Below are 254956 nucleotides of genomic sequence, written 5' to 3'. Positions count from 1 at the left end.
CGTCCTTTTAGCCAGGATTCTTGATGTCTCCCTCCTCAGCCGAACCGGTGCAACAAGGCCTCTTGTCACAAGTCACATCCAATATGTACAGGGGGTGGAAAAGTGAAAGAGTCAGTGAGATTTAGGTTTCTGTCACTTAGAGAAGCATAAAAACTTAAAGCCGTAGCCGTGACTTTAAGTGAATATAGCGGAAAAAGGGATTCCAGGTTTAAAAGCAGTGCCGGGAGCAGCTGCGACACTGTAACTGACATTGCCGCCTCAAATTTTAGTGCCAGACAAATTTAGCGCGGGCCTCAGTTCATAGCGTGGACTCAATATAGCTTCAGGTTAAGTGCTGACTCAGAAATACCATCTCGTCTTGACACTGAAGTGACACAGACACTTAAAGAGACACTTGTCCTCTCGCCAGAACTCACCTCTCTGTTATTCCGTGGAACTGGAGAACTTGTAGTGGAGTTCTGCGTCCTGACAGCGCTGCTCAGACAGGAATCAGCTTATGAGAGCACATACACATGGAGAGTTGGAGGATTCGTATTTTAATTTTTCAGCCAACTGTTTCATTTTTACCATCTGTATATGTTTTAATTTTCCAACATACAGGTCTAAATGCTGTCAGGAATTAAATTGCGGTGTGGAGCTGAGTGCTTGTAGGTCAGGACATTGACCCTGAGCACAACCAATATGTCTGTGGCACAGATGGAGGACTGGAATCTGTCAGTGAAAGTTGGTGTTTGAGTGTTTGGTTCTATTTTGGTCCAGAGTTTTTTGCTCAGATATGATTTTCTTGCGATTTTTTCAAAGTCCTTTATTAAGACTGATGCATCGATAACGTTTCAGTATTTTGTTTTCAAAAAAGGTTGGAAATGCAAAAATATGTTTTTATTTCCCAAAGGAAGGTCGTGTATCTGCACACATACTGATACCCAGCTCGAGTCTGCATTTGATATTTTCCTATAAGTCGTCATGTTCACGCATATATTGAGTCTATACATATGCAAATCTGCCTATAAATTACAAAAAAAGATTGACTTTCGGAAACTGCCCCCAAGTTCACACAGAAAACCTGAGGACATGACCTCGGGACATGGGACATGACCTGAATGGGGTTACAGATATTTGAGCTTGTGAGGGATGTGCTTCAAGGTGTGTGTTCTAAATAACTTCAAGTGTGTGCACCTTTTTCATTACTGAAGAATTAAATGTGTATTCCCATCCTAAATTACAAATCTAACGGGAGAAGGTAAAGGAAACTGACATTCTGAATCCAGACAGACCATTTGTCATTTTTGTCTTCTGGATACTGATTTCTATACGTGAACTACAGAGGACCGATCCAACACCAGTCCATTAAAAATATGTTATTATATTTTTACTATACTACTTACCAGGTATTGATGTTATGTTGCTGTTTATAGAAACAAGTGAAACAGATTGTGTTTACCTTTAAGGTCAGTTTGTTTATTCAGTTAATTTAACCTTTTATTTACTTGGTTTAATTATAAAAATTCTGTCAATGAAAATCTCTTTACTGATCTGATTAAAATTTCCTCCCCAAATCAACATAATGCACCTTTAATAGCCCATAAAATGATAACAAACTGGCATCAATCTCACCCACCTACCTTGGACTAGTGGACCCAAAGACTAAAGGCCATGAACTGTATAGTAAACAACTTGGATATTGTAACTAAGTTTTATAAACACGATCCTCTGATATATTGTACTTAGCGAAGTTAACATACTGCAAACATTTAATGTGATTATTTGAGTTTTTTGTCTTAGCATTGACAATACTGTGAAGGAACTTGGGTTAATAGAGAAAAAGAGGCGTATTCAACTAAGGACTCTACACTTTTTATCCGCAAAAAAGAAACATGGCACACACTGTTACATTGAAATGCTTTTATTTTCAGTGAATACAAAAAATAGTTTTATTGAGGCCGGATAAATATCTTTTTATATCGTATGTTATCACTTATCTTTATTGTCGTAACTTCATAATTTTAATTCTGTTAATTCTGGGAGGGAGGGGGAGAAAAAAAACAAACATACCCAACACTTCAATTCACTCCACGTCATTGAAATGCTTCACGACATCTTAATGGTGACAGATATATCGAAATGTTCTTATCACATTTATCTTTCGTAGAGGCTTAAAAGCACAAGAAAAAAAAGGAAAAGAAAAGAAGAGTCCATCCATAAAATATCAGTGGCTTCATAACATACAATAAAGTAGATGACAGACCCAAACCTCCGGTCTGTCGTAGTTTAGAAGCACTGTGGCACATGCCCATGGAATGCGGTACAAAAAATGTGTTCATATATATAATATACATACTTATATATATTTATATACTGATGGTACATTTTAAACAGCAACACATTTTTTCTGAGTGGCAGACAGGTTCCTCTGTCATCCCCAGAAGGCTTTCCATGTGGCAGAGAGAGTTAAAGAGAAAAAGAGGGGGATGCAGTTGGTTCAGCACTTAAGAGGAACATTTAACAAGTGGGACAACAAATGTTAGAAAAAAAAAAAACAAACAAACAAACAAAAAACCCCCACTGACGTGAACCTACATTCCCGAAACATTTTGTCTTGTCCATTACCTTCCATCGACCGATGAGGTGAAGCTGTCACTCAAGCAGACCAGACACTGTATGGGCTACGGACTAAGGCACTAATAATAACACTACAGACTTGACTGATGAGCAGCGGACCATCCCACATGCCCTCCCCACGCTCACACACAAAACACAATGCCAGAAAATCACCTCTGAATTCACACCCCAACCTGCTGAAAAAAACTAAAAAGTGATGGTCTGTCTTCAGCTGTTTGCTCTACTGTCCATGCGTGGAGGTCAGAATCACTCAGTGCATCCTTAAAAAGTATCGCTCTGTCGCTGTATAAACAAGGAGATGCATCTGAAGCACAAAGACATGCATTTTTTTTTCACAGCAGGACCTAATCTTACATTATACTGTAGTTTTAATATCGAAACACAGCCCTGTATAGTAAGACAAGGGAACCAAACACACTACAATCAAACTCGGTAAACAAAAGGTTCCCTCTGTTGCAGCGAGTAGTCAGTAAAGTCGCACAGAGCACCTTTAAATTGATAGACGGATGAGCCCAAAAAAAAAAAAAAAAGAAATGGACATTAGTGTTGCATTCGCTTCACTTTAAATGCACTTATCTAAAAACATCCATCCTTGTATCGGTTAGAATTAGCTTATTGCTAAGTTGTTTTCAGATTTTGCAGTTTTCCTGGATTTACAGAATTGGAGGTGAAACCGAATCCCTGGCAGTGACCGAGTATTTCTGGGAAGAAAAACAACAACTGTAGTCACGCTAAGAGCGGAAAGACCAAAGCAAATCAGCAGGGAGTCGTAAAAAATGTGAGGTATTTACAGGTAGTCTTAATTTGCATGATATTTGCGGCCAATCAAATTGCCTGATTCCCACAAAAACTACAAAACCTAACACAGTCTCCTCTTATTACTTGTTTGCATGGCGGGGAAGGGAAACCAATGCTGCCCCCTTAAGCACCATCCAGGTTATTGCATCATGATCAAATTGTGTTCATACTGTAGGTAAGGGTCCTAATACCTGAAATGAGAATGAATAAAAGAAGATGTGTGATTGGAAGCCGGCACTGGCTCGACTAGTGGTGGTAAAAACTACCTCTGGGCCCTCTCTGCTAAAAATACTCGCGTGCAATAAATATTCCTTCTACGGTAATTTGTCGGCGTGTGTAGAAAAGCATTCACGGGCGACATAAAGCAAAACATTCTAGTTAAGTCTTAGCGATGACACCTATATCAGGGGCCTCGACAAACATGGAGAGCCCAGAAACATCAGCATTTTTTTTTTTAAATGACGAGACACTTGCATTAGGCGTTTGCTTTACAGGAACATTCCTCCAAAATCAACTGTCCTTTACTGAGATGTACATCGTGGTCCAAGAAACACCTATCCTCCTTCATATAAGGGTTAATGACCACTGACACGCCACGTGATTTAAAACAGATATTAAGGTGCCAGATTGGAGCTGACATTTGTATAAATATCAAGAGTACCAAGCTGAAATCTTTTTGTGTATCACATGAACGGCAATACAATCAATTCTTCATCTTTAAAAGTGTGTGAATTAGAGCTGCAATTTGTGAAACAAACAAACAACAACAAAAAAGAGAAACTGTAGCTTATGGGCAAACATGAGAGCATACGAGCTGTGCGGTTTGTCCCGAGCACGTCACATTCTGGTTCAGATTACATCGGTCAGAGTAGTTTTGCTATACACGAGGACAAAAAAAGCAGTTCTTCATCGGAATCACCACAATCTTTATGTTGTTTTCAGAAAGTAGTCAGTTCCACACAGTAGTATTTATAACTTGCGAGTGGTCGAGTCGTTGATCGTTCCATGTGGACTCAGTCATTGTGCTCACTGCAGACTCGGCATTACTGGTTTTGTTAAATCAGTCGCAACGTATCTTAAGTTCGCCATAGGCTGCCCACCTGTTCAAGTGTGCCGTTACAAAAAAGAAAACAAATTCTCACACACACAAACAGATGTGCTCTTCACATTGCTTCAAAGCGTGCTTGCAGCAGCAGCGGCGGTGGCGGCCTGTTTGAACGATTAGTTGCTGTCCTCTCGTAGCTCGCTGGGCAGGAACTTGTACTGCTGCTGTCTGATCTGAGCCAGTTTCTTCCTGGCTTCTTCCAGCTCCCTCTCCTTTCTCAGCATCTCCTCCTGGGCTGCAATGATCTAGCAAGACAAAAATATAAACATTTTAATTCAAAACACCTATTATCTTTATTTCTGTTTTCTGGCTTGAAATGTATTTTGAAAGGTAAAAGATGAGGTAAGGTGGTAGGTAAACTGATTAAATGTAATATGAATAGATGTCTCTTATCTTTTGTCTTGGGTGTGTGTGAATGTAGAAATGTTTGCATAGTACAAAATTTGTTACACATAATGATATTATATATGTGTGTTGGTTAGAGGTTGTAAGCAAAACCCTATGGTAGAAAGCATGAATCTAAATAAAGATAATTCAAAAATGGCAAATTATGAATATTAACAAATGAACAATGTGATTGCGGTCTGTTAATGCTCCCTTTATGGTTGATGTGCACATTTACCAGCCTGAGTGTGTTTGTGCATCAGCATTTAATACCATTTTCGCCATCATCATAACAAAAATATATGTATGTCTGCTTCAGTGGGCCATTACAATAGGAGTAGGCATATTAATATGGTAATTCTATTACTAGAGAGACTGGATGTTCTCGGCAATTAGGTGGAAAAAATATGTGCATATACCGTTGTCAGCATTTCAAATTGGCCTAAATGAGTTTGAAAGGCCAAATGAGTTTAGGCAATAGGCTGAACAGGTTTAGTACATCATCACATTAGATGCTGCTCGACGTTCTTACCTGTGCTATACCACCCACAAACTTCGTCTTGACCACCACGTTGTGGTCATCTGCTTTGTCAAATGCTGCCTTTTGAGCTGCCCGCACCAAGTTGTCTGAGGCCTTCTTTACTGCATTCCCAGCAATCTGTTAGAGGAAGAGATCAGTTGAGAGCAGCTCATAAAAAGCATAAACAAGAAAAAGTACATTATTATCATTATATCAAATCTAAAACCCTTTAAACACTGTTGTGAAGAAGAACCCTACCCAGCTTCATGTTATGCAGTATTTTGGGTGGGGAGGGTGTGTGTTCTGGACTGTACCTGTAGTCTCCTCATAGCCTCAGAGTCCTGGTCAGCCTTCACCTTGCAGGCCACCAGCAGCTGGGCGGTGGATGCAGCCACCTGTTTGGCTGAAGAGATGAGCTTCTCCTCACTTGCATGTCCTTGCACTGAGGCGTTAGCGGCTTCACACAAGTTGCTGGTCGCCGCTGCCACCATACGCGCCTGGAAGAGAAAAGCAAAGAAAATTTAAGTCATTTTTTTTTGTTGTTGTTGCGTCAGGCTGTTAATCAGCATAAACATGGCTTTTCATTCCAAACTTACAGCAGAGATGAGCCCCTGGGACCACTGTCCATCATCCACAGCATTGGCAGGGATGAGGCCCACTTTGCCCTGAGCCACCAGCTCTCTCTGGGCGGCAGAGGCGGATTTGACCAAAGCGCTGGTGGCCGCAGCGATGGACTTGGCTGCTTCCAGGATCTGCTCCTCGAAGTTCAGCGTCTCGTCTGCTTGCTGAGGGGGAAGGAGACCAATCAGTCAGACAGGATGACGTCCTATGCAAAGGCTTAACTTTGTTACCTTCAGTGGCACAAATGTTTAAAGTTTGGGATGGAAAAAATTACATCTGAGTCATCATTTTCCCATTTATATTGACACACTTCGTGACTACGAGAGACAAAAGCTGACTTCCAAATGCTTCACACAGCCAGATTTAAGCCGTGCTTTAGCTGGAGCACATATCCAATCATACTCAAGTCTGCCTGTTGGAAAAAAAAAAAAAGAAGAAAAAAAAAACACTCTCATACACATACTTTCAGCCACAAACACATTCACACCACAAGTCTGAAGACAGAGCGGGACACTGTAGGAATATGTTTGATATATAGTTGGGACTGAATAACAACCTAATATATCAAACATATCAGACAGAGCCCTGCAGAGAAGGCCTCCGGTGGTGGGGGCAGGCAGGGAGGGAGGGAGGGGAGGTTAACTGGGAGAAAGAGGACATATACTGGGACAGGCTTTAGCTACAGCTACCCACAGATGGATGAATGATGAGTGGAGGGGGGACACATGGCAAATGTGTTATATGTAAGAAGGCTAAAGAGAATATAAGATGAGGAGGGGTGGAGGTTTCAGTGAGTTTTCAACTTAACAATGAGGAAAGTATCATCGTCAGAGAAAAAACTCAAAAACTAAAACTTTTATGGGCAAGAAATTGGGAAAAACATGAGTGTGGTTGTTATGGGAAGTTCAAGTTAAGAGACGGGTCAGTCAGGTGATCTTAAATCAAGGTAAAGAAAATGCTATGGGAGTGTGTTAACGGGGGAGACGGCACGAGACACAGAGCACATTTTTTTTTCTGTGAATGTCAGAAAACAAAACGTGTCTTTGTGTTACTGCAAAATAACACCCGACATTAAAATTGAACTTTACATATAAATCACACAAAACAACATAAAGGTGTTTACAGAAAGGCACAGAAAATTGAGAAAGATAAAAGTGATCTCACTTCAGGCACTGCTACAAAAGAAAGTGTCTAATATAAAGTGCTGCATATACTGTATAGTCTCCATGGTAAAGGGATACGACATGCAAAATTACTACTTTTATTGGAGGATCTGAGTTACATCTTACCATCTATAGATACACATAAACCACTGTAATGAAAACTTTTTATGAGTCATAACTTTCTGTGAAATAATGCTGCTCATTTAGGAACATCGCTGTAGTGAATTCACTGTCATGCAGTCACCCACCTTGGGCTTGGCTCTGGGTTTGAGCTGTTCTAGCTTCTTAGCTGCTGCTTCGATGGACGCTGCTGCTCCGAGTAGCTCCGTTTCTGCGATCACGGTCGGATCCTCGGGGTCTACCCACTCTGAACCTGAGGCACACGCAGGCGCACACACACAAACACACATATACATTATTTAAATCAAAAATTAAAACAGACAGAATTTCATCAAATAATCCCAAGCAGTGTTTCAAAAGATCATGCCCCACAAAAATCAACAACACTGTGATCATACAGAAAATGAAAAAAGAAAAACACTGCATCCCATGCATAGCTGATGGAGGCCACAAAGTGCATTCGCTGCAATGGAGATGGAGTGATTTATTCAGAATGAGATGGCACATGAAATGAAGCACGATGGATGGAGCCGACTCTGCGCAAAGAAGTCTGCGAGCAGCTGGACTTTGAATGAGATTAAATGAATCAATGTTAGCGCTGAGGAGAGAACGTGTTGAACAGCTCAAAACTGGTGACATAAATCACGGTACAGAAAACAGTGCTAACTTACCTCCATCTGTAGCAAGAGAAGGAGGACAGGAATATTACCACAAATCTGTTTAGAGGACTCTTTCTGTTGTTATTTTGAAAATTAAATATGTCATCTGTTATAAATGTAGTAGCCTCCGACTGCGGATACAGTGACAGATCTTTGCTGGAAGCTTCATTAGTGGATAAATAAAAGTTATCACTTCCTGGTGTAGATTTGAGTTCATCACATATAACTGTGTAAAGTGTGGGTTGTGAGTCATTACCTTTCATGGCCTCGGCAGTCTGGATGAGCTCTGTGACGGCCCCTGCCACTCGTTTGGAGCAAGCTGCCAGCTGCTGCTTCTGCTCTCCGCTGGGCCTCTGCAGCACCTACACATACACACAAGTACGTGCATACACACATTAAACAAACACTGCTAAGCTTAAAGCGACGCAGCATTCCTCTGTTTCTGAGCTGTGCCAAAAATGGAGGTATGGAGCCACCTGAACTCGATATTTTCAGTAACCCTCTAAAACTGATCTGATAAACCCACAGCTGACTCCTGGCAACATTTGCTTAGGTTTATCTTGACATTCAAAATGTTCACCAGTTTAATATAATGCATATTAAATTAATTCTAAACCAAATCTAGAATGATTTCAATTCATATAAGTGTGGGCATCAGACTGTTGGAACAGCCAGATACAAACTAACTATCTGAAAACCTTCATACATAGCAGCATATGAGAGCACAGTTTACACATCAGACATTCTTGACATTTACATTTACTGACATGATGTTGAACCTACAAATAATACTTGTTCCAGCAGGTCGATGTATCCAGTCGTACACTCTGATCCAAACATCAGCGCTCTGTTCTTCACTTCCTCGCTGACCTCTGGATGGTAGGCTGCTTGCTGAAAGACAGAAACAACAATGTTAAACTGTTGCATGTATGTATATTTACAAAAAAAAAATGCATTCAGTATGTAAAGGTCAAAAAACAACCTTGCAGGTGCTGAGCATGTCTGAAATAGCCTTGCGGCTGAGGTTGGCTGTGTGGATGATGTCTTCCTGCCGCGCAGAGTTGCCGGCAGCCACTGCCTTAGCAGTTGCCATGGTGATGCCCTTAGTCATGCGGATGAACTCCTCAGGTGTTGTCGTCTTGTTGGGAGCGTCCCTGGATTGAAACACCTGGGGGGGGGGGGACAGGGAGGGTTGGTGTCATTTGGTGTGACCGGGAGACTGATAAAAAAAAAAAAATAGATCCCCTATCCAAGAAATCTAATCAGTGTTTGCTGCGGCTGTGTTCACAATCAGCCAAAGTATTATTCTTGAATCATCCAAGACGTCATTCAGTGTCATCAGATGATTTAACCCTCTGTCCAAAATCCATCCATCCTCACCGCTAGTTCTTGTTTGATGCACTCGATTGTGGCCTCCAGTGCCCTGGTGCCCCGAGTGGCCTCGTCCTCCACAGCCTTGACCGTCTTCAGCAGCGATGTCACGTTGGTCACCATGACCTGAGAGAGAAACAAGACAAAATCAGACAAATCAAATGAAGATACAGCAACGAAGGACGTTGCCTGTGGACCAATGCAACCAGATGATGAGCCCTTTCTGTTTTCTTCAGTGGTTTGAACATTGCACAGGACTTTGAGGGTGTACTGCAACAAACCACAGACAGGGGGTGCACAGCACCCATGCAGCAAAGCCCACAGCCCTGAACACTTGAGGCTGAAATCTTACAGATGGTTTGCAAGATTTCTTTTCACCCTCAGTACTAAAACTACATGTGAGGCATGCTGTTATCCTCGGAAAGACTCCATGACACACCGAGCTGCCGGAGACTGTGAAAAAGAATTCACAGCTCGAGGTGATAATGAACAGTCAGCAGTGAAGCGTAAGTGTGGAATATTCAGCTGATTTATCTTGGATAAGAATATATCCCAGTTTCCTGTTATCCAGAGCATCCACTTCCTCGCTATTTACATTACTGAGACAGAGTGTTCGGTTTTACTCATGTGCGCAGGTTTCATGATGACAGGAGGGCGCTGCAGCTGATTAATGGCCCTGCCTGGAGGAGGATGTCTGCGATGTGTACATAGTATATGTGGAATAGTCCAACAATTTTCCACGTAGCGTTAAGGTGTTACAACGGAGCCTTTTCTCATCAATTGAAAGGAAAAATAGGGGGTATTTTTATCATCGGAAAAAAGGAAACACATCAGAACAACTGATTTGATTAATACAATAGAATACAAGTACACATCTTTTTCGTGACTTTTAAGATTTGCACAACACCATGTTTAACCATATTCAAGCCGATTCGAGACTTTTAATGATGAGATGGTTTGCAGGACATGCAGAGCCCCTGATCCCCTCACCTTGGCAGCGCTCTTCAGCTGGTACATAGATGGATCATCTGCTGCCTTGCCAGCGGCGCACTTGGTGGCACTAATGAGCTCAGCCAGCGCCTTGGCCACATCTTTGACAGCATTTATCAGAACCACCTAGAGAAAAGGACAGAGAGAGAGACACCAATTTATCACAGCTCGGCCTGGGAAAGCTCAATCTTCAATGCCTCAGATATCAGGTGCAGTGTGTTAATAACAGAACTATAAAAGGACAAAAAAAAAACAAGAGTGGCTGACCTGTGTCTCGGGGTCATCAGAGCCGATGCTGGCAGCCCCCAGTTTGACCACATCTGTGAGCTGGGTAATGGTTTTGGCAGAAGACTGGGCTGCTTGAGACAACTTGTCCTGACCAGAGGCTGCTCCAGACACCAGCATCTTTGTGTCCTCGACCAGAGCTTTGGCTGTCTTCAATATGTTTTCCCTGAGAAAGAAGATGAGAAGACGTAAAAGAAGGAAGAGACGAAGGCAGAGGTGTTGGACTTAACCCAACAGAAACAATATGTAAATGTGTGAATTAAATCATCATTCAATGCACACCACATATCTCTTTTCATATCAAATGCATTTGTACATCAAAGCGGGTTCAAATACAAGGAGGATGGGTAAGGTCATGATACTAGTCAGTCATTTTTGGAAAATTGACAAGAGAAAGGCTTCTGCAAAGTCTCTTCTTGACTTTAAAGGAAGCTGTTTGACATAATCTGACCTAAAATGTTGCTCTATTCCCTTTCATCCTGCCTTCATTGGGCACAGCCTCTTTTCATTGTATTTTCTTTCACGATTCTTCGGTGATGTACAATTTCACTCACAATTATCTGTAAGGATCTAGGTTAATCATTTATGGTCACAGCAGCATGTAATATGCCAAGTCTCGTCTTGAATTATTAGATATTCATCTCTTTGAACTTCCAATCGTTCAAAAATAATTAGACCAGCCGAGTCAAACGCTCGACTAGATCATGAATACTTTTACTAGACATTTGCACAACAATGAGGGATTTCAAAGAACACAACCAGAATCATTTCTCACTTCTAAATCTTTCGCTGGTTTTTCCTTTTGTGTTAAGCACCATGGGACCCCTGCCTCTGAGTGGATTCTTTACTCTAAGAGCAAGATCAGGAAGAGATGTGACACTTCCTCATTCTTTCAAACCCTGAGGGTAATTTGTAGTTTATAACTTAAGATGTGTCCTGCCCCCTGTTCACCAGCTAATATGTCATTCTGTCAGTCTCAGATGAAAGATAACCGGAGGGCAGATTTCAGACTCCAGTCACGTCTCATACTTGTAGACTTAGCGATGTCTCACACACTAAGTATATGTACACAGACCCAATCTGGCCCGTTTCCAGCTCTAACCTGTGGTCGGCAAACGACTCGTCATTCTCTGCGTTGAGCGTGCCGGCGGAGGCGAACATGATGGTGGTGTCCAGATCGGCGATGATGCCTGACACTGCGCTGGCTGCTGTGATGCAGGCCTGAGTGCCTTTGTTTCCTGCCTGGAGGGCCGAAAGGACCAAGGACACCTGAGGACACACACACAAACATCACAACCTATAATCACACAGGTGAGGATGTGCCGGTGTCTTGACTTTAGGCAGGAGGAACATTTATCACATTTTAACTGTCAGATAGGCAGCTGGATTCATGCATTGCATTTGTTTCAGCCATTAGTTTCTTGCTGTAAAATACTGTCACCGTGTTTTGGTCATTTGGAGAGGAATTAAATACACATTTACTCGTTAATTAAGAGCAGCAAAGAGCAATACATTGCTGTAAACTCTCATTGTTTGCGATATGAGCTTCCTTAGTGTATTATAAATTATGCATTCAACTGAGAGGACCAAACACCATTTGCAGGAGGATTTAAAATTATGCTGTGATGGCAAAAATACAACGTTGGCGCAGGGCAACACACAACATCACTCACTCATCCAAATGAGTTCATGTCAAACTGGTTTCGACTCCATTTGTTTTCCTCACAGATGCCGGACTGGCAGTAGAAGCTGATAAACTGATGTTTCAAGACTCCTGACACTTGAATTCTTATATTAAATGAATAATTGGTGTGGAAAGTTAAAGGGCAACTCCATCAATTCTATAACAAGTGTTTTTACAGGTCTCATGGAGTAATACTGCTTAAGTGAAAAATGCAGTTAAAGCCTTTCGTGCTTCCAGAGGAAGCTGCATGTAATCTGATAAACTGCCTCAAATAATGACACTCAGTGGCTAAGTTGCATTGTGGGTAAAGCAGGTGCCAGGTTTTGAAAAGAATGAATAATGCGTAGAATTGAAAAGCGACATCTCCGATCCAGCTTTGTCAGTTTTGATCATTTGTTTTTAAACTGTCCACAATGAGCCAAAAAGTGGCCCGTGTTTCAAAACCTGGCACCTATATTATCCATAAATCCAATTTAACAACAGAGTTACAACAATGAAGGTAACTTATCAGATTACATGCAGCTTCCTCTGGAGCAATAGTACTCCCCAAGACCCATAACATAATATTAATGTATTAAAGTGGTGGAATCACCCTTTAAGGGTGTGGCAATCAAAGCAGAACAAACAGGACATGTTGCACAGGCAGAACACACAGAGTTCGAAATTCTGAGGCTGTTCTGTAAAAAGATTTTGATTAAATAACAAATATAGCGACTTCCGATCAAGCCATATCAATTCCAGGCCCAAATTAACAACCGTCTGTTATGCTGCAATCCACTGCACTCAGAATCCAAGTCGGTAACTTCACAGACATAAACACAGACGACATGACATCAGTATGGATCGGATCAGCTACACTTTTTATCTATCCATCACTTGCAGTAAATACAACTTGTAGTGACCATTTTCATTTCACTCACTGATTAATGCTTGATAGAAGCCACCCCTAATCTGTTAAATCAGCACTGTAGGTGCTTGTTAAGTTCACAGACATAGACTCATCCATTTGCTGGTGGTGTCCATGTTTACCCAAGCAAACACTGAAATATCGACTTCCGACTCGCAATCAAAAGCGGCATTAGTCTGGCCCACTTTTGGTTTAAGCCTCACCCATTTGAAGTACGGATACAGATCATTTAAGTGGTTGGACAGATGCTGACACTATTAACAGTGTACGGGCAAATCCCAAGTAAAGATATTAATGTCGCAAATTGCTGTAGATTTCCCTAATGAAACCACAACTAATACCTCCAGAGAAATCTGTTTGTATTAACAGGCAACCATCTGCACGATGTTGCTGGACTGCTAGGTTATGACCTGTCCAATACTTAACCATGAATTATTGAAAGTGTCTGCAGAGTAATGTATTTTTCCAAGGACTATGAATTAAACAGTCGGCCTTTGAAGCACAAGCACGCCTTGAGCGAACAGTTTCATCCAAGAAGCTTTAATTCAGGAGGCATATGATGAAATGAATTGAGGCACTAACCCTCTTATGTTGTTGATACCATGGCAACAGGATCACTTGGTGTAAACCATACAGCTAGAAAATAAAGCTCTACTATTTCAGTATAGTACGACACAGTACGGAGCTAATTTGTTGTGGATAATACCGGGCACAGCAGGAAAACCTTTGAGCGATCTGCTATGAAATGTATCAGCACTGGCACTGATATGCAGATGATGGACAGCAGAAAAAGGACAATGTGTCTAACAAATCAGATAAGACATTAGCACATTTTGTTATGTCTTTGGTTTATACCTTCTCTGTCACGGCCCGGGCACATTCGATCAGCTCTCGTTTGGTGAAGCCGTCGGAGGGTGTGACCTGCAGCGCTCCAGCCTTCTGGACGAGGAAGATGCAGCCGTGTCCGAGCTCCTGCACTCGAGACTTGATCTGGAAACCGATCTGGATAACAGAGCACAACACAAATGTACTTTTACTTAGATGCAAATGAAATCATGTACTGTAAATGTTTTACAGAAATGTATTCCCTGGGTGGTATTTGTTTACATGCATACTGCCTAAAAACATAAATGTGCTACAGAGTTGTATGATGGGTAAGATAGTCTCAGCTTTGGTCATCCTCACCTCTTCTGGCTCAGCTGTGTGTGCAGCCAATCGTCCCTGAACGGCCAGCTGGCTGTAGTCCACCGTCACCTGAGAGGCCAGACCTCCCAGCTCGTCCGGACATGTCACTGACTTGGTCATCTTATGGGTTAAAACACACACACACACATACACACCGTCAGTGCAAACGGACCTATTTTATCACACACAGGCTGGTTTTAGTTTGATTTATGTGACACTTTTGAAAAACATTTCATATCAAAAAGTTGCTCATAAGTCATGGTAACGTTTTCAAAATAGTCTGACAATGTTAACTATTATTTTGATGGCTTACCATTTCCTGAGCAGTGACAGCAATGGCCTTAGAGTATTTCACCATGCTCGTCTGGTAATCCACAAATGAGCCGTCAGGTTCAGGCGGCGTACCTTCATCCAGCTGAAAAACGACACACACACACACACGCACGCACAGAGTTAAAACGGCACTTTCATCTAAGGCGCGATTTGTTTGTCCTTCACTTACAAAAGGTACAAACACGAAGACAATCAATCACTTGTCTCTTTAGTTGCGGCGACATATTAAATCTAATCTACCCTTCAATTATAATTATTCTGCCAGGTGCACAGGCAGCAGTTCATCTGCAAAATAACGTTAATGCAATTTTATATTCAAACAAACAAACACTCAGAATGACTGATAAACACTCATTATAAATTATCCACCGAATCCACTCTGTAATTAAAGCTTCGAAATAGCAAACACTACAAAAACACTCCATCACCAGCTCGCAGCGCTTATACTCTGTTTCTAGCATTTCTTGTAAATTACACAACACGTCTGAGAGTCGTCGTAACGCTGCAGAGACGACAGCGATGTGGGAAAAGCGTGCTGGTGCTGGAATATATCTACAAAAATCACCAGTATTTTTTTTTTCGCTGAGTGTTGCAACGCCTTAGAAGCTGTGGTGTAGACTAAGTAACTAAAAGTTTGTCAGAAAAGCCTTTAAATCACCTCTGTTGAGAGCACGGCAGAGAGTGACCATTACGTCGATGGATTATCTGAGAGGATTATCTCCTTTTAATCAACTACCGGCACGCACACACTCGGGACAAAACACACACACGCTAGCTCATCATGTGGCCCCGAATTGAACCACTTTCACTAATTATTCATGATGTTCCACAGAAAGTTGATGCAGGGATGTTGTTCTCCCGGTGACCCACAAATGAGGCACTTTCCCCCCTCTGCGATAAATTCTGACTCAGGAAGGTGAGGAGGGATGTGATTAGTTGATGCTGCTCTGTCTGTACTTGAGATAAAAGCCTTCTTCTTGCACCTTACATGTTTGCCAATAGTCTGACTGTTAATTGGAAAGACTGAGGTCTGAAGGCCCACCCCTGTCTGAGAGAGGCTGTCTTGACAGTACATTTTTTCTGTTGCTTCAGCGGCTTGTGATTTCTGTTCATATGCTAATCAGAGGCTTTTTGTGGTGCTTTGGAGTGGTTGTAATCAAGATGTTTTCACAAGGGAACAGGAAATTAGAGGTAAAAACAAAGAAAATGATGGTTGATTGTTCAAATCCTGGAACAACCTGGGAAATGTATATTAAGAACATTTGCTGTCCTGCTGGTTCCCCTGCACTCTTTATCAACTTCTAACCAATTTATTCCACTTGTTTTCCTAACAGTATTTTGGCTCTTTTCAGGGAGGCCCTCGCCAAAAAATTAACTATTCTGCTATATAATTTTGCCAACTTATTAAGATTACACTGAAATGGGAAGTTGGAGTGTAGTCTCTTGCCCTCACTTAATTTTAGCAATCGGTGCTGCAAAAAGTGGAAACCCGATGCCTTTTTCTTCGAGGCAAGCATCTCTGTGGGGGCACACTGGGTGGACATTGTCTCAGGTGACTAGATTTTCATAGAAGAAACAAGGAAGCAAAGAAAGTCACATTTTTAGGGGAGAGGCATCTAGAGCTTGACATATAGAAGGGTTGTCAATGGTGAGAGATACTGCCAGAGGGCAGGTACAATTATGATGACCAAAGACCAAGCAAAGACGAGCCAAAGCTGTCAATCGATGGTAGGTTGACGTACAGAACAGATGCTGCAGAAAACATTTGATTTGGATTTGGCATCCAATAGAGATGTCTCCTTGACGTTTCTCCTTCTGGAAATCTTTCAGCAGCGTCCTGAGGCATTCTCAGAATATCCTGAAAGAGAACCTCTTCTGGTCTGGGAACTACTCGGGATCCCGAGAGGCACCTCGAGACACGGCTAAGCAAAAAAGATGTCTGGGCTTTTCAGCTCAGTGTATTACCCCTGGACGACTTGTTGGAGAAAGATAATGGAGGAGATGAAGCCTCTAGAGTGTGAGTTGATTTGACCAATCACAATCTTAGAACCAAAAAGCCCCGTTCTTGTGTTTTTTAAACACCAGTGTTTTGCTTGGCAGCACTCACCTTCGCCATGGCGTCCGCAATGGACTCCACCATCCCTCCAACCATTCCCACTTCACTTGCAGCCTCATTCAGCGTCACCATGATGTCATCAACCGCCTCCTTCATGAGCTGGGCTGCCTCTGCTATGGCATCGTGTGTATGGGACGCCTGGGTGACAGACGCACAACTAAACAAGACTGTCCAGATATTCTTAAGATGGCTGGCGAAGCAACATACGAGAAGATTGTTGTACCTTTGGGTTTCCTCCACCCTCCTTGGCAGCATACAGCATCTGCAGCGCGGACTCAGCCATGGTTTTTGTTTGGTCCAGGAAAGTCATCTGCTGCTGGTGGTCCTTCAGCTTGGACGCCACGCCAACAGAAGCCACGATCAGCGGCTCAAAGTAGCCAGCCAGCTGGGTCACCTGAGAGAAACAGAGGAGGGTTTAAATGAGATCTGCACGAAGTCCTCAATCCATCAATCATTATCAATCATTACATTTTCACACAGAGACCAACAGTGAAAGAACCCTTCTAACAAGTGGATACCTGTCACGCTGCTGCCCGTTTAAAAAGTATTACGTTTTTGCTCCACAGTTGCAGTATTTAAGAAAAGTAATTAACTCCCCGCCCTATATACCTTGTGTCCTAGTTGGGAAGCTTCGCCTCTTGCAGCAGTGGAAACAGGGTCAATTAAGTGGCCAATTTCCTGCACGGTGGACGTCAGCTGCTCTTGTAGCGCCTAAAGAGGGGAAGAAGAAATTAAGTTTTTGTCTTGTCTTTTTTATGAGAGACAGAGGTGCATTCAAAAAGCACCAGGCTCAGAACTCTTTGCCCCAAGATATTCCAGGCCTCTACTGTAACTTGTGATCTTAAACACTTCATAATTCAACAGAAGTGGTGCGAGCGCCAAAAACTGCTCCGTGAAACTGCAGGGTTGCTGCGAGGATCAGCAAAACACTGTTTCTTATTGCAGAAAGTTCTTTTTACTTTAGAGTTCTCATTTAGAAATCCATCATTCATTTAGAATGATCCATAGTCAAGACAGCAACAAAGAAACTGACTTTATACACATCCAGAAGAGGTAAAGGAGAAAAATGACAACATTTTTAATAAAAATGTTTGCTTTGTTCATGCATAACTTCTACACTGAGATATTTGGAAACAAAAATATCACATTAAGGAGGAAATAAATCCCGTCAATGAATTATCTTGACAAAATCAGGTCTCAAAGGTTTGTCAAAATGTCCCTTTTGAAATTAAGAGAAAGAAAAAATCTTTTCAATCATGTGAAAAGGTTATTTTAAAGCTTTAAATCACATTAAATCTCAGTCTGATAAGCTGTTTGTGCCCTAGAATGGACAGAAACCTAATTAAAATGTCCAATAATAGATTCACATTTCATCAGAGACACACACAAAGTAACACAAGGACAGCAAAAAGAAAACAACAAACTGACCGAAGAACTCACAGAGGAAAAGAACGAATACAAGTCAGTGAACAAACAAAGGACAAACAAGCGCAGGCAGAGACAGGTACAGGTGGCTGTCTGTGCAAAACGTCGAGTCATTTTCTGACGGCTTCTTACCTCCAGCGAGATGTCGTCCCTGCTGGCTAGGTTCTGGCTGACTGCTGCCAGAGAGGCCTGCTCAATATCCCGGATACATTTGTTGATGTTATCAATTGACGAGTCGCACTCCCGCTGGCCTGGGGCTTTGTCCCTGAGAATGAAATGGGAACAGGAAAAGAGGAGACAGAGAGCAATAAAAAACGGTTGGAAATAAGAGCAAAGTGGAAGGATGACGTATAGGCGAGAACAAGGACAGAGGAGGTCATTAAGACAGGATAAAATGAGACATATTTCAAGACAAGGAAGAACAAAAAAGAAGCGCAGATGTTAACATAAGGAACACTTAATAAAACACAAGACAGATTCCAGGATGTCTCTTTCATGTAGTTTTCTACTAGCTCTCTCATCTCATTGCCGCTCAGGTCACATCTGCTGAAATGGAGCCTGTAGGGTCTCGTCAGTGCACGGGGAGATCAAGCTGGGCAGCTAAATGAGCTCTGAAGCCTCTGAGTGGTCGGGGGCACTGGCCACATGAGCAGAATTAGTTTAGTTAAGCATCCATTTCCATGCACGGAGGCACATCGAAAATGAAACTGAAGTTAAACCTCATCTCTGCGTTTAATGAGACTAACAAAGTAATTAGCTTGTGCAGGATGGACTTCATTTTATTTTTGTGTTCTTTGGCATCACAGTGTGTCACTGGCTGCCAAACTCCCACCACTCAATCTGCAAAAGGAAGACGGTGATAAGGGCATCAGAACTGAACGAGATGCTAAGATGGCTGCGAGCAAATGCCAACACGCAGGTGTTCTGAGCCGAGCAGGAACATTAAAATTCAGTGCAGTTGACACGGGGAATTAGTTCCTCATGGGCATCAGTTTTGTTCTGATCAAGGTCGGGTCCAAAAGGAGTGAAAGAAGAGATTAAAACTTTAAGCTGTGGAGGAATAAGAACAAGCATTTGTCACGCCGTAGTGCAGCGTTTGACATCCCTTCTCAAGGACGCTGCAACTTTCTCACAGGCATTTTATAGAGCGATGTATTCAGATAAATGTAAAGGTAAGAAAATCCCCACAAATGGCTAAACTATACCTTTCAAGTTTGACCTTCAGATATACTGCATTTTGCCACTTTCTTGAGTGTGCAACAGATTTTGGAGCACTAACCGGATGGCTGTGATGAGGCTCTTGATGGAGTCGGATACGGTGCGGGAGTGACCAGCCAGGACAGACCAGGTGGGCGGGTCTTTGGGGTTAATGACCAATGAGCGTGCAGTCTTGAGCAGGTGGGTGGAGCTGTCGAGCATGGAGCGCGCTGAGTGCAGGATGGGCTCCTGTGCCGCAGAGCCCTACAGTAAAACAAACTGAATTTGAGCGAGAATGTAGAAATGCATATCTTACAATATCCTGATTTATTTCAAGTATATTTGCTTTTAAACTACTGATATAATATAAACATGATTGCTGGGTATGAATACTACTATAAACACTGATATTCACATGCATACCTCGTGGCTGATTTGAGCAGGGACACTGGCAAACTCTGGGTTTGAAGCAAATGTTGTCAGGTTTTCCACAGCCTCGATCAGCGGAGCTGTGGCGACTCGACACCTGTTCCTGTTCTCCTCAGAGAAATCTCCATCTAATGCCTTCAAAGGGAGAGAGAGACAGAACATGAATATGAAATCTAATTAAACTAGAGGCGCTATTTAGGTACCTAACAAAAGAATCCAAAACTAAACAAATCAGAGACAGATGTGACAATATGAGCAGATCTGAATGACAAATGTTTCAGAATGCACATCAATACTGTGGGTTTTCCAGTCGCGGGGGAGAGAGGCATCCTTTTCACAATGATGACAAAGAAATCCTACCTTGATGGTTTTGACCAAGTTGGCGGTGCTGTTGGCCACCTCCTTGGCAGACTGGACAAAGTGCCTCTTGGCGACTGGGTTGGTTGTCTTGGAAGAAGCCAGACGGCAGGCATTGCAGAGGGCCGAGGTGTGCTTAGCAACAATGGTGGCTGCAGAGAGCACCTGCCACATTATAAACAGAGAGCTAAATTAGGAACTGAGATATGAGTTCATCAGTAGAGGACATCAACTTCGGGGTTAATGCCTTATTGCGAAATCAGCTTTTGTACATTTCAGAGTGATATTCCTACTATATTTTCATGCAGCCAACAATCAGCTGGAAACTGACTCACATAGGAGAGCTGTGGGGGACATACTCTAATGAGGCTGTCTGTCTTGAAGAAAGACTGGTGTTTGAGACAATAAAGGCGATAATGAGGTAAATATTGGACTTTCAGACCCACAGTGAAGGCGTCTGGCCCCACAGTTGGACACTTTTGCATTGTGGGATTGTGGGAGCTATAAAAAGACGGCTTTGTTTGAACATCTAAACACATTTTTATTATGGCTTTTTACTAACAAAAGATGGATTTTTTTTTTTTTAAATGAAAGGGTTTTCCTCATTAAAAGAAGTCTATAATGTCAACATGAGGACAGCATTCAGGGATATTTTTTATTACAGACCAGCAAGATCCAGAAAATATCAAACAACTTATAATCGCTGCCTTAAACTTTACAATTCTTGTGGTTTACCGTTCATGTATGCAATACTCTGGCTCACAACTTCTTGCCTAATTGCCATGCAGAGCACATTATAAGCACATGTACCTGAGACGGACTGCTGTCTGGGTCTACAAGATTCTGACACGCCATCTGAATGGCCTGGTTGGCTTTGGCAAACTGGATGGGATCCACCAACCCCTGGTGGCCTGCTTGACTGTTGGGATCAGACACTCCCACCAGGTAGGAGGCCTGTGGAGAAAAAACACCTCCCGTCACCAGCAACATAAAGACAATATGATCCACTTGTTAGCTCCTTTGCTGTGAGACATCCTGTACCTGTCCTGCAGCTTCAGTGAGGCCACACAGAGCTTTTGAGGCCGATCCTACGCACTCTCCAAAAGCAGGCACATCTCCGGTCTTGCAGTTCTGAGAAATACCTGCCATGGACTCTCCCAGGACCTGGACACGACAAAGGAGCAGTCGCACAGAACAAAGAGAGAAGAAGAAAAGGAGGGATGCTTAGGATGTAAAGCTCTGTGAGTGTGAAGAGTACTTGGGCTGTTTGATATGAAGGCCTACCTTTGAGTTCTCCATTACGCTCTCGATGCAGTCGAAGTAGGAGAGGTCACTGACCGGCTCGTTGGGATTATCCAGCATTCCTCTGACGGCCTGAAAAGATAAGTGGGCGGCTTGAATCTTAGATAGTATTTCCCTGGTTATTCATTTTCACAAAATTCTCCCTGGTTAATGCCAGATGAGAGTAAAAAAAACAAAAACAAGAAAGCAATTACAAATTATTGTTCTTTCTTTGGGGACAACACATACTGTGGTAAAAAAGGCTCCCATCAAGCCTTTTGTTAATATGATGGCTGATTTGTTGTTTGAGAAGCATGTTGTCAAGTTGTGTTTACCTCCAGCTCTCTCAGGGCGTTGTCACACTCCTTCTGGCCAGGAGCCTGCTGTGTGCACAGCGTGATCAGCTGGTTAATGCTGTCAGTCACTGCTCTGAAAGTAGAAAACAAATGGTGGAGAAAAAAAAATCACATCCTACTCCTCAGTGGTTCATGGTTATAACAAGTGTTAAAGTGTTTGTGAGCATGCTTTTGTGCTTCTGGTAATAAAGTCTGAGCGTGCATCCTTTCATACATGTGAAGTTCTGTGTTTGTGCGTGCAATCTTATTGATTTAGTCAGAAATCCTTTGAAATTGTGAAGATTTCCTCAATGTCTTTTTGAAAATGTCGGGGGAGTTTTTTGCTCTTATTTTGTCAAATTGCATGTGAGATTTGGCAGCTGCAAGCTTAACAGCTTTAATGACTAAGATGGCAGATGACTGGATGCATTTTGCTGATAACTCGCGTTGATGGAAAATATCACCATGGTTTAATATGTTGAATAAGTTATTTGCTGCTAACAGTTTTCAACTCTAGTCAATGTGCTTTTCATTCAAAATAAAATATTAGATACATAATATCTACACAGTATGGCTAAAAGCATTAAAAACAAAATGTTTAGCTGCGTTTGTGGCTTGTTGTGGTACCTCGCAGCAGCAGCGAGCAGGTTCTTGGCGTTTGCAGCTGCAGGATCTACAGACAGACTCTTAGCTGCCAGCAGCAGCTTGCTAGAAGCCATGGAGATGTTCTTCAGGTTCCCGATCACCTGCACCTGGTCGTCCTTTTTCTTAAAATGACACATCATGACATTAAACACACAATGACATGACTTTGACGTTCTTGTAAAACTGCTACAACATGACTAACCTGAGTGTGGCCGGCCATCTCTATACCAGCATCCAGGAACTCATCAAAGTCTTGGCTGAACTTTCCTGAGGCCACTGCCAGCTGGCTGCTGGAGCCTCTGGAGGCATGGACCACCTCGCCAGCTGACTGGTTCAGGTCTGCCGCTGTTTGGTTCAGCTCGCTCTGCGCCTCCTGGAAGGACTTGGAGGCTGGTGGGATCTAAGCGGAGGACAAAGTGAAAGAGGATAAGAACTCAGGGGTTTGAGATTAAAATGAAAAAGAAAAAAAAGAAAATCAACTTGCTGTCCTTGCTGTGATGTCACAAGCTATAAAAAAAGGGTAATGATCAAGCAATCAATTTAAACTTTTATACATAGTCTTATTACATTCCTCGAGGATCTCTCCACAGCGTGGTATTTAAAGAAAAGCACATGACAGTAATTTTGGTGGCAGAGATCTGGTGACTCACAGCCCAAACTCACAGTTTCAATTAGTAGCTTCTTGCTGGCCTCGCCAATGCTCTTGAGAGCCATGTCCACATCCTTCTGGCCAGGCAGACAGTTGACGCAGTTGTTGAGGGAATGAGACACAGCCTTGGCCACCTGGAACACACAGCAGGTTCACAGCAGACTGAGCGTTGGAAGAGCAAACAGGCTGAGCTAGAAATCTAAATTTAACACGTGCAAGAGGTTTTACAGAATAAATTCACAATTTTCTTCTTTTATAAATGTCAGCTAATACGTTAGAGTCCTCTTTGATCACAAACTGGGTTGTCAAATCACAGAAGCACATGACAACATGAAAGGGATCAGAGTGATGCAGTTCAGTGGGATGCAAACAAGAGCCGGGAAGTACAGAGCTCTTAACTTCATTTTATAATCCATAACAAATGAAAATGATGAAGCAGTGTCGCGTTTTTAAAGATAAAATAAACCTGCCTCAATGCAATTCTCGCTTTATTATTGAGAAACAAAAGATTTTTTTGGGAGGGAAGATAAAAGGAGGACACAACATAAAAAATTGAGACACTTCGCCTGTAAAATATGCCACCAGGTTTATCACAGGAGTCCCTTGCTACATTTGACAGGTGTTCACTTTCATGTGTTACCAAGCAGATGTAGACATTCAGCTGGCTGGGACTCTGCAAATTAGAAATTATTTTCAAAAAATATATTGAGCATAGAAAGAAGCGCTGTTGGACAAATGGAACTGAATTTTCCTTCAAGTTCATGGTTTGTTTGTTTTAATTAAATGTTGCATTAAAACACAGGTGACTCGATGAGTCGTATGACATGTTCAGTATCATCAAACATTGTGTTTTTGTCCAAATTCAGACTAATCCAAAAGTTCCAAGTTAAAATCCTGTGTTTCGAATTTAATGTATTAAAAATGTAAATACAGCAATTAAAAACATCCTGAAGAAAAATATAATGCAAAATGAGCTGATGGAGGCTCCAGAGGATGAGACTTGAGTAACTTAACAGTCCAATAAAATGGATTCACAATTTGTGAGTGTATCTTTAACATTTTTGAAAACTTGAAGATTTGTCTTTGCAGTGACATTTGATGATGTCATCTTTAGGGCACTGATGCTGCAGTCTGACAGAGAGATGAACTGCAGCCCCAACCCTCACTCGTAGTCTTTAAAGAGAACAGACATGCAGAACAGACTCCATAATCCCCCCGAGCAATCCTGAATGTCTCACCTGCGCCAGCCTCTGCTGACTCTCAGTGTCTCCAGGGGAGATCAGTGCTTGCTTGGCCTCATGAATGAGGAGCGCTGAGCCCTCCATGACGTCACGAGCTGAGTCCAGCATGGCAGCGGCAGCTTTGGGGTCCGTGGTGGAGGCAGCGACGCCGCGAGCCGCCTGAGCCAGTGTTTTCAGGGCCTGAGCCGTCTCCCTGGCTGCTATTCCTACACACACAATCAGAGATACAATAAAGATCTGACAGACGGTCGGCTACAGTTACAGAATGTATCTTAGACATCATACTTCCATTTATGACACTTTATCATGTAAAATTTCTCAAGCATAGAAAAGTGTTTTCTATGTCTTGATGATGTGTTTTAACATCCAACAAAGATAAAAAATTATTTGATTTCAAGAATATTCCCTCAGTTCTGAGGAGCAAGGACACTATGAATGTATTGAAAAGTCTTTGGAAAATATGTTTTAATCTGAGGAGATCAGAAAATAGGCAAGGTTAGAAATCTATTTAGTATCTTTATTCGCCTGCTGCGTCACACAAAGGAGCCCATTCAGAGGACTATGTCAGATCAGGGCAAACCATTAACTGACTTTTGATGCTGTATATTGTGTAACTTGGTTATTCAATCAAATCTTGAGTAGTTCAAATACTTTAAAGTCATGTGGGAAAGAGAAAGAAGACTTGACTTTTGTGCAGTGTGTCCTGCGAAGAAATAGAAGCCTGTAACTGCAAGATGTGCTCACAGTCAAAAGAAGATTTCTGACGACACATTTTGCCTGTAAATGCATAAATTCAAAGCTCGATGCTGGCTGCTGGAATAATTATGTTAACAGCAAAAGGTTTTAGATTTTTGGATTCAGAGTCAAGAGATATGCTTGTTTGAAAACTAAAAAGCATGAGAGCAAATGTGTAGCTTCAAAAAATTCAACAGAAGAGGTGTGTCAGCACTGCCAACCTGTGTAGTGTTCATTTCCTTGTGCAGCACATGTTAGCAGCTGAGCCATCGAGGATCCCACTGACTTAGAGGTGCTGCCCAGATCCTGCGCGCACTTCTCCAACTAAAGCAGAGAGAATGTCGGAAGAAAACAGCAGCTTCATATGCAGGTAACAAACCCAACAGACCCCAGCTTCAGGCGTGAGAAGCTTGTCGTCGATATTGTTTGCATAGCTTGAGTGAATTGAATGAAACTGCCATTTTTCCAAGTTGGGTTTTGAAAGAATGAATCCTGAGTCAGTCAGTCATAGATCGAAAGCGCCTCTTACTGATTCTCCCGGTAGGGGCTTCAGTTGGGTGTTAACGGCAGCCAGCTTGGCATCTTGCAGCTCACTTCTCAGAGTCTGGATGGCAGTGAGAGCCGAGTCGATCTCCATGGGGCCGCAGGCTTCATGTGCCTAGAAAATAGAGAATGTCTGCTGTCTTTCACAGTTCACAGGGGTAACTGTTTATGTTTTGCACTTGTAAGAAGACAGAACTATTTTTATTGACAGTTCCTGCTGATATAAACTCAATACCTGTAATCAATGCCTAAAACACAGTGACTTCTGCACACACTGCCACATACATGGCCACCTGTCTTGTGTCTGTGTTTTACCTTCTGCGCAGATGTCCTCAGCTCAGCCAGGCAGGTAGCCAGGTTCTTGGCACACTGACCCAGTTGCATAGCTGCAGCCTGATCCGTCACCGTGGGAACAGATGACTTGGCCGAGGTCACCATCTTACTACCAGGCTGCAGAGTGGGAAAAGAAAAGGGGCGAATAAAAAAGTCTAAATGTGTGCTCTTAAAGTGCCACTGAGGCATTAAACACATAATCCCACCACAACACTGCTTCTTTAACTGCCTGCTTACACCAGAAAGAGGTTACAGACCTACTTTTAAGGGATCCCCACATGGCAAAGAGACTATTTATACTTTGCTCAGCCTTGTTCCCAATGTAGGATGAAGTAACTCAATTTCAGTATAAGGCCATAAAGTTTTAACAATCCAGCAAAGGTGGGAAACGGCAAGGTGTGTCTGTGTGATTGTTACATCGGCTTCCTTTGGATAAAAATTTCAGGCCAGTTAATTGCGGACGGCTTGTCCCCCAACTGGGACAAAGTTGATTTGTGGGTCAGCAGTTAAAGTTAGGGTTTAGGTTAGGTTAAGCCTCCAGAAAATGTACGCAAGCCCACGTTATGTTGTATGTGTGTGTGTGTGTGTGTGTGTGTTCTCCACCTGTAGGAAGTTCTGGCTGGCGATAATGAGTGCCAGTTGTGCACTGAGGTCCTCTGGTTTGGCCTGACTGCCACGCACACCCTGCACAAGTTGTGGGATGTGGTCTGCCACTGCCTATACACACACACAAAACACGTGCGCACACACATATAAACGCAGGTTTAACAGGTTTAAATACAGCCTCAGTGTAAAATCCCTCTATTATGCTATTCAATAAATCTTCAAACAAGCAATTTGGAAGCTCACAATATAATAACATTAAACAGCTGATAAAATAAATCCACAATAAGTTTATGTGAGAAAAAGGGGAAGTAAACCGTTTATGAATTTATCAAAATAATGAAAAACTGGAATTAAAAAAGTAAATGAACTGACAGCAGCTCACCTTACAGCTCTGCACCAGCTGCTGGTGAGCAGCCGTGTTCTTGTTGGAGGCGGCAGCATTTTGAGCAGCAGCGATGGTCTGCGTGGCTGCAGCCGCGGCCTGCTTGGCAGCATTCTGAAGAATATGAACATATTAATGGTAAAATATGTAAATATTGTAAAATATGGTAACTGCAGCCCACATATTTTAAACCATCTCTCTAAATGTAGGCGGCATTAAAGAATTATTAAACAATAGTGTATTTAATGTATTTGATTATAAATACAGCCTAGGCGAATGATCAGTCACCTTGTTTTTGTTGTAGACAATGAAAATCCTAATAATAAAAAAGCAAATTATGCACACAGCTGTCTATCATAACTATAAAAGCAAAAGGGAATACCTATATCGACATGTGTGTAACACATTCATAAATTAGAGCGTTCATGAGTTGAATATTTTAGCTTTAAGGAGCAATTTGATGTGAGAGAGATAACCCTGAGGCAAATGAGCCCCTTTCAATCCATTCCGAAGATAGATAACTACTTTTTCAATTTCAAGAAAATTAAAAAGAGTAATAACATTCTGAATATATTTAAAGAGAAAGATGCTACTAAAAATGAACATCTAATACTCAGATCATTGATGCCTCAACTCGTGCTAAATAATATCCTTATATTTGGTACTTATGAGATGCTAACATTTAGATTTGTATTGGTATTTATGTTAAGTATTATTGTTAATATTTTCAGATGCAGGAAGAAATAACCTCGTCACTGACCTCCAGCCTGTTAATCAGTTTCTTCTTGATGGCGTTCTGGGCGGCGGCGTTGGTGGCCACGCGCAGCCCCTCCGCAGCCTCCCTCAGCCTTTGCTGCTGGTCTTCATTCTCTGGGTACGCTGCTGCACCCTGCGAACACAAACACACACACACATAGATCAGCAAATACAGCACAGAGCAGGTGAGCAAACAGCTGGTATGAGTGTACAGACTGAGAGGTCTGTACAGTTTTAAAAGGACGATTTTTTGCCATTATTTTGTTTCCTGCTTGACATGTAGGCACTCATAACCACATACCTACTGAGGCGAGCTGCAGACACGCTCAACAACTGCCGTCAGAGCATATAAATAATAATAATAATTAAAAAAAAATAATAAAAAACACCAAATCAGAGCACACAAGCCTTTGGAAATGACGCAGACTTAATCAGTGCTCTCACACTCAGCTGCAGCCCCGCTTCACTCCAATAATCAGTTGTTTTGTTGTTGGCTAAAAGTCGATTGGAGATGTCGTTTGTTTACATTATCATGCCGCTCTTTTTTATCCTCCCTGTTTATGAACTCATCCCTTTGAGTAAACTGTGGAGACCAATATCACTTAACACCTCTGTGTCTCCTGCTGTTGGAGCGAAAGCTAAGCTGCCATTAGATTAATTAACTGGGAACTCGGTAGCATCACCTGCAGCAGCACAAATATCGAGGTGTGGGTGCTGCTGAAGACCTGTGTCATTACAGTCACCTCACACATGCTGCTGACAGAAGTCACCACATACACACATGTGACTGTAAACAAGACAAACAAAACAAGATATTTGTTTATTTAGATTATTTTCCTAATTTGTGAATTTTGGTTTATTCTAGATTTTGCTGCTTCATTTTTTCTTTACTTTTGGGCATAGAGTCATTTGGTTATTCTTTCATTTAGACAGTAATTCACCTGATATATTCCTTTGATTTATTTTGGTAACGCAGAACTTATTTACTTTGATTGAAATGATTAAGCAACACTTTTTCACATTTTGTTTATGTTATGTACAATTTGTCCTTCCTGCACTCGCTTTAGTATTTATATTCAAATAGTGTGAATAATAACAGCAACAGGAAGACATAGTCACTTAATTGTCACCGTGTGGAACAGTGATGCTACAGAGCTAGACCCACTACATCATTTTGATAATAAAAAGATAAGAAAACCGTTTTTTATTTTGCCTTCAAGAAATTTCACAAGTTGAAATTGCTCACTTCCTTTTGACACTGTGTTAGACATCTGACTTCCCATTAATCACAGGAAAGTCATTTTTAGTGACCAGCTTTGAATAAGTGGAATTTGCAGCCAGCTGGCAACTGCTGACACCGTTTAGATCTAACAGCCAATCTGCATAATTATCAAAAAGTGTTGAGCGTTCAATACAATACACGTGTAATGAGGGTTCTGCAAAAGCAAATCGTTTCTTGACACGCGCAGAAACACAGTCAGCTGTAGAACACACAGTCCAAAAACTAAACTGCACTCTCAAATCAATCAGTTACCAAGGCAACTGAGGTCTAAGCTTCCATTGATGCAGATAAATATACAGCTGCGATCGCAGCGATAGGTCTGGCGTCAAACCCGACCATCACACCAGCTGGGGGGCATCATTTAATCCTCATGGTGGAAGTGGAGGGTTATTAATATCAGTGTGTGATTCTGTGGACAGATAATGAGACTGATGCAGAGAGATCAACTGTTTGGATGGAGGAAAACGGGATGAGTGGCGAAGCTAAGCCCGCCCGTCAGCAGTCTGATGTCCTCTTTATCACTTCGAGCTGGAAACTTGAGGTTTAATAAGAACTGGATGGTGAATTTAAAGACACTCTGGATTATAATATGTCAACTTTCAACCCCGATAATTTTGTATTTTGAGCGCATTTATTCCACGCTCGTATGGCTTCATCTAATTCCTGGCCGTGGCTGCTCACAAGGGGAAACACACTACTATTAAAACAAAGGATTAGATCCCGCTGTGTATGGATAAATACACTAAACAGCGCTGTTGTGTTCCAATTAATTAAAACTGTCCCCTACCATGTTTACACAGGATATTCAACATGGTGCAGCATTTCTTTTAATTATTCATCTTATAAAAAATGCAGCACAACAACTTCGAAATTACATCTAAGTGCATATATATTTGAGATTAAAGAGAGAAGAAAGTGTCCTTTGGTATCTAGTAAAGGATTCTGTGTGACAGTAGTTCTATGACAACCAAAGCGAATGTGTCAGAGCTACATTTAAGCTACAGTGGGAGCAGGGTTGCAGTCCCATGTATGTGTTGACCCATTTACGACAGCAAGCGCAGTTTTCACGAAAGTGGTATCAGAGACACGTCCTGCATCTGCTACAATGAGAGCAAATATCTGAATAATTCCCAATACGCAATTAAAGAACACAAGTTGTTCAAAAATCCAGTTAAAGGGAATAATTCAGACAAAAAAAATTCTGGGCAGACTCCAGCAATTATTCAGTGATTCAAGTGTTTCAAAGCTTAGTGAGAAATCTGACCACGTTTTCAGATGCTGGAAATGAAACCCAGAATAACCACTTTCAGAAAACACACCTTGGGAATTGAGTGTTTCCAAATTAAATATCCGTCCATGCCCCGAATGTTTATTGAATAAAGTTTTAAAGGCCATGTTTTATGAATAAAATAACAGTTTACAAACAAGACTGAGCAGAATCACTTCACAACCTGTCATCCTTGGTCTTCTTTTTGTGCACACACACCACCTCTGGGGTGTCTGGCTCAGCTACTTTCGGCTCTGCTGTCATTCAAATGGTCACTCAGGGCATAAGAGAATAAAGATGAATAAATATTGCTTCATGGCTCACCTTTGCTGCCTCCACCATCCTAGCGGTGGCATCAGCCAGTAATTTAGCGGCCGCCAGCAACTTCTTCGAATTGTCCACGTCCACCTCGGCCTCTGCGTCCGACCTCATGGCATTCACCAGGTCTGAGGTGGCCTGAGCCAACACCCGAGCCTGACGGACCATCTCTCCTGAAAGGACACACAGTTGATTAGAGCGCGATTAGAGAGGACACAGGTGGCGTAGAGGTGAGGGGGGAAGAAGAGAGAGATTAGAAAAATTGAAGTGAGAAGTGGATTAACGGATGAGTCGAGTAGTTAATTCAACTGCATAACTCAGTCTTTGTGTTGAGGGTTCGTAGTCACAAACAATCCATCCTCATTGTTTCAAGCTATTCTCGATGTCTGCGTTCTTCTGTAAAAGTTGGAAATAATGAGGCAAGTCTGGCAAAGCTGAGTTGAGCAGATACACATTGCAACAAATTGCGTTGATGTTTAAACTGATACCATTTAATTTCAAAGTTTAGTTGTTAAAATGACTGATAGTGAGTTGACTCATGATGTTACTGTTTGATGTTCAGCGTCATTATCCTGGACAAAAAAGCACCTCAGTGTTGTTGTATTCATCACCCTGATCAGATGTGCATAATGTTATAACACCTGTAGGTGACTTGAAATGGAACAACTGGATTCGACCATTCCACCAGCTCTGTTGTTTTTAAATATTCCCTGTTTATGAGCGCTAATTAGGTAAGACAAAAGGGATTTTTGTCTGTCAAAGCAGACCTGGCACGACACAAAAGCTATTTGGCTGTAAGCCCTCATAATTCATCTGAATGCATCAACTGATGTGCCAACACAGCACCACGCAAGGATTCACTGTTTTTTCCCTCTTCACATTTTATATTTGTAGCTGAATGCCGGGTTTGGCAGAACCTGACACATTTGACACCAGCTCAAAAGCAGAACTCTCCCACCTAGCTTCATGTATTCAGGCCCTCTGCGGAGGAAACTGTAGCTCTACATGTCTATCAAGCCAATCAACCCGCAAAGCTGACCGCTGGGCCGCGACATCCTTCGTGCTTCTCTTTCTTATCTGTCTGTCTTCCTCTGCTGTCAGGCCTGTTAACATCACTGTCAGCCTTTTCTCTGCAGCTTCACCAGAGCTGACAGCGGTCCATTCAAACCCGCCATCATGACCGTCTCTCTGAGGGGAGCCCGGGAAAAAGCACAGCACATAGTAAGAGAAGAGCTGCGCGAAGCAAGTTTTGAATAGCAGATATGGTTCATGTGCTTTTTCATCACTTTTTGTAAAAGAAGATATTTGGCCGATCAAGAGACGTTTATAAATGTGCGGTATTCCTTTTTCAGGTTTGATTTTAATCAAATCTAATCTAATTCAGAATAGGACAGCTTGTGTAATATTAAACCCCACAAAGATCAATTACTGACTTACAATCAGCTACCTTGCATTTATGTTCTCACTTGACTGGCTTTCAAATTATAAATAATTTTCATTCTTCATCTGGAATTATATTGTCAAGAAGACTCAGGGAGTAAAGTCATGCTAGTGGTTCTCAGTGAAGGATGTGCTAAAGCAAAGTGGTGCTTTGAGCTAGAAGCTAATATCTGTATGCCAGCATAATGAAAAAAACAACACCAGTAAAATGCAGATTTTTAGCATTCTGGCACTTGCTAATTAGCACTAAATATTGAGCTGAAGTTGATGGAATGAGGTTAAAGAAATTGGCAATAAACCAAATTCCTGGAAAAGCTGCTGCTATCTCACTCAGGTGATTAATCATAGGCAGACATGAATGGCTGCACCAAATTCCACAGCAATCCTCCCAAGAACTGTCCATCCAATAAATGTTGAGATATTTTAGTATCAAAGTGAACGAAGATGGATATATCCTTCCTGAGAGCCGTGCAGCTAGCATGGCGATTAAAAACTTAAACCTCGCTGAAAGTGGCTGCTGGCTGCACTCTCCTGCTAATGGCTGCCAAAACCATGACTTTTTTTCAAATTAAAAATACATTTTCACCTAAAAGGGCAATTAATTAACCTATTCCTCCACCTTAATCACAAACAGAAGCGCATTAATTTCAACTTTCTTCTTATTTCAGGTCTTCAGTTTCTTCAGTATTTCACAACTCAAATTCTCCACTGTGACTGAATTTTGATGCATAAATTAATTTTCTCAGCTGATCATCATTTTTTTTTCCTCACCTGCGTCTCCCATTGAGCTGAAGATGCTCTCAGTGACCGTCATGATGGTGTCTGTGGCCTGGTCATAGCGCCCGATAGGCTCTCCTCTTGAGGTGTACTGACGGACATGCTGCAGGAGATCTCCCAGTGCCTGACCCACCACGCTGGCGGCTGCACTCACCTTCAAATACAAGAGATGTGCATCATCAGTTTTAGTGCCTTGTCACTTAAGCTGCGTTAATTCCCGCTTCTTATTCCATCAGGCACACTGGACTCATTACCCTCATTGCTTCTCAAGCCGTGTGTGAACTGAACATATAAAAAAGTTGTTTCCTTCTAATTAATGTTTTCTGGGTCAGACGTGTGATAGAACGTCTTATCTTCTGAAACACAACAACAAATGATAGGCGGAACAATCGCGTTGCATCTGTCAATTAATCAAGCTGACCTGTTTTAGGAGCTCGCCATCTTCCGTGGCTGAAAGGCAGGCCTGGACGCAGCTTTCCACCGAGCGATCCACCAGCTTTCCAGCTTCTATTAACTGCTCCTGGCAAACTGGTGAACTGATGGTGGGGCTCACAACCTAAAGAAAAAAAAAATGGTGAAAGAGGCAAAGTCAAAAATCAATTCCTTCTTCAATGTGAAGAAGAGACATGCTATCCTATGGTGCAAAAGTTATCAATATGTACGAGGTAAAACATTTTTCACCAGTTTTTAAATCTTAATGGTTCAAAAAAAGTAATATGAAAAGATTTGGGATGGGTGCTGTATCACAAAACACCAGGCAAAGTTGAAAAAGAGGAAGATCTTCAACGCCAAAAAGCTCCCGTCTGAAGGACAATGCAGCAAATTACTGTCCTGTGAGTTGCAATTTTGTGGTGAGTGATTTCACTTTTTAGAAAATACAAGACACGTACCATGTTCCCTCTAAAGTGTAAATTGGAGGTACTCAATAATGTCCGAAATAATCTCCATCCAATTCCACTCGAACATAAACGGTAAACACTGTTTAAATTGGAACAAACACACTTGTAAACACTCTTTTCATTATTAAATCCTGAACAGCACAACACAGCTAGAACCAGGGAAGGGAAGATGAGATTTAAAAGGGATTCGGCAGATGGTTCTCATCACGCTGCCACGCAGAGAGGTGAGGATTTGTTTAGTAAATGCAACTATTCAGATTGGGAGCCAGGAGGGCATTTAAACTAATTAGAGGCATGTGGGTTGTACAATTAAAGATGCACAAATATGATGAGGGCACAGGGTATTTAACACTGCCCTGGTGCATCATGTTGTATTCACCCAGAAATACGGATGTTTTGAGCTTCAGATAAACTGGAGGTGATCCAAATATTTGAAAAACCAAAAAACGCATGAACCATTCTACTTAAGAGGAAGCAAAAGGGGAATTATTGTCAAGCACTCCACCAAACAGCTTCAACAACAGCTTCCCAAGTGATATCATTACACCGCTGCAAGTGTAATATACATATTTGAGACAGATGTGACTTAATAAATGGAAAACATTACACCGCCAGTTTATCATTTCCAAGCATTAACATAATATCCACTGATTTTTTTCTTTTCCAGGGGGGTTGAAATGAGGGCATATTACACAAACACTGACATGAAGCGAGTCATTTAGTACAGCAAGTCTATTATTTCACGCTTGGTAGAGGTCGTGATTGTTTTTTGAACGTCCTACAAACATGTTCTTGTACCTTGGCACACGCCACCAGCTGGGAGGTGGACAGGGCGCACTGGGTGGCGGCAGCGATGACCCGGTTCTGTAGCACGGTGTCCTCTGCGACCTGGGCCACGTTCTTGGCCTTCAGCACCAACATGGCCGCGGCGTTGGCCACCGCCTTGGCCAGGTTCATCAGGATGTCCTACAAAAACAGCAATCAGGTGGCACAGGTGACTCACACAAACTATCTCATCAGCAACAACATACAGCTGCACAGTCTGTCCTGTAACAATCTTATCTCTATCACACCAATGGATGAAAAGTATTGTGGTGTTGACATTTACACAGCGCAGATAAAGGTTATGTCTGTATTATCATATCTGTAGTTGTGTGTTATTGCGCTAAAAGGGATGAGATACAGATTCTACAGAAATTATAGGCCATCAAACTGCCATATTATGTGCTTTATAACAGGAAAAGCAACAGCGTTCATGTATTTGTACATTACAAACGTACAATTAGCCACAGAAATCTCAGCAAAGGGGCAGCATCAACAATCTAATCTGAGAGAAACAAAACCCGCTGCACATTAGTTAGGCTCATCATTAGCCAATAACCGTGTGATCTCGACAAACACTATCAAAATAACAGCCATGATTCAGCCGAGAAAGGAAAACACGAGCTAACCAGCTAGAAAAGCACTCAAATTAAACAAAAACATCCAGCTGAAATACGACAATATTCCCCTGGTCATGGTCACAGTGTGTTTTTGATTAACTGAGTGGCAGTTCCTCAGGAATAGGGTTTTATGTGTGTGTGTGTGTGTTGTTTTTTCAAACAGCACACAGAGCGCTGTGCTGATGATAAATGGACGCCGTGCAGCGTTTACCTGGAACCTTTCGTCGGTCTCGCTCTCTCCAATCTGGCGCAGGAGGTCTCCGCTGGCTTGGCCGATGCTGCCTGCTGCCGTCAATACGGTCTGTCTGGGCTGCAGACACACACACACACACAGAGAGAAAATCATCAGGATGTGAAAGTGCATTCGGACAAAACTACATCATCTTGTATCTTGATGTAGATGTGGTTTCATCTGTTATCTGTACAGTGTTTTACTGCGAACAACATCAGTGCTACTTGAGTGAGTTATTTAAAAACACACAAAAAAATGATAGAATCTTGCTGCACAAATACCCCAAATCTCTTTGTCTAACGCGCCTGTGGGCTTCAAGTGATCTTACACGAGTATATAAGGCTCGGGGGTTGTCCAAAGGCGAGACAGCTCACTGCATTATGCAGATTAGCAGCCAGCAACTGTACAGAACATTAACTTCTGAGCGATACTTCCACAACAGCAGATTCCTAATAGAGCTCAGCAAGACATCACAGTCCTGCAACACAAGCAGATGCATTAGAGCGGAGCGTCACTTGCAGTATCTTCTTAAGGAAGTTCTGTTTACATAAGGTCCCTCCCCCCCACCCCAGATGTTTGACATTCAGCCTGAGATCTTTATTCAGACCATCCGAGACAATTCAGTTAGCCGAAGCCGGACAGCAGCACATGATGCTGATCTAATTAGGTGCAGTTTAAAGCACCGGGAGAGACGCTGCATTATTGAGCGATGATAGACTCAGAGTACAGCAGCTCCACGGCAAATTTAATTAACTTTTTAGGTTGTCAATTTGGATTTAAAACAAAAAAAACAACCTGTGGAGACAGAATCTGGCATTTCAAGTAACACAATTGGTGGAAAGTTTGCTCTCTGCATGGGCTCAGCTCCAGACTCAGACTTCACTTTCACACATTATTCTCCATTTTCTGTCTCTTTCAACAATCATCCTTTCTGTCCTCGAGCCCTCCTCCACCATCTCCATTTGGTTTGGGCTCAATTTAGTTTGCAGTCTTTTCACATTTCAGTCCAAACACCAATACCTCCGCATTATGTCCTTCTGGCTTTACTTGCCAGTATTTCGACTTCAACATGAAGAGACGGGAGTGTATCTGCTTCCTTCAACATGTCAGATATTCAGTAGATAAACAGCGGGAGGGGAGGGGAGGGTGGTTTCACAAGCAACAGCAGGGAAAACTGCTGATCCAACACTAAAATGTACAGTAAAAAAAAAAAAAAAAAGAAGGATGACAGTGTTTTGACAAGGCCTGGTGTTTTTATCTCAGGGTTCCTCCACTCACCTCTCCAGAAGCCGGCTCCACAGCCTTCAGCAGGTCAGACACGGCTCCTGCTAGCGTCCTGGCAGCCCTCATCAGATCGTTGCCGCCGCCAACATCGTCCTCCATCAGCGCCGCCAACAGCTTCACACCCTTTGACATTTCCGTCAGGTTGGAGGAGATGGTGGTGATGGCACAGCCCACTGCGGTGTAGTCTGTGTCGGTCGGATCACCTGAGTATGAGGGGGGGAAAGGACAGAATTGGTACGGGCCATCAGATGTACAGAATCCTACAGAAGTGAATAGTAATCTACTGCTAATCTAAACCCAAACAGATAATATTTGATTTGAACGGCCTCCAGTGAGTCTTCCGAAGATTCACTGACTCACTGAGATAGTTTAACTTGAGACTGCTTAAAAACACATCCATGGTCCATTTTAGCACAGGAAAATGAGAGAAAGTTCTGAAAATTCATCAATCATAAGCCGGTTTTCAAAAAACCAAGGCAGAAAATGAGGAAACTATTCAACTTTTGTCAGGATCGACAATGACTTTAATGAACACCAGACTGATGGAAAGGCTCCGCTTTAAAGTCAACTAATTGGCCGGATAATTTTAACTCTGCAGAAAATAGGACCACTAAAATGTACTTGTAAAACTGTGGGCACATGTCCTCTCACTCTCACTGAGTTTCATTAAAGGCTTATGACAAATCCTGCAAAGGCTACGCAGCAAAACATAATGTAGTCTTTCTCTGAAATTAATGATTTTGCTGCCAGCGAGCTGCAGTAAATCCGAAGGCTTTATCCAAAGACAAACGGAGCAAAATTCTGCTGAGTCACGCCGGTGCCACTTGCCAGCTGTGAGGTTGACAACGGAGGCTGTTCCTGCAGTAATGGCGTCCACCTGGGAGTGGATCTCGTGCTTTGACTCGTCCATCTTGTTCTGGATCCACACTTTGGATGCCTGTGTACAGAGAGGTAGACCACACCAAACAACATCACTGAGGATGCAGAGTATGAAACAGACAATGCCATTATTCAACACGATGTACAGAGAAAGTTTAGATCTTAATTTTGTTTTATGGCTGTTTTCTGAAAGCACACATTGAAATGTTACCATATTATGTATATAAACTATGTGCATGTTAGTGCTGTATATCAACTGTAGACACATGTATGTGCACTGTGCAGTACCATGTCCTGTCCCAGTGGTGGCAGGTTGTCGACCTCCCCGAGGTCAATCTGGGCCTTCTGCACAGCTTGCATACTGGTGTTGATGGTTCCCATCAGAGCCTGCTGTGCTGAACTCTGCACAAACAGGAAGATAAACAAGTTCATTTCTCACAGGATGCAGCCTGGAGTGATCCCAAAAGAAACCTACTGAGGGAAGATGACTGTGAAGCAAACTGTTAGCATGTGTAGCGGTGAAAAAAAATAGGTGATTGAGAGGAGAATTAGTATACATCTGCCTACCTACCTACAGTGATTCGCACTCTTGTTTAATAAGAATATATATCTATCTATCAGGCACAAAAATCCTGAGAGCTGATCTCACCAGTGGTGGCATGTGTCCACGGTGCATTTGACCCATTGTGATCTGCTGCTGAGCAGATGGCATGGTGCCCATGCTGAGCGACTCGGTGCCAATGGAGCCCGAGCGGATCACCCCTGGCAGCGCCACCGAGCCGTGCTCCACCCGGCCCACACGATTAAACTGCTGCTGGAGGATGGTCGACCTGCAGGCACACAAACAGGCAGTTAATACAGCGTCTCTGAATGTTAAAACAACATGTTTTTCAAATCATCTCCTACAGTTTTAAGTTTTCTTTTGCAGAGTAAATCTGTCAAGCTACATTTATTCACAATGCTTAAGATTCCAGTCACACCATCACCAAGGTTTGAAACTCAAGCAGTTAAAATCTCATCTTTGTTATGTATTGTTGATTTAGCCTGAGCGTCTTCATTTAAGTGATGAAACTGCAGTGATGAGAGCAGAGAATGAGGGTTTTCTACTGCTACTTTTGTTCACGTACGCTACCTGGCCTTTATCTCCAAACCCATAATTATCCTCTCAGCCACTCAAATGACCTGTCTCACTCAGTTTAAAATGCAGAGAAGTAGAGAAATGTAGAGACGAGACCAGAACAAGTTCTCCAAAAAAGGCTGTCCAGATGCAGAGTGGTTAAATGTAGAAATAAATATGCTGCAAATCGGCTGCAAGAGACAGGGAGTGAAGATTTTATGAAGAAATTTACATCTGTCAGGACAGTGACACGTCATATTCTCAGTCCGTACAGTTCCCTTGTTTAATTTCGTGCAAAAATAATATTTTACATTAAACCTAAAGATGGAGAGAGCTGGCGGGAATGAGAACAAGTTGAACATTCATCATATTTCTCTAAAAGTCACATATATTCCAGGTTCTAAGCTATAAACCTACAATGCAATAACTACACATTTTAGTTAAATTTCAGTTGAGAGCTAAATGTGCCTCAGACAGTTGTTTTACATTGAAATTGATCATTTCAAAGTCAGGTTTACGAAACTAAAACAGAGCTAAAAACCACAGCTAGCTAACAAGTTAGCTAGTGACATGGCTACAGCTACATTTACCTTCTCTCTCTGACCTGTTTCCTGAAGCTAAATGAAAAAAAAAGTGTGATGAAAGAATATTTTATCAATTCAGTTGTGTTATACCATATAAATAAAAACAGCTAAATCAAACCATGACATTAATAACAACCAAACTAAAAATTATTAGCCTAGCTTAGCTTTTTTAATTTCACCAAAAGGCAGAAGGTTGAATTATTCTGCTTGACAGGACATAATCATATTTTGCCAACAACTGATCAGTTTTGGTTCAGCTAACCTGCCTTCAGCTACGACTCTTTGTCTTTATAGGGCAGCACCGACAGAATCATTTAATTTTTAGCTGAGTGATGCTGCACTAAAAACAGAGGTGGTCCCTTTTTTAATGTCTCGTCTCAGCTTAACATCATATTTCCATCAAAATATATCAACAACTCTCTTTGTGCTGCCTTTTTTAAATGGCCCTCCCACCTGTTGCTGTGCTCTGTCATGTAAATAGAGCCCATACTGTACTTTTTTTTTTTAAAGACTTTGTTAGTTGTCGAACGTAAAGTACGAATACGAAGCGCAGAGGCATCCACAAATACCCCATCAGACTAACACAGGGGCCGAATGAACAGGACAAAATGGAGACGAGCCAAAGCAAAAAGAAAAAAAAAAACCCATGAAGATAAGAGCACAAAGAGGAAGAAGGAGGACAAAAAGAGAGCATGTTTCTGTTTCTCCACCGTGTCTATGGGAGAGATTTAACACAAGGCAGAGTGGTTGTGATCACTTGCAACAATTGGCCACTAACACAAAGACGACTGACACCACAGAGTCTGTGAACTTCTGGAATACAAAACTTTGCTTTGTTTCTCCCTCAGATAAAGCCCCTCCAGAGTTTGGCTTGCTTGCGCACTCGCAGAATTAAAAGACTTTTTGCCCTTAGCCGTGCGTACAAGCACCCAGATAAAACAAAAAGGGGACACAAAGTAAATTAACAACGCAGCAGAGACTTCTCCCCCCCAAGTTGAAAGCAAGGGAAGTAACATCAATTGAGAGTCGACAGGAAAAAGGGGCTTCAGTTAGACAAGATGAGGTAATGCGCATCTAATCAGGAAATGTTCGGATGGAGCCTTCGCTTGCTCCAGTGCAGCAAGATTTCCCCACATAATGTTTATCTCTGGAGATAACGTCTAGCCAAGGAGGTGTTCATGAAATGAGGTCCTGGAAAATGGATGTGTGAGCTGTGGACGAGGGCGGCGGTAAGAAGGAAATTGAAAAAAGTACCCAGGGCTGATATTGTGTTTCGCTGGAATATTATGCAATAACTTCAAGCTATCGCCGCGCCACACAGTTTATACTGAGCTGTAACACAATAAAGCAGCACAGGGATCAAATGGGAACAAAAGTTCAAAGGCTTCATTTGTGCAAGTTGGTGAAACTTTATTTCTTGTTTTCACTGCTTGTGTGTAGTTTTCTCTTTGTGAGAACACAGTTTCCTACAGCACCTTTTCACTGGCTAATTGAATGATTGAAAGCGACAAAAAGATCAAGATTTGACAAAAGTGTACAGCCCGGCTAGCTAGCAGCTCTGTGAGGTTGAGTGCTAACGTTAGCATACTAACACTTAAAATAACACAGCTCAAATGCTTTAGCTTTTTTAGCTTTAGGTACAATGTTTTCCATCCTCGTTAAGTGTATTAGCCTGCTAACATGAATGTTTAGGATTTTAGTTTAGCATCTAAGCATACTAATGCATTTGCTAATTTTTGTTTAGTGTCAATAAGAATGTGCTGAATTTTCCTTTACTCATCATCTGACCAAACATGTTATATTGTATTATTGTGTTAGCATGATAACATGACTGTTTAAGTATTTAGTGTAGTGTGTTAGCATGCTTGCTAATCAGCGCTAAAGAAAGTTAAGGGTTGGTAGAAGGATGATGAGGACAAATGTTTGGATAGCTATGTCAGTGAATTCTACAGCCCTTGTGTGGATTGCCATGACATTTTGTACACTGTGCTGTGCTGCTTGTATGGATGACGCCACAAGCTACTGATTTACATACTTTTTCGGGGATACGGATTCCTCAAGCATGGTCGACTCCTCATCGCCTTCTAATCCAAAGCGGTCCTTGCTTTGCTTCTGCAGCAGAAAGAAAAAAAAACAAAAAAAACACCAAATATTATTTTGAGAAGGAGCCACCAGGGATTTAAGAGAAGCTGCCCTGAGGGGTGCTTTGGGTAAACATCAGATTTAGAGCCACATAAAGAAAAAAAAATATATATATATATATATGACGTTACTGATTCTTACAGTGTGCAACATGAGCCCAGCCATCCTGTACTTATATTTTATTCAACTGCAGATGTAGGACACGCAGCCAGATCACATCAAGCATCAACAGATCTGCGGCTTTATCTGCCAAAAGCGGGTATCGATCCGTTTATGAGTCATCTGCGTCTCAAGAGATAAATGTCTCACCTTTTTGAGGATGATGTCGATGTAACCAGCAATGAGCTGAGAGATCTGTTCCCCTTCAGTGGTCTGCACCGAGTAGTAGCTCTCCTGGTACTCCCCGAAGTCCTACAGACACAGAGAGAGAGAGAAAGAGTCCAATTTTATACATGGATTTTATACTGGCTGTAAAGTAACCACTGCGGTGCTCGTACTGAACGCAGGGCGGAGGATTTAGTGAGAGGATTAATGTGAATCCACAGAAACTGAGCTAGTTTCATATGAATTTAAGACATTTATGTTGGGCGACATCAAACCGCTGCAACATACAGACACTCAGATTAACCCAAGAAGCATCTTGGAGCAGCGTTTAGGAGAAAATAAATAATCTGGCACCTATTTTCCAGCGTGGGGACATACAACTGATGAAAACATGTGACTTCTTCTACCCTGTGAACCACAAATCAAACCGCGAGTGTCACAAAAGCGACACATCCTAAACCACAGAGCACTCTACTGAATTAACAAGAAAGAGAGAGTGTGTTAATTTAATAGAGACAGCGCCTCGACCAGATCGGCAAGATTAAATCCATGTTGCCCATTGACTCCGGGTGCTGACACAAAGCAGGGATATCGACAGGGAAGACAAAAGAGTCTGTTCAATAACTGAAGTGCACGAGGGGAGTGAAAGGACGGGCAGGCCGAGCACTACGCCGACTGTTTTATGGCCACTGCAGGAGAGGAGTCGGGTTTACTGCGAGCCCGTTACAGCCTGCACTATTATCTACAACATTATCTACACAGACTGAGTGAAAGGACGAAGCCAGCGACGTTAAAAAAACACGGGAATTCTTGCTGGTGCTTCTGTGATGAATCCTAGTCTTATTGTTGTGATGCTTTCCCGTACGTGTGTCTTACCAGGGTGAAGCTCTTGGGCGACGCCGCCCACCTCTTCACCGTGGTGAGCGGCCACTCCTGAACCACGTCTTTGGTCCTCTCGTCCACTCTCATCACGGACTCTTTGGTGATGCCCAGGAGCCGCGGCACCAGCTTGTTCTTACTCTTCATCTTTTCCTGCAAAAAAAAAAAAAAGAAAAAAAGAAGAAGAACTTTAAAAATCAGACAAGCACAAAAACATTACTCCGAAAACAAAAATACAGAATCAAACTGGACGTTTACCAAACTTTCGCAGTAACTAGCTAATACGATCGACTGTTTTGAATTAGTTTTGTACTTTGAAGGTTTTTATCTACACTTCGCAGTCCCTGAAGTTTAACATCACAGCAGTCTCAGATATGTAACGGTTGACTTTGAAAGTTTGAAAACAAAGTACACTACTACGCCTTTTTCTGCCCGTTAGAAGAGATCTCCACCCTTTAATCTGTGTTTATGAAGGCCTTTTTAAAAGTTTTATCGCTCTTCATTTCCAAACTTTTAATTAAACTGCTTCACACAACTAAATACAGGATTTTCTGAATGAAGCTGGCACTACACAACTTTTTTTTTTTTTTTTTTTGCTCTAACTGAAGTAAATGCATAATAGCTGTAGAAAAATGACACCATCCACGTATAGATCGGCTCTCTATCCCCAGGTAAATAACTGGATCAACTGTGGAAACTCTTCACCATAAAAGAAATAGAATCCGCTAATGGAGGAGGGCAAAGAGGATGCAGACGATGGCGACCGAGACCGAGGTTAAACGAGAGTGAACAGACAAGCGTTCACTCGCTGGAGAGCTCCGGTGTTGTGTCAAAGTCTGTTCCCTTGTTAAAGTGCGTTCTCAAAACCAGCCTTCTTTCTACTAGACCAGAAAGTAACAAAACCTGCCACTCATCAATACAGCCAAGTGTTTTCCTCTGTGCTTTCACAGTACATGAGATCGGGGGGGGGGTGTTTGGTCAAATTGGGATTCTTAAGCTTGTTTTTTTGTTGTTGCTTTGGACAGCAGCCAAGCTGCCAGCGACAGTAATGCCACAGGGAAACGGTGGAAGTTTTGAACAGTTGTCCATTTCCACTTTAACTTGTCAAGAAAAACACTGACGACTCCAAATAGATGAGGTTATACCTTAAACTGACATGGTTGCATTTGCAGACATCTGTTGTCACCACACGCTCAAAGCATGAGCGACACCTCTGACAGTAATATGGGTTTCTACGAGTCCTGCTGCTGATGGCTCAGGGGTAGAGCCAGCATCTTGTTATTGGAAGGTTGCTGGTTCAGTTCCCCAGGTCTGCATGACGAAATGTCCTTGGGCAAGATACTGAACCCCAAACTGCTCTGGATGTGCTGGTCGGCTTTCCTTTGTTTTATGTACTGCATAGAGGAAACTTTATTCTAATTGGACTACATTGTATAAAAAGGTAAAAATAATACTCAAAACAAGTGATAAACCAAGAAGACACCACCTTAAATGATGCAAACAAACAGCTTTAAATGTCAGTTTTTGTTCCGCTGAGCAAACAATTCTGCCCACATTCTTCATGTTCTTTCATTTCCGCATTTCCCCGCTGCCTGCTGAGGGTATCACTCGAATTAAAAAGGCATTTTAGAAGAAAGGAACAGATTATCAGTTTCAAGCAAACAGAATTTAAGTTCAGAGGCACGGCTGCTTGGAACTCTTAATTTTGCTGTCACGACGACTTGCCAAGATTGGTATTCATCTGTCTAACCAGTGAGAGGGGAAAAAAAAAAAAAAACAAACTCTTCTCAGCTTAGTAATTAAAGCGTTATGTCTTAATCATGTCTTTATCTGCCTGTCAAAAACTCTCAACCTCCTCTTGTATTCATTAAGCCTCGAATGTCATACTTTGAGTCAAACTCATTTTGCGTCTCCCGGCGTGGAATCAGAAAGCGTTACTTTTCTCCAGGAGCTGCAGACGGACGCATCGCAATGGGCTGTGACGTGAGGGCAGAGGGGTGAGTCCTGCGGGGCCTGAAAACCTCTCTGGGGTCCTCCGGGTGGGTGATGGGTTAGGCTCTATAGGCTGCGTTTTTTTTTTTTTTTTTTCCAGGGGTTATTTTTTATGATGTTTCTGCTCTACTGGATTAAACTCGAGGGGTGACAGAAACGACCAAGGTGAGCAGATAAGATGTCAAACTGATCAAGGGGAACACAGATCTAAGGCCGGGAGGTGGGATATAGTTTAGGATTTGTGTGTTTTACCTTGAAAAAGGGGAAGTCAAAGGAGTAAAAAAAGAAGGTACAGTGTGGATGTGCAGGGCTGTGGAATGTATGAGCTGCTGCTAAATGAAGTTTTAATGGGCTGAGCTCTGATCTAATAAGAGTTTTTTTTTCAGTTTCTTTGTTGTACCTCATCTCTGTTCTTATCCTCTGGTGCTGAGAGCTACTGATGAAAAGCCAAGAACTGTCTGGCAGAGTCAGTAAAGAGCAGCGCTAGTGAGGTTTTTTTTTTTTTTTTTCTCTTTTTCCCGGGCAATTACCAGAAATGATCTCATTTTCTACGAGAGCTCAGCAATGAAGTCAGAAAAGGTGACAACTGAGAAAGCAATTTACTGATACGGACGGGGAGCCCCCCCCCCCCATGACTTTATGCGGGTTGTCCTTTTGGCGACAAATGAGAAGGGGAGATAAGAAAAAAAGGAGTAACTTGTCACTCTTGTCATAGCACTTACACTGGGAATCACTAAATTGCTCCCTCCAGCAGACATCTGCTGGCAGTTGGACTTATTTGGGAGAGTTAAGTGTCCCGGGTTTGCCTCCTAGTCGCCCTCATTCACTCCACTCCCCACCACCACCACCACCACCGGCTCCAAAATAATCTTTAGTCCCACACTCGGCTGCACAGACACATTTGTTTTCCTTCCAGCAACAAGCTGAACTCCATGCAGAAGAGGTGCTGCAGATGTGTGCTTGCGTGTTAGTGAAAAGAAAAAAAAATGGACACAAAAAAATGAACGAGGGAAAATATCTTTGTTATGAGTCTTTTGACCCAGTTAATGCAAAAATGCAGCTGTTTTTCATTTGCCAGGAATAAAAATACTTTTAATCAATTCACACATCATCTCAACGGGGATCGTAAAGGCACAGTGTATGTAACAAAAGAAACAACTGAATACTGGCAATGAATACTAAACATGGAGTTGCTAAAAGTTTGAGCACCAGAGCATCATTTTTGCAACAAGGACTTACTACAGTATTAATGAGCCTTTCAGAGCATACCTTGGTTTTTCTCAAGTTTTCAGACATTTCTTTAGAGATCTTGTTTCAAACTTTTAAACTGAATCCGAAATCACATCAGAAAAGGATTGTTTTTTTTTTTAAATTGCTCCAATCGCGTGTTCGAGGAGCCATTTTCCTCTCTTTGGTTCGGCCGACATTAGAAGCTTTGAAGGTTTCGAGTGGACACAGACAATTTCGCCACCTCCTCGGTTCTGCCTGCAACTTCTTTATCCAGTTAACACCGGGCCCAGAGAGCAGATTTCACAGTCCGGAGATAAAAGGCTTCAACTGAGTTTCAGCCAATTCCAAAATCTTCCCCCCCTTATTTAAATAATTTCATTCAAAAAGAACTTCTGGCTAAATGTTTCACTTTTTTTCATGGTATGAGAACTTTTCACTGAATAACAGGTGCAGTGTTAGTGTGTGAGTGTGTGTTACCACGAACCTTGACCAGGAAGAAGGAGACGCCGTATGTCCGCAGAGAACGAGCCAGCTTGACGTATTTCACTTTAGCTTCGATCTCAGTCATTTCCCCACAGTTCTTGTGCTCCTGCGGGTCGAGTTAAATGTGTATTGAGCATCGGAACAGTTGGTGCACAATTGTCAAATGAGCAGAGTGTGAAGCATTTCTTTAAAAACAGTGACCACACCTGGAATACTTTCTTCTCAGCTCCTCTTTGTTTTATGTATTCTTTGGGTAGAAACTCCTTCAGGCTGGGAAAGAAATGAAACAAACACAAGAAGCTGAAAGTCATGCAGAAAATATGACCTCATCGTTCCTGCAACAGCCTGCAAAACAAATCAATCGTACTCACTCCCGATGCTGCATTTATGATACGAAAACAATTGTTTCTATCACTGCTTTCATGACAGGTTGAATTCTTTAACGTGCAGCCAAACTTCTTCAAGTTAAACAAGTTAGACATCTGATATTTGGCAGACAATCTAGTAATTAATTCAATATGAAACAATGCTGGAAATCTGTGAGGGACCCTTACTCTAAGAATCCAGGTTTGTGTTTGTGCTCTACGTGAGGTCCGAACTGGATCTGGGCCTGGATGCCTCCGAACTCACCGGCCTTGTCAAAAGACACGGGATGAGAACCGTTTAGGATGTCGTCTCGAGCCTGAAAGACAAAGAGAAAACCTTTCATTCATTTTGAAGCGCTGTCGAGTGCAGACAATGTATCCAGTACACATCTGACGGACAGACTTCAGGGGAAGACGGGTCGGACCTGCACGTAAAGCAGATTGAGCTGGACCGGGTCTCGGGAGTCCACGTTCTGATCCGAGTAGAAGAACTTGCGTCTGAGCAGGAGGGTCTCGTTCTCGTCCACGCCCTGCTCTCTGAACGTTCTGCTGTGGTCCAGCCAGTTCACTGACAACACAGGAGTACAGCCACAGGAGTCAGATTATACACAAGAGCCAAATCTAGATGTGTGCACCAGTTTATCGTCATTTCTTTAATGAACCCAATCTGTGTCGCACAGAGAAAGTCAGAGATTTAAAAGAGATAAAAATAAATCCTCTGGTTTGAGTGTCTTAAAGAACTACCTAAGCAAGATTACATGACTATCGTCTCCAAGCTTTTTATACCAGCTCTTCATTCATTATCTCTCTAATAAGGGATGGTTTCCCTCTCACCAGCCTCACATGAATTCAAGATCACAAGATCAAAAGTGAATCTTGCCAGTGGAGTAAATGGAAGCTGTGCCCAGGTATGGGAGAGGGAAAACAAACAGAGATTTTATAATGAATTTAATTGTTATAGAGCTGTTTTCATAATATCTGGAGGCTTGTACTGAATTTTTTTCAGGGTAAGAACTAATGTGTGCAACTTGCTGCATATATTCTATTTATTCTTTAACATGTGTCAACCGAGTCGCCTGGTTAAAAAGATTAACCGTACTGGCATTTCAACAAGATATGACTTGACTTTCACATCGGGAGGTGGGGGCGGGATGATGGCGGAGTTGGAAGTGGGCAGGCTGCAAAACCTCTGACGCATTTCGAGACTGTGTTCCAACCTTTGTGAAGTGTGAAGCCACCAGAAAGTGTTTAACGAGGGGCCACAACAATTCAATGTTTGTCAGTCCCTAAAGGAGCTTTTGTGCCTGAACCTCACAAAAGCATAAGAACAGCGTTGTCTCAAAATAAAACATTTAAAACTGAACCTAAAGAATCTCAAAGCTGTAACATGAAGAAATGTAAAGCTTCAAGATATCCAAAGTTTGCAGAGACATTGCCAACATTTATTCGAGCAACTCAGCTTTGTAGTTTTTACAGAAAAACTACATTGCATTTATTTTTATAATGACTGCGGTATTTGTTATTTGTATTAACAGCATCAGGGCAGACCACCATCAGATCAAATCCAACTTACAGTCGTCGTCTGTGTGCAATTTGGCTTTCAGCTTCTCCATTTTCCTCTCGTCTCGCAGCAGCGTCCTGTCTTTTTTCAGCGTACCCATCCCGTCCTCCTTCTTCTCCTCCACTGTGTCCTGGATTAGAGAGTATTCCTCGTAGTTTGTGATGCCTGGAATTCACACGAGACCGAAAAAAGAAAGATTTCAAGTATCCCCACCAGAGTCAAGTTGGACACAATTTAGGACAAATGAGTTTTAATGGGATTTTCTTCTTAATGCTTTGCGAGTCTGTGTTCACAAAAGCTGTTAAAAGTGTTGATTTAGTGTAATAACATTTTGTTTCTATTTCCTACTAATAGAGAAAGTTGTTGGAACAATGATGCTTTAACAGTTTGTGACACTGAATTTGCATATATTTTATAAATACCTGATAAAGGACAAGGGGCAGTTAAAAAGATGTTAAAACTGGACAGAAAACTCCATGAAACTACTTGAGCATGAATAAAAAGGGCTGGTAAACAGAGCTATGTACCTATTCTACTGCATATAGTCACAAGCAGCTCTCCCACTGTTTTGGAGTCGTCCACCATGATGGTCTTAACGGCCCCGTCCAGCATTTTGATTTTCTGGGGCCTCTGCTTCTTCTTGTATTCAAGGATATCCTGCACAGAGACAAAAGATGGAGACTGAACGACAAAGAAACAAAAGAGGAGAGAGGAATTCAGGAATTAAAAGGTAAGAGAGAGAGAGGCTGAGGGAAAGAGAGAGAGAGGGAGAGGCTGAATGTACCCGCTGGGAAAATGATCAAATGCATCCAGGTTGCGTGAAGAAGAAAGAGAAAGAGAAAGAGAAAGAGAGAGAGAGAGAGAGAGAGAGAGAGAGAGAGAGAGAGAAAGAGAGAGAGAGGGGAGAATATGGGCCAGAAAACCTTATTTAACGGCTGCCTATCACAGCCTGCTGCTCCCTTCCAATCACAACAATGAGAAGAGATTTGGTTCAGAATAATTGGTCACAGTCATGCCTTCTACCTGGGTTGCCTTTAGTGGATTTGAAGAGGACAAACCATTCAGAGCTGCGAAACCAAACCCACAGATGTACTGAGCTGGAGCGCTACACGACAAACCAGAGTCGGGCCTGAGCCTTTGGCAGGGCGGATCAGAGCTGGGCTGAGGATCTGCAGCTGGCGTCTTTAAATTCACTTTTAAAAAAAAAAAAAAAAAAACAAGCTTCCTTTGATGTTCCTTGATATCCAATTTTATCCCGCGCTTTCTCTCATTCTCTGCTTCACCGCTTTTGTTCCCCTGTGTGGGATTTAACCGTAAATTCTATCGTACACGTCTTTATTCTCAGTCGGTTATAAAAACTGCTCGCCTTTCATTTTCTTTACACAAACCTCTCGACGGATCAAACTGTTTAGATTTTCTCCATCATAAAGCACTCTGTCAGCCAGCTATTTAGATAAAGACCATTATATTGCAAATCTAAAGCCATTTCTTTAATTGACAGTCAGCTGTTGTCACAAAAGATTATCAGTTAGTCCTTCATAATATATTCTATGAAATAATTCAGAGTAAATACCAAGTTACTCGATCGATAAAGTAAATAACACAAAATAATGTCTTAATATTTATTGCAGAACGAAATCCAACCATACTGTGACTAAAACGTATAATATCAGTTTGTATAGAACGTCTTTTTATATATTTCTTTAATTACAAATACATTTTATGTTACTTAAATACCTTTTGTTCTCATCGTAGTATTTTATTTTGATAGGTTTGATGGTTCATTTGTTCAGCTGTAACAAAACACTTGATTGTCAGTTAATACATCGTAATCTGCTAAATTTGGCGATAAATTGACTCATTATTCATCATTAACCTCTCCACATCTCAATCAGTAGTTGGCCATTAGAACAGCTTAGCAGCATTGAGAGCAATGAATCTGCAGGTTACTGAAACAACACTGGGTATATATCGGGGGTTGAACTGGGTGTAATCGTTTACCCCATTGCGGAGCATGTAGTAGTCCAACGTCCTTCCTGACTCCAGCCAGATGCCTTTCCGGGGGTCTTCATCAGACAGGAACAGACCGTAATCTGAAGCTGGAGCAGTGAGGAGAAACATCAGCACATTAGAAACTGACCTGATGGATGTACAAGTACAATTCCAACTTCCAGCTAGTGACTCCATACAGCACAGCTAATGAACTTCTGTACACATAGGAATAGGAAAAGATGATGTTGATGATGATGACGACAGGTGGAAACAGTAAAGTCGGACCCTGCCACCTCCCTTTGATCACCTGTATTAGTAATGCAAGTCATGAAAAAAAGGCTCTAAGGTCGTCTACAGGCAGATGGAAACAACATCAGTAGTCTGATCACAGCATTGGTTGATAAAACAATTTCGTAAAACACAAGACAGAAAATGAAATAAGGGAATCTAAGGGTCATGATAGGCCTGAGAAAGATGCTTTTCTGAATCGTAAATATTCTAATGTTTTTGTTGTTTGTGCTTATTGAATGATGATGTTAAGAATATCAATACACGGAAAGCACATCCAACCTACAACCTGACCGGTCTCTGGCTGTCATTCTGCACGCTGTGCTGATTTGCATCCCTGTGTCTGTCACACTTTACTCCCCATCCAGAGTTCTTCCTGCAAAATGTCCTTTAAATCGTTCTCACCCTGTCCGGTCTGAGCCTCGGGCACCCTCTCTCTGATTATCCTGCAGGCGTCGTAGATAGCTGTGGAGGGCTCGAACTGCATCGTCTTCACGACGTTGCACTGGCGGACGCAGATCTTCAGCGACAACACCACCATCTTGGCAGGCAGTGTGGGCGGGGGGGCCGCAGCTACACCTGGCACAAAAACAAGGACAAGAGCGGGAAAGGGTGAGTTTATTGCACGGCATGAGTCCAGAAGGTCCAGAAAAAACGAAAATTGTTGACTGTGATGAACGAGAAGGAAGGCTTTGTTATTCTTATAAGAGAAGGAGCGCACACTTTACACACAGGCTGACTCACATTTTCTCTTGCCAGTGGGATAATTGCGATTTTTTACAAATTTGAATATACCGTTATATTAATCCTCTGTGGCATCACTGCTCTGGTTGATAAAACAGGTAACATCTTTTTTTCATTTTTCCTGTCTAGAGCCATTTATCACTTCATGCTACTGTGCTTTCTTGTAGTTAGGCATGCTGTTATGACACACACACACACACACACACGAGAGAAAAAGTATTTCCCTCACACTGTCACAAACAATGAAATCGTATGAATGTGAAGAAAGTGCTAATTTGTGCACAGCAAAGCCATTGTTATGCTTCATAAAACAAAAGAGCCGACAACAAATGTATCACTCTTTGAAAACGGCCCATCTGGTCCCTGCGAGGGACGAAGACGAGACTGAACTAATCTGGTGAAAGAGACTACAAAGGTAAAAAATACAGCACCCAGTGTTATCCACGACAGCTGGAACTGGAGAGACAACCCGTACGCGAATTGCTTTCCATATTGCATGTGCAAAATAAACCGCTTCTCAGACGTTGCAATTCTGAAAAAACAGTGACACATCAAGAGCAGCCTGAACACACATCGTCATCATCGCACATACAGTCGCACAAGAGCAATTTCCAGCCTGTTATCCTCTCAAGAAATAGTCTACAAACAGCACGCTTCCATTTCTTACCACTTATAAAGTTAACTGCAAAAAACATCCTGAACGACACACTGTGGGTAAACAACACATAATATTGAGCTGTAAAACCTGCTGCCTCATCTGCTGGTGGTTACCTAATGTCTGTGTCTCACTGCTTAATATCTAAAATTCCATTCATTGTGTATTATTCATCAGAAAAATACAATTAAGAAAAGTTCAGTTTAGTTCAGTTATTTGTCATTCAACTTGTTAAAAACATGAAGAGACATTAAGTAGTTGGATGCAGTTAGCGACGACAACGATGTCCTGCACTCCCAGCTCACAGCCAGTGAGCCTGCTCTCCAGCGGCGAGCTAACACATTAGCACAAAGCACACAGCCCAGTGACAAGCTGTCGATCAGCCGCAAACCAAGGAGCACAAAGCAAACAGCCCGTGAGTAGAAGAACGGAGCCGCTGTGGCAGCAACAGACTGATCCAGTGTGGCTAACGTTAGCACAAAACACACAGTCCCTGAGCCAAAGAACAGAGGCACGGTGGCATGGACAGACAGTAGCCTTTTATGATGACAGGTGAAACATCTCAACGAAACTCAAACAAGTCCATTTGCCTACAATATAGCACTTATCATTACTATGACCTGGATGACTGGTCACCGTCATCAACACATGCCATTGTCGTGTTAATAAATAATGTACTGCTGTTGATGAATATATGCATAAATCAACACTGCTGTGGTTCACACAGATTTACTGCAGGATGAAGAAGAAGGAGGAGGAGGAAGTGGTGGAGGAGGAGGAGAGGTACTGTGACCTCCCATACAGAGCTCCTCCTGTCTGGGACCAATGGAAACACAGGGCTCCTCTGTGCCTGGGAGGTCAAAGGTGAGAAGTCAGTCTGGGCCGCGGCTGGAGTGCGCGGGTGGGCCCTCCTCTGCTCAGCCGGCCTCTGACCCTGACTCAGACGCTCAGAATCTGGGTCCTATGTGAGATGTGTTCACATGTAAGAGTGAAGGTGTTTGTCTGGACCTCCATGTCAGTCTGGTCCGCAGCAGCCTGAACGTAGCTGCGGCGCAACATTAACACGTTACCAAGGCACCAAAAAAAAAAGTTTAGCATTGATCCCTATTTTTAAACATGATCACAGCATTTAGACATAATATCAGAGACGGCCTTTTTAGGCAGAGTTTCAAAGAAGCCTCTGAAGCACATCATTAAAAAAAAAAGTCTCAGAATAATAATATCCTTTTTTATATTTTTATAAAATAGTTATAGTTTTATTTAGTTATAGTTAGTTTTATTAACTGCATTCATTGATGCATGACTTTTTTATACGGCCTGTAAATTTGTCTCGGTTATTGCTTTGGGCTCCGTCTTAATCAGTCGAGCACTTCCACAAACCTCCTGTTGATAGCGGTTGGACCAAAGCCAGACATTTTCTTACACTTCAGACTCTGACTAAGCTTGAAGGTCAAATGCCATCCTGAAATGGATATCAAACACGAGTCTAGCGATCCCACTTCGGTCAACCTAACCTGACACTGGGATTGAAAAGGCCTCTCGGGGTTGGGAAGGAAGCTCCCGGAGATTCCCCTAAAAGAGTTAATTTGCTAAATGAGAGCAACAAAAGTGACGTTTGTGGAAGCACAGACAGAACTGAGTGTTGTGTTATAAAGTATATGAAAGCATTTTCAAAATAGTTCAAATCCTGTATTGTACATTTGAATCAAACAAAGAACCTCCATCTGTTTCAGAGTCAGTCAAAAAATGTTCCCTCTCTTTTTCCTGTTCTGATCAAATCACACACTGGAGCCTCGGTGGTCTGTTTCTTTTTTATCTTTTCTTTTCTTTTTTTTTTTACCTTTTGGTGCCATTTGTTTGCCTCAACAAGCAAACCACAGAAATAATGTGATGTTCCTCTTTTAGACTGCAATCTCTGCCGCATCAGCCTCTTACAGGCCTTGAAGAATGGTTGGACAAACAGCAGGAAGAAGTAAAGAGATAAGAAGGAAGCGATGAGGAAGGAGCACGATAAACTAATAATACGATGAAATGTTATCAGTGGAAGCACCGGCGAGGCTCAGCGGGACCACTGAACGGGACTAGAAGAAGCTATTCATGGCTGTGTTAACTACACACACAGAAAATCACTTTGGGATTGGAACATAATGCTGCATCATGGTTCAACATCTTTAACGTGACCAACTCTTCCTGCAATCAGACGCACCCCCCGAGGCGTCTTTTCATTTTGCTCTAATTGTATTTGTAATGTGAAACCAGCAGGTCCTCAGCGCTCGAGTTTAATGAAAATCTGACTTGTTGCTTTCTTTTTTTTTCCTCCTTCAATTATATCAATTACTAACATCAAGAGATTTGTATAATGCTAAAAGTACAATCATCAGGTGGAAACAGCTGCAATCCAGCTCTAATGTCTGCGTGGATACAAGCGTGCACAGGACAAATACGCACAAAGTGCTCTGTCATTATTTCTTTGAATCACATCTTTGTTACCAGGTCAGATTATAAACTATAAAACGCAGAAGAAGGAAAAGAAACTCACAAATGTTCTGCATCTGTATTGAAATGTAACCAGATAACTATTTCACCACGAGCCCCACCTAAAGGTCCTACAGGCTGTTCTGCTCCTTTTAACCAACTGAACCAAATTATTTTCAACCGTGCAGGATAATAAAGATTCCACCTGTGGCGCTGTAACCAGTCCACAGACTCTCTGCAGTCGGGCTACAAGCTGCCGCTGCCTTGACCAGCTAACAAAAAAAATCAATTTCAGTCCAAGCAGTAGTAGGAAAAAAAAAAAAAAAAAGATTATGTCACACAGCATGTTTTCTGTTATCCCTCCTGGAACCATGTTGAGCCCTGATGTGAATCATCTGCGATTTATAAAATGTATTTTGCTGCACACAAACACGTTACAGATAAGAAATGATTTGTTTCATAAACAATCTTGTATCTTCAGCTTGTTTAACATCAAACCTTTCATCAAGTTCAATACAAATAATGTGAAACATAACAAATTATGAGCTTGATTGTGAACACGGAGCTCCAATGAGGAGCCATGTTGAAAAAAAAAAAAAAATCAAGGTAAATCTTTTGTTCAGCCTGAATCAAGACATGGCAGAGCCTCCATCAAAGATGGATTACCGCCAAAGCATCCTATTATACATTTTCCCTTTCCCGCGATGAGAAAGGATTTGCTGAGATCAAATGTGATTGTAAAACCTCTACAACACTTGAGTTCAACCAATTCACTGGGCTGCTAACAAATCCAGGGTGGGAATAAGGCTCCAGTGTGCATACAGCAGTAACAAAACCCACTTCAGTTGTCATGTATGGACCGAAAACAATTCAAGCGGCTGCTCTCACCATTTAGAGAAAAAAAAATATGGATATGACCTATTTTTGAAGAGTATGACAAGCTTCAAAGGCAACTGTATCAGTATCAGTAAGGATAAGGATAATAAGTTAACACATCAATACCATCTCTACCCTCAGAATCAGCACAAAAAACACAATGAATAAATACATGCATGCAGAATTCATCATAATCATTGAAGAATATAATGGAGAATGCAATAAGAAATGTCTCGAGGCATGACATTTATGTGCAATGTGGTTTCTAAGTAATGCTAACAGGTCTGCAAGGCTGTACATAAACACAATGTTGCTTCAGACTAAATGCCAACATGGTCACAATGAAAATTTTGGCATTAGCATGTATGTCATGTACTCCATCTAATCCTGTCAACATGCCAACATTTGCTAATTAACACTAACATTTATGTCGGTTGGTTTTTGTATGTGTTTAAATCATAAACCAAAGCCAATGCCACAAGAAGAAAAGTTAAGGTTAATGACCAAAGTTAGTCATTAAAAATCACCCAGGAGGGGGAACATGACTGTCTGTACAAAATTTTAAATTGCAATCCATTAAATAATTGTTGAAAAACTCCCACAGAGAGGCCGTTTTGAACCGTGCCACTAGCAATTACTGTGATGGGCTTTATTGTCGGTCTGGTCCAACTCAAACTTTAATCATGGAGAACTGTTGAACGGGGGTGGAAAAAAATGATGATTTAATATAAAAATGGTTTGGATTATCCACTCCCTGACTTGGCATTCAAGAAGGACTGAAGAGCCTGTTCAGGTCATGTATGACTAATGAGTTGATAGAATTACTGCTAAAAACTTCCTGTTGCTTCTGTAAAAGACATGACCAAATTGGAAAAAAAAGGAGCAGAGCTGCTACACGCGAGGCCGATGACACGCCGCTTGCAAAATTGAGAGGAAAAACTGCAGTGTCATCTTTAGCAGCCCTCCACACCGCTCCTATCTTCATCACCATGCTGGTAAATCCGCCTGGATGGAGGCCAATCTGCCCGCCTGCTCGCTTTATTTACCCGCCTGCCTGCTGCATCTGACTGTTCGACTCGTCTGCCCGCTGCACCGGGCTGCTGGCGCTCTGTATCTGTCTCCTTCCCTTCCAGCTTTGCTCCTCACTATCAATGCCGACTCCTGCCGTACAAGAGAGCAGCAGCGATACCTTTTCACAGCGTCACGAACCCTTTTTGCAGTCATGAGAAATGAATGTGAGTTTTACGTCCAAAAGTAAGAGCCCCCGCTCTTTTTTGAGCAGAGATAACGGTGGCGTGCTGGCCTCACGCACTCAACCGCCGATTGCAAAAAAAAAAAAAGTAACAAACAACACACAAACAGAGAGCATTCAAATCCATAATCATTAATACGCTGTACCCTCCCACACTGTAATACATAAGCACAAAGCATCCCTCCTCCTCCTCCTGACTTTAAACCCAACTGCACCGGTTACACCTACGCCTCCTTTGATCTACTGCTGGCTCACATAACAAAGAATATTCAACAGTAACAGTAGCACTCTGCTGTGAGCAACATTTTTCATGTGGTTTACACTGACGACAGCAGAAGCTCACTCAATTAAATCAGAGCTGGTCTCCTGCTAAATAATTAAAAGGAGAATGCTGGGAATACGGTGTCTGCCCCTCATACAACGAGTGCGCTGTATATATTCATTTGTGTTTCATACTGAGGTTACATTATGACAGGCAGATGACATGCAGCTGAAAAATGTCAGCAGTAGTTGAAGGGTCAAAGGTCAAGACTGAAGTGACTGAGATTTCCATTAAAGCTCCTGTTTGTACGAAAGTTGATTTTTTTTTTTTTTTTAAAGTATTTTTTTTGGCCTTTTCTGGCTTTATTTGATAGAACAGCTTGAAGAGTTGGACAGGAAACAGGGAAAGAGACGGGGAGTGACACGCAGCAAAGGGACCCGGGCCGGGAGTCGAACCCGGGTCCGCTGCAGAGCCTCGGCACATGGGTCGCGCGCTACCGACTGAGCTATGCGGCGCCCCACGAAAGTTGATTTTTGAGTGTCATTGCCAACTTGTAAGTCACTGCAGCTTCGGGTTGGTGCATTTCAAGCAAAAGACACTATTCAATGGTCACCGGGAGCTATTGGATGATTATTCAATGATCTGCTGTTCGTATACACTGCAGCATATAGCAACACGGGCTTGTACTGACCGTGTGGAAAACACCTGGTGGTAACGCATCACTTCCTCGATGAGTTAACTGAAGAGTGGCTGAGACAGAGACATCATTCACCCTATTACCACAAAATGATTCTGAAGCTGGTATCATAAGGTAAAAAAGTTAAATAATGTTGCTTTAAAATTTGGTACAGGTAATTCAGGCGCCTTCAGTTTATGACCAAATACCTTAAAAAAAAAACAAAAAAAAAACAATGTGCTTCTGAATTTTGCATGTGGTGTTGATTATTGAAAGCTTAGCATGCTAACACGCTAAACCAAGATGGTGGGCATGATTGACATCATACCCGCTAAGCATGAACATGCTAACACCGTCACTGTGACAGCGTTTAGTTAAAAGTACGGTACAGCCTCACAGAGACACTACCAACTACTTTTATGTCAAGATTTACTTTAATGTGCTTCTGGAGATAAAAGAAAACACGCCGTCTCTCTTTGGGTCTGCACATGTAAAGCCGTTCCACTTCAGTAAAGAGAAAGCATCGCTAGCCATCGTGGAAAGAATCTACTGCTTTTATGCAGCTGAGCCCTGGAGGTGCTTTTTAGCCGTGTATCATATTAACCCCGCACAAAAGGCACACACTGAAGATGTACATCTCCCTGCTGCTCAAGACATTGTGGCGGTGGGGCCACTCGGAAAGTTGATACTGCAACTCCTACTACTCCTCTGTGGCCCGGAGTCGAAGCAGAGGCGCCCTGGATGTGTCATTTTTTTTGAGGAGGTCAGACAAAAAGAAGACAAATCCATCGCAGATACATTTTTTCCGTTTCTAAAATAATAGCTTGATCGAGTGCCCGGGCTTTAACCGAGCAGGTTATCTGGACTCTCTGTAAGCACAGTGTGTCAAGAGTCTGATGACCTGCCAACACTGTTCCCTCGTCTCAGGATGAGGCTGATGCGGAGCTGGTAAAAAAAAAAACAAACAAAAAAAACGTACATCCAGGAGAACAAATATAAACACACGTCAGACAATTCAAGCTGCAGCGGTTTAGTTTGCGCCGAGCATCGCAATGTTGAAGTCGGTAGCTCAGAGACATCGGCTCTGACGCTGATACAGTGAATACAGACATCCTGTCAGAGCAGGGTTCGAGCAGCGCACACAGAACTGAGCAGAGGAGGAAAGCAGGTTACACTTTACACTGTTTTCGATTTCATTTGGAGAAAAACGGCCGGCCGACCAGTCAGACAAAGGCTCGACAGATAAAAGGAAAATGAGACAGAGCACTAGGACATGTAGCTATTGTTCAATAGATCAATGAGGCAGCGCAGTGCCTGCTGGGAATGCTCAGGCCCTATTACAGTAACATGGCCTCTAATCCAATAATAGCGCAGCCCACAAGTGAAACAGGCCAACCCGAGAGGAGTCCTGGACTGGGGAACGTATTAAATATTTGGCCAGAGCATGTCAGCAGCCTAGTTTCAACACCGGGGCCAAACTGGGTTAACACAGGCGCAGTGATTAGTCCATCTGTTGTCTTTGGTTAACCCCAGAGTGGCATTTCTGTGCTCAAAGTCCAACTGAAATCAAAATGCATTCTCCTTTGAGAAATGAATCAGAGACCAAAAAGGAGACATTTATATTTTAGGCTTTTTTTTTTTTGAATGATGATGCTTCCAAGTTTTGTGATAATTCTCAGACTACCATTAATTCTCCTTCGTAGATGGTGACCTTAATTCAAAGAAGCCAGTCAAATCTTGTGCTAAGCAGCTGTCACACAGACAGACGCCAGCCTGCCCTTTCTAGGCAGGTGAGAAGAAAACGAGAATTTCCAGCCTCCGGAGTATGTCTTGCAGTTGAGAGGTGTACCGTTTCCTGACCTAAAGCAACGCCACTTGGCCCCGCAACGGAAAACAGCACCAATCGAACCTCATCTTACCACAGTGGCTCTCACTCTCGACACCGTGCATGGCCTCAGGAGATGCAGCGAAGGTTGAGGGCTGCGGGAAACGCAATCACGTCGTTTTTTTTCTTTTTATTTCATAAATGAATCTGACAGCTGAGGAGCCACATTTTCAAGTGCCGCAACGCGTGTTCACACGTGGTGAATGAAAGAAAATAAGTGAAAGGATTCAATCAGACGTGTCGGCTCTCCAAAGAATGAGGGGAAAATGAATGCGAAAAACAAGATCTTTCGCGCCGGAGCCCGCCGTGGCACAAGCTTTATTGCGTCTAACTAACAAGTACATGGCTGGGGACTAATCTGCTCTGGAGCATGTTGCATATTATGATCCATCTATTTTGTATGCGCTGCTGCTGAATAATAATTAGGCCGTGTAATGCACCACTTTGTCAGGCTTCATTGTTAGCCTCTCAAGGGGGTCTGCTCGAGTTATTATGTGGGGAAATCTGCGTGGTAGGACCGGGCTGCACCGAATTCTATTCATTTACACAGAATCATCACAGTCGGCGGATTTTCTCGTGTGAGCTGAAACCTGATCATTTTGAGACTTAAATCTACACTTTCCATTCTGACCAGTTTCTGTACAAACCAGTGTAGATTAACTTTAGTGTACATCTGTTTTTTTTTATACTTTTGTCTGTGCTGCTGTGGCTTTCTGAATTTCCTCAGGTGGGAGTTCCAGCTTGTTTTTCAGATGAGAACCATGTGAGATGGTCACGAGTATGATATATATCTGCATTCATGACATGGTGGTACAAGACTGAGGTTAGAGCTGCAGATCCTGAGCAAAGATCACACCGCCTGCCAAGATCGGATCCATGTCGACAAACATGGACATAAAGAATCAACATTGCATCGCAGGGCAGAGATCGTAAGAGGTAAAGCACTGAAAATATTCTAAAACAGAGCCAACACCGAAATTGTATTACATTTTCTTTAAGTTGGCCTTTGTTTGAGCTGGTTAAACTAAGTTTTGCTGTGGACCTCGTCTATAGCAGTGCTCTGCTTAACTTCCTATACCGGCACTCCTGCTGCTTCTCCAAACTGAGGGCATGTCAACTGTCATGTACAGTGAGTCATGTACTGACTATGGATAACTACTGAACCTCCTACAACTCCGCTTCATAAAACCTGAACCATCCCTTTAAATTTAACTCCTGGATAGAGTTACCTGAACACAAACCAAACAAAGAGCAGGATGGAGCCACCATCATTAATCTACAGTACAGTACGTCTGTCTTTAAAGGGTAACTCCACCACACTGAAGCGTGCTCACAGGCTTTCGGGGGAGTACTGCTGCACATGTGGAAAAAAAGTAGTAAAGAGCAGTGTTGAGTCTTTTGTGGCTCCAAAAGGAAGCTGCGTGTAATCTGATAAATTGCAGTGGCTTAGTTGCATTGTGGGCACCTGGCTTTGAAAAGCAGTCCCCCGGTCTAGCATGGCGCACATAACACTGCTGGAGTCACTGTGGAGAATTTAAAAGCAAATGATCAAAACTGATTGTGGACGGAGGTATCTGCTTTTTTCATTCTGCACATTCTTCCTCTTTTAAACCTGCCACCCACATTACCCACAATGCAGAGAGCCATCACTGGAGGCAATTTGTCACATTGCACAGGCGTTGTACAACTTTCTTCTCATGAGCAGTAGTACTCCAAGTGCTGTTGACACACTTTAATGTGAAAAGTGATTCGAGTTACTCGTTATCAGGGCTTTTTTCACCTTGTAAATACAGTTGTTTGCTTACAACTGGCTCCACGGCTTCAGGAGCAAAGGTAGTTTTACTGTAGGTACGGTAGGAAACTGAGCATGCAACTCAGCTAACATTAGAATAGAGAAGCACCTCTTGTTCTTGTGCTGATGTTTTTGTCAAAGCTTTTTTTTTTTAAAAAAAAAAAGACACCACCCTCCAAACTGTTCATGTGCGGATGTTTATTATAACGGTCCCGTACACAGCCGACAGCTTGCTGACCACATTTATTGCTACTCATCTCTGTTGGCCTTTTAAGTGTTTCAGTATATTAATGAGTTTTCTCAGCTGCACATACATGCTCCCGTATATACAGAGTTATTCAAAGATGAGTCAGTTTCGAGCAAAGCCGACCTTTACTCTGAATAAACTCAGCTGCAAACACTTTTTGGGTTTTTTTTTTTTTTTTTTTTTGTTATCACCGCTGTCGTCATCATTTCCATGATAACGCAGCGTGAACACGACACGGGAGACGCTCTCTCTGCCTACTCATCGGGCAGAAATGGAAATGATCTAAAGCACACAGTCTTAGTCACACACGATCGAGCGAGCCGACTCGGTTCACAGTGAGGTCACCCGTCATGCAGCAGGTTGAGCGGAGCCGCGGTGGCCCGGGAGGTTAAAAGAGTCCACATGTGACTCTGGAGCTGCTGGGAAATGAAGGGTGAGGAACTGAGGGGACGTCGCTCGGCCTTTTTTTTTTTTTTTTTCCCCTGAGTGCTTCAGTGACGACCTGCTCCCTCTCAGCACTCGCAGTTCACACGGGCAGCAGAAGAGTTCAATTTGTCTTTTTAAAAAGGAAAAGTTCACCTAAGAATAAAATTTCAGGCATTATCTGCTCACCGCCATGCAGATGAACTGAAGTAGCCGGGGACTTAAAAAAAACAACCCCAGGATTAAATGGCTCCATACAGCTCACCAAGTGTCTCCGGAAGCCCCTGAGATGTCAAATTTGTTTGAAACAACATTATTTAAACCATCTTTTAAGCTGGAATCTTAACAAGCTCTCAAGCTTAAAAGTGTTAGCGGGCACCCAGTCCGACGTGGGAGCACAAGCTTGGCCCCACGATGAGGCTGTAAATTACATCTTATGAATTCATTCTGTGATCTTGGGGATTCCAGAGATTTGGGTTACACCGGATGAGCTGTGTGGAGCCATTTTATATAACTCTTCAATTGTTTAATTTTTTTTATTTTTTTTTCAACATTAATGAAGCCAGGCTGACTGAATGATGCAAGTCTTTTTGAGAAAACATCTTGATCATTGAAGAGTCACTTCTTCAGCCGGCGAGAAGATGTTGATGAATAGATGTTGGTTGCAGGTGTAACTGAGGCCTGGCCCGGGAGGCAGAGACGTCTCCACCAATCACATCTCTTATCATTTTTGCTTTTACTCCTATTCCTGCTGACATGCTGAGAACAACATAATTAATAGGTTTCAGCGACGTGTCCGAAAGAATAAAAATATTTACGCCTCAGAATAAAACAAATGTTCTTTAATTGGCTTTCACTGTCACACGAGTCAAGTGTGACACACGTGTGCAGGACAATGGGAAGGTACACACACCGTCGTGCTGCGACTTGAAAAGGAAAGCTACATGTGAGAAATAAAGCCTGTTAGCATAATTATCCACCTGGTTGGTGGCGGGGTCAGGTGACAGACTGCATACCTCCTGAGTGACGGTAACAACGCGGCTGTTGTCTGCCTGTGCACGTTCGTGTGCATGTGTATGAGTTGAAGGGGGGGTGAAGAGAAAGAGGGAGCGAGCTTGGCAAATGGTCCAGGCAGGCAGGTGATGCATCTCTGTCGGCAGCAGCGCCAACGCAGGTGTCGAGTTTCACGCAAAGAGAAAGAGAGAGAGAGAGGTAAACAGCCGACCAGCACTCCCACAAATCCAACGCGAAGCTCGCCGCTGATGCCTCGTTCCGTGTCAGGTCACAGGAATGGTTGCTGTTTTTTATTTTTTATCTTGGCCTTAAAATAGGGGAGCAAATGTTGTCTGCTTTTAGCCGATTGTATCGTCCCCTCCTGCCCCCGAAGAGATTTTTCCTCCGAGTTGAAAGTATGAGGTCGGTTCAGATCAGTAAGTGGGAACAGTTCAGCCTCTCAGCCCAAGAAGTGAATCAAATTTGACATCTGAAACCAAACCACAATCACTCCCGTCCATCCTTTGGCACAAGCCGAATATCAGCTGTGATGGGTGCCTGAAAACGATTCAGCCTTTAACGTTACTCAGACTGCCGTATCGCCAATCGCGGATGTGTTCGAAATGCGAATACAAGTTGCCATGGAGACGGAGGTTGGTTGAGGCCTGACTAATATCTGATCTGTTTTCCAAGGCGAGGAAATGAGAAAACACCACAGTTCAACTGATATTTGTTGTCTCGATACGAGTGTGGATTGAAGCTACTGCTGGTCGGTGTGTTGTGTTTAGATGCGTTTGTCCTTTTAAGAACCCAAAAAGGAGTTACAGCTATACTCAGACTATAACGGGACTCTTAGACATTAAATTATAGACTGAAAAAATACTTCGTTTGTATTTGAAAGCAGAGAGAAGCAGCTTCGATGGCCTGCGGAGCACAAGCAAGTTAGGAAGAAAACGGAAACCCTTGAGGGTGGTAACACTTCTGCTAATTTTCATACAGGGATTTTCCCTAATAACTGTTATTAACAACATCGCCTAAATCCATTTTCCTTCGTGCAAACTGGCTGCCACCATGACAAAGGAACAAAACATCCCCCCCGCTATGCAAATACACCGCAAACGCATCACAATACGAGGAGCTCTGTTAGCTGAACTAAAAATACACACAGGTCTCACCGTCTACTTATTGACACATACTTTCCAAGCACAAACCTGCAATCAGCACCACGAGGTTAATCATCCACACACAATCCTTTCCTGTCCCAACAGCACGCCTACATCAAAAGACACACAAGCTGCGAGGAAACAGACCGCCGTCACAAAATGACAGTCAAAACAGCCGAGTTGTGTCAACCTGCGCAAGGGATTCGAAGCAAACCGCCTTCGCTTTCCACCCGAGGCCAATGTGACTCTCACTGCGTTCAAACCTTCGGCTCTCTGACCTTTCCTTTTGCTTTCTCCCAAACACAAGGATCTTACAGAGCCTGCATCACGCGAGAGAACCGCACCACGCCGCGGTGTCACATGTGCTACGAGAGTGTTGATCGTGCCGAACCATGAAACCAAAAGCTTCCCATGTCGAGTCAGTTTCACTTCAGAGCTTCAGGAACTGCAAGATGCTGACAGGCAGTGTTTCTGAAAAAACATCTAAAAGTCGCATTTGAGTAAGAGATGAAACAGTGCTTATGATAATACTTATGATAAATAACAAGTATACATATTTTCAAGTAGCAGAAAATGTTACCGTGTCAGTTTGTCACGCAGAAATCTAGTTCATCATGACACATTTGTGAGTTGTAGCAGTCGTGGCCACAGTTTAGCCAGAGCCGCATAATCTCACGATTGATGTACAATCTGCTCCTACGACATCTGCGCCACTGTTTAAGTAAAATGTGAATGCAGGACTTTGTTTCTGTTTGTCTACACCGTGGCTCTGGCACTTTAACTCAAGATACTTCCTCCAACACTGCTTCGGTTTATGCGCCTATCAAAGAGCCGACAGTCCTCAGACATGACAGGCAGATTTTTTCCAGTTTTCTTGGATCTTTTGTGACGGATCAAAAATGGCCAAATGCAATGTATGTAAGGTCGTCTCTTGTCATCTGTACCCATGTCACGTAGACACACCTAAGCCCAGAGGTCGCCTAATAAAGAGTTGGGGAATCAAAAAACACTGAACTGTACTGAACATCCACATAATCTCTGTGCTTTGGTGTGTTTTTAGCAGTTATTGAGGAGGTTGTGTTTCTTATGGGTCTTTGTCTGACAGCCAGAATTATCCCTGGCCTTTAACTATGGCACAAAGACTTAGTCTGATCCGTTTCCTCAACAATAACTCCACTGCCTTCTGTGGGATGAAGAGATTGAAGTCATTTGCATACTGTATGATTCATATTTGCTATAAAATCTATTTTAGCTGAGTATCAGATGGGGGGGATCATTTTAGTGCAATTTTAGTCATGAGACAAATGCCACTTGTGAGTCAGTGCTGCTATATTTAAGTTTTCACATTGCTGCAGTTGTGATGACAGTGAAATATGACAATGGGACTTAAAGGAAAACACTGTGGTTTGACCGATATCATGACAATGTTGGTTTATCACTAAGACATACAGGATGGCCCGAATCTGATCTGACCTTTTATTTCACCTGCTTAACTGAAAAGAAGAAAAAAGGGAATCTGGGCCAGAATTCACCGTCTTTCAATCAAACTGAAAACGATTTCCATCTGGCGGACTCCATGATGGCCGCCTGGATCTGCATGACCATGAGGCCAGTAGGGTTCTGGATGCCGTGGCCAGTCGCAGTCGTCTGGCACCACCCTCCGAATGGGCGCGACCACTGCCTGGAAAAACAGGTCACTCACTGCGACCCGTGCCAGCCAGCTGCCATGGCAATGTGCTCGGCAGGCACGATCCCTGATTACCAGTAAAATGTGTGTCAGTGGGAGGAATGCAATGATACCATGGAGGAGTTGCTGTAAGATGTGGTCGGGAGCCAGGCATGAGCACAGAAACGGACAGCAAGTCGACAAATGAATGATTTGTCACATTGTAGCTCTGAGGCTCATTTCTCCTGGCAGATCCAGCAGGACTGAGAAATCATTGGTTTGCCAGGTGAAATTCACCTCATTATCAAATAAGTTTGTTTGTTTATTTAAACTGATACCTGACCCAAATAGTGCAATCGGAATAAAAATGCCTCATGTCACAGCTCCTAACTGGAAGAGACTGATGCGATCCAGTTGAGTCTTAACTAATTTTCAAACAGAACAAGATGCATGGTATGTTAATCTATTCAATAGGAAGATATTGGCACTGAATAACCATGTGAATGTGTCATTTGATTGTTTGGGTTTTTGTTTTTTTTATCTAAATAAAAAAAACTTGAATGATTTCAAGACTGCTGAACTAGATGATCAAAACGTCAGAATCCACCAAACAAGAAACACAAATAATGTTCCCACAACACTTTGTGGGTCCTTCTTGAATATTGTTAAAAACATAAAATAATTCGATTTTCTCAAAAAAGTTAGAGAAAAAAAGTTCAAACTTCTACTTCTGTCACATTTCCAGCAGTTAAGACACTTGACAGCAATCAGAAAGACATATCTCCAAAAAAAAAAAAAAAAACAACATATGTTCTGATTAAATGCTTTGGAGACCATAAACATACACTCATTTTAGTATCCATGTAACATTTGGAGTGTCTAATCAGAGTTATTTCAATTGGATTCAAGAAATAATGTTCATATGACTGCAGCTACTGACTTCCTGTAAGCTTGAAAGGCTACAATTAATAAAACACGGGTGCTCCACTATCATTCCACCACTGAAACAGCTGTTTAACACCATCATGTGCACACAACAGTGCCAATTAGCACCATCAAACCCAGGAATCATGAGTTGACCCCTCAAGCTCTTCAGGGATTTCCATCGAAAATATGTTCATAAGGAAATATAAAAAAAAGTGTCCAGCACAGGTCCATCTGCTCCTCTGAGTGTGACATCACCTCCTTGTTTACCAAATAGAGCAAAGCTGCAACACTTGACGACCAAACCACATCCTCTAAAGTCCATAAACAGTCAGAGGGGACAGCTGAGTAACAGACCCAGCCGTCACCAGTTCTGATAAATGGACCTTGCTCTGACTGCAGGTGACGGCGCTGCTAAATGATGCCGCTGCGTTGACTCAACAGTTCCGCAACATCTGGACACGATCAGCTGTGACCGCTGCCTTTACAGTCACCGCAGTGAATCAGGTCTGTGTCAGCCATGACTGTAGGATACATGATACATGTTGGGATGTTCGGCACTTGGAAAATCTACATATCTGGGATTAGAGGGTTCAGGCCACAGCTGAACACACCACAGACATGGATATCTACAGCCTGGATTGTGTGCAGGCTAGACATTTTAGTTTACATAACAAAAAAATATTCATAAATGTGCAATGATGTGTCACGATGATCGTTATCATCTTACGGCCCTCTGACGGCTGAGAATTACTGCAGTCGATCCCAAGTGGAGCTCGCTGGCCGAGGACCAGGAGGATACACACCGTGTTAGAAAACGTCTGCACGTTTAACCATCTTCAGCACAGACATTTATCTTTTTGGAGCAAACACAGCCAAGCTGTTCAGCTGCACTTAAAAAAAAAAAGGTCTATACAATAATTGATTGAATAAGTTGGCAAGAAAGTGCCTGACGGTACACAACCGCCCAGAGCAGAACATCTAATCAGAGCATCCACTCATGGCCATGTGGAAAAAAGCTGGGAAGTTTTAAATGCAGTAAAACCTACATATATAGTAATTAAGCTTGGTAATTAAAATTAATTGGGGAAACAAAAACGCGCCAGTTCCAATTAAATGTTTTACTCCTCTAGGCTGAGGGGAATTAATCGAAACTTGTGCGTGCAACAGTACGAAAAAGAAGAACTATGACTGTTGATAAATGACTAAATGAGGTTTGCTGCTGCCCGATTAACAGCACAGCTCTCAGCCATTTATAAATATCAGACAACACAAAATGAGGTGCGACAGCATGTGTGACTGTGATTAAATTCTGCTCGGTCAGACAGCTTTCTTTTCCATCTACTGACACTGAAATCTAAAATAAAGCTGAGAGTTAAATAATGAGCCCTGATAGCAGGCTATGGATCATCCATTGATGACGGTATCAAATATGGAAAAAGCGCCAAGAATGCTTTTAAAGCGAAGAATGACGGTCATGTAGCAGATGTGGACACCAGAAACTGTCCTGTGATGTAAATATTGTATCCAACCTTCGTTCCAGTGTTTAGTTCCACAACGGTTTGATTAGCTCAGTCATGATGGATCACAGAGTGAGCAGGCAGATTATGTTGGCCGAGGCTGGGAGGACAATCATAAAAGTCACGACAGACACAGGAGGCAGAGCCACGTATGTACAAGAATGGCGTCCTTTTTAAAACGTGCTGAAAAAAAGTCTACATTTCACCGGTATGGTTGGGAAAGGTTTCATGCAAGTGCTGCCAGAATTACACGCTCTTCCTTACTTCCTTGAAAGTTCAGTGAAACCACAGTTCGTTTGGTTACCAACACTCTGCAGGACGCCGATTTGTTTTCTGCCCTGCGCCTCTCGGACCACCTGCAGTGGCGCTTGAGGCTGTCGAAGTCAAAGGGAGACGGAGCCCATCAGGGGCCAGAAACACGATTAAACCTGTGGTTCTTACCGTGATGTAGCTCCGAACTCGCTCGCACATGCGATTAAAGTCGAGATCTGGCTGCTTACTGGAGCATGGCAGGAGACAAATCAACATTAGGAGCTCATTAATCTTTGGAAAACTCAAATGCACAGCAACCGTAACCTCATTTGCGGAGTGCAGCCTGGTTACAGCGAGAGGCTGGGCACCAGATGCTGTCAGTTACTGTAATTGCCCTCCGAAAGCCGCTCATGGAGTCAGCTCGAAGATGTGCATTATTGTATGCTGTCATGGAGAGCTGCAGATGTACCAGCACACACACACGTTTAGTATATTAAAAATTCTGTTGACTTTCATTAATTATATAGGAGCAATCAGTAGCTTCAGTCGATGCAGAGCACCTGGCGGGCGGCCTGAAAGCAGGTATGTGTGTCTTACGCACACACTCGACCTCGCTGGGTAAATACAAACCGAGAGGAAACGGACGATTTAGTTTCAACAGCCTCCAGAACCGATAGGATGTGTTATTGTTCGAAATTAATTATACAGGGGAAGTGCGCATGAGGTAGGTCCAACACCTTGCTGTCAGTGTTTTGTGTGATTGTGTAAGTGAGGAGAGTGAATCATAGAGATAAAAAATAAATAAATAAATAAATAAAAAGGAAACAGGCAGAATCGTCAAGCTTCAAGTGCGAGAAAAATACAGAGAAACTGCGGCGGCTGCTGCAATTAAGGACGGCAGAGGAAAAAAGTAAAGACCCCATAGGATAAAAACTATTATAAAAAGAAAGCTTCTAGGCTTTAGCTCTCACACAGTCTGCTTCCATATGGTGACCTGGAAGCTGGAAACTGCTCCTTATCCTGACACGTCGTAGCAAAACAAACATTTAGTGCGCCACGGAGCGGTCGCATGTAATTGTACACCATCGCTGACATTGATTCAAGGTAGCACGCCTCCAGAACACTATCACAGTTTGTTACCAGCCATGCTGAAAGCTACCATCACGTCTTTCAGGATTATAAAGCAGATCTAGATGCTAAATAAATACTGTGACAGTATCAAACCCACCAGACTGAAGTATACACAGACCGGATTCAAAAACGTCAGGACACGCCAGGACACGCCAGGACACGCCAGGACACACCAGGACTTCTGTAAGGTTGTGATGTCACAACTATACAGCCACGCCCCCAGAACGCTCATGGTTTCAGTGACACTGGCACACCTGCTGCTGAAACATGGTAGATGTTGCCTGCTCAGTCCTGTGAGAGCTGACCAATCAGAGCAGACTGGACTTTTTGTGAGGCCTTAAAGAGACAGGAGCCTAAAACTGAGCGTTCAGACAGAGGGCGAATTGAGGCGCCGCAGTACGAGAAAAATAATGTGATTTCTTGAAGATCATAGCATGAAATCATCTTCTACTAGACACGTAAAATAAAAACATGAACCTGATAATGAGTGTAACACAGGAGCCTTAATGCAATCCAGTGTAGTTGACGCAACGTCACCAGGAGAACAGTAATTGGCAAATGAGACAATTTAATTGGTTCCAAGTCTGCATCAACACAACACTTTTACTTCTAGATCATAACATTCAAAGTGCAACATCTCTGTAATCATTCAATGTGATTTCACATTTCTAATCCAATTTAATGAAAAGCCAGATCACACATTTACAGTTGCTTCTCTCTCACGTACAGTACATGTGGCAGCAGCCAAACTGCCTGACGTTGTTGTCAAGTCTAACTACAGTCCAGACTGATTATTAAACAACCCTTCTCTCACTATGCCTCCATTATTAGTTTCTTACCTTATTGCTGAGGGGGAACGCAGCCTTGAACTTCCGCTGATCTTCACAGCTGAAAAGACAAATTTTGAACACGTATGAGACAAACGAACTCATTATAAGCAGGATTGAACATAAAGACAACCACAGTCTCGCCTCGAATTTCAAAACGGATCCCACAGAGGAGCGATCCAGAGACAGCTGCAGCCACAAAAACACTCAGCAATACATCCTCAGATATTTTCTAATTGGCTAACGCCATATGAGGCAGCCCGTGAGGACGAGATACAATCAAAGCAACACTAAAATGAAATATGCTTAATAAAAAAAAAAGATAATAAGCCTGCCGTCAACAATAAGGAGACAATTACCGCTGGTTAAATGGATGAATGCACCGACGCAAACAGGGTTATAAATATCATAAAATGAATATTTATATATTTCATAAGATGAATAATTCAGCAAATAAAATGTGCGTGTACACTAAAAATGGAGCTCGTTAAAGGTGGTTGAACTCAGCTCAGGTGACCTGCTCAGTGGTGGCCATCACAAATTAGTAGTAATCACTACTGCTCAGGGCAGTTTTTTGTTGTTTTTTTTGTGTGCCGGCTACATTTAGCTCGATCAATCTCTCATCCTTTTGCTCATTGTGACCCATCGCACTCCAGGTATGTTAGGCTTAAAAAGAAAAGAAAAAAAACACCCTGCTGTGCTTCAATACACCGACACCTGCCCTCAAGCACACACAGTGTTGTATCAGCCACAGAACAAACAAACTGCCGTCTGCACTTTTGTTAAACAACGTCTAACTGACAGTGTTAATCGGGGAGCGGTAAGAGGAAGACGGGTCATTTCATGTCAATCCTGGATAGTTTGCGTCACACCTTGAAAAGTGCTGCTACTGCTGCTTGACCTGAGAGCATGACAAATAGAAAACAACTTATTGTTCTTCAGGTTCCTCTGTAACACCAGCCCTCATTGGCCATGACATTGGGGACAAAATGCTTGCAAACCCTGAGCAAACTCTTCCAGATACGCCGGGTGCGTGACAGCAGCTGCAGCAGGACCGCCGCTCTGCCTTTAGACGTCCCCTGTTTGGACCTTACAGCTGAAACAGTTCAGCGTTATGGGTCCCAAAAACGTAAATATCTCCTGGAAGTCCTGGAAACTGTCAAGCGAAAAATACATCACAGCAACAGTGACAGGTTGAAATCTTGTAATCATCACCCTCAGCATGTTATTGTTACGGAGAATAGTTTAAACCGGCTTTCTGCTGGATTCCGACTGCTGCCCCGTCTCCGTCAGCTGTGGCTCGTTTTTTAACGAGCAGTTAGCGAGCTGTCATGGTGTCAGCTACATGTTTATGTAGAGGGGCACCCACCACTCTGTTGGCCCTTTTTTAAGAGCACCAAGACACTTTTTACTTTTTCTGAACACCAAAACAGTGGAGCGGTGTCCCTTTCTTGATAAAACCCTCTTTTGCCAATTGTGAAGAGAACATGGGTCACATTCCCATGGCGGTCATTTTATTCTGTAGTCATGCTCAAGGTTGGAAGCTCTTATTGGCGTTTTCCAGGCTGAACGTCAAATCAACGTAGAGAATCTGACCATCATATCATTTAACTGCTTAGCTCCTGTTAAACGGCTAAGGTTCGCATCTTACGACTCTGAGAAGCCCCATTAATTAACTTCGGCTGGCTGGATGTGCAGGCGACGGGGTAGTCATTACAGCTAACAATCCGTTGGTCACCACGTCATCTTTTCACCTCTTCCAGCTTGTTAAGATATTGTCAATGTGTGGTAAGGCTTTTTTTATTATCATATATTGGTGGCTCTTGCTCTCTTTTCAAATAATGATTTTAATCGCCTAGCCGGTAGCAGGATCATAAAAGTCTGTCTTCTAAATCTCATTCTTGCGCGCCATCTTCTGCAGAACGTCTGCTCCCGTCTCGTATGTGGTTAAAAATGGCAGATATAACACAATGGTGACAACTTGCTCGGCACATGTGGTGTTTTGGTGCAGTTTCCAAAGTTTCCAAATGTTCCGGACTGGCAGCACAACCAGAATGTGTCACAATAGGCAGTGCAGGTTACTGCACCTGTCCAGGCTGCACAGTAGAATGCCCACAGCTAGAGTTAATGACACGGGCTGCAGCCGCTCCACTGACAGGCTGGAGACTGATGGGGGACAAGTGAGACACTCAAGGTGGATCACTGGAGGGAGAAGCGACACACTGCAGGATCTCACCGTCGTGCAGGCCCTCTCTCCCCTCGGGATGTTATAGCGCACACACACACACACACACTGCAGTCACACCAGCTCTAACATAAACACACTCAACAGGACAGTGCCGGAGGCAAGAATGCATCAGCCATGCATACCTACACACAGGTGAAGTGATTTGTTTTCCCCCCACACAGCACAGGTGTTATAGTATTACGTTTTGTTTTTTGTTTTTTTTTCTTCAGAGGAAAACAGGACTGCGGCATCTTAATCCATTAATTAATCCATCCAAGGGTAAAGAATTCCAAACAATGTAATGCTAGACGGTCAAATCCAAACAGCTGCATTCTGACGAGAGCAAACACTGGCTGGAGCCGCTAACCGTCTGTCCGGCTTCTGATTACCTGCTTACTCATCAGACCAACACCCCCCCTCCTCGTCCTCCTCCTCCTCGTCCTCCTCCTCCTCCTCGGAGCTCGGGCAGCTAGCAGTAACAACCTGTCCCTCGAGCGTCATTGACCTGCTGACATTGGCAGGGAGCAGGACAGGGGTTTTGGGTTTCTCACCGGGAGGTAACTGATTCACACAGTGACTCGCTTTACAGATTCACAGTAATGGGTTCCATTAGCGTGTGTGTGTATACAGTGAAGATCAACAAGAGGCAGTAAAAGGGTTGAGTAGAGGGACACTCATCGCAGTCATGCAGGATTTCGGACACGGGTCAGAAAAAAACATAACCTGCTTGGAGGCAAAACAGATATTGTCTTTTTGATTCCGTGCTTTCTTCTTCCTTGTTAAAACCAGGCGCCTACATTACCCACAGTGCAACTCTGTTTGTTATGCTAGTAGTGGCTCATGTAACCCCAAACTGCTAGCCTGACATGTGTGCCGTTTTTCCATTACATCTTCCGGTCTGGTTCTACCCAGTTTGACTTGGCACGGCTGTGATTTTGCATTTCGACCACAACCCGGCTACCTGCTACAGTACCATCAAAGAATCACTGCTATCAAAGTGGCTCCACTAATCATTTTAGCAATATTCAGGCATCATTACAAGAAACGTGCTTTCACCAGCATCCACCAAGCAGGACTCCTGACCCGGCTGAAAGTCAACGCGATGAAACGGTAAAACACAGCAGATGTTTTGAAAGTACAAAAACAGGACGAGATAAACTACAGCGATCCAGTTAGAAGCAACAGAAGTACTGAGAGCAGAACACATAGACTTTTAAAAAACGTCTTTCTCTCAGGTTTACTGCACAGACATGAGTTCAGTATTGGTTTGGGGGGGCGGGGGACTGGTGCTTGTCAGGGGTCGGCTGAAGTCCCGAGATGCCACCACTTGGAGGCGGGGCGGCTGGACTCGGTCAAAAGTGTGCTTTTCCATCATTAGTTATACTGCACCAAGTGCGGCCAAAAGTGCAAGTGGAACCCCGTCACAGATTTTTTTTTCTTCCTCCATTTTCAGACTTGTAGTTACTCGAGAAACTTATCAACTCCCTGTCAACAGACTTTGATGTGTAAAATCATTGCGGTTCCCCTTTAAACTCAAGGGAAACAGGAGATGACGTTTCATGGAATCAGTTTGCTCAAACTGGCGCGGTAGCAAAATGCATGACCCAGCGTCACATTGAAATTTTAATGATACTTTTACGCATCAACCTTTACTTAAACTCTGCTCTGCAGTGTTCACGCTCTTCGGTAATAAGTGGTTTAAGGTGCCAAGCAGCAGGGCCTCGCCATATTGAGGCCGCATCAAAACATCAGAGGGAAAACTTTCTCGCGGATCAAACGGCGACGACTGCAGAGAGGAATCCGTGGAAAGAGGAGCCGAGAATTATGTGACAATGGAGATATGCAAAGCCCTCTGCCTCCAGGAAAAATAAAAACGTAAGCACCAGAATTAAACAAAAACATGCTTGAGGAGAGAGAAACCTTATCTCACACAACATTAGAGGCATTTGCATTCCTCGTATTCTCTTCGCCGAGCCCTGGGGGGGAGGAGGGTGGGGGGAGGATCGCTCGGAGCAAAAACTCAACATGCTGAGTTTTTTTAGGAAACACCACCGAGGGGGGTTTCACATCTTACACATCAGTTTTTACTTTGCGCTTAGACATCCAAGTGAGCTCTGAGTGTTATTTTGTTAGATTAACTCCCGTCAGCTTTCATGACAAGGCTAAACAAAAAAAAAAAAAATGACAGGAAATAGGGCTCGGTGTAAAATTGAATGAGTGGAGGAAAACTTCTCCGGTCCCCTGGGGGGGTGGAGGGGGGGTTCCAGAGGTGGAGCGTGGGGGGCAATCTTAGAAAGCACAATGTGCCGCTGGAGACTTCATTGTTCCGTCTGTCCTGCGGTTTCATTAATCACGCGCTGCAGAGGAGGACCACAGCAGGGACAGGTCAGACAATACGGTGCCTGGGAAACACCTTGCTCCAGCCCCAAAAATGCTTTAATAAAGCCGCCCAATACGACTTCTCAACATCTCGCACCATCCACACGGCTGGAGGACGCGCAGGTCAAGGTGGCAACTGGTATTATTTACCAAAGGGGTGTGTGTGTGTGTGTGTGTGTGTGTGTGTGTGTGTGTATTTGTGCGTACAGGATTAATATAAAGCATCTTGGTACATCAAATAGCCACCAATCTAAAACAAATTTGACTTGACTCTGAAAAGCTCTTTATCACCTTAACCTGCCTTATACTGAAAGAAAAAAAAAGGCCATCTATTCCTTTAACTGATTCCCTATCTTTCTATGACTTGCAACCTGGAAGATGGCAGTACAACATCGAGCTTCCCGCCCTGAATCTGGTCTGTTGCAACAGTTAGAACATTTCAAAACTGAAGGAGGAGGAAATCCCGTATCTTATAAACCTTCCACCAAGACCTTAAAATACATTCCCTTCTCAAGTGCACTGAAGCTTATTATACATGTAGTCGAACATTCCTTCATTGAGAACACATTAGTCAGACATCCTTGCTGGGAGATAACTGCGCCTGTAGCTACATCCTTGCAGCATTAAACTTTAGCATCATGGACAGTCTGTGAAAACCGAAGCCCTAAAAAAGTGGACCTTTCTGCTCCGTGGACATCTCCTCTAAAAGATCAGAGAAACAGGGTGATATTTGAGGACTAAAAAGAGAAAATCTGGCATGATTATGATGATGATGCTCTCTGTAGCAAAGGGATTAAAAGTCTTGAATCACTGCAAACATCACAGACTGACTGCAGCCCACTTGCTAATTGTCTGGGGGTCTTCCGCCGGTCTCATGGATAAGTAGCAGAACCCGCCATGCAATTAGCTAAATGGGTCCACGGGATCTGAGCTTAATAAATGCAGGTGGGGAGGGTGGGGGAGTAATGAGTCCCCCATCACTCTCCCATCCTCTCATTGGGAGCCACCTGTCCAGAACTGCATTCATCATATAGAAGCTTATTAGCCTGTAGAAAAATTTGAATTACAGAAAAGTAGAGACCGAAATAGGCAGAACAATACTAATTAATGTGCATAATACCTGGTAATAAATCAAAATATACAAAGTTCTTTTATCAGCAAGCAAACACACGGACCTGAAGCAGCTAATGTAACATCTAAGTGCAAATATCAGCTAGAACTTCGCAGGAAATAAAGAGATTAAATGTTCTGGATGTTCATGACATTCGTTTTCAGCAGAACCCAGCAGCGCGCCGCTCCTAATAACAATAATGTTTCCATCTTTATAAACTCAAACCATCTGCTCTCGCTGTGTCTGTGTGTGTATGAGTTAGCAACATATTCTCAGCAGCAATACTGACGGTGGGGAACTGAGTTCTGCAGCGGTGAGCTCACCCCGAACGCAGAACCAAGAGGTTCTACCCAAAAAGCCTTTAACATGCCGGTCATGCGCTGACCTGGAAGCAGGATATCGATGACGTTTTTCTGTTATGAGCGTAGATCAATACCTAATGGCTGCCATGGAAAATGTAAAAATAAATAAATAAATAAATGGGAAAATGTTTTTTTCATCTACTTGTGCAGATATTTTTTAGACTTTTTTTTTAATCTATTTTGTTTTGAGCTCAAACTGTCGGATCTCTGCTACTCACACACATGCAACAGGGAACAATTAAATTAAGTTTGAGCTGCTCAAAATACTGAAGATCGACATTTGCGATGCTCAATAGAGTGCTCCGGGGAGGACATATCTTTGTAGGCCAACGCAGAGGTTGGCATCGCCCTGGTTCCCCACCCCCCAACTAAAGGTTATTGGATTTTTCCCAATTGGATGTCAGAAAATAAGCTCTGCGGCGAACACAAGTTTATGACCCCTAACACATTTGTCAGTGAGGTTTCTGTGTCTCCTCTGTAGTCTCAAGAAGCCACACAACATTTTTAGGACACACAAAAGGCCTGAAAGTCAGAGTTTGGTACTGTACTGTTGGGTTCCTGACAAGTTACATGTTGTAGGAGAAAACATGAAATTCTCCTAAACAAACCTCACATCAGGCATCTGACAAAAAAAGCCATTGACTTCGAGATGAACGTGAAAATGCAACTGGATTCTTTACAAATTACTCACCGTATACATTTTTATTTTGGAACCATTTTCTACAAGTGAAATAGTTCCACTGAAAACTGTCTGAGGATTTTAAATAGCTATCTGGCTACCCTTCAAGTCCCCAGTAGACTATCTCAAATTCATTTTCCATCTAACCCAGAACGAAACAGTATCACACAGAGAATGTTAATTTGAAGGGGAGCAGGAGCCGCTGTGCAAAGTGATTAAAAAAAAAAAAACTGTTCATTCTAGACACGGCGTAATTGAAAAATGAAATAATGTGTGGAGCAGGAAACTTTAAAAAAAAAAAAAAAAAAAAGAGGGGCTGGTGGCTCAGCTGGCAGAGGGCTGTGGTCTCACCACACAGGCCCAGGGTTCAAGTCCGACCTGTGGCCCCACATTCATGTTCCGGTCCTTTTTCTAAGCTGTCCTGTGCAATAAAACCATAAAAAGGGCCCAAATAAGGAGAAAAAACATCATAAATAAATAAATCTAAATACAACTGAGGGACGTGTGAAAAATCCCATCTAAAACAAACAACTGCATTAGGGCTGCAACTGAAACAAAACTTTACTTTTGGTAATTTTTTTTCAATCAACTTATCATTTGATTATTAACATAATAAATAACTTCCCAAAGTCAAGCTGATGTCATCAAGCAGCTCGTTTTGTCCGACCAACAGTCCAAAGCAAATAATTAATGAAGTTATTTAGACATAAAACAAAGGAAAATCCTCATTTCTGAGAAGCTGGAAATGGGGTTGTTCGGCATTTCTGCCTGAAAAAAAAACAATAAAAGAATCATAAAGCTTTGTAGTGCTCATTATTTTTCTGTTGAATAAATAATAAATTAACGCCAATCACTAAATTTCCCCTTTATGCCTGCAGAAGCTTAACACATCAGTTAAAACTCACACAGAGCAACAGCAGTACGACCGACTAACTACAGTAAATATTCCCTGAGCCTCATGTATACTTCTTCTGAGTCAGGATTCTCTTTCATTAGTCCTTTTTCCCCTATTTGGGGGGTAGCTGAGGACATCTGGAGAACAGCTGTTGCTTTGCATCACATGTGAGCGCACACACTGACACACACACTGACACACACACTGACACACACACTGACACACACACACACACACAGTCGTTACATAGCCTCCCCATCAGAGGTTAAGGGGTCAGGAGACCCACCATTTAATCTGGTAGGGGAACAGACAATCTCTGGAAATCAAACACCACACAGCCACATTTACACACAAAAATAGGCAAGGATGCACACACACACACACACACACTCAGAGAGACAGACATACACAGTCAGACACACATACGGCAGACAGAGCTCCTCTCGTCTCTCTTCTATACAAGGCAACTATTCCACCCTCTCATGGGAGGGAACAGACTCTCAATGATTAGTCCTGCCCTACCAGAGAAGAAGTTGGGGGGGTGAAGCTCCTAATTCAATTACACAGACCCTTGTCCCTTCTCAGGCCGACTCCCAGTTCCATGAATGGAATTAGACCCCTCCAGCCAAGTTGGAGGTGGGAGTGGAGAGGCAACAATGTGTTTACATTTGTGGTTTACACTTGGTCTTGTTTTTTGAGCCTGTGAGAGCGGGCCCCTGTGTGTGTGTGTGTGTGTGTGTGTGTGTGTGTGTGTGTGTGTGTGTGTGTGTGTGTGTGTGTGTGTGTGTGTGTGTGTGTGTGTGTGTGTGTGTGTGTGTGTGTGCGTGTGCGTGTGCATGTGTGTGCGCTCCTTGGCTGAACACTGTAAACTAATGTGAGACAAGATGAAGTGAGAGTTTCGCAGGCTCTCCGACAGGCACATAAAAGGTGAAAGCCGCCATTTTTCAAGGTTTGCTGGAAGAGCTTGCAGTGAAGTGAACATCAGTGCTGGGTTTAAGTGTGAAAGATGTTTTTCAGGGCGACCGCTTTTTCATACCAAGAACGGGCACAGGCATAAACCTTGAGCTCCAAAATGCAGAGGTGAGGAAACAGAGGCTGGGGCTGCAGGATTCAGTGCAAAAAAGGCAACACAAAACTGGAAATAAAGAGGATTATCTGAGCTGTTCCCTTTAGCCTTAAAACAAATTCCCATACCCTTTTACTATTTTAAGGGATTGCTTTATGAAGTCTACATTCTGAACTAATAGGCCAAAGAAATTTGCATTCACAACGTCGCTCTTCTCTGTAGCAGTAAATAAAATGACGGCAAAATATCACCCGAGAACAGCAAAAAGCACATCTAAGACCCTACAAGAAGTGTCACAGTCATGGAAGATGAGATCTGCTCATCATAAAACAATCCATTAAGAGTCGATGGAGTTTATAATGTTCGCGCACGCCTTTTTTTCATGAAGCATTAGCGAGATTTTGAGGCGGCCGACTATTTTAGTCGTCATTATGGCCGGCATTACCCCGAACCAGATGATTTCCTTGTTCTGCATTATCACCCATTTCCATCTCGTTACTCATTCACCAGCACTCATCCTTGAGAGGAAACACTTCCCTGGAGAATTCCCCTTAAAATGTTCGAGCCTGAAAGGCAGGTCACGTCAGGAGCATCCTTTGTCTTCCAGCGTCGCAAGAGCCGAACGAGGCGGACTTCACAGGAGAGCTGTCGAGGTAAAAGAGACTAATCTGTAACTGTCAGAGACGTTTTCAAATTGCAGAAAAGCCACCACTATGAGGCCCCGAGCGGAAAAGAAAATACACCGGTTGTCTCATGAAAGAATCAAATAACAGGTTGAGCCTGATCGAGGTTTCCTGGGAAGCCTATGCAGGGATCCTGCACCTCTTCTGTGGTCAAATTCACACACAAAGTGCAGTTTTTAAGCTTTTCCAGACAGAGTTTGCCATAAATCTCAAGCAGTTTCAAGCACTTTATCCAAAATCCAAGCACTTTTCAAAAAAAAAAAACTTGAAGGCAACACTTTAAATTCCAAATGCGCTTCCAAGAATCTCCAGCACCCTTTGCGAACGAATGCTGAAATTTGGGACCCCGTCCAACAAGGGGCTTGTGCCGATCGGGGAGATACCGACGGGCGCGGCGAGAGCAGCTTGACCCAGATCTTGCTCCATGGTATGCATGTATGACAGACACACTGCTCCAGTTACACCGCCTGGTCACTTTTGGATGAACCCCAGCACCACCTGGAGCTGAGACCATAACAAGGATATGTAAATCAAACCACATTGTAACTAGGAGCTGGCCTCAACTGATCCAGTCAAGACCGTATTAATGTGCACAGCTGAAAGAGTACAATGGAGCAAACTACTGTTGGCTACGTTTAAAGCCACTGTATACTGTGGTCCATATGTGGTAATAATGTTCACAGTGGAGCACAACAGACACACTAATCTCTGGATATAATAGCTGATGAAACGGCATCCCAGCGAATGAGAATGCTGCAGGAGTCACTTCAGAGGAAGACGATCAGCAACCGACTCAAATAACACGCAACTACTCTGTTTCATGATGTGCTGCCTCTCGTGCTGGCCGCTCCACATATGGGCCCACTGATGTCCTCCCTTTTAAAACTCATCCTCACAAAAATGATGCACAGGCAACCACAGAAGTGGGTACATCATTTACAAGTTAACCATAAATCATCAAAGGCCGGTTTAAAAAGGCAGCGTCTCACTCTGGCAGCCCCGCAGATTAGGACGGGCCGGCCCCTCTTCATGAGCTGCCGGCCCTAATCTTCTTCTGCATCTCAGCCGTAAAGATACGGGAGCCCTCTAATCCGCTCATTGGCTGGACAGCTGCCTGCAGACGTTTTGACGGTCTGCTACTCTGGCTTCGGCCGCTTTTGGCCTCCTCCAAAAAAAACAAAAAGCAAATTCAAGTCAATAGCTATATGGATTGACATGCATTTTAATTAGGATAAGCACCTCTCTACTGCTCCTTATCGTTTCCATTAGCAGCTTCCGCAGTTAAGGTTTTTTTTTTTTTCCTAAACGGACGAGTGGTGTTGGAGGTGCGACACTTCCACAACTCGCCTTCTGGAAAGTCTACCATAACTGCGGGGCATGTTGACGAGATAACAATTCCAGACAGGTGAGCCGATCCGGGAAAGGCAAGGAGAGCCAATTAAAAAAAAAAAGCAGGCTGGTGGCTGGGGCAGAGGCTCAGGGACACTAAAGAAGAAGAAACGCATGACACGGGGAGGTAAACAGGAGCTGCGGCTGCCTATCGAGGGCGAACAATCCAGCTAGCCCAAGACTGTTTTTTTTTCACCACTGTCTGCAAAGTGAAAGCCTGCCCCCCCTCCCCAACCCTTGCTTGTCAGTTCTATTGTTAGCTGCAGGCAGGAGCCGCTCCCAATTCACCTCATAGGCATTAAATACTCTGCATTGTTTGGGGAGTCAGATGGTGATGGCAGACACACATGCCTGAGAATGTACACACACACACACACACACACACACACACGTTGCTTTTAAAAAGATCCCAGCCTGAGGAGTGGCTGGAGATAAGTTGAAATGTGCCACGGTTGCAGCTAATTTAAATGGTAAATGACTCGACTTTGCATCTAAAGAAACAATGTGAGGGGAGCTGCGGGAGCACACTGTGGAGGCAGTGTCTGTTCAAGACATCCTGCATATCAAAATGTGAAGCAGCAACACATTTTAACATTAATCCTCGGCAGGTTCCTCAATATTTATCCGTCAAACTATTATTTTCCTGCAGAGGAATATATACTGTATATTCCCCACCGTGCTCCTGCCTGAACCCTGCTTCTCAGCTTATAGCCTCGAACATGGATGCAATCATTCTGGTTTCAAAGTCTCAAATAAATAAATGTTGTTTTCGTACCGTGCATCCAAACGCGCTTTCTATTTGTGGAAAATCCCTCCTGAAACCAGGTCTTGGTCGGACAGTTTAATCGCTCATAGGCTGAACTCTGTGTCAGAACTACTTTATCTGATTAGTCTAATAATCTAATGCACCTACATGCAAGTGAGATAAACAGATGGCATAAAATGTAGGTTACAGTACTCACAGAATTTACAGTGTGACTATAAGTAGTAAATGTATTAAAAAGCTTGATTGTCATCTTATTGCAGGCAACGCAGCGCATGAAACCATCTCAGGGCCAATTATTTCTCGCGTTTCCATGCAGGCGAGTGAGAGTGAGGCTAAACGCCAGCTAAACGAAGGTCAGGAGAGCCGTTTCCAGTCGTCACAAATCATGCCTGAGGATTTTTTAGATACCCAGACAAACGCATTGAAAAAATGTCAAAATGTCACACCGCCAGCGTGAATACTCTGTCCATCAATACACCGCCCCGCATCCATTCACCAGATGTGCGCGGCTGCTGATTTACAGCCCGTGTCATTTCATCCCCGCGACTGGGTTGCAGCCGAGGTGTTGACATGCTCACTACCCGCGGGGGCCCGGAGGGGGAAACCGGCAGGGTGGTGAAACAGAGATAGGGGGTGAGAGAAACTAAGAGAGGGATAGATTTGTGTGGCAGAAGGAAGGGAAGAAAAAAAAAAGTGAGTGAGATGAAGAGGGAGAGCGCGATGATGGACTGAGCTGAGGTTTGGTGGTGGTGGTGGCTGCTACCGTTTCCTGCTTGGTCAGCAGACTGTGGCTGATTCCAGGATGGCTTATCTTTCAGCAGGAATACCACGACCACACCAAAGGCAGGGACAGGAGGGAAGGAGGAGGCCAGCACTGTGGATTCAGTGAGTGCTGCAGAATGCTGGGATTGCTACAGCGAAGACGACAGCCCATTTACTTTACTTGCACAGGGGGACTTTAATGCTGAGATGCAGCCTGAAAGATGACATTGGACAGTATTCTCAGAGCTATGTAAAACTTTCCCACCATGATACTTGTAAAAAGGAGTACCCGATTATATGATTTCTTTTTGAGACCTCGATTAGACTGGGCAACATACACGTCTGCTCGCTAAATATAACGATAAAGCAGGCAACAAACAAGCTTAATTTACACTGCACCCAGCTGTGTTCAGTATATAATTCCCTTGCCATCACTGTGTTTGTGGATTCAAAAAAACCAGACAATTTAACTCTCTTTATTTTTGTTTGATCCCCACAGTCTCCTCTGGGAAATACCTAGCTAGTTAGCTGCTAAATGCTCCACCGCGTTGCTAACTGTCGGCCGTTCAGTGCTGAGCAGGTGGTGTACAGCAGGCCGAATACAACGCTGCGCTACATGCTGAGAGTGATCCAAAACATAGGCCCGCAAGTTGCAGGCCTGAAAACCAAAACAATGAGCTGAAAGACCCTATAAAGAGCCGTAGAGATGTGGGGAACTTCAACTGATGTTCCATTTTCACATTCAAGCAGTGAAGTGATTCGTCACGGATACAGAAATATTGATAATAGTCGCTTTAACGGACAGAGCGTACCAATATTCTCATCTAAGCAAGACAGCAAGTGTTTTCAAAATATTGTCCGTTTCCTTTAAAATCGCCATGCACAGCTCTTTATTAACACCTTCCAATAAAGACAGCATGCCAAGTGCCACCTCAGCATTCACTCCCATAAAAAACAGAAAAAAATGAGTTTGTGTCTGCTTCTGGAAAGCAAAGCCCGCTGTGAAACGGCCCCGCAGGGTCCAAGAAAAGTTGTGGAATGTGTGGCCGCCCAGAGCACCCGGGGATGCCAGGCTGCTCAGGAGCGTTCACCTGCTCCCACAGCGGCAGAAAGTAACAGTCTTGGCAGCACCGTTAGCAAAACTCCAGTCAGGGAACAAGCTGCACTTGACATCAGGGAAAAAACAGATCAAAAACAAAAAAAAATCTCATTTCCCATCTGCCACTTGTAACTGGCATTCGAATCCACCATCCTAGCAACGCGTGTTGCCAATTCAAAATCAGCACCGAGTCTCTGCGTGAACATTCCCTTAAGAGCAGCCAGCAATAAATTTCCCACCTGGTGTTTGCCAACCAGCCTTACAAACACTGATAATCTTGTAGCTCATTGAGAGGATGCTTGACTTCAGCAGTGTAAGTAACAAACGGGGTACTCACTCCTCAAAGGGAGAGACATCATTCAATCATGTTGTTGAAGGGGGTAAACTGGTGGGTGGGGATGCCCCCCCGAAGTAATTTCCCCCGAGGGTGTGCTCTGCACCCGGGAGATAAGTAACCCGACTGAGGACAAGGCTGGCATTCTACCCCGAGTCCAAAAGACAAAACGCCCGAGTCCATTTAAAGAGAGGAATCTGACAATGCAGCATTTGTCTCGTTGCCAGCTGGAGAACAAGCTCCCCATAGACGAGCTGACATGAAACACTGCGCACCAACTTTAAGCCGGGAAGATTACTACAAACAATCTTATTTTAAATTGACAAAGCAGAAAATGGTGATATTGGATTATCTCAATTAAATTCAAACTGGGAACAGAAGTGATTGCGCAACCGTCTCCAGACTGTGGCCTCTGAAAAGAGAAGCATATAGTACTCATGAGGCAGCAAATCCCATGCTTTTCATTAATCCCGCACAAAGAAAAAAAACACACCAACAAGTTGAAAGTGCGGCCTCGTTCAACAGCACGCGGTTCGTGTAGAGTGCATTTTAATGAACAGCCTGATTCAGTAGCAAACTGTGCAGCCGTGCTGATTATACAAAGCTGACAACCGAGTCGGAGCCGCGCAGCTGATGATTTCGCGCTGCCTCCACACCGCTGGCTTTCCACACCCTAAACAACAACCGGGCACCCTATAAACTTAAGCCTTTTTAATGAGTTAATACAGTAATCATAATGTGTTTTCCCACAGACAGCTGGTCTCACTTCAGCTTTAAAAAAAATAAATAAATAAAAAAGTGGACACCTCAGACACATTTAGCCCCGGAGCAGAAGAAGCCATTTGAATTCTAAAAATGGTCTCCTCACCAGTCGCCGCCGGACGTGTTTCAGCAAACTGTCCCCGCAGACGGCACTTCACATTTAATAAGGGTTTGCAAATGCAGGCTGTAAAAATCCAACACGCGCAGGTAGCCCCCCTCGAACAACTTAACAGCCATTTGACAGATGGCACTCGACAGTACACTCAAGCGACCATCTTAACTGAGCGGAGTGGCTGTATTATCCCTTCAGCCCACTTTCTTAAAAAAGGAGCAACATGAAAGAATTCAAGCTGAAAACATTCAAAAATGAATTGAACAATCAACAGAATGTGAATAAATATGACTTTTGACATGCACGCTGCATATTTCTGGAACTGGGAGCAGCTGTAACACATGCAATTTCCCCTCAGGGATCAATAAAGTGTTTCTGATTCTTACTCTGATGTCTACATATTATGTTGCAGAGATATCTAACAGAGTTATGATGCTAACCAGCTAGCCCGGGGCCCATCCTGATCCGAAGCTCACCTGATCCAAGAGCTTTCTTGCACCTTTAAAATCTAATTCACAAAGTGTCTTTTTTCCTTGTTTCTTTTATTAGTTAAATGCTCTTCGGCTACAACCGAGACACACCTTCTACTACACTGCTGTCATGCTAGCGGAGGACCTGCAGCCTGCAGCAGGTGGGCGGCCTCTCTCCAATAACCTCCACCGCTCATAACTCAGATGAAGTCACTGGGAGGCAGCTAATGTAACCACTGTATTCCTGGCCGCAATATCGCACACTGCCCCCATAGCATGGCGCACAAATAAAAGTCTATTTTCAGCCACTTGATTACCGCCGAGCTTTCCACATGTAACATAAGCCAGCTGCCGCCCTCATAACGCCGCCTTCGAAAGAAAGAAAAAAAAACAAAAAAAAAACAAAAGGAGCAATGTTTACAGCTCCGCATAGCAAGAGTACACTCTGTTTGAGTGGTGTTTCGTCTTCTTCTCGCTGTCCCCGTTTTTCTACTCGGAGAGAGGCCTGGCAGCGCTCCCATGCACTCTCCCTTAACTAATAAACAAAGAATGGTTTCCCTTATATAGCTCTATTCAAACACCACGAACCTCCACGAGCAGCATCGGAGGCTCACAGGGGAGGTGGGAAGAGCGCAAGCGAGTCTGCTCCAGACGGAAAGGTTTTTTCGGCCAAGGGCGAGGAGCACTGACAGTGAAATTATGTAATGGTCATACATTAACAGGCACTTAAAGGGGCTATTTCTGGTGCGGTCCGTCGGTAGAATTTTGCAATGTCATGTTGGATGTGTTATGGAAGGATCTGCAGACACATCCAGCACAAAATGCATCGAGGAAAGGAACTAAAACCATTAGTTCATGGATGATCATTTTCAAACAACATCACAGGAGGGGTGAGAGAAGAGGCCCATCCTGCCGCTTTAAACATTTTTACGTGCTCGTGGTCGAACATCACTATGACGGATCATGTCAACATGCACTTTGCACCCTGATTCACTGTATGCCGGCAGAGAAGACTGAGTGTTAATCATGGGGGGGGGAATAAAACTAGAAAAACATGCAGCAAGAAAAATTCAAAATAAATAAATGATAAGAAACAAGCTGGCATTTGTCACATCCATCACTTCAGATGTGTAAAGCAAACACAGACACCCAGCTGAATCGTTTTATCAGAGAATAATAAACTATATACACTTGAATTTTTTTTCAAGGCTAATCATTTCCAAATATCTGGAAAAATAACGACCTGTCAAAAAGATGTTGTTTTCTGCAACTAAAATCTGTTGACGAGTGGGAGACGGTTGACCGGCAGTGCTTAGAATCTCAACTGGATTAACCTGTGTGCGTGCATCTGAAGCTGTGGCATAACAATTTATATAGTTCTGCATATGAAAATCAGTTGGGAAAGCAGTAAGCATAGTAATATCTCTTACTAACTAGCAAACTAACAGGCCTGGCTAGCGCTGGGCAGCCATAATCGCTCTCGGAGCTTCTCTCCATTTTCTCTACAGTCCTGTTTAGTTCCCCCTTAAAATTTTGTTTAACTGTGCACCATTTTTACGAAATTAAAAGTTGCTGAAGAGACAAAACAAAGCTCATGGGACGTCAAGTTAAGCTCAAACAGGTAATTATGTAACTCCTGTCAGATACCTGTCCGAAAGCCATTGTGAGGCTATGGGGCCGTTTTCAAGCCAACACAGGAAGCTGAATTAAAACGAACGGTGCAATACAGATAATAGGCAACGACAACTTCCTCCATCGTTTCATGCCGTAGATGCCCGGCCAGAAAACACACACAAACTGGTTGGTGATTGACTGAAGGCTGAACTCATTCAGGATACATTGTGCCAAATGCCGAGCCTGCAGAAACAATGGGAGCCGCAGCCAAATCTGACTGCAAATGACATAAGTGCTCCCCTGGATTTCAACAATCTATTCATCGCACTCGCATATCCACAACATTTTCAGTCTATTCAGCAACACTGGGATCATTTCAGCCCTTCTGCCAGCATGGTGGCCCTTACACAGAGAGGGCGACTCCCTGCCCAACATTTGTAGCAAAGAATTTATCCCCATGTGAAAAACCAAGAATAGATGCCCCGGGCTGCAGGAGGGCCGTGGAGGAGCAGAGGGGTGGGGATACATTTCCAGCGCTCCCAGAATGTTTGCTCGTCCCGCCGCTCGATAAAAGCATCGCTCCGAGCCGCTTCCCTCTCACTTCCCGGGGAATTCCAACACGAGTGTAGTTTTCTACCAACCACGACATCACAGGGACCAAAATAATTTGATGAGTGATACAAATGCCGCAATTTGTCAACAAAAAAAGCAAACAGGTTGAGTAATGTAGGCGCCATTTGGTCATGACTTTGGGAATAGATACAGTTGCGGTCAACTGCTAAGGGATCACTGAGGCAACAGAGGAAACGTAGATGCGGTCATGCTTGATTTAACCTTTAAAAAACACGAGGAGCTAATGTTTTCATCGGCAGAACCATCAAAGCTGTATACGCTCAACCCCCTCTATGGTACAGATTCAACTGGTATCCTGTCTTGTTCAAATGCCAAGCCTGAGCTCTATTCTATCACCGTTGTGATCAATTTCTCCAGCAGAGATTAAAAAAAAAAAGTCACCTTGAAGCTGCCTCTACTGCTCATTCACCATTCATGTGCAAAAGTCGGAGTGACGCATGTAAACAGACTTTTGATTATCAACCCAAAATAACCACAGCGAGTGGCACTGGCATCGAGTGGTCCGCTGAGAGCATCCAAAATAAAACACTTTGCTCAGGAGCACTTGTTGTGCTGGAAGAGGGTGTTACATGGTTCACTTCCCAGCAAGCAAACTGGTAATCTCTACGCAATGTGCGTGCTTCTGTAACCTTTAAGCAACTACTGCATTTCCATGTCACTTTGGCAGGATCGAACAGCCCCCCTGACCAGATGGACGAAGCAGGGAGATGGAAAGAAGAAGTTAACCACACAAAGCAACACAAGCATTAATATGGAATCCAAGTGAAATGGGAAAATTACAGGGTCGCGCAGAGTGACATAGTTCACAACGGTGTTTGGCAACACGTGGTCACTTTACAACACAGCCAGTCTACACTCTGTTCGCGGTGTGGCGTAGTTGTGTGCTGGGAGCAGCAGACACCTGATTAGGTTACATTTCTGCCCTGGTGACTAAGAGGCATGAGCCTCAAGGTGGCAACCATGGCAGCAGGGATTTCTGCCAGAGACGCACTCCAGTAATAGCTGAGGAGCTCATCTGCAACCTGAAACCCATTTCGGGGCAGATCCGCTTTCAGCCGTGGGGGTCGAGACGACTGCTCGCCTCGGCCAAAGCGCCTGAAATTACAAGTCGGGGTTTCGAAGTCAGCCTGGATTCGGCCCGACGAGGAGAGGTCCGTCTTACTGACGTTAGTGCAACTGGAAAGAGAGTTCAAGATGATTTGTCTATTCAATCATGTCACGTTATTTCATCATCAACAAATCTAGCATTATCAATAAAAAAAGAGCATTTCAGTGAAAAAGGAAAAATAAAAGGTGACCAATTTGTTGCTATCTGCATGTGTTGATCACTTTTTATTGACCATATGTGAGCGGACTGTAACGTTATGTGACATGTGAGACCGTTGCTCTCTCTCTCAGTTGTTTGTACAAGCCTGTGGATGATTTGTTAAAGTCATTTAATGGTGCTGCTAACAGAGAGCAACAGTAGCCAACGCCGGTTTAGAAATGGAGTCCTGCTGACATAAAACTCAAGAGACTCCACAGAGCCCCTGTAAGTTTGGCGGCGACTGCAGACAATTAGACAATTTTTATCTCGTATTTACATATTTAGTATTAACAGATCCCTTGACAAGCAGTTCTGGGAAGCGAGTGAAGAAGACACTCAAATTCAGAAATAGCTGGTATTCATTTCAAAAGGTCTAAACTTAAACAGGGGGACTTCACCTCATTTCACCGCAGGGATCGTTCATGTTTCATGTCATATTTAACCTGGTGTCATATTCGGGAGTTTTTTTACCTCTCTTACATGCATGTGTATATGTTGACCATTTGTGTTGAGTCCTGGAGTTGATGTTGCACAGGGGCATTTCAACACAAACAGATCATCGCTGCATTGAGAATGGAAACTTTCGCTCTTGGAGCAGTGTAGAGCAGTCCATAAGTCAGTGCGACCACGTGGTGAATTCCCAGCTCATAGGTCAGATCACACCAGAAGACAGATGACTTTAATGTCATCGGCCATACAGGCTATGTAATACTGTGAAACTCGACCCATTTTGGCATAAACATCTGTGAACGCTGTCGTCAGCGTGCTCCTCTACCGTTCAAATGATCAACTCCGTTCAAAATGCCTACAAGGTAGTAGGCAGCATGAGTTCTCTTCCCCCGTCACTATGACAACCATTCTGGCGATTGCTGCTCCAGACTGCTCAGTATGACCAAATTTTGGTATTTTTAAACCAGACTAGGGGTCCACAGACTTACATCACAGCACACACATGACCACATACAGTACGCAGACTGCCACAGGGCACTCCGATAGACTGCTCATCCCGGAACATACTCCACGTTTAATTATCGACTGAAACAAACACTGAAAACATTTCCTGTCCTTGAGTCATACGGAGTATTTAAAACCAATCAATTAGCAAAGGCCACTCGTGCAGAAATAGTTCTTTGTGTTACTGGCAGGCAAACACTGTACTGGCTTGTGTTTGTAATGCAATGCACATTGGATTTTGGACTGAGTGGGAAGCGGGCAAACCAGAACTCAGTGGGAGGTGGGAAAAAACAGAAAGTAGATGGGATGTGCCAAGAAGGCAGCCTCTGCTGCGTCCATCCAATAATGACCAACATTTCCACTTCAGAAAACTTTGGATGAACACTTCACCGCTGACGGACAGAGACTCATCATCAATGGCTACAGTCTGTTCAGAAATGTGCACCCTCTCTTTAAGTTGGTCATTTTATTTTGGTAAACTGACTCGCATTTCTATGGCACACACATTCATACACTGATGACAGAGGCTGCCATGCAAGGTGGCAACCTGTTCATCAGGGACAATTCAGGGTTTGGGGTATCTTGCTCAAGGATGCTTCAGCGTGCAGCCATGGGATTTGAACCAGCAACCTTCTGATTGCAGGACAAAAATGCTCTACCTGAGCTACATCCACCCTTGTTTATTCATATTCAATCTGCTCTCTAAATAAGATTTGGGTAAAGGTTGTCACTTCAGTTTTTATCAACCTGGCCTGTTGCGAACTATAACCCTTTCTGGGTGACTTGGACAAAGGAGCATGGAAAGTGTTTCAGTAAGTTTTCTGTCTAATTCTGTTCAAAACTCAGTCATGTTACATTTGGAAGGGCAACGCTCGGGGCCCCTCTTTCTCACAGGAATCCCAGCTTGGAATCTTGTGATTTGACTCTTATGTTTAAGGTTACACATGCCTTTGCTTGGTCTCAACGAAGTGTGAAATTCTGTGATAGTTAACTTGAACTAGGCCAGACATTCCTCCTCCTCCTCCATTCAGACCTTTTTCCACCCCTCACAGTGAGCACGTCACGACGACACAGCGTTCTCACAGTGAGTCTTGCCTGCATGTGTCCATATGGGAGCTGCAGTTAGTCAAAAAAGCTGCCGCTTGTGTCATATGAAAGTTTATCATCGATTTGACAACCACTGTGGTTACAGTGAAACAGCAAATGCACATGTTGAGCAGCTGCTTTGTCAGAAATTTGATAGAAGAGCAACCGTTAATGTTTAAAGCACAACCAAACTAACTCATTGTTGGTGTGCATACTGTAGTTAGGCAATTTGGATCCAGGCTGGTAATGACAGACTCAGTAAATGCATTGACTCTCTATAGCAGAGGAATGCCAACACAGATACAAAAATTTGGTTTGATTTCATTAAATAGTATAACAAAGTGCATGTGTGCATCCAGGGACTCAGCAACAGTTGCCTAAGTCAAAAATGAAAGTAGTCCTTGTTCATTTCACTTCATCTCTTAGGGTGAGGAAAGTGTGAGGCAAAAAGCAAATGATATCCAAGTCCGACAAAACAGGGAGAAATTCCACCGTTTGGGTTGAGCATTTTATCAAATGTATGCAAAATGATACCATCATTCCTGCGTGGTTTACAGAATCTATATCATCGAGAAGGCACGTTTTGCTCATTCACGTCCTAGGTACACAAGGTCTGCAGTCAAAAAAGCCAGTCAGAGAGCCAGGGATAATAGCCACCATGCTTCTAAATATGAACGTTGGGCCAAGTCTGTCCAATCTTTTCTTACAATACAAAACCCCAAAGCGCCCAGATAAGCAGGAGCTCCAATCCTACATCATTATGGTTGTGATCAAGCTTGCGCAAGGTCATCAAATAGCGTGCAATGCCTTGCAGACATGCAGACTAATGCATTCCTGCGCCATTCTAATGATGTTCTTTAATTACTTAATTACATATAACCATCATCAGTCAAACAGACAACACAACGGCAACTGAATTTGCTAATCAATACAAAATAAGGAATGAGTTCCAGGTGACTGACTAGGAACAGCGCTGGAACCATTGATTCTTCGCTCTGGTTATTGTTGCACTAGCAGCAGAGGCAGGTGAGTTGTGAATAACTGTGGAACAAGTGTCAAGGGATGCTGCTAGCAACACTCCTTCAAAATACTTCGCAAATGGAATTCAAGCAGGCTCTCTCTGTTCAGCTGAAATTCTTACACTTGCATGATAAAGTCCTCTTGTCATCACAGCAGCTTTTTACACAAAAAAGGAAACCCGTACAACTCTTGCAGGAAGTCCATCAATCAGTCACAGCAAGCACTAAAAGGTGAAGTGAAAAACATCTATCCTTGCAATGCAACGTTCTGTTGGAAACCCCGGGTCTGTTTTGCAGACCAAGCACAAGGCAGAGCCCTCCCAGCAGGACAACACACCTGGCCACACCACAAAAACTGCTCAGGAATGTGTGAGGAACATGACGAAGACCTCAAGGCATTGAACTGGCCCCCTGAATTCCCCAGATCCCAATTTGATGGAGCATGTGTGCAGCAACGAGTTCGACTGATGGAGGCCCCCACCTCACAGCCCGCAGGACCCCGAGGATCCACCAGTCGATGTCCTGGTGCCAAACGCCGAAGAACATCCCAAGAGGTCCTGTGTCTGTGCTTCGACAGGTTGGAGCTAGTTTGATCACACAACACGAGCCCCCATGTAGTTTTACCATCCTGTACTGCTGTAATAGATTTTACTAAACCCGACAACTCTGAGTGCCACAACGTTCCCGACACTTCCTGTCAGCTCAGCAGAGCTACCTGGCTGAGCACAAGCAACAAACTGTTGGCTCGCCTCCCAAGGTCCACTGCATTACCATGCTGCCTCTTGTGATTAAAGTGTCATTATGGTGTGCTTATTACTTCCCCTCTGTGGCGGCTGGTGACAGCAAAGGCCTGCTTCCATGCACAACAAAAGGCAGGGATCAATAAATTAGCCATGTGCTGCTGATGAGTAAACCCCTTCACTTCCGGACGAAGTTGCCCTTGAAGGTCTTTATAAGCCAGAAGCACATATCCATTGAGTGTTAGTCGCCCAAGGCTGCAGCCCAGGCTGAATGACTATGGAAATTACATAGCAAGCGCTTTGCTTTAGTATCTTTGTGTAAGATATTTCAAAAGAAACAGGGCAATGGATGACAGGTTATTCTCAAACAGCCATTTAAAGATTGATTTTAAGACCTCCGATTAAGGCAAAGCATAATTAATATGCTTGCAGCTCTCATCGTGTGCACCTAAGACATCATTTCCTGAAGATTCACACCGCTTCTCCTTCCCTGCCACCGGCTTCAGCACTAAATAACTGAACAGCTACACAGTAAAGAGGGTATTTGTTGGTCACTCGAGCTCTGCTCGGAGCCGATTGGTTTCAAACTACTAATAGCATAATGGATGCATAAACACATCCTCCAAAAAGGTCAGCGCAGCCGCTAATATAATGAAAAAGCTTTTGATTGCTGCTTTTATGTGAGGGAAGCCAGATAGAGTTTGGTCAGTTTAATAAATGATCGGTGCCACGGCTGGTGGCACAGCTGCATACTAAGCAGCAGCAGCAGCAGCAGCTGATAGTAACAGTGAACAGTGAGGCTTGAGAAATGACATTTTCACAGAGATGAAACAGAAGCACAACTGATCAGCGCCGAAGAAACGGGCAGCCTGGCTCATTATGGGCGAGCTGCCATTTTGAAAGGACACGTTTTAACGCGGGGCAACTCGGGCAGACAGGATGACATTCTCGGAGGCCGCCGCCGCAAAAAAGTCTTCACACCTTTATTAAGTATGGATTTTTTGGGGTGGGAGAGAAAATTGTATTTAATAAGCGCCAGCCGTTCCTGCAAGAAACGCTTGTCCTGAATGCCAAAATGGATCTGGATGCACAGACCGGTGTCAGACATACCTCGAGGATGTGTAACAAACCAGTCAGAGGGAGAGCATTCGTTCCTGAAGGATTACGCACAAACACACCGCAGCCTGTAAGGTCATGTGTCTTTTCCTGACAAGCCAGGGTCTAGGCAGCCAGGAGGGGAGTGGGGAGAAGTGTGAGAGAGAGAGAGAGAGAGAGAGAGAGAGAGAGAGAGAGAGAGAGAGAGAGAGAGAGAGAGAGAGAGAGAGAGAGAGAGAGAGAGAGAGAGAGAGAGAGATTGATTCAGGGGGACAATTTACTTTTGCCTATTAAACTCCCTAGACAACCCCCACCCACCCTCCCATCCCCTCTCATCTCATATGACCCCCTGTCACGTCTGCCCCCTAACCAGGCTCACCAGCCACACGGTCGCCAACGCACACACACTGCCTCATTGACATGCATTGATCCACTCTCGCATTAGGAAGTGCATTGCAATCCTCCGGTCACCAAACTTGGCGCACAAAAACCAAGGCATCATTCAGCCTCATCGTACCTCGCTGCCAAACAGGAGAGGCACATCCTTGAGATCTCCCTGGCGGTAACAAATGCTAGATATAGCATGTGATTGGTATTACTGGCAGTGCCTTGCCTTTCTAAGAAGGGGTGTGGCGGCAGAGAGCGGATCCAGGCAGCCATCCTCCACTATATATATATATATATATATATATATATATATATATATATATATATATATATATATATATATATATATATATATATATATATATATATATATATATATATATATATATATATATATATATATATATATATAAAGAAAAAAACCTGGGAGGATGGCTGCTGCAGAGGAGCCATGCATTATTCTATATGTCACTTCTTTTTTTCTCTCCACATGGCTGCTCTCTTGATCACCTTGCTCCTGACTGCACATGCACCAAACAGGCTGGATGAAGCTGGAAATACTCCCCCTACCTACCTACCTACCCACCCACACACCCACCCACCCACGCCCCTGCAAGCTATATGATGAAGCTGGATTTTCCCTACACGACCAGGTGCTTGTAAACGCAGCAGCATGCACAGGTGGCCGCCCTTTAATATGTGTTTTTTTTCCTTCTTCCCCACATGCATTATTAAAAAAGGGAAAAGTTGGAAACAATTGCTTGAAGGCGTTTTGCGGGCACTGGCGATGACTTGAGGTGGTTTGACTGAACATGGCGGAGACCCCCGCTGGTCCCGGCGCAGCGTAATCTCCGTGAACTCTTGCATGCCTCTTTTGACTCTGCGCACCTAAAACCCCTCCGTTTTTTGTCTGCACGCTGAGTCCTCCTTACACACAGCCGAGAAAATAAATAAAGCTCACCTCTCCTGCAGCAGCAGGTTCAGCCTCAGCAGCCCTGTTGGTCTGTAAAGTCGCCCAGAAACCGAGCCGATGCCGGCGGAGGAGCGGATCATTAAATGCTCCACAAGTTTCGCGGATTCAAACGAGCGTCGCGGCCGCAGACACGCAACTCGCACAAGCAGCGATCCATTCAAACAGGCAACGCAAGGCAAGATCCCCATCCACACACACTCACAGAGGGAGAGAGGGAGAGAGGCGGCGTGCGGTTTCTTTGGTCGGGAGAAGGTCAGACGGATCGCTGCGTGTGCTGCGGGGGGGAGATGGGCAGCGGAATAAAGCCGATCACGGGCTCGCAGACGTACCTTCGGGTCCTCTACTGGGGCATTTCAAGCGAGTCAGCCCCCGAGAAGATGCACGTTAGCCGACCAGTCCCGCTCCTCAGCTGTACAAATATCCTCCGCGTAGAGGGGAAATTTCCAAGTGGCCGGACAGTGTGCGAGCAGCGGCTCGGCGTGTGTGTGTGTGCGCGTAAATGGGGAGGGGGGGAGATAATCCCACGGTGGGGCAGAGCGGAAATGCGTCATTATTGATGGACCGGGCGCTTTGTAGTCCGTCCACGTACCTCTGTAGTCCACAGGGAATACACAGTAAAAGTTATGTTTACAAACATATCCAGCATGATGTGGGATTATCGTAGAAGGAACAGCCTCTGTTGGTCGTGTTTTTTTCTTCCCACCTGTAGCCTAATGAGGCTTTTAAAGGTACAATATGCAACTTTTCTACACCTATAAGCAAACAAACAAACAAAATAACAATAACAATGTATTGAATAGTGTTTTTTTTTTCAAGCCCTGACATGAGCTTGCTCCAAGCATGTCAGGTGTTTAACATTAGAGCAAAGAGCTTGTAATTTGGATCTTGTGCCAGGGTGAGAATAAAAACTGCACTACCCATCTAGACGTCCCACAGCATGAGAATGTAGAACTACATAGCAATGTTGTAGTTAAAAAAAAAGGTTCAACACACGCAAGAAAACATCGATATGCGTCACGAATGAGATGCAACCTCTCTGCTCGTTTTTTTTTTTTCTTTTTCTGACGAAGACGGGTTGAAAAAGTTGCACAGTGCCCCTTTAAGTCTGCTTCGTAAGGCCCTCTAAAGGATGAGTTTGACCAGAAGCGATAATTCAGCCTTTATCTACTCACGCCTCACGCTGACTGAAAGTCAGGTGATGTTTCGTAGGACGCAAAACATTTCTGGAGCCTCACGGCGCCTCCTAAATAACTGAAGTAGATGGGGACACAGAAAAACACACAGAAAATGGCTCCGCACAGCTCTGCCAGAGTAATTCAAGTCTCTGGAAGCCCTGAGATTCCACGTGGACTAGAAAAATCTATAGTTACTCTGCGTTTACAGTGAAGTTTTCAGTTAAAAAGAGGGTCTAAATGACGTCTTTTCCAAACCAGAGAACCAGACAAGCTGTTTCGGGTATTTTAATACTTTTAATACATTGTGTCTGAATTGTGTTATTGAAATAAATTCGCCTGCATTACCTTGCCTTTAAGTATTGGGTTCAAGCTGAAAAAAACGGAGGAAAAGATTGAAATAAATAAAGGACAGCCCCCTTTAGAAAGCCATCCAAACATCACCACCTGCTCAAATATTTGAGAGGAAGTTCAGAGATGCTCAGTGTTTGTTTTACTGTAGGAGGAGCCAGAGAACCTCAAACCAACCATCTCTGTCGCTCTGTCCCACAAAACAAGAGCCCAAGGACTTATAATGCTGAACTTCAATAACAGTGGGGGACTTTAAAGACCCCATCCTGACTAATTTAAGGAATTACAGAAATACTCTGCTTTACAGAAAAGGTCCAAACTCAGACTTGGAAACACCTTTTGTTTCCCCCAAAAAACTTGTATGTATGTAAATTCTATAATATCCAAGGTACACATTTCTAGTAATGGTACAGTTAATTCTAATATTTTATTTTCAGAAAGTTTTGGACTTATTTTCCTTTCCCGATCTGTGTGACTATGATAACAAAATAATATAAAATCAATCAAAAAATGTCAGAAAATTTGTTGCTCATATGAGCAGAGCTGGACACAGACAAACTTTTTTCTATTTCGGTGGTTGAATGTGGACATGGCTTCCTCGTGTCGACCGTCACTCTTCACAGCAAAGCGCAACACATCCAAAATGTACTTATAAAACAAAATCAAAGCAGCCGAGGCCAGATATCATGATTTTTAGTCCCTAGTATAGGGCCGAGTTCCAAAAACCCTGGATCCTACAGTGCAGTTATCCGACATCTTGGCTCTGTGCCTGTAAAATACCCACATCTTTCAAACTCCACACCACCACCCCCGTTTTGCTTGTGTACATCTGTAGCTTTTAAGCCCGGGCTCTCTGTTGAGGCACTGTTTGTAATGATTCAACGGACTGTCATGTGTGAAACAGGTGGAGTGGCCCTTTAAAGGCTGAGCTATGTGTTCTAAAATTGTTTGAGCGGTAAAACACTTAATGCTACCTGGAAGCGGGACACTCGATAGAGTTTATTATTACCATATTTTTCGCAGGGGTCAGGTGAGGTGAGGCGAGGCGGGACAGAAATATAAAGTGAGGAATTGGAGGCATTTGCTCCACATGCTATAAGTGGACACTGGCTTCTTGTTGTCAGGGTACAGTTGGGTGAAATGTCAGCCCGCGGGGGGGCCAAAGCTTCAAGATGTTGACCCCGAGGCGCAGCAGGACAATTGCAGCTAGATTCCAGACATTCTCACGGGAGTCCCTTGTTACCGTCAGAGCCGTTAACACGTCTGCCTCTATAATCTCTATACTTCCACAAACACTGCAGCATAAATCACCAGGTGTGTGCCATGACCAAGCAGCCTCTTCAAAATAAGAGCACATACAATCTCCAGGCAGAAATCGTCTGCCTGGGAAATGTGTCATAATCTGTCCAGATTTCATTTGAAAAGTAGTTTAAAACACTCTCTTAAGCAGCTCCCACAACATCAGGGTCACCAGAAAAGTTATTACCTTTGAAATAAGATCCCAAATATTTCTCTTCACTCTGGCAGATTTTCATGTTGATACTTTTGCGGTTTCCTTTCAACAAGCGCCCGCAGGCATGGGAGAGGGGAAGAAAAATCCTTTTAAGTACAGCAGACCCACCACATCAACAGTGGAGATGTCGGCTCTTGGCGTGTGTTCAGCTTACTGTACTTTGATGAGGAGTTTCTGCACTGCAGACGTAAGAGGATACTGGAAACCGCAAAAAAACCAAACATTTGAGGAAGTGGCAGGTGGGCTGGTTACTGTTTCACCAATATGTTTGTGTGCATTTGTCAAGTTTATTGTCCTGTGTAAGCACAAAAATCTGTGTACATGTTTTGACCAGCCAACTGTGCAGGTGATGCCGACAAGCTAAAAGAAAAAGAAAAAGAAAAAAAGAAATCAGATAAATGCCACCACCGTGTGGCCAAACACGTTAAGTGCATGTTGCAGAGTAAAGCTGAGGAATTGAGGATTTGGCTGCATGACAAATTCCATCAATGCAATGTACACTCTTCAAAAGGTTTAACATGTTCAAGAGACAGATCATTCAAAGATATTAGGAGTGTTTTGTAGTCTATAGATACAGAAGTTGGATATAGTGGAGAAAATGACTGCTGCTTTTTTTTTATAACCATATCCAGGAGGGTGGATAGTTGTGGTCAAAAAGCCATCGATTTTCTATTTTTCTATGGTTTCTATGTTGTTTTATTCTTCCAATATCTCTTTATCATTGTCACTATTTTTGAGACTTATTCTTGTGCTGCTACTTGTTTCGCTCTGTGCTGCTGTGGTACCTGCAAGTTTCTCGCAAGGGGAACAATAAAAGGAACATCTTATCTCATCTGATGTGTTCTTTAGGCTGTCATTTTTAGTACGCAGGAAAAAGATATTCAAAATCTTTCACCATGAAGGCAATCATGCAGTCACTAAAAAAAAAAAAAAAATGGCTGTTACATAGTTCAAATTGCTCAATTAAAATCAGATAAATTAAACGAGACAAGAATATGCAATTAGATTTTACTTAAAAAACTTAAATACTGCATCAAGTCATTGCTAAGCAGACTCACATGTAAAAACATTTTTACATGAGGAAATACAGGATACAACAACATTTCAGGAGACCAGCTACGTTTTATCAAAGTACACACCTTTCCATATTTTTATAAACGGACAAGGCACAGTCTTGTGTGAATAAAAGATGAATCCTGTGGATGTTTGAATGACTGTAGGGTCAAAGGGTTTGTATCTTTAGCTAGAATTTCCATCCCTAGTAAAATGAACAACAAGTAGGTCATAGTAGACACAAAAAACAGCCTACTGTAATTATTTTAAACCAATCTTTCTGCTTTTGTTGACATTTTTCCAGATTTAGAGCTTGTCATCCAAAAAAGCTACTTCTACTCCTCTGCCCCTGCTACTTTGGGTTTTGGCTCATGTATTTCAGATTCCATCCCCGGCAGACTAGCTCTCCTGCGTGCAGCAATTTCTATCTTCTGCACCAGCTCCACGTCCCACAGATGTGTGACAAAGCTGAGCACCTCCCCATCCTCCATCCCTCCCACCCTGCCCACTCTCCCGGCTCTGTGGATGTAGTCCGTGTGGGATTCTGGGCAGTCGTAGTTGACAACCAGGCGCACCCGGGATGTGTCGAGGCCACGTGAGGCGATGTCAGTGCACAGCAGCACGTCTACCATCCCCTTCTGGAAAGAGCGAAAGATTCCCACACGCACGGCAGCGGGCATCTCCCCTTGCAGACGTACGTGCTGCACCCCCATCTCCTCCAGCGAGTACCCCAGCCAGTTGACGGTGGCAGACTTGTTGCAGAACACCACAGCAGCCCCTCCTCCTTTCTCCTGTTGGAGCAGCTTCAGGGCTTGGTGGAGCTCAAGGATTTTGTCAGTGCCCTTCACCTTCAGGAACGTCTGCTTGACATGGGGCATGAGGAAGTGCAGCATCTTGCTCTTGATCACCACCATGCTGGCGAGGTCGGTGACCTGGCTGAGCACTTCCCCGACACCACCAGGGAAGGTGGCCCCCACCACCAGCAGCTGGGCTTTGTGCCCCAGGCATTGCGTTTCCTTGGGATTTCTGGCTATGTTTGTGTGGAGAAGGATTTCCCCCAGCATGTCAGAAAAGCTGGGGTCGAACATGGTGTCGGCCTCGTCTACCACGAAGAATTTCAGCTCACTCAAGTCCAAGCAGCGTCTCCGCAGGGCCTTGACCAGAGCGCCTGGTGTAGCCACCAAAATATCCGGCTGATCCCTCCTGAAGACCAACTTGATGTGTCCCACACCTCGCCCACCACCCACAGTCCTAGTCAGAAAGCCAAACGGAGCACAGAGAGTCCTTGACACAGCTGCCACTTGCTCAGCCAGCTCTCTTGAGGGCACAAGAACCAATGCGCTAATCTTGTGCGTACCCTCGGCGTACATCTCCGAGTCCTTCTCGGCCTGCAGGCTGTGAACAACAGGCAGGAGGTAGCTCAGCGTCTTCCCGCTGCCCGTCTCTGCGGCACACAGGATGTTGTGACCCTTCATGACCTTTGGGATGGTCTGCAGCTGGACAGTGGTGGGATGTATAATGTTGAGATGCTCCAAAGCTTCCACCAGCTTCTGGCAGATGCGGAGATTATTAAACGATGTCTGTTTGACGTCTTCCTTCCGATTATCTGCAACAAAAGGCGCAACCTCCCTGATGTTGTTGATGGTGAAATGGTCACCAAACGACTTGTTGTGTTTCCATCCTTTGGAGCAGAGAACAGGCTGCTCGAACTTCCCAAGCACGTATCCTGCAGACTGGTTCCGACAGGGGTTCTTGCTCTGGATCAGGAGCTTACCAGCTTTGATGGTGCTGATCTGGTTCTTGCCTCGAATCTGCTTCACTTCGTCGACACGCTTCAGCATGTAGCGAGGAACCCGAATAACGGCGGTGTCTTTGGCAGCAGTTTGACAAAAACGAGTCTGGCTGACAGAGGAGTGAACACGGCAGCAGGCCAAAACTTGAACAAAGTCCGGACAGGGAGACCTGCTTGAGCTGAGAGCTCTGGCGGCAGCCAAACAGCCGACCTTCACAGACTGCATTTTGACGTTTCGCTAGCTTGCGAGTGGCTAACGTAACAGTCCGCTGACAAGAATGCAAAAAACCGAGAATGAACAATTCAACCGTGAAGAAGAAACGAGTTTAGAGCTCAGGGACTCTTTCAAAGTCTCTCTTAATGGTCAAACCCCCCCCACACGTTTGATCTATTAGCATCCTGCTTCTCCTGACAGCGGCGTCGCCATGCTTTATTGGCGAATGTTGATGATGTTTTGTGCGCGGAGTGATGACGTATGCAGACACCAGATAGGGCTTTTTCTTCATTTTAAGATTAATTCAAAGACGAATATAACAATATAGACGTGGATATTTAAAATAATCTGAGTTTATGACGGTTATATAAACAATGATTTAAGATATAAAACCTCAGAAGAATTAATGCTTGAAAAAATCAACATATAAATGCTGCAAACAGATTTGAAAGCCTTTTTCAAAAACGTTTGTGATAAAAAGTAAATAAATACTGTAGAAATATATTATTTTGAGGTACCCTTACTTTTCTTCAGTATTTCCATTTTTTTATTCTGAAAATACAGTGTGGCGGGGTGGAAGCCACCAATTACAGCTTCTCTAAATACTGTCATTAAGTCATTTTTTGGGGGTACATGCACTTTTAACATGTACTTTTTAACCACTAGTATTTTTCAAAGCCTGTAATGTTAATCCTACTCAAATATGAATTACACTATGTAATCTACTTTATTACTTTTAAACTCATAATTAAGTGCTGAGTACAATTCTATCATATGTATTTTTGGACACAATAAGGTTATCCCATCACAAAAGGACCAATGAAAAACCTGACACACAGACAAAAAAACAAACAATGCATCATATGCAGAAGTTTAGGGAGTTTAGGTAGGTGACCTTAAACCCTGAATAGAACAAAGCAGGTGTTGGGAGTGATTTAGACTGAAGATTTGGAGAAACATAAACCCCTTTGACTGAATACTTACTACTTAATATTGGGCAGAATTTGAGAAGAAATGTTTTGTTTTATTGGCAATTGGTTTAAAAAAAAAACACAGATACCGAGAATCAGAAAAATGCAGGATACAAGCACCGATAATCAGTCGACCCATAATTCAGATAGACCAAGAATAAAAAATTATTGTTTCCTCAGATCAGTAAGAAGTCCATGCAAAATATCTGCTCACCCTCTGTTGTCTACATATTCCCTGAATTTGACTGCTAAACAATGGCAGACAATTCAGACCACAACCCAGATAAACTGACGACTTCAGTTTCAGACAGAGGTGAAGCTGTAATCAGTGTCTTCTTTTGCTCAGAAAGGAAACCAGTGTATACTCTGCACACTGTGGCACCTGGTTTTCTAATTTCTGGTCTGATTTTTCCCAAATATGATTTCTTTAGACATGGGTCTAAACATGTAATCTGCTCGTTTTTACCTTCCTGGCCAAATGTCAGATCAACTGACCATCCCCAGAACAATGTCCAACCTGATCACTGTGTTTCTTTTGAGGTTTTGTGCATTGTATTCCTGCTCCAGCAGTGGCCTGAATCAATCAGCTGATCCCTGCCCCAGTGAATCAGCACTGCCTGCGGTACAGTAATGTCAGCGATTGTAATAGGTTTGAGAAGGGTGAAAAAGAGCACTGTCATTGACACGAGAGTGACAGTCGATAACTGTCCACATGACTCTGAGTTCTGGTCAATACTCTTCAGTATAGACCAACCCCACTGAGCTGTAAATGCACTGATATGCATCTGGAAATCCACGATTTGTCTGATTATTCTTATGAGACATATTCTTCTTTTCAAGCATGTCAACATAGTATGTAGTCTGTCAATGAATTGCTGTGTAAAGGTCTTAACATGCATAAGTCTTGCCTGTCGGGGGGGTCTTAGTGGGTTAATCCAGTGTTGCAGTATAAACTAATTAAAAGCAGCCTAATCTAATGAGGCATGCATCCAGAGAGGGTCTAAAGGGGGGCACAGGCTTTGGACCCTGGCTCTCTCCAGTTGCCTGCTAGGAATCTTTTAACATCTTACTTTTGGTCTGCACTTCATCATCTCATCATAGTCTTCTATACAAAGGAGAATTGCCCTTATACCCATCATAGATGTATTAAAAAAAAAAAATCCACTGTCTGCATCAGTGCTGCTGTCACATCTAGCATTGATCTTACATCAGCTACCCTTCCCATGTGCTGAATAAATCGGCTTGTTGATTGATTTACTGTAGCTTCAGAACACCACAAACACTTTCAGTGACAGAATCTCTGTCACGTGGTGGACAAACCAATGCGGTGACAGCCGGACTCCCAACAAAGGAAGAAGTTAATATTAAAAACAAGTTAAATTCCCACAGTTTTTTTACGTCCAGTTCCCAGAGTTGTGATTGCCCAACGAGAGGCAATTTTCAGACTTACTCACCAAACTGAGGTTCTAAGCCTGAACAAGAGAGGGCAGCATAAATCAACAAGGAAGATTCCAAGTCACCTGAAATCCTAGTCAGAGCTGTGACAGCAGGTTTTTGCATCACTATACTATTGCATTTGCATGTTTTTTTCCAAATAAATGCAAAATACTGTTTGTCCAGGATGAATTGTGCTGCAAAGTAAGTTAAACATGCCTGAACTGTTCCTCTCTGTCATATTACTGCACTCTGTAATTCAACCACGGATCAATTCAGACACAAAATAACACATAAATGTCATATAGTGCAATTTCTTTTTTACAGTTAAAATGTTGGAGAATGTATATGAATAAAAATATGTTTTCTACTGACAGTGTTATCGCTGAAATGAGCCTCTTATTCCTTATCAGCTGACATTTTGTTGCGGGACTGTGCGCAATTTGATATGTGTTGACATTTAGTGAACACTGCGTGTGTTGCCAAGGTGCTGTGTTGCATTTCTGCAGTGTGTGCAAACCCCAATCCCTTGAAAGAGTGACACCTCTCAAACAGGACCAGTGTGGGGGCAGATGCTGTTTTTTCTTTTTTTTTTTCCTTCATAAGTCTCTTAACAAGAACATAATATCACAAACCACATCTACAGCCTCCCACACAATTTGTTTTCTTTATCTCATCCCTTCAAAGGTCATCTGTGAAGATAAGAGAATGCAGGTAACCTGAATTAGACTCTGCGAGGGTCTGGAGACTGCTGCACAGGAGAAAGTTCAGTCAAGTCAGGTGACTGCAACAAAATAATACAATAATCACGTTATGATTCAGTTTAGCAAGAATTGGGTTTTTTTGGCAAACACTTTATAGAGTAAGAAAATTAAGAATTATTTTGCATAAATTTCAACAAGGAGATTATGTCTTCTTTTCCTCCCTTCTTTTGTGAGTCCATATGGATTTCTTCTTTTTTTTTTTTTTTTAGATGGTGCAATACGTTACTTATTCTAATTTAAAAAGCCAGAACTTTAATGTGCTTATACGCATTTTAAAAGACAATATTCCCTGCTTTTATGAATGCCTTCACCAAGGCATGATTCACAGCTCTGGAGGATGGTTTAATTGAATTTGTTTTGCTTCTCCTTTTCATCATTCTCATTGACTTGGTTATAAATATTAATATAACCACTTACTTCTTTCGAGAGGATCATTGAATGCAAACTCGGATTAGTCGGACTGTGTAGGTTGGGAATCATTTCACACAATAACCACGTGTGAATCACTGATAGTTATTGATGCCCGTTGTAGTTCTTAAAATGAGCTACTTTTATCTCTAATTATTACTTATAATTATGTCAAACAAGTATCTGCCAGTGCAACATTTTTTGAACTTATTCCACTGATTATTTTGACACAGAATCAATATTCTTAATATTTCTCGTTAATCAGACCACTGCATGACTAGGAGCAGCCTCAAAATGACAGGATACCATCAAATTGTGTTAAGTTTAGAAAGGAAACTGAAAATGTAACAAGCTTTGGTGTATATTTGGAACTCCAATCACACCAACCCTCGCAGGACCGAGATGAAGAAACGTCTGCTGGGATTGCATCAGAATATGGTATATAAGTAAAAAAGGATTAAACCTTGTGCTTTTGCTGGGAAATAAAGACCACAGGAAATGTGATATTGATGCTTTCAGATGCATTTGTGAGCTAGCTGAGCGTCTGTCTGTACGCCCACATGCATCTAGCATAGGTATATGTACTGTGGCTGTGACAGAAGACAAAGCAGGCTGTCGTCTGCTGCACATGCAGTTTGTGTTGACTGATTTACATCAAAATGTGCTCTTGCAGGAGTTATTCTCAGTATTGTAAAAAGTGATCTTTGTGGCTTTTTTTTCTCTGTGTTTAGCTGGAAAATAGAAAAAAAAAGGTTAAAAGTGTTTGATTTCTACACAAATATCATGTATGTGCAAATGTGTCCTGTTTGATGAGTTTATAAGAAAAATCCTAAAATATAGTATATATTCTTATTTCACTGATCATAATCTGTGATGATAATGAGTAGAATGAATTGTAGCAGCACGCACATAATAAATTCTTTGGATGTTTTATGACTCTGTTTATCGTGGTTGCAAAAACCCCTAGTGAAACATTAAAAACTTGCTTGATAGGGGCAGATTTTCTTGATCAGCCGCGAGTGTGTGTGTGTGTGTGTGTGTGTGTGTGTGTGTGTGTGTGTGTGTGTGTGTGTGTGTGTGTGTGTGAAGAGTACAGTCACAATAGAATTTGAATACCCAATACATGCTGCCAATAAAGTACAGTTACAGAACTAGCATATATTAATAGATAAGAAAATAATCTAGCTTTGGAGTGATGTCTCCAAAAGAGCGCAAGCAGGAAGTAATTGAACATTAATACAAATGTTGTCAAGCAAGAAGATCATCAAAGCCGCTACGCAGCTTTCAAGTGCATCAACCTCTTGTGTTGCTTACCCAATAAAGATTAACCCGAGGAGATTGATGGGTTGGATAGAGGTTAAAGGGAGCAGAACAGCCCATGTTCAGAAGGATTTGCTATTGCTTTATTCTCACTGCAGATTGACTCTCACCTCCCCATCTCTATACTGAGAACTGCCGTGTGATTTGAATAAACCAATAAGAGAGAGGATTCCCTCAGAGCATGGATATACAGTGCAGTGTGTGTACTAAATATGTGCAAGGTGGAAAACTCCTCATTAGCTTGCCATATAGGCTTACAAGTAAGTATTTTGAATACAGGTGTTAAGAGTACACTGATTTATTTAACTGGCCATGTAGATGTAGACATTTTAAAGTTGCAGGGTCCCAATGTGTTGATCTTCTCAGCCATAATTGCACCTTTAACATTTAAGTGGAGAGTCCTGATATTATTATACATGTCAAACTGAAGCCTTTAGAATTAGGAATAAACCTGGGACTGGAACCTATGTGCACAACACAAACAGCTTTTTTCCCCCCAGAGGCACTTGGCTTGAGGTGCTATTTCAAACCGCTAACATGACGTCTACTCTCCCATACCAACAATTTTTTTAGCCCCATTCACTTGCCCGACCGCGCTGATTAGAAATTAATGGGCCTCCGCGCTGACAGGCTGAACGGATCTAAAGGTAGAAAGTGCAGCACGTCATTAATGTCAGTACACTTGCCAATCCTAGCTTGGATTGGAACCACACAGAGGGCTAAGAGGCGCAATTGGAGCTAATCTAATGGTTGGGTTGTTGGGAGAGAATGGAGGGCTAATTAAATAGAGCAAAGTGGCTGTTAGACCCAGTTACTGGAAGGTCAAAAGGTTAGTTGCAGTGTGTAAAATTTTGCCAAATAAATAAATAAATAAATAAAAAGCACAATAGTGAAGTAATGAGATATAATCAAATATGTTGAATATGTATGAATTTCAGGGACAGTGTTTGTGTGTGTGTGTATCATTTTACTTTCCCGGCACCAAAATGTGATTTTTGGAACTGACAATATTATCACAGCTTTAAAAAACAAAAAAAAACAAAAAACAATATACTTTAGGCTCATGACTTTGGTAAGCCTATAATAAACTGTTTATTAACCCCATGGCTCTGTGTGTGTGTGTGTGTGTGTGTGTGTGTGTGCGTGTGTGTGTCTGCGCGCGCCCCGTGTTGTGTTGTGTTGTGTCTGCTGACGTCACCGCTGGAACTGCCTTGTCACGCGGGGTTAGTAAAAGTTGGGATAGGAGCTCCGGAGAGAGAGAGAGAGGAGGAGAGAGAGAGAGAGAGAGAGACTAGAGGAGAGAGAGAGAGAAGAGGGAAGAGGGAAATTAAACGGACATTTCATCGGCTTTATTAGCGAACATTAAACGCCGGCAAGAGAAAGAGTTCTTTTACCATTCACCAGACGGAAAGACACAGTGAGAGCCGAAGCGACAGAGGGGCGACTTTCTCTGAAGTTGAAGCCAGAATTTTCGCACCGTGTAACTGCCGGAGGAAGAAGAGAGAGAGAGGAGAGAGAGAGGAGAGAGAGGAGCCGGCCCGTGTTGTGGATTTGTCAAACTGGACAGTGGAGGGAGGGGGGAGAGAGAGAGACACACACACACGCGTTGTTTGTTCTTGAGTTAAATGAACAAAAGTTGAGGTTCGGCGTCGTGGCAGTCGGTAAATGTTGTGACATTTTTTTAAAAGGAGAGCATAAACTGCTCCAGCGGTCGACGGTCGAGTGGCGGGGGTTAAAAAACCCGAGCTGTCAAACCCGATGACTACTGCAAACTGCCCCGGGAATGAGGAGCTGGACTTCAGGCTGATCTTCGGAGAGGACGGGCAGCAGCAGCCGTTAGGCCCCGGAGGTCAGTGTGTTTCCCCCCTCGCTTGGCGGCATGTTAACTTGTGTTAAAGGCTGCCGGTGGTAAACTTAACAGCACACACAGTACGCTGTAACATTCACATGAGTTACTCTCCTGGCTACTGTTAATGTAGCCGGGTAGACCCAGTTCTCGATACCGTTAGCTCTGTGAAAGAGGAACCGACCCCATTCAGTCTGTGTGTGTGTGTGTGTGTGTGTGTGTGTGTGTGTGTGTGTGTGTGTTTTCAGACGTGGAGTTATTAAAACATCACGCGTCCTCTCTGTCGTGGTCGTTCGGCTAATGTCCACAAATCGCCAGCTGTTATTAGCTTGACATGCTAGCAGGTTAGCATAAGTGCTGTCATTGCCATATGCCGAGGAAAATAGAGGGGAGAACTTGGAAATGCCTTGCCACAGTTTTTCGCAACAGATAGTTTGTGAACGTGGACGCTGTGTCACTTTGGCGGGACTGCGGCAGACTGGTGTAAGTCAAGTATAGCTGAGGAGAGAGAGCAGTGTGAATGTCACATCTCTGCACAGTGGCACATGCTAATGTGGTCTAAACCTTTATTTAACTCAGTGTTTACAAAATAAGCTAAAATAGGACAGTTGGTGTTGTGATCTGTCACGCGTGTTCTGTCACTGTAAAGAGAGTATTTGCTATAGTTAGATATTCAACTATTGGCCAAGCATTCTTAAAGTAAAGACGTGTTTTAAAGTGTGAATTTATAGCAGTTGTTGATATTGTTAGATATTTTCACAGTTATGCCCATGCTGCAAGGCAAACAAATTGTGCTACACTGTGTTTATGTAGGGTTTATTACAGAATGAGAGCTAATTGATCAAAAACATATAATAATTTGTATCAGTGATAGTAATGAATAAATAAATAAATAAATAAATAAAAAGATTATTAGATTTTTTTTTTAAATGGGTGTCACCATAGTGAATCTAAACCCTAAAGAAAGAAGTGGAGAGGGAATAAATGGAGGTGAGGTTGCCTTTACTGAAATTACGAATCTCATTCCATATTAGGCCTGATATCTGGGAATAAAAACTGTGTAAATAAACCCCATCCTCTTTCAGTAAACTCAAGTCTGTTAAAGTTTGTCAACTCAATGGGTAGCAAGACCTGTATAGTAATTGATCTCTAAAAACTACACTGACTCTTTAAAGTTAGAATCAGTTTGCTATTCAAATGATGGGTTATCCGCTGTGGCTGCTTGATGAAACATTTGTTTCATATGCTTGATGTCACAAAGGGATGAAAACAAAATAGGAATATGTGGGGGGGACAGATCACATAATCTATAACCCTCAGATAATTGTTAAGGTTATTGAACAAATTACTGATATGCTGAACCTGTTCAAACCCATCTTTTCTTTCCATCAGAAAACGTCTTCAGTGATGTACTTTAAAAAAGCAAAAATCAATAGACTTTGTCAATGACACAATGGTAAATGAGATGTCTTGGATTTGAATCAAGTCAAAATCTTTGCTGCGTGACACTGTCCATGTCTGCCCCAGGCTGAACTATTGTACATAGATGAGAATGCCTAACAAAAAAGAGGAAAGTGTTTTTCTTTTTTCTGGAAACTAATGTCACCATAGAGATGGAGAGAGTGGAATGGATTATGCAATGCTTTGGTTCATTAATTAAGCATTAATTACAGACATTATTATATGAGTATAACAATGGAAACAAAGTTAACCATCAGCAGAAGCTTAATTATGAAGAATTGTCTATGATGAGAATTAATGTCTTTATTTGCTAGGACCAATATTTTGAATGAGGTTTTGGAAAACATTCTAAATGGAAACTTCAGTGAAAACCTTTGTGCGCGCAAGCATCACAGACCATGTGGCAGATCTGTCATCACACACAAACGGTTTGAAATTGTGATAAAGATTCTCGAAGCTTCCAAAGATGCCAGTGATTTCACACTGAAATACAAGGAATGTGTCTAAAATTATGCATTAGAAATCGTTCCAATCGATGTAATGTGGCAGACATAAAAATGTTTTGGAATGGAGTTGACTATTTCACTCCATCTAATTGAAGTGATGTCATGTTGTCCACCAGCAATAAGAACATTATGGTACCGATTTTTTATTTATTTAATTTCTAAAAGAAACATTTCCAGGTTATAAAGAGAAAATAAAACTTATATATTCTCTGTTCTGAGAAAAAAACAACTGCCAAGCTGCTTTTAGTGTCTGGCAGTCAAGGACATTACCATTAATCTTGGGCATACAAATGGTCGCATCATCCTGTTGAAATAACTTTTAGTTGCTATTTGTAGGGATGGATGTTATATTGGTCAACTAGCTTGTACCATATTTGATATTTGGGATACATTAACTTACTTCCAGGTGCATTAGAGATTCCTCTCATTTGAGCCTCACCAGGCAGTTTTTGTAGAAGCATAATTTGGAGCCACATTCAAATGTGTAAAGTTGATATCAGTTATGATTGATAGAAGAGATTTCAGCCTTTTGCTTGTTGGAACTTGAAGAAGCAGAATGACTATCACTTACATGTTTGTTCGTGTTGAGACGGGATGATTTGTGCTCGTTCCGTTAACAATTGCAGACAGTTGAAAAGGTGGGAACTTAACTAATTAATGAAGACAGGTTCTCTTATGTAAAAGTGCCTGCAGCTAGACTCAGGTATGTCTCTAACTAATAATTATTTTCATAGTTGACTGCTTTGCTGCACAATTAATTAACCATTGACCCTATATGTTAGAATCAGCATTTTCCAGGACCAAAGGGGAAGTCTTCAAAATGCTTATTTTTTTCTGTCAGAAGGTTTAAATCAAATTGTAGTTGAAGCCGAGGTTTCTGCGTTATCAGGTCTAAGTTTTTGTTGAAAGTGTCTTTTAGGTATTATACAGTGTTCAAAGGCTGACTGATTTCAAATACAATAAAGGTCAAGAGCTGGATTTCAACCCTCAGTTTTTTTAATTAATGGGGTTTCCGTTGGTCTTTGTATCCATGCTCGGTTCAGCATTTGTTTCTGTCTTTGAGCTTAAAACATTGGAACTTGTGAATTCACCAGCTGTGTCCTTTTCATGAAACTCTGGCAAAGTAATGACTCCATGAAGGTTTGGCTTGTGCAATCTTAGATCAATTTTTCCTTCGATTAAAAAAGTTTGATTTGGAGATGGGACGAGGGGAAAAACTGCTGTTGGAATAAGCGTAGGAATAAAAGCACCACTGTGCAAGTGGTTTTAATCTGGTATGGACTGTATGACTTGGCCCATAAGGAGGGTGCTTGTCCAAATTAATAACTGGAGTGTAAAGCGGGATCACACAGCCACAGTAACAGGGAGTTGCACACTCTCCTTTTCTGAATGCAAAGATCAAGTCAGGGCTTGTTTTTATAACCTTGACTGCGAATATCTAACAGGTTTCTATGCACTGAGCTTAACGTTGAATGTTGCTTTCACTGGGCTCTCATTGTTATCATGTCAATATCTATAAAGCTGATTCTGCAGAATTTTAGTTGAAGCGTTGTGAGAAGGAGCGGTAACATCATTATAAATAAAACAACACTGGCACAACTTCCATGTAGATCTCTTCTAGCAGCTGCACCAAAAGGTACAAAATGTTACTATAGTGCAATATGTAATGATTGCCATAACTTTCTCAAAGGTTGCTGTCAGGGAGCAGTTTGCTCATGTTTATGACAGATCTCCCCTACATCTTTGTTTAATGGATCTGGCAAGTGAATGTTGGCTTCCTGTACAGGCTGGCTCCTTTGTGCTTGCATATGTGAACGTGATTAGAAGTCTTTGTAATGGTATGGTACAGTAAAAAAACGCTCTGCACCTCTGTTCATCTTTTTTGTTCTGTTCATCTTCATCTGTTTGTTGGGTGTCTGTCTATTCATTATTTTGCTTTGTTTTTTCGTGTTGCTCAGGAAACAGTCACCTCTTTGAGGTGAAATATTCCACGGTTGTATTCAAAGGCAATGGGCCCGATTACTGTAAGGGTTTTCCCCGATCATGTACGTTGCCAGCTGAATAGAAGAATATACCCGTCTGTGAATCTCACTAGAAAGTGAGATTGGATTATTAGAAATTCACTGAATAAATCAGGACCATGGACAAAGGAAACTTTTAAAATTAAGGCCAAACAACAAGGTTGTTCATTGAAAAAGCAGGCATCTTTAAGTCGAGTTTAAATTATTTCTCAAAACCTCTTATAGAAATGTTTCGCTTAGTAAGGGATATAACGTATCAAGTATTGCTGAAAAATACTGTTTACGTCATTCATCAGACAGTTTTGGGTTTGCAGCAGAGTCAGACAGATAAATTGGTCAGACAGCAAATTGGCCAGTCTGAGTAACTGCATCTATATTGGCCAATACGTAACAACATAGCTCGGAAGAGATACTTCAAAGACATAAATGCAAAAGAAAAAATATAAAAATTGCAATCGTAAAATATTCTGCTGAGAACATATATTTATGCTACATTCTGATGATATAATGTATATGTTTATTTAAAAAGATATCCAAAATATCAGTAATGGATTCCTGGATTCCTAATGAACTCCTAAACAAATGGGTATGGTATCAAAAATCAGTCCTGCTCTAGTTTTTAAGGTTTTCTACAATGCATGTTACAATACATTAGGTCATTATGTGTTGGTGTCAGTGGTGTGTGTTTAGCTGAATATCTTTGTTCACATTTAGTCTGGCATGGTTAGATTCAGGTGGTGCGATATTTTCTCCTATGAGCTTCTCAAACAAATGCAGCAATAATTTGTTAAGAAATAGTTGAAGACTTACCCTAACCCTAGTCATGAGCTTACCAACCCATGCTAAGCTCTGTTCAGTAACTATGACTCAATACTAGTGGGGGTTGCAAAATATCATGGAATAATTTAGTTTTTTATGACACAAGAAAATAATGATGATAAAAATCAGGTCAAGTCTTGTAGACGGCAAGTACAGTCAACTGATTCTCATTAGTTGCTTGCGTGAGCCATGCTGATCAGAAACTAAATGCCATACAACCTTTGTCTTTTAGCCATTTTAATGTCATTCCAAAACCACAACCTTATGGAAGTCAGGCTTTTTTGTATTAATCAAAGGGTTGATTTATTTAGTTGCAGGTTAATTTACATTCTCTAACTGCCCCTAATAGAATCTCTGAAACTTCGGTCATCATCTATATGATAGAGATACAGGAAATTTAATTTGTGCCCCTCAAAGCACTGAAAAAGTACAACAAGAGATCAAGAGATCAGAACAACAGCTTGTCTCCCAGCAATGTCCCAGCAACTCCCACAGACTGGACTATCTAAAGTTTTCTTAGTGACTATCCCTTCAGTAAATAAGGAATTTCATTGAAAAGGGTAATGTCATTGTCCAGGGCATTGTCTGTAGTTTATTTTGACTTCAAATGTCACTGTTCATTACTTTATGCACCAGAAACAATACTGTAATGACCCATATCCATTGCTGTAATGATTACATGACTTTTATAAAAAAAAAATACAAAACATTTGCTGGCTCCATAGTCAATTTTCATTATCTTGTTTTTGTTTTAGTCTGTGTGAATGATAGAACAAGCAATGTGAAGTTGTCAGTCAGCCCTACATCACGAAAATAACTTCATGAACTGACAATTAAGTTATAACACTTAGACCTCCTTAGGCTACATCACAGTTAAATCCAGACTACAGTGTCCTTGCTGAAAGATTTTCACGATGTAAAGTAGCAGCGTATGGAGTTACGTTTTTACTAGTATCATGTCAACATCGATCTTGTTTCACTTGTTTTTGGTTGCACCTTTTTCCGTGATGGTTGAGTTGATTGTTTTTCCTTAATTAAAAAAAAAAAAACCCTTAAAAAACCCCTTGGCAGCCTGTTCCAGTTTTACATAGGCAGGGACAACCATGAGTAACGAGGTGTCTAAGTCATGTAACTTTATGTTTCGTAGCTTACAGCTAACTGTGAAACTGTTTGTGTCACGGTGACACGAACAGCCCTGGAAATGGCTGTATCAGAGACTTTTGCATTATGTTCTTTTTTGTTACAGACAGTGGCCTCATACTTGCTTTTATATATAGTATCACACAGGTTAAGCTTTGGTCGTACATACTAATTACAGAAAATATTTCCCTTTCACAGTTTTTTACACTTCTTTCACATACAAAAATAGCCCATCATAGTCCATCTTACAGTATTTATGTCACATTTCTGTGTATTCTTTAAAGTACCACTCAGCCCATTTGTGTTAGAGTGTTCATTGTGAAGTGGCTGTGGCTGAGCAGTAGAACTAGGTTTTGGTGAGTTTGGGTTATGCAGGTCACGAGCAGTGGCCTCATTGGGCATTAGAGGTGGTATGAGGCATGAGGGCAGAAGTGCCCTTTATGGGTGGGTGGAAGGAGAGTTGTAGATCCATAGCGGAGGTGTCTGGCTCTCTGCCCAGACATGCCATGTGGGGTTCAGATGGCAGGGTGGAATGAAAGGAGAGGGGGGCACACCGCTCTCTAGCTGCTGGTAAGGGGAACATGAAGAGCATTTTTGCTTACCCGCTCTCCTTCTCTATACCTTTCTATTTTCTTTTTTTTTTTTCTTATTCTATAGTATTTTCTCGCTTTCTTTTCTTATCCTATGAACTGAAAGACGTTTTTTGTGGTTTGTTGGTTGCCACCATACCAGCACAGAGCTTTGTAGACCTGCTACCAGGACAGCTGAGTCTTCTTTCCTTTCTCGTTGCTTTCTCAGGATGTGAAAGAGACCACCAGTGACATCAGAGAGCCTGATCTCTGAGCTAATGAAATCTCCAGCTGCCAGCAGTCACCACAACCACTTAGTGGCTAGTCAGGTTTGATTTTGTTCTGTTAATGTGCTGTGACATTTCTTGAACCATTTGGATTGTCATTGTCATGCTTAGATATGAGGAAATGTCAAGGCATGTTATCATAATGAGATGATCAAACTGAAAGCAGCCAGCGGAGAAAGCAATTTTGCCCTTGTCTGTGTTGTTGTCATTGCTCTGCTTCTGTGAACCAAGAGCACGGTCCTCTCAGTCCTTGTCGTGGGAAAGACTGAAAGACTGAAATTACATCGCTCTCATGGTGGACTATTTTGAGCTCCCAGAGAGAGTGGCAGAGGGCAGGCGGCAGGTTCTAGTGACTCGTTTGTATTCGGTGCAGGAGAACCCCTCTCGTCCCAGCACGTCTGCAGCCTTCAACTTTTTTACTGCTCGAGCACTTTGCGATCTTAACGGGGAGAGGAGTGGAAGAATGTTGTGCACTACATCGCCAGGTGAGTGTGTCAGCACTCCCAACTCTAGCCAGGTGTGTCTTGTGTGTAGTCTAGACTTTTATATTGACGAGAGAGAGCTACCACTTATACAAGCAGCTGTCATTAGAGTACAAACTGTCCCGAGGTCTTTCGGAAATCGTATTAATCCTTTCCTAAACTGACAAGAAACAAGACAGAAGTTTTTTATTTAAAACAAACATGGCCAATTTGGTCTAGTGCTACATTTTTCCTGATATTGTTTCATACCACACTTTGCTAATGTGCAGTTAGCTTGGGTCTTTTTTGTTTGTTTAAATATTTTTATAATTTTAACTGAGGTTTGTTGATAGGTATATTTATTAACATATCCATCTATCTGATATCTGGTAATATACATATATATATATGATAATCATCATATATTGATGATATGTTGACATATTTACATACATTTATGCTATTGGGACTTGTTGATAAAGGCATGGCCATAGGTGTGAAAACAAATATCACCATAAACTATTTACAAAAATAGGGCAAAAAGAAAATAAGAGAATAGAGAAAACATACAACCAAAGCTTGAACTTTTTAAGGAGGAACAAGGACAATGGGATGTCTTTCAGTTTGACAAGCAGTCATCTCTAGACCTTGTAAATCTTAATATCTTAATCTTAATATTAACTTCAGGTTCCAATATTTCTATGAAAACGTATTAGACAGAGAGGTCAAAGGTCAGACAGTCATGCATGAGGTCCACATGTGGGGCTAGATCACCATGTGGGTGCCCCCTAACCCTGTTGAACCAAAGGGGTCCCAGCACCCAGTGTGATGAATGAGACGTTTGTTTCCCGGGGCGAGGCATGAGTAACTATGTGTGGCATCTGTCTAGTTTAAATTTAGTGTAACTGAAGCTACCGCTGGCTGCGCTGTATCAACATGTCAGAGGCTGCATTACACCAGAGAGAAAGCTGTTGAACTTCTGCATCTGGTTTCATTTTTTTCTTTCTCTCTTTGGTCCCCTTTTACTATGGGGCGCAGTTTGCTCCATAGGGATTAAGGTGGTTTGAATCCCATTTTATTTTAGGCTACCCCTCAAAGCTATATTTCAGTCAGGCTAATGCTTGGTATTGACACCTTTACCCCATGCATTTTTTTTCTTGTCATGTCTTGTCTTGTTACATATTCTAAATTGGGTTTTCAAGAAACGGTTGTGCTTGCATTGTCATGTATTGACAATTAACAATGATAAGACATCTTTAATAAATTAGATATAATATTTTTAAGGAGTTGATGGTCCACATTCCAGTTGGGGCCCATGTGTTTGAGTGGCCCTACATCATGGGTCAAATGTGGAATAGGGCATTAAACACCAATTGCAGAGGTTTTGACAGACTGAGCCACTGATCACTTTATACACATTATGCTCAAAAGCAAAGATTGACTGATTATCAGCCTGGCCAAATATAGGATCTGGTATTCAGCATTTTTACAGTTATCAGAATCTTTGTTTTTCCTTCTGATTGCAGACAGCATGAGTTAATATGAATCTACAAAGTAACTTGTGACTTAAATGGTCAAATTTAGTAGAGTGAAAAAGACCGTATGTGCCTCTAAGGGTCTGTGGCCCCATATGTTGAGGTATATCCTGCAAAGTTCAGTTTGCTTTTTGGACAACTGAACATGTAGAATTAGCGGGGACTGTACAACTAAGTACATAAGTACATGTGACGAGAAATAGAAGAGGAAAGGAAAAGCCCCTTGAGCCATGGTTTTACCCATCTGGTTTAGTTTCTCCATATTTTTTGGGTCCACTCTTTTGCCAGCGCCCTTTGCGGCTTCTTATCAGACACATTCTTGATCAAAAGTGGCTATATTAGTGACAGTGGTGTTTCATGAAAAGCTGCTTTATCATAGCAACTGTTTGTATATCTTCAGTCCAACTTGTGGTATGGAGAGGTATTTCCTATCATACCAAATGCCACTGTCTTAAATCTTTGCAATGTCTTCAAGTGCAGCTTTTTGAAATACAAGTGTTGTCAAGCGATGAAACAGACAGCTATTGTCTCCACTAGTTCTTGGATGTCAGTTTGGTGTGTCTGGGCCCTTAACTGTTGTGCAATGAAGGTTTAAAGTAGCAGAAAATGGAATTACTCATGTCTTTTCTACAGACAACCCATTCTCAACTCAGTGTTTCCAAGTGATATTAATGTTGGCACCTGTCCTCAGAGGAGTAACAACCAAAAACAGAGGACGAAATTTGAGTTTATTCAGTCATTTAGTCTGTAATGGAGACATGAAAGCAGAGAAAAATAGTACCAGGCTGCCAGTCTGACTTGAACACATTTATTTTTCTACTTTAATTTTGTACTTGGTGGCAGACAAAGTGAAAGCAATATGGAACTGGTCTAAATGCTGATGGTGATATGCTAGCCATTACACTCTATCATCAGCATCTAATTGATAATGATACTTTATTGCAAATAAACGCTATCTATTGCCAGCTCATATACAGTGCTTGAGTAAATTGTACCTTCACCTCCATCACTGATTTTCTGATTTTGATACTTAGATTTTCATTTTTACTGCAAATGTATATTGGTTCCAATTGGTTGTCGACTTCTTTGATGACTAATAATCGGGATTGATATTGGCTTGCAAATAACTACTAACTGCTCAGAAGAGTAAAACACGACATCGATCTCTGGAGTAAAATCACTCTAGTCATCTTGTTAAACAGGTATACCAGCAGAGCTCTTCAAGAAAGTTTTGTTACTTAAGGCGTCGTTTTTTTTTTCTCAGGACATTTACTACTTTGATTGATGTGTTTGGAGGGGAAATTGTTGCCTTCCTGTTTTTTCCTTGATTATTTCCTGTTAGTTTTTTCGGATGTTCTGTGTTGGCCTGGTTCAAGCACGATAAAAGTAATAGGACTGTTGGGGCTCCTCCCTGAGCAGAGCAGATGGACCCTTTACTTATGGATGCTGCATTTGTTTTGCCATCTCACCATGATCTTATTTTGAGTTCCGGTAATGTTTAAGCAACACAATGGATGGGAAAGGGGTTCTGCTGCTGCAGTTGTTAAACTGAAGTCTGTAAAAATGGGTCAAAGTATGGAGGTTGGGGTGGCAGTTGATTACATCTGGAGATTTGGCATACATACAGTTATTTTTACTCATATTAGCATTACTTTGTTGATGATTGGCTATTCCAGGAGTATTCATTTTGCAAATTAATGTAAAATGTAAATGTAAAATTTACTTGATATGTTCAAAACTTGGTTGGTAGATCAGTATTGGTTGACACACTTGTGCATTTGTCAGTGGTGTGTATATACTGCAGCCTTACTCCACTCGTCAGGACCCATATTGTCTAAATGTCATCTCTTCTTTCTCTCTGTCTCTCAGCCTTCTGTTTTTCTCTCACACACTGCCTCTATTGCTTTCTCTCACATAAGGGTGCACAAAGCTCTGTTTCCCTGTCTGTCCCTCTCTTGCTCTCTCTCTCTCTCTCCCTCTCTCACTCCGGGTGATTTTTTTTCAGGCACATGCACAGTCAGCCCTGACAGATTGTTTAAATGTCACCCCTGCTAGCAGTAGCCTCTGATGTTATCTGCTGTGGGTTATTGCAGGCCATCAGGCGCCTTGTGTTCGCCTTGGAGGCCAATCATCTAATGCACTGTAGCACTCCTGCTCCACTGAAAACCAATACATGAATCCTCTGACATGTACACAAGAAACCAGGTTAGTAGGAGAAGCCAAGTAAAGTGGGGAAAATTGCAACTGAACTGCACTTTCAAGAAGGCCGATATACTTGCCATGTAATAAAAAACAAAACACAGGTGATCTACACAGCAGTCCTGTGCCTGAATGCATCTTGTGTAGATATTAGCAGTGAGTAGTGAAGCTGCTGATGCAGTTTTGCTAATACATTGCTTCCACCACCACAGTCTTTGTCAACAAATTATAAGGCTGAGTGTCAAGGCTCTGGCTCTGGTGTCAAGACCCCTTTAGGTCTGAGGGCCTCAGGCGTTCACAGTCAGGGCCCTCTTGTAAATCTGCATTGTAATGCCAATCCCTTTAACACACATTTTTTGGCCTGTTGATATGAATTTTTTTCTGTTTAGTTTAAAAACACCATTATAAATGCCATTTGTTTAAAAGCTTATTATTATTGTTATTGTTATTGTTATTATTATTATTATTATTATTATTATTGTTATTGTTATTATTATTGTTATTATTATTATTATTATTATTATTATTATCATTATTGTTGTAATACAAGTACTAACCTGTCTTGCGTGGCGAAAAATGTACCCTAAAAGCAATTAGTGATGTGTTTGAAAAGGATCTTTGCGCGTTGGTGGGTATTTAGTTCAGGTGGCTCCTTGGCACTCTATGTTTATCCCATAATGTTATCTCGGCATGAGATTGTTAATTAGGAGCTTAATTTAGCTGCCGGCATATGTTAACATTGGCTTAGGCTGCCATTGTTAAGCCTCTGCTGGCTGGTGAGTCTGCTGTGACGGCAGAGGAGAGTTTTTTGATGTAACCCTAACATAACTTTACAGGAAAGACAATAACAACCCATACCATAACCCATACCTCAGGATTTTCCTGTACCTCACGAATCTTTATAGATCCAGCCTGCCTTATTAGCGCCTACATTTGTATTTCTCTCTCACTCACTCTCACTGAATTTTATATGTACACAAACGCAACCACCGACACATACAGGGATCACCAGTAGGCTTGGCAAAAACCCAGTCAGCAAGGTTTAGAGCCACAGGTGTAGTCCAGCCCTTACAATATGTGTGTGCATGTGCGTCACTGGCTCTGTGTTTAGAAATGTAGGCAATCAGCCAGATGCAGTTCTTGGAAAACCCAAGGGGAAGGAATTAAATTGGCTTTTGTGAGCTCTGCTCAGATTCTAAACAGATATCTACAGTACATCAAGATGTTAAAAATGTGAAATAAAATGTTTCATTCTAAAACGGTCTCTAAAAACTCTTTGTTTGAAAAGAGGAAAGTTTCTGTTTTCCAAATTAAACTGTGTCGTTGAATCAGTGTCAGTTAATGAATGCATTAACTAAGGTTTCATCCCTGTCTTGTTGTTACCTTACATAAAAATGAGCCCTAACAAGTTCAACTCAAAGAGGTACACAGATTTAAAAATCTGAGCCCATTAGACCCTTTTGTTTTTTTTTTAAATCAGTATCCCTATCGGAGCATAAAACAGAATGGTTAGAGAGTTAATTTGGACTGACACATTTGAGGACTGGTGAAGGATGTATAAGATGTTAGAAACAAACCTAGCAAAAATATTCTGATTTATTTATCTACATGGTATATGCCATTTTGGTATATGCCATCATGAGTTACATAGTACGTGGTGTGTTGGCACAGTTTTTGGTCTGTTGGTCAGCAGCTCTTGAGGAGAACTGAAAGAGGAGACTGACCTGAACACAAAGCCATCTGTACAGGGGATGTAAGCAGAGCCTGCTCTAATCAATCTGCTTGCCCACCACAAAGGGAACCCTGGCTAAGGTTACCTTCTAGCTCCAGCGCCACATGATGTTGGGACTAGTGGGTAACTTAAGACAGTAATATTTGTTGGGGTGTGCTCACACACACACACACACAAAAAAAACAATCACACACACTAAGGTACACACACACACATATACCATACGGTATGTGCAGAAACATACAGGAAGGCACAGAGGCACAACCACAGGCACACAGGAACATACACACATTTTTACACCACCCACTCTTTTATACTAGCATACACACACATGCGCACACAGAGGTAGACAGAAAGGCCGTGGGCGCTCCGGCAGGAACCTGCCGTAGCAATGAGCTTGTCATCTTCTCTGGGAGAGACAAATCCTTCCCTCCTTCAGTAGTAAACTCAGCTTTCTCAGAATGTGGGCCTGTGTGTCACAGGACTCTGACACAGTTTGTGTGCAGTGAGAGTCGGAGGATGGAGAAACAAAGTCTCTATGGATTATCCCCCAAGCGAGAATCCCCAGGCAGTGTGACGGGCAGCCAGAGGCCTGCTGAGCTTTGTGTCAAGGAGCCAGGGTGGATGCCACCATCACCAGTGGGTCAGGTCATTCCCTGTGGTTACCGTGAGAACACTACACACTTTGTGGTGCGTCACAAACATCCAACAATCAGTGCTTCACTGAAATGCCTAGTGAGGTGGAGCTATTATTAGCTTAGGTACAGCAAAGCCTCTTACAGATCTTTATTTAACCGGATTGGCTGTCTGATGTATGGACACTTGAGGAGTGTGTAGCGCACCAGGCTTTCAGGAACAGTGCAGGGACTTTGCTACCAAGGCCGTCGATATAAAAGCAATACCACTACTGCTCCTCTCCTCTCCTCTCCTCTCCTCTCCTCTCCTCTCCTCTCCTCTCCTCTCCTCTCCTCTCCTCTCCTCTCCTAGGGTGACTGGTGTTTGGCTCTGGCTGGGGGGTTTCCCACCACCCACCCCTTTCCTCACCCTGGAGGGTTTTAGGTAGCAGTCTAATCTTATCTCAGGGCAAGGAGAGGGCTGTGGGCCAGGTAACATAGTCGTCCCCTGTCTGACCCTCATCTGTGAGACTGGCACCTCTCTTCATCATGTATTAAGATGGGTTAATCTATGCCAGAGCAGAAAGTTAGCTTGAGTTTTTGTGGCATCTCATCTTCACTACCGAGAGAGAAGGAATATAAATAACCTGGCAAACAGAAAATGATTAATTTGAACTCTGTATATCAAATGAATGCTGACTGACACTCGAAAACAACTCAGCAGACGGATTTCTCATCTGTTATCTGAGGAGACTGAGATAGAGATGTTTCTATTAGAGGTCAGCATAGAATTTAATACAAAGTCCATGACTCCCACAGCATAATACATTTTTAAGATGTGTATTTTTTATGTATCTTAAGTTTTATGACATGCCCTGGGTAGTATACACATTGATTGACACATGGTACCCAGTAGTTAGAGGTGAACCTGCTTACTTTACTTTGTAGTGACTGCCAGAGGTCTGGTAGGACAGCTTACCTGATCAGCCATTGAAGCTTTTCCTGTTTGTTTTTTCTGGATATATTAAGAAGTTTTGAATAGACTATTGGCTTATTAGAAGCCAGTTGATAAGTGCATCCTTAATGAAGCTTGCATCAATACATTCAGCACTCGCAAGCCTTGGTTCGCATTCGATGCTTGGCTAGACTTGAGACTTTGCTCTAAGTTAAGATAAATGCCATTTAATTTGGTATGCCTAATCTGGTATGGAGGAAATTGCACACAACACAAACTATGACTTCTGTTAAGTCTAATCTTTTAAAGGCAAAATGTGTTAAACATCATATAGGATTGCAATAGAATTCCTTTCCAACTAAGTTTTACAGCCAAACCAGGCAATGCACAGATCAAGCCAAAGAAAAATAAAGATAAAAGATAGAAGCACAAGGCAATTTTCTCTGCAACTTCATTCAATCTGCACTTGCAATTAGCGTGTAATTAGCACGTAATTTACTTAGACGGCAGCTCATTACGGAATCAGCACCTGAGATTACCCGGCACTGCCCTTAAGGATCTGGCTGTAATACTTTCTGGGTGTGAGAGCTAAAATAAATGAATGCATCTACCGTATATAATCAAAATGGGATTACTATGTACTGTCAGGCCATGTTCACCATGTACAGTCAACATCAATACTTTAACGAAAACGAACTACACCAACGTCGCCACTGCAGTCATCTCTTCAATGTGACAAATATGGTATTGAAATACTGTGTAATAATAACAGACCATTTTACCATTAAAGCTAATTTCAGCTGATAGAATGTGTTGTATAAGTATAATCATATGCTTGTGCCTCAGTCTTAATATTTTCTCTTAATATTGGTCCTACCCTGGGTTATGTGGTGTTGCAGCAACAGCTCCTCAGACAAGGGAGGGGACAGGACTGGATTGTCTCATCTTTTCTATTCCCCTCCAACTATATTCTCTACAGCGCCATCATTTTTTGATTTAGTGGACTGTGATAATTAAGTAAAATCCTGTGGCAAATTGATGGTTCGCCCATCTCACCCATTTAGAAAATCATCTCAATGAGGACAACATGTGAGCAATAGGTGACTCGTTTTCAGCCATCTATAGATGCCACCTACTGTCTAGAGAGGATCTCTATAATGAAAGGATATTTATGGATATGTCCTCATGTTAAAACATTTGTTATTCATGTAAAAATTAGGATAATGGATTTTAGATGGAAGATATCCCCTATTGTGTATTTGTAAATCACGCTCTTTTTGATTGTTTGGAATGAGGAAATTGTTTTAAAAAATGTTTTAAACTATATTGCAAATATTGTTTTTATTTTATTGGTTTATATATGAAGAACAAAGGACATGAGGTGGGTTTGCTCTATCATTATTGCAGGTAAGGGAAAATGTTGCACTCCAGATAAAACCTCAATGCAAGACAAACCTGTAGGTTTGTTTTCTGTGGGCATGATGGTGGCATGCTCACAGATTGAAAGGGTAATCCTTTGATATACTCCCCTCACACAAGGTGTGTGTGTCTGTCTGTACAGCTTCCTTCTGTTCCCTTCTGTCTTGTTCTTTCCTTTTCTTCTTCCTCTCTTCTCGTCACACGATTTCCCAATTCAGGCTATCATTAAGTGAGAGGATACAGAGTTTTTTTTTTTTTTTTTTTTTTTTTTTTAACTTTTCCTCACAGCTTCTTTCTCTTCCTCTCGACTCTGGTATCCCTCTCTTTCTCCCTGTCAGTCAGTCAGATGCTGTCGTCAGAGGATCCACTGCTGGGTCTTGTGACAGGCAGGCAGGGCCAGTGCGAAGTCGAGCAGCTATAAATAAAGAGCTTGCTGCCTGTGCTGTTGCTGTTGGATAGAGAGGATAAGAGGGCAGAAACCAAAACCTTTTTTTTTTCTTTTTTGAGACTACCCTTGCTGTCATATTACTGGTCTTTGGTTATCATTTAATGTCACAGGATGCCGTATGGGCACTTATATTTACTTACAACCAAGTGATGGTCTATTTGTTTGACATTGATTGTAATTTTGGAATAATGAAGTTAGATATAGATTCAGTTTTAAAAGTAACAACATGGTCTCCTATTTTCAGGCAGGTAGGGACATTTAAGGAACATGGGGAGGTATTGTATAATCATTTCACAACCTTGTGCTGTATAGGCTGCACTGTAGTTTAAGCTAAGCTAGAAGTTTATACCATGCTCATTGGGACTATAATTTCATCAGGGCCATTTTGTAGTTTTTTGAAGGATATTAATCATTTCATCTTTTGGCCTTTCCTCTTACTGTAATGCAGAAGTTATATTCATGCAAAAAAAAAACAACCCAAAGATAGGAAACAGCATGAAGACTTGTTGTTAATGACACTTTGTTAATTTATTATACCAGTTTCATGCTGCTTTATACAGTGAGTTATCTGGTATTGTCTGTCTTCTGTAACAGATCTCAGTTTTGGTTAATTTAGTGGTAATTTACAAAAGTAAACATAGATCTTAAAAGTTATGGTCTCTGCCATACCAAATGCACGACACATAAAACTTAACTGTCATAGGTGAAACTCTGCATTAGAAGAAAATTCATGGTGAAAAAGTCTGTGAAATTAACTTTTTTCATGGTAAACATTGGCAAGGGGGGTGAATCCCAATGAGAGCAGTAGAGAATATATACGCTTATCAATAACCTCTAACGAAGTAGTGCCAATGTGGACAATGGGCTCTTGTCTATTTGTTTGTGTGTGGGTGTGTTGGTGTTTGTGTGTGTACTTACTGCCTGTGCCGGATGACCTTTGGTATAAATAGCCTGCCGGCACTAGCTGTGATGACAGCCGACAGCACGCACCGTTGTGTGAATTTGTTTCCTGAGTAGTGCTGTTCATCGGTTATCCCTCCTGGAACAATGCCTGTATGAGTGCCTGCTACCCAGCAACAGTCCAACCTCTAATTTCCTGAAAGTGGCCTCAATCGCAAGCACAAACTCAGAGCGCAACTGCGCATGTATATCTGTGACCAAATAACTTTATGCAGTTTTGGCAACCAGAGGCTAAAGCCATGTCCTGGTGTAGCACAGTGTGAAAATAAGGCTTCAACAGATGGAATTAAAGCAATGACCAATTACTTCTTCTTTAAAAGCAACAGACAGTGTAAGGTCAGGAGGAGAGTCCAGACCATTCCTCTGTTCTCTCTGAGTCCAAAGGTAGAAATATACAGTGACAGACCAATTATAAACAACATTTTTCAGAATGCTTTCAGTACCTTGGGTGACTTTAGGATGACCCCCAAATTATAGTGTCATTAATGTGCTGGATTGAAGAGTACACAAATTCTGATCTGAGATGAAAATTGTATCATTATGGATGATAAAAGGATGGATTAGATGCAAATGTACCTATTAGTGTTTATTATGTGATCTACATAAGGTATCATTAGTTATCTCAAGAGTGTGTCTTGAGCTGTGACACAGCTCAGGTTTAACTCAATTAATTCAAACTAAGAAATAAAAGTCTACAGTAATGATTGATATGATTCTTCAAAAGTGCTGCATCTGAATCTTTTTTTTCCTTTTCCTCTCCTAGATTTGGAGCCTGATGACAACACATCGTTCTACATCCTAAATGTGGGCCAGCCCCAGTCTGTGGTCACAAACCACCAGTCTATTGGCCTGCCTCGTCATGGCATGCAGTCCCACTCCCAGGTCATCAGCACTTCCCCACGCTTTCAGTCACACAAACCAGGACCTGAGCATCCGAGCTATGAGGCACAAGACTCCAAATATGGCACCTCCCCCCTGCTGCCTTCTGCTCCTGTGGAGGCACCAAAGGCTTTTGAGTGCCCAAGTATCCAGATCACCTCCATCTCCCCCAGCTGTCAGCAGGAGATGGATGCCAATGAGGATGATCTCAGGGCAAATGGCCCTGATGGGGACTACCATGGGGATAGGCCCCTGTCCAGAGACCACTTGTATTTGCCCCTGGACCACTCATACCGTGACTCTTCTCTTAGCCCTAGCCCATGCAGCAGCCTCTCCTCTAGGAGCTGGTTCTCTGATGCCTCCTCCTGTGAATCATTCTCACACGTCTATGACGATGTTGACTCAGAGCTAAATGAAGCGGCTGCCCGGTTCACACTGGGCTCCCCGCTTACATCCCCAGGCTGTGCCTCCCCTCAAACCAGTGGTGGAGTTCTGGAGGAGCAGCCCCATTGGCAGCACCACCACCCTGCCTTTGTGCACCACTCCCACTCCATCAGCCTGTCACCCCGACAATCCCCCTGCCACTCGCCACGCACCAGTGTCACTGATGAAAACTGGCTTAGCCCGCGACCACCTTCCAGGCCCTCCTCGCGTCCCACTTCACCCTGTGGGAAGAGGCGCCACTCTAGCGCCGACATCTGCTACCCCAGCTCATTGTCTCCTCATCACTCACCCACACCCACGCCAGGACCTTCACCTAGGGGCAGTGTGACAGAAGACACCTGGGTTGGCAGTCCGTCTGTGGGCATGTCACCCTTCCAGTGCTGCCCATCTGAGGCAGACATCCCATCCAAGACAAGGAAGACCTCACAGGACAGAACAGCTATGCAGACTGGGAAAGGGGAGCTTGGGCTAGATGACCAAGGAAATATGTCACCTAATCTAGACTCTCCTTCAGATGAGGCCCTGCACAGCCTGAAGAAAGATGGGCCTGGGGAACAGTTCCTCTCAGTGCCCTCTCACTTCTCATGGAATAAACCCAAGCCTGGGCACACACCGATATTCAGGTAAATCTACTGATTTTTACAAGAATAAAAAAAAGGTGAATTTCAAAGGAGACATTATGCTCATTTTCCGATTCATATAAATTTTCAGTTACTACTATAATAGGTTTATGTACCATCCCATGTATATCCCAAATATCTATTCTCTTCTGATAGGTCAGCGCACACATGCCTGACAACAACAACAGAGCAGCTGTGCTACATCAGTTCTTGAATCAAACTAGCCACCAGGTAGAAATAGTGCAAATAAGTGACTGTTTGATGTAGTCTGATGTCACACAGTCACAGAATTAAAGGCGAGACTGCAGATGAAAGAGAAGAAGCTTTCTGTGAGAGAGAGGATCTTCTGTTGTTGTGGATTTTGACCTTTATATCTTTCAAGATCTTTTACTAGCACAGAAAAAAATACAAACTAAAAAGCACAATAGGTCTCTTTTAATGACAACAACTTTTCTAAATACAACTCCATCTCACAGATGCTGTCATCTAATCAAGCTACAGCAAATGATTCATGCAAATGTACGAGACCCAGTGGGAGAGGAAGTGTCAGTAAAATTCAAATCTTATAATCTTTTTAAATGTCAGTGAAGACTTTCTCAACTTGTTGAAAGACCTTTGTGTTGCAATCCATTCTGTTCTGTTGTACTTCCTGTTTGCATTTGAGAAACACTTGGTTACCGTCATGATTGCAATATTAGCGTGGCAAATATTCTTTTGCATTATATCCTAAAACTTTTTTAAAATTTATTTTGGAGTCAAAAACAGAAGGTGCTGTTGCCTCTTAGTCAGTATTGTTGTGAATTATTAATGCAATCACCACTTGGCAAGACAGCACATGTCATCAATCTTAAAAGCAATTAGTAGGTTAAGCCAGAACAATAGACCTCAGTGGTGAATGTTTTTATTGTGAGCGCTGTGAGCTGTCATAAAGATTTAGAAACCGTTTTTGATCTAGTAGGGAAGTGTAGACATTGCAGTGCAGTAAATTTATTTTAAATAGCAAGTTAGATGAACGATAGGCCTGTTGATGGACCTCTGCAGATCAATGTTCAGTCACAGGGGAACTTTGAGCCTCATATCAGCAGCATAAATCTGACTTACACCATAGAGTAACACAAGTTAATAATGATGTGGAGGGAGACACTGGGACACACATCACTAACTCCTCAAGACACACACACGCACGCACGCACACACACACACACACACACACACACACACACACACACACACACACACATATGCGAACACAGGCACAATCTCCACATTAAAGGGTGATGGTGCGATCAGAAACTCATAATGGAGTTTTTTTGGGAGAGGAGACTGCTGTCTGTTCTCCAATGTGTGCAGCAGATGAAGACATGGCCTTGTTTGTGTGCACTGGCCCCTAGCACTGTAAATCAGCACAGGGCACATATGGCGAGGGGGCCACCACACACACGCACACACACACACACACACACACACACACACACACACACACACACACACACACACACTACTCAGACACATGCGTAGACATAACACAAATGCTTGTTCACATAGACCTAACACTCTCCAGACAATAACAGTTGTATACATTGTAAGGTCTGTGATGAGTCACCATTTGATCTTTGCATCCTTGCCCTTGTAAGTAAAATTTCCTAAGCTAAGACAGTGACAGCATAATATCTGTATTGCTGTAGATTTGGATGCTTTATCATGAAGAATACAGCTACTATTACATTTTAAAATTATGCTGTTTAATCTCTTTATTCACTACAGGTAGTTCCTTACACTCATTCCTGCCATTGCACAACCTGCCCACAGCAGAGCTCAAAACTTGGGAAAGAATTAAAAATGTTAAGATGTGGCTTCTGAGAATCAGGTGGTTTAAGCACATGCCTGCCATGAGATAGAGGGTTGTTGAGTTACTAGTGTGCGTGCACATGTGTGTTAGTGGTGTCTTGAACAGATGGCCCAGATGGAAAGGTTAAGATTGGGTTAGAGTGGGTGGGTTTAAAAATTGGATGGGTGTTCAGACATTTGCTTTGACTAAGAGTCTTTTCATGCCCCACTCAGTGAGCTGTCCATCAATGACATATAAAGAGTACAGGTGTGGACATTTCTCAATTATAAGACACAGCATGATGCAGACGTGGAAGATTCTTCATGGATGCAGAAATGACGCATAATCAAGTCTGCAGCTTAAATTGATCGTTAATAGTCCGGCCTCAGCTGGACAATAGAGTAATGTTGCGACATTGCTCCTATGTGTCTAAATCTGGGTGGACATGAGGCTAATGTTACTTTCCGTGTAGGAGAACAAGAATCATATCAGCACCATTTTTATATATTTTCAAGTGAAAATGAAAATGAAAATTTGAAACTCCAACTCATCATAATCGCAATATCTGTCAAAACAATTGCAATACATTTATCGGTCAGCACTACCAAGGATGGAATTTACGTACAAAAAAATTGTTGACCATAAAGTTTCCAGTAAGTAATTATAATGGGTTTTATTATATAAAACTGCAGGAAAACTATATAGATGTATATTGTTTCATACATTTCAATTCATGGGCAAGTCTATATTGCGCTAAAAATTTGTGAAATAGTGTTGTTTCTCTACAGCTTACAGTGTGTGTACAAATGTGTAGATGGGAGATACCCAATTCATTGTATGGACAGGATACTAGTGGGAAGATGGAGACTACAGTGTAGAGAAGACTACATGGGTTGTGGGATTGTGATTGGATTGGGAGCCCCTACCTACACCATGGTTTAGACATTTGAGAAAGGTAATGCTATGTGAGGACATAGGCCGCCACTTCTACTCCGTCACAAGGCTCATATTTCCTCTGTCCTCCTCTACTCCTGTTACCGTAGCAGCCATGCAAACCCACACTTCCTGGGTGGTTATGTCATGGTTGCCGTGAGGAAAACATAATGGTTAGGATGCCTCTTTTATACAGTGTTAGATCTTAGATAGAGCTGCAATCAGGTGAAAACCTTGTTTGAAAATCAAGCATAAAAGATCCTATTTGGCTATTCCAACATTACAACAGATTTTACATCAATCATCACAGTTAATTAGCACAGATAACCATACATAATAAACTTTTTTGTGAGGCAGAATAAGAACATTTGACAGGGTGTGATAATAACAGCTATTTGTGGTATATTCGTGTGTGATTTGCTAAACCTGGCTGTTTAGTGGTATTGGTTTTTGTAACAAGTTACAATGCAAAGTTGTTTTGGGTTTAGGTTTCCATCTTACAGGTGGTTGGATCTGACCACAAGGCTACATTTAGGGGAAAAAAAATCTACAAAATATTTGACACATGCCGTTTCATTTCAAAATGCAGTCTTTCCTTGGACTGGCTGCCAGTCTGTAAGACAGTTTATGAAGGGAAATGGCTCAACTGAATGCCTGACTCACATGTCTTTAATTCATTCTGATCAGGTTGGTCTACATGTAGCCAGCACTTGACAGGCATTTGGAATGGGAAGATTTAAGAGTCAGCCATGCTGGCTAAAACATTGCAAACTTTCCCTTAAAAATAATTTGTACTGTCAAAGATCTGTCATGCAGTTTAGACAGGGTACATTTGCATGCTAGGGGCCTGTCCTGCCTTGGATAGAGCCAAATGAAAGCTTATGCCACCCTCTGACAGAGGGGACACAAAGAGCCTACAGTGGCCAACTTTGAGGCAGAGATCAGTGTGTAGCATAGGGCGTCTGCCTCTTGGCTCTTCAAACAGCACAGACTCACAGCTGCCTTCAGTTCAGTTCACTGACTCAGACCTACCGTACACATGCATGCACACAGTGGGAGCTCAAACTGTACGTAGACACACATGGTAAAATGTATGATTTTGAATACTGCTGTGGTATAAAAACAATGGCACTTGGTAATGAGACAAAACACCTGGTGACACACATATAGACTGTGTTGCCCTACAATAGACATCTTGGCTCATGAATAATTACTTGTGTACACTGTCATGATGTGACAAAGTGAGACATTGTGGCTTTTACTACAATCCAAGTACCCTGTCAAGTTACAGGGTACAATAAAGAGGTAGACCTAAGTTTGTAAAGTAGGCAAAAAAAAGGTAAATCAATGATATAAATTGAGTAAACCACTACTCTCAAGAAAACTTAACAGACATTAACCAAACTTATATGTTTTTGAATTTTTTTTCTTTTGTTAATATTTGAGGCTACCAGACACATAGTGACTATGGCAATGATAGATATAAAGTATTAATGATAAAAATGACAAACTTAAAGATGTTGATATTTTTTACAATATCAAAATGAGGTAGAGTTGATAGATATTTCATTTGGATTGCTTGTTTGTCAGTATGTTGACAATGAAATACTTTTTCGTCCAGTTTACCTCCATTTTTACATGCATGTCTCACTACTCCAGAATAATACTACACATACTCCAGAATAATAATTTTCACTGGAATGAGAGGTTGTACTTAGATATAATTAAATAAAGTATAATCAACAACAACATTTGGAAAAGGTTATGGCTTGGTCGATGTTAATGGTTGATGCGTGTGTTTACAAAATGTTTTGGGGATAAAGTGAACTAATGCAGTCAGATGGAGAGATCCAGTTTATCTGTGGAGAAGGCCATTGAGTGTTTTATTTTCGAGTGCAGCTGTTCAAATATGATTGTGGCCTACACAGATAAAAAAAAGGAGTCAGGGAGGAAAAACACACAATGCCAGCCCCTGTGTTGCCCTACACGTACAATATATACTTGTAAAGTATGCACACAGAGTCACACACACAGTGCTTTACTCACTGTCTGACACATGCACACACACACACACACACATCTTACCACCCATTCAGTGACCCACACGGACGACTCATAAAGTAAAGCCCCCCATAGAAAATGATTCACCCTTTAAGTCTGAACATGACCTATTACAAGTGTTATGTTTAAGAACAGAATTAATGCATGTGGGCATTCCAGTGATTCACTGTCTGCTGGGGCTAAGTAGACTACATGTTGCGCCCCCTTTTTACACCCATTCTGTCTCAGACCATGAAGGGGAATACCACATTTTCAACTTTTAAATGTTATCAGACAGCATTAAGACAGGTTGTTGTCATGAGCCATTCAGTAGAGCAAGAGGTTGTTTGACTTGACCCAACTCTGTGATGTCAAATGGATTAACGTATCTTTGCAGAATAATTATAAATATGGAAAATGTGAAGCCGTGGGTACCCAGATGGATTTTCTGAAGGAAATTCTTACTGTTAAGGCCGTTAAAGTGTTCTTTCGTCATCACTGATAAGGTTCTGTGCTCTCTCAGTTTTAGGCTTCAGGGTAGTTTGTTCAAATGTATATGCACTCATTACTCCAACCACAGATCTCTCCATTGTATGCTTTGAATTAATCTTTTACTTATCTTTAACACTGTGTGTTGCAGTGGTATCATACCAAAACTCCAACGCACTCTTCCTGTTTGTGTAGGTGTGTTCACGCTTGTGGTATTCTCTCCTCAGGACCTCCTCATTGCCCCCACTAGATTGGCCGCTGCCAAGCCAGTTTGGCCAGTATGAACTGAAGATAGAGGTGCAACCCAAAGCCCACCATCGAGCGCACTATGAGACTGAGGGCAGCCGAGGAGCCGTCAAAGCAGCATCTGGTGGCCATCCTATTGTCAAGGTGATATATCTTATTTTTTCATACATGTTCTGAGCACTAACTGCTGCTAAGCCAAAAGCAGTATAATACACCTCTGCTGTTTTGTAGCTTAAACCTGAAACTGTTAAAACCATTTCCAAATATTAACAATCTCAGTGGTGAAAAATGCTTACGCATGAAAATGACCCAAATCTATTTTACAGAGCACAACCTTTTTTTTATGCTCCATTAAATGAAATACCAGCACTGATGTCTCTACCATACTGAGGATTAAATTTCCCTTTGAGGTCAGGGCTGATTTATTGTCCGTGTTAACATGATGGCCATGCATTAGTTAAGTTAACCACAGAGCCAAGACATCAGCCTTCGTACCCTTCAGTGATGAAATAATGTATGAAAGTCTACTAAGTAATAAGCTGAACTGGACTTACAGTGTGTGCTGATAGCTTCCTCAGATATTTGTAATTCGGATAACAGTGTTGAATGGCATAATAGACCCACTATTGGTTTCAAATTAAGGATTCAGGATTATGCAATCAAATGTAGTTGTAGTCTCTTTATGCATGCATCTCATTTTACATATTTGCATGTGTGGATCCTCTCCCTGTCTGTCAACTTGTTGAGGCAGGAAGACAAGCAGGCATGCAGGCAAGAGAGCTGTCACTGTAGCCCAATCAGCTGCTTTGTCATTTGATAGCACCTGCAAGAGACTAGGTGCTATCATAGAAGAGCTATAGCTGCTTTTCTCCCAGAGAGTAGTGTGAGAGAGACGGATACAGAGAGAGCAAGAGCGGAAGATTTCAGTCCCATTAATATTTCATGAAGGCAGTGACAGGCTTCCTTTGTGCGTATGATTAGGATAGGGCCTTCAAGCTGGACCGTGAGCATTGTTGTGGAACCTAACAATAGCCGAGTTCAGGCTGCCAGGTCGCTGTCCAATCAGCTCAATAGTGCTATGTACGATCCCCTGTCCTGCCAAATCTTGCACACCTGCATCTACTACTGTGTTAGCATTGCAGTGGTGCGTTTATTGGTTTCTTTATCTAAAAATAAAAAGGCTTTAAATGCAGTGTAATTAAACCAGTGCACTATAGTGACACCTTGCTTAAAAAATCTGTAAAAATAAAGTTTCTTGAAAAACTTTTTAATATCTAAAAGCAGTGTATTCTATTTGTGGTAAGACATGTAAAAGTGCATTGAAAGCTCAGTCACATTTGTAATTATTAGTTTGGTGAGGGCAACATGTGTTGTCATCCCTCTGTCAGGCACCACTCATTATGCACAATCTACAAAAGATACAACATTAAAACAAATACAACAATCAAACAGATGTGGACACAACATTTCCTGAAACAACAAAGAAGCCTAAATTACTGCCATTTGTTGCTTTAGAAACAGCCCATGTCCTCATACATTCAGTTAAGCAGGCTCCCTCCAGGCCAATCATTAACCATTTCAACCTCAGTTAGACCAAGATTCTATCCTGCCATATGTGACGATGCATAATTTAGCTGTCAAATGTTTTCAACCAAGCTTTTGCCACGCTTGCCCTCATTCCTCATCCCCAGAGGGAGTTGTTTGGTAATAACTGTTCCCTTACAGAAACTAGTAAGAAGAGAGTTTATACGTTAGGTCAGGCAAGGCAATATTCATTCATAGCTGATTCTAATCCCAGCTGGAATCTGGTCTTCAGTGCCTACTAGCTTAGCCCTGACAGTCACTGGAGGAGTCCTGTTCACTTGATGTTTCTTTGCTCCAAACATTTCTTTTTCCCAGTTGTATATTTTTTGATGTAGTTTGTTGTATGTTATTTTAGTTTTTTGTTTGTCTAAACACTGACCAACATCTAAAGCAACTCCAGAAGTAGCAGTCTAGATCGAGGAGGCAAAAAAAGACAAGAAGCCACAAGAGAAACTAGTTTCACGCCCACTCATGTACTTATGTAGTTTTTTTTTTTGTTTGTATTTAGTAGGCAAGCTCTACAATTCACATTGTTCTGTTACTGATAATACATTTCTATGCAATAAATCACCTATGAAATTATTTGGACAGGTGCCTAGACCTGCAAAGATAGTTGTATGAAAGTTGTATGATTACAAGAAGTGAAAGAAGTCCGTGTTTCTCCTGTTGACATTCAGTAGCAGAATGCTAACAACAAAAATCAAATGTATTTCTGCTGGAACGCACTTTCACGATCGCATTGACAAGCAACAAAGTGCTGTCACGGTCCGAGGGAGCAAACCGAGCGATACAAGCACACAGAAAACATTTGCTTGTCATGTGCAGCGGTTTGCAGAGGCCTGTGCACAGACAGAAAAATGTGTGGGTGAATGAGCTTTATGAAGAACGGAGGGTGGGGTGAGTGTATGGGTGAAAGTTTTTCGCATTATTAATCTTCATAAATCTTTAGTCTGCATTGAGCTTTAAAATATACTGCTCCATTTATTTCAGTGTAGTGGTAGTTTTCATAGTTTTTCATTTTAATTCCTCAGCAGTGATATGGTAACTTATAGCTGTAATATAATATAAGTATAAGAATAGAATAGAATTTAAAAGTGTATTGAACCCACAATAACTCACATCTAATCTTTTATAGTAAAGTTGATGCTGAGCGAACATTTTAGGATACACTCATATCTTTAGTGTAGACGCTAAAAAACACTGACACTCAACATAAATAATAAACAGCTGTCTTGTGCTATGTGAAGATAGATATAATCAGCACCTGTCCAGCAGGTCTAACAGTCAGTCTTTGTTTACTAAACACCCAGTCCTCTATTGTTGGTCCTCCTAACCTCTTTTTAAATGCACTACGCAAAAAAAAGTACCAGTTTGAAAGGTTGCCTTTTCCTCCTGTGATGCCATTATTGTTTTTACAGGAACACACACATGTACATTGCACTTTGTGTCACTGTTTTAGGTTACCAGTAGAACTTGTGTGAGATGAGATGCTGGATATAAGGTCAGAGCTATGTTAAAATAAACACTAAAACTGCTATAACCAAATAACCAAAAAAAAAAAAAACATCAGACATTATTAAAAGGAAACTCATAAAGTCATTCAGCCACTGTCTTGGCTGTGTTAACAAGCATGCACATATCATGTTTCCCAGGTGCACTGTAGGTGTGACCCAAGCTGTTCCCTGAAGGCAGAATGAAACCGGTGCCAACATGTGTGATTGCGGCACCTCTGCCACAGAATTTGAATACATAGATTGGATATCCACTCTAACTCAACAATAACACAACAATAAGAGGGAGTTTTTCTTTGGTATGCCGACAAACATTGTTTGTGAGAGGTCAAGAAAAGAGATTTTATGTGCCTTCAAAAATATTGTTTTATTTGAATAACTTCACGGCCATTTTAGTGAGCATTCTGATTTTCTTCCGTTCATCTCTATGTCATTCTCCACTTTACATTCAAAAGAAACTTTCCTTAAGTCTTCCACTATTTTTTTTCAATCAGAAAACATTATGCCACTCAAGCAGCTGTCCTTTCCACAGATTGTACTTCTACATAGTCTGCAGCCCTGTGGGATCTCTCATTCTCTTCGGGTCTTGACTCTTGTGGTGTGATGTCACCAGATGACGTTATAGCTGCCATCTGGACATGGTGATGACTTCCTTTTGTGACCACACTGTTGCCCAGATCAATGCACTGCTGAGATACAGTGTCAACAGAAAGACAAGGGAATGTCTGAGGAGGGAGCTCTACGGCAACTCTAGTTTACTTGTGTTAAAGATCTGTATTGTGAGCCTGTATTAGGAAGAGGAGCGACTTATGTTGTTGTCTTCTTCTTGGTTTGGTTATCCTAAATCCTTCTGGCCTTATTTTTTCTCTCGCGGTTCTGTGATTTCTTGACTCAGACATGTATTTAGGGGCTGTACATTAACAGATTGGTTCAGGTAGAAAAAAGGGAATGCCCCATGTATTGCCTTGTATAGTTTGAAAAAGCACATTCATCTGAGTCACTACTACTCTTGCAGATGAGCTGGGGCGTGGTTCACAAACTCAGTGATGTCTCTGTATGCCATGTGGGCAGCAATGCCTGATTTCTTGTTTTTGACCAGCTACTGACAGTCACCTTTAGATGGATGTCAGGTGTTTCTCTGATCAGATCACAGATCAGCAAACTATAAGGCTACTACTACATTTTGGAATCTAATTTCTGCCATAAAATCGATGAAAAGTATGGCATTAAAAAAACATCACATTAAAAAGTGTATTTTAAAAAATCAATTTAAATGTTTTGTGTGTTTAAAAAAAAAAAAAAAAAAAAAATTTGGGCAATTTGCCATCTTGCATAAACAGACCTCTCTCCACTACACACAATTGCGAGGGATTCACCCAGAAACAGCATTACTATGCTACTATTAAATACTATTAAAATGAGGAAATGTACCTGTTCTGCGAGAAAGATATATTCCACCTCCCTTTAGTTTCTGTTTGGGCATCTATTAGATTGAGTATTGACACTTTAAGTGACTCAGACCTTTCCCTCAGTGGCTCTCATCCAGATTTCTCAGAGAGTCTGTGTAGAATTTAATGGCTCAGTTGACGAACAGTTTTAGGTCAGTGATTTCTAAGCAGCAGTTTTGGGCCCCAGACACAGGATGTAGGAGCTGTTAAGAAGTGCAGGCTCTGTTGAAAGTAAGAGGCAAATGAAGCACTGAAGAGATCATGCTGTGCAGCTCTAGTCAGAATTATTTAGATTGTTGTGAGTGTGCTCTTGTTTTGTTTGTGACTTAGTGTAGGATGCATTATATTAGTATTATCAGTGTGTGTGGAGTTTGACTCCAGCTTCTTGGTCTGCTCATACAAATAAGACAGGCATGAGGGTTTTGATTAGCAACCTAATGGCACTGATGTCAAAAAGCATTGGCTAGCAACAGACTCCAACAGTCAGCTCCTTTTCTGTCAATATGTGAGCTAGCCAGACAAACCATGACGTTGTTTTGACATTTAGACATTAGAACAATGATACTTTTTCCCCTTGTAATCCACTTGTTGCCAGAAAAGTACTTCATATTTCTGATGGTTGAAAGAAATTATTTTCAAAATGCATACTGTTTATAAATAACCATTCTATAAACTTGAAAACAAGCATTGTGGCATTGATAATGAGAGATGTGAATATGATTAGATATCATTGACCACCTGACTTTTTTGTAACAGTTGTACTACTGCATGTTGTGCCTGGCTGACTGGCTGTTTTAGCCATTCCTCTGGGGCTAGCTGCAGACCATAATCGGTACACCTGTTGCTAGGAGACATATAAGTCCAAAGCCTCTCTGGCTGGCTAAGGTATTCTTGTGCCTATTTATCCAGCTTAATTGAGTGCTGCTGCACCCACACAAATATAAGGAGCCCCTCTGGTATTAAGGTGGAGGCAGGTAGACACAACAGAATAAGCTGTCAGATACAGTGAGTACACCACTCACAGTACACAGTGGCACACAACCACAGACACACTGCACGAGACAGGGCTGTGGTTTATTACAACTCATGTCTGAAAAAAACAGACAGTTGGAAAAAATATCATGTCCATCTTTGAACTTGTTTTGACAGTTACTAAATCTAAGTGAAGCCGTGGTGTCTGGTAACAAGGATTTGAAATGGAATATGACAGAGTCAGTCCAAGGCAGCGTTATATTTCCACTGGCTTGGACGCAATAAATGATTTTGATCCCGATGTTTGAATACATGGCCGTGACCCCATTGCTGTCTCTCTCTTGCTGTCTCTCTCTGTGTCTCTCTCATTCAATCCTACATTATTAGTGTATTTGAGCCCTCCTCTTTTTCTGTCCCTCTCTGTCTTACCTGCTTTCTTTTCGTCTTCTTACTTGCCCTCTAGCTTTGTGCCACAACGAAACTTTGGCCTCTCTCTGTCACTCTGCTGACTCTCTTAATAGACTGGCCGCCATAACGGGGGAGACACACAGACAACAATGCAGAGCCATGCGGTTTGCACTGTGTGAACTGGCTGGAGCTGGTGTTGCTTTGCCCCAGGGCTGTATTTGATGTAAACATGTTGGAAGCTTGGCTCTCATTTGTTGTAATCAGGCTTAGCACACAGCGAGAAAACAGTCACCGAGAGGGGGAGAGTGAGGTGTGTGTGCGTGTGTTTGTGTGTGTTTGAGTGAGTGGGAAAGAGCAAGAGTGGGGGAGGATAGAATGAGGAATAAGAGGAATTGAGCTTGGACCAGTCTAGCAAGGCCATATACAGACCTCATGCAGTATACAGTAAACGCTTCTGTGTATGTGTGTGTGTGCGCATGTGCGTGTGCATGTATTGACCTTGTTTAAACAAACAGTCAACCAGCCCCCTGGCTCTCTCTGCCCTCCCTAGTGTGCTGGGCAAACAGCAAGCCTGTGTGAGCTGTGCTGTGTGTGTGTGTGTGTGTGTGTGTGTGTGTGTGTGTGTGTGTGTTCATAGATCGCAGGTCGTGGTGCCACAGTGTCACAGTGGGGAAACCACTGCCAGATGAAATGGGCCCACTTGTGACCTTGACCACCAGCGCTCCTGTTTTTACATCTGTTGCACACACATACTGGCCAGACTGCCACACACTGACACACACTGCCACACACACACACACACACACACACACACATACACACACACACGGACACGGACATGGACGCATACACACATCACAATCTTTTCTTAGGACTGCAGACTCACACTTTTACACACTCTTATACACTCTCTCCAACACAAGCTTCTAGGCTGTAGTTTACACCAACATGAGTGTAGGTCGCTGCTTGCTCACACATACACACACACACACACACACACACTCCTGCATACACACAGAGAGTCTCACCATGGCAACAGTGGAGCAACACAGGGAAACAACTTGGCAGAGTCAGGCGCTCGCTGTGAGAAAGTGTCAAGTTACGGCAGAGGGCCGGAGTTGAGGTAGGTGAGGGGCGAGGATAGGGACGGAAAGGAGACGGTGACGAAGGGAAAAGAAGAGGGAAGGGATGGAAGACAGGAGGGAAGGAAGGGTAGGAGAAGTTGGATGAAGTTGTGAAGAGGAAAGAGGAAGAAACTGGGAAAAATAAAAGGTAGAGAGATGATAGAATGAGGGAGAGGTGAACACAGAGAAAATGAATGAATACTTGCAGGTAGTTTAGCTGCTGGGAGCAGGTGATGTCCTCCCTCTTGTCCCATGATCAAAACTCTTTAGAGTCCAGATCAAATCAGATCATTTTTTTCTATTTGAAATAAAAGTCAAAGCATTTAGGTGTATGTATGACTGAGCGACTGTGTATGTGTGTTTTCCCTTCAGCTTGCTAGCCTTATTACTGGATCAGTGGAACAGATGAAAGCCAAAAATAAATGAGGACTTTATTTAGTGGGAGCTGAGTATGTAACCATATCCAGTGATTTTATTTTAGGGGAGAGAGTTCATTCTAAACTCGAGCCCCAGTCAGAAACAGCAGCAGCAGCAGCGGTGGCAGCAGCAGCAGCCATGAGTTAGTTACAGGCTTCAGCAAGCACAGGCACAAGGACATGTGACCGGTTTTAATGTCAGTGTGGTTTAATATAAGCACTGATCTCGGTCAGGCCTCAGTTACTTGCTGACCGACCAGCTGGGTTCAGTGCACTCTGGACAGGCAGAAAGGTGAGGAGTTAAAAGGGCAGAGACCACCCTACTGTGGTATTTCACACTCAAGCATAGATTTAGGGGGGTGGTGGAGGGGTGACTCAGGAATGTGAAACAAGTCGAGGGTGTGTGTCGTGTGCCTTTCACTGTCGAGAAGCCTCCTCTGCCTGGTATTATCCATGTGTGCTTGTTTACATGTCACGCTGTTTGCAGGTGGCGCTTTAGCCATTTTCTGAACTGAAGGTGCAAATAGGCCCCTGAAGTGTGCTTGGACTGCAATTTTGAGGAGCCTGGTATCATTGTACTCAGCATTTATGTGTTATATCAAATTGTGAAAAATTCCCCATTGTCCAAATTGAGCTCTTCAAATTGCTTCTGTCCAAAAAATGAAGACCTTTCATTTGCTATGGTAAAAGACCAAGAGAAGCGGTAAATTCCGGATTACTTTGGATTGTCAGAATATTTTTTTTTCTTTCAGTTGATTGAATGAATCGACGCATCGATGTAGCTCCACTGTCTTTCAGATGTCAAACATAGAGTTAGAAAGCTAACTGCTTGTAAAAAAAAAAAAGATGTGGGTACCGTTATAGGAAGGTGCTTCCCACCTGCCTGTTTCTTTTCCTGTTCAGCTTCCATCCTTAATGTCCCACTACTATACACTGAGCCCTTGTTGCTAAAGTAAATGTTATTATTTGAACCAGTCCCAGTGTTGAAAGGCTTGTGTCCAGTTATTGCTGACTATATCTTTTTTGTGTCTTTTAATAGTTTACGTTTCCAAAGCCACTTTATATTTTAATCAGCAGTTTTCTAAATGAATCAGATTTGAAGTGAAGGGAGGAAACACAAAACAGAAGATAATTGTGTTTTTAGTAACAGTTGTGACCGTAACAGAGGGACTGAATTAGCCTGGCTGTGTGGTATGTTTGGCCGGGAGTGTTGATTCACTGGGACTGCTGAAGTGAGCCCTTTCTTTCTGGCCCTCTAATCAGGTTTTCCTGGTTGATTATTTGATTTGGAAAGAACTCCTGGCCTGCTAAGTGTATGTTTGTCAACACTCTGGCTCCACACCAAATCCCTCATGTGCAGGGATGGAGAAATGGAAAAAAAATACAATAGGATGCTGAGAGAGGCAGAGATGAAGTGGGGAAGTGGAAGGAAAGGAAAAAATGAGTGACTTAACGTTTTTTTTTGTTTCGTGGTGACATTTGGTAGTGTTGGGTAGAAAAAAATAAAGATCTCTTGCAACCTCTGCTTTATTGAGCCTCAACAATTTTAGGTGTTCAAATAGAAAATGTGTTTCATTGTTTTTTTTGTTTTTTTACCTTCCTTCTTCTTTCCTCTCTCACAGATACATTCCTCCAGACACTCTTAACTCATTTTATGCTGTCTGGAACACACATGGTGCTGCGAATAAACATGCCCTGATTTATGGAAACACACACACACACACACACACACACACACACACACACACACACACACACACACACACATGTGTAAGCGCTGTCTGTCTGCGCTCACTTCCACAGTGTGCAGACATGATCATAAAACAAGCAACACAAGCCACAAGACTGTTGATGCCTGTGACTTTATGTTTCTTTGAATCCAGAATAATGGTGTCATTTACAGCCAGCGATCCATTCAGACCGGGGTGCATAATTACCTGTTAGTTTGTTACTGGCACGATTTATACTTTCATGTGGCTCTTAAGATCTAATGTGGTTTTCAAAGATGAACCCATTACTTGTTATTATGGCGGCCTCATGCTGGTCCTCCATGCAACTTCCTTCCGAATACAATTCATGTGCCACATTCAGTGGGTTTATTCTACTTTGACGTGGGTGATGGTGAGAAAGCAAAGTGAGGAATTATCTCAGTATATGCCACAACTGTCAGTTTAAGTTAAGAGGTTTGATTTCAGAAAAAAAAGAACAGAAACATTTGCTATCTCTTACCATCATCCCTGTGCAGAACTTTGCACTTCATGAACGAACAGCAAGCTCAAGCTTACTCACAAAGCACAGAGACACACACACACCCAAAAACAGCGGGAATTACTGATCTGGTTAGTCATTCGGGCATAACTCTATCACTGAGCAGTTACAACACATGGAGGATGTGGTAGAAAAGTGTCAACGTACCTTCAGGCGGGGAGTTTTTGCTTCCACGCAGCCTTGGTGATTGGAAATTTGACTTTAAAAAGTCTAATAAAAAACTCAACAGTTGGCAAAGTAATCAGTGATTTATTGGCATGTCTTTCCCAAATTACATAATTATGCATTACTATAACAATTTCCACTTCCCCAGGAAATGAAAGTATAATAATGCAATCCCACAGATTTTTGTTGAAGTAGAAGTTGGACAGATATTTTAAGACACCTAAGGATCAAATCCCCTCTCAGTGAAGAGTTGAACCCTGCCTGGTTTAAAATAATGGCCTTGTTTCACCCGGAAAGGCCAATAAGTTGGTTTAATGTTTCAGATTTCTTGACTGAATTGCCAGCTAACTCAGTAAGTAGATAAATGGACATCAAGTGTTACAGTGAACTCTCTGAATCTGGCAGCTGTGTGGCCTCTCCCTCAGCTCCCTCTGAAGCCGCCAGCCTGGTCCCAGACCTCTCAGCTCAGACTTGTGTATAGCCCTTGGCTTCTCCACTCATGAGATACTGGGATACCCACAACTTACAAGGTTTTTATTCAGCTAAGAACAGTGAAGCATTATTAAGATTTAAGCTCCACCGCCCTGCCTGCCTAGTATCTGCCTCTGGAGGCTCGTCCTCTCACATAACCTGCTGTAAACACAGCATATTTCAGTTTTTCCACAGCTTAGTTCAACATAGGTGCCCCCCATACCTTAACTTCTTTTACCATGGGGGACTGTTTTCGAGGTAGCAAGGGAGAGAATTGAGCACAAGGTACCCATAAATCCAATGACACCAGTTCTCATGAACACTGATTCCACTGCTGATTCCAGTAAACCTTTTACCAGTGCTGGAAATAAAGTGTGTCCGATAATCCTGTTTCAGAACATCATAGTTTAACAAATGGCTTCATTGAAAGTCAATGTTTTGAAACCAAGCACACATTTCTGTTTTTTTCTCAGGAACATATGTTTCCAGGGCCTGATTTTGACTAATTTAAGCCTTTTTATTTTAGCTAGTTTTGGAACAGCACATGACAAATCCCAAGCTACACCCACTTTCTGTCCTTCCATCCACCACACTTTTGCACCAAACATTGACACAGCGGCGTGTGACGCAAACCTGCAAAGCAGGAAAGGGTCAGTAGCCAGCTGTGGTAGAGTTGAGGCTTGGCAGTTCCTGAGGTGAAACAGCAATGAATGGCCTTGTTCTTTTCCTTTACCCTCAATGGGCTGCCCTCCGTGTGAGCTAAAGGTGTGGGCTTCGAGAGGGCAGTATGTTGGGAGTGTGTATGCGTTGGGGGGTGCCATCTTGCCGTCACGCAGTCTGCCAAGTACAACATTACAACAGTAGTGGGATTGTGTGGCCTGTGTGTTTCTTCTGTCCCTCTGAGGAGGAAAGGTCCCACTATCCTTTCCATCTTCCCCTTGTCTCTACCTGACATGCAACACTATTCCTTCACCTGTCTGAGTGGAAACCTAGGTGCCAACATTCACGGACTAATGAAGAGGGAAGCTGCTAGTCTAGGTGGCACATGCCAACCAGGTTGGCACGGATGAACCACTGCATTTGAAAAGACTGTTGGCATTTTTACTGGCACTTTTTCCCCCATTTTGCCACAGCGTAACCATTAAAAGGCCATTTATACACACACGACCTAACAGAGGATTGAGTGAATGATCCTTTTCTATAATTTACCGTTAAATTAATACATCTACATCATCTGAGATGAGCTCAGGGGACACTTCACAATTACACAAATTCATTTCTTAGTTTAAAATTGTGGTTATGCATTATTGCCCTAACTTAAAATCATGTTGATAATCATCATCATCATCAAAAACATAATTGTTGAACTGGAGGCATTTATTTGTCAGGTTTATGCTACTTGATATGGAAATTTAGTACACCAGCTGTTTGTTCTTTACATAATCCCGTAAAGACATAATGTGCAAAGTTTCTGTATTGAAATGTATAAAAACAACTGTAACTTCTGGGTAAATGCTAGATGATCACGTCAGAGAGTGAGGAAGGAATTTGACTTTGTTGTAAGCTTTGTTGAAATATTTCTTTCAGCTGCAATAGCTGTTGTTTAACAACAAAGACAACAACCTACATGATCCCAAGCTACTTTCCAACATCAACAAAATACTATTTCTGTTTGCATTGTTTTGATTGAGAGACCCCTAGTGACAGAAAATACACAGTGTTTAACACCAAGTCAGTCTTGTTGCTTTCTCTTACTTTTTTTTTTTTTTTTTTTGTGGTAGCAGGTGTAGATGAAATATGACTTTTATTTGGTCTCTGAACGATTGACCAGACAAGGTTTCAAGGTTATGGTGAGGTTTTTGAGGTAACAGTATCCTGCACAGAATCCTGATGAGGGCCAGGCGTTCAAGGGGAAAAAATTAGGAGACTATTAGTTGTTAACATCAGTGTCAGACTGGTTAGAGGCCAAAGTGCCAGATTAATCTCCAGTTGCCCTGCCAGAAATATCGCAACACCCTCAGCTTGACATTTAGATTCCCTCCAAAAAAGGTGGCCTTGGAAATAACGAGAGTATTCCTTTGGTCACTCTTCTGCTCTGAAGCCGAAGAACTTACATCTGTTTTCATTCTGTTTTTCTATCTCCCTCTCTGTCGTGTCTCAGCTCATTGGCTACAGCGAGAAGCCCGTCAACCTGCAGATGTTCATTGGAACAGCAGATGACCGTTACTTGAGGCCGCACGCTTTCTACCAGGTGCACCGGATCACCGGGAAAACCGTAGCCACAGCCAGCCAAGAAATTATCGTCTCCAGCACCAAAGTTCTTGAAATTCCTCTGCTGCCCGAAAACAACATGTCAGCCAGGTAGATGTCAGAAGCACTACACGTTTATATTATTCAGTTATGAGCTTACCACCATGAAGGAAGCCCCGTCCCATGTAGGCATGACCACATTTACGAACATACAGGGTTTGTCCAAAGGGGATTTTTTATAGATTTTCTTCATTTGAACCAACATGAGAGGTGGGCGCAGAAGGAAAATTTGAGGGTTTCCCATGGAACAGAGAAACAAACTTTATTCAAATATTTATGATTCCGCATTAGCTAAATGATTATGTTTATATAAGGTCTGGTTTCATTTATTTTGGAATTCATAGGAAAGGATTTGGTAGGGATTTTCTCATTTACAGCTGCAATAAATCATATTCACACAGGCATTTTTATTATGTGATTCAACACTTAATTTGCTTCTCATTGCCAGTCTCCTGCTAAGTTTGTGGTTGGTTTTATCACTCCCAGGCCTTCACTACTTAAATATGTCTTAGATGATTGCCATCCCGGTGGTGTCGTATGGGGCCAACTATTTTCCCTCTACCTTGCAGTATCGACTGTGCTGGCATCCTTAAGCTGCGGAACTCAGACATCGAGCTGCGGAAGGGGGAGACGGATATCGGAAGAAAGAACACACGGGTCCGCGTGGTGTTCCGAGTGCACATCCCTCAACCCAACGGAAAGGTGCTGTCGCTGCAGGCTTCCTCTATCCCTGTGGAGTGCTGTGAGTGTCAACCTCCAAGCATTGAGTCGCGTACACACACAGACACACACACACACACACACAGAGGCACGTACACACCCAAACATATTCATTCAGAAAACCTCCACACACAGAAAAGCACACACACAAACCTTTCCACACAAGTTATCAAGCTTGCCGTCTGGTAATTTAGGATGTTGATTTAATCTATTGTTTACTCTCATTAAAAATCACTTTAGATAAGAATGTTAAAAATGGAAACTGGCGCACTTCTGTCTGTACCAGGGTGTTGCTTGTGAAGTCGTACATGCATCTACATTTTAACAAATCATGACTGCAGTGTGAATCAGCACAGCTCAGCAAATGATCGTCCTCTTTTCTCCTCAACCCCTGCTGCGTCTCTCCCAGCCCAGCGTTCAGCTCAAGAGCTGCCCCAGGTTGAGAAATCCAGCCTGACCAGCTGCCTGGTCAGCGGGGGAGAGGAGTTGGTCATCACAGGCTCCAACTTCTTCCCAGAGTCCAAGGTCATCTTCCTGGAGAAAGGCCCTGGTAAGTGTAATGTCCACACAGCAGCTTGGCCTTGAAACACCACTGCAGAAACAGCTTGTGCCAGTTAAGCATGTCGTAAAATTGTGTTTCATGGTTGTCTGACAGATTGTATCAGAGAGGCCACCATTAGTACAAACAAATTCATGTGTGGTCTGTTGGACAAATATATTCTTCAGTGGTGAAAAACCCCTAAAAAAAAAAAGCTTTTGCAAATTTGCATGAATTAAACTATATGAGGAAAATCTTGCAGAACTCAGGAACTCCACAGTGCAATTTAAAGGAAAATGATACTTTGCAGCTCTCTGACAGAGAAATATGATAAAGGAAGTCCTAGTGTCTCACCTTTCAACTATATTTGTATTCTCTTTATTGATTATGCAATGCGCCAATGAATGTCCCAAATTTTTTTTAAATATCCAGAGAAATATTTTTTGTATGCATTTCCACAAATCTATTAGACCCACGCCTGAATTCTTGTATGTATGTATCAGCTCTCAGATCACATCTGTCATCATCTCATTCTCATCAAGTCCTCTATCCCCCAGGCATTTTGTCAACACAGAACAGATTTATGTCTGCTTATTATGTTGTCTATCAACTAAGCATGAGATGATACACTCGGTTATTGGTTCCTTGCTATTGGGTCCTTGTGTCACATTTGTAAAGCACTTGGAGCTTCTGGAGTCAGGATGAATGTTGAATGTGTCTCCATTTCCTAAAAAGAGTCTTTGTGGCTTTAAAAGTTGCTTATATCCGTTTAACAAATACCTAAGACTAAAGAGATTACTTACTTAATCTCCCTGTGCTATTCACCCTGTTCCTTTTAAGTCACCCGTCTTTCTCTGCCTTATCTTTGTTTCTCTTTTGTACACCCCTTGTAATCAAAACACATGTAATAGCTGTTCCCTGGGATGGAAATTTTAAATGGATAACATTCGTCGAGCCCGTCTCTGCCTGCCCGAGGAACCTTTGTGATGTGGAGCAGCAGAATCAAGTTCACACATGGCAGAAAGCTGAGCGGTGTTGTGTTTGTGAGTGAGAGCCATTCTCTGAGATTTGAGAAGAAAGGAAAAAAAGCAGCCCTGAGGAATGTCTTTAGCACTTTGAGGTGTACCAGGTGAAGCATGGCAGAGAAAAGTAGTGTGGTTGAAACAACTCACTGATGGTCGGCTCTCTTTAATGCAGCAGCAAGTAGAAACCTTAGGGAGGTGAATCATGGGTAGGGAGGAAAGCTGGGGCCCCATGGTGCATGAAGGCATTGGACTGTGGAGGGAGACAGAAGGAATATGAAAGGTTAGGGGAAGATGATTTTGATTAAGTTTGTGAAAATGATCCTCCTCATCATGAGTAATCCGCCTGCTTTAGTGCAGTAAGGCACTGATTGGAGTAAGTAAAGGAAAAGAAAGAAAGAAAGAAAGAAAGAAAGAGAGGCAGTGACAGATACTTTTCCACCATCCCTCATAATTGTAAGACAACTGCAGATTCCCAAAGTACTACAGAGACCAGCATATTGTTGCTAGTACACAGAGATTATGGGAGAAACAGAAACAGAAAGGTTAAGGTTTGCTATATGTTAGTATGCATACTATTGTGATTCCTGTATTATGCTACTGTAATGTAATCTTTACTTGGGTCTTCAGGACTTTAAATAGTGGATAATATACTGAATGGCTATACATTAAGAAAATACTTGAAATTTTCTGATTTAAAATCTCTGATACTTTCCATCAGCTTCTCTTCTTTTTTTGAAATGCATCTTTAAGGAAAGAGAGGAAAAGGAAAACATATTGGTTAGCTTACCAATCATCTTTTGTTTAAAGTTATTTGAAGTAGTATTTCGGCGATGAGAAAATATAAAAGGGAAGGGAAGACACGTGGTTCATCAAACATTAAAGTTAGAAATAAGTCCATAATTGGTATGAGTATTTCAACTTTACAAGGATGAATGTTTACATAAAGGACTGGACTTTAAAGGCTATAACACTGGCTGCCTTGAATAGTGGCTAACACAAGCGTGTGTACTCTGCAGTCACTGTGTTGTTTCTGTCGCAGAAGCCAAACAACTCTGAGCTTTTACCCAGAAGTTACAACATAAACAGTAATCACGTTCTTTATTTTTACCCGATCTACCGGCACAACTGGCGCACGTTCTTTCCCCCCTTCTGACCGGAGGGCGTGCAGGCTGTCTGGATGATCCGAGTCATTGTCTCAGCGTGGTATGAGGTTCCTGTCGGTGCTTGTTGTCTGACAGAGCATGTGGGGCCCATGCTCCTGCCTGTTGAATGTCAACAAGCAGCGCTGTAATAATGCAGCGCTGTCAGCTGCAAAGACGTTCAAGGTCATTTGCTCATTGGGGAGGAAAAAAACCTTCTCTGGCATCTATGAGTTAAGCTTTCTTCGCAATAGAAAGAACCTCTTTAGGGCAAGTGGATTACTATGATTAAGGCTAATGTTCAGGTGAGATCAGAACAGGTATATCGCCTACTTAAAGCTATAGAGGAGTGTGGATTTTGGTAGAAAGCTGAATGTTACAAGGCTTACAGTTGAGTGCTTAGTATTTACATATAGGCTAGTCCTCTCTGCAGACATGTAGCAGATGTCTGACAGCGGTATTTGGGGGAATCCTTTGGGTTTTGAGGAAGAGGCCATGCAGGTGCAGAGTATGCTTCCACCATGGAGTATGTGACTGCCTCTGCTGAGAGGCTATACACTGCTAAGTTAGTTTTCAAAAGTTTGTATTCTTCTGTGAATCCTTCCACCCACTCTGGGTGAAAACACTGAGCCTGTCAACGTTTTCACCCTGACTCCTTCCCTTCAAGCAGCTGCCCTTAAGATGTCTGGCCAAATAATTAGTTCCCCCATAGGAAAACTGGAAAGGATGTTTACTAGCCAGAAGCCTGGCAGTGTGTTAAAGCATTTTAGAATAAATGCAATTATTCCACTGCTCAGTCCATAATTTTAACCAGGCTAGACAAACAGCAGGACATTTGGACATTTGATTACTATTTAATAGCTGTGAAGATTTTCTGGGCCTTTCAAAATGACATCATTGTGATGTGTCTTGATTCTCCAGAACAAATTGAAATGGTGTGCTTTTTTGAAGCCTTGTGTGGTTCTTAAGCCCTGTCTGTTTGAGAAAGCACTGAGCACTGACATCATTTGTAGGAAAACAGAGAAAGGGAACTGCTCCAGATGAAAAAAGTCACTTCGACAAATGTCAGATAATCATTCTTAAAGGAGCCCAAAGTATGTGGCCCGGGTTTTTTACTGCTTCTGTTTTAGTTATCAGTTCAAATTATATTATATAGTCATTGTAATTTCTAATCCATATGATACTTCTCTGTCCATTATAACTGTGTTCTTTTAGTTGCTTGTACTGTATGAATGTTTATCCCAAAACTGGTACATTGATGCTGTATTCTGCTTCCTGGAGCTCTTGGTCCTTCTTAATTGAAAAGTCAGTCAGTTTATCTTTAACCAGACCTGCACTCAAGAATTGTTCAAGTCATTTTATTATATCATGCTGTCAAGTTTGGTGGTCTTCTTAGAACTCTGTGGACAGAAACAGAGTGCTTGGATTGAGGAAAATATTGAATATAGTGTGTACAGTAAAATTTTCCAGAAACATTTTAACATGTTATATTTTCCTCTTACTCGTTCCCTCTAGATGGACGACCTCAATGGGAAGTTGAGGCAAAAATAATCCGCGAAAAATCTCAAGGAGTAAGTAGTCATATAATTACCCATGCAGTTATTTTACAGCACCATGTTTGTATTATTTGCACTTATTACACAATAAACTTGTCTGTTGTCATTTTTTAAATCATACAAGAATAGTATATAATGTTTTGCCAGCAACAAGTGTATGTAAATAATGTGACCTGTTTTTTTTTGTAGTCGTGCATCGTGGTGGAGGTCCCTCCTTACCACAGTAAGACTGTGGGCTCAGCAGTGCAGGTGCAGTTTTATGTGTGCAATGGCAAGCGGAAAAGGAGCCAATCACAACGCTTCACTTATCTTTCAGGTGAGATGAGAGGTTTTCATTTGAAAGGAATTTAGATAATACATTATGTTGTTGTGTTTTAACTTACAGCTACCATGTTTAGATTCCTTTGGGAACAAAACCAGTCAGACAAAGAGGCAGCATTTTTGCTAATCTTAAGCTGTTGGGTACAAGTAGTTTTCCTGCAGCTCATTTTACAGACACTAACACAAAGAGATTCTCTCAAGCTTTACTTTTGTGTTCCTTTGGGTGTATTGCTTCCTGCTGTAGTTAATCTCCCAAGGTAATGACAAGAAGTTTGACTGACAGCAGAGACAGTTGTAATGTGCTCTTGGTGTTGCACACTTCTCCACAGGGGCTTCACTAACCCCGTTTCTCTCTTCTCTCTCCAAAGAAAGCATTGCTGTGGTTTCGAGGGGGCTCTTCCACTAACAATAACACTAACACCTGCCAACTGTGTGTTTTGTAGAGCCTACTCAAACTCCCGGGCAAAGCTTGTTTTTTCTCAAATGTACTGTATTTGCACGGGCTTTTATGATGCAAATCTTTTGCTATCCAGGAAAATTTTACGATACGTAGACCCTGAATTGTGGTTTGATATGATTATTTTAGCAGTAGGGAAACTCGGCAGGCGTGATATTTTGATCTGAAAGTTTCCTTTATGTTTTTCATTAAAGTCAAATTCCAGCCTTGCTATTCGATATTGTTATCGTTTATTTTCCTCTTGAAGCCAGTCAAACTGAAAACACCGTTGGCGGAATATAATGACGTGAGCATTTTGTGCAACATATTTAAACCCTGAGTTTTACCACAATAGTGTGTATGCTTGTGTGTGTGTGAGCCGCATACAAGCGACCTTGCCCCTCCACCCACCCAGCCTTTCTGTTTGCAAGCACGCCCACTCAGCACAGACAGTTCCTGTTTTCACCGTTGACAGACCAGGGCGGCCAATCAGAGCAGAGTCAAGTAACCCTGCTCTGTCAGTCAAGCTGGGTCGCTGACACCACTAGCTTTACCACGGACACCGCCTTCTTTATTGTGGCAAGTTTTATCGTGGGCTGGGCTGAAGAGGCCTTGGCCCAATTTAAGGACGGATTCTGAGAAAATTGCGCGGAAAATTGTAACATGTTTGTACAAAAAATTAGGTGACAGAAAGCCTTTCGTTCCTTTTCTGGCGTGTATTCGTACCTTTAAAAAGGAGCACACTATTTGTAAACCTGTCATATGTATGCTCAGTTTTGAGGCTGTATAATTGCTGATATTTTCTGTGTTTAAATACACAGTGTGTTACCCTTCTCTCACCCTGAATATCCCCACTGGCTTCATTTTTAGCCAGAATAAACCCACGTTTGGCCTTTTCGTGCCCCTTCCCTCTCAATCCCAGAGGCACGGTGGGGGTGAGCAGAGGGCACGATCAGTGAACTCGTTTGTTCTGTTGGTCTGATCTGGGCTGCGGGGCATTCAGCTCTTCTCCCACACAGCATTTCACATGATGGCACCCGGACTGACAACATATGCTCTCCCTCTGATTCAGAGCTGGATAAAAATAAATCTCACTGTCACAAGGCACCAGATTGGGAAATAGGTTACTGATCGACATAGCAGTGCTGTGAGCTGTCACAGTAAAAGGGAATGGCCCCATTTACTATCTAAATGTCACTCAGTTTTTAGGTAGGCTTTTTTTCATCTGGAAGGAGCCCGTTTCACAGTCCATACATCTCAGAGACTATGTACCCTGCCTTGAGATTGTTATGACATAGTTTTTGAGGTGTTACAGAGACACACATTGAGTGAATTAGTGTGGGTTGAGTATGAGGAAAAACTTGACTGCTTTTTTGTGGCTGGTTTAAGTCACCGGACTACTGTACCTGAAGCAAAAATAGCAGTGCTACTGTCAATGTTGCAATGCAGTGACTTGACATATTTAGACATGACGTGTCCTTTCTCTTTCTGCAGCATTTGATTGATAGCCTGACAATGTGCTTTTCTTTCATCACATCTCTCTTCCTCCCTCTCTCTGTGTGTGCACCTCTCTCCCTTCAGTCATGGTGAAACAGGAGCACAGAGATGAGCTGGACCTTCCTGCAGGACCCCCTATGTCCATGCCCCTGGCACATGCTGCCAGTCTGGTGCGCACCCAGCTGCCTTCTCCTGAGCAGGGCCACCCATCGGACAACCTTCTGTCCAGCTCCCCTCACGGCCTGGCCACGGGCTCCGGACCTGGCCTGCTACCCCTGCAGGCCCCCTGCCCCTCCCTGGGCTCCCCGTCCTTCCAGCACCTGCCTCACCTCCAGGGCCGCGGTTTGCACCACCCCCCTGCTGACTGCCACATGACGTTCCACCCGAGCTCTGCTCCTGCTCCCCTTCCTGCTCCTCCCCGGCCCTCCTACCAGCCTATGCAGCACAGCCACAGCCACGGTCATAGCCTGCCCTTCAACGGCCAGTCCAGCCTTCCTCCTCAGGGCTACGAGAGGATGCCCTTCCAGCACAGCCACACAGTATCACACCCAATGGGCATGGGAATGGTGTACCCTTCCTCCCCTTGCTCCTCGCCATCAGCCCCCTCCTCTTCAGCCTCCAACCCTATTGCTGGGTCTCCCCAGAACCAGCAACCGCTGCTCACCCCGTCATCCCCACACCTCCACACACTTGGAAGCTATCACTGCTCCCCAAATCCCGGCCAGGTACCCTCTCCCAGTGGTCACCCCCTTGTGGGGCAGCACTCCTCCCAACTGCAGAGGGCTATGGGCTATCACCCAGTAAGTCAAAGGTCAGCCTCCTGTCCCACACCATCCAGTGCCCCTCCTCCACGGATGATCCCCTCTCCTCACTCTGGGCCTTCCTCCCCTCAGCTGCACTCACTACCCTACCAGTCTCCCACCTCATCCTCCCCCACCTCTGGTGGCAGTCCTCTGGGGCCCCTGCAACAGCAGCACTCAGGGCAGCCTTCTCCCCAGGCTACAAGCCCAGTCATGGCCAGCTTGTCCCCAGCAGCAGCAGGGCCATTGGTTCACCCTCTTAGCCCACAGGGACCCTTCCCCTCCGACGGGGACAGTGTGAACATCAAACAAGAGCCAGAGGACAGGGAACCCACATTTCGCTCCATCGGCCTGCAGGACATCACGCTGGACGATGGTAGGATATTTATTGATCATATTTATCTCTGTAGCATTTTGTTGTTGCACTGAGACCATGAGAACAGTGAGGTCAACCTGTCTTCTCGTCTATTACTGGTCAATGCATGAAAAGTGACAAATAGCACAGAACCTCTGTGAAATGTCGTTTTAACTTAAAGCTCATTGAGGCCGTAACCAGAAATTATGTATTCAGATTTTGGTTTTAAGCACTCAAACAATTTAAATCTATTAAAAAGAGGAGGTGACCCTCAGACATCCAGTGGTCAACAGCCCTCACCCCATCTATCTTTCACTCACTCTTCCACTTTTGTTTTTGCTCAGATTGCACTTCTGTAGTTTTCTGTCAGTCCCGTCTTTCTGCTCTCATTATCACATTTTCCTCCCCCACCCTATCCTTTCACACAAGCTATTTACATAGCACACTCATCTTTGATTAATCTAATTTTCAGTCTAAAACAAGCGGCCACTGAGGGATTAAATTCACCCTACAATATGTCAGGCACAAGATAAATTTGTATCTGATGATGTAAAACAATATGGAGCACCAGTTGTTGTATTTTCAAGTGGCTGAAAACTTGATGCCTGATTATGTTGATAGTGTCCCATCTGTCACTGCAGTGCACAGTTGTGTACACAGGTTCATCACTGAAGGGTCCTGTGACTTAGTATTGGGTAACATAGACACATAGGACTGATAACTATAGTATCATATTAAAGGGCCTAATTGTAAACCGCTAAGCTTCTGTATCTCTGGCAGTAGTTTGGAGATTAATTACACTTTGTATTTTTTGGCTTCTTGGAAGTGGGGAGAGGGAATTGATTGCATCATTTTGTGCAAAGACACTTGTGTGCTGCTGCAGTAATTACATCCTGTGTGTGTTTGTGTGTATGCAGGCATGTGTGTAGGTGTGTTAGCAACTAATTAGCATGCTCGGGAGAACCCGTCAACTTTACAATTGACTGTGAAGTCAGCCTGTGCATTTAGCAGCTTTTCCCCCTCATCCGTGAACTCTTTACTTAAAATGAGTGTGTCTAAACCATTCCAGATTGTCTACTTCCTTATCTGCTGTTTAGAGCTCGCCTGGATTTGTTAACCCCAGTGCCATATTCAAATGAGGGTCCTAAAGGTCTGGGGTTAATAAATAGCCTGGTGAGGCTATGTCAGGGAGGTGTGATATTGTGTGCTAGCAAGGGTCAGCCTAATTAACGCAGGGCCATTGTCAATAAGTCATGTGTGAAAGTCCAACAACCACTGAGGTTCATCAGTGCATAATACTTATGCACACACACAAGCTAACACACATTAAAACGTGCAACCTGTGTGAAGGAAATCCAGAGGATAAAGCTTTTTCTCTCTTTCCCTTTGACAGACTCACATGTGGACGCATGTATGGACTCATTAAACCATAGCTAAGATTCAGTCGCTCCCCATCCCATGTGAAAAGACAGACACAGAGCTACTCTGAAAGTAGCTGGCTGCACTGACAAAAAAAAAAAAATGTATGAGAAAAGTTTGTGAGTGACACGGTTCAGCTGGGAATGTGAGCTCTCCCTTTGAGCCTGTGGCTAAAAATAGCTTTCTGTGCCAGCCCAGCTCTGTAGGCCATGTTGTGAAGTGGCAACGTGAAGCTTACACCCAGCTCTGAGTTTTAGGAGGTCGCAGCACACTCTGTTAAGTAGACCGTACTCACCCCAGTTTGACAGACAGGGAGGCAGGCAGATTGGGATACAAAAAAAATACAGTGTAGGGGAAAGTCACAGGTTCATATAGCATAAAGGATTCACATGTATGTAAATTCACATGTAAATGATGGTGGTTTGAAATGGTTAAATCTTTGCATACACTCAAATATAATCTAAAATGATACCTCAGAGCTATTATGCATAATAATCGTCTTAGGACAGTGTATAGATATGACCACCGTTCAGTAAAACTTCACTCTTTAACAGGTTTTATCATCTTTACTTCATTTAGCTTTCTCTCCTTTTCCACCTTGTATTCTTGCTGCTCTCCACCTCTTAATGTTTCCAGATAAATTACATTGTTCATTATTTGGAGAATTTTGCCTTAAATACTTTCAAAATCATACGATTTTTATGCACAAGATAGACTCCTGCAAAAGTAGCATCACAGACTTGTGGCATGAGAGGGAATATGAGTGTGAGTGTGTATAAAACTGCTCTGGTTAGCAAGCAGATGGCCCTTGTGACGCACACCAGACCATGCTTGAGATGTGTGTGTGTGTGTGTGTGTGTGTGGAAGGGGGGGTATTGTGTTCGTGTGTATCTGATGTTATGGAAGTGTGAGTGTACTGTGTGTGTGTGTGTGTGTGTGTGTGTGTGTGTGTGTGTGTGTGTGTGTGTGTGTGTGTGTGCAACGCAGGAGACACAGGAGGTAAGAGGACAGACTGACAGACAGATGGACAGACAAGGTCAGGATCCAACCCCACTGCAGGGTCACTCAGCCGAGACATTCAATCTGAAATGTACTTGGCATCTGAGATTAAAGTAAAGTGCATACCGCATCATTACAGTATATTTCAATATGAAAATGTTAGGGCTGAAAGGCTATATTTTTTGAGGTTTTGGAGTGAAGATTATTTTTTTAACAAAGGTAATGACATGGAAAAGCAAAGAATGAGCTTTTCAACAAAGCTGCGTGACATGACTGAATGTTCTCTAAAAATTGTGTGTGTTCCTGCTGCTTTGATGTCTGATTAAAACAGAACAGCGTATGGTTGGGTGCTGCCATCATAAGATTATATCAAAGAGGCTCTTCATGGTCACTGTTGGCACATTTGGTGCAGAGACCATGGCGTGTCAGTAGCTTAACCCAAAATAACAAATACAGGTTCCGTTCACTTTATTTCTGTTACAGGAATTACGGATAAGCAGGTACAGATGATTGATGGACTTTTAATAATAAATTACTGTCTATCCCTAGTGCGACTGTCAGCCAGGCTTGCCAAAGCCCTCTAAACTTCTGTGTTTGGTTACCCCATAAACACAGTAGTGGCTTGAAGAATAGGGCCTCCTGTGACGATGATTACAGCCGTCATGGTGACAGAACCTGAAGCCCCTGGGCTGCTGAACTGTGCATTTAACTAATTAATCAGCATGTGACGATCTCTATGTTTACAGAGCACAAAGGGGAAGGGATAGCACGTTTAGGCTGTTACTGTGGTGTTGGTTGTGTGCACGGTGTGTTCACAACAAAAGCTGGTCTTTTGTCGGTCCTGCCATGCCCAAACGCACAGCTGCTTCAAACTGCGAGCACAGCTTTGAGGGTTAATAATAGGCCGAGCCCTGCTGCCTGCACAAATGCACACACACATTTACACACACAGGGAGTGACACAAGTTCTCCTATAGATGTTGTGAAACGTACAAGTGTGTGTCCGTGCAGGGGACATATCTCATAAATATACGTTTTTGTTGTTTGGCCAGGATATATAAGATGTTAATTTGAGTTTTTTAAGTTCTGAAGCCTTAACTATAACAGAGATATAAGAGTGATGTTGCTTTTCTCATGCGGTTCTCAACACAAGAGTGAATATGTCAGACTACTGCTTTAACATTCAAACAAGTAGCTCTTTGTAATGAATGAGGCTTGTCATAAGTGCCAATCCCCCTGAGAACAGCAACATCCTGCCTTCTCGGTTTTAAGTCTCCTTCACCTCATAGGCAGCTGTTCTGTGAATGCTCCCTGGATGTTGAAAAATGGCAGAGAGCCGCTAATTAGTTAAACAAGTGAATGGCGAAGAGGCCAACGTCCAGCGGTCCAAAAAAGATTTGGATATTTTTCCTCAGGATTTGGACGACCAGACCACAGAAAATATGCCAGTGAACGCTGGATTTACCTTTGACAGGTGGCAAGAAATATGAGTCCAATTTCATCCCAAATGAAATTAAACATGAAATTACACTCGGAAATGACCTTTGTTCTTTGGCCACCTTTGTGAATTATCTTGATTCACCTTCTCCCTCTGGAAAGGGCTGAAAAGTCCATATGGACCTTTTTTGTACTGTTGAGGCACACTTGCCTCATTAATTGTAATTTAATGGCCACCATTAAAAACATCAACACAAGTCATTCAATAACAGTTTAAAGTGAAGTCAATTAGAGTAAAACCATCCATTAACTGACATCACTTTAAACTGCCCATCCTCTGGGTGAGCAGCCTTTTTATGAAACATCAGGATTCATCACTTGAGATTTTGCATCAGACAAACTAGATTTTCCAAAATTATTACGTTTTCATCTTTTTTAATTTATGTTTGTGTACACAACCAGGAAGAAATGTAAACATATCTGTAGCTCATTTATCTTTGATTATTTGTATGAAGCAACCACAAATAAATCATCCATTTTGTGCATTTGTGCCCTTGCAGGTGTGTGTATTGGGCCGTTTTAGTCAAAGTCTTCATGCTGCCATTAACAAACCATAACAGAGTAATAACACAGAACTCTTGATTCGATGGCATGAAAAAACAACAGTGGAAGGAAAATACGTTTCCATCAAATGCTGCTGCTGCAGCTGCTGCTGCTCGTTAAAAACGATGGCAAACATTCACCGGTCTTTTCCCCTGAAACAAGTGGAAATGGACTTTCTGTGTCATCTTTCCATACAATTAAGGTCTTAGAGAGTGTAATGCAGCGGTCTTGGCAGAGGCTGGAGCCTGGTGTGGAGATGGTGCCAGTCGTGCTTTTTTTACTTAAGACAGGAGGAGGGGAAGCCTGGAAATCCCTCAGTGGGGCTGAGAGCAACATATGAACTCTGAATACACACTTATCATATTATCATGAAAATTAACAGCCCTGTAGTTTTAACGGGGATGTTGCCAAGATTCTTTTTATATCGTCGGCTGTTCTCGATTCTCTGTCTGAGTGTCAGTTTTGATTTGTGCTCGTCAGCCGATCATTGAGAAAAAAAAGAATACTAGTCAATGCATTTCTCATAGCACACAAGTGCGTACTTGACATAATTTGAAGTAACTTTCACTCCCGCTAGTAAATGTTGAGCTGAGGAGATTTAAACTCTACTACTCTGTCCTTTTGTAAAGCAGACGACCAAATGTGACTTCACCTGTTTCTAGCTCAAATCTAAACCACTCTCTTATTCCAGCTTCACAAATGTGAATATTTACTTTATTTTCTCTCGAGTATCTCTGGATTATGGACTGAAAAAAAAAAAACTATTTCAGAACATCATCTTGGACGTAAAGAATGAATAAAGGCACTGGCAAAACAATCAGTCAGTGGTGAAAAAGATTGTTAGTTGCAGTTTTACTGCTGCATCTTGTCCCCGCTGAACAGGAAGCATTAACCAAAACTCTGTAAAGAAACAAACCTCTGACGTGTTCTTAGGTTGATCAGCTCCCGATTTCCACCTGTTAATAGACAGGAAAAACTTGAGTGTAAATTGTGGTTTTGACACTAGATGCGTATCAGCTACATCCTCTCCGCTGTAAAGTCCTGCACCATTGGCACCTTGTGATCAGATTTGATTCAGATTCCAAAGGCTATGATGTGATTATCGAAGCATCTTAATGAAGCACAATGTTTCATTCCCATTCACGATTTTTTTTTTTCTCACCGTGTAACTACTTGCTAAACAGTAAAATCAAAGTGAATTTAGCTGAAAAATGTCCTCAAATTATCTTGTAAAGTAGTCTCATAATTTTAAGTTGTTGAAATGTTTTAGCTTCTTCAACTGACATTTAATGGTTTACTATACTTGGTAATTCTGAGGTAACAGGTTTCCTTACTTTTATTTAGAGTCAACTTTTAAAATGTACAGTGTACTGTTAAGACATGGTGTTTTTGCAGTGATCCATGATGAAGATAAACAGATGACTTCACCTCCATTGTTTTTGCTCACGCTCAGCCATCCTCACCAAAACTGATGAAGTAGCTGAGCTTGGGATGTAAACACAACACGCATGTTTACTCATGTTACATTTCACCGTCCAGTTGGTTCAGCCGTGAGGAATGTACAGCCCTCTCTTGGTCTCAGTCAAAATAGTTACATAGGTATTCGTTATGTCGGGAGTTGGGTTTTAAATTTTCTGAGAAGACGTGATCTTTCCAGAGAGAACCGTGATGCGTCATTTTTATTTCTTCTCATGCTTACCATTTCTCATGCTTGGCCAATCTTGCCAGGTGGCCGTTTGGGCTCCAGTGCTTTCCTTCCTGCAGCCTGGTCCCGGATCAGTGGCGGGAGTTCTTTGAATCACTCACCGTCAGATCAAACGGGAAATCCACCGATGATTCACATGAATGAGTGACTTTGAGAAACTCACTTTCAAATGAGCTTCTCCTCACCAACTTAGTCACTTACCCCTACAGAAAAATTTAAATAAAACAGAATGATCATCGCGCAGCAAAGAAGGCTTTATTGAGGCAGATCTGAAAGATTTCCATCAACTGACCATCTATTTCCAATATGCGTGTGATCACTCAATGGACTTTTTACTTCACGTTTTCTCCCATCATACCTCAGGCTTTGTGAAGACGTGTGCATGTCATTACAGGGCCCTGCGAGTGGAAACTGTGCGCTTTGATATTCCACTTTTAGTCTTTGCTTCTTTCTGTTCCCTCTGCACAAATGTTTTCCATTGTGGCATGTTGTCTTCATTTGCTGGACTCAAGAATCACTCAGTCTTCGAGTTATTTGCCTAAGCCGCCCTGCCAGAGTAATGTTTTTTAAGCCAGGGTCAGGGAACCTTTTTCAATGTGTCATACAGGGTTATGATATTTACCCATTTTCCATTTCGACTGTAGGTATGTTTATCATACTGAATGTCCATCTGCCTGTTTCACTTCTGTTTTGCATTATGGAAATCATTTCAGTATACCTCCCCTGACGGGCTCTTTGGAAACGGAGACGTGAGATTACCCGATCTTGGTGATCTCCAGCAAGATGTGAAACTTTCTTTTGGGGAAATGAAAGAATCTCCGGAGAACATTTTCATTTAGCACTTGCAGGTTTGACAATACATTTATTTCTAGAGTAACAATTTGTTTTCTCAACGGAGGTTTTCTTTCTTTTTTGGTTAAATCCTTCTCAGGCGTGTCCCCTGACAGTGATGCTTAGTTCAACAAATGACTGTCACTAGCATAGTTCAGAGATTTAAGTCTTCCCCTGTCGTTCTCTTGCAGTTCCTCAGAAACCCAAACAGGCTCGGTCCTAAAGTTTGATATGAACGCATGCTTTCACTGTATAGATGATGTACACAGGCCTCACTCGCTGTGTGCCCTTTTAATGAACAGTAAATGAGCACTGAAAGCCATTAGCACACAGATGAAAGGATCCCTCTGATGGATGCATTCCTGAGCGCAGCACCAGCAGTATTAGTAGTAGTGTTTGTAGTCGTAGTAGTAGTAGCAGTCGGCTGACTGCAGATGTATATTTTGACTAGGGAGCCCCCCTCCCAGTCATCTGCAGAGGATCTCCCTCCTGCTGAGCCATTCAGAGACACACTTACTATGGCTGGCAGCGCTGAATCACCGTCTTTCTGTCGCAGCGTCATGAGCAATACCAGTAAATCTGAGAAAACACTATCAGAGTATGAAACTCCTCTGAGGCCCGGACCGACTCAAACCTCTCTTTCACTTGTGGATTATTGATGTGTGAAGCTTCAAATGAATGACTGTATCCGACCCGTAGATCATTGCTCATTGTTATGGGAAAATTAAGCTTGTGTTTTATGTAAAATACTTTTATTATGGCTTTAAACTTCTCTTCCCCCGAGAGAGAAATCATTAGTATATTACAAAGAAGTTTATTTTTGTCTTTCTCTTTTCATGATAATATCGTTTCCTCTCTCAGTAAGTTGCTAAAATCCAATCAGAAGGAAAATAGCAAAGACAAAAAGGCACAGTTTCCTTCTTTCCGTTGCCTGTTTTGAGACTGAGATGGGAATTCACTTCCAAAATAAGTTCTGTCTTCCTTTCAAATCAAGTCGGCCAAATTTACATCGAGCGCAGCTGTAATATCGAGAGTGAAGCCCTGACGAAAATGTCTCTGACAGATTGTGGCGGGGACACCTCTTCCTGTGTTTTTTTAATGACAAAATCGAATTAATCAGATTGAGACGGATCGGTAAACACTGCACTTGGCAGAGTCACCAGCTTTCAGAGCGTTTCATACTAATTGCCCTCTGCGTCTCTCTCTAATTATCTATCAGTCGCACGCTTAACATTTGCTTTTGCTGATCAGTTCAGCGGAAAGCGATATGTGTTTTGCAGACGCCCACTTGATGTCGGTCTTTCGCACTTGGTTGCTCATATCCCTGTGGTGTTAGAGCAGATTCACTCCCATCAGTCGACAGAGCTGCAGAGTTTACCACATTACATTTCAGCTGTGCAGGCGGCCCGTAAACACTGCCCTGTGATTAACCCACACGTTGACTTCATCAGGGTTGAAATCATTACCCTTATGTAATCAATTTTAAACTAATATATGGTGTTTTAAATAGTTACTCTACATTAAAAGTGTTAAAAGTGAAGTGTAAAACATTTCTTAGCTACTTTTCATCAAAAGTCAGTGTGTAGCTTGGACAAAATAAGCACATTTACTACCTTCTTCATTCATTGTACAGCTGCTCTGATGGCCCTTTACCAGCTGTAAGGCGTCTATTTCAAGTAGAGTCGCACCGCGAGTCTTTTGAAAGGTCACGGCCTTCAACAGAGATCTGTCGTTCTCCATCACACTTAATGACTGGACCTGAGTGACAAAATCGATAAACTGGCCCAACTTGCTGTATATTACACTCTGCTGTTGTATTAACAGGGGGCAATGTTTGCTTTGATAGTCACAGTGTTGTCTCTGAGTGTGTGGTGGTGCTTGCGAGTGTGTGATTGTGTGTGTGAACATGGTTGACATGGGAAAGGAAGAGCCTCCCACGCTAACAGGATGATGTGAGTGATGGTGGCCAGACACAAAAGCGAGCAGCAGAAAACACAAATAAAACAACAGAACGTGAACCAAACCAAAACTGGCAAAGAGGTGAAGTGTTTCAAAGTGAAATAAGTGCAATCGCACGACTGCAGTTCGATATTTTACTGAGTTGGTGAAAGGTAACGAATGCATTTGTTTTAATTGTACAGAGTTCGTTTCACTCTGTGTGTCATCCAATTTAAATATAGTTTCTTTTTCCTCGTGAAGCAAACACTTGGTTGGGTTAATTTGCTCATCAGCGACTGAGTCACCCCCCCCACCAGAGTTACTGTAATACATGTGTTCATTATGGCCTACAGTGCGAGATTTTACAGTGCATGCGTCCAAGCAGACAGGAATAGGTGGCGGTTTTTTTTGACACGGCGTGTTCAGACAAAGCTGCTCATAAATCAGCCCGGTGTCAAACTGGGCCAGAGGTCTCCGCTGAACACTCCCAAACCAGTTTGCCCAGCCTGATTTCACACTTCGGCTCAATGACCCGTCAACTTCACCTTCAAACCACTTAAAGAAATCTCATGAAGAAGACAAGGACTGAAAACACACGTGAGTTGTTACAGTGGCAAAAAAAACAAAACAACCATTCACATCACATTTTCCATGAATTCCAAACAACTGAACATCTGCCCGTCTGTCCTCATGTCCTCCTCAAACTATTTGAAGTTGATTTACTTCACGGCTGCTTTTCTTTTTTTCATCTTTTTTTTTGTTTTTTGTTTTTTTACAAGCGCCCCGCTTCATCTCTTGTGGTCCCAGTGTGAGTACCGAATGGAGGCAGCAGATGTAAAACAATCACACACGAGGGCAGGAAAACAGCCAGTGAAAAGAGCTGTCTGTTATTTATTTAAAATGAGCCTCTAAATGAGTCGGTGGAGTAATTAACCTCGCTGTGCCTGAGTGCCACTCCGGGCTCCACAACATGTTTTTAACGGTGCTTTGGTTTTACACATCCCTTTTTACCGTTACTCACAAACCTCATGAACAGGCCTGAGGAGATGAAGTGAACCATCACTAAAGCTCTAATGAAGTAACGGTCAGCCGTTCAGGAGTGTGTTTGTACAAGTCAGCGTGCTGTGCTGGACTCGAAGGTCAGAACTGGCACATTTAATGAGTTTAGTGAGTTTCTCTCATTTGTCGTCTCGGGAGTGATTACATCTCACATCAGAGGTGTGACTAAGTCAACTTCGGGTTCACCAGGCAGTTTGAGTTTTCCACTCTGGGCTGTCAGCTGGTTGAGGTCCTGCGTTCAGTCTTGTGAGGAACTCAGTGTGGAGCGACACTGCCCTCTGCTGGACAGACAAGCGTACTTTACCGTAGTATTTAATAGAATGTTCCCATGACAGTGATGTTCAGCAGCTAGAAGTTGATTGATGAGTCAACTGACAGAAAACTACTTCTGATTATTGCTATATCTTTTGTGGTCATTTTTCTTTTTTCTTACATTTTAGAAAAACAGAAACAAGATGGTTGAAGCGGTGAAGAATAGTGCTCGTTTGTAATGTCTGTTTAAACATACTGTCTGATAACATCTCATATCGAATGTCCTCCATAAATAAAATACTGGATCAATCTGTGAGCCTTGTTCAACACAGGGAGATAACTCTTTGGCCTAGAATGACCTTTTCTGGATTAGGTGGGAAATCGTGTGCGTAAACCTCAAAGTACGAATGAAAATAATGCTGAGTTTGATACAGAACTGTTTTGAATGAGACAAGCTTTGGAGCTTCAGGATCTTTAAATTCCAGTTTAAAATGTGAGTCAGTTTAAGTAAATTATGTGTTAAATGAATAATAATGAGTGTTTTTTCTGTTTGTTCTGTCCTTCACAGTGAATGAAATCATCGGCAGAGACATGTCCCAGTCCCCAGGCGCTCATGGTCCTCCATCCACACACAACCAGTCATAGCTCAGCCTGCGGTCATCCCCTGCAGCTTTAACCCTGCAGACCCCACAGCTCCAACAGAGACCCTGGACCCCGGGGACAAGAGGGCAGGAAGAGACGAGAAAGACTGTGGTCAGTGACAGAGTACGGTTGGAGATTCTGTTGAAGCCTCGTGGACCTGCTCAACCTCCAGCCTGACAGGAAGACCCTCTCATCCTTCTCCTCTGATTTCATTTCAAACTATTTCTCTCAGTTAGAGACACAGAAACAGAACTCACACCTTCACACAGATTAAACAGAGAGGTGAGCGGGAGAATGCAGCCATGACGATTCACAGCGAGCTCAAAACGGTCGGAGAATAATGAGGATTAACGAGATTGTCGAGATGCGAGCTGTCCCTCCTCATTAGGTGTGACCTTTCAAACTACTTTCTATAGCGGAGACAATACAACGGCGTGTGTTGTCGTCCCCCTTCTCACCAGCATTGACCTATATGAATGAAGACGTCTTGAGACGAATAAGAGAGACTCAAGAGTGCACGGTGCTCTCACGGGAAGCCAGAACTTGGGATTCAAACTTGGTCTGAAGGGTGGTTTTAGTTCCCTGAAGTCAAAGTTTCTCAGGCAAACATCAGGATATCAAAAACTCGAGGATGCTTTAAAACCATCTGGGTTTATGTGATAACAATCTGCAAACAATGTGGCAAAACTTTGAGCTGTACAATTGGATTACGATCAGAATTTCAGCTGTCAGTGAAAAATCTTTTCCGTAAAAAACTCAGAACATCTGGCTGAACTGTCCCGTCCTGCTCCCCGTGATGACGCCGCCGTCCGCTCCTTGTCTGTCTCCCTTTTTTAAATGATGAAACCATTCAGGTCTGGAGTGCAGGGGCCCGGCAGCGAGGACGAGCTCCTCCGGTGCTGGTCCGGGATCTGCAACCTGCAACATTCCACAACTTTTAGTAACCTTCGCAGCCGTGTAGATATCTGTACATGAACCCCTCCTCTTTTTTCTCTCCAGATCCCCCCCTCTCTCCCGTGTTTCCTTTTCTTCTTCATGTTGAACAAATGCCTTACTAACACTTAGCAGCTTTGAATGGTAGCAAAAGCTTCTTTTTTTGTCATTTTGCACAGCTGGCTTTGAGTTTGACTGTAATATTTTAAAACAGATTTTTGGCCACGTGGATATGATCTGATGAAACCTGACGAAAGGATGGTGTCAGTTTCTTTCAGCCCTTTTGATCACTTTTCATTCAAAGATATTTGAAGACGCCCCTTATTTCCACGTTACAGAGAAGTGTTGTCATGAGTGCACAGAGAAAATTCTTGTCATGCAATAACTCCCCAAATCTCCCAGGGGCCCTTGTGTGCCTTCATACCTGCGATGGTATGACGTATAGTGGGAAAGAATTTGACTAAAGTTTTGAAAGTATTTTATACAAAAAGATGTCGATGTATTTTGCATTCATGTAATGAACAAGGTAAAACACCAACAACAGTTTCCACATCCCCCCCGCTTAACACAATCAACGTTTGCTGTTAACAATCAAAGACTTCTTTATCGTCTTTTCATTAATATTTCCGTCGGGTATGACGTGAATGTAGACAGAGACAGATTCCCTTTGGCTTGTTTGCCTTAAGCTTGACAATAATGCTCCTGCACGCGGGAGCTGAGGAGCGTCGCTTACGACGGTGTGAAGTCAGTTTTCCAGGTGAAAATGATTCTGCTATGCATTAAAATTCTGCCTAATGCCTTTAAAAAAAAGAGAAAAAGACGAAAAAAAAATTTAAAAAAGACAAAAAAGACCTTGATGCCTATAGGAGTAGACTGTAGACTTGTTGTAGATGCTTGATTGGTTCTGTTAGCATCCTGGAGTTCTCCATCAGCCAATCTGCCTTTGTCGAGGACGCAGTACAAGCATCTTAATAGGTTCAATTCGAGTGTGTGTGTGTGTGTGTCTGTGTGTGTCTGTGTGTGTGTGTGCATGTGTAAGTGTGTGAGTGTGTGTGTGGATGAATGGATGGTGTTTGTACCAAATATGCTGTACAGAAGACGGGAATTCTAAGAGTCCTATTTTCAACAACAGAAGCACACACTTGTATTTAGGCTATGCAAACTATACGAGCAGCAAATGTGAGATATGACGTTAAATAGGAAAACATGAGATTATAAACTATTTGTAATAATGTTGCTAATGAACTTCACAGAGCGGAAAGAAAAAAAAAAACATTCAGATAGTGAGACTATCACGTCACTATGTAAACTATTAGGATGCCTTAAATCTTGTTTGAAAACCAGTTTGTCAGTGTGTCTGTATGCTGTTCTGGGTTGATTTTTACTTTTATTTTTTTCCATGACTAAGACATAAGTCAGTAACTATATTATTATTTGTTTGTTTTTCGGGGGGGCACAGGGTGGTCATTGTGCGGTTGGGTGGGAGAAGGGAGGTGGCTTTCTTTTTTTTTTTTTTTTTGCATATAAAGCTGGTTCTGCAGCTTGGATGGAAGACTTGAGTCAACAAAGAAAATGAAACAAAACAAAAACCAGCATCGACAGTAAACTCTGGCTGCCGTCCTCTTCTGTCACAACCAAAGACCGAACAATATGTTCCCATTTTACATTATGGTAAAGCAACAGAGACTGTACAACTCTATTTTTGATACTTTGAAATGGATGTCATTCCTAAAAGGTTGGGGACATGTATGAGTGTTGACTATATATATATATATATATATATATATATATATATATATATATATATATATGTATACACACACACACACACACAGCGATGTTTTGTAAAATAAAAGGGAAATACAGGTTTAGCTGATGTTTACCGAGCCTTGTATTGTCATTTCTTGTATATTTTGTATGTTAAAATGTTTTTGTAATTTTTAAGACTGCAGTGCTTTTTGAAATTATTCAAAGGGAATACCTTGCATCATACTGTAGGCTCTAAAGTAGTGTATATCAATAAAACAGAAAACTCAGCTATGGCTTTGTGTTGCTTCTTTTTCCTCCCCTCGTGTCATGTCTGTGATGGTCCCTCATCCAACCCATGTTCTCAGCTCAGTGCACTGCATGTACTTCTTTAACAAAAGGTGCAATACGTAAGAATTGGCTCATTACCAGACAAACAGGGGGCAGCATATCTCCAGAATAACCACTAACTGCTGCTCACTGTAGCTGTCACCATTTAGCCCTGAAGCTAGTGGGTCTGAACTGGGAGTCTGGAGCTCTGGGAGAGTGTTGGTGGTAGCATGCAGACTTCAACAGATGTCTCTTCAACACAATATTGGTTCATAAACATCACAACTTCACCATTTTTTCACACTCTGTTGTTCATATTGATACATTTTTTAACGTTTTCAACTAAAATCTTACATATTGCACCTCTAAACGTTAGACTGAATGAAAAGAACAGAGATAATATACTGTAAACACAGCTGCCCACGGCATTTAAAAAAAAATCTTTCACTTCCTGTGTGTAAGGGGAACTGGTTTGGATACACTTCAGCAATATTGGCTTCCATGAAATTAATTTAATGAACAAATACAAAAACATTCAGGATCAATGTAATTATCATACAACTGGGACAGCAAAATGCTCCTGTGGTCCCTGTGTGCTACTTATTAAAACAAGCTTGGATGACCAATTCAGGAGTCTGGCTCCCTCTAGTGGTTTTGTCAGAGAACAATATTGTGGTAGATCAGCTGCACTTCACAACTCCAGCAACAATCTTTTGGGAGTCACATCTTGACATATATATATATATATATATATATATATATATATATATATATATATATATATATATATATATATATATATATATATATATATATATATATATATATATATATATATATATATATATATATATATATATATATATATATATATATATATATATATATATATATATATATATATATGTGTGACATTTCTTACTGGCTCATCACCTCTTTAAATGAGACAGAAAACATCATTGTGAACATTTTTTTTTATTGTTTTACATACTTATACACAGACCTAAATTCATACAAGTCTCAAACTTGCAACAAAACAAACATCTCCTCTGCCACCAGAGGTTGACCAAGCCTTGTATGGGCCAGTATTGCACTCTGGGTAATGTAGGCACCGTAAAGAGGCAAAAAAAACTTGTCACAGGAAAAAAAATCATGCAGCTTTTTTTTTTTTTTTTCCTTTTTTTTTTAAACACAGTACTCCGGTCAATAAAGCATGCTACAGACTGATCGGTATTAATTTTCTCGAAAAACCAAAAACACAAGAGACCTGGTAGCTGAGGTTGATCACTATAAAAGGCTGCAGGATATACGCCTCGGCCCTTTTACACTTCATAACAAAATGTCTACTTTTTGTGGAAGTGGGTTCATAAAAACAGAATCAATTTGTCACTCTACTTGGTCACTTAACTCTCTGATTGTAGCAAAATCATTTTGTAGTGCTTGAAAAAGGTCTGAATGGATGACACACTACATGTCACATAAATGCTCTTACAGAAAATAAGTTACAAATTACTTGGTGCGCTGGCACATCTGAGGTGTTGCTCCGGTTTTAACTGATAGTCGCTGCAGCTCAACATTCAAATTAATCCATGACAGTTAAGTACAGTTGATATTCACTCGGTTGTTTCAGTAGTACAAGTCAGAATCTATGGCTTTTTTCTCTGTTTTTAACGGCGCCACTTCACAGCTGGAGGCCATCAAATCAATACGCATTGTGCATGCTCATAACACACATGTGCGTTTGCACAGGGCTGCAGAACGCCAAGTCTCCGATACTCTGAAAAAATCTAAATCTTGTAGTGTTTAAGAGTGAAAATTTAGAAATGCACAGAAAAGATTGTGTGCAGAAGTGGTTTGTAAAGCCTCAAGCATCTCAGGACGAACATCTGTACAGTTTTAGGGGGACACATATAGAGAGTATTTAAATATACATGCATATTTGGCTTTGCAGAGCCGATGACGAGGGGGTGTCCAGGCTCCACACCCGTCTCGTCTCCACAAGCAGCTATTACAGTGGGTACAAACACATGAAGCTTTAATGGCGTCAGCTGCTTCTCCAGTGGATGTCCAAACTCCAGCAGTGGCTTCAGGAGTGTCAGGGCCAGCAGAGTCAGATGTGTGATAATAATCGGCCGATCGTGGAGCAGGGAGAGATTCACCAACTGTTTTTAAGTGGCACTGAGATCAGCTGGAGCTTGTTCAGTTTTATGGCAGAGCTGAAGAGCTGTATGTGGAAGTCGGGTGCTCTTCAATGGGAGGTTGAATCAGGGGGGTTAGTGGTCAGTTACAGAACACCAAGTGGACCTGCTGGCCGTAGAAGGGGTGGTTGGAGCGCTCGGCTACGGCCCGCCTGGCGACCTCCTCGCTGGGGAAGGTGATCAAGGCCTCGCCGCTGCACTGGCCACTAAAGTTGTACAAGATGAGAACGGCGTCTGGCTGGAGCTGCGGAGGAAGAGACACAGAAAACACAGGAGACAGTGAGCAGCACTTATTTTAATGCAGCTGCGCTGTGAAAACACCAGGGGGAGCCCACAGAGCAGAGGATGAACATGACTCAGGGAAAGATAAGTCTCATCAAACCGGTCCAGTTAGGTAGGAAAGAAAATCAGGGGATTAATGGGCAGAGCTTTGAGAGAGCAGAGTACATGCTGTTCCCTGAACAAAGTACATTAATTACACATTCGTTTGCATGCGTCCACATTGTGCATCAAGAATGAAGTTTGATGCAAAGAAAGAAATCAGATTCTTTAAGACGTGCAAATGTAAGAGAACTGAACAGGCAGACTTCATAGGTTTTACTGCTGTCATTGCCAGAGAATGACATGTCAGAGCACGAGAGAGGGAGACGGTGTTAGTGGGGAGAGCAATCACTGGAAAGAGTCGAGGCACTGAAGGAAACCTTGATCTGGTGGTTCTGTGAAGGAGTGCTGAATCAAGACAGACTGATAATAATTATAATTATAAATGAGAGCAGGAACCAAAACGTTCAAAATTAATCTCCCTGCACAGAGGCGGTCATATGTCATCCTCTGAAAAGTTTCTTCAAGTCAGGAACAGAAACAGCCATAAATCATCTACCTACAGTAATTTTTCTCAGCGGTGAAATTTATGTCTGTGGCAGGGCAACTTTGGCCTGGAGTCAGTTCAGAGGACTGAATAATAAAGCCAGAAACAATTCAATGTCCCTAATTAGTTACGTACAATATATACCAGCCTGCTGAAAGGAAAGTTATACAAAAAGCAGACAGAGCAGTCGAGCTATCAAATATAGAATAACCCGCCTCTGCTCAGCAGCCTTTCCGACACTCAGAGCTGAATAGACTGCAGGTTATGAACTGTATCATGCATCCCTATCTGTAGTTCTTATATATATTCTGTGCTAATGTGTGTTGCATTATCCAGAGTCAGCACTCCTGACAGGCCTGCAGGAGAGAGTGTAGTCGCAAGGTAGATTATTTTGGGAAGAAGCAGGCGGACATGCCGGGTCGGGAGGTGGCTAGATCGGGCATTTGTGAAATTGTAACTCGGCTGGTGAGTGTAAACGATATAAATGTGATGCTTCGTTTACATGGGCAGTTTGATGCTAGTCTACGAGTGCATGTTGTGCATCAGCCTGAACATATGATGAGGTTTAATTCTAGGTAAATGCCCTCTCCGTCCACTCCAGTTCTCCGGTCTGGGGGCTCTTCTTACCTTGGGGTGAGACCCTAAAGACAGAGCCATTCTTTGGGCTGAATCAGACTCCTGGCCTGTTCGCTCATCTGAACCATGCCGCTGTACTCGTCAGGGGCGTACTACAGACAGCATAACAATGAACGCACAGTCAGGGTCGGAGCACTCCACATTGTTTCACACAGTTATTCTGTATACCAACACTCAAGGAGGATGATGCACACACACATCAAACCAGAAACACACACACACACGAGGTATGGATTGGACAGACTTGTTTTGAACCACAGAGTGATTAAGCATGAGACTGTGTGGTAAAGGACACCAGCACTAGTGTGAGAACTGTTTTCTCACCCTTAGCCAGTGTGAGAGACATGACTGCAGCCAGAAAAACACACACTCACTCCATCAAGTATACAATTACTGTAGTTCAGCCAACAGTCAGGCCTGGAGTCAGCCTCTCACACACACATGCACGCACGAATGCGTGTGCACACACACTTGAAATTATCCATCAGAAGGTGAAGTCCTCCAATGTGCAACTGAAAATAAGTTAGTTGGTGCGAATTTCATGTTGGCTGCCCCCTACAGTAGGACTGTAGGACACACACACACACACACACACACACACACACAATAGTAAAAGGGTTGTACCATCACTAAATTACATGAGCCATAACGACCGCAAGCAGACCCAAGCTCTGTGCCACAACAACAGCACAACACCTCCACCTCCTCAAACCCCGCCCCTCTCCCTCCTCCCTCCCCGACTTGAGAAGCTGTCTGGAGCCACACCTGTTTGGGGTTCATACCTGCTTCAGAGGACTCCACCTAATTTGGACTGGCAGCATAAAATACAGGAAGCACAGAGAAGGAGGGGAGCACAAGTGCACACATGTCCCTTAGTGAAATACTACTGTGGTCCAACAGCTCGAGGCGTTATCACATGGGAAGATTCAAACCTTCAACAGTGTTTAAATTTACCATCATTATTAAGTTGTGATAGTGAAGTGATAGTTCAGGTCTTTAAATGTGGGGTTATACTTAACCCTCATCAGTGTACCTGCAGTAGATGATTGTCAGATTCCCCCTGTGTGGAGAAGCAGACCACAATACTTCTTAATAGTACTGACAGCAAGGCGTATTTTAGCCACCTAAAAGAAGTCCCACCTAAAATATACAATTGTTTAAGTGTACATATTTTTTACATTTTTGATGTTTTACATTGCCATCAGATCTGCTGCGTGTAGTAATACGGACGTTGTGCAGTTGAGGGAATATAGTGCTAATGGAAAAGGCTGCCTGACGGCAATATAAGGCACCCACAATGTTTAAAATATAGCATTTGGGTGGGCTTCTTTTAGGTGGCTAAATCACGTCTTGCTTCTCTAGGGGGGGAAAGCTGACGGTCATGTACTGCAGGTAATATACTGACAAAGTATAAGTGCCTCATAAAAACCACATCAGAAGACCCCAACGATTCCATTGAGCCTTCTGGAGGGAAGGTGCAGCTTTAATCCAACCATTTTACAACAGAGCAACAATCATTCATATTATTGAAAAGTAAGATTATAACCTGTCTGATTTGTAGAATTTAAAAAAAAAACAAAAAACATAGAATATATAAATTACGTATATGATGGCAAACATCTTTATATAAGTGCCTTCATTTCAGCGCCACATGTGCTGACCTGGTATCCCTGGAAGAAGCTGAGAATGTCTTTGACTCCGGTGTTGTAGGGAAGCCCCTGCATCCTAACCAGGGCGCCGGGCTGAGGCATCACGGAGGAGGCGGCGGCGGCAGCGGCGGCGGCGGCGGGGTGGTGAGGCTGAGCTGCCACTGCTGCTGCCACCGATCCCGGTGGAGCTGCAAAGTAGCTCACTGTTGAGGGAGAAACTGGAGGGCTGGAGAAAAAAACAACAACAAGGAAGCAAGAAGTTTCAGAAACACAGAAGGTACAAATACAGGGAGATACTTTTCTTCTGACCAAGCAGCTGGCTGGAGCTGATGGTGCACTAACCTGGGGTAGTAGGCTGTGTAGTTCATGTTCATATTCATGTACAGGTGTGGGTGAGGGGGGTAGTAGGCCAGGGCGTGAGCAGGGCTGTGTGTGGTGGTTGGAGGAGGTCTGGGAGCTGCCAGCAGGGGGGGCTGGTAGAGAGCAGCCTCAGAGAGGATGGCAGGCGGGGTGGGGAAGGCGGCGTACGCAGTGGGGGGAGAAAGACCTTAGAGAAAGAGACACAGAAACTGAATATATACACACAGTCCGGTCCTTCACATGATGCGCTCAGTGCACGCACAGACCTGCCAGTAGTAACGTGTAGTATGGAGAAGTATACGTATAGTTACAACATGATGAGTGGGGTTTTCAACGTGTTACAACATACCTCCAACTTTGACACCACAATGAGTCATTATGGGCGTTTAGACTTTAATAACCCCATGAGAAATAAACCAGTTCATTCTGAAAGGGAAGGTCAAGCTTCTGAGAAGTAATGACAAAACCAATGAAGGTAGTAATCGTCATTAAAACTGTCATTTTTTCTTAGGAAAAGTCAAACATTACCTAGTTACAGTTTCAGACACTTTTCTGATTTGTGTAACAGAACAACCTTACGTTGACCAAACAACAACTCTGAAGACGTCACCTGGGGCAATTTCCATTATTTTATGATGATTTACAAACAACTTACCAAGCAATCAATCTATAATGAACATTTTCATGAACTGCAGCCACAGCATTTGCTGTACGTAAGACCCTCACTTTCAGTTATGAACATATATCACAAACTCATATTCTGTAAAAGAAGCTCTGCAAGAGCTAACATTTCACTGTCGGTCTGTTTTATGTTCAGTTCTACTTTTAAATAGATTTTTAGATGATATATACAGCAATGAAGCTGATTATCAGAAAGGTTAATACAAGAGACCAGAATGACGTCCAAGCCTGTAAAAATTAAGACCCAGGTTGGGAAAACAACCCGGATATTTCCAGTCCGACGTGTTGTTAAACACACAAACACATATTTATTTACAGAGCTAACTGTGTCCTTCATGCTGCTACACTGACGATGTAAAACACACACAAATGATGGTATGGTTTTATTTACATACAAACAGCCACCATCTGTGGGCGGCTCTGGCAGGATGAAGGGTATCCAGGTTAGTCAGGGTGAAACTACGTGCCAAAAGAAATAACCTTAACTTTAATTCTAGTCAAGATTACAGGTGAAAACGTTTAACCACCAAATCTGAGATAAAAAGGCTGAAGATTTCTTGATCGATGATCATTAAGAAAGAAACTGACACAGAATGTCCTTTTCTAGCGGCTGCCAATCCTAATTTAGTAAGATTATGAAAAAAAAACAGATATGAGGCGTAACGAAGTAAAGTACACAGTTTGAAATGACAGTTTTAACCAGAGGAGGCAGAAATGTGGCTCTGTAGTGTAAATATTATAAATGAGAAACCAGCGAACTGTGGTGTTCTGAAAATATTCAAATCATTTCATTTGTAACTTTCCATTTCTAGGCCAAATAGGTTTGCATGAAACCAAATTAACTGGACTTCAGGGGCACAATGCCGAGATAAAATATGTCTGCCTACTCGTTCAGACGGCATCCCTCAGTTTCATAAACTGTTTCATATGAACACAAACATTTGTCAGTCAAAAAATAACCCTAATAACAAAGCAGGGTTTGTCAGTGGAGGTCACTTACAGGGAAGTTTGCAGGGTGGAGGGGAGAGGCCGCTGCGGTTCAGGGTTCCTCCCATCAGCACAATGCTCATCTCCTCTGTGGAGCACTGGAAGACCTCGACATAACGGTCCTTCATGGTCTTTTTATGGCACTTCTGGGCGACTGTAAAGGCCTTGTCAGATGACTTCATTTGGATGAAAGCATCACCAGAGGGTCGACCCTGCAGAGAGGACAGAGAAAAACAGAATAAGGAAAGGATGGTGAGCAGAATATGATCTACAATACATCTGTAATACATCTTTTTATGACATTTTAAGTCATATAGGTGCCTGAGCAACACCGGCCCCACCAGTCTCACCTGCTGGTTGAGAACCATGTGAACTCCGTGGGGTTTGATGTCAACGGTGTGCTCTCCCATGAACTCCAGGATATCTTCAATGCCGGCAGTGTAGGGCAGGCCCCGGAGGCGGACGCAGTCGCGGGTGCTGCTGGCCGCTGGAAGGAAGGAGGGCGAGGTGAGGACTGGGACCGGCACAATAGGTGAAGGAGGCAGTGTGGAGATCAGAGGTGTGGACATGTAACGGTTCAGGACCTGGCAAACACACACACACAAAAAAAGAAAAAAAAAAAAAAGGAGGGATGATTACAAATCATTACTACTATTTTTCTGCAAATGGCTGAAATCACTTTTGATTAAATCCCTCATGATGACTCAACTTTTAACAATGTTTACAAACAGCATCTAACAAATATGGTATAGAAACGGTTGAATCAATTATGACGTTTTGCACAACTGAAATGAAGCTGAAACTGAAAAAATAAACTGAAGGAAAAAAGTCAGCCGCGGTATCTCAGGGTGAAAACAATATGCATGTACACATATGCCAATGTTTCATTTAGATTGTGCAAACTCTTCAAACTCTACTGATTTATTGTATGCCTGGACTGTTTTGTCACATACTTTGGATACCATGTTTGCTCACTTTCCTTGTTGTCATGACATCAGTACTTGTGAAAACTTTCGGACGGAGGAAGCAGCTTTCATAAACGTCAGCCCCGAGTAGAAAGGGAACTTTTTCTTGAATGATTCATTAATGACAATGAGGCTTTCTCAAGAGCCTTAACGGTGAGAAAAGTGCACTGAACGGATTTGTCTACATATTTTTCATGATTAGTTTGTTAGATATCATAAAGCAGTGAATGGCTGTCGAGATAAACAGAGGCATGGTCGTGTCTAAAATAGAAAACCACAAGTTCCCCTATTTGTATCACCAATTCTTATGTTATTATGAAACAGACATTTCTGGAATTACACAAAGACTGTATAAAATAAGTAAGGGAAGCTTAAAATCACTTCTTCAATTTAAAAAAAAAATGACCATACACAAAGACATTAGTTCTCATTATTTCATACATCTGTTTTTAATCATTAGTTTCTGTTTGTCAGCACATTTCCCCAGCAGCAGCCTTGTGTATCTGATGTCTAACAAGAGGTCTCAAACTCACCTGCTGCACCTCAGCTGCAGTACTCCGAAACAGCTCGATATACCGCTTCCCCAGGATCTGCTTGTGCTTCTTCAGGGCGTTCTGGGCGTACTCTTCACAGGAGAAAATTACAAAGGCATCGCCAGTGGGCCGTCCATCAGGGTACTTGACAAAGAGCAGACCCTCAGCATCATCCGTCACTGGGCTCTCTGGACCGAGGAAGGAAAGCACTTCCTGTGGTGTGGCAGTGAACGGCAACCCCCGCATACGGATTATCACCTGGTTCTCTTTGGACAGGAACTGGGCCACTTCGTTTGATGTACCTGGTGTCAGAAGACAGCAATGATTAAATACATTGCATCATAAGACCACCCCCAGTGACACTCACCATTTTGTTTTCTTAAGCAAGGGTGATATTTTTCATGTGGTTGCTGGGTAACTTGCTTCTGTCTGTTCAGCTAAGCTTTCAGAAATAAACTTTTTAGAGGAGCAAGATGAAGAGAGTCATGGTCATGCTGGCAGCTCCATGGGGCTGTTCTCAGGAACAGTGACAACTTGAGCAAAATGCTAAACTTAGCGTGCTAACATTCTCAATGCATACATGCAAATGTATGGCAGGCTCAGGTCGAGTCCAGGATCGTCTTAGCTACAAACTCTGAGTTTGTACCAAAACTATTTTCAATTACATAATCTGCATCCCATTCATTTTATCTTTAATATTATGCAGCATTTCAAGATGTGACTTATCGACATCTTATGAAAATGTAACATGCAATTTAGGCAAAAAAGCAGCAGGAAAAAATTTAAAAAGTGGGTCGTTTGTGTTGGCAAACTGACTGGTTTGCAACTAAAAAGCGTCACACTGTCTTTGCCCACTGATGTGTGCTCAGGCACAGCCAGCTGAACCATGTCAGATTTTTTCACACAGCTTTATTCCCCGACCCCCATAAGACAATCACCTGTATTTTGTTCCCAGTGAATTCCCTGTTTCTACCATGTTTCTACCATGTTTCTCTTCACTGTTGCAGTTCAAGGAGAAGATGCCAACGTGAAATGGCCGTGCAAACAGGGGCTGTAAAAACAAATGTTCTTGTCCTATCTTGGAGTCAATTTGCAAGTAACTCCATCTGGTGTAGTTCCATTAAACCAGCTGATCTCAAGTCTCACAAATGTATCTACACATTTGGTAACAGCGCCATGTTTATTTGTCCCTCTTCTTTCTACTTTTTACCATCTACTGTATGGCAATAAAGGTCAAATTAAACAGATTACAAAACAGCAATGACGCTGCCTGACACACAAATGTTTGGAGTGTACATTCACAAGTTAACTGTGAACTACTTTCATTTTCACTGATAAATGCAACTGCGTCTTGTCTGCCTGTATTTGCTTAAAGTCCAAATGTGCTGTCAATCTGTACTGATCTTAACTCATCGGAGTAAAGTCCACAGTCACACCGGCAGCCACTGTAAGTTATCTGCTCTGAGCGACTGTGTTTCTTTGTCTGCTATCTGTGTACTGTGTTGCTGCTGGCTGCTGCTCTATGGTCCAGAGGCCCCAGGCCCTGCCTTTGTCTCTTCACACCCCCTTTGTACCAGCACTGAGCCAGTCCTTTCAGCGACCATCAGCCTCCTCTCCCTCAGGGGAGTGGAGCTTGAGGCCGGGCGGAACAGGTGAGCTGCTGTTAGCCGAGAGTGAAATTTCTCTCCAACTGGCCGCTGGGGGGGGGGGGGGGCTGAGGTGGTGAGGAAGGGAAGTGGGGGAAGCTCCTCACAAAGCGTCTTTCATTAGTCCAAGATAAGCTGCTAGAGAGTCACTGGGATGAGGCAAATACACAGGTAATAGGAGAGAGAGCCAGAGCGCAAATGAGAGCCCTTCTTTTATGGTCAGTAAAGAGCTGCTTTCTTACAGATGTGGCAGGGTCTTGTTTTTCCTCAAAGATGCGGGAAAGCCTTGAAATAAAAGTCCGCTTCACTCTAACAGAAAACCTTTCACTGCAAGTCCTCATACAAAACATGGAGAGAAGATAAAAAACAAGTAAAAAGGAATCTGAAATCTGACCTCCAGCGATCTTGAGGAATTCCTCTCCTGTGGCTTTGTAGACCTGATAACACAGAGGAAAAACTGGATTAAGCCGTAAGGAACATTGCAGCTCATACAGATGCAGAATAAACTCTGTCTTCAGAGCAACAGTGACAGGTCATGAATCAGCTTGTCTCATTTATAAGTAATATTGAGCCCAGTCAATCATTTAGTGAAAAAGACATTTCACAGACTACCTGAGGACTGAAAAGGGGGTCCAACATACAGCCAGGCGTATTTTAGAGAACAGAAAACAAAATGACAGCATGACTGAACAAGAAGGGAGCTGTGAATCTGACCTCGATGTAGCGGCTGCCCATGTGGTGCTTGTGACGCTCCAGTGCGAGATCTCTGTGTTCTGAGTTGATGAAACGAACCAAAGCTTCGCCGTTTCTCCTGCCTTGAGCATTAAGACAGAGGGCCACACCACCCCTGAAACACAGGTGCACAAACACATCCATCAGTATGAACACATGATATGCAGCCATGGTCAGGAATAAAGCGGCAGGTATTTGATGGCATGGTTTTGAAATAATAGTTAAGAATTTTCTTTTCCAGTCAAAGGAGCAAAAGTAAGAGCAATGGTCTTACAAAAAAATCAGTTCGAGTTATTTTGCTGCAGCATAACTTTAATAAACTTCACTGGAGTAACGTGGCCGTTGGAATACGCCATCAAGTCCAACATACTTGGCAATACTGAGGCCTTTAAAGAAGCGAGCGATGTCCTGGTCTGATGACTGCCATGGAAGCCCCCGAGCTCTGATCACCGTCTCACTGTCCACCGGCTCCGTCTTACTGCTGAAGATAGAGGAAAATATAGTAATGATGTTCTGACCTCATCCAAAAAAGAATAATAATCAGAACAGATTATTTAAGTAAAAACATTAAAAAAAAACCCCATCCATCCAGGTGACTGTAGCCAACACTAACGCTCTTGTTAAATTTGGACAAATTGCCCACAGACTGCAGACACAGAGAGCACTCACAGTAAGTGCTTAACACAGTAACGCACTCCCATGATTAAATGTCAGCAGGTAGTCAAGGTGATAGGCTTTTGACTGTCTGAGAGCAGCAGGATTTGGTGTTCTGCTACTAGATAGCCAGGTAAGCACTTGATGGCGAAGTTGGACAGCTTTAATAACACACTTGTGGTTTCTGTGTTGCTGTAATCAATGCTGAGGGCCTGAGGTCTGACTGGAGGGGGGTTTGTCCATGTGTAAGCTGTAACACTGCTGGTGAACAGGTGTGCAAGAACACACACAAAGCCAGAGTGCAATAAATATATATCTGTTGAAAAGTTCATACGTACCATGTGCCGGAATCAAACTTGTACTTCACCGTTTCAACACAGGAGAACTTGTGATCTAAAAACAGAAAGTGGCAAAACTGAGTCAACAATGCTCTATCTTTTCTGCAGTGAACAAGTTCACCCTGCCAGGCAGCATGTGATTTAAGCCTTCTGCATTCCTGCTACCAATCACACCCAAGGACATACTTGTTATTAAGGGGGTAAAGCCCGAGGCAACAGCCACAGTCAAGATTGAAGATTTCAGATCAAAGTTTGATTGATTGCGCTGTCACATGCCTGGAGTCATCTTACATCAATGCAGCAACAACAACACCCACTTTAAAAGGTCTACTTTCAATGATGAATCACTTCTGGCTCATTAATTAGAATAATGTTCACTGATTAACAAACTGCCACACCTTTTAGTTAATCATGGTCTTTCTTTGCTCCAGTTCCCATAAAAAATAAAAATAAAAAAAAACAACATACAACATGGCACAAATGCGAAAACTTCAGTTCTGCAGTCACAGTGCTGGTGAACGCACACACTAATAAGTGTTTGCGAACAGTGCATGTTACTTCACTGGTCTTAATATGGGCCTGGAGTCAGCTATAAATCAGTGCCATGGGAGATTCATTCAGCATCTGCCTCAACGTCAGATTGTGCGTGGTCCAAATTCACTTACTGTAGGGCTCAGCCAGGATGCAGAGCGTCAGCTGCACCATGCTCCTCACCTCCCTCACCCCCATCGACTGCTCTGACACAGCAGGAAGACCCACATCTGCACACACAGTTAAGGACACTGACCGGTTTAAGCTGCCTGTTATTGTGACTATGTACGACTTGTCAATGTCATGCTGCCAAGATTTTGTGCCTGCATCCTTTTAGTATATATGTACACTGTAAAAACAGTCCTGCTTGTCAAGGGAATGTTAAAGGAGTGTTCATAATACAAAGATCGAATAACATACAAGGACAAACATTTTAACATTTTAGTGCAGAGGCTTGTAAAGGATACACTCCAACATGGAGGGGAGTTCGAGCTTCTGCACAGGTCCAGCGTTGGGGCAACATTTGTGAAACTCCTTCCTCACATCCACAAATGTAAAGAAACACTCAGGAAGGACGAGATTCTGAAGCGGAAGAGGCAAAAAGACATCCCCAAATGACTCAGTATGCTGAGTATGGTAATCTGGTAGACACCTGATACATGAGGAAGCCAGGAGAGAATTCCAAAGAAAACATGCATGCTGATAATATCTTATTCAGTGTTACAAAGAGGAACACAACAGGGGAGGAAAACATAATTCAAAAGAACTTCATAAAGTAAACACATCCTTCATATCATATTAATCTCAAGCACAATTCTAGAAATTAACTAGTTTTACATGATCAGGGATTTTAACAGGTTTATGACACACCATGATATAACTGGAGCCATAAACAGAGCTTGGTTTGTTTAGTGTGGTTACAGGTATTCCAAGGATCACACACACACACACACACACACATGTGATAAAACATTTTCATCATACCAACAACAACAACATTTTCTACCATTCCAAATGTTGCAGAAGACTCTTAAATACAGGAATAACGTGACGGCAGTCTTGTGTGAAACTGTGGGAACCATTACCTTCTTGGACGCTTCGGGGTGGAGGGCCTGTCGGATGATGAGGGGACTGTTGACACATAGCGTATACGAGCTTCTGCCGAGACATTTCAGCTCTGATGACACCGACTGCTGGAACTGCACAATGAAACAGAAAAGAAGAAGAAAAGAAAATGAAATATACATCTCGGAAAAACACAAGAAAACTGGACTGTCAACTTGTGATTATTCCTGCAGGGTTTATCTTTAGAGAGAAGGAGGAGGCACTTCATTATGGATTGGATTTATTCCCCTTTAAATTTAGTGACTTTATAGATCAACATGGGTCATTTATCTGTTGTGCAAACATCATCCAGTGGACTCGCGTCTAAAAAAAGGCAGACAAGTGAAGGTGGTGCTGTGTTTGACATTTGACTGTGTTTGTTTCTCATTAGACACCAGGCTCGTCTAACAGGTTTCAGTGTTTGCCCCGTGAGAGAGAGAGACACGGGAGACGAATCATCACACTGCTGATCACCAGGATTACTGCTGTCTCTTAGCATGATCAACAGTTGCAGCCAGACAGGACAAAAGAAATCAACCCATACAGGTCCAACCTGTAAAGTGCAATGGCTACGACACCCAGTCCTAAATACCAGCAACTCCCACATAATGTTTATTTCTGACAACCACATTCAATGAAGCTCGCTGCTTTTGTTGCGTCAACCTGTTGTTGGCACCATTTCACTGTCAACAGAGGCCACCACTTCAGTATCAACGTACACTGAGGCGAATGACATATGAGGTCTACAGTTCTGAGAATGTCTTACATCACAAGAATTTATTATGATTCATCTTCAAGTTAGCTTTAATAAAGTTTAAATATTCATATTTGTAGGTTGAAAGCTGTGTTAAGTCATTTTTGAACACTCAAGGCTTAAAACAGACTTCAAACATCCATTTCAAGAGCCAGGTACAGAAATAAACCGAATCGTGAGAAAAAAATCGTTGAGCTTTGCTGCTTATCATAACAACTGTGGCTGTCTGTCGTCTTGCTTGAAGCGTACACTGAAATATTTATTAATTGTCCTGTGTGGTTTTGGTGGCTGCTTACATTTTTACATTCAGCATGTTTGGCTGAGAGTCATGACGGGTCAACCAGCCGCAAAGCTAAACAAGTTAAGGCTGTTGATTCTTGATATTAAGCAATGGCATCTGATTTTTATCACCTCACTGAGACTTAATATACTGTGACAAAGTTTGCTAATCACGCTTTTATTTTGGCTCGTCTTGACAAAGATCTAAAAAACCTCTTGATTAATTTGGTTGACAGTGGTGATTGTCTCAAATGTGTGTATCATAATTTTGCTCAGTACTGACATCTTGAAACCCTTCTGTATCATGTTGGTTAAAAATGAAGCTTACTGAGAACGAAAGTTTTTCTCTTCTTCTTCCTCCCCGAACCCTCAAAGTCGACCTTCTGACTGCACAATTAGACTGTCTGGCTGTGAGACCACCTAAAAACCAAGAGCTGAGGAGTTTCACATGACTACTGGCTATATATGACAGTCCTTCAGACAGTGAGAGAGTATTAGAGGTGCGTGTTGAGGCATGCTCTTTAACAGTCAGTGAGAAATGCAGGGCTATTTGGCAACACCAACCAGTTGCTGACAAGGGAACAAATGCTTTGGGGTGAGATTAGGGGGGTTTTAAGGGGGGTTGGACTGAAACCTGAAAGAATAAATAATGAGAAGAATACAGTTTAAGTATTTTCAGTGGGCTCTTGAGCACCAGCATCTACAAAAAGATCTCTGTTCCCTGAGTTCTGGCTTTGTTCTCTTTAAAACTAAGAATATTGTAAACTCATTTGCACAAAATCCCTTTGCTGTCGTGTAGTAGTGAGTGACTGATGAGAAGGTGAGACGGATAAAAGCAACGTATCATAAGCCACCTAAGAGGTCTTACGTACGATGTGAGTGACTGTATCACAGGGGTTCAGAAGGTTCAGTGCGTCAGGTGGGAAGCTGAAACATGTGAGAGTTGGCTACCAAACAGCATTACAGACTCTGTTGTTGGTGAAAACAAACTAAGACAGTATGGATGCTTTTCACATTCTCTCTTTAGAAGCTACTGAATAAGTGAATAGCAATGTTCTCGTGGTGATTCAGATCTGAGACGGGGGTTACTTATTGACAGGGCCGCCAGAGATAAACTGTACATGAGAACGATGGGTCCACATGTACATTGTGGTTTAAAAGGATGCACCTCAAACTAAAGTGAGTATGTAAACACAGTTCTTAACTAAATATAAATATTTTTCCTAATTAAAAAGGTGAAGCCAAGAGACAGCGTGTGAAACACTGTACATGGAGACATATTGGTGGATCTATTCTAGGTGTTTTAAAGGTGATTGATGACAAATAACAACTTTAGGTATAAATGTTAAATTTATCACGTTACATAATCTCACAATATAAAATAATATAACATGTTTTTGGATAATGTTCAATTTGCAAAAACTGCCTGTCAGAGAAAGCAGCAAACAAAAAGTAAAAGGAAAGAAGTGGCATTCAATGTGCCTGAATTTGAATGACCTCATTCCTGATTGAGTCAAGAGCTCATTTATTGAATGGGTTTGCATGTGTCTGAAAGCTCATAATACCAATTTTAAAATCAGTCATCTTCTTTAATCCATCATAATACCTAAAAGCTTTCACTGCTATGATACTCCAAAATTCTGCAGATTAATTTAGCAGCACATTTGAAAAAAACATGCCAATATGCACAACTTCATGTTTACAGTGATAACAGGAGTAATGTTTGCTCATAGTTGTGCATGCTGCTCCACCCCGAACAATTGCTAAAGCCGGATTACCAAGAGTAAAGCAAATGTTTTAAAAGAAGTGCCGGCGCACCCTCTCCCTTTTCTCCTCCGTGTCAAAAAACGACAGCAAAAATGCCGACGACTTCACCCCAGAGCACTGACGCAAACTCATGAACAGACCACGGAAAAAGGTCACAGCTCTTGTACAACTCTTAAAATTAGCTTCATTTCTTTTCCAGTGAACGTGACAGATGTGACGGTACGGTCCTCCAAATAAAAAAAAGCATGGTTAATGTGCAATGTGTGAAATACAACACAACCACTTAATTAATCACTTTTCAATATTATCTGTAATTTTGCTACCAGAAACCGTGCAAACAAAAAAATTAAAAATTAAAGCAAACAATGTTTTTCTTCCAGTGATACAATCGTTTTCATGCCTTGGTGGCACACTTGGCTCTCCTGTCAAAAACAACTCCCAGTTATGATGTGATAACCCCACGTCATACTTTCTTTATGATAAACGCATCTCACTATCTGAAGAAATTAAGTCTTTCATTTCAATTCAAAATCAAACTTGAACGTTCATGTCTTAAGAACTGTTTGAGGACTTGCAAACGATTGGCACACCAATTTCTCTTAAAATCAACTTCTTGTCTCACACTACCCTCTGAAAAGCACTTTCACAGATGTGGGGGAGGAAGTGGCCTTTGAACATGGCCCTATCAGCGTTTGTTCTCCAGTGCAGCCGAACTGTTTATATGCAGAGGTTGAGGCAGGCTGGTAGTGACTGAAACAAACTCCGATAAGAGCAGCAGGGAGTGTCAGGGCAGTCCCTGAGGTAACCGTTTGAGGCACCTAAATCAGCATGTCCCAGCACAGGAACGTCACCAACAGTTGGATGACAGAAAATACAATTCATAGCTGTACGTCCTGGAACCCTTATGTCTCTATGTGAAACAAAAAAATGTTTGTTATGCTAACAATAGGTTACTAGTGTGCGTACACTTCACAAACACCCAGACTGTGAGGAGCCTGTTCACTCACCGCGGCACGTCTACTCAACTTTAAGCTGCACCGTCATATACAGTATACTACATTTTTGTACTTAGCTTTGGGGGTTTATTTAAGATTACTGTTCTGTTAAACATGAGTGCAAACACGACTTTAAAATAATAAGGTTATTTCAGTGCAGTATATTTCTATCTGCGTCCTTTCACAGTCCGATTTCTCCCACTAATTTGCTTTCTTGTGTCAATGTAAAAGTAGTTGTTGTGGCAACAGGCGCAAACGTCGAAATTCTTTCGAGATTGTCCTTTTGTAGAGACCTTAACATGACAGAAATCTTTGGACACAACCAGCAGAGATGTTTGAGTTTGTAAAAATAATCAGATTTACATGCGTCATCGTTACGTAGCCTTTCGGAAAAGTGTTAAAAGCCTAGCAGGGGATTTTTTTTCCCCCACTAGGGGCAACAGTAAATGTGATGAATCATGGGGTATTTTGTCTTCATTGTCAAACAACCACCATTGCAGAAATATATACTGCCCTTTAAGGTTTTATTCATGTTACACTTCCTTCCTCATTCTCCGATTCTCGCCAGGTAGTTTAAGTGACAGGTGACCGAGTGAACCACACCATCACCTTGAGTAGAATTACGGATGTCTCCGGGTTTGAACACTGTTGGAAAGTTTGGGGATAATGTATGTGCACCATTCAACAAAATAAAAAACAAAAAGGTCTAGCTGTTTTTAGACATTTTAATTTAAAAAAAATCTGACATTTAACATCTTTTAAAATACAAGCTTTGGGAGTCACACTTAAATGTGAATCATTGTGTTAACCATGACACAACACAGCAGGCAGCCTCTCAAGTACGGCCTAAAACTGTTGAAAAACAATTACGTGGTGAGTAAGAGGTTGCGATGTTTCAGTTTCACAACATCAGCAAAAGCAACAACAGGGTCAGTGACCTCTCACATCTCAACCATCAGGATGTGACACGCCGTCAGCATCTCAAACTAAAGCAGGAGCCTGTACAGTCACCAATAGCCACGCCGAACAGCAGCTGTGACCCGCAGACACAATGTGATATGACGGTCACAGCCACAGTCATCACACACACACACGCACACACACACACTCACGTCAGCCATCGTCGTCATCATCTTACCAGCAGTCTATTTTGACAGAGCCCTGATTCATGTAAGTGAGCACTTCATGCGTTCTTTAAAAAGTGTCTGTTCTTAAATTGATTACGGTCAAAACTAATATGTAGGACTTCCAGAAAAATGTTGACTCGACCCATGTAATGTTTTGTACAACAATCAAACCCCGAGCAACGTGTGACTTTATTCCAAGTAAAGGTCAGGACACCTGTCAGTGCTGTCATATCCCCTCTACGCATGCAAGTTTCTCTAAAATCCGTGGTAGTGCGAGAAACACCAGACGATACGTTACAGAGTGAGGAAGGAAGATGGTCAACTCATAGACAGATTTTCACCAGCAGTGTTTGGTGTTTAACAACAAAGACAACAACTACCACGACCCCACGCAACTCATTAACATCACCCTATGTCTTTTGCCCTTGTCTTGATTGAGACCCACAGTGGCAGCGATTGCAAACTGTGCATTTAAAAAAAAAAATAAAGGTGTGAAGAATTTTATGGTACATTATGCAGATATCCTCATGTCTATCCTCTGACTTGAAAACAAACAGGCAAGCATTTATACCTGTCAAATTTTACTGCGGATCAGTTTGTGCATGAGGGCTTTATGCAAAACATGCCAGGAGGACGACTGACTGACTGACTGTTGTAGCAGAGGAACATTGCACCAACATACAAAATTACAAATGCATTCTTGGATCTAAAGTATATCTAACAGAAGCTCATAAATTAAATACACGCACACATCACAACGTTATGAAGTTTAGCAGCCAAGTGTTAAATAGCCCGGGCAAACTCTCCGGCCTTCTCTACCTTAATAAATCTTTCACCACAGACATCCGACAGATGTCCTCGGGGACTGACCACAGATCAATATGACAAGCACACCAACATGTGGCAACTTCGTGTTTCCCCTCTATCGGTATGCAAGCTGGAATAAGCTTCATCATGTGAAGTAAGGACGACATGCTTCTAGGCTTCAGTTCTATAGATCTGCTGTCTGGGAAAATGTCTGTTTTCCTTTTCATCCATGTATCAACAAGGATAAAACTAATCTTTAAAATGGCCAATAGGAGAGAAAGTAGCTGGTGAGACAAAGGTATGAGAAGAACGAACTGATTGCTGGGTTAATATTTGAAGGTTAAGCACACAAACTGACCCGCAGTTGAGCTCAAGTCTTAGCAGGTCTACACGAGACACTGACTTCAGCTTTTAGACCAAACTCCCATCAGATTTTAACTGTTTTAAGCGATGCGTCCTCATTTCTACGACGCTCTAGAAAGAATTTGAAGATAACGGCCACATTTTTCGACCAATCATCCAAACTAACCTGCTTGTGCATGCAAAGCACTCAGAGCATGGCGGCACTGTGTCAAACCAAACACACCATTTCCAGCGAGATAATAAATGGTTTTCAGACGACAACATACAGGAGGGGTGGGAAAAGGTGCAAAACATGTTAGGCAACATTAGCGCTTTTGTTAAAACACATCTCTTGACAGGGAGCAACCAGCAAGAAGAATAATCACTGTAACCAACTACTGAGGACGAACGCCCAGGATCTGAATGCCTCCCCTCCCGTCTGTCCTGCAGCCTAAAACAGAGGTGCGGTCCCAGGTAAACATTCCGCCTTCCAGATGTCTGCAGCAGGCATCAGGCCCGAGACAAGACCAGACCTGCGACTCCTTATCACCAAGATGCCTGGGGGCTTTTTGCCTATCCCAGCCCCTGAGCTCCCAACAAACTGTCAGCAGAGTTGAACTGTCAGGGCCGAAACCAGTGACACATCTCCACCAGGTGGGAGACCATTTTTTTCTTTTAAAAAAAAAAAAAAAGGTCACCTGGGAAATCTGACACTCCTCACGTTAATGCCAAGTCAGGCTTGTCACGTCTCATCTCGCTGCTGGCGAGAAACTGTCAGAGGAAAGTTGATTTTAATTAACTCCTGAGTTTGCTCATGGGGTCAACGAGGCACAGAGATTGATTTTACGAGCTGTTGCTCTGGTTTTAAGGACTTCATTAAAAAAAGAAGAAAAAAAAAAGGCCTTCACATTTAAAAACTCACCTGTTGCAGAACTTTATCCAGGGGCTCGGCTTTGACAATGTCGTCCAGAGTCAGGCCTGTGTCCTCTTTGCACTGGTCTGTCAGCTCCAAAGTGTCCGGCTTGACGATACATCTCTGAAGCTTCCCAACCTGTGGAGGGATTTAAGGTTTCATGGCACAGAATACAGCTTGGAAGCAACACACTCAAAAACAACCAAAACATGCTAAGTGATGTCAAATTACAGCTTCCCCCCTCCAACTCCACATTCAGGAAGTGAACTTCTTAAACAAAACAGTGAAACAATCAAATTGACAATGTAGTTGCAAAAAGCACTTAATTGTCAATAAAGCGTTGTTTTAACGTGAAGCTGACATGCCAAACCAAAAAGGTGTGTGTTATTTTCTCCTCCTCTTCACCTGCTTGTTACATTTATTTTAGCTGCACACCTGTTTTATTAAAACAAAAAAGGTGAGCTAACAAGACGACGGCCAATTAATGTAGCGTTAGCTAGCATGAGTAGTAGAAAATAAAGCAGGCTACACAGAGAGAAAGAGAGAGCACACACCATGTTGATTTAAATGTCAAACATATTGTTCCACTACAGGTTACACACTAATGCCACAAACACTCTGGGTACACAAGAAACCGTACATCGAAACGAACGGGTCAGAAAGGTCCGTACCTTTTTCTCATGTAGGTCCACAATTTGCCACACCAAGAGAATTATTTCCCTCTCATCCGAACCCAGTTTACCCCCATTTGCACCAGCTGTTGCCCCAAAGAACACCACCAGAGTATCACTGTGCGAAGCCATCAGGGACCACAAGGGGTAAAAACTACAATTAAAGCAAAGATTAAAATAAAAACAAAAACACGAGGAGTTCACCTTTTTCCAAGTGATAAGAAGAGCGAACAAAAGGGCTCAATTGAAGGTAAAACGCAGAGAGGGGAGAGAAAAAAAAGGGGGGGAGATGATATTTTTTCAGAGGAGCCACGAAAGAGGTTTGCGGTCAGAGACTCTACCTGTTGAAGTACTTGAGTGCGCTCTATCCAGAGATACTGGTTTAACTGGTAAAGAAGGCTGGGAATCCGTGTTTCCTTCACACGAACTCCATAACAAGCCCCGCAGTTTTTTTTTCTCTTTCCTCCTTTCTATTTTTTTTCTGTGTTACCTGTGTGGCTCGGCCTCTGAGCGAGAAGTCCTCACGGGCGTCTCCTATTGGCTGGTTTGGAAAGGTGAGGGCGGGACGCAGGGGGGTCAGTGCTGCAGTGTGATTGGTCGGAGCTGTTGAATCAGGAAGTGGTCCGGCAAAAACAAGGCAAAGGAGAGCCGCCATGAGGTTACCCTGCTGTTTCACAGTGGTAGTGGAGGGTGAATGAGCAGGCCGGCAGCATGCAAAACACCCGCAGAGATACACCTGCAGGGTGTTTGAGCTTGTAAAAGGTTTTATGATTTTCCTTTCAAATGAGTTTTATCGGCCGGCTACCTCAGGTGATGAGTAAATTTGCGTCAATATATATTATATTATATATTATTATATTATATATATTATATTCTCCAAAAAATGTGAACTAGAGAAAGTCCTTTTTCCCAACCACATTTCCACAGTATGGAACTGTTGTAAACTGATTAGTGCAGCTTGTCCTGTCAGTTTGTGCCTTTGTCTATGTTGCATTTTGAGAGATCAGGTTAGGCCTGTCTGACCTCATGCTTTGTGTGTACATCGTCTGTCTCTTCTTCATCCTTTCAAAAGTAGTATTTAATCCCAAAAACACTGTACACACACATACTGATTTACTACAGATTTGTGCATGTGGGGGAGTATCATTGCACAACTGAGTGTAAAGTGTATTTGGATTTCATGGAAACATCTGAGGTAGGTCCGGTACAATATGATAATTTCATGTAATTTCATGACATTAATCTGATAATCATCTAAATATTCTTAAAACTTTAAAATAAAGACATAAAAATGCACTCAGGAATATTGGAATCACTTTGACCTTACATTTTGTTTGGAAAAATATATTCCACAGATAGGACGCACAGCTTTTTAGTTAAAATCAATCAAGCGATCTTAAATATATAATCATAAATAATAAGGTCATCTTGCCTCTAACTTTTATGGGGGGGTGCAATGTGTAAGTTGTGCCGTTGGCCATGTTGACCGGCCTAGCATTTCAAAATAATTCAGGAAAACATCAAAAAACTGTACATCAATTAGATGGACAGCGCTCTCAAGTAGTTCATGTAAGAACATTTTCAATTATCCCAATAATGAAAATTCACTAGGATCATATTATTATGAGTGTTTAACTAAATAGACAGACATCTTTTATCCTCCCATCCATAATCTGAGGTCTGCTTGTGGGTACATGTTGCAGGAGTGGGCACCTGTTGGAGCCCATAAGATGATTTCACCTTCTGGCGTGCCCAGTGCGATGCTCTGCAAATGTCATAGTCATAGTATGAATTACTCTTGTATGCATGAACCTTATAAGGCCAATATTCAGTAAAGGTTTGAAGCTGTGAGCTGTAGATTATTGCTACATAAGGAAGACTTGCCCCTATTTACATTTACTTGGTGACATTTCCGTAGGTTTGCTTACAGTAAGAAAGTTTTAGGTAAAAGGAAGAGAGACAGAGGAAAGAATAGTGGAATGATCACACAGTAGAGTAGCATGTCATTTATTTTACTCGTATGCGTTGATCTTTATTCATTCTTTAAAAACTCTTCTCTATAACGTACCTGTCACTGCGTGGTATTCTCACATGTATGTAGTCTCACTCTCTTTTGTATGGCTATATATTCATCTAAGAGCAGCGCTCTTGTTTAAGATAATGTGCCACTTCAAACGAGCCAGAGTATTTAATAACTTCACAGGTCCTTACTGGCTCGCTGGAGTTTTCACCAGTCTTTGGCCTGGTTCCCAGAATGCCGTGTATTGTTGCTCACTGACACTCCCACCCATCTCTGCCCGCTGTGGGCCAGCAGACTGCAGTGAATGTGAGGCTTTTTGTCTCTTCACCTCTTTTCGCTCATTTTAATCCCTCCATCTGAAATCCCAGTGTCTCCTTCCTTATGTGGAATCATTCTTCCTCCAGCTGAACCAGTCTGATAAGTTGAGGGGACAGACTGGGAACACTTCGGCTGAAATCCTAGACACAAAATGATACTCAACCCCCCCCCAAAACAACGGCAAAGAACCTGTATCTTCGTGACATCACACAGGCATGCTTATACATGCAGCAAACTGACGAGCTAAGTCTGTCTTTCAGCAGGTGTAATTGGTAAAAAATAAAAAGTTTTAGGAGCTGCTACCGCACCCAGACCTTCAGCGTTAGTTGTAGCTACATGTGGTGTGAGGTGTTTTCAGGTCTTGTACTGAACCAGTGACAGAAACAGTGTGTGTTATGCCACCGCTTCTCAGTGAACTTTAGGGATAGCCTTCTTAATTATCCCTTTGGCAGGTCCCCTACCTGTGGTCTGCTTTTAGCTGGAGGAAGTTTGGGTTACATTTAAGGGGATAACAGTAATCTGATTACATAAGTGTGATCGGTCATACAGTTGGATAACTATGAGGCAGGTTTTGAAGACTAGAAGTGATCAATTTACTGTTTGTCGCAGTATTAATAGGCTCAGTGCCAAGAGTGAGTGCTTACATTGTTTTCACCTTTGTAGCTTCTTAAGCATCGATATTTTAAGTCTGGCCACAAAGTGAACAGACAGACTGTAGGTGGATACTCATAATGAAAGGGAGTTTACGCTAAGCATAAACCACGAGGCTGTTGTTGTCTCATGGACACGCTGCTTCCTCATTCTGTGAGAAAGGGTCCAGCATGTCTCACGGTCAGCTCGGCGTGTTGTGTGATCTCATCCGCATCTTCTCTGTCACACCCTGTATTTGTAATTTTCCAAGAGGTGATGGGCGACGACAGGGCGTCCCTTCATTCAACCCCTCAGTCCACGTGATTATACGCAGTGAGCCATCTCTGAAAACCTGCAGTCTGGTAGTTCTCTCAAAAGCTTGAAGTTCTTTTCCTGAAATAGGTTTGAGGGGTATCAAATTGAAATGAATGTCACTGAGTAATCCCTGGATAGATACCTTAAAAAGAGACACACAATGGAATAGTGAGCTAAAAAAACAAACTAGTTTTATTGTGACACCATACTGACATGGTGTCAAAACTCATGATATAGCTCCGCTGCCATCTACTGGTTGAGTCAGTTGGTAAAAACAGATCTGTTGTAGTCATGACAACATACATTGCTATAATAAGAGTATGTTATACATGTCTAACCAACACATGCGTTTAGAAATATCAGTGAATAAGCTGACGCTGGACTCTCTCTCTTAAAAGTGCAGGTTAGGGCTTTCTGAGACTGTGACAAACATTAAGACATGATTCCGCTTTTTTCCTGCTCAACAAAGGGAACATGCAGTTTTTTATTTTGCAATCTTTTCATTGAGAGGAAGTTGAAAGCATGACTGTCGCCTATAGTATAATACCATGACAACTGTTAGCTGAAAACATTTTTACAATCGGTGTAGGCTCGGGGCTTGAAAAAAAATAAACAAACAGAAAAATGGTTGTGAACAGTTTTGTGACAAGAGTTCACAATCACACAATCAGACAGAGTCGGAGATATCACAGTTTTTGTCAAAAGCTTTCTGCATTAAGCTGAAAAAAAAAACAACTTTAAAAGTATTGTTAACCACAACAACCTGCAGTGTTTTGTCTTAACTTGTCACCACACTTAATAAAAACAGAATCAGTAACATCAATATACTTTCCCTTCATTGGCGTCAACATAAAACTGAAAGAATTCTTTATTGTTTACATAACTGTACATTGAGACATGTCTACTGCTTTGGGAATTGTTTATTTTGTACTATTTATGAATAGCATATGGCATGAATCAAAGTTAAAAAATGTATAACATATGTATAAATATACACTCAACATTTTAAAAACATGAAACAGGTCATTTACACAGTCAGATAAAACACTCAGGGCAATTTGCCTAAAATTATAACTTCAGGTATTTTAATTACATAAGTTCAATGTAATGGGTCAAATTTCACGCAAATATTTACTACCAAGTTGAGTCAGTGCTTATAGATTTAATAACAACATGTGACTTATTACAGGAGATAGAATGACCCATTTGAAATGCATTGCATTTATGTATAAAACTTGAGTCATAAACACTTAAACACCAGCATAATGTAGAAGTTAACTATGTATAATAATTGAATAAACACATTAGGTTTCTGTATTAATCTACATTTATTTGATTTTGAAGTTATATAATTTATTCATATTGACTGGACATGCTAGAAACACTTTGCATTAAATGTGACCCTTTACACTGAATGTAAGTAATAAAATTAAATGTATTTAGTGTGAATATATATATAGACATCATTTCTGGAGTGAACTATGGCACAGAGGACTGACTTCATGTTCGTCACAGATGAAATTTAAGACAAACTGAGCTTTTTATAATCACAAAAAAAATACATAGAATATACACAAGAATATCTACAGAGAGACACACAGCACATATACCTTAGACTTCCAATATCAGGATGTATTATTTTCACACATTTTTATTAATATGTCCATCTGGTCCTTTGGCTCGGACACACACTGAGAACTGTGGGTCTGGTTGCTGTGTCGTTTGGACACAAAGGACACCTCTCTGTTGCCCTCACCTGGAGAGGTGCTGGAGATGTGGCGGAAGAGCTTCTGGATGCCAGTGTCACGCAGGGAGCTCCTGAAGGAGCGAGCTGCGAACATGTAGAGGATGGGGTTGACGGTGCTGCTGATGAAGACCAGGGCTCCGGCGATGAAGGCCATGGTGCTCCTGACACTCTCAAGATTATCTGCTGCGTCGGGGAAGGAGACATCAGTGGCCAGGATGGCCAACGAGAGGATGTTTCCTATGTGATGAGGCGTCCAGCAAATGGCAAACACAACCACCACACTGGCGATCAGGACTGTGGACTTGCGCTTGGACTTGAAGGTCATCTGAGTGATACGACTGCATAGGCAGCCATAGCAGACCACGAGGATGGTGAAGGGTAGTACGTAGCCCACAAGAGTCTCCAACAGCAGACACACCAGCTCCTGGGTTTCAGAGCTGTACTGCCGGTACAGACAGTGCACCTCTCCATCCTCCTCCCCTACAACCTGAGTTGGTATGACAGGGATGCTGAACAAGAATGCTACTGTCCACAGAGCCAGCAGGACTTTATTCAAAGCTTTTTTCCTCCTCCAGCCAGCAGAGGCAAAGGGATAACGCACAGCCACAAACCGCTCCACGCTCATGAGAGTAATGAGGAAAACACTGCTGTACATACAGGCGTTGATCACGTACACCATGGCTTTGCAGGTGGCCTCTCCAAACACCCAGGACTGGGCCAGGGAGTAGATCCACACAGGCAGCGTGATGAGCACCAGCAGGTCGGCAGCAGCCAGGTGCAGGATGAGCACCACAGTGTGGGAGCGCTGCTTGACGTGTCTCAGGATAGTCCAGATCACCAGCAGGTTCCCCGGAGCCCCCACCAGGAAGGCCAGGCCCAGGATCACACAAGCTATAGCCGTCCCACCTTCGAACTCCTCAGGAGCCATTTTCTGCACAGTCGAGTGGTTCATACTGCAAGTGTATGTGCTGACAGTGGTGTCTGCATGAAAAAGGAAAAAAAAACAAAGTGCTGCCCAAGCAAGTCTTCACTTCCCTTTTAGAATAGACTGCACAGGAAAGGGGTTTCCTCACAGGGATATTTGAGACACACTGAGGGTGATTCATGCATGCGTCATCAGTCATTTTTCACCTCAGGGCACGTATAAGGGTATTAAAAGACGTGTGGTCAAAGTGATTTAGAAAATAGTTTCAAATTCGAAATGATCTCTGATGCTTCAGCAGAGAGTAAAAGTGTGAGAAACACAACAATTCAACAAATGTCTGCATAAAGACAAACTTTGTAAAACTTCCACGATTCAAAGAAAATTCCAGTTAGATGGAAAACAACAAAAATGTGTAATTTTTTTTTTTTTTTTTTTTTTTTTACGAAACTACTTTTGATGAACATTTTTCAACATTTCAAACTATCACAACACATTACCTCTGTCAGCACTATTTTACATGCAGAATTTCAAAATCTTAAAAAAATATATAGGCATTTATGATAATAATAATAATAATAATAATAGTAATAATAATAATAATAATAATAATAATAATAATAATAATAATAATAAAGTCCCTTAATCAACAGCAAAAGACAAGTATCACATTTTGCCATCATCACAGTTTCAGAGATTCAGTCTCACAGTGTCAGACATCAGCTCAACCTGAGTATCTACTGCCCTCTGGCCAGTCTGCTGTTGTACTACCAGCTCCCTGAGTCTGTTGGACTGAGTGGCTATTTCCTGGAACAGCTTTACCAGACGTGACTCCTCCAGACTCCCTCGTAAGTTTCTTGCGAAGAAGGCGTATAACAGAGGATTCACTGAGCTGCTAATGCAAGCGAGGGCACCAGAGCTGAAGACAACATCCATGGGCAAACATTGCTCTCCACAAATGAGATCGATGGCGTTGATGACGTGGTAAGGCAACCAGCACAGTGTGAAGGCTATCACAACCGTGTGGACTAGAATCATTGATTTTTGTTTGGAGCTGTAGCTCATCCTCCTGAGCTGGGCAGCTACTAGACAGTAACAGATTGTAATGATAATGAAAGGAATTACAAATCCCCCCAAGATCTCAAGACAAAACAAGATGATCTGTTCAGTCACAGAGTTGTACTGCCTGATGAAACAAAACTCAGGTTCTTCGTTTCCATCCAATGGCTTGGTCAGCAATGCAGGCAATCCGAGGAGAAAAGCAAGAAGCCACAAAAACACAAGACACGAGTTCATGATGCATTTGGTCATGCGGCGCATCATCCAAAACGGATGACAGATGGCTACAAAGCGCTCCACACCCATCAGGGTGATGAAGAAGATGCTGCCGTACATGCACACATAGACAATGTACACCAAGGCCTGGCAGAGGACATCTCCAAAAACCCAGGTGTGCACGAGGGAGTAGATCCACAGAGGCAGGGTGATGACAACCAGCAGGTCGGCAGCAGCCAGGTGCAGGATGAGCACCACAGTGTGGGAGCGCTGCTTGACGTGTCTCAGGATAGTCCAGATCACCAGCAGGTTCCCCGGAGCCCCCACCAGGAAGGCCAGGCCCAGGATCACACAAGCTATAGCCGTCCCACCTTCGAATTCCCCAGGAGCCATTTTCTGCACAGTCGAGTGGTTCATACTGCAAGTGTATGTGCTGACAGCCGTGTCTGCATGAGAAGTAAAAACAAAGTGCTGTCCAAGCAAGTCTTCACTTCCCTATATGGATGAATTGAACAGGAACCAGGTTACTCATTGGACCCATCAAGAGTCACCGGCAGACACTGGAAACTGATCAGTGTGACAGCTGATCTACTGTTATTGAAAGAACTTTCTGTTTCTGCTTTTGCCCCAAGGTTTAGACAGAAACTTTCCTGTATTGCTCATATATAACAGATACAATATGGGAGGACATCCAGTCCAGAATGAAATGTTGTTAATGATAATAGTTCTAATATGCTTCTCACATTTGTTGCCTGTAAAACACTTGACCCCAGGGAGCTGCTGTACCCGCCCAGCAAGAGTCACTACACCTCTCTGCAATAACGAAGATTACCAAATGTGTTGAAGTTTGACATAACTCAACACCACCCCCCTAGGAGTAGTCATTCTAAGGAAAAGGATTCCGACTTCTGGCTGCTCATCTCCTCCAAAGAGCTTTCTGTTTCTGTTCTGTCTGCGTGATTTAGACAGACACCGTATTACTTATATTGGAAAATGCCAAATAGATTAACAACACAACACTTCTGATTCTTTCCTAAAGGCACTCTACGTCTTTTTCACATTGGCAGACTCTGAACCAATGGAGTGTCATGGAAAATAGCAATGAAGCATTTAACTAACTGTACAATAAATATAGCCTTTAATAGATTAACTTACTAATTCAATACATTTTACATAACTTCTAATTCAATACATTTTATTACTAATTCAATACATTTTATCACCTTGTCACAAAAAAACGAGATATCTATTTTTTTTTACACGATTCCTTCATTCTGAGACGGCAGATGAAAAGATAGTGCCCTCACCCTCCAACATTATCCTTATTCGCCCTCAACAACCCTTACATTCATCTCACACACGTTAACTTTGGACTCTGTCAGTTCATCGATCACATGGATGGTAACCATCTGAAAAGTTAATCATTATCCTTCACTTACCTTGCTGATGATACCGTTGGAATTATTCAGTCCAGAACACCATATGGAATATTTAGGCTATGAAACAACCCCTTGTCCTCCGCTGTCTTTAACTTTCGATGGGAGGATTTTTTAAAAAGTATTCTCAGTTTGCTAATAGGTGCCTTCCATTGATGCTCCTCTGATTTGAAGAACCAGTGCAGTGCTTCCCAGTGATGTCCCAATCCTCTTCTTATAGATCTGTTTCAGTTCTGATGCTCATGTTTTCTCAGAAAGGTAATATGTGTCCCAACTGGTGGGAGTGGGTGGAGTCCTGATAAAAGTCTGTTTATTATGTCATTGCTCCATCTCCCTCCGCATCCTGTGATTTACATCAGATTATGACCTCCCTTTAACCCTTTTCCTTTAAGTTATTTATGAATTCCTCAGGGAAAACCACTTGTCACAGTAGCAGGTAGACAGACAAACAATAAATACAAGTACTAGAACACTAAGAAAAACTAAAAAATCTTTAAATAAGAGAGAAACGATAAAATCTAGAAAGGACTATGCGTTATGTATACAGGAGGCAAAAATGTGCATTATATACATTTAAATAAAGTGTCAGAGTATTGCCTTGTTGAAGGTTGGATGCATAAATAAATACAGCGTTTAAATACAGTGTTTAATAAATAAACAGTCTCAGTGTATGAATATGGGAAAAAAAAATAGTATTATTGCACAGGATAATCACACAAGTTGGTGGAGGTAGAGGTGTAAGTAGTGAATGGTCCTGATAAGCAAAGAGGAGGCAAGAGATAAAAAATGCACTGTTTTATTTAAATGCTTTACAGCTCAGACGTATGACGATGAATGGAGACTGTGGCTCAGTTTCTAAAGCTGGCCCCATTAAATAAAGAAGTTGACCGGGCCTGCTGCAGAGTTCACAACCTCCACGTGGGGGCGGTAATGCAACAGTAAGGATGCAAGCTGACGTAAAAACCTCACAAGCGGCGGAGGAGAAGACGGAGAAGAAGAAGCCTCCCGTCCGCCAGCTGCCAGCTCCGTGAAACAAACATGACGCTGTTGTCAACTACGATGTTCTCAGTACAGCTGGACTAAAAGTACGACACTGAACACAACGAGGGACGTTGGATATTGTGTTTGACAACATTTGTGGCAAACTGTAAGTGGCTAACTTCACGTCTGGCGCTTGGTTATAGTGGCTAGCTGCGTAGCTAATATTAGCCAACCACTAAGCTAGTATTAGGTAACGTTAGCCAGGTAAATAGCTAACTGTTCATGTCAGGGGCGTGAACTCATATCATTGAATGGTTCAGGCAAGGCTGATCGCAGGTCCCCGGTTCTCACTTTTTTTTGGCTGGTTTTTATCTATAAGACACTCTTCACTAAAGGCAGTTCAATTTTTGAGTGAGCTATTTTGAACATTTATCAGCTGTATTGAGCGAACGAGAAGTTAGCTTTGCTTGAGAACCAAAAATGGGTTCGCTAACATCCGGTTAGTAAGTCTTTTAACTTCTTGGAAACTAATAGAATAATCCTGCCTTCGTGCTTCGGCCATTAATTCAAAACCATTGTAAAATTCGCTCGTATCAGTAAGACGCTTCTATGCCATCACTTTCGTAGTTAACTAAGGTTTCTCAGAGCTAATGTGTACACCTTATCCTCAGTTTGGCAAAAAAAATCTGGCCAATGCTAACGTCAACTACTTTATTTATTTATTATTTCTGCCCTCACAGGTTGTCTCGTCACAACACCATTTTAACAAGTTGAAGAGAGGACTGCAAACGCGGCAATGCCTCTGATGTTTTTGGAGAGGTTTCCATGGCCCAGCCTGCAGACCTACACAGCACTGAGTGTGGCTTTGCTTGCTGGCAGCATCTTCAGTGCCTACACCACTGTGACTGACCCGGGGTTTGGGGCCCTGGACGCTGATGAAACACCGGCTCCCTCTGATGTGGATCTTGAACACCTAAACAATGACATTAGTAACACAGAATTGGCAACCACTGTCCTGTGGTACCTTGTCACAGACAGTCTCTTTGTATGGGTGAGTGTACGACCTTGCATTGCTTGATAAGATGAATCTGTTGCTACAAAGACTAATTGTCCCTGTTTTCTCTGTGCCTCCCCAGGTCTTAGTGAACACTTTCTGCTGCTCTTTGATGTTAATTGCTAAAATGATTCAGTATGTGGTGTTTGGCCCGCTCAGAGTCAGTGAGAAGCAGGTGAGTCTCCGTCTTTAACAGTGTTAAATTGATGAGTACAGCTACTTTGATGACAGATATTTATCTAATTTCTAATGGCTCCCAAAAGTCTATGCAGCTTTACAGTGTAGCAGACCTGTCAGAATGAAAGCATCTAATTTGATCTATGTTCATCCCTCAGCACCTGAAAGACAAGTTCTGGAACTTTATCTTCTACAAGTTCATATTCATCTTTGGCGTTTTGAACGTGCAGACAGTGGAGGAGGTGGTCATGTGGTGTTTATGGTTCTCTGCCCTGGTCTTTCTCCATCTCATGGTGCAGCTCTGCAAAGACCGATTTGAATATGTAAGTATCATAAAATAAAACTATATATTTTCTTCTTTGTAGTGCCGCAAAGCATTGTTTTATGACTACCTTGTATGGTTTAGGGCGGGGCAGTAAACCACATTTATTGTGTTATTGTGAGTCTGTTATTGTTGCAGATTTACTCTCATGAAAATGTACCATCTATTTCAACTCAGAATGGTAACAACAAAATGTATTGAACCCGATGTTTAATCAGAAAGTCAGGCTACAAAACAAAACAGAAGTCCAGAAACTTTATAGGGTCATTTGTGACTAGTCAGTAGTACAAATCACTTAGTTTTTAATAGATAGTTTACTTTGTTTAGAGAACTTAAAGCCCTTTAGTTTTGTCCTTTCTGCCTACAAAGAAATATCTCTGAAGTAGATCTCTAAAAGGACAATGTCTAAAGGACATTATTGACATGAGAACGTGTAAATGATAAGCTCTTTGTACTCTAATTTGTTGGGACAGAAAATAAGCACAACTTCAGAAATGGATGTTAGAAACAGTATTTAAATGCTCCTTTAATTGCATAGATGCAGAACTTTGAAATGGTTGTTATGGCTTTAGTAAGTTCTAGTCATAAGTGTGGATTTACAACATGATTATTCTCAGCTGTGAGTTATTCTATGATATAATAGGACCTATAGGAATATACTAGACCTAAGTTTTTGTGGTTGCCTTGTTTTTTTTGTCTCAAGGGCTTTGAGTAAATACTAGCCTGGCACTTGACAATATCTGATTAATACACTTTTAACCTTTTAAAACGTGTTTTCTTTTTAAAGTGTGTTGTGAGTTTTCCTTGAGTCTGAGAGTAACTGTACTCTCTTCAGCTCTGGATCTATTAATAGTTTCTTGTAATGGCTTGTAAGGCTACTGATACAGCTTCAGCCACTACACTGACATGTCCCTGTATCAGATTGTGTTCTGCCTGTCGGGGTAAACAAAATATCAAATTAAATCAGCTCCCTGCAAGCGATGAAATATTAAAATGGAAATTAAGCTGGTATTCCGCTAGTTATGTAATGCTGAGTGTACCCGACGATCACTTCTACCTGCAATGCTTTTTAAAATGTACCTGTGTGTATGTGCACATGTACGTATGTATATGTGTGTGTGTGTGTGTGCGTGTGTGTCTGAGTGATTGTGAACGTTCTCTACCATATATGCTTGTGTGTTTGTATGTGTAACTGTCTGCTAGGCGTGGTCTCTCAGCTTTGTCTGTAGATCTGCCTTACACATGTTCTTTGTAGGTTGAAGTCTGTCAGTTGTGTTAGCCCAGCTGCCTTCCTTCCTGTCTCCCCATTTCTGTGGAATGTAGCTTTGAGGTTAAGACCAGACATGTAGGTTAAACTGCTTAGAGTGAAAGGTCTTTGATGTAAGTGCGCTTGTTGTTAGGGTTTTATGGAATTAATGAAATGTATTCATTCAGCTCCAACGTTAGCAGTCAGTTAACAGACTGACAGTCCTGTATTACCAGTAAAGCATGCTTTGGTGGTATGTGAGGAGTTAATTCATTCTAAATGGGTTGTGTAAGATTTGGAACAGAGGAGCTAACATTTTCCACTTGGTTACAACAGTGGAAATGCCCTTTGAGTATGATACAGAGCCAGATACTAACACATGTCATGCATTTTTGTCTGTAAACTGTTAAACAGAAAGCCTTTTTTTTTTAAAAAAATGTACCCTATTGGTTAGGAATACATCCCCCTTTTTAACTGTATTGTCTTTATATTTCATTAGCTGTTTGCTATCAGCACCTGCATGTTTCATAAACACCTACAAGCAGATTTCACATCATTGGATTTGTTGTATTCTCTACATGCCACAGTAATCTGTGCTATGTGACTGTGAATATCAAAAAAGCTTTGTGGAACATATAGCATGTGTTGAAGTGGAAGCTGGTTGTTTATTCATGTTAGTAGACACTGAAGTAATATTGGCCAGTGTTGCTCTCTGTTAGCAGAGTGCAGACAGACACTAAGATGGGGCATTCAAGAATGTATTCAAAAGTCACATAATTTAGACTGTTGCAGAAAATCCAGCATGAAAATGGCTTGGTATGCTGTACAGGCCCACATGAACACTTCCCAAACCAGTGTAGGCAAAACAGCCCCCGCAACTTGAGGATACAGCGAAAGGGAAAAACAATCCACTTATAAACTACATTTTCTTCGCCTACAGCTGTCTTTCTCGCCCTCGACTCCCATGAACAGCCATGTGCGAGTGCTTTGTCTGCTGGTCTCCCTGCTGCTGGACTGCTGTGGCCTGGCTGTGGTCTGCGGCCTGCTGGGAGCTTCTCATGGCATGCACACCCTCTCCTTTATGGCAGCAGAGGTGAGTATCATTTAGACCAAGATTACCTCAGACTCTTATAGACTGTTCATGTTTTTAAAATTTCTGGTTTACAAAGCCCATATACACTGCCTGGACAAAAAAAGTCACCACCTGGACTTAACTAAGCAATTAGGTAAGAGCCTTCTATTGGATAATTACTGCATGGGCGATTATTTTTCACCTGGCAACAAGTTATTTAACCCCAACTGGGGTGAGTAGCAATGAGTGGCTTCTCATTTCTTAAACAACCATGTCAAAAGACACATCCCGTGGTTGTGGAAAAGATACTAGTCTGTCTGAGAACGGTCAAGTCACTGTCTTGCATTAAGCAGAGAAAACATCTAAGGAGGTTGCAGAAACTACTAAAATTTGGGTTAACAACTGTCCAACGCATTATTAAAAACTGGAACGATAGTGGGGAGCCATCTTCTTCGAGGAAGAAATGTGGTCGGAAAAAAATCCTGCCTGATTGCGATCGGCGATCACTTAAATGTTTGGTGAAATCAAATCTTAGGAAAACAACAGTAGAACTTAGGGCTATGTTTAGTTAATAGTGAAAGCATTTCCACACGCACAATGTGGAGGGAACTCAAGGGATTGGGGCTGAACAGCTGTGAAGCCTTAAGAAAACCATCAATCAGTGAGGCTAATCTGGGAAATAAGGCTTCGATTTGCTAGGGAGCATAAAGATTGGACTCTGGAGCAATGAAAGAAGGTCATGTGGTCTGATGAGTCCAGATTGAACCTTTTCCAGAATGATGGGCGCATCAGAAGAGAGACCGATGAAGTGATGCACCCATCATGTCTAGTGCCTGTACAAGTCTGTGGGGGCAGTGCTATGATCTGGAGTTGCTGTAGTTGGTCAAATCTAGGTTCAGCAACATTAAGTGCCTGAAGAATGAGGTCAGCTGATTACCTGAATATGCTGAATGACCAGGTTATTCCATCAATGGATTATTCTTCCCTGATGGCACAGGCATGTTCCAAGATGACAATGCCAGGATTCATCGGGCTCAAATTTTGAAAGAGTGGTTCAGGGAACATGAGACATCATTTTCACACATGGATTGGCCGCCGCAGACTCCAGACCTTAACCCCATTGAGAATCTTTGGGATGTACTGGAGGAGGCTTTGCACAGTGGTCCGACTCCCCTATCATCAATACAAGATCTTGGTGAAAAATTATTGCAACCCTGGACGGAAAAAAATCTTGTGACATTGCAGAAGCTTATCGAAACAATGCCACAGTGAATGCGTGCCGTAATCAAAGCTAAAGGCGGTCCAACTAAATAATTTTTTTTGGTGGCCTTTTTTTTTGTCAGGCAGTGTAGTTTTTAAAGTTCAAGGGCTTTATTCAACATGCTTATACTTGACTATGGCTCACTAAATAAGTAATGTTTCTTAGATTGTTTGTCTGTTTTTCTCAGTGAGAAAACATTCTTGGCATATTATTTGACTAGGAGATCAAAATATTTTTAAAGTTTTCCGTTTCAGCTGGTTAAATGGCAAGAAGGCAAAATAAAGATGTGGACAACACAAACACGGAATTTATTTTAGCCTGCAGCAGGGAATGTCCTCCATTGCATGAAATTGTTTGCAAACAGTGATCATATAACGCTGTATCACTACTGTCTTTTCTTAGGCTTAGCCACACTATAAGTGGTTGTGGAAACAGGAAAAATAATCTAAAGATAATGTGGTTATATGTAGCAAGAATAGAAACATCTGTAATTATTAACTTCAGTTAGCATTTCATTTAGGAGTGCCAGTTTCAGGGCCTAAGTTTTGTGCATGCAGGCTGTCAAACATGGCTTACTGGTGCATTTAAATTAGCCCCAATTGTCAGCCCAGGCTCTGATGTTACCATTTTCTCCTTATTTTACATTTTACATCCTTTTTTACTGAAATATTTCCATTGGGATTAATACATGTCATTGTTGTCTTCAACATCCTCAGTGTCTGCTGGTGACTGTACGCACTGGACATGTCATCATGCGGTAAGTCCCTTCTTAGAGCCTCCTCACACATGCATGCACGTGCACACACGGAGCAGCAGAAGGGATGACATAGCTTGAGCAGATTTAGAATCAGGAGCTAATGTTAGCGACACCATTTGTTTGCCTCCAGTTCCATTACAACCGTATGAAAGGCTTCATTGTCCCAGAGAGGCTGGTTAAGATTATACAAGCAGCAGAAACGACTCTAATCAGCCTCAGTGCTTGTAAATCTTTAGTCTAACTTTCAGACTTGTACAGTGATTGCAGGTACAGTGCAGTGGCTTGGTAGATAGCACAATGATGATTTATTAACCTATACTAAAAGACTTGTCGATTTCATGTTGTCTTGGTGTGTTTTTAACATGTGTTACACATAATAGATTAAGAGTTAAATGGTGTTAGAGACTATTGTTCATTCATATGCAAATATTACCTGTTGTTAATTCTTTTACAGCATCTTTGTTTCAGACATGATTTTTGTCTAAATTGCCAATCCACAGTCAAAGGGCCACATTATCCACCATACTGTTTACATATTATCTGGTTCTACCTCTTAATTTAGCTTAAAATGTCTAACAAGGAGTCATAGTTTAAGAGTGATAAGCAAACTTCTTATAGCAACTCTGAGATGAAACTGTTATATTAGTAAGTAGGCGTGATTTAATGTATTGGTATATGTGACACATAAAAGGTGTGATTGCCTGATCAGAAAAAGACATGATCAGCTGTTTCCGCTATCTGCGATAACATGTCTGTAAGCAGTAGCCACGTGGTGACTGTTGAGGAAGAATTCCTCCTCTTCATCCTTGAAAGAAACATCACATCTTCGGATCTCTCTAGTTTCAAAACAGTTTATGGAAAATCACGTTCTGACTTCTTTACATTTTTAGCAAACTTTCAACACTTTCGCTTAATATTCGCTTGACATTTTATGGAAACATGGCTTCTCAAGAAACTCCTAAGGCTCTCATGAATCTAGCTCCTGTACTTCATGACCTGAAAGAGCTGTGCATGTCCCCTCAGATACTCCATTCATCTGTGGGATCTGAAGCATCCAGGGACTTGGGAGGGTAAGGGAACGTATGTCTACTACACAGACTTCATCATGGAGCTGGCTATGCTCTTCCTGGACCTCGTTCATCATATACACATGCTGGTAAGAGACAGAACACGTGTTCACAATGTGATTTTATGAGAATTTAGCTAATCGGCTCCCCTGATTTTAACACTTTTTTCCCCATATGTCTCTCATTAGCTCTTTGGTAACATCTGGCTGTCTATGGCAAGCTTGGTTATCTTCATGCAGCTGCGGTACCTCTTCCATGAGGTCCAGCGCCGCGTGCGCCGTCACAAGAACTACCTCCGTGTCATCAACAACATGGAGGCCAGGTAATTACATATTTTATTATAAATATTTTTTCCCCTTGTTACCTGGTGATTTTTGTGGTTCTTTATTTTTTAATGGAATTATTACTAAGCTAATATTATTTTTGCAGATTTGCTGTTGCCACTGCAGAGGAGCTTGCAGCTAATGATGATGATTGTGCCATCTGCTGGGATGCCATGTTGACAGCACGCAAACTACCCTGTGGACATCTCTTCCACAAGTAAAGTGCTTCTTTCATTCAGCAGCAGTTGCTTGTATACATAATGGAGTCTGTGCAGGGAGCGATTTCTGGTGCCATTGACCTGTGTTTCTCTTTACTTAAAGATAGCTGAAGTAGAGATGGCAGGAAAAGCAGGCAACAAGTTATACCTGCCTTGAGTGCAGTATCTTTACTCTGTCTAGTATCCAAAATCCTGCAGTCTTGCAAATTGCATATACTTTTGTTTTAAACCTGAGTGTAGGACAGTTAATATGAATATGTATCTGCTGTCCTTCACCTGAGTTGTAGCAGTCTGGTGAAGACCCAGCTTCAGGAAGATGATCTTGATGTTTAGTTGCACAAGACTTGTTCTGAGCCATGAAATGAATGTCAGAGTTTTAATACAGAGAAAGTCCATGATAACATTTTAGTCTTGCATGTGTTTTCTAGCTCTTGCTTGCGCTCGTGGCTCGAGCAGGACACCTCTTGTCCTACTTGTCGGACATCCCTGAACATTAATGGGGACGGGGGCCAGGCCAGAAACCAGCAGCAGGGTGGCGGCATGGAAGACAACATTGGCCCAGTCGGGGCTGCTGCAGATGCCAGACCACATATCAACCAACACAATCACTTCTTCCACTTTGATGGTACGTCTGTCAGACACAAACCCAAGCATGATCTGGTTGTGGAGTTACTGTTCATCAGATAGTCTATGCGTGACAATGAATTATATAATTTGTACATTGTTTTACAGGATCTCGCATTGCCAGCTGGCTGCCCAGTTTCTCTGTGGAAGTAATGCACACCACCAATATCTTGGGCATCGCTCAGGCAAACAACTCCCAGCTTATGGCCATGGTGCGTTCAAGTTCACAGTCTAATGATTTTCTTGTTGGTTTTATGAAATATGATACATGGATAGACATTTCATGCCAGGTGTTCACTCTTTTTTTATTGACATTTTTTTGATACTTCCTTTGCATAAAGTCTGTGCTGCCATCATTTTGTCACTCGACTTCACTTCTCATGTCACTGTTTATGAGTAGCCAATGTCTATTGTGCCAAAATTTTGCCATTGCCAAAATGCTTGTAACATGATTACTGCTTAAATGGTATTTGACTTGGTGATAAACACTCATTTGACATGGTGATAACCTCTTTATTTAAACAACAGATGTATCAGAATCAAAGCGATTCTAGTATTTTGAACAGATAAATACTTGTAAATCACACAGACCTGCTTGTTTTCGCCTTGTAAAAAATGAGTTCTGCTGTTCTTTCACCAACAGTCTCTCTAAATCATTTCTCTGTTGCTCTCTTTATTTCTGATGTACCTGCTGGTCATCAGGCCCATCAGATCCAGGAGATGTTCCCTCAGGTGCCCCCCTACCTGGTTATGCAGGACCTGCAGTTGACTCGCTCTGTGGAGGTCACTACTGACAACATCCTGGAGGGACGCATCCAGGTGCCTTTCCCAACACAGGTCAGTCATTTGGAGTAAAAACGTCAATCGCAGTGTCGCTTTTCATTGTTTTTAACTGATGCCTCTGAACCTTATTTTGATAACACAGCACTCTCCTGATTTCTCCAACAACTTCTGTCCCTCCTGGCTCCCTTTTTAATGTTGATCATATTCATGTAGTTTTCTTGATTGCCAGAATGCAACAATCAGTCTCAGTATTTTTTTTCTGGGCTCTTTCCTCAGGCCATAGAGCGTGGCCCCTCACAGGCAAACTCTGCATCAGAAGAGGATGAAGGAGCCAGTGGATCAGCTGATCAGGGCCTCAGCGAGTCGGACAACATGGAAGTGAGAGGAGGACGTTTTTCTAAGTCAGCAGAGGAGAGGCAGAAGATGTTAAAGCAGAGGAAAGAGGAGCTGCTCCAGCAGGCACGCAGGTTTGTACACAACTGGTTAAAGTTTTCTACTGAACAAGAAGTGGTGCTAAGCTTTTTTTTTATATTCAGAAGACATTCAATTCAAAAATAAAATCTTTTTATTTCTGTTTTTGAATACTACAATGTGCGTCATAGCTCAACTGTACAAGTTGTCTTTGACCTGTGTCAGTCTGAGAACAGAGGCCCGGTTGTAGAGTACTGCAAAGTAGTAACATGGCATCTCTGGTCTGCACCCATGATCATGTGTTGTTCAATAATTCCCTGTAGGAGGTACCTGAACAAGAGTCCAGAGGACCAGGACGAGGATTTGCCTGGACTGGAGGAGGACATTGCTCCAGATTTTAACTTGACTGTGCTGAGACGTAGAACCATGGCGGCAGCTGCAGAGAGACGCATGCAAAATCAGCAAGACCCTGCACCCTGAAACAAAGATTGGCCTCAGCAGAACAGTCTACGACATCATCATCCCAACAGGCACAGACAGAGCTGTTTTGACCCCCCCATTCACCATTAATTGTACAGTCAGTGGTCATCACCTATTAAATATTTAAAAAGCATCGCAAACATGGCCTTTGGACTGTTTTGGGCCGTCTAAATAAGATGGGGCTATTGTGAATGGCTCCTGCCTCACTGATTACAGAATATTCTGAGCATATTATAAATTATGGGTGCAAGAAATGCGAAGTTGCTTCGCCCTCTATTCACGTGCCACACATTGCAACCACCAGCTCAAGTGGGGAGTCAGTATCTGCTGTGATTGGGACTGGTTGTCAAAAAATGAGCATGCTTTGCATTCAGAAGAGTCTTTTATGAGAGCGGTTTGAAGGTGTTATTACTAGATAAAGCTGTTTGGGTCCTTGTTTGTCTTCATTTTATCTGACTTTTTTTTCATTTGTGTTGCTCATGGCAGAGAGCTATATATTCTGGATGAAGAAACTCATCTGATGTATTTGTGTGTTATTCTTCTATGAGTTTCAACTGTGAATTTAGTGTAGGCAAATTAACAACACACTTTTATTTCTTACCTTTGAGTAAGAGAATGTCACTTTAGTATTGGTCAGCCTTTCTGTCAAATATGAATGTTTCTATCAAAAATAATGCTGCAAACAAAGTGTTTTTGAGCCACAAGGGTTCTGTGTCTAGTGTGAAATATCACCCATTGCAACTATTTGCATTTTGTTATTTAACAAGGGGGGTGGGCCTGTAAATCTTTGTTTTCTATTACTGTTCCCTTGGAATACAAAAGACAACTGAGGGGGGTGTATTACATTTTGTACAAGTACAATGGGCGTCATCCTCTTAGTTTTTCTTGAATTAACCTCTGTTCACGAGCAGTTCTCCCTGAGTAAGAAAATGTTATTTTGCAGTATAATAATGGAGTCCTTTGCCATCTGTGTCCATCATGATTTTTACGGTATGTAGATGTTAAGTCTTCGACAGCCGGACTTGCTAGACAGTCTTCTGAAGATGCTTTGTGACAACATTTTTAAGACCTAACAATAAATCAACTTGCCTTTGGCTTGACACTTCTAGATATTCTATGATTTTAAATGACAAAGAATCATGAAAAAACTCAAGGGTGCTTTATTTGTGCGGCCTTTGTCTACTCACATTGAGGAGTGCTAATTTAAAATCATACCAGCGAGGAACATAATCATCCTCTGCTCAAAGATCTTTTTTCGAATAGGGCTGCTGAAACATTTTAGGTCAAATTTCACTAAATCTGAAGCTGACTGAGAAATATCGCCAGACACAAACATTGGAACTGCATTATAAGTGTTGGATTTATTGTGATTACACAGCAAGGACAGATTGAGGTGAGATATGCATGAATATAGACAAGTGCTTTTGTTTCCTTCCACTTTATCCCAAAGAGCAGCCCACAGACTTCCATGTAAAGCTGAAGTGTTGTGATCTTCATTGTGTGTTTATTTTATTGCTCAAACTCTGTTTGGGGAGTATTGTAAAAGGGTATGAAACAGGATTTAGATTTCAATTAGTCAAATGTGACTGAAAAACAATTGAAATTGGACATTTTTGTTTTCATTTTTTTTCCATGAGGTTATTTAACAATTCTTAATATCCATGGTCTATTTTCCTATTCATTGGTTATCTTTCATAACCATTACTTATTTAATCAGAACTGAAATACTTTTTGAACTGAGCTTTCCTGTATTTTTGTGCCTAAATCAAGAATGGTTCAGTTAATGGATAATTTCTGTCAATCTAGTTTTTGTAAAATATGTTAATACAAAAGACTCAATAAACAGAGCTTCTACAGCTTTTTAACAAAATACAGTAGTTTACAGCTGTCTCCTTGTGATGAATTGGCTTTGTTGATGTAATGTCTCTATTGTCCAAATGCTGCTGCAGACATGCTTTATTATTTTATTAAGGTTTCACCATTGAAAATGCAACTTTGATAGTGAACCCTGTCCACTCTTCAGTGGCTTGTATCCAGTAAAATGGACCTTTTGAGTTTATTAGTCCAATTTGTCTGTGTGTATGTGTGTTCTAAACAGGCATTTTCACAGTCTGGAGTCATACCTCACTGTCGAGGTAATCTGAAATAGATTGTAGTTTTAATCAGACTGGGATGTGCGTTTGGTCGATTGACGTCATTGGGGTGCGCCCCGTCACCTCCAGCGTCTCTGCCACGTCATACAGAAGAGCTGATGCCAAGCGGAAACAGCGGCCGAAAACACCCACACTGTTCAACTTAATGATGTAGCCCAACCTCACACAGAACTAGTCCAACTTCCCAGTCGTCGTTCTACAGCAAACGAGCGGGGGAATTTAACCGGACCTTCTCTTCTTGTGTGTGTGTGTTTTTATACCGGTAAGTACACAAGCTAGCTGGCTAACTGCTAAACGTGCGATCCCCGAAGAGTTCATGTTTACGCTAGCGTTTAATGTGAACTGTGTGAAGTTGGATAGCTAGCTGTTTGACAACACACTAGAAAAGTACAACGATTTATACACTACATTAAACCTTGTAGCTTTATTATATAGCTGTTTGACGGTAATTCAAGTAGTTACGTGTTGCTAACGTTACGTTACGTTATTGTTAGCTAACAGTAGGAAACTAACTTAAGTGGAGAATTTCTTTCTTTCTTTCTTTCTTTCTTTCTTTCTTTCTTTCTTTCTTTCCTGAAGAGTTTGGTCAAATATAACACAGGCTAAGTCTTGACATTAACAAGCCTATTATTACAGTCTTACTTATGTGGTTTGCTGAGTTGGAAATGATGACATGTGTAATTGTGTTTTGCTGCCATGGAAACCATAATTAAAAGTCTGGTTAAAGCTTCTTTGGTGGCACCAGAAGCACAGCTGGTGTTACCTGTTACCTTGAATGGGGGCCGTCTAGCTTTACATATCCTGGACTATATCCTGGAAAAATGAATGAATGAATGGTGTCAGTGTGTGATGTAAGCGGATGTGCACTGTACTTCATACAAAAGGTGTTCTCATGTACATGCCAGCTGACTTGTCAACCACTGAAACATGACAGTAGAGTAACGACAAGTCTCCACCAACTGAAACTGTATTTGTCAGGTCAAAGTTCTGTTTGACTTAGACCAAACGTACTTCCATGCCAACTTACTGTGCTGATAGTGTCTAAGAAGGATTAGAAAAAGTGTGTTGTAATTTCAGCGTTGAAGCGCACACATTTATGGGTGTGTATGTGTCTGTGGACCAACCGGAGAGAGCTTATGTATGCGTGTCTGTTTTTCAGAGTGTGTGGAATGCTGCTGGACGAGACTCCGCTGTTTGAGCCCTCCCTGCTTCAGGAGCTGGACTGGAGCAGCAACACTGTCTCCTTTTCACCCCCCATCTCCGTGTCCAACCCAGGAGAAGGCCTGGTGCTCAGGCCGCTCTGTATGGCAGACTTTAACAGGGGTCAGTCAGAGTAATTGGACAACATTCGATGTATTCTCAATAGATTATGAATTTGGTAACCACTTTTCATAAGAGAGTATGAGTATCCTCAGGCATGTTCACCGACTGTGTGGTTTTGTGTTTCAGGATTCTTCAAGGTTTTATCTCAACTTACTCTGACAGGCGATGTCACACCAGAGCAGTTCTCCAGTAAGTGATGCCTGTACACTACTTGTATATAGGACAAACTCGAGTTTCTGATTATTCTATTCAGAAAATTTGCCACTGACACAGTTTTTACATTTGAAAGTGTTATTCAATTTGGAATTCATTCAGAAACAGTTGTCTCTATATACATCAGAACACATGTTTTAGGAAGTTCTGTCATCCCTGAAAGCATACTTTACATACAAACAAATGTAAATCAAACATCTGTTGGCTTCCAGAAAAGTTTGAGCATATGAAGAAGACGGGAGACTACTATGTTGTCGTGGTGGAGGACACAACCCTGGGACAGATTGTTGCCACAGCCACATTGATTACAGAACACAAATTCATCCACTCGTGTGCAAAGGTAAATTACATCCCGGCAAGGAATTTGTGTCGATTTACAGCAATGTATTGCTGCGACAGCTGTTTTCACCTTATTATCTAATGTATCAAATTAGAACTGCAAACTTTCTTCCTATAACAATAAACTAATTATCTTGTTACAACATGACACTTTTCATGTCATATCTTGTTATGACTATAAGTTGTTGTGTTTATAATGTCAAAAGTTTCATGTGTTAACACTATAATAACACTCCAGTTGTCTTTGTCTGGAGAGGCAGCAATATACTTCATGCATCTTTTACAATGGATATATCTGTATTTTCTCTATATATCTCCTAAAGACCAATCCCATAAAAAGGTTACTTATTAATGGCGTGATTATTAGAAGGTTGGTAATTATTAACCATAGTTCACCATCATAAACCAAAAACAAGTGACACCTATATTATCATAAATACAGATGCAGATTAACTTAGCCTTATTGATCTTAAAAGTGACTGAAAGAATATGACTGAAATGAAGACTCTCTTTATGTTGTTTGCAGAGAGGCCGGGTGGAGGAGGTAGTAGTCAGTGACGTGTGCAGAGGGAAGCAGCTGGGCAAACTGTAAGTAGACCTGTGTGAGCATCACACAAAGACATGTTGTTTTGGCTGGTTTTATATATTCATGTATTTAAGACACAAATCCTAACAGCCATGGAAATTCCTCATAAAAATGACTCTTGATTCGTGCTGGTTTATTTCAAGTCTTCCCTTCTCTCTTTTTTCCCTCTCCCTTCCAGGTTAGTTTCGGCTCTCACTCTTCTCAGCAAAAAACTGAATTGCTATAAAATCACACTGGAATGTGCACCTAAAAATGTGGCTTTCTACCAAAAGTTCGGCTACAGCGCCTCAGATGAGACGTACATGCAGTGTCGGTTTTCTGACTGAGGACAGCAGCTTTGAACCTCCCTCTGGGGGCATGGACCACGCCTTTATTCACCCACTGACATCAAAACTTTACACTGACAACGTGTCTTAACAACTGTGTTCACAGTTGTGGCACAGAGGAGTCATTCTTGAATGCTCATGCTAACACAGGGGTAAACATAAACGTATGTTGAAGCCCTCTGCTTTAGTCCAACATCATCCTCCGTCCCTTTGGTAACCATGGCTACCTCACCAGGGTGGAGCCCTGTCATCGTCTTCCCCCACCATCTGAAGAATGTCAGTTACTGTAAATGTAATGTCTTATTGTGTTACATCCTTAATTATACATCCTGAAGTAATCTGCAGTGTATCTACAGAGAAAACGCAATTGTATCATCAGCAGTTAGCGCAGATAGTGGTTTGGGAAATCAAGATGGTACAAAAGTTATGTATCAGATAATAATTAAATTATGTTTGACAGGCAGCAATTTCATATATTCACTACAAAACCAAGTATGGTTCAGGTACATGCTTTATATCATGATTCAACTTTAGTCTCACAGATCTGTGTTGCATTGATCATCGAGTCACCAAAGAAAATCAACTTGGTTTCTTTAAACGTGATCATAAACTTAATGTCTCTTTAGGTTTTAATTGGGTTTAACTTTTCTTATCTGTCCTTTTTGGTACAAAGTGCTCTCTATCCTGGCATGCTTTTTCTTTGACAGTGGTGTTGATGGAAACTACAGGATAATGAAGGTTCAAAGATGTGCATTACTATCATGTCAAGACTGTTAAATTGCAGAACATTTCTAGTGAACAAAAAGTTTTGTATTTGGTCGATATTTGAAATCTGATCACAGCTGTGAGAATGATTGAAACATTTTGTGATGGGAAATGGATAAGAATGACTTTTTGAAAGTGACCTCTTATTTAAGATTTATAATTATGCTGTTAATCTGGAGAACAGGGGAACATATTTAATGTAATTTATTTCCAAACATGTAATAGTCACATAAACTATTCTATGACCTGCTGTGTTCTCTCGCTTATATTTATTTCTACCTGTAAAAAACAACAACAAACAAATTAGTGACATTTGCACTGCAAAGCTGAAAACAGATGGACACATCTATTGGATTGTTAAGGCACTGATGGTATGAGCTGCATTGCAAGGTGTCTACCTGCTCACCAAGAGCGACACTGCACTTCCTGACCGAAACAGTATTTTCATCTCAGCCAATCACACACTGTTGGAAGAGCTATTATTATTAATTAGGGGTTCAGTATGTTGATATGAAGATGTCCAGCATCCTTCTGATTAGTGGATGAGCCGCTCTATCTCCTGAGTCACAGCAATATTTTCATAAGTAAAATGTAATTTCCATAAGCCATGTTGTCATTGCAAATTTGCTTTATACAAATTTTATTTGTGGGACTTTTGTGTGGCTTTATTCACAGAACAGCTGACAGGAAACAGCTGACATGCAGCAAAGGGCCCCATGCCGGGACTCAAACCCAGGGCCACTACAGCGAGGTCAAAGCCTCTGTACACGAGACGCCTGCTCTACCAACTGAGCTAAACAGCACCCTGCTTTATAAATTAATCCTTATATTTTAGCCTTGTGGTTGGACTCTGTCTCCAAAGTTCACCATATATAATGTGTTGGGACACTGAACTAAAGGCAGTTTTTATTGTTAGTGACATACACAGCATGGTGTCCACGATGATTTGTCCTAAAGAATTTAGCCTTACTTCAGCTTAGTTTTCAATGTGTGACTGTAAACTATGCATTTAAATAATCAGACTATAATATAATATTTATAAACCAAATATTAGAAACAAGAATACAAACCTTTGACACATAGTTTTACATCATGACATGAAAACACAGCTCAAATATACTCAGACTTGTTTTTATTAAGCAGTGAGTTGTTATTATTCCATTCCTTACTATCCCACATTAAGCCTGATATTAGTCCATAATCCTATTACTCCCAAAATAAAGGCATTAGCTATTCCTCCTCACATGTCTTCCGCTGGGCGACGTCCTGGCTACTTTCCCTTTTTTGCCGACTGCCCCGTTCTGGTCGTCTACACAAATTCAAGTATCGAAAGTGCATTATTGCAATACTGTCCCGCTGCAAATGCAAAATGCTTTAAATACTATAAAACTGCAAAAAATCTCCCATCAGTGCATACAGCTCAAGAAAAAAAAAAGGAGTTATCAAATTTGCCCGATCCCCGTCAGTACTCCGTGTCTCAGACACGAGTGGCCCCGTTCCCGCCCTCATCCCTTCCCCTTAGAAAAAGTTCAAATATTTACATTTTTAATCCCATTAAAAATGTAAAAAAAAAATATAATTGAGTGCACTGCGCCACGTGGCTAAATATCAGCAAAGCTCATCCGTTCTGTGCTGCTGTGACCTGCATTGCTCCAAAGTCCTCATCCTCCTCCAGGCTGCGTTTACGGCTTCCTGTTAAAGAAATGTGGAAACAGGAATAACTGATCATACAGCATACATCAACACGAGCAAGTTCCTCCTTCATGACCCCGTGGGTTGGGTACAGAAAAAGAAGTTTGCAATCACTTGACAGTTGGATAACTGTAAACCCCCGTGGATAAAAGAAACCCTGAATATTTCATAATCTGTGCTGGGTGAAGTCACAAGGGAAAGAGACATATGTCTTCAGGGAAACCAGATCCCGAGGGCAAAGAAGTGCTTGTAAGTTTCTGTTGTGTCTTTTAATTAGAAACATTCATGACATTCAGAAAAGATGTTATGAAATCAACCACGATGGAGCCGGCTCTAATTTGCTGGAAAATCTGAGACTCTGAGACAAAGTATCAGCATAATGAATATGTGCAACCCCACCACGCTCCCTGCCTAAACAACATGATGCCAGTCGACACAGTTCTTAATAAATTCTGGAATAAATTGTGGCTGACAATCAAGACTAGTTTTATTCCCACTGAGCCACAGCTCCTTTTTTCCCCTGTAATGCTGCTCTAGTGACAAAGACATTGAGGAGACCGGTGTGGGTGCATTAAGTACAAACCTGGCATCCCAGCTTGTATGGAGAAGGACCTGCCCAACTGCATCGGTGACATCATTTTAATGGTCAATTTGGCTAGGTAGATCGCCTCATATTCCTAGGAAACAAACACTCATTATAATAACAGATGACTTTAGTAGCTAACGTCAGTGTGAGTAATGTACAGCAGTCATAGTGTGCTCGTCTCTGAACTGTGTTGTTGTGACTCCACCAGCAGAAACAAAACAAATATGCCAAATGTCACAGCTGATAGCAGAATATCTCTGTTATCACAGTTCATTAGGACATAAGTTTACTCATGTAAACTCCTGTGCCACTAGTTTTAAAATGACGCGTTTATATGACAGCAGATATAAACGATGTGCCTTCACATGTGCACACAGTCATGATTTATACCACTCAAAAACAAATGACTCATCTTAATGTTGCTCGTCAGCCCGATGTCAGAATAATAAGTAGCCGGCTAAATGAGGCCAACAAAGGCTGTCTAAAAGACTGCAGAGACGCGTATGCATATCGAGATAGGAAAATTGTTTTTTGCAGAGTCACACCAGAAGCAGATTGCTCACAATGACGACACACATACTGCAGGATAACGTGCCATGTGGACGAGCCTGTTGCGGGACAACTAAGCATATTATGTGCTGCGATACTGCTCGAGTCCATATTTCATATTGCTTCTCTCGTGAGGGGGAATGAAAAGATTAGAGCTCTGGATGCTGAATCATTTCACTGCAGTCATTAATACGGCTGCACTAGCCTATAAAGCCAAGGAGCTAGAGGCAGCTTTATCTCCTCTTGATAAAGAAGTCAGCAGTGCATGTATTCACAGAAATAAGGACTGAGTTGTACATGTTCGCTCTTTGATTAGACTGTCATGGTGGTTGATCAGAATTTGTCTTGAAGTGAGCACTTACCTGTAGCTGATGCACAAAGCCCACATTGGGGTTGATGCAGAACCTCCTCTCCTGAACGTGGCTGAATGCATCCCTACAGAATCAACAGTATGTATGAATGTGGCTGGAGCAAACACGGGAAGAACAGTGTGGCTTGTTGAAAAAGTTTAATACTCTGACAGTTGTGCTGTAGTTTCCTTATAATACTTGGACAGTATCATACAATTTATGTAGTTTTATACTTGAAGTAGAAGCAAATAAAACTCAGGATACATGTGAGTTAGGGCTGCGACGTATGGTTATTTCATTTGCGATTAATCTTCCAGGTTTCTTCATGGCTAATTGATTAATCGTCTATAAATCTTTTTTTTTTTTTTTAAATAGTTTAAAAATCACAAATCACAATTTTCCAGTGACGTTTTCCAACCAAAACCCAAACACTCTTAATTTACTGTAACAACTTAGCTAACAAAGAAAAACATTAAATCTTGACATTTAGGAAGCTGGAACCAGAAAATGTATATCAACTAACAATTGATTAATACAATTAATTGATTAAACAATTAATTATATTTTGATGGAATAACTGATGAAGGGAATAATCGTTGCAGCTCTAAAGTGAAGCTTGGAATACATGGTTGGAACATGCATCTAAAACCCTCACAAAAAGCTAAGACTTTTATTCTAGTAGGGTAAAATACAAAGTTATAATTTGATGTGAAGGATAAAAAAAAATAAAAAAAAGTCACTCACCTGTACTTCATCCCAAATGTTTCCATAAGGTATGCAATCACTAAGGCAGCACTGAAAGAAGAAGCAAATAAGAACATAGAGTATCTAAGTTTATTGAGAAAACTCGAGCTGTTATGTGTGATGGAGAATTCAAAGCTCACCTTCTTGATATCCCTGCATTACCATGAACCAGTACCTTTCCTAAAAAGACAGACCAAAGATCATTGATAAAAGAATTTCTTTCTACTCGAGTCTGAAAACTGGAAACTGTGTGTGCGTCCTCACCTCCTGTTGCTAAGCAGCCATCAATAAATTCTTTAGTCTGTAAGGAGTAAATGGATTACAGTATATTAGATTGAATGTAAATGTCACATACTACAGGCAATGGAAAGCTTGTTAAGAAGGAGGTGAAAACTCACTGTAGGGAAAAATCTTATAATATTTTCCACTGGATTGTCAGCAATATCTAATACAAGGTATCTGCAAAGATACAACATCAAGTTCATGTGTTAGCAAGAAGGCACTCAGGTGACTTCAAATATTCAAGTCTTTACTGAGCTCTTACTCACCTAAATGAATGAGGGAAATTAGGTTTGATAAAATTGGCTTCAATGTCTTGGCGGACACACACAATATGCGTTATGCCCTGTCTCTCAAGAATTGGCAGCTGGACAGAGACACAGAGGAAATATGAGCTATAATAATACGAGCTAACATATGCCTCTGATGGTCAAATTCTATCAAATGTACCTTGCTTTTCATTGCAGCAGAGAAGGGACCTAAAAACAGTCCTGGTAATATCTCCTGGAAATAAAGACAGAGCAGAACGTCAGTAACAGCACAGGCAGAAACATTACTTGATATTCAAAGAGATAAATACAGGTTCATTCAGTCTCTTTATGATTTGCAAAGTAAATATGCAAACAATAACATTACATTTAGCAGCCGATAGTATGATGATGATTTAGCAGAATATTATGACGATTGCTGTCCACGAAATGATGTCATCATCATGATGTTGTGGTGATTTGGGGTGTTGCACTACTTTTAGAACATCTGACTGAACAAGAAACGTGTTAGCGGCAGACGCTGTACGCTGAACAGCAGTCGACATCTGTGCTGTGAGATCGGCTACACTGTCAATTACAAGTGGCGACAAAGAAGGTAAGGAGCAATCTGGATTATTTTGCTCTTTTACATCTGCAATGATGTGTTTCCTGCTCATGTGCAGTTGTATGTCATGTATGTGGAAAGAAATCCAACTAATTGACTGGATCATAAACATGTTTCTTTGCATGTAAAGACATATAATCAGATTTTTATCATAACCTGATTATGTGACTGTGGTCACGTAAACATGCTCATTGTTGTGGAAGGGACACAACAGTCTACCGCTGGTACCAACAGGAACTTAACATGTAAGTGGGGATATTTTCAACACATTGCATTGATAGAATAATTTAAGTTGTATGTAAATTGATCACACTGGTGTTTGATGCAATCACCTGCTATACCTCATATCAAACAGAACTCCACCTTCAGTAACACATGATTAAGTATTGATCCTTAATGTGAGGAGCAGCATGACATCAGCCGAGCATCACAGTATGACGTAGACAGGTATCAAAACATGTCCTCCAGCAGACAGACATCTCATATTGTGACCTTTTGTACACTTCTACCAGAAAACAAACCCCTGAGCATTACTGAGCCACTCCCAACTACAGACTGAGGGATACAGACAGGCTGCTGTCCACGCTGCCCCTCCAGCTGCAGACGCTTTTTACATACCTGCATTTCTCGTCTCATTGGATAAGCCCAGTCCTGTAAAAGAGGGTTTAGAGGCGAGGTTAGCAGCAGAGGGACGCTGGTGTGTGTGTGTGTGTGTGACAGGTGACGCTTACTTTACAGGTGTTCTCCAGTTACTTTGGAGCACATACGTGGCTAATGTTTGGACACCCGGCTACTCTAAGTGAACAAGTCACGCTACCTAAAATCCACGGAGGAGATCCGCTGGACACAGACTCATCCAGAGACAGACACGCGACAGTTCAAACACGTCCACATATTTGGACGTTGTGAAGTTACGACCAGGAAACACGCATACTGAGCGTTTAATTGTAGCTGGCCGGCACAATGAGGCAGGAAAGGTTAGCTCAGATTAGCCGGGCAGACACCAGCGGCAGATAGACATGTCGGCTAGCGCAGGGCTGCCGTGCAAAACTCACCAGAAGGTCCTCCTTGGTCGCGGGCAGAGACGGGAACTGGAGTTTGTTGTCGTCGTCCATTCTGCGGGGTGTTCGGGCGCCGGCGGCCCGGCTCTGCGCGCGGTGTCGATGTTTCCTCGCGGCGGGGTTAGCTGGACAATCGGTGCAGTTTGTTGTGAGGCTCCACATGCATGTCCGCCATGCTGTCCCCTGACAGATGTGTCACGTGACCGCGCGGCAGATGGCAAACAAGACTCGTGGAGAGAGAGAGAGAGAGAGAGAGGAAGTGAGCGCGAGGGCGACCTCTGGTGGTGGATCCACGAAGCGCAGGGAGCTTTTTATTTATTTATTTATTTATTTATATTTCATTTATTTATTTATTTTTGATATTTGTGTATTATTTATTTATCTTTTATTTACGTGTTTGTTTGTGTATTTATTTATTTATCTTTCATACATTCATTCATTCATTCAAGATTTTCATATACATCCAGTCAATACAAGTTCAAAATCCCAGTTTACACTCAGCGCAACCAAACATCGACAAACAAACAAAACAAAATTTAGAGGTCTGCCTAATTAAAATGAGTAATTTTGAAATGTCAATTTCTGTTTATTTTTTTTTTATTTATTTTTTTAGATTTACATTTTCAGTGGAAGTCAAATATGTTTTCAAATCTGTAACCTTAAAAGTGCGACAGGAGGTCAATATTTCAAGACATTTTAGTTTTTTGAATGTAGGTTTTTGCTTTAATATTAATCAACTAAGTTGGACTTTTTAGAATTGGGAAAAATATCAATCTTTGTTACACTGACATCTTTTTCAAGCATTTCTGAAAGCAATTTCTGTAAATCTTTGTGTTGCATGGAAACAATCTGCAAAACCGTTGTTGAATAGTTTCTCCCTCACAATCACAAAAAGAGCATCTGTTGTTTACATCAGAGAAAAACCAACAAATACTGTCCTTTTACAGGATAGAACATTCTTCTTCTGCTGCTGCTGCTTTTTCCTTCTTCTTTTGAATTGAATGTCGGCATGCAAACCATCTTAAGGCACATTTCCTCCACCTATGGGACTGGAGTGTGTAGCAGCCGATTGGTAGACAGTTGCTACGTGTCAATACAGGGTCTGCATTCTTCGAAGGACCTGGCCTTGGATGTTTTACCATTACATCAGGATTTCTGCTGCCCAGGCCTGAAAAAATTTGCATTTGCACATCTTATCAGTTTTTCAGGTCCATGTAGGACATTTTGACACCAGAGAGGGAATAGATCACTGCCAGGCTTTTGCTGAAGCTAAAATAATTGTTAGGATCACTTTCCTGAGATTATGTTTATTTCTGTAGACTGTACAGCGGTACGCAAAATGTTTCTTACCAAAAAAAAAATCTTAAATATGCATGTAAAGGTAGATTTTTAAAGCGTGCTCGTGCATTCAAAAGAAATGCATTCGCTCAGTTCAGTGTCATGAAGTGCTCAAAGCAGGCCACACTTAAAGAAAGCTCTGTGTGCATGCAGTCCTGATGTGCAGGTATGTTCAGGTCAGCTCTCAGCTGCTGCTCAGAGAACAAACACAAACACAATAATCAGATTCACATCAGAGATGACCACACTGTCTGACATCATCTAAATGCAGATTACATTCATTATCAGCCCCTGAACTCTGTCATCATTCTCTCTTTTCCTTTCTCTCATCGTCGTCTCTCTCTCTCTCTCCTTCCTCAAGCCTCTGTTCATCCCTCCGATCTTTTATTTCGTCTGCCCCCTCGTCCCTCTCCACCGTCTGTCCCGATCACTTCAGCAGTGACTGATAACAAGAGAAGAAAAAAAAAATCTCTAATCTAAAACAGAGAGCGTGGATAATCTGGAGATGCTCTTTCGGTCTCTGAGACGTGTCGTCTGTTCGTTGTTGTGTGACCGTGCAGCATTTGTGAATTTTGTTTACCGTTTGGCCCTTTTTTTAAAATCCCAGAGAGATGGTATCTCACAGCATAACTGCTCCAATATGAGTGCTTATGTCTGCGTGTCTGAGCAACAATGTTATAGCTGTGCAGGACTTCTGCAAGGTGTAACTAACAGTCCTTTCTTATCAGTGGCAGGAGCAGACACACCCCCTGCTGCTGCCCCTCCACAATCACACCACTGGAAAAAAGGATCTTTGAGGAATGTCAGTAACATGCACTTCAATAATATACCCCCTTTGTCATGCGTGGACATCTATCCTCTCTCAACTTCATTTCCTCCTTTTTTTATTAATCTCTCTGTGCTTGAAAATGATGTCTCTCCGTGTGACGGTTCCCCTGCAGCGCTGACATCCTGGCGACAGCGGCTCTTTGATATTCTGTTGTTCCACGCCAAATCAGAAATTAGCGGCCGTGCCAGATTCCTTTGGCAGAGCTGTCGTGGCGAGAGATGGAGGGGGGCAAACAGAGTGGGAAAACAAACTTCATGGAGGGGAAAGATAAGCAAAAAATGGACAACAGCAGGGCGGTTAGATGCAAGAAGGACACGGTGGCGGATTAAGTTGTCAGAGGAGGGAAAGAGTTTGAGGAGAGAATAGAAATAAAGGGGGATAAAGGAAGACCTGTGTGCATGTCAACTTTACTTAACCTATACGTTATCATCACAGCAGCTGGGTTTCATACGTTTCTGCAGTCATACAACACAATAACTGAGCTTTCTAACATCTTTTTTTATTGTAATCCTCCTTTGTTTATACCTGTTTTTTTGTCATTTTCGAGCAGGAAGGCATGAAACCCAGGAGGAACAGCGAGGTCGAGCTGTATTTCACAAAATTGCCTGCAATCTTGGTTTAAGAGGCGAGTTAATCACTGAAACTTTGCTGGTTTGAAGCTTGGATCTTTGCAGTAAATTTGGGAGGGGCAGGACGTGATTTCCTTTTTCATATATTCAATCCACCTGAAAAAGGCTGATGTTCAAGTTATTATCGATAAATCAGGAAAAGGCTGAAGTCCATATTGTATGACCTCCCCAGTTTGTCTGTAGCTTATCAGTCTTGCGCTGATTCATTTTGACTGGCCGTGGCTCTGGGGTTAGAGCCAGCGTCTTGTTAGTGGAAGGTCACTGGTTCAGTTCCCCTGCTCTGCTTGTCGAAGTGTCCTTGGGCAAGATGCTGAACCCCAGACTGCCCCTGATGTGCTGGTCGGCACCTTGCATGGCAGTGAACCGCCGTCAATGTATAAATATATGTATTAATTACTGGTAAGTTGCTTTGGACAGAAGCATCTGCTAAATGTAAATGTGAATGAATAAAAAACAAGTCAGATAAAATGCCATTCTGTTTCGAAAAATGATTTTTGACCTTAAGTATCTTCGGCCGTGTTCTGCCTCCTGTCTGTAGAGTGCAGATTCAGTTGAAAGGAAACTATTTTTTCCCATATTTGTTGTTTTACACTTAAGTCCCTATCTTCCTCAGTTGTTTAGGAGAATGCTGCACCTCTGTTTTGTTGAAAATCATTGGGGGAACTTTTGATCCTTTAAGTTTTTGGTTTGTCTGTGTCCACCCGTTTCTGCTGTACCAAGATCTATCTTCTCTGTTGACATACGTGTGTTTGTATTAAACTCATACACTCAAGTCAGAACCACTGAGGCTCGTCGAGTTGACCCGTGTCTTCAACTTGGTGAGGTTGGTTTTCCACATCGATGTGAGAATAATGCATTTGTTGGGGACTATTTTCAGCTGCGGATGAAGCACAATGAGAAATATATAAGTACTAGGACTGAGTAGCCTATGTGAAATTGAATGACGATAAGCTGCAGTCAGTGCAGCGATGTGGCTCAGCGGTGTCTTTCTGTTCTGGAGTAAACTACACCAGGCTTTGCTAACACAGACAGAAACACACAGGGTCATTTATTGCTGGATTTTGGTCTTTTCATTAGATGTATTGACAAAAGGACAAATAAAGGATGACACCGTCCTTATCCCTCTAAAGCCCTGTGGGCCTTTGCCACTTAAGAAAACAAAAGAGGAGAATTGATTACATTTAATTAAAATCATTTCATTTACAAAAACAAAGGGAATGCGTTTGATTTTTTAAAGGGAGCGATTTAAGGCAATCAGTCAGGGGTCATTTAATAGACTTTGGATACATTTACTGGGTCCTTTCACATTAATAATCCATTAGTAACAGTGCAAACCATGCACAAAAGGCATTAAAAATCCCTCAGTGCCACGATGAATCAACCCAGGAAAAAGAAACTTAAAAACCCATCATGCTAATCCTTTAGTCCTTTACAGAGAACAGATAGGTTTATGTAATGGTTTGCTCCGTCGGTATCAGAGAAAAGTCAAAGTCAATATAGAAACCTTAAGTGGTGGAGATTGTGCTGTTACTCCCACTCGCACTATTAGAGAAGGAAAGGGCAGAAGTAAAGTCATGACGCTGTCCAGGAATGACTTTTATGATTGAAAATGCAATAATGGATTTCTGATGTACATCGTTAAAATGACACCGTTACGCTCATTAGAAGTGCATCAATGAACAATATTGTTGCAGTAAGAAAACACAATATTTCTGTGTTGGTATGTATTCTGCTCGGTAGGTTCCAAAAAACACGTCTGTTGATGGTGACCGTGTGAGAAAAGAATCAAAACACTGATTAAGAGCCTTAAAAGGATACACGTACTTATTTTAATTTACACCCACAATAAGAACTAAATAGTCTAATGTGAATCAATATTTAATAAGGCACTGAATAAGAAATGTTAGTGTCCCATAGAAGGACGGTAAAATATGTGCCGTGAGGTCGAGGGTTTGACTTTAAAATTCTCTCCATCTCGTGGTCCTCTGGAATGAAACGTCAATTTGACTGTGAAACACTGTGAGACATTTCAGTGGGAATAATGAACACACATCTGTCCATGTTGTCTCCAGTGGTGCCTGTTAACAGCGTCGACATGTTTCACAAATTGAAAGATGAACTTTACCTTGGTTTAGCTGAGAGCGATCGGTTTTAAAGCATGTAGCTCTCACAGCATGCTGCTCCTTTTTTAAAGAAGCCATGGGACAAAACTCAGTCTTCCTTCTAACGGCTGAAACGCTGAGTAGCACTGACCCTTTATAGGATGGGTGAAAATGATTTTTTTAATTAGCATTAGCAGGATCAGTTGAAATTAGACAGTATATGTGCTGGTGACTGAACTAAAACGTATGTATGTCTCCAGCTGATGTGTCCCTCTTGTCTTCTACTAGTCGTGTCTCCACAGAAAAACTAGACTGTTATGTCAAATGTGTTGCTTCTGACTGCAGTCAAATACAAACCTGCCATCATGGTCATCGTCAAAAACGGGCATTTACAGAGAACGAGTTAATTAACAAGGACCGTGAGTCAGTTACAGCCCTCGTGTCTGAACCCAGCTGGTAGCTTGAAGGATAAATCCCAAACAACACTGGCAAAGAAAAGCTTAGGAGGGTATCAAATCAATTTGTCTAAAGATTAGAAATGTGTCTTCAGCTGAAGGGCATGAGTGATGCAAACAGCCAGAGGAAACCCACAGGGGGTTAGAAGGGCATCTTATGTGCATTAAATGTTGTTTTCTCAGTAACATTATTCACAGTTGAGTACAAACTACACTGCTGGCTGATTGATTTTCCTGCGGCAGCCTCTTTCCATCCGTCATGATTCTGACTTCAGTACAATCTGCTGAAAAATATCAATATTCAAAACCATGTTCGATACCAAAGGGAAACAGCGAGGGCATCAAATTTAGGATTCAAAAACGATATCAAAAGCTAAATAATAAGGCTTGTACAAAGAGCTAGTGTAATTTATCGCCGGAGGGGGCATACGAGTGAACTGATACTGTGGAGAAGAAGAAGTATTGAATCCCTTTCAAATATTCAGGTTTGATCTGTATGGATACGTTGATATTTCTCAGTCTTGGATCTGTGAAACAACTCCAAACTTTCCCTTTACGTGGACATCACAAACAAAACAAGTGATAATGTTATTCGGATCACCATCGGTTTCACCGCGAAGACATTGACATTAATGACAACACAACATCCCACTTTGATGGACTCCTCCACTTCAAAGATGTAAATCTCGAACAACACCAGATGAGAATAACTTGCGGATTATAAAACTCAGTCCTCTTCTAACAAACTTCTTTTAAGTACACCAGCATGTCTTGTTTCTAAAAGAATTCTCTCAACTCAGTTAAGGGGCATAAAGGACGAGAGCAAAGACGGCCATTATAAAGAAAGAAACTGTGTCATGTTGGCATGAGTTTGATTAAATATGTACGCTGCAATGTGCTTGTACTGTATTACAGTATAAAGGATACAGTATCAGAGCTATAGACTCATAATTAACAAGATCCAAGAAATGTTATTTGACAGGGACGCACCCCCCCATGATGCATTATTCATGATTTCATATACATCACAGTGGGTTTCATCTTAATTGTTAACTGCACGCGGCTCTCATTCTGTTATCTAAATGATGTACACATATTTTTCTGTTCACGTCAGATTATTCATCCATGTGCCCGATGACAGTCGGTTGCTATGTTTGGCTGTACTCCCACGAGCATTGTCTGCTACGAAACGGATGGTTGATGACAAGATTAGCCAATTAAATTATGCTTTATTTTGGTAAAACACTTCAAAAAAGTCCCCCGGGGTCCTCTTCAGCTCACACACTTCGGCAAAGAGGAGGAAAAAAATGCCTTCTAAAGTAGATGTCAGTGATTTAAAAAATATGTGATTATACCAGAATTCGAAGGTGCATGTTTTATGTTATGAAACTAAGAAGTGCTTGAAAAAAAGAAAGCATTTAACAACTAATTAGCAGGTGTTGCCATTAGTCCAACGACGTGTGTCAGACGTGTTTTTTCTTCTTGTAGCCACAGTTTTGACACTAGGAGGACTTTTTTCACGATCATTGCTGAATCTGTACATTTCCTCCTCTTTTGTCCAGCAGCATATCACCACAGGAACCGCTAAATGCTGCTAACTGTAGCTGCTGGTAGTTAGTAAGCTCAGCTGATTATGCAGCTAGCGGCCGAATGTCACCTCTTAAGGCACAAGCTGGCTAGGTGCTAGCTGGTTAGCAAGTCAGAATCTCCCCGACACAATACAAAGACGCCTTCCACACAACGTCAAACTGTTATCTCTTCACTTTCTGTTGATAACTTTGGTTCGTTTTAAAATTCCTCTTTATTGGAGCTTTAAGGATTTTAATTCAGTAAGTGTTTTTTGTTTCCATAACAAACACGTCAGACGCACATTAGATAATTTTTTTCTTGCAGATTTAAAGGTGCAATATGTAAAAATTGCAAGATCACTCCAAACACATAGGGGGCAGCATATCACAAGAGGAACTGCTGCTAACTGTAGCTGTCGCAAGCTGATTAGCTCGGTTAGCTGCACAGTTAGTGGTCCAGACTGGGAGCTTGCGGTGGTATTACGCTAGCTGGTTAGCATGCTAACTTTAGTAGATATCTTCGAAAAACATCAGAACTGTTATTTCCTCGCGTTCTCTTGATGTCTTTAAACGAAATTCTTACACATTGAACCTTAAATACCTGTGTGGAGTTGATCTTTTAAAGATGTTTTTTTTGACAGAACTTTTTCAGATGACATTTTAATCTCTCAGGACCTTTGAACAGCCATAGGAAAAAAAAAAACATTTACCTTGTGTTTATTTCAGTGCCTCAGACGCCATGGTTTGTCAGGAATTTATGGGTTTTTACTTGAAGGGTCACGAAGAATAACCATTGATGAACCAAACTAAAACAGCATCAATGTTACAAAGAAGTAAATCAATATCATTGTAGCTCTCTGATAAAAACACGGATAAGGATGTTCTGTTTGATACAAACAGGAAAGCGATGCCGCTTTTTCTTATTTGCCCTGTAAAGATCTACTGAATCATGCTTTTACAGTCGATAAAACCGTGACAGCGCCACAGAAGACACTGTACGTGATGAATGGAGCCGACGCAGGCAGAGGAAGCATTACAGTCGTTTAGTGAGAGTGAGGTAGAGGACAACCTAAATATCCCTCTCTAACTTTGCACACTGTGCCCAAAGGGGCCTGTGCAGAGTGGCATTATTTTTCATAACTCATATTCATTGCCCATGATATCACTTTGTGAGAAAAATTCAATCCCCGGAGAGTAATAAAAGCCTCCTGCCTCCGCACAAAAAAACTTCCACATCTCCAACTATTAAATGCCGTCAGCGCTGGTGAGGAGAAACTTTACTTACTTGGGAAATTAGGATAGAAAAGAAAAGGTCCTCGTGTTAAAGCTGACCATGCATTTATTAGCGCGATGCTTAAGGTGTATTGGGTGGGTGTGCCTCTTTAGGTGCTGCGGTGGAGTTCATCCCAAAGGTACTCAATGGGATTGATATCAGGGGACGGCAGCGGACAGATAATTAACATTTTTTTGTCTGAATGTTCTTCAAGGGCTCCCCGGATGATTCCTGCAGGAGGACAGGGTGCGCTGGCCTTTTTGAAGTCTCCCATCATGCCACTGGGAATACACAAAGGCCAAAAAATCGATCAGGACAGATATGCATCATTTAGTAGACCTGGCAGCGGGAGTACACTAAATGTAAGATCAGTTTATACAAGTGACCTGTTCTGAGTTTTTTTTCCCCCTTTTTTCCCCCAAACTACTGTTATATTGTAGTGTGTAACATTTACCAACAAGAACCATCACTGTCTCTGTACTTGTACTGTGCACAACGACAATAAAGTTGAATGTAATCTAATATAATCTAATTAATAAATACTACATTTATAGCGATTTCAAAGTTCACAAACAATTAAATGCTTTATAAACCATTTATTAAGCATGTGTAAAGTGTTATAAACATCAGTTACAATTTAATGATGGCCATCAAAAATAAGACTTATATATGAGCTTCACAGTATTTTATCAACCATTTATGTATAAATGTGTTTAAGATAAAAGCTTAGTTATTGGTTTATAAATAATTTATATTTCTATTCACTATGGCTTCATTAACTATGAATTTACAACTTATTAATGAAGGTTACTATAAAGAGTAACACTGTAATATAATATGATATATGTTTGCACTGGGGACATGAGTGCCAGCAGCAGCATGTGCAGGAGAACTGTTATTGTTCACGACACAACATATGTGATCAACATGCTCACATATCCAGGCCGTAATTATTTACTCTGACTACGTCTGAGCTCCTTATACCATTGAGGACCATCTTAAAATCATCCTCCCAACTTGTCAACACAAACTGGCGCCCTTGTATAGGAGTGTGTATGTTCTGTGAGCATTTAAATGTTACAGTGTCATCTCATTGTTTCACCTGTGCTGTTTGTTGCTGAAGCCCTGACAAAGACATGGTGGTCGAAACGTGTTGGCTTTTCATATTTATTTGCCTTTTTAATGATGTTGTATCATAACGGCTTTTTAATTAACTTCCTTGTTTGACGCATTTTCGTATATCTGTAGTGTTCAGATGTCCTTGCAGTAGAATGATTTCCTTCATAAAAACACAAACACAAGAAATCTGAAGGCATCAACAGTCAAGCACTTCAAAACCTCCCACACTAGATGGCAGTCACGCATAAATGATAAGAAGCCACACGGGGCACTGACAGCTGCTGGTGTTGGTGGTGTTGGTGGTGGTGGAGGGGACATGTCCACATCCATCAACCGGGAAACTTCAGGTGGCGGTGGAAGCTTGTTTTCAGTGAATATGCACGTCTCTTTTGTTGGAGACACGGTGCTAAAAACGGATCACAAATGCGCGCTCACTCGCTCCAGCGCACCTTTCGTTTTGACACCGCCTCCAGCCGAAGGGCCCTTGAGTTTGGCTTGATGAACAAAAGGCCTGGAGCTGAAAACATTATCAATATTAAAGTGAATGTCAGAGCCGATGAGCACGCTGGCTCTGCCGGCTCTCGTTGGCCTACATAGCGGCGCATCAGTTTAATGTATTGTTGGCTCATGGCTGTTTAGAATGAAAAGAGAGGCTGCAGATAAGTAGAAACAGAAGTGCAGCTTCATGGTCTTGTATATATATTTTTTTCCAAATCGAAACATTTGGCTCAGCGACGGCCTCAGCTCTTCTCCTTGCAGTTTCAAGATGCAGCTAGATGCCCTGACACCAACCCCACCCACCTTCACCCTCACACTGGTTATTGAGTCTACGACAGAGACTCAGCACATCATTACCAAATTACTGATTACAGGCGCAAAGCGATATAAATGAGGAGGTTGCCCCTTGATGCTTAATTGGTAGGATGTAATAACGGAGGGGTGATATGTGGGCCCCTAATTGTGTGTTTACTGCACTATTTATCGGAGAGCGAGCGCGTCCCTCCCCGGGTTGGTCGCTGATGAGGTGAGCCGTGTTTCCGCTGGCGTGCCATCAATCCTGCTTCATTAAGGACACACAGCAGAGGAAGTGAGAGGGAACACAAGAGTTTGCCTTCCAGCTCGACGTGGGCAGAGGAGTCAGCACTGTCAATGAATTTCAAATTCCCACTGACAGGGAGACGCATGTAGGAAAGCAATCACGAAGAAATAAAGAGATCAGAACTTCTCGGCTCATTCATTTTGTGGCGGTTAATATCATGTGAAGGTGCTTTGTGAGGAAATAAGGACGGTGACTTTGAATTACATCGCTAGCTGAAAACTTCTGAAAACGTGATTCATTCAGGTAATATTTTGTGGTGCGATTGTGTGTGGATGATGTTGTCAATGTCAGCAGTAAAAAACAGTAAAAGTTAACCTTTTTACTATATAGGGTGGATAAGGAATGACTGACACTGTTTTGTTATATTGTGACAGGATACAATTTAATCTATTTAATATATAATAAAACTAAAACTAACAAGTCCTAAGTTAGTGTTGGTTAAATTTAGCTGCATTTAAAGATACAACGTGTGAGAATTCTGCATTTGACATTTGACATATATAAAATGTGACAATCATAATATCATCGTCGATCAAATGATACAGGAGGCAGTTATACGTCTGTGAAATGTTAATATCATACACCAATCACTTCAAACACAGCAGTTTACTGCAGAGTTGTAAGACACAATGATAGAAAATCATACCACTATGACAAGTTACTATCAGATATGGAATTGGAATCCAATTTAGCAGCAGGTTAGCATAGCAACAACAGCAGTGAATATGACTCTGCTTGTTATAAGATCACAAGAGGCAAGAAGGTTTATACATACTGCAGGTGGACATGCAGGGCTGTACCTTATATGCAAATTTCATGCAAATTTGCACATTTCATGCACGTTTGCACGACTTGCTTCTCTTGTTTTCTTCTGGAAATATGTCTGCAACCTTCTGAAAAAGCCATGGCATTATAATGAATACTTGTGTCATCCTCTGTATATCTGACAGCGACTGCACATTTGACGTCTAATATATGTGTCCAGTCTGGTATTTGATCCGAGACACACGTGGTGAGCCATCATTAACCATGAACAGTTTTTGATGTCAATTAATCATACATCTGCACTTATGCACATTTCATACTGATCAGATAGTTTGTGTCTTTTTTATGTGGATGCCATCCGACACGACCAGCTGTGGTGGCTGACGAAGACAGCGGGGTGGCGGCGAGGCTGCAGATGAGGTCCACACCTCCGCACAGTCTATTCCGTCAGGGCTTGAGCTAATTATAAATACAGTCAGATTCCTAATCCCATGAACTAGCTACTACTGGCTCATTTTCTGATGATCTTCAATTAAGTTCTCACCGGGCTAATTGGCCTCATTTTTAAAACAAGTACTGAAACTCAATCAGCTGTGGAGAAAAGCATTAATTGACACTAATTTATCTGATTGCTGTGGGAATTCCTTCATGACAGCATGTATGTATCCTCACTAGGCCTGGACGATATGGCTGAAAGATCTATCATGATAATGACGTTTCATATCAGTCAGTATTGATTCATTCGATCATTTTTAATAAGCATTTTTATCAGACCAGATGAAGAAAGGTTGGAATTTAACCTCCTTATTTTGAATATGATCACTTTATCAAGGCACAAAACATTTGGCATTCTAACAGTCTGGTGTTAACTGGCTTGTGCATGTGTTTTTTCCGCAGCTGTTTTGTAAAATACTCAGCCAGTGCTGGAGCCGGTGAGTCGCAGCATCCGCTGTCTGTCGCAGCTGCAGTGTCTCTGGGCTCTTAGGTAGCACAAACAGAGCCGGCCGGTCCAGAGATCCCAGAGACACTCCCGGAGGCCAAGGAGGTCGCTGTGTTCGCCGGAAGGACCGCGGCTTATCAAGCAGACATTACCGCAGCCGCTGTGTGAAGTGACAGCTTTACAGGTGGAGTAGAGCTGGTCTGCACAGCGGTGGGATCCATTATAATGCCTGACTCCACACTCTCCTGTTGCTGATGGTGCAACTGAACTACACACCTGGTAAATGGTTGGCCTTTCGCACGTCACTTGCAGCTTGCTCCATTATCGAGGGATATAACACGCTGTTCATGAGCCGGTGCGTGAAACTATCAGACATGGTATCAAACTATTTTCTTTTTGCTATCGCCAATACAAATTGCCACTAGTTTACTGGCCAGGCCTAATGCAGAAAGGATGTTTTCATGGCGTAAACACCATTAGTTGTTAGAGTCAACATGCCCCCTCACAATATCAGTGAATTTCTAACTTCATGTCATCATTAGAGGTCTTATTTATGTTAAAGTGATTAAACTCGCATCAGCAATTTTAAACACAAACATCAGTGTTTGCCCTCAAAAATACTGTGGATGAAAAACATGAAACAGACATGTCGGCTCTGCTGATACTCCTGCTTTCATTGCTCGATTTTTGCTTGTAGGCATCACACATTTTGAATTTCCCAGTCTTAACCAGAATGCAGAGTCGCTCGCATGGGAAATCTACCCCGGTGCTTGCATAAAGCAAGGCCAATCAAAATAAATTGGGAAGGCTCCTGTCACATCAAGTGCAGCTGCTCCACAGTCATATTTTCATTTCTGACCTCCCTGTAGAGAGACGAAAACAGACATTATGCAGGGCCTCCACTCACTAAAGTGACCCTGCATCTTCTCCTGGCACTCACACGTCCATGTAATAATTGACACGGAAAAATTACAGCCACAAATATGTTTGAAACGATCGAGACGTCGCGGTCTAAATGTTGACATGAATCTAAAGCAGTAATACAAAATATATCACTTTTGATTTGATGCAACGTTATACTTATACTTACACTACATTTCGGGGGTGGTGTGTTTGTGTGTGTGTTTGTGTGTGTGTGTGTGTGTGTGTGTGTGTGTGTGTGTGTCTGTGTGTGTGTGTGTGTGTGTGTTCTTGGATGAGGGGAGGCAGTACTCTTTACTCCATTTATTTAACAGCTGCAGTATCTTGTCACTCTGCAAATTAAGTTCTTATACAGAAACCCAATGGCCTTATAAAAAGCACTTATCCCAAATAATTTGCTTATAAAACACAGTGCATTACTATTAATCTAATCCACACATTGCTTTACATGTTAATACATAACTAATAATGTATTTAGTTCAAAAGCCAATTTTCTGCAGAACAAGTAGTACTTTTGATAGTTTGAGTACGTAAGAATTAATTAATTATATGAATGCATGGTTTTAACTTTTCTAGTATCTTTACACTGTGGTATTGCTGCTTTTATTTCTTATATCAAAGTGTTAAAATGTCAGTTAACAGTTTATAATGACCATCACTGATGAGGGGTAAATCTGCAATAGCTATTTCACAGTTACATAATAGCAAAATGATTTATAAACCTTTTATTAAGCATTTGTAAATGTTTATAAAACATCACTTTCAACTTTGTACCAGACATCCAAATAATATTTGTAGGCAAACTTCACAGTGTTTATAAACCATCTACAAAGTATTTTAAACATTATTTGCAACATTATAATTAACAATCCAATGGTGACAGTGGCGCAATGTAGCTCCTTCAAAGTTTAATCAATTTTTTAATCACTCAATTTTCAGAACATATTTTGTTGCTGTTATTGCTATTATGTTTGTGCCAGAAAGTACACTGTAATTAGGTTTTCATAATATACTTTAGTAAGAATATGTGAACGTGAGTGTGATGGCTGGAACGCAATTTGCCATAATAAGACGAGAGATACAAGCCACACTCTAATGCAAGGTATGAAAAAGTGCTAGAATAACATGCAAAATCATACTTTTAAATAATCTTAACTGCAGCTGAAGTCAAATTCTCGGCCTCCAGAGTGTGAGAACGGCGCATCAATGGACTTCGCGAGAATAACAAAGAACAGACAACAATGGAAACAGAGGCAGCGCACTTATCAAGCTGAACAAAGACCGCTGTGCTGCCACGAATTAAAAGAGAAGCTCGTATACGGAATAAAACACATTGACGGAGGAGCGAGCGGAAAAAAGCCTGTTCTTTTTCAGTCAATCATTTTTTGTGATTTTTCCCTTTGAATTCAACTTCAATTCTTTCTATTTCCCTTTGTCCAGTTTTTCTGTAATTCCCTCCTCTCCTGTGTTCTCCTCTCCTCTCCTCTCTTCTTCTCTCCTCTCCTCTCCTCTCCTCTCCTCTCTTCTTCTCTCCTCTCCTCTCCTCTCCTCTCCTCTCCTCTCCTCTCCTCTCCTCTCCTCTCCTCTCCTCTCCTCTCCTCTCCTCTCCAGGCAGACATTTCTTTGATCCTAGGATCCCACGCTTCTCACCCCCTTCTCCAATCCTCTCGGGGTCTTATTAACAGACACACAGTTCTCATGTTTTATTGCCTATGATAAAGCCTTGCCTCTGATCTCTCATTATAGGCCGGCTCTTTGGAAATGGGCCCTGCGCCCTTCGGCTTAATATTGCCCATAATGGGGCAAAAAGCTAAATGCACAATCTGAATGTGTCGGGTACATACCGGGGTCCCTGTGCATTAATAAGCCATCAGCTCATCCTGGGTTTTCACGCCTGATTCTGGTCTCTCTGCGGGAATATTATGGTTTCTGCTGGTAAAGTGCGCTGTGGCTTCATAGTCATGTTCACACATGTAACTACTGTGTAAACAAGCGTATAAACACCCTGACACGTGTGTGCAAGCACGTTACTTCCATATGCGCATTTACACATATGCAAATGCAAAAACACATGCTCTGGGCACTCTGTGTGCACACAGGCAGAACTTCCCAGGTTGGTGTGTCTTATGTGTCTTATTCGTGTTGGCACAAATGATGTATTTCATGCCGAGTGCGTCTTTCACCTCTCTGGGGGACACAGCTACACTCTTTCAGTCTCTGTCACATGTCCCTCCAGTCCCTCCGGGCGACGTAATGACAAGAGACCGCTGGCATAAGAAAATACATTTGGCCTCCTTCCTCGTCTTCCCTTCTGCTTCCTTTTGGTCCCCATACATTTTGAACTTGAACATTTATGGACCTTACATGCATCAAACAATTACAATCATTGCTCATTTTATGGGAAGGTCATTATTCAGATGTTGTGGTCCCATTATCTTTCCTTTAATGCAGAACAATGCAACAAGAACTATTATTACATTATACTCACCCTGTACTCTATTGAACATCATTGTACTGTGTTGTATTATCTTTTGTATGTACCATGAGGTGTCTGGATCTGGCCGTAGTGGTATCTTAGCTATCTACATATCGCTAATTAAATGGTCTTTATTAAATCTGAAATCTCAGATTGAAGTGTAAACCCGTCAAATTGTCCATGGTGGGACCAAGACACATGTGGGTGGTGCATGTGTGTGTGCACACTGCATGCTGTCAGTCCCATCAGCCTTGTTGATCCTCTGTTGATGCTCTCATTATCAGACACTTGCCTGCACAGCTGCCCATCATTTACTAATTATATAGCTTTTCAGCATAGAGGGCAGTTTTACACATGATTGAGTCAGACTGTTAATGTTGCCTAGTAATTGTAGCGCAAAGAGCCATTTTGGTTTACCTGACGCATGGGCGCAAATGCTAATGGCTGATTATTAGTCGTCGCTGCTAATTTCCTAATTATTAGCAAGCGGTATTCTGTGGCGGCGAAACATTTTGCAGAAATTAGCGGGAGAAGCACAACACTGACGATGAGCCTGTGTAGGTGGGCCAGTAGGTGTTGACAATGTGAATAAGTAATATTTTCACATTATGACATCTTTGTATTGTGTTGCAATGATATCTACTTAACCTGACAGCTAACCAGACAACGGTAGCTGCAGTTAATGGTTACCATGGTGATATGCACCCCCCCATTGGTTCTGAGTATGAATGTGGCCAATTCTATCATATCGTACCTTTATTTTGTTACCTTTGAACAGAGCCAGGCTACCTGTTTCTCCTCTGCCGCCGTAAAGTTTTACGTAAAGCTAAGCTAACTACCTCATAGCTCGGTTTTTATTTCTAATTAACATCCAGCGAAAGCAGGGCAATTTTCACATGTTACTCAGAAAAAAATAAAATAAGGGTACAGTGCATTAAAAATTAGTCCAACTAGTAATTTTTTACACTTGGTCCCGTTTTTGTGAATGTCTTTAGCAACACCTGTTGATGGACCTGTTGGTTTGAGTGCTTTGCATGTTAGCCAAAGCTTGGCTCTCCAACTCCAAAGACAATGATATTCAACCTTTCCTGAAAGTTTTCCTTGCTGCAGTCACTTGTTTACGGACATGTGGTTTGGAAGTATACAGTCATGGTTTGTTTTATATGGGGTTTTATATGGGGTTTTTTGAGAGAGCTTTTGGGGACGTGAGCATACACAACAGTGAACCAAAACAATTAGCTGAAAGACTCTTTAAGGGCTGTGGTGTCGACTCTTAGTGGTGGCAGCAGTACAAATCCCATTAAAATTAAAGGGGATCACTCAGTTCATTGTTAACATAAAAATATAGCTTAATGGAGCTTTAAATTTGTGTTTATTGTGGTGTGGAAAATTGTCTAACAGGCTGTGTGACTTTAATTCCGACAGACTGCAAGCTCCTTTATTGTATTCCAGTACATATTCCTTCTCCTGATCTGGCCTATACTGTCAGCCTGCCAGCATGAATGGAGAAGAAGAGTTGCTGGGAATAATTAACAGGATATGACAGGCCGCTTCCTCCGAGCTCCCGATGTTTGACTGACAAGAGGAGTGTGAGGGTCACACTCGTGTTGCCTCTGCCTTTTTCTCTCCTTACTTGTCTCCCCTGCCTCGCTGCTCTTATTCCTTGAAATTGTCTGGAGCTGTGGCGGCACACAAACGATAACCCACAAAGGTCTAAAGAGTTTGATACTTGTTTGGAAGTGAGCTGTGTGGTCCTGTTTGTTTCACGAGGGGAGAGGCAAAGAACAAAATTCAAAGCCGCGAGGCTCCTTCAAACGCGAACCCCCCACACTCTGTGTGTCCCTGCAAGCCTCTCTGCGCCTTTTATGCGCCACAGTTCACACATACTCCGCTGTTATGGCTTATCTGTTCTTCTGCAGGTACTGTTGATTTGTTTGTTGTCATTGTCATGCTCTTTTCTCAAAGGGAATAAAAGTAATTGATGGTGAGAGGCCACTGAGAAGTCTCTCACCAGCAGCACCAGCAGCACCCTTCCGACACTAGCAGCTTGAACAAATTGTCTTTTCACCATGCTCTGAATAACACGTAGTGTTTTATCTCTTGGAAATATCTCATAATTCATCATTATCACATCTAGTTATATGCTGCCGAAAGCACAATGCAATATCACTGGAGCTGTGAGCAAGAAACAAGTAAGTAAGCTGCATCACCAGTGCACTCTCTTAAGATTTTCTCTCTGCCTCTTTTCTCTGATTAATAAAGGTAATTAAATCAGGGAATAAAACATGCCTTTAGAAGAGGGCTTGGCTTTTATTATTAGTGCTGGCACTGCACAGTCCGAGCAGCACAATAAAGTCAGGGAACCTGAAGACTTAATTAGAACCGGTGCCATATTTACAGGCGCCCACACGTCCACTGCCACCTGAGATTTGCTTGATTGCAGTTAGATTGGAGAGGAAAATGAGAAATGGAAGGGGGGCTTTGGTTCCGCAATTACTTCCTGGCTTTCATTAAGGCCAGTGTTGTGATAAGAGGGCATGTCTTGGTAATGCTTGCATCACCCTCTGGGCCCTCTAAATGTATGGTAACACACCGCGGAGGGGTCCAAAAATTCCCAAGCAGCTGCGCACCGACATGCATGCATGTACATCATAAGTTGAGGGAGTGCACACCTCGAGGAGCTGTAACTCTGACCGATGAAGGGAGATCAACATACAGGCGTGGTCACTTTACACAGAAGAATTACATAAAAGTATACATCAACAAAACTGTCACTCAAGTTGCATTATGGGTAATGTAGGCACCAGGTTCATTTTTCAGTTTAAAACCAAAAATCCAAATCGACTCAGCTGAACCAGAGGTGTCACCTTTTTATCGCACACATTATTCTTCCCTTTCAAAACTTGGCACCTGCATTACCCACAACACCTCGAGCCACTGAGTGACATCGCTGAAGGCAGTTCAGCATCAGATGCGTGCAGCTTCCTCCCTACAGCCACTAAACACTTTATAGTACTTTTTTCACATAGTACTCTGCAACACCTGTTAACACACAAACATGTATAAATTGGAGGAGTTGGTATTTTAGGGGGACATGTGGTAAGCGATGTGTGTGTGTGTGTGTGTGTGTGTGTGTGTGTGTGTGGTGGGGGGGTCCTCCATCACAACAATTTGGGCATCAAGATCTTCATTTCTAGCACTCTGTTCTTTCTGAAATGTATTCATTTATTTATTTTTACTACTTTGTGGCTTTTCTGAATCAACTCTTGGTGGATATGTTTTTGTGAATTCAATCTCAGAATTCAGGTGCCAAGCGACGATTCAAAGTGTGATGTAATATAATGCAATCACACTCTGAATGTCCTCATCACCAAGGTATTTTTTTTGGGGGGGGGTGGTGCACATGTTCAAAGTGTTGAAATCCCCTGAAATCTATGCCGATTTGTCCAAATTACGCACATTCGTTGCTGCGCACAAAGCAAGTGTGCTTGCCTACAGGTGAGTCCCCCCTGTGTTGTACCTGGCTGTCTGTATGTGTCTGCATTTATGAATGCGCCACAGTGCGTCGGAGGTTACAGGTATCGTCGTTCTGCGGCTCTCTCATCAACATGACCTTGCTGGTTGTAATCAGAGGTATAATTGCACAACAGGACTCTTGTCTAATGTGGATTGGAGACTTGTTGCTGGGTTTCTCTTCCTCAGAGGGGAAACATGCCAGCCGCCCACTCACACACTAATCACACATTTAAATGTTGTCATACACACACACACACACACACACACACACACACACACACACACACACACACACACACACACACACACACACACACACACACACACACGCAAACAGGTACACACACACACACGCGCACACTTCTCTGTGTTCTGAGGTGCCTGCCCACATTTCCGTGCATTTTGAACACTGAGTCATGCAAACTTCTCTCCCCTGCTTTTAAGATCTGAACCCACACTGTGAAGTTGTTCAGTAACATAATAATATAAGCGTGTGGTAACATTCTCTGCCAGAGATGTTTCTCTCTAAAAGGGCACTTTGTCTGTGAAAAATCGAGCTAAACTAAAGGATGTCTCCACATTCAGGGTCAGTGGGTGAAGAGCGTGAGGATGTGAGGATACTGACATGTCTTTCACGTTTTACTTTCTCCTCTCTGCTTCAAACTGTGTTAATCAGCGAGATCAACTGGTGCAGTGCTTTGCATTAACATGATTCAAGACCGCTTCAATTCACTTCAGTTTAGTTACACAGATTGCATTACATATTTATATGTTTTAACATATGTAACATGGCCTACATGAAGGATCTTCAATGACTGATTTGTGAGTGAAGCCTATTAAACTTTCTGCTATTCACAATTACTATTTTGTGCTTAATTCTAATAGATGCCTGTTCCTTTTCAGGCCTCTGACAATCTAGGATGAAATTAAAATAACAGCTTTTGGACTCACAGATGACAAACCTGAGGTGGTGGTTGTTGATAGATAGGTGAGAGATAACAATCATCATGTAATCCAAAACTGATCAATCATTACAAACTGTTATTTAACAAATTCATATTACTGCAATACATCTAAAAGTTATCATGTATTCAAATACTTTTTACAGTTGTGATTAATCATGCGCTGCCATCTGTTAAGAATCATTTAGATCATAATGTTCACGCAAACAACATAAAACTCTATGTTTCCCGACAGGACAGCGAGAAGGATGTCAGTTAGCGTGGCATAAAAGTCAGATCTCGGAATAGTACTGCTGCGAATTTCAGTGGAAATCTCACTGTAAATCTCAACTCCTCCTGTCTCGTTTTGGGACTCTGACATCCCTTTTTGAACAACAATTCAGGGCATCATTAGCTTGATTGATCGCTGGCACCAGACAGGCTGGTTGAGAGTCAAAACTTTGGGCAGAGAAGATTGATAGGCCTGGTGCAGGAGGAAAAAAAAAAATGCCACAGAGGCAAAGCAACTCTGCAGCGACTCTATCGCTGTCCCCAATACTGTCACTCTTGACATTCGATGAAGAGCTTTCCACAATGCTAAAGCAGTCATTTCTTGAACTCTCAAGGCCAACGTAGTCACTGAGATTTGAACAAAGTTTTTTATGGAAACTTGCTACACTGAGTGTGTTCAGCTGTGAAAGCCACATTGTTGATTGTATTTCAAGCGCCCATTTTCCAATTTATCTGAATGTTTGATAAAATCCTGGCAAGCATTAATTTGCATACCAGAATTGTACATCACAATGTACGTGTGATTGGGATCAGTAAACAGAAATGACGAGAACTTTAACAAAGACAAATGACACAAATTGTCTTCTTGCATAAATCACGTCAAAGTGCTAATCAGCTTATCAGCACAGGATGGGCTTCATTTACATCAATCACAATTTGGGAGAAAGAAAAAGAAGACATCTGAAGCAAACTTGAGAACCCCTCAAAACTCTATTAAAGGGATAAACAAGTTTAACATTTGATTTAGATGAGAACACTGATATAACTCTGCATGGGGTTATTAATATTATCATGGATCCAACTGCTTTTCTTGTTTGCCTTTGGCTATGATTTAACAGTCTGAGTCAAACATAGAAGCTGTAATCTCTGGTTGTGTCTGTGTTCTTCTTCTGGTTGGCTTGTAAAAGACACAGCCAGCGGCCAGACTGATACAACAGATTTTGAATTGTAGCGTCCCCAGTAAACAGACCAACCTTTTCAGCTGTTGCAGCTGTGTATGGACGCAACAGCTGAAGAGATCTGTGAGTTTACCATGAAAACTACAGCTCGCAGTCTGCTGAATCAGTAGCTTAACGCAAAGACTAATACAGGGGAAAACTGGCATGTAACCCCACAAGGTGTCATTTTTACAGTTTGGTTAATTAGTTGTGTAACCTTTGGACAAAGGCAGGCTAGTTATCTATCACTGTCTCCAGTCTTTGTGCTAAGCTAAACTGCTTTCCTCCAGCTGCATGAGCGTGGTATCAATGTTGTCATCTAACTCGGCAAAGACAGCGCTAAACCTATCAGTGTAAATACAAACTGTTTGAAGAGTGAGTTACTCTGGTCGAGATCTGAATGCACTGGGTTGAATGAGCCTGTTCAGACGAGATGTCTGCATCCATTTACACCTCCTGCACGTTCTGCTCTTGCTGTATGGGCAAAGAGTAAAAAACTAAAGTGTAAAAATTCTACTACTTAGCTGCAAATATTTAAGGTCAATACCACCACGCTGAAGAAACTGTATGTGTTATTCCTTTGGTCTACATTTGTCCAATTAATATTAATGAAAATGAACGGCTCTCAGCCAAAGCCAGAGGCTAAAGACTCACTAAGATGAAAAAAAATCTAGAGCTCCCTTGGTGAGAGTTGGCTCAGCATTTACTGTATCTTCTACTGGAAAATTCAACACTGAAGGTATGCTCTGTTACTCCCTTAGGGAGATTGTGCTGGGCAAATTACTTTCTGAACTTTCATGCCTTAAACAAGAATGCTGGAATTAGTAAGTTTCCAAACAACTTTCACATACCGCCTTAGAGGACGCCAAGTAAATCCTGCATCCTGCAAATGTGCCTGAATGTGTGTGTGAGCTATCAGCTTTAGGCCACGTTCTTTCCTCCCACTGAACCCTGCTGCCTTTGACAGTTCTTCAGGTGTGAAAGGAAGCAAATGAATGAGATGCAGGTACAGGGTGTTTAAAAGAAGCGCAGATCTTTAGGGAGTTCTCTCCATCTCTCCATAGACATTCAGCATTTTTTTTTGTGTGTTTTCAGGTTCTGATTGAGTATTTTAAAATCAAACGTTATGTTATGATCTCATAGTGTGACTGAAGGAAACAGACATGTTGGCTGAATCAACTGAGGGAGTGGCTGTCTCCTACCTATCATGCAGATCAGTGGTTGTGCGCAAATGAAAGTATGTTTTTAAAGGATAAGTTCACCCACAAATGAAAATGTTCTATCTGCACACAGCCATACCAGTGGGAAGTCTGTAGACGTTTCACTCTCCACAAAACATTTTCTGGAGCTTCACAGTAAAACAGCACTGCAGCACTCTCCTTCACGCTGCTGGAAGTGCTGCCATCGCTTAAAGCGAACTGCCTGTCCACATTGCAGTTTGCAGTCCGCTCCCTCCTCTCCACACTCTCATGACTCCTTTCCTTTTTCCTGGCAGCTTTCTTCCCCTTTTCTCTTCAAAGCATTTTTGCGTGTTTAGTATAAGCTGGGAGCACTGGAATTGATTTGAATTCCCGGGTCCTCTGCCACCAAACACATGGATCCTGCTGTCTTGATGTCCATGAGCAGACAGGACCGCCTACTTCTGGAGTTCTCTGTCCTGATTGGATAAAGCAGGCAGAGATGCCTTTTACATACATGAGCAGTCGCAGGAAAGACACAGGTTACTGACCAAACACTCTATAACAGCGATTACTTTTAGAATATAGAGCTATTCATTACTTAACCATTATAACTAATTATAACATGCAGTTACCACAGCTTTGACAACAGATGCAGTAGATGGGGCAAAGTCCTGCAAAACGGTCCAGTCAGGACTAGTTTTTATGACGTATTGTCGTATAATCATAGAGTTTGAACAACAATCCGACGTTAGAAAGGTGTTCGGGGAGGGGTTTCTCGCCGTTAGACAAGCAGTTCTGATGGAGTGTAACGACTGATTCGGAGAAGCGCTGAGAAGCCTGAAAATAACATGATTTGTAACAACGACAGAGAGTGTTACCGGCTCGTGTCTGTCAGCCGTTTAATCGGGCGCAACGTGAGTGTTCTCGTAGTGAAGCCGCCACCTCTCAACAAAGAGCCCCCCTGCACGCTGAAACACGGCATCCTCCACAATTAGCATGATGATAGGATCCCACCATAATGAGTCGACTTATTGCCAACAACACATGCTAATGATAATTGTAATAGCAGCAATCATTTCCGTGACACTCTCCCCTCTCATTTGCATTCTCTGCTTGCCTCTTCCCTCCGCCGCTGTCTGTCTTTCCTGCTCTTTTACTTTTCCTCTGCCATTTGGTCTTTGTGTGCCACTGTACTTTGGTAAAAACTTTATTTATTCCCCCGTCTCTCTCTCTCTCTCTCTCTCTGTGCTCCTCTCCCTATCCCTCTCCCCTAACCTTCTCATTCCTATTGTTTTCATTCATTATTACTTCCCTCGACACAAACTGCCAGCGAGACAACAAATCAACATCTCTTTAACTTTAGCACCACTTAACTCGCTTTGTGCTTATTCTGCAGCTTGTTTTGTTGTGGGTGATGGATGCAGGGTGTGATAAAGTGATACAGTGCTGCAGTGTGTGCGTTGGCTGGTTCAGACGGGGGACCTAAATCAATGTTATTGTGCCTTGCGTGGCCGGGTCGTTATGAAATACAGCTGTCAAGTTGCTGTAACTCAGCCGAATTTCCACCGAGGCCCGACATTACGCTCAGTCATGGAGGAAATCATGATTTGTTAACTGCTCGTTAGTCATAAATAAAACCCTAACACATGTAATGCATTGTTAATTGCTCAACTTATGAGAGAGCGAGAGGAAGCCGAGGGATGCTGGCTGTTCATCATCCTGTATAACAGTCATGTTTCGAACATCAGGGGAGGGGATACATGCGCTCGCCACAAAATGCTTAATTGGAGTGTGTCAGGGACAGGAGCTGATTCGACATATACCAAGTTACCAGTCTATTAGGTGTCCTCTACAGTCTATTGCAATCCAATTAAATAGACCTCACTAAAGCCTCTGTGTATAAAGTTTTTTAATATTTGTTACTGTGTCAGAAAGTGGCTGATTCCCTCTCAGTTGAAGCTATAGTTAGTGATGTTGAACTGCCATCGTGGAATTTCAGAGGTGTGACTTGGCTGATCCGATGTCCAAAATGTGTGGACAGACGATTGGCCACAATCTGGGTATTCATAGCAATTTCACTCCAGCTGTCCGTGTAAAACATTCAAATCCCGCCATGGCAACGCTCAATGTGTCCAGGTTCAGTGTCTCTGGGTTCCTGCAAAACGGGGACACATTACAGAGAAAAAAAAAAAAAAAAAGAAAGAAATCTACAGGATGCACTCATCTCTGCAACATAAAGCGCTCATTAATGCTGCGGTCTCTAAAGTAAGCCTGCTGCGGGCAAACTAAAAATAATTAGTCGCACCACGGCAACAATGATTCGTCGTTATGTTGTGCAAGAAACATAGAGGCAATTACTGACACAGACAGAGTTTACATTAAAGTGTCAGGCGGCTGGACATTTGTTTAGGTGTGACACCTACCAAGTGAAATTACATTAACGAAACCGCTCCGTCTGGACTCAAGCAAAAGCAATGTGATGCGGTAATAATGACACATTCAGATGATTAGCTATTGACCTACAAGTCAAGTTGTGAATGCAGTTTTATGTTCATACAGGATTTCAAATCCTCGTGTGATTTCTAAATAAGAGGAAGTAACAAGACAATATGGAGGCCGAGGCCACAACTGTCAGACTGCTTTAACTGGCTGTCTGCTAAAAGACAGGAGGAGACAAGGACAGACAGTTGTGAATACGGGTTTTTGGAGTATTCCTAAAAACACAACAGAAGCCTAATTTGCAAATAACCAGAGGTTTGTTCTGTAAAGCTCGTTAAGAAAAGTGGGAAGTGACATCCACAAACAATGACATGAGGCGCTGTGATGTAACCTGACCAATTATGTACAAAAAGGACAAAATGTTTCATGCACTCAAAACCTTTTTGAGCCTCAGGTTCTCACCGGTCCTGTTCTTTGAAAGATAACTGCAAATGCCTTGCTTCGTTGCAAAAATCCAACACAATAATTCTCAAACGGTCTTTGCTGGGCTTGTTGTTGTGTCTTTCAACATTTTCTGGTCTTTTTCTGCTGTCTGGCACAGCTTGAGAATCTAAAAAATGCCTCAGACTCTGCACGGCGCTTTCATCTTTCAGTATTTGAATGAAAAGCTCAGCCCAGTACCGTAGAGCTAAATAATAAAGAAATAACCGACGTGCCAGATGGTTTGTTTCACAAATCCACTGCTAAAGGAGCTGCTAGAAACTGTTTGGAGGAGGGCAGGCACTTTCAACAAACACTCACTGTCTGTAAATAGGCTACCATCCGCCAATCACATCAACAGGAGGACAACACCACCAGCAGAGTCGGTTGGTAATCAAAAGAAGCCTTCAGTGCTGTTATTTGCTCTTCTTTTAATGAAATAAACCCTCAGATTCTTACAGGACTGATACTATAGCAGCTATGCTAACCCCTCGAGGAGCTGCCACTGTTGTTTTCAAACCAACAGGCACTTCTCTTGTTGTTTGTCACACCCAAACCACAGGCCAGAGTCCAGCTCTGACTGGCAGTAGATCTTCAGTGACACTGATTGGTCAAAAACTGTGTGTTCAGCGACAAGTGCACAGCTTAAAGCCCGGCGAGATGGATTTGTGAGCTTACCTGTGATCTCGGGAATCCAGCCTTGTATTAACGTAGCCAATAAAGGTATTAAAAACTCTATTGGCGCTGAATGTTCAAAACAGGATGTGCAAAACCACATCCAACGTTCCATCTGGAAATAAGGGTAGAAAATCTACATCTAAATCAGATTTTTTTTGTGTGTACCCAAGGACTCGTCACTGATCTTTTCTTCTCTCTAGCTGCACTCTCTCAGCACAGCTAAAAAGTGTACATATAAAGTGTGAATCCTTTATTTGATTTCAAAGACAGGCCGGCTGAATATCAGGGCATCCTTGACGGAGACGGACATAATGACAAAAGACACTGACATTTGTTGATCGAAATAGCCTTTCTGCCCCGTCTCCACATGTGTGTTGACACACCGGACCGCGCTCCCTTTTTGAAATCTAATTTATTTCTCACAGGACTCAAATTTTCCAGCCCGTGAGCTTGTGACTTCACTTCTGCTGCGGAACGTTCCTCGAGGACGCAGAAGACAACCGACTCCTTCTGCCTGGTAATGGAATCGTTCTCCCTCTCTCGCCAGTCACGACCCCTCTCTCTCCCTCTCCCCTCCTCTCTCCCCCTCTGTTGTCTGATGATGTCTCTCTCTTCTCCCCCTTTTTTCCTCAAGTCATCAACCACCGACTGCACTAAGTTGTCCTCCTCACCACTCTTCTCTCCCTACTCATCTCCATCTCCCCTCCTCCCCTGAACCTCTCCATCACTGTCACCCGCCGCTCTACTTCGCTGGACAACAGCCATCAACACTGCGCGCACACACACACACACACACACACACACACACACACACACACACACACACAAGCACTCAAGACGCCTTTCTAGTATTCGCACGCATGCCCGAAAATCATTCTTCTCTTTCTCTTGCAGTCGCTCTCCCTCCCTCTCACACACAGAATGTCCATCTCTGTCTCTCTCTGTCAATGTTGTGGAACGCCTCAACTCGCTTTGGGATGCCTGGACTCATCCATCACTGTGAGCCCGGACTTGGATGTGTTATGTCACCTCCGCTCCAGCATATTGCTGCATTTGTGTATTTGTATAAGTGCAGGAGTGTTTGCATGCGACCATTTTTGGGTATTCGTGGTGTGCGTTTGTGTTCAGTCGAATGTGTGCGTGCACATGTAGCAATGTGTATTCCACACGTGTTCACTTGATATCACAAGTTGTCAAACATCTGGCCAGTTTACAACTGTTTCTGGCCATCATTCACAAGATCATGTGATCAGATGATCTGGATCCATCTTGCGAGGCATCAGGTTATGTACTTGTGTCTGAACCGCAGTGGTTTGGACCACTGAGGGTTTTCTTCTGATCCTGATGGAAAAGATCTTTCCTTCTTTTCCCAGCTTGATTCATCAAGAGGCTCCTGGAAGCGCTCTGCTACTGTTGACCTTATTGGATAGAGGTCAGCCTGTGATGGTTCATCCAATCACCTGCCTTTTCCCAAACAGTTTCCATGGAATGCTCTGTGAAACAAACTGTCAGTTTAGTATAGCAGTGGAGCGTGAAACCAAAACATTTGTTGAAGGATGCTTAAATCCACAAGAAATTACATTTTGTACATTGTTAATTTAACAAAACTCAGAGGCTGAGCCTACAGCTGTGCTATAGGTTCAAAATCCCGACACCAGTCCCACTTGCAGTTATCGCTGTTTTGCCCGGATCTTTTACGCTGCGACAGGATGTCATAAATCAGCTTCCACTTTCCAGTGTTTTGATAAAGAAACCAATCATCGCTGTTATCTGACCCATCTGGGACTGTGGCTCTCGCCTTGATAACCTCGAAACAAGTGACAGAAGTGAACATTAAAATCTACCGTAAGTGCCTCCAGGATACAGTCCTCAAAATGTGCACAGACACTGCAATTTTAACCAGTGAAATACGTGTTTAATATCATTAAAATAAGACGTACAGATGGACAATAGATGCATAATGGTTGTCCGTTTCTTTTACAGCGCTCATGTACTTTATACTTCATCTCACCATCCATCATTCTCCACACCGCCCTTTCCTGTAACACCTCGCTATACCTTCACTGTGCCGGATAATGTGATAATGTGTCAGCTAGAACAGCACCGAGAGCTGCACTTCACTGAGTCACTGGGGTCAGACATTTATAAATATATATGTTTAGTCCTCCTTCAATTACCCGGTGCTGCGTTCCTTTTAAATGTGAAACACCTGACATAACTCAGTCGCATACAGGAAAAAAAAAAAAAGAAAGGCATGTTCATTAATGAGAGAGAAGAGGGAAAAAGAGTGAGACACGTAAAGTAAAAGAACATTGAGGGGAAGAAAAGGAAATCAGAAGACGGAAGAACGCATTCGTCTTCATGCTCCGCAGTCTCGGTTACTGTGAGTGGCCTTACAGTAACTGATCCAGACAGCAAGTCATTTAAAAAGCTATTAGAAACGTTTCAAATCTCCTTGGAGAAAATGCAATGGAAAAAAGGGGAAAATGCATAATGGAACAAGATGTCTCTAATCACGCCAGCGTTCGAGCGGGAGCACCTAGATTGCTCCTCCTGAGAGAAGCGCGGCTGCCTTCCTCCCCTCCGCGCTCATCCCTTCCATCCGCTGGCTTTTTAATCTCGCTGAGTGATTTTGAAATGCTGATTTGGATGTCGGGCAGCAGCTTGAGGTGAGGCCTTCACTTTTCCCTGACCCCGCCATCCCTCCGTAGGTCTCCGGTGTGTGTAATACATCTTAATAGATCAGCTCAGCTGCAACTGAATTATAGCCAAATACTGCCTGCCTGGTTGTTTTTGAATAGGTGCGGTAGCCTAATGGACTAACTGAGCCTCAGCGGGAAGTTATTAGGCTGTTGAACCACGCCGCAGCGCCGCTGGAAGGTTCCTCCCATAAATAAACAATATCGTCTCTTTTTCAGACCCGTTGTCCTTATTTAAAAGCCTTCAGAGTGATGTAGTGTAAATGTTTCTCCGCTGTCAAAACGGTATTTCTTAAAGATTATATCAAAAGAAAAGGTGGACCGCAGGAAGGTTAAACCAGGACCCCATATTACTCTTCAGGAGCTGCTATCTAGTGTAATGGCCTTTGTGTGTGTCCTGTTATCCTCCAGCAGAGCTCTGTGATGCTGACAGTTCTGGTTGCTGAGAGATTTGTGAGGCAGCTACAAAGCATCTACAGAAGAAAGCTGATTCAATTCCTCTAAGCCTAAATAGGATATAAACTGGGCAAACCCGGCTTCCGACAAAATATGTTTATTTTGTGTTCAAAAACATGCTTTTGGACAAAACGTAATTGCTGTTTTGATTTCTGATTTTTCTTCTTGCGGGGGGCTAGGTGGGGGCCGAATTAGTCATTTGCGGCACAGGCTGCAAACGAATGAACACCCAAGACTATATGTGGCCGTGCAGCATTTGAAAGTGGTTCTTTTTAAGTATCACATGTATTTTGCAGCCCCTTCTGTGGACTCACAAGTAGCAGCAATTACAGTAATAATCAGTGTTCTTACAGGACTGTTGGACTGGACCTGAGTGCAGACAGATGGTGGCAGAAGTCGCTGACGACAACAAACCCATTTCACACAAAATAACAAGCTAACAACTACCTGATGAAACAGCTTCATAGACTGAACATGAAGGAAACGCACACACATCAAGCCAGAAGGTGCGTCTTTAGTGACAGAACATTCCTGCCAGGAGCACGACTCATATCTAGGATATATGTATGTTATGTACTACAAGTTATATATGTTCTGTAGCTTCTCGCAATGTGTTCATTTGACAATATTCAGTTTTACTTTAGTTGCCAGTAGTTGACATTGTAAAAAAAAAGCAAATGAGAAAGGTGGTATAGAGATATTTTCAAAATAAATGTTTCCTTTTGAATTAAACATCATCCAAATTAATCTGAGTTAATTGTGTTACTATCCACAACCGTGACCTTCAATAACTACAGGTTGTTTGCATATGGCGTTACGTCACCGTGAAGAACTGTATACTGAGGACAAGGAAGTGATTTCTGCACGGCGAAGCACTTTCAAAGTAACAACTTTTTGTGCTTTTTAAGGTCAAATTGGGAAAAAAACAAGCTACTTTGGGAGAAACAGCAGCAGATGTGGATTAAAAACCTGTCTAATGTCTGGAGGAGTGGAGTCAGATAACGCTGGTGCGTGCATTGACCACTTCTACGATCATTTCTGCTATTTAACTTTATGTTTCCAGCTAAAATCTGAAGCAAGAGTGCATAGCCTGATGCAAGCACTGCATCTATCCATATAAAGTTACTTTAGAGTGGAAATAGCAAAAAACAAAAACACTTAAGCAATCATACCCACTTTTGCACATCATCTGTATGCAAACTAGCGCTAGGCTTTCTCAGCCCCGGTTTCCAAAAGATGTTTGCAGATAAAGTTTGTACAAAACGTGCCACATGTTAATGTCATGTTCAGGCAGGACACTAAAGATTTTTCACTGTTTTGTCATTCTCGTGCTCTTGGTGCTGTGTACCACATTGGCCTGTAGCCAATGAAACCTCATTGATAACACCATGCTGGTGTATCACATAAAGGCAGCCTCAGACGCCGTGTTTAGGTTGGGTGGATACAATCACATCTGTGTCTGGAATCATATTATTTGCTCTGGGATGTGGAACCACCCTCAAACAGCGGCTTTATACTCTTTATTGTCGTCCACAGTGTGGATGCAGCTGTTTAAAATCGGTGGTAATAGCAGTAATCTGGGTGGCTCTGACTGCTAGTCGAGTGTGAGCCGCGATAACGTCTCTCTCCTTCCCTCTCGTCGCTCTTCTCTCCCCCTAATCTCCTCCTTGCTGACTGGCTGGCGGTTAAGTGGCGGTTTCTCTTTTCTTCTCGAGGTCCCCACAGGGCCCGGCAGCAGTGGCGATGGTACCCGGCTAAGAAACGGTGTGGAAATTGCTTTCCGCTTTTTTTCTCCAGCCATTGCAAGCTGAGCAATTTACACCCGGGTGTCCCCTACCTTCCACTTGACACGGGGTGAGACTACTGAATTTACAAAAAAAGAGGGGTGAGAGAGGCATGGAGGGGAAAGAGAGAGGAGAAAGACAGACGTCACATCTGTGAAAGAGGACGAGGTAGGAGGCTGAGAGTGTGTCCGACTGCAGGAGAAACAGGAGTAAACATGAGATGTAGAGACAGAGAAATGGATTTTTGAGAAAGGGGATGAGTGAAGAGAGGAAAAGGCCAAACCTGCTGACTGACTCATGGAGTTCTAAGCTCTTAAACTGTCTTGTTTTCAACATTACACAGTCCCTCCGTCCATCCCTGCTTCTCCGTATATGCAGCTATTTTCTCATTTACAAGATTTTTTTTCCTCCATTCCGACTCATTTCCCCAGACGCGCTCGGTGTTTTTCCTTGAGTGTGAAACGACCCCAATAATGTTGCCCAAACAGTCTGTCGCCGGCAGCGGATCCCTGGACAGCGAGCGAAAAAACACCTGTCACTAATCATAAGTCATTTGTTTTTGTGGGTCGTCTCATTTTGTGGTGTGAATTCACGGGTACCTTCATCGCCGCCGAGGGAGCCGCCAAAATCGGCCTGCCAGTAACTGTTCATGGAACCGATCCAGGATTTTGTTTCTCCGGGGCGCCGCGTCACCTTACACCTGCAGCAGCTGCGGCTGTTTCCTGTAATTTCCCTTTTTATTTGTCAAGCTATTCATTTTAATTAGCGTGATGAGCTTATGGCGGATCGGCCCAGGTCACTCGCGTACAATACGGCACTTCGCTGGGCATCTTTAATCGGACTCTCCCCCTCCGCAGCACAAAAACAAATAAATCAAGTCACACACCATTAGACGGTCTGTTGGTTGTTACTCTTCCCGGTGACACTGCTGGCTTTAAAGGTCAGAGCAGTTTCTCTGATCTGCTTCAGGTACTGTGACGCTGGCCGGACACGGTGCAGAGCCTCAGTCACACCGCTCTGCTTTCTGTTTGTGCCGAAGCACTCCACTCAACTGTTTTTTAAGCTATTCATTTGAAGGAGAGGGAGCAAGATGTGCTATGAAACCGCACCTCTTGATCCTCGGCGTCGGTCCACTCGTCACTGACCTTCAAGACACCGGCGGCTCACAAAAGATAAAACAACAAAGCGAGAGACAAGAGAGGTGACGAATGAAACCGATTAAGACTTGCAGACCCCAACGGAACTGCTGATGCCGGCGCCCGAGCTGACGGATACGTTGAGTCCCAAAAAAGAAAGTCCACAAAACATTTTCTGGCGCTTTAGAGCGAAACAGCGTTCTCCTAAACACCTGAAGTGGACGGATACTTGTTTAAAAATGTAATAAAACAACCAAACAAGAACATAAAATGGCTCCATACAGCTCGTCCAGTGGAATCCAAGTGCCTCGAGGCCCTGAGATCCCAAATTGATTTGAAAACACTTTAGCACCTTTTTTTTTTAGGCTGAAATATTCACTGTAGCAGCCAAGCTAAACGTGTTAGCATGCACAGCGCAAGTATGACTGCAGGTAGAAGGTGTAAAAAACGTCTGGGGACTTGGATTATGTCGAACAAGCTGTAAGAACAGCTTCAGAAATGATATGTGGACACTCTCCAACTATCCACTGGCATGGAGGTGAGTAGATAATGACAACATTTTCAATTTTGGTTAAAGTCATCCTTGAAAAGATATTTCAGTAGTGTTAAAAAAGGAACTAAACAAACAACAGCTAGACTACAATTGAATTTGTGAAATTGCATGTGTGACTGCACCAAAACAAGTGTGAAAACTCATTTGCACTGCAGATTAAGGCAAAAAGGCATAAAAGGCAAAGAAACACCTTTTAAAGTAACATTTAGGAGAAGCAGTGGGAGGAGGAGAACTCCTGTCTCTCGCTCTCTGTGCAGAGGAGGTGGAGGTGAGTGAACTCTGGAGGAGCGAGCTGCACTTCAGCTGAGCTGTGGCTGCATCTGCACTTGAACCTGATGTACTGGACTCCTGGATACAAGCTCTTTTTGCCCTGCATCCTGAGACAGTTTCTGATCACGTAGCCAAATCAAGGAAATGGCAGGAAATGTTGCTTAAAGGGTGAATCCACACATTTTACAAGTGTGTTTACAGGTACAGCACAACTGCATTCATTTTTTTTTTAGCTCCAGGTGAAGCTTCATGTAATCTAATGTTGCCTCTAAATTGCCCTCGAGTGATGTCACTCAGTTGGTAAATTGCACTGTGGGTAATGTAGGCGCAAGGATTTGAAAAGAAATGAGATGGGGGGTTAAAAAAGTTGACATCTCTGATTCTGCTGTATTGATTTGATCATATGTCCATAGTGAGTCCAACAGTGTTATAAGACAGCGATGCTTCTTCTCAAAATCTGGTGCCTACATTACCCACAAGCCATTAAGCTGCTTAGTGACATCACTGGAGGCGATTTACCAGACTGCAGCTTCCTCTGGAGCCACAGCAGGCTTCTTACTGCTTTTTTCACACATGCAGTCGTACTTCCCAAGATCTGTCAACACACTTAAATGTGTGAAATTACACTTTAATATCCAAAATATCGGATCATCAAACTTTAAATGTGATGTTGCTCCGGGCCTGTTTCCTCTCATTGATCTGTTTGTTCACGGTGTGTCAGAGTGTGTAGTTTAGAGAACTCAGACACAAGTAAACTCTCAATACTCCTGCATTGTTGTATCTGTTGCAGTCATAAAGTGATTCAGTAGTCTATAAACCAAAAACCCCCAGCAGAGAGATAAGATAATCAGTGCTACAAAGAGAAACAAGCCTTCGTCCTTTCCACAAACATTCGTGAATTCATGTGTGGCCCAAACATGATGCAGAAGAGGGATGGGGCTGTCTGTGTGTGTGTGTGTGTGCATGTGTGTGTGATTAAACTCCGATGTAAATGCATGTGCTGTGATTGGTCGTGTTGTTTACTCACAATCAGAATGATCTGAGCCAAATGTAAAACGCAGCAGGCCATCAGTCGGGAGAATCTGAGCGGAATAATAATGAGCGGAGTAAATCAGGAGAGGGAGGAAGAATGCAAAACTCTGAAGGTGGCGTGTGTGTGTGTGTGTGTGTGTGTGTGTGTGTGTGTGCGTGTGTGTGTGACTGAGAGAGAGTGAGGGGGTTGAAATGTAAACTTGACTGATGAGCAGGGGTGAGCAGGAAGGAGCAGCGGAGAGATCAACACATGCATATTCCATGCCGGTTACTCACTTGTACACACACGCTCTCTCAATTGAATTAATACACGTGATTGCACATCCATATGCATGCGCGATTGGAAAAACGCGTCCTAAATTATGTAGTGGCGGGATTGCGAGTGGATCCGGATAGCTGCGTAGACGAGACAGCGCTGCGCACACAAAAAGATGTGGGTGAAGCAAATCTGCTGATTCCAGTAAACTAGAATATCCAGCTTGGGGTTTTTTCTTTTTCTTTCTGTATATCTGTGTTGCTTTCCAGTAAGACAAACAGTGAGACATCTTTTTTTTTTTGTGAGCACGTTGGGGATTCCTGCAGCAAGCGGCTCTGAAGGCCCCTTAAAGCCCGCCTC

At 42.2% G+C, this 254956-nt stretch overlaps 9 protein-coding genes across 14 annotated transcripts; 3 read left to right on the top strand and 6 right to left on the bottom strand.

Annotated features, from left to right (window-relative positions):
- Positions 1-1887: 1887 nt before the first annotated feature.
- Positions 1888-95715, bottom strand: tln2a (talin 2a). 3 transcript variants are annotated; one of them, XM_037096614.1, is made up of 59 exons: positions 95547-95715; positions 70327-70375; positions 50957-51130; positions 50273-50370; positions 48799-48928; positions 48284-48436; positions 47136-47278; positions 46900-47027; positions 46552-46615; positions 46347-46451; positions 42638-42793; positions 41747-41848; positions 41331-41407; positions 38244-38424; positions 37883-37996; positions 37544-37652; positions 36710-36918; positions 35411-35509; positions 34556-34723; positions 33280-33414; positions 32853-33012; positions 30648-30814; positions 27779-27907; positions 27019-27132; positions 26634-26747; positions 26013-26147; positions 25684-25812; positions 25376-25478; positions 24417-24625; positions 23193-23312; positions 22732-22929; positions 22512-22651; positions 21885-21978; positions 21553-21642; positions 21310-21432; positions 21079-21222; positions 20272-20433; positions 19906-20046; positions 19565-19746; positions 18418-18550; positions 17470-17571; positions 17084-17254; positions 16852-16998; positions 14725-14826; positions 14412-14531; positions 14082-14228; positions 11738-11904; positions 10618-10801; positions 10351-10476; positions 9370-9486; positions 8972-9157; positions 8773-8880; positions 8246-8351; positions 8002-8007; positions 7459-7583; positions 6023-6211; positions 5741-5923; positions 5439-5564; positions 1888-4767 (listed from the first exon to the last, which is right to left on the bottom strand). In XM_037096614.1, the coding sequence occupies exons 3-59, from the start codon at positions 51090-51092 to the stop codon at positions 4639-4641; spliced, it is 7635 nt and encodes a 2544-aa protein (XP_036952509.1). In that variant the 5' UTR covers positions 51093-51130; positions 70327-70375; positions 95547-95715; the 3' UTR covers positions 1888-4638. The 3 variants fall into 3 exon arrangements, with proteins under 3 accessions (XP_036952509.1, XP_036952510.1, XP_036952511.1); XM_037096615.1 differs by lacking the exon at positions 70327-70375; XM_037096616.1 differs by lacking the exons at positions 8002-8007; positions 70327-70375; positions 95547-95715 and having other exon boundaries at positions 50957-51092.
- A 3013-nt stretch (positions 95716-98728) lies between these two features.
- Positions 98729-101564, bottom strand: ddx28 (DEAD (Asp-Glu-Ala-Asp) box polypeptide 28). The gene has a single exon (XM_037096628.1). The coding sequence runs from the start codon at positions 101322-101324 to the stop codon at positions 99642-99644; it is 1683 nt and encodes a 560-aa protein (XP_036952523.1). The 5' UTR covers positions 101325-101564; the 3' UTR covers positions 98729-99641.
- A 5878-nt stretch (positions 101565-107442) lies between these two features.
- Positions 107443-167583, top strand: nfatc3a (nuclear factor of activated T cells 3a). Of its 2 annotated transcripts, none has more exons than XM_037096618.1 (10): positions 107443-108058; positions 125945-127127; positions 132642-132804; positions 145189-145388; positions 145907-146079; positions 146467-146607; positions 150275-150330; positions 150505-150631; positions 152654-153745; positions 164535-167583. In XM_037096618.1, exons 1-10 carry the CDS (start codon positions 107968-107970, stop codon positions 164609-164611), a joined length of 3303 nt encoding a protein of 1100 aa, XP_036952513.1. In that variant the 5' UTR covers positions 107443-107967; the 3' UTR covers positions 164612-167583. The 2 variants fall into 2 exon arrangements, with proteins under 2 accessions (XP_036952513.1, XP_036952512.1); XM_037096617.1 differs by lacking the exon at positions 107443-108058 and adding an exon at positions 115151-115343.
- A 990-nt stretch (positions 167584-168573) lies between these two features.
- On the bottom strand, positions 168574-189661 carry esrp2 (epithelial splicing regulatory protein 2). 3 transcript variants are annotated; one of them, XM_037096621.1, is made up of 17 exons: positions 189496-189661; positions 189155-189308; positions 188493-188621; positions 181481-181594; positions 180863-180977; positions 180530-180625; positions 179865-179919; positions 179243-179353; positions 178855-178987; positions 178535-178577; positions 176495-176796; positions 175347-175580; positions 175010-175208; positions 173311-173515; positions 172981-173194; positions 171311-171411; positions 169922-170059 (listed from the first exon to the last, which is right to left on the bottom strand). In XM_037096621.1, exons 2-16 carry the CDS (start codon positions 189284-189286, stop codon positions 171325-171327), a joined length of 2169 nt encoding a protein of 722 aa, XP_036952516.1. In that variant the 5' UTR covers positions 189287-189308; positions 189496-189661; the 3' UTR covers positions 169922-170059; positions 171311-171324. The 3 variants fall into 3 exon arrangements, with proteins under 3 accessions (XP_036952514.1, XP_036952515.1, XP_036952516.1); XM_037096619.1 differs by lacking the exon at positions 171311-171411 and having other exon boundaries at positions 168574-170059; XM_037096620.1 differs by lacking the exon at positions 171311-171411 and having other exon boundaries at positions 168574-170059; positions 179243-179350.
- A 3678-nt stretch (positions 189662-193339) lies between these two features.
- si:dkey-148a17.6 (uncharacterized protein LOC108190685 homolog) lies at positions 193340-195465 on the bottom strand. The gene has a single exon (XM_037096634.1). It carries the CDS (start codon positions 195134-195136, stop codon positions 194063-194065), a length of 1074 nt encoding a protein of 357 aa, XP_036952529.1. The 5' UTR covers positions 195137-195465; the 3' UTR covers positions 193340-194062.
- A 293-nt stretch (positions 195466-195758) lies between these two features.
- On the bottom strand, positions 195759-198425 carry LOC119018739 (leukotriene B4 receptor 1-like). Its single transcript, XM_037096635.1, has 2 exons — positions 197821-198425; positions 195759-196827 (listed from the first exon to the last, which is right to left on the bottom strand). The coding sequence occupies exon 2, from the start codon at positions 196796-196798 to the stop codon at positions 195797-195799; it is 1002 nt and encodes a 333-aa protein (XP_036952530.1). The 5' UTR covers positions 196799-196827; positions 197821-198425; the 3' UTR covers positions 195759-195796.
- A 362-nt stretch (positions 198426-198787) lies between these two features.
- LOC119018733 (E3 ubiquitin-protein ligase AMFR-like) lies at positions 198788-210463 on the top strand. The gene is made up of 14 exons (XM_037096623.1): positions 198788-198964; positions 199539-199849; positions 199935-200027; positions 200188-200352; positions 202538-202690; positions 204647-204687; positions 205711-205843; positions 205943-206076; positions 206184-206294; positions 206724-206920; positions 207028-207131; positions 207622-207756; positions 207979-208169; positions 208437-210463. Exons 2-14 carry the CDS (start codon positions 199595-199597, stop codon positions 208591-208593), a joined length of 1869 nt encoding a protein of 622 aa, XP_036952518.1. The 5' UTR covers positions 198788-198964; positions 199539-199594; the 3' UTR covers positions 208594-210463.
- Positions 210464-210813: 350 nt separating this feature from the next.
- On the top strand, positions 210814-214548 carry gnpnat1 (glucosamine-phosphate N-acetyltransferase 1). The gene is made up of 6 exons (XM_037096645.1): positions 210814-211008; positions 211906-212069; positions 212196-212258; positions 212495-212622; positions 213148-213209; positions 213386-214548. The coding sequence occupies exons 2-6, from the start codon at positions 211916-211918 to the stop codon at positions 213531-213533; spliced, it is 555 nt and encodes a 184-aa protein (XP_036952540.1). The 5' UTR covers positions 210814-211008; positions 211906-211915; the 3' UTR covers positions 213534-214548.
- Positions 214549-215413: 865 nt separating this feature from the next.
- Positions 215414-220649, bottom strand: styx (serine/threonine/tyrosine interacting protein). The gene is made up of 11 exons (XM_037096644.1): positions 220427-220649; positions 219990-220022; positions 218949-219002; positions 218768-218865; positions 218618-218678; positions 218484-218520; positions 218360-218399; positions 218220-218270; positions 217488-217560; positions 216574-216667; positions 215414-215990 (listed from the first exon to the last, which is right to left on the bottom strand). Exons 1-11 carry the CDS (start codon positions 220592-220594, stop codon positions 215917-215919), a joined length of 783 nt encoding a protein of 260 aa, XP_036952539.1. The 5' UTR covers positions 220595-220649; the 3' UTR covers positions 215414-215916.
- Positions 220650-254956: the final 34307 nt, after the last annotated feature.

This window comes from Acanthopagrus latus, chromosome 4 (genome assembly GCF_904848185.1).
Source record: "Acanthopagrus latus isolate v.2019 chromosome 4, fAcaLat1.1, whole genome shotgun sequence".
Classification (NCBI taxonomy): Eukaryota; Metazoa; Chordata; class Actinopteri; order Spariformes; family Sparidae; genus Acanthopagrus; species Acanthopagrus latus.
The sequence above is the reverse complement of the archived record's forward strand: the minus strand, read 5'-3'. Positions and strand labels throughout refer to the sequence as shown.

Excerpts from the sequence above, each read along its gene's own strand:
- tln2a (XM_037096614.1), bottom strand. The coding sequence starts at position 51,092 with ATGGTGGTGTTGTCGCTGAAGATCTGCGTCCGCCAGTGCAACGTCGTG. Across the intron at positions 47,279-48,283 it reads ATTGCACACAGACGACGACT|TGAACTGGCTGGACCACAGC; the intron begins GTAAGTTGGATT and ends CTGTGTTGTCAG. Across the intron at positions 21,433-21,552 it reads GCGTAATGGAGAACTCAAAG|GTCCTGGGAGAGTCCATGGC; the intron begins GTAGGCCTTCAT and ends TGTCGTGTCCAG.
- ddx28 (XM_037096628.1), bottom strand. The coding sequence starts at position 101,324 with ATGCAGTCTGTGAAGGTCGGCTGTTTGGCTGCCGCCAGAGCTCTCAGC.
- nfatc3a (XM_037096617.1), top strand. The coding sequence starts at position 115,151 with ATGGTGGACTATTTTGAGCTCCCAGAGAGAGTGGCAGAGGGCAGGCGG. Across the intron at positions 132,805-145,188 it reads GTGGCCATCCTATTGTCAAG|CTCATTGGCTACAGCGAGAA; the intron begins GTGATATATCTT and ends GTCGTGTCTCAG. Across the intron at positions 153,746-164,534 it reads GGACATCACGCTGGACGATG|TGAATGAAATCATCGGCAGA; the intron begins GTAGGATATTTA and ends TGTCCTTCACAG.
- esrp2 (XM_037096619.1), bottom strand. The coding sequence starts at position 189,286 with ATGGCTTCGCACAGTGATACTCTGGTGGTGTTCTTTGGGGCAACAGCT. Across the intron at positions 179,920-180,529 it reads CATCCTGGCTGAGCCCTACA|ATCACAAGTTCTCCTGTGTT; the intron begins GTAAGTGAATTT and ends TTCTGTTTTTAG. Across the intron at positions 175,581-176,494 it reads CTGCAGCTGAGGTGCAGCAG|GTCCTGAACCGTTACATGTC; the intron begins GTGAGTTTGAGA and ends TGTGTTTGCCAG.
- si:dkey-148a17.6 (XM_037096634.1), bottom strand. The coding sequence starts at position 195,136 with ATGAACCACTCGACTGTGCAGAAAATGGCTCCTGAGGAGTTCGAAGGT.
- LOC119018739 (XM_037096635.1), bottom strand. The coding sequence starts at position 196,798 with ATGAACCACTCGACTGTGCAGAAAATGGCTCCTGGGGAATTCGAAGGT.
- LOC119018733 (XM_037096623.1), top strand. The coding sequence starts at position 199,595 with ATGCCTCTGATGTTTTTGGAGAGGTTTCCATGGCCCAGCCTGCAGACC. Across the intron at positions 204,688-205,710 it reads ACTGGACATGTCATCATGCG|ATACTCCATTCATCTGTGGG; the intron begins GTAAGTCCCTTC and ends ATGTCCCCTCAG. Across the intron at positions 206,077-206,183 it reads ATCAACAACATGGAGGCCAG|ATTTGCTGTTGCCACTGCAG; the intron begins GTAATTACATAT and ends TTATTTTTGCAG.
- gnpnat1 (XM_037096645.1), top strand. The coding sequence starts at position 211,916 with ATGCTGCTGGACGAGACTCCGCTGTTTGAGCCCTCCCTGCTTCAGGAG. Across the intron at positions 212,259-212,494 it reads CACACCAGAGCAGTTCTCCA|AAAAGTTTGAGCATATGAAG; the intron begins GTAAGTGATGCC and ends GTTGGCTTCCAG. Across the intron at positions 212,623-213,147 it reads TCATCCACTCGTGTGCAAAG|AGAGGCCGGGTGGAGGAGGT; the intron begins GTAAATTACATC and ends TGTTGTTTGCAG.
- styx (XM_037096644.1), bottom strand. The coding sequence starts at position 220,594 with ATGTGGAGCCTCACAACAAACTGCACCGATTGTCCAGCTAACCCCGCC. Across the intron at positions 220,023-220,426 it reads CGACCAAGGAGGACCTTCTG|GACTGGGCTTATCCAATGAG; the intron begins GTGAGTTTTGCA and ends CCTCTTTTACAG. Across the intron at positions 215,991-216,573 it reads CATACAAGCTGGGATGCCAG|GAAGCCGTAAACGCAGCCTG; the intron begins GTTTGTACTTAA and ends TTTCTTTAACAG.